This window comes from Nuphar pumila, chromosome 10 (assembly GCF_984573655.1).
Source record: "Nuphar pumila chromosome 10, dmNupPumi1.hap1.1, whole genome shotgun sequence".
NCBI lineage: Eukaryota > Viridiplantae > Streptophyta > Magnoliopsida > Nymphaeales > Nymphaeaceae > Nuphar > Nuphar pumila.
In genome coordinates this window covers 11,758,116-12,046,473 of record NC_143258.1, presented here as the reverse complement: position 1 = coordinate 12,046,473, position 288,358 = coordinate 11,758,116, and the positions used below count along the sequence as shown (strand labels likewise).

At 38.0% G+C, this 288,358-nt stretch overlaps 1 protein-coding gene and 2 pseudogenes across 2 annotated transcripts; 2 read left to right on the top strand and 1 right to left on the bottom strand.

Annotated features, from left to right (window-relative positions):
• Positions 1 to 11,076: 11,076 nt before the first annotated feature.
• Positions 11,077 to 13,155, bottom strand: LOC149823490 (calcium-transporting ATPase 3, endoplasmic reticulum-type pseudogene; annotated as a pseudogene).
• A 7,235-nt stretch (positions 13,156 to 20,390) lies between these two features.
• On the top strand, positions 20,391 to 25,088 carry LOC149823489 (uncharacterized; annotated as a pseudogene).
• Positions 25,089 to 104,807: 79,719 nt separating this feature from the next.
• On the top strand, positions 104,808 to 264,286 carry HEME2 (Uroporphyrinogen decarboxylase). Of its 2 annotated transcripts, XM_090018871.1 has the most exons (6): positions 104,808 to 104,979; positions 149,596 to 149,717; positions 210,732 to 210,842; positions 262,138 to 262,326; positions 262,572 to 262,697; positions 263,601 to 264,286. In XM_090018871.1, exons 1-6 carry the CDS (start codon positions 104,874 to 104,876, stop codon positions 264,114 to 264,116), a joined length of 1,170 nt encoding a protein of 389 aa, XP_089874997.1. In that variant the 5' UTR covers positions 104,808 to 104,873; the 3' UTR covers positions 264,117 to 264,286. The 2 variants fall into 2 exon arrangements, with proteins under 2 accessions (XP_089874997.1, XP_089874998.1); XM_090018872.1 differs by lacking the exons at positions 104,808 to 104,979; positions 149,596 to 149,717 and adding an exon at positions 159,640 to 159,723.
• Positions 264,287 to 288,358: the final 24,072 nt, after the last annotated feature.

The following is a 288,358-nucleotide window of genomic DNA, read 5'->3' as shown; positions in this document are numbered from 1 at the left end:
CACACGGACTGAGACCTGAGGTCATTTTTTTTGTTGTACATGTATATTTTTGTCAGCTTTCATATGTCACAAACCATTCATAAAAACTCCTTATATCAATAGAGTTATGTATGTTTTACCGAGTAGAGGTTGATTGCCACATACATAAATAGTATTTATTACTCGAACAAGTAACAACCAAATCATATTATGTATGTTTTTTTTTTCAGTTCTGTAGACCTATATGTGACTATTGAGAGTCAGGATATTATACATAGTGTGAATATTCCACCAAAAAGTTTTCTTTTGGCTCAAAATGATCAATATGTGGAATCAGAACAAGTGATTGCTGAGATTCGCGCTGGAACATCCACTTTCCATTTTAAAGAGAGGGTTCAAAAACATATTTATTCTGACTCAGAGGGAGAAATGCATTGGAGTACCGATGTGTACCATGCACCTGAATATGGTTGCTCCATGCTGGGCACCTAGGGTTGTGTGCGAGCTGGGTTGGCCCATGACTAACATGACACTTTGGTTGACGTGTTTGCCAGGGCAGGCATGGCTTGCATTAAAGGAGAGTAGCTGGCTAGGCGTTGGCAGGACCCCAACCGATTTGCATCATATATATATATATATATATATTTATTTATCGCTGAAACGTTAGTCATGATGCTGGACAGACCCAGTCCCATATGGGGACTTGTCTGATCCGACTCTAGGATGTGGGCCTAGGTTCTGATCCGTAACCGAATCAGACCCCAAAGGTCAAATGCCATTTCATTTTTTGTTTTGTATTCCCAAAACTGAACAAGCCCAGTCTGTGACATGCTGGTCTGACCTGTTCCCACAAGACTTAAGAACTGACCCAAAAGTGGGTCAGGTCCGGGAATTAGTTCTCTCCTGCTTGAGGAAACCGAACCCCTATAAGGTTTTTTTTATTCTGTTATTCTTGATAGGTTCAGATTAGTATTTATACCTAAATATCAGGCCTTAATGAACATGAACAGAAGTTATGAAGTTTAAATATGAACCTGAGCAGATTGGACCCTCAAGTGGCCCAATATAAGGACTGAACATGGAAAATGTTACAGACTGGAAGTTGGCAATACAAGGCAAACCTAATGCAACTGAAGTAGGCAATACAAGGTAAACCTAATGCAACTAACAGAACTGGCCAAGATCTGTTTCCTGCCAGCACTTTTGTCTCCCTCTCTAAAGCTCTCAGTTGCAATGGAAGCACAATTCAAAACCATTTACGTGCAAAGTAAAAAAACGTATATAAAACTTTTAATTCAAGAGACATCAAAAAGGTTTCATGACCATGCCAGATCTTTGGTTTGATGATTGATCGAAGTTGCATCAACATATTTTATTAATATAACCTTTTTTTTTTATCGTATATTCTCTCTATATATTCTCTCTCTCTCTCTCTCTCTATATATATATATATATTATCGCTAAACCAGAAATCATGAAACTGGATAGACCTAGTCCCAAATAGGGACTGGTCTGATCCATCTTAGGATCTGAACCTAAGTCTCAATACTTATGCTGCTTTTAAGGTAAGGACCCCTCTTGAATTGAAATTTCATGTTTTACCTACTTTTAAGATGTTCACCTATGTCACGAATGTACATATAGATGAAGCATATGACATGGACACAAGACACATAAAATGTCATGAATACGTAGAATTTAGGGATACATTTTATTTTTAATTCTTTAACTAATATACCCACATACTCTCATAACACACTGAATTACTATTGCGTAGTTACTTGTTAGTTGTTACCAAGTCCAAACTCAAGATCAACAACAACAACAACTACGCCTTCATCCCAAAACAATTGGGGTCGGCGATATGAACCAACAAAGAAAATTATTATGGGTCTTCCACATGAATCCTTCTCCTGCAATCATTTCTATCCAATGCCATGTCCTCGGTGAGGTTCAAAGCATTCATATCCTTTTTTATCATCTCCATCCAAGTCTTCCTAGGCCTACCCCGACCTCTTTTAACTAATATATTTTTCCATTTCTCCATCCTTTTAACTGGAGCACCATTAGGCCTTCACCGAATATGTCCAAACCACCGTAAACGATTCTCTCTCATCTTATTTTCAATAGGTGCAATGCCTACCTTCTTACGTATCTCCTCATTCCGAATCTTATCTTTTATTGTATTTTCACACATCCATCTAAGCATACGCATCCCAGTTACACTCATTTTTTGAATATGATGTCTCTTGGCAGCCCAACATTCCGTACCATATATTAAAGCGAGCCTAATAGTCGTCCTATAAAACTTTTCCTTCAACCGCAATGGCATTTTACGATCGCACAACACTCCAGTTGCACTTTTCCATTTCATCCACCCAACCTTTATCCTATGATTTACATCTTCATCAATTTCTCTAGATCAAGATCATTAGAATAAAAAAAAACATACTCAAAACTATAATATGATGTCGAAGCACTACTATTTGTTAGGTATTGGCTTCATGTCAGGTCAACCAACATTTGTAAGGGACACTCAATGAAATATCCATTTAAATGTTCACAAATTAAAATTCAGCATGGGGTTTACACATCTTCCACATGAAAGAATCCATTTGACTATCTGTTCACTACTTAAAAATCCAGGAAGGCTTTTTTTTATAAGCCTACTAAGATCGATCAATCCCAGCCCTGGCAAGGACTGTTTTAGGTCTGTCCAGATTTCAACCAGCATTGATCCATGTGTTGGAGATTAGAACCCCCTACCGAATGTGCCAAAACTGAAAATCATGATGCGTGGGCTGGTTCTCTTGCTTCGTGGCTACTCCCTTGCTTCAACGAATGTCGTTTCCTTGGAGAAGAAAAGGAAGAAGAAGGTCTGGACCAGAGATGGAGAGAGAGAAAAGCAAGGGAGGAAGAGAGGATTGGAGAGAGAGTAAAGAGAAGGGAAAAGGCAAAATAAGGGGGGGGGGGCGTGTGAGCTCTCCCTTATCTATAGGTTTACTATTTTGCTTTTTAAGAAACTTCCCTTTTTTCCTCCAATCTTTTTCAGCCCACAATCTTTCCAAGATCGTATATTTTAGTTTCTTATTTCATGCTTATTATTAAAGTATACATATATGTGTTTTTGTGTAGCTTTAACTTTATATTATATAACACATATATGCTATATAATATATATATGTTTAAATATAGTGGCTTGCCTCTTAAATAGATTCCAGCCAATATCAAGGGGCCCATTATAGTGGGACGTTCCCTCTTATTTCAACTTTCCAAAAAAATGCTTTTAAGAAAGCCATGTTTCTTACCCTCTAGCTTTAATTATTATATATTTTTTTTAGAAAGTTTTGACTCTTATTATATTTTTGAAAAGTAGATTTCCAGCCATATAAGGAGGGCCCACTAGGATGGGGCATCCCCTTTTAGAGAGTCTCTTATTACCCAAAATAAAAAAAATTTACAAAATAAAGTTTGCATTTTTGTTAAATAAAAATTTCATTTTAATTTAGGAAATCACTAAATTTTCTTTTGACTTTGAATTTAAAAAATTTTTTAGGCTATTATTTTATTATATTCCATGTAGGATATCCACTAGGTTGGGCCCACCTGGGGGGTGGGCGTCCAGCCCATTGGACTAAAAAACAATTTAAGATTTAGTTTATTTGAAATTTTCATTCCAGAATTTAATTACAATTAAATCACTTGTTGTTTCCTTTTTTGGATTTCAAATCCAATTGGGATCTAAACTCCTTTAAGAAACCCAAGTACAATTCATATCCAAATCTAAACCCAAATTCACCTTAAATTTAATCCATATTAAATTAAAATCTTAATGCAAATTCACTTGAATTAAATTAAATTCTAATTATAATTTAAATTCAATCTTAACATTGTATTTAAATCCAAATTCCAAACCCTAACTAGATTTTGCTTCTTTTTAACATGTAAATTAACTCTCAAGTTAACATTAATTAAATTTCAAATTTTCACCCAAATTAAATATAAAAATTATTATTTTTATTATTTAATAATCTCAAAAAATTGCAAATGTTACAAATACTCTTCACTTATACTCAAAATACATAGCCCATAGGTATCTATAGAGTTGAGGGACCACTAGTACCAAAAGACGTAAGTTTGGGTATATTGGTGGTGGACCAAGGAGACTGGTAACCCTCTCACAGTACCAAGAACCTTAGTTCGGGTAAATCGCGAAAGGTCTGGTAAGAAGAAAAGGTCATCCTATTAGAACCTATTTGAAGCGGCCTTACAGATCTGTAGAGCTTTCGAGGAGATCTAGGAAGTTTCTTTTTTAATTTGATTTGTGTGTTATGTAATTTGTTTAGACTCTTGTTTGTGTTTAAATTCTAGATTGTGGTTCTATAAAAGGATCCCATCGATCCTCCAAGGAACCTGACTACCGAATTGGGTCAGAGTTTCGAGAACCCTAGCCAACCTTAGCCTATGATCCAGAATCCATCTAGGAATGTTGTGAAATTACCCAGAGACACTCTAGAGTTGAGAGCTCCATTAGCCATGATCCCGCTCCATGAAATGGAGGTGGCTCATCCATCTATAGGACTTTCCATCAGTGGGCCTATTATGGAGAATTAGAACCAAACAGAAGAATAAGAATAGGATGAGGACGAGGTCCAATTCATGAATGCAGATAAGGGCCAAGGGGTATCCCAAGAGTTTTTTGATAGATTCATTTCGGAGGAAGTAAAGAACTTGAATGCGACTTTGACGTTCCTAATGTAGGCGATCTAACAGAAAATCTTGAAAACATGAAGCAAATTTGAGAAGTTACAAGCAGTCACAAGGGTAAGGTTCAGTAGGGGCCGACTCAGGTGATCCAATGTAATGGCACAACATATTTCAACCCAAAAATACCAAGATTTTTTTTAATATTAATTCTATAAATTTTTTCTAAAATATAATAATGCAACGGTCTCTTCAACGGACTTGTTCCAACAGTGCCAAGTATTAGACGACCCGCCTGAGTGCAAGTGCGAGCATGTCTTAGCCTCCTAGTACCAGATCCAGTACGAAACCATCATCAACGAATCTGATTGAACCATTACATAACAGAAATTACTAAATCAAGCTTTTCATCATTGGCATTGCCTTAATTGAATTAAGCTATAGGGAGTCAGCCTGCACATGCACCGGTGTTTAGTAGCTCCGTAGAACAAAGTTTGAAGTTAAAGCATCTGAATGACAAATTTCTTATGTTATTTCTTACGTGAGTAAACATAGTAGAAAATATTGATTTTTGGAAGTCATTTTCATAAACTGGTTTTTTGGTTAAATCTATCAGACACATTATATTACAAGAAATACTATCATCACATACCCCAAATAGGAATTGATTAAGTATAAAATAATTAAATTTCAAAATTGAATCAATAACTCAATTATTCAATTAAATAGTCATTTAGATAATAAAAAAGTATTGAAATTTAAATAAAACAGGAAGCCCATGGGATCATCAAATACATCAGTGTACATAACCCCCTTCAGCATTCTGCATTCGCTCTAGTTCTCATATATCACCTGAAAAATATTTTATTTTGAAAGAATGAGACTTTGGAAAGTTTCGGTAAAATTCACGCAGCTAATGCAGGATACAACACGTAAAGCTTGCATGATATAAATATCTCAGGATTTGCATCAACTATCAATAAGTAGAAATAAGATTTTCACAAGCTATTCATGTATCCATAATTCATAAGCAAGTATGAAATAACAATCTTAAGTATTTTACATCAAACCATATGAGGGCATGTTATATGTCAATAAACATGAATTTATCAACTTTCAGGAGCAAGAATAATATGCAATAAAGTAAAGTGAGCAAGTAATTTATGTTTCACTTGATTACTTGGTCTACCTAGGTATGATGTAGACCAACGCTGAAAATAGGCAGACTAGCTCGGTATTTGTTATGCTATGTATTTTATTATTCTCGAGTAGCCCCCTCAGTCGTTCTCCCCAAGGACACGAGCCCGAACCGTGAGAAGAAATAGCTGATCCAACAGAATTCAACTCAGAAAAGTAGCACCATGCCACACGATGATCATGATCACTCACTTCTGCAGAAGTACACTAGGATCTGCCCACCTACTACAAAGTAGCTATAACACCCTAATTTTTGAAACAAAAAATGTAAGAATTTTTATTTTCTTTAATGTAATAATGCAACGGTCTCATCAACGGACTTGTTCCAACCGTACCAAGTATTAGATGGTCTGCCTAAGTACAAGTGCGAGCGTGTCGTAGCCTTCTAGTACCAGGTCCAGTACGGAACCACCGTCAACGAATCCGATTGAACCATTACATATAAGAAATTCTTTAAAACCAGTATTTCATCATTGGCCTTGCCTTAACCGAATTTAGCTCTAGGTGTCAGTCTGCGCATACACCATTGTTTAATAGCTCCGTAGAACCAAGTTCAAAATTAAAGCATCCAAATGGCAAAATTCTTAAATTATTACTTTTCAAGAAACACAGCGAAAACTCTTTTTAAACACGGTTCAAGCCTTGAAAGGGTTACAAACACCACACACCTGTATGAAACTAGAATAATTAAATCAAATCATGCATTTAATAAATCAAATACTGGTCTCAAACTTTATTAGAGTTGACAGGACTTAATCAAGTAAATAAATGTCAAAATATTAAGTCTCCTCAAAGCCGTAAAGAACTGTGACCCTCTTAACGCCACCCCGAGTCAACGATCATCACCCATCAGCCTATTCATTACCTGAAATATTAAAAATAGAGGCATAAGTCTACAACCTCAGTAGATAATCACCAATACACGTGAACACAAGTATTCAAATCACATGAATAGAAATTGACATATTTTTAGATATCATCTAAATCATGCAATATCATAATATCAGAATTAAACATAATTTATAACTACACAACTAATAATGCTTGCATTCATATTTCAGAAATGAACATGCTACAATGCTTCATGTCAATTAAACAACAATTTATCCATAAACTGAATATTATAATGATTTTATTTTGATTTCTTGTATACCACTTTTTCTCATGCCTGAAGGTACACTCTTGGGTTCCTAACTTCGATTCATCTAATCCAATGAGGGGTATACTATGCCATGCATTTTATTAACCTCATTGAACAGAAAGAACCTGCAACCTCATCTTGAGGTCCCACTGGAGTGGTCCGTAATCGAGAGAACTTCCACTGGTCCAGCGCAAAATTGATTGGACCTACCACCTAGGACACATGGTAGTTCGGGCCCCTACGATCGGAGACAGGGGATCAGGAGATGCCACCACTTTCCAAAACAAAACAACGGTCACCCGATCGTGTGTGCCCCCACTTTCTTTAAAGTGGGCCCCAATCTAAAGGACCTGTTCTGAATGGGTCATGGGTGTTATTTAATGATTAGGCTCATAAAATAAATTACATGTGCTCACCGCACACACACCCGAACTCACCAGCCCAATCTCTCTACTAGAGATTTCATAAGCAAGTCTGTTTTTTACCTATCCAGATCTCATAGTTTACACTGTGAGCCCGACCTTCACTAGGCAAATATGTGATTATGTGTATGAATATCTTTTTTGTCTCTGGTGCACCACAGGAACCCATAGGTTCTACCGAACCCTAGCTCTCATACTGAGCCCCACACATATGCTCATATCACACGTCATTATCATAAATAAATGTTGCAACTATAGGCAATTCATGATCATGCTTAAACATACAACATGTATAACAATTCACTTTACACTGATCATGCCTTATAATATTCAATGCTCATCAATGGTTATAAAACATGGGTAACATGGAATACATTCAGTTTGCTTGCATATCAGTGTGATCGTTGCAAAATTTTTTATTTTCCTTCATTTCCTTTCTTTTCCCTTTCTAGCCCTTTTTCCCTTTTTGAAGGGGAAAAAAAGAGAAAGAAGAGAGAAGAGAAAGAAAAAAAGAAAGAAAAGAAACTCTTTTGCAAGGTCTCACTTGACCTTTATTTGAAAAAGATTTTGAAATTACTCGCCTCTATTTTTGAAAGTTTTACGGGAAAATATGAAGAGATGGGATTCGCTCGTCGGTGCGAGGTTCAACCGTTCCTGGCACCTTTACCAAGGATAATTGAACCAATGATCGAATTAATGCCTTTTGCTTTGCCTAAATTTGTCTAAGTGACTATTCTAAAATTTCTAAATGCACATTGAGTCATGCTTGTGCCATGAAGATGCAAGGATGTATGCTTTTTGAGAAATGCTTCAGAAATCTTGGATTTTCTCAAGTGATTTTGAAATAATTTAGAAAATATCTTTGAAGAAATGGTTCAAAAAGTTGATTTTGATTTGGAAATTTGAATCTAAATTTAGAATTTGAAGTGAATTTGAGATTTTGAACTTTGAAATGAAATTGGAATTAAAAATAGAATTTGAAATCAGAATGAAATTTCAAAGTTGAATTGAACTTTGAAATTTGATTTTAAAAAATGCATTTGGAAATTGAATTTAGACTTTGGAATCAAGATTAAAATTTGACTGAGAATAGAATTTGAATTCAAACTTGAAATTTAAAATCAGAAGGGAATTTGAAAATTGGATTGAATTTGAAATAAGATGGAATTTGAGATTAAAAGGATAAATCTGAATTTACAAATGGAAGTTGAAAATGATTTTGAATTTAGAAATTTGAAAGATTATCTCAGAAATCACTTGGAATTGGGAAAATGATTTGAGAAATGATTTGAAAAGAATGCAATTCTACCTTAAATGATGAATGATTTTGAAAGAATTTAAAGATTGAAATTTAAAAGCATATTTTATTTTTTAATAGAATTGAAATAAGATTAAATCATGATACATTCATGACTATGGTCACAAACATATTATAATGTAATATATATTTAAATTCTAATAAAGAATAAAATAAATTTTGGTGCCTTTATAGGATTTAAAATGAAATTAACTTTCGATATATCCATGACTATGGCCACAAATATATCTTAAGTTAATTCACATATTAAATCTTGATAAAGGAAAAAAAAATATTTCAGAAAAATATGATGAAAATCAAGTGTTATTCCATAAAAGATAAAAATTCTAAGTATTGTTCACATTTTGACTATGGCTATAAATGTGAATCATTTACCTTTTATTAGAAAGGTGCACGTGTCATTCGTGTTTTACCATTGTAAATCTTTGAAATAAAAGTGAAAATAAAATGAGATATCACAGGCAACTATGAGATCTATATGCTCATACATTCTATTCTAAGCTGAAAATATAAAATTCTTATTAATATCAACTTATTACAATCTTTAAATTGAAATTGAAATTGAAATGATAAAATCCCTAGTCTAAAAAAGAATTTAACATTTCTACATCCTTCCTGCAAAACAGAGTTAGCATAATGCAAAATACAGGATGTAGAAGAGAATAAAAATGCATATGACTATATCTATCCTAATGTAGAATGTGTGTGCAAAATGCTATACTGATGCTAAAATGGAAAAATGCATGTATATATGCACCTAAGTATAATGCCTATGTTAATGAGAGAATGCATGTATACTTGCAACATTGGGAGTAAAATGCATTAGACAGTATGCCAATTGCACGAAATGCATGCCTAACTATGCAACAAAGTGATGGGAAACAAACATTTAGGGCATCGACTGAAAGAAGACTCATGTAATGCTGTGGATAGAGTTAGGGGAAGGATGCAGTTGACAGAGGTGTTCAACTGCTGTGTGTAGGAGAAGATGCAAGTGCAACTAGCGTAGGAAGTGGGAAGATGATGTATATGCTACAGTGGCATGGAGATGATGAAGCTGTGAGTGGAGATGAGGTGCAACAAGTGTAATCACTGTGTAGCAGGCAAATGCTGGGCAATGAAGTGAGTATTGCTGGATGCTGAAGCTATACACAGGTGAGTGTGTGAAAGTGCAGAGAATTAGTGCAGGGCACTTGAGATTTATACTGAACCAAGCAAATTGAAATGCAGCTACCGACCTGCAAATGCATAGTGCACAGGTGTTGTGCTAGTGTATGTACAATAGGGATAGTGAAATGCAAGAATGAAGATGGAGTGTCGTCTATGTCACACGGACTCGGCTAGGGAGGCGCCGCACCCGAGTCGACACGCCCCCGACACGGGTGCGGACACGGGTGAGGCTTCAGACTCGGCTTGGACTCGGTCAACGCCGAGTCAGACTCGGTCAAAGAGTCGAGGCCGAGTCCGTCTACATTTTGGACTCGGTCAACTTTGACCGAGTCCAAAAATGTCCCTAAAAAACCATTTTTTATATTTTTATTTAAATATATATATATATATAAAAAGAGGCACAGTGCTGCAGTCACAGACTGTGACTGTGCTGCAGCACAGACTAACTATGCACAGTCACAGTTCCACAGTCTGTGACTGTGCACAGACACATAGACTGTGCTGTGGCATTTTAAAAATAAAATTATATATATATATATATATTTTTTGCCGAGTCCCCGTGTCCAAAAATTTTAAAATTGTGCCGCACCCGTGTCTCACCCGCACCCATGTGACATAGAGTGCCGTGCATATAACGATTTTGTTGTGGAAGAATCTGTGGCATGGAGGTAAGTGGGTGATGATGTAATGAAAGCATGCAAGTGTTGTGACACATGCAGAGAAATGGTGTGCTGTCAGTGAAGGAAGGTGGATGGGTGATAAGATAGTGAATGGGGTGTGTATGCACAGGAAGTTCACAGCAGGGGATGTGCTGAATGATTAATACAAATGCTAATGCCTTGTTAATATGCAAAAATGTGAAATGTTGCGAAATGAGAGGTTGCAGCAGGTGGTTAGGTGGAATGGGTGTGGCAACAGGGTGAGTACTACTATACAGCAAGCAAGTGGACACAGTATTGCTGCTGTAGGATATGTTGCTGTGGATATGCAAGAGGTGCTGGTGTATGTAGGTGAAGGCAGCCAATGCTGAATGTGCAGGTGTAGCTGAGGGAGCATAGTGAGTGATAAGTGTGGTGGATGCTATGCTGTGAGATGGAACGCAGTTAAGTGTTGTGTAGTGAACACGCTGGTAGTGAAGTGGAAGGTTATGCTGTGGCAAGAGCAGGAAAAACATACTGTGTTCGGTTGTGAAGGATGAAAGTGTAGTGGAGAGTGTAGGGGATATTGTAGGTGTAGGTGGAGTTGAGATTGCATAATAGCAGAGGATAATATGCAGGTGTTGGGTATGAAAGTGCAGCAGTAGCAACAATAGATGCAAAGTTGTCATCAGCCAACACCATATCTGCAGCACTCTTTGCAACAGAAGTTCCTGATCCCATTACAATTCCTATATCTGCCTTCTTCAATGCAGGGACATCATTGGCACCATCGCCAGTCATTGCAAACACTTCATTTTGATGCTGCTGTGATTCAACCAGCATGCGTTTGTGTGAAGGCTCAACCCTGATAAAGAGCACAATACGATGCAAAGCCAATGCTTTCTGAATAGGAGGAAGTTCCTCAAATTCAGAAGCAGTGTAAGAACATCCAACAAAATCAAACAGGTGATCAAAAGCCCCAATTCAGTGGCATAGAGATTCTCCAGTAGATTTTTTATCACCGGTGACAACTATCACACTTATCCCAGCAGACATACATGTCATAATAGCATTCCGTACTTTCTCCCTTGGTGGGTCCAGCATTCCAACCAATCCAATAAATGTTAAATTTTCCTCATCGTCAAAAGATAAAATATGATGGCCTGGAGGCATTCTCTTCAACGCAAGAGCCAAGCATCTTAATGACTCTTTACCGGCAAGGCTGTGAAATCTTGCTTCCAACTCTTCTTTTATATCTGCAGCAAGGGATACAGCAGAGCCATCATTGTTACATAAAATGTTTGTACATAGAGCAACTATGCTTTCTGGAGCACCTTTTGAAAACATAACCTCCTGCTGCTTCCGAGTACAAAGAACACTCATCATTTTGCGATCACGAGAAAATTCCAAAATAGAGACCTTTTTAAATTGGTGTTCCCAATATCGATTACAATAAGAAGCACGTTCATGTTTGCTCAGCATATTCAGAGCTCAAGGCATAGAATCAAAACCTGACAGACCAACCTTTTCTGCTAGGACACGTAGTGAAACTTTTGTTGACTCTCCAATCTTTTCATAAGTCCCTTTTTCAGGATTGTATTGCAATATAGAGTCATTGCAAAGTGCTGACCACATAGCAATGTGAAGAAGGCAGGGAAACTGAACAGGAAATTCAAGCTGCAGTCCTGAATCCATAATCACACCATCTGGGGCATATGTAGTTCCTATGACCGTGTACTCCAAGGAAACAGGACCCTGACAGACTCAACTACACACACCCTTGATACAACCATCATGTTTGTTGTAAGAGTACCAGTTTTGTCACTGCAAATTACAATTGTACAACCTAATGTCTCAACAGATGGCAAAGATCTCACAATTTGCATTTAATCGAGCCATACGTTTTGTGCCAAGAGCCAAGCACGCCGAAAGCCTTTCAGAAATTGCTGCAACAGCAAGAGCGCCACCATGAGCAGGATCATGAAAGCGTCCAATGTTTACAAGCCATACAAGCACACAGATTCCTTTGCTAAAAAAAAGTCCTAAATTCATCAAGCTTTTTCTTTAAAGGGGTCACCTCTTCCGATCTTAGCATTGCATCACGAATACTTCCCATTGCAGTGTTGGATCCAACAAAATGCATTGATCCAGCCACAACTAATATGAAGTGAAATGAAAGATTGTTGTAGGGTAGATCCGATCTAATACTGGATTAGATCGGATGCCTCTTTATTATTTAGGTGATGCAGGAAAAAAATGGTTATTCAAATGAAGAGTAAATTGATAATGAAATTTGGATGACTTACCTTTCTTCATTGCTTAGGAATTTTTGCAAAATGCACCTGGGTTATGAATTTCTCTTCTGTCAATCATGCTCTTATGGTTGGAGACCCATCCAATGCCTCAGTAGGAGATGCATAGATGGGGAATGCAGAGAAACTAATGCTGGTTAATCATATACGATGCAATATATGAAATAAAACATGAAATCAAATGTGAATCGGAAGTTAGAATGAACATAAGAGATCAAAAATACAAATAAGAAATTACATGTAACAGACAATTAAAATGAAAACAAAAGATCAAATGTAAGCAGGTATTAAAAAAAAAACTTGCGAAAATTAGAGAGATTCATAAATAATTAGCAAAAGGGGAGAAAAAAAGAATGTTGGAATCGATGTATTCCATTGATATCGCTAGATATAGACCAGTACTACTATATGCAGATCGGTACTACATATGAGGCTTACTGCTAAATAATGGGGGATATCTCAGAGATTGACAAAACCAAAAGGAAAGAGGAGAAGGCGTGATAAGAAAAGAAAAATAAGTGAGAAAAAAGGAAAGAGTAGGGATATTTACTCACAGTTTGATCGATCGGGTGGTGGTGCTTTTTTTGGAGGTTGAAGATGAATCAGACTCCTTCAGTCGACCAGGAGGAAATATGGGAAAGAGGAGGAAGAAGGGGAAGAAGAAGAAAAGGGGATCGAGAGGAAGAAGAGGCTGGATGCCTTGATCGGAGGTGGAGGGGTAAAGGCGATCATGCACAGAAGAGGGAGAGGTGAAAAGTGGATGAAAACCATCGACCCTCTGTAGCTCTTCTTATAACAGAAGGCCGTTGGGGGGTTTTACAAATCGGGTCCCTCATATTTCAAAAAAATTCAGAAATATGGCTTTTGAAAGGAGGTTTTTCAAAATGATGGTTCTACTTGTAAAGTTTTTTCAGAAAAGAGGTTTAGGCTAATTTTCGAATTTCTTTTTCTTTTTATATAAGGGAAAACCTGAAAATATATGAGGGAAATACGAGGATTTTTGAAAGATGGTATCCGAACGAGGTTTTTGAAATGTTTTTATAAAATATTCATTTTAAAATTTAAAGATTTTCAGAAATGAAGTTTTTGGAAAAATACATGGTTAATTTCAGAAATTGGGTTTCAAAACGGGTCTGGATACGAGATTTTAAGAAAATATCGAGTTTGGATCTTGAATTGAGATTGGATCCAGATAAAATATTTAAGAAAATACATATAATTAATTTTTTGTTTTTTATTTTTTTGAAAAATAGAAGATCCGAGTTCAGAATTGGATTCGGATATCAGATTTGGATCCGAGATTGGGTCATATATGAAATTTGAATTTGGATTTCGGATCTCCAACCAGTGAATCCGAGAAATGAATGGAAATTGATCAGAAGTTGACCCGATTTTTTCAGAAGATGGGGGCCACGGACAAAAAGGGTATTTTTTAATTTTTTGAAAAATTTGGGGTGTTCACAATCAGCTCAAATTTCAAGATAACATCTATAACTATGCTGCATAATGTAAAATACATTCAAGCAATCATATATGGCATCATGTATAAATTTGGGTCCTTGTTAACCAATTTTTGGAAAAATCAGCAAAAAATTCAGATACCGAATTACACTTTCTCAATTTTATCGATGAAAACAGTCCAAGAAACAGAACCTAAAGATTCATTGTACAAAAATCACGAAAATTCCTAGACTAAACCCTGTTCAGGAAAAATATAAACCAGATCCTGTCATTTGTAGAAATTTATCTCGGTTTAGAGAATTTCTTCAGGCTTATAAAAAAAGCTTTTTACAAAACCCTTTTTACAGGATCTTCTTATACTTATTACCTTTTTCTTAATTTTTTCCTAATTTATTTTGATCAGGTTTTATTGGGTATTTAAAATCGTGAGTCAGAATAGTCCTGCAGATATGACAAAAAATCAGTGCTCTATTGTGAAGGATGTTTTGGCCTCAATACTGCTCCAAACAAAGCGATTCAAGAGTCTAAATTCAAGCCCTGGATGTGTAAAACACTCTAGTAGTTTTAGTTTAATTTATTGACTTCGTTTTCAATGAGTTATCATTTTTTTTATGAAACTGGTCGAGATAAAAAATGAGGGAGGAAGACCAAGATCCAAAATCATGTAAGATCCATTAAGAAAGAGCAAGATTCAAGGTAAAGATCCATACAATCATGACTTGTTGATGCTCTAATCATGTTTATATCATCATAAAATAATTATTTGCTCAGATCTACGCTAATCTTGCTAAAATAAATAACACACATCATCCAAGAATCATAAAACCATCAAGAAATAGCTTGAATAAGGTTTAATCTATGCAAGAATCATAATAAACTCTAATCAATCATGAAAACATGGATTTTTTATACATTAACATGCAGTTTAATCATGCTAAACATGAAATAATCCATCATACATACTTAGTTCAACTTTCTTTATAAAAACAATAAAGCCTTAAAAACATTTTTGCCAAAACCTTTATTAAAATGATCTTTCGCATACAAGAACATGGATTCAAGCATATAACAAATTTTAAGATCATATAAAACCTATATTTCATCAATATAAACTAAGATTAGCATATTAATCATGCTGGAAAAATAAGATCTAACAAAAAACATTAAATAACCTATCCCCAAATCATTTTTTTTCTTTACAAGCCTGTAAATCGTCTTGTTTCAAAAACTGCTTTTCTTTTTCTATTCTTTAATAACATAGATCTATAAAAATGTATTCTCTAGATTGAAAATCAATCTTAGAGAGGTGTTTCAAGGTCTGGTCCATTATTGGTTTAGATTTGAAAATCGTCCCACGCATATTTCATGCGTTTGGAAAAATCAATGTCTACACGATTAATGTACCTACCTTAATCGAGTTTCTAATAGTAGATCGACCTTCGTCTCCCATCTTAGAACCTTGGTAGAGCTCCAATGACTACTGGAAAAGGTCCAAGAAAGAAGAAGAAAAGAGTTGGAAATAAGAAAAAGAGAGAACTCTCTCTCTCTCTTTTATATAATAAAAAACCATCAAGGAAGGGGGGCTTCTCGTCCTTGGAGCACCAATCGTGTGGTACTCTCTAGGGCTGATCCCTAAGAGTCCTAATCCAAGTTTATTCTAGCTAATTTTCTTAATTAATTTTAATCAATTATGACTCTACTATGAAGGGGCATCCCACCCTCTCTACAGCCTTCTATGGTTCTAGAATACTCTCTTAAGTCTGGAGTGGATCCCACATGGGTTCAAATCCAAAAGTGATCTGGATCCAAAAACCTGATCTAGATCCAAAACCTGATGCAAATCTAAAAACCTAGTTGGGTTGGATCTAAGAACCAAACAAAAAGGTCCAAACCCAAAACTCAATTAAAGATTTATACCCAAACACCAAATCTAAAACAACACTGGATCCAACTTAAGTTTGGATATGAACTTAATTCAATCCAAGATCCATAATACAAATGTATGAAAAAAATCATTTATTCTCTTGTGTAAGTTACATATTTTTAAATTCTATAATTATTCTTGTAATATTCTTCATAACTTAAGTCTTAATTTAATAATAACTCGAAATCAAGAAAATCAAGAATTTCAAGAAAATCATGAATTTCAAGAAAATCACAAATGTTACAATCTAGCCCCCTTAAAGAAATTTTATTCATGAAATTTGTACTTACTCGAATAGGTAAGGATATTTTTCCTTCATACCGACCTCATGTTCTCACGTACACTCCTAAATACCATGGTGTTGCCATACACACCTTTACGAAGGGCATGATCTTCGATCTCAACACTTTCTCCTTACGGTCCATGATCTCTATTGGGTGCTCCTCTATAGTCAAGTCTTCTCGTACCTCAACATCCTCATACCGAATCACATCTGATGGGTCTGGTATGTACTTCCTTAACATTGACACATGGAATACATCATGAATCTTCTCGTACTGGGGTGGTAACTCCACCCTATATGCAGTTGCACCTACCTTATCTAAAACCTTAAATGGTCCTACAAACCTGGGAGTAAGTTTTCCTTTCTTACCAAACCTGAACACACTCTTGGTAGGAGAAACTTGCACGAAAACAAAATCTCCAACTTCGAATATGGCTCTCTCATGTCGACGATTTGCATAACTCTTTTGTCTACTTTGAGCTGACCGTAATCTATTGATCATGCATATATTTTTGCATTGTATTCACACTATTTTATGCATGATCCGTTGAAAAATTGCATTAAAAACCTAGTATTATCATTATTTTTGAGAAACGACATTAAAATTGAAAATATCAGAAAATCGCATATTTCAGAACTTGCCCTACGTTTTTTAGTATTTTGTTTAGTTTAGAAGTTTTTAATCTGTAGTTTAATTAGATTAGGAGTTAGTGAATTAATTTTAATTAGTTTAGAAGTATTCTTTTTAGAAAAACACATTTTCTAGAGGAGACCTTTTTTAGAATTTCTAAAAAAAATGGTCTTCCATAGAAAAATGTGTTTTGACCTATGAATTAGTATAAATAATATTTTTAGAGCTACAACCCACATTTTTCACTCTTGAAAAAATGCAGACCCCTTCTCTTATCTTCTTCCTCCTCTTCGTTCCCAACAAGTTCTCCCTCATTCTCCTCTTTTCCCTCTTTTGATTCATCTTGCTTCTGATCTTTTTCTATCGCTGGTTCTTCTTGCCTTGATCGACGGAGGTGTGCGCTGCTCAAGGGAAAGACCATCTTCTTCTTCTCAACCCCTCAATCGCAGGTAAATCACACGGTTTGCTTCTTTTCTTCTGTTTCTCCGTAGTTCGTAGTTTTAAGTTTTTGCATAGCATACATTATACCATTGCATGTATTTATTTATTCATTGCATATTTCTTGCACTTAATTTAGTTGAGTTTATTTCTTGCATCTAAAAATATAAAAAAAGATATATATATTTTTGTTTTTACAACAAATAGTTTAGTGTAGTCGTTTCTCTCGATTTGCATGCCAGAGTAGATAGTCATTTTTTTGTGTGTATTAGTTCTTAATCTTGATTCACGTTAGTTGTTGTTTCTCTTAGCATTAATTAGTTTACTTTCATAGGTTAGTTTAATTAAAAGTAGATTAGATTTGATCGAGTTTGGCGAGTAGGTTTTTAGTAATAGCTTATGCATCTTTTTTTTATTTTCCCTGTTCGGTTCATAGATCTGACATTTTTAGTCATTAATATTTAGTTAGCTTATTTATTTTTTGTGAGTTCATTTTAACATTCTAAATTAGTTTAACCGATTCGTGTTAGTATTAGTTTCATGAGATTAAATTAGATTAGGGTAATGAAAGTTAACTGAATATTAGATTAGGATTAAACCAAACAACTGAATTATATTTTTATCATTTATCATTTTAGCATAGTTTCCATTATTTTTATTTGATCATGCACTGCTATAGATAATTTGTTTAGTTTAGTTTAGTTTAGTTTATTAGTTAGTTCAGTTTTAAAATTAGATTCACATCAGTTTCTATTATTTGATTTATGTTATTTATTAGTTTAGAAGTAGATTGTCGTTTTCTTTAGAAATACATTTAGCCAATCTTTACTTTTCTTACTTCATTTGATCATTGAATAGTTTAGGCTAAATTTTTATGTCAGTTTTCTTTGTTAATTCTGAAAATCCGTACAACACATAGTTTGTTAAAATTCATTTAGTTGTTTTTAGTTTTGCCCTTTAGTCAATTTGTTATCAGTTAGTTTCTTGATTATCTTTAGTTGTTACAAATTAGTTCTTGTTAGTTAGTTTATTTTGCTATTTGTCTTGTAGTGTAGTGGTTAGTTCCATATTATGAGTATTTCATGTTAGTTTGTTTTATGTTTTTGTGATTTTTGGCTGAAACTAACCTTCGCTTTTTGTGTAGTTTTCTTTCACGTTTTTGTGTTCTGTGATTTTTATTTTACAGAGAAGCAGTTAGACGTGCGATGAACCCTCCCCAAAAGAGCCCTCTGAGGTCTCCAAAAGGTCCCCTCAAAAGGCCCTTCAAGCCCCTCAGGGAGCCCTTCAAGCAACCTTCAAAAGAAAGGAAATATTATAGCAACAACAAAAGGGACTAGAAGCTCAAGCACTAAAGACTTTTTCTTTTATTTTTAGATTAAGATTTATTTTATTTTATTTATTTAATTCATTGGGTCTGTAATAAAACCGTTTATGTAATCGACAGAAGTTCGTACTCTTAGTTTAGTTATTTAATTAATTCATTTTGTTTTGGCAATAAAGAGTAGTTTAGCTTTTGTGGAATAAAAATTACTTCCTCCCATTCCCTGAGATCGACCCAGACTCTACCACTTGTGTGATCCGGTTATTATTATTTGGTGTCTGACTTTCATGGTTGCTTTTATAAAAAAAAATATCTTTTAAAAATCAATTTCATAAAACTTACACCAAATTTTTGGCACCATTGTCGGGGAACGGTGATTGAAATATGAGTATTCACTTTATTGCCTCTTGTGTGTTCTCATTTTACTTAGGATTGTTAGTTTTTTTCTGCATAATATTTAGAATTGCTAGTTTATTTTCCCTGTTCATTAACTAGGATTGCTAGTTTGCTTTTGTATTTAGGATTTTTATAACCACATTACTTGTGAGCCCTAGAGACCAGTTTACTTTTTCTACACGGCCTACCTATTAGGTTTTTCCTTAGGAGGTGACTGTGCATGATTGGTATCATGCTTATAGTTTGCTTTTTTACAAAATATTTGTTTGGGTGCAAGTGAATGATGCGTGTTTTCTGCTTTATTTATTTTTGTTATTTTGCCTGCTTCGTGGTTTGTGTGGTTGATTATGTGTGCACGCTAGGTTTAGGTAGAACACCTTTCTTTAGAATCGTTGTCACACTGGTCTACTCTCAGGTGCATGCAAGGGCGATTCTCGCTTGACCCCGAGCTTGCTGAGTTAGTAGAGGACCCCGAGTCTATCATTAGGAGTGCCCGTTGATCTGACCCTATGGTTGAGGATCAACAGTTGACCCATCCCCTTCAAAAGTATTTCATTCCCACTAAATATACTCCCACCTCCTGCATTGCTAGACCCGTTGTAAGAGCCAATTAGTTAAAGATCAAGGCCAATATAATCCAAATGTTACCATCCTTTTATGGCCTTAGCAACAAAGACCCCTACCGTCATCTCGATGAGTTCCTCGAGATCTACTCTACGGTACAGATCAATAATTTTGGGGATGACGCATTGAGGTCAATGTTATTCCCGTTCTCCCTCAAGGATAAAGCCAAACATTGGTTAAAGGCCTTAGACACGGTTCAAATTACCACTTGGGAATACATGCAGCGAGAATTTCTCAAGAAATACTTCCCAATTGGTAAGACAAACCAGTTTTGAAAAGCCATCACCAGCTTTTCACAGATTAAGAGAAAATAGTTTCATGAGACGTGGGAGAGGATGAATGAACTTCTTCAAAAGTGTCTCCACCACTAGGTGCCCCGTTGGCGATTGTTGTAGTACTTTTACGATGGGCTGATCGAGAAGAACTGTCAGATGGTTGATACAACCGGTGGGGGCACTTTCATGCTGAAGAGTGAGGATGAGGCATGGGCCCTGTTTGAGACCCTGAGCGAGAATTTGATGCACCACTCCTCGGCCTCACGATTCGAGAGGGCTGCACCTATACAAGATGGAGCGAAGAAGGCTAGCATTTATGAGATAAGGACACACCTTGAGTTGCAAAACAAGGTTGACATGCTGACCCAAAAATTGTATCAGTTATTGTCAAATTCTTCACTAGCCGTACAAGTGTGTGTTGTGTGTTAGCCCAGCACACCATGTGTTTGACTGCCCTGTGGTGCCACAATACCTTGAGTTTGTTTAGGAGCAAGCTCAGATGGTGCAAGGTTTCGCTAAAGCCATGCCCAACCCATATTCCAATACTTATAACCTGGGTTGGCGAAACCATCCTAATTTTTCGTGAAGAAATCTGCAACATCCCCCTGTACCTTCCTAAAACTCACCCAAGCAAGGCGGTTATGCGTCTGGTTTCTATCGGTCTAGTTTCCCTTTAGCCCAACCTTCGTTTAGTCAACCTCCATCTCAGAAGCCTGCATCCAGTCAGTCCTTCGAGGACAAGATGTTGCAGGCCTTGTCAGATATCAAGGTGAATTTGAGTTCTCGTACATAGTCTATTGCCAAATTAGAGACGCGGATGGGACAACTCGTCGAGGCACTTAGCAGGTGAAACGAGGGGACACTGCCTAATCAGTCAGTGGTTAACTCTAAGGGTAAGGAGCTGATGCATGGCCTGCATATGACAAATGTCCATCAAGAGTAGGCTCAAGTGGTTACAACCCTTAGGAGTAGGAAGCAATATAAAGCGAGAGAGCTTGCAGAAGAAAGTGAGAGACCTAGTAAAAAACAGTCGGTCCCTACTATCATACCTCAGGAAAGTGAGAGAGCTTCCACATCTAAGACTTCCAAGTCCTATATACCCAAAGCCCCTTTCCTGAGGCGCTAGAGAAGCTGAAGTTGTTCGGCAAACATGGGGTGAAGATGCAGGAGATGCTTGAGATTTTCAAGCACGTTCAGATAAACCTCTCCCTGCTTGACACCATCTAACAGGTCCCTATATACGCAATGTTTCTGAAGAAGCTTTGTACACAAAAGAGAAAGTTGAGGTCCAATGTGCTGAAGAAGATTTATCTGACCGAGCAGATGAGTGCAGTTCTCCAACACCAAACTCCACCAAAGCTCAAGGACCTAGAAGCTCCTATTATCTCTTGCATCATAGGAGACATTACAGTTGAGCGTGCTTTGCTCAACCTCGAGGCAAGTGTGAACATCTTGTCGGGTTTCTTTTATGATGCCTTTGGATTAAAGGAGATGAAGCCAACACTGATGACCCTGCAGCTGGCAGATCACTCCATCAAGGTCTCGCGAGGGATCCTTGAAGACATGTTGGTCAATGTGAAAGATTTCTATTTCCCTATATTTTGGATATGGAGGGAGTGGATGATATGAGGCAGACGCCCATTATTCTTGGTCACCCCTTCCTGGCTACTGCCAACACATGCATCAATTGTCGCACTGATGCGATGGATATTTCATTTGGCAACATGAAGATGAGGTTGAACATTTTCAACGTTGTGATGGGCCCTACGGGAGCGAATTCTTCTTTCCGAGTCAATTTCATTCAGGACTTGGTAGAGGCAGAGCTAGTATGGACGTTGAGTGATCCACCTCAGAACGAGGATGCTGCTTCAGTCATGGGGGAGGACCATGGTCTGCTTGATAGATTGACTGGAGAAGTGCAGTGGACCTTGCAGTTCAAACCACTTCCTGATTTGGCAGAGAAGCCTACCCGACCTTCCATTGAGAGTTTGCCCGAGCTTGAGTTAAAGCTCTTACCGGATTTGCTTAAGTATGCCTTTTTAGGCACGGATCAAACTCTCCCCGTCATCATTTTCGCAGACCTGACTTACACTCAAGAGTGTCAGCTTCTTCAGGTTCTGCATGAGCATAACGAGGCGATTAGATGGTCGGTGGCAGATCTAAAAGGGATAGATCCCTCATTTTGTATGCATCGTATCATCATGGATGAGGGTGCCAAGCCCTCAAGAGAGATGCAAATGAGGTTGAATCCTCATATGAAAAAGGTGGTCAAGTGGCTGGATGTAGGGATCATTTATCCCATCTCCGATAGTCAGTGAAGGTTGTTCCCAAGAAGTCTGGGCTCACCATTGTGCTGAACGAGAAGGGGGAGAGCGTCCCCATGAGGACTACCACAGGGTGGTGAGTGTGCATCGATTATAGGAAGTTGAACAATGTAACACGGAAGGATCATTTCTCGTTATCGTTCATCGATCAGATTTTTGAGAGACTCGCAGGCCAACATTATTTTTGCTTCCTAGATGGTTATTCAGGATACAATCAAGTGGTTGTTCACCCTGAGGACCAGGAGAAGACTAACGTCACCTGTCCTTATGGCACCTTCACGTTCAGGAGAATATCGTTTGGGCTCTACAATGCCCCAACAACTTTTCAGAGGTGTATGATGGCCATTTCCTCCCATATGGTTGACGATGTCCTTGAGATATTTATGGATGATTTTTCGGTATATGGCTCTTTATTTGATGATTATCTCCAAAAATTATCGCGAGTGCTTAAATGTTGTATAAAGACGAATCCCGTGCTTAGCTGGGAGAAGTGCCATTTCATGGTTCGTCAGGGGATTGTTCTTGGACATATTGTATTTGAGAAAGGGATTGAGGTTGATAAGGCTAAAGTAGAGTCGATTGCCAAATTATCTTCACCGATCTCTATGTGGCAGGTACGTTCATTCTTAGGGCATGCAAGTTTCTATCGACGGTTCATCAATGATTTTAGCAAGATTTCTAGACCGTTATGCAACCTTCTCTCTAAAGATCAGTCGTTTTGTTTTGATGATGCCTGTTTGAAGGCATTTTTGTCTCTGAAGGAGGCCCTTACCACTGCACCTATTCTTTGATCTCCTGATTGGTCAGTACCTTTTGAAATCATGTGTGACACTTCAGATTACGCGATAAGAGCCATTCTAGGCCAGAAAATAGAATGGAGGTCTTATGTCATTTATTACGCTAGTAGGACCCTCTCCGATGCTCAGATAAATTATACGACCACTAAGAAGGAACTGCTTGATGTAATATTTGCTTTAAAAAAAATTATTCATATTTATTGGACCCCAAGGTGATTGTTTACTTTGATCATGCCGCTTTGCGGTATCTGATGAGTAAAAAGGATACAAAACTATGTCTCATTCAATGAATCCTTTTGCTACAAGAATTTGATCTCGAGATTCAAGACAATTGTGGATGCGAGAATCTTGTAGCAGATCATCTGTCCAGACTGATTGTGGAGTCATCCACTGATCATGAACAAATTGATGATTCCTTCCCAGATGAGCAACTTCTGCATGTCAAGCGCCTGCCCTGGTTGATGCATATCATCAACTTCTTGGTGACCGAAGAGTTTTATGCATATTGGAACAGAAACAAAAGAGATCACTTCATGTCACAGGTGAGACATTATTTCTGAGAGGATCCAGAGTTGTTTTGATTATGTCCTGACCAGATGATTCGAAGGTACATCCCTGAGGAGGAGTTTGCGTGTATTCTGGAGTTTTGTCATTCCTTGGCCTGTGGAGGCTACTTTTCTAGCCAGAAGATTGCTGCAAAGATCCTTCAGTCTGGATTTTGGTGGCCAACACTACATACAGACGCTCATGAGTTTTGTAGGAGGTGCTTACGCTGTCAGTAGACAAAGAGCATTTCCAAGCGTGATATGATGCCTCTTATTCCCATTCTTGTCATAGAGATTTTTGATATTTGGGGCATCGACTTTATGGGTCCCTTCCCTCCATTATTCGATTTTGTCTATATTTTAGTGGCGGTCAATTATGTATCCAAGTGGGTCAAGGTTGTGGCCACCCAGACCAATAATCATAAAGAGGTGCTTCGATTCATCAAGCACAATATCTTCTGTAGGTTCAGAGTTCCAAGAGCGATGATTAGTGATGGGGGTAAGTACTTCAAGAATGTGCATATTGCTTCTTTACTCAGGAAGTAATCTATACAACATCAGATTGCTACACCATACCATGCACAAACGAGTGGCTAGGTCGAGGTCTCCAATATGGAGATCAAGCGGATTCTTAAAAAGACAGTCCGACCAGACTGAAAGGAATGGTCCCAGCGCCTTGATGATGCATTATGGGCTTATATGACTGCTTTCATGACTCTGATTGTCATGTCCCCTTACCATTTGGCTTTTGGAAAGCCGTGTAATCTCCTTGTTGAGTTAGAGCATAGGGTGGTTAAGAAGTTCAATTTTGATATAGCCTAAGCTGGCGCAGAGTGCAAATTGCAGATGAGTGAGCTTGAGGAGTTGTGAAACAAGGCTTATGAGAGTGCCAAGATCTACAAGGTACGAACTAAGCATTTTCATGATCAACATATTTTGATGAAACAGTTTGAGCCTGGTCAACAGGTCTGGCTTTTTAATTCGTGACTCCACCTGTTTCCAGGGAAGCTGAGGTCCAGATGGGATGACCCATTTATAGTACAAGAGGTGTTCTCACATGGCGCAATATTTATTTATGATCCTCGTACAAACGGGACCTTCAAGGTCAATGAGAAACAGCTAAAGCCTTATATTTCTGATGTCATGGTTAGTCAGAACATCGAGGTCATTGACCTCATTGATGAGTGAGGCAATGCATAGTTTTTGTATGTTGTATTTTTTTTTTGTTCTTTTGAAGTTTTTTTAGGACATGTTTGTTTATTTTCTTGTTTATGCACATGAATGTTAGATCATGTATGCATTGCATTTTATGCATTTTATAAGTTGTAAACATTAAGACATGGAATCTCTGCAGAGCCAGTACATGGTAGCATTAGGTAAGATTCCACAGAGTGAATCAGGTGACTTCTACTACTTTATTCATATTTCTTATGTTTCTCATGTGCATTAATATAGTTTCATGCAAGCATGGGGGAGTGCCACTGAGGACAGCGTCATTCAAGCATGGGGGAGGGTGTAGTTTGCACACCCAAATATTTTTCTGTCTTTATACTTGCACATTGATGAAAACTCATAAAAATGGGCTTTTAAGGAATGAGCTTGACCTTATATGAATGCTTTATATAATCTAATATTTTTAGAGAATTTTTAAGCCCCACAACTTTTTTTTTCCGACACTAATCTAAAAAAACATGGTTATTTATGTGGATTTCAAAAAAATGGTAATAGATGCATGTTAGAGTTTATTTTGAACCACAAATATGAATATGGACAGTTTATTTTTGAAAAACTATGCAAATGAACAAAATTGAAAAGAAGAGCTCAAAAAGTGAAAAGTGCATACGTTTAGTTGTTTAATCTCTTTGTATTCTCCAGTAGCTGGGCTCAGACACAAGTTGAAGTGTTTGATTCCCATGTCGAAAAGGATAATGAAGGAAGCCACTTCTTTGTTTAAGTTAATATCTGTGGCCTATTTTGTTCGAGCAAGTAGAGCTTAAGGGGTGTTTACACCAGGTGCCCTAAAGCCATCTGGTTTGGGAGCCACCGGCCTGAAAGTCTGTTATATGGACTTTATAGAGAACCTAATAGATGTTGACATTGCATATGACAAGAAGCGAACTATACGTAAAACTATAAAAATTGAAGGTCCAGTGACTCGAACAATTAAATTCGAGGGATACTTTATATCTGGTGTCCTAAGGTCATCTGGCCTGAGAGTCATTGACCCAAAGATCATTACACGGATCAGGAAAACTGGAAATTTGAAATAGTGCTCAATAAAAAGAAAGAAAAAGTGTGAAAAAATTAAATATTTGGAAAAATAAAAAGAAAGAAAATCAGGAGCAGAAAGAAAAAGGTTCACTGCTAAGGAATAAGTATTGAGAAAACCTGTGCAGAAAACATGAGTGAGGATAGGTAAACAATGACATGTGTATATTTGATTTTCTGAGAATAAAGCATAAATGATTATAATATTTAGAAAAGTAAAAGAAAATGTTTTATTCTATGGTGGCTTGTAAAAGACTCTAATTATATTTTGATAATGTAATGGCATGTAATATTTATGAAAACCAACTCCTTAATTGCCTAATGCTTTTTTTTGAAGTTGAATTTTTATGTATACATGACAGAGATGTTTGTGGGGAGTATCACTGCAAACCCTCACGTGACCTTACTCATCCACTGGGCTAACCCAGGGGTTTAAAGGGCTTATTGCATACGCTAAATGCAACCGTAATTCTTACGAAAGTGAGTTAGATTTTTGTTTTGCTTCATTTGTTTATTCTTGCTTTTTGTCATTTAGGATAACTTTGCTCGAGGACTAGCAAATGATAAGCATGGAGCAATTTGATCATGCATTTATTCTTGTATTTTATTCACACTATTTTATGCATGATCCATTAAAAAATCACATTAAAAACCCAGTATTATCGTTATTTTTGAGAAACTGCATTCAAATCGAAAATATCAAAAAATCATATATTTCAAAACTTGCCCTACGTTTTTCTGTGTTTTGTTTAGTTTACAAGTTTTTAATATGTAGTTTAATTAGATTAGGAGTTAGTGAATTAATTTTAATTAGTTTAAAAGTATTTGGTATGCCTTTTTGAAGTGTATTTTTAAAAGATATTTTTATGAAAAATGTTTATGAAAGTTGGTTACCAAATTTAAAAATCCAACTCTCCAAGTAGTGAGAACCAGGTCGAACATAAAGAACGGGTTGAAATAAACTTCGTATTCCATAAATGCTAATTGTTTATTGACTTGAAAAGAAAAAGTTAATCTGTTTAAAAGTAATTACAAATTGAAAATTAAATAATTATCTCAAATTAAAATTAATTACAAGTTTGAATGTGGCCAAGAAGGCCCTAATTAACTACGAATTGAAAATGCGAAACAAAACTAAAATCGCAACTCTTTCGTCTTTACTTCAACTTCAAATCCACTTTAATTCTTCAATGTGGAATCAACAAATAGCACAACTTCCTGCAAACACAAAAACAAAAACAAATACACGAAAATGCAAAATCTAATCTAAATTGAACTTCTACTTGAATTTATAATTCTACCATTAACTATTGCAGAAATTCCTGTCAGGATAGGTTTCTATAATTTGACAGAATCAGATGGTAATGGGATTCTAATTCTTCTCAAATTTTCCAAATATGATATTAACACATGAATGAAGATAATCCAATTTACATAATTGAAAAATTCAAAGCAAAACTTGATTTATTAGCGAAAGAACAACAACTTCAAAACTCTAGAAATTGCTATCAAACTTCTGATAGCTTCCATAATTTAACAAATTTAGTCTAGTAAAATAGATTTAAAATGAATAAAAATTTCACATCAGAAATTAGACTCATTCATAAATCCAATCCATCTTACGGAATTGGATTTGGATTACGAAAACTTTAGATAATCTAAACAAAAACTAAGAAAAATGCAGGAAATGAAAGTTGCAGAAAATAGAAATGCCAGAATATGTGATCGTAAAAAGCTCAGAATGGCCCATCAATCAGACTCCAATCATGATGAATTTTTTTTGAGAGCTACTAGACTCAAGCATAAATCAAATCCAATTTACGGATCATAATTCAGATTCCAAAATCTCAAGATATACAAAAAACAAAAAGCTATAGAAAATTAGGAAAAACAAAATTCCAGAATTCTAGAATTTCATACTTTGATCTATTGAATCTAGATCAAAGAATGATCAATTCCAAATTCGTGAAATCAGATCTAACTATTTAACTAATCTAATTTTAAAAAAACAAACACAAAGAAACAACAATTAACTAGCTAGAATCAAAATCTATGCTATGAGAAAGATTGATCTAAAACTATAATTGCATGCATAGATCACTTCTCTTCTTCTTTTTTTCACAAGAACAAAAGAAAACTCAGATTAGATTTAGATCCATTGATTGGATCTAATCTAATCTGATTGCAATTAAGACACAAAATTAAAGCTGAAATTCAAGAGACAAATTACTAAACTAATGCAATGAAGCCACGCGATCTCTTGAATTGAGCAAGAACGATTCAAGGAGATCGATTGCCCTTCTTGGAATGAAACAAATTCTAAATGCAAAGCACAACAAAACAAGAAATACATAATTTAAAACTTCACAAGATGATCAATTCAATATACAAAAATAAATCCTAACTATCTATGCTATACTCGTACTGACAGACGAGTCCCATTCTACGGAATTTTTCTGCATTTTAAAAACGGAGGCGAGTTATGTTCAAAATCTTTTTCATAGTTCAGTTTGACTTGCAAAAGTAAAATTTTGTGATGATAACAGGTTTGGCGACCAAGATGGGACCTATCTTCGCCTGATTAATTATGTGCTTGACTTAGTTTAAATTGTTAAAATCGTGTTTCATGGAATGTCAGCTTTTACTTTCTGTTATCATGTGAATCTAAGAGCCTAGACTTGAACCCAACTGACATGTATTGCATGTAGACTAGGCACGGTTTGGTAGGACCATATTGAGGAGGAAATTTTCATGCTCACATAGACCTAGGTCTAATACAACCCTCCTCAATCTAGGAATTGTATGAAAACTATGTTTGCTTCTTCAAAATTTTAAAATCTCTATCTCTTCAGGTTTTAGAGCATTTTGGTTTTCTTGCATGTGCTCATTTTTCAAAAAAATCACCCCACCTATCTCTACCCAGTCTTCACGTTGCTGGGCTTTCTTCCAGAACCATAGTTCGGGATAAAGTTTCACAACTGAGCCACTTATTTGGGCTAACGCCCCTCTGCCACGTACCAAGGGCCATAGTCCAAAGTATATCGGCAGCCACTCAAGGATATTGGAAAGCACAAGCCTAGAATCAGAAAAATTGATTTTATGCCACGTACATCGAGCCTCGACTTGAGTATATCGGCATAGCATGGTTGAACACAAATGATCTGAGCCTAAAGTCAAGATTAGGGTCCTATAAGCTATTTCAAAACTAATGCATTTAGAGTCAGCTTCTTAGGGAATGTTGTATGTGCATAATTGTTTGTGCAGAATGTGATGTATTTATTTTTTATCTTATTTTGTCATATTTTCTCAATTTTCCTAAAATATTGGACAATTTTCCAAAATACCTCATTTTCCAATTTATGAAACCCTTCTTTGTATCTTCTCAGAAACCCTGAACGATTTTTCTAAACTCTCCTCTATTTTCTTCAAAACTCCAGGTGATTTTCCATCCTTTCGTTCTTCTGAATCTCGAATTACCAACTTCATTTTTATCCTGCTTGCATCTTTTTCAAAATCCTTATATTTTCCAAAGTCTTATCCCAATTTTCCATGTTTTTCAGTCTGATGGCATCCGATCAACTTGATTCAATCTTTCTTGAGGGTCACATCTCCTACGATGTGCAACAAGATATTCCTAAACATCAAACTCTCAGCACCAGATCCTTTATTCCCCAGTGGTATTATTCATGGCTCAAGAACTTCTCTCGTATGTTTCTGGACCATCTGAGCGATTGTGGGTTAGAACTGACATCCGCAGTGGGAAAGCAGACAATCAACGGCAATTTGATTCATGCACTAGTAGAGCGTTGGAATCCGCGCACTTGTACTTTCTAATTCCCATGAGAAGAAATGACTTTGTTGATAGACGAGTTTTCAGAAATTATTGGATTGCCCGAGCCAGCTGGTCATCCAGGAGATCCATTGGAGAAACAATTCTTAATCAATGTCAAGGGTCTGGACCCCCGAGACGCTTTAGCCTGCATGACAGGGCGTAAGTCTTGGCCATTGATCAAGGAGAATAAAAATGAATATGTGAACCTGCTCGAAATCTACAAACAGTATGGGGCATTTGTGGAAGTCAGTTCCTTATCTCGAACAGCTCGAGAGAGAATCCAACATGCGATGGTCTTATGCACTGTGGGATTGACTATCTTTCCAGACGAGCATAATTACATGGATATCAGGATAGTTCAACTCTTGCAAAGGTGGGGAAGTCGCCAGACCAGCCGCCTCTCCAAAGCCATGTCTGCACTCACTTTCTTGTACCGAGGGTTGACCCATTTCACACTTGGAGAATCCATTCTAGTCGAAGGTAGCACTTATGCCTTGCAGTTCTGGTTCCTGTGGCACATGCCAACCAGAGCTAGCTCATTTAGATACAACGGTGAGAAGCTTCTTCGAGTTACACAATATCGGTTCTTGATCGACAATCTCCAAGAGGAAGAGGTCGTGTGGGACTACTTTGATCGTCAGGAATCACCTCCCAGGTATACTTATGTATACGACAAGCGGTTTAGGCTACTTGGCTCATTTTTTTGCACTTACTACCATCTAGAGCGTTGTGTCAGACAGTTTTCTCAGAGACAGAAACGTGCAGAAGCTCGTCTACTTTCAAGGATCATGCCAGAGTTCGATCTCGCATCAGCATAGTGGTTCGAAGCATACCATTCTGCCAGATATAGCTGGGATTTCTTTATCAATCTTACTCTTTTCCCAGGTCCTCGAGTGTCCAATGATTATCAAGAGTGGTGGAAAATTGTTTGTCACATTCCTCTCTGTCAAGTTTATTATTAAATCATGTTTTCTTCAATAAAATTCCTTCCATTTTCATTCTATCATGGTTTGACGATCTCGCCTAGGTAACAAGGCACATTTTCAGTTGTTTATTTTACAAAGAATAGCAATGCAATTGTTGTGACTCCAGCGACGACTCAGTCCCTAGTAATGGAACATCTTTCAAATTGTCTACCAGATATCCAGCAAATGTTTCCTATTCAAAACCATTTTCAGCAGCTAACCCTCAGTTTTGCTCTGCAGAGAGCACTTGCATCTTTACATGGTTCAGACAAGGTCTGGCAGGAAAACCGCACCAGTTCAGCATATCAGTTACTCTTCAGCCTCAGAGCAAGAAATGGCCTCTCCACGATCTGCTGGAAACAAAAGACAACAGAGCAATGATGACATTGACCCTCAGATGTATATGTTATTTCAGAAGATGATGAGGAAAATGTTGACTGAAGAAATAGAGACCAATTCAGGAAAGATTCGTAATAAGAAGAAGGGCAGGGGGCGAATAGTAAAAAGAATGTGAAAATCTCAAAGAGACCAAATCATCGTGAGGAATCTTCCGATGAAGCAGAGTTAGCAGGTGGTACCGATGAGGAATGTGAGATACAACAGGAACTGCGAAGGTCAACTCAAGGACAGGGGTCAGCTTACAGATCCCGGAATCAATATGTCAATGATCCTACTCAACCTCAACTCAGAGACGTGGTTAAGATGGTCAAGGACCTCCAAGCTCATGACAAGGGCAAAAAGGTCTTTATAAGTGAAGATTTCTACGACGGATTAAATGGGGATGACAATCTCGATAACCTCCCTAGAAAATTTATCAAATTTGATGGTTTGGGTGATCCAAAAGCATATCTCGCCCTTTTCTTCGCAGAATGTTCCAGGTTCAGGAGGAACAATCAAGTCTTATTTCTTTGTTTCCCTCGCAGTTTGGAGGGTATTTCAGTGAAGTGGTACTCAGAGCATATTAACCCCATAGAACTAAAAGAGTTTGACAAAGTGGTCAATTTGTTCATCGAGCGCTTCTTATTCAATGTTGAGGCACTCCTGACTCTCAGCCACCTCTGCAGTCTAAAATAGAAAGAAAATGAGAAAGCCAGAGATTTTATTCACCAGTGGAGGTCAGCCTGTAATAAAATGCGAGATCCAATATCGAAAGGACATGCATTGTCCTTGATTTTGAGCAACTTTTCATAACCCCTAAGGGGATTGATTTCCACCTCGCCATAAAAAACTTTTATTGAGTTAACAGAACGAGCCAAATGACTTGAGTTGAGTATGCAAAATGGATCCTACGAGGGTTTCACCTTCACCAAGGGCAACAATTAGCAAAAATCCATGAAGAAAACCCATTTCACCTACTCTGCCAACAACGCCAAAAAACATCATAAGGGGAATGTAAAAGACCACAGTTATGGATCAGGGGTCAAAACCCCAACAAAAATGATCAGAAAGACATTGATTTCTCAGTATGGAAAACAACTACAACAGACTCTTGAACAGGGATCGATACCTCAAGAAAAGCCAAAGCGTGAAGGGTGGAGTTATAATCGCAAGTTTACTCCCCTAGATCAGTTCCTCGAAACAGTGTTAGAATATATGCACGACAGTGACATGATTAAGCTTCCAAGGGTAGCTGATCCACCAGTGTTCATGGGTAAAATGAAGGACAGATTTTGTAAGTTCCACCGGATAGTGGGACATGACAGTGAGAACTATTTCACTCTCAAAAACATTATATAAGACTATATTGATAAAAATCTTCTGGTGGAAGGCGTCGAAGATGAAAAGATGACCATACTGAATCAACCCTTCCTTTCGCATTCAACCGTAATGATATCTGATCACCCATTTCAGCCACAAAAGCACATCCATCCATGCCCTAATAGTGATATTGATATTCAACATCAGGTGTTAGTATTACATAAGGCCCAGTCTAATACTCAGAAGATGGACCTTGTTTCAGCTTTCACCAAGCTGAAAGTCTCAAAAGAGCCTGCTGGGATATCTCCTGAGGTGGCCAAAAGAATGTCATGGTTCCCCAAAAGCTTTATTAAATTGGTATCTGAAAAGGGCAAACCATAAGAGGAGAAGGTCAATACAGTGCAAAGACCGATTAGTGCTCTCTCAAATATCCCGATCCTTGAATTGGAGCGTGCTTCTCCGAAGCATCAGCAAGCCCTGGATGATTTACTGCGAAAAATCAAGCTTAAGTCAGACACCACCTCTAAAGACATGGCTCAGATCGTTAATCAGGACATGACCAATGCTCCCATAACATTTTCTGATGAAGCTTAACTCAAGCCCCATGCATTTCATAACAACGCTTTGTATATTATCGTTCAAGCCAGGGGCATGACTGTACCCCATTTGCTAGTGGATGGAGGCAGCAACCTCAACATTTGCCCTGAAATGACTGCCAAGGCTTTGGGTATAAAAGAAGAAGAATATGCACCAGATCCGATCACCATTTACGGATTTGATAATCATGGACAGACAACGAAGTGCAAGATTTTTCTGGAAATATTTATCAACTACTCTGTTCACACGGTGCTTTTCCACGTTGTCAATGTGCCGCCAACGTATAATCTTCTATTGGGGCGAACGTGGATTCACAACGCCAATACAGTGCCATCCACCCTACACCAGTGCATTAAGTGGTCCAAGGGCGGCATGATTACTACTATACTGAGGAAAGATCCAGAAGCAAGGCTGCCTCAGCCTATGATTCCCCGGTCGACCTATATTGCTGATATTCCTAGCATCAGGGAGAGCGAAGAGGTTATTCTCAGTGAAAGTCTCGAGATGTTGAAGCTAGAGGCAGCACCAGAGACGAAGTGTACCGCAACAATGGTCCGATGGCAAGGACCATATTTCTTTAAAATCGAAGGTCGTCTTGATTACAATACTTTCAAAGATCATCCTCTATTCTCAGAATTCATAAAAGTCAAGAAAGGATTTGATCTTCTACTAAAACACAACTATCAGCCTTTTAAAGGCCTAGGCAAGAATGGAGGTGGCCGGCTAGAACCAGTAATCCCTGATCATCATCCGTACAGAGCAGGGTTGAGATTCATGGGCAATAGATCTCATAAAGATATTGTCTTCATCAGAGGGACTCATTAAGAGTATTTGTTATCATGCTACTTCAGTTCTTTGATTCTTGCATTTTGTAGGGACGATGTCCTGTTTCATTTCATTTTCTTATGTCATCATTTCAATCTTCAATAAAGTTATCAATTTTTCTTATCCATTGGGATGCCATCCTTTCTTTCCTCCTCTACAATTTGTCTTCGAAATTCGTTGTCATTTATCCTTTTGGTTTCATGCGATTTGTTCCATGATAAGCCAACTTTATCTAAAAAATGCTACTCCTTTTCAAATTTTCAGAATGTCTTCCCGATCAATAAGGAGACTAGTCGTCAATCCATCAATCGTGTCAAAGTCTGCGAAGATCTATCAAGTTAAGGCAAGAACTGGGGAACAATAAAGTCACAAAGCAGACAAAAGAAGCCGTAGAATTTGACTCATCTCTTCAAGAATTGCCAGAGTTTGCAGCGATTCAGAAACAAGATGAGCCATCGACCCTAGTTCAGGACCCAACTGAAGATATCAATATTGGTTCAGAGGATAGTCCGAAGATTCTTAAAATTGGCACTGGTCTGAGCGCAGATGAGAAGGAAAGGCTCATTGACTTTCTCAAACAATACCAAGAAGTGTTTGCATGGACTTACGAGGATATGCCCGGTTTAGATCCTAAATTGGTGGAATATCGCCTCGTTTTGAAACCTGGTGCAAAACCAGTTAAGCAGAAGTTGAGAAAGATGGATCCTCGAATCGAGCAGCAGGTCAAGGAAGAACTTGAGGATTTGCTTAAAGCAGGATTCATTCGAGCAATAAATTATCCAAATTGGTTGGCAGATATCATAGCAGTTCCCAAGAAGAATGGTAAAGTTCGAATCTGTATCGACTTCCGTGATCTCAACAAAGCTACTCCAAAGAATGACTATCCACTCTCAACCATCGACCTTCTGATCGATAGCACTGCGGGTCATGCCATGTTTTCCTTTATGGATGGATATTCCGGATATAATCAAATCAAATTGGACACTCGTGATCAATCCAAAACATCCTTTACCATGCCATGGGGTACTTTCTGTTACACGGTTATGCCATTCAGACTTAAGAATGCCGGAGCAACCTATCAGCACGCGATGACTGCCATCTTCCATGATCAGATGCATAAGAACATGGATGCATACATTGATGATATCCTGGTCAAATCCAAAGAAGAAGAAGATCATATTGTTGCTCTCAATCAAGTCTTCAAGTGACTCGTCCTTTACAAACTAAGACTCAACCCTCATAAATGTGTTTTTGGAGTTAAGTCATGCAAATTGTTGGGTTTCTTGGTCAGCAAGAAGGGGATAGAAATGGATCCTACTAAGGCGAAGGCCATCATTGACATGTCACCCCCGACTACTCTCAAAGAATTGCATAGCCTTCAAGGATGTATGCAATCAATTCGGCGATTCATATCCAATCTTGCCATGAGATGTGAGCCTTTCAATCATTTACTCAGAAAAGGAGTAAAGTTTGATTGGGGACCAGAGTGTCAGCAATTATTCGAGCGTATCAAAAAGTATCTTTTCAACCCTCCTGTCTTAAAATCGCCAGAATTGGGGAAACCTCTTTTGCTATATATTTCTGTTAATCAAGTCGCTTGCGGCGGATTCTTAGCGCAATATGAGGAAGGCAGCCTGATAAAACACGCCATTTACTATGTGAGTAAGACTTTTATTGACTATAAGAAGTATTCTCGGATAGAAAAGACATGCCTAGCATTGGTTTGGATGTGTCAGAAGTTGAGACATTACTTATTAGCATCAGTGGGACAAGATCCTCTCAAAACTTAATCCTCTCAAGTACATTCTTGAGCAACCATTTCTCAGTGGACGGATTACCAAATGACAAGTTCTATTAATGCAGTATGACTTGGAATATATCTTTCAACAGTCAATTAAAGGTCTGGCTATCGCCGACCAGCTAGCCGATTTTTCTTTGTCAGAAGAAGTGAAAGCCGATGATGATTTCCCTAATGAGCACATCCATAATATCCAGCAATCTCTGGTTTGGAGTTTATTCTTTGACGGTTCCAAGAACATGTTCGGCATAGGAATCAGAGTCTTGCTGATCACGCCAGCGAAGAAGATGATCCCTTTCTCTCTCAAACTTGATTTTCAGTGCACTCATAATATGGCCGAGTATGAAACCTTAATACAAGGCCTGAGAATTCTGCAAGACTTCAATGTTAAGAGAGTGCACGCCTTCGGCGATTCATTGCTCGTCGTCAGCCAAGTCAAAGCCGAATGGCAGGTAAAAGACCAGAAGTTGCTTCCTTATCAAAAGATCGTTCTAGCCCTTATCGACAATTTCGATGAATTTCAGCTTTTTCATATCAAAAGAGAGTTTAATCAAATAACTGACGGTTTGGCTAGCCTAGGATCCATTATGTCTTTCAAAGACAAAGAATCCTGTTGTTCTTTTGAAATTGGCAGACTTGACCAACCTGCCTTCGTTCCAGTAATGCAAGTCAACCAGGCGGAACAGAAGAAGAAGCCTTGGTATTAAGATATCAGAAATTTCATTGAAACTAGAAAGCTTCTATCAGAATTATCGAAGAAGGAACAAAAAGCAATTCAAAGCATATCTGCTCGTTATTTTATTCTTGCCAATGTTCTTTATCGTCGTGGGTTCAGTTCTGAGTATTTCAGGTGCCTAGACGAAGAAGAAGCTAAGGAAGTCATTCGAGAAGTGCACGAAGGCATTTGTGGTGGCCATGTCGATTACGAAACTTGTAAGACCCGCAAAATTTTCTGAAGAATTCACTTCTTGCATTGATTTGATATATATACTTTCATACAGTTATGAGGTTGAATCGCGTAATTAAGTATAAATTGACTATGCTTTGTATTTCAGCTTTATGCACGCGACCAAAAAATCGCATAAGTACACTGTGTAAGTAAGAAGAGCCTAATTCCGGACGAATTAACCTCTGAAATTTTAAGAGTTGATTTATAATATATTTGTATAGTTTATCCTCGAATTTGAAACCTATACGACAAAAAAACCCCGTCAGTGCATGTGAATTACGAGAATTGCTTAACAATAGTACACGAGTCGTAACAAGCATATTTCTCACAAACAAAGGAGAATTTCTTAAAGAATCATTGAACATTCCATGTCAATTAAGGTTTTGGAAATAAATAAATGATTTATTGAAGTCGAATTTTAGTTTAAAAGCATTAAATGAGCATTGTTTTAATTAGTGCATTATTGATTTGGATCCGGATCGACTAGAGGTAACCCAAACCCATGTGGTGCCCCTCTAGGAGGACGTTTTTTACCATGGTGGACCAGCTGGTCAATGGTTGACCAGCTGGGTGGTGGCACCTTTGTAAAAAGATGTTTGGCTTGAAAAGGGAGGGCCTCTATTGGCCCAGCCCTTGATTCAAGACCTCATGATGAGGCTTAGAGCTCATCATGAGGGGCAATTTTCCCAAAAGGGGAGGCATGGGGCTGGCGCCCCATGGCTTTTTCATAATTATTTTGAAGGTTTTCAAATAACTAAAATCGATAGGCTGGATGGGGCGGCAAGCCTTGGGCATCCTTCGTAAATTCTCAAAACAATAAAGGCTTTTATAAAACCCCTACAATGACGTTTTTGAAAGAGTTTTAAAAGATTTCAAAAAGAAGACATGCATTGGAGATATGGGTGGCTATGGGGGGCGTTGAGCACCCCAGCCCTCCATCTCATCTCCTTTAATCCCAGCCATTCGTTTTGTTTAACCTAAGTATTTAAGGCATTAAGAGAGAGAGAGAGGGCATTTTTCTCTTGGGCGATTTTTGGAGTCCCTCTCTCTCCTTCCCTTCTTCTCCAAACCGTGCGAGTGTGTGAGTGTGGGTGCCTAGCGGAAGCTCCTCAGCCCTAGCACCTCTTCCACCATTTTAGAAAGCCTCGATGGTGAGTTTCCCTTTCACATACCTTGTTGTGGAATTCGATTGAGCAAGTGCATCTGTGTTCATGCATTTTCGTTGTGCAAAGTAGTAGTAAGGCGCCATGAGATCGTTTTGGGTTTCCATTTTCCCTTGTTTTTCATTGCATGCATTTTCGTTGAGTCATATAGGGGTAAGACGCCACAAGATCAGATTTCCTTTTTGCTTTTGTTCCTCCATCTCATGTATTTGTTTTCCACGTTATTGCATTGTAGTTGCACTAATGCTTGAGGACATTTCATATCTTTCACGTTTTTCTTTTTTTTTCGTGGCATTTCCGCCAATATTGGTTGGATTCATGGCAGACACAGTCCTGCCCTGTTATGACAGCGAACCCGTGATGCCAAGATGTTGTTTGGTGGGCAAGGAGGCCTTAGACTGACCCCATGCTCAGCAGCCATACTCAGCTGGGTCGACCCTCTTGGGTTCGGGCGATGCTGGCCTGGGTTGGTCGGGCTAAGCACCATTCTTTTTCCCTTCTTCATTTTCCTGTTGGGCGTCCAAATTTCTGGACGCATTTTGCATTTGGGTGACCCCCCAGGCCGACCACAAACGGGTCAGCCTGGGTGCTTTTCTTTTCCCCTGTTGGGTCAGTGTGACCCTTAGCCAAGCCCACCAACTTGGGTTGGTGTGGGTCGGGTTCTCCTCCGGCCTGACATGGTCTGGACCGAATATGGTCCAGACCTGTCAATGGCCCCTGTCCCGAACTAAGTTCGGTTTGGGGCGTTAAGCTATGCACATTTTTCTTTTCTGGGTTTTCGAGCTTGCTGCAGTCGGGTTGCGACAAGTGGGCCTGCACCCCTCCCTTGGGTGCTGGCTGAGACCAGCCTGGGTCTCGACGCTCGGTCCAGACCATGCTCAAGCCTGAGCACACTCTGATTGGTTTGGACCAATCGGTCCAGACTTGGACTTGTTTTTTTGTGGCTGAGCCACGCTAGGTCTGGATGCCCAATCCAGACCCCTGCATGCTGTTTGAGCCAGGCTAGAGTGGGCTTGGAATAATCAGTCCAGGCCTGGGCTGCCTTCCGCTTGCTGAAGACCCACGCCAGGATCTTTTCTTGGACCAGCCCCTTTTCGGTCCAAGTGGTTCGGCTCCTGCACCGTGTGACAGCATAACATGCTGTCTTCTTTTTTCTTGATTTAGCAGTGCCACCCATACTAGGGCCTGCTGTGGGTGCTTGGTGCCCCATGGCACCGATGTGGCAGGTGGGGGTTGTAGGTCCATTTTGGACGACTCCAGCCTAGCTGTTGGAAATTCCTCCATTTTTCCACGCTTTTTGCTTCGTTAGCAAACTCCGGACTGCAACCTTTGGGGCTGCATGTAAGCATACTACACGGGTCCAGTTACCTAGTCAACTCCATAGTTTGACTCATCATGTCATGGTCGTAGTATGCGCGGTTGTCCAAAAACAACCTATACAAATATAGATAGGTGTGTCCGTCGATGTGAGTGGTGTGGTTTTAGATGGTTGTACAGGTGTCCGCTGTTAGATAGAATGTGAAATGCTTGCTAATGACACCTTATCGAATGCCCTTTTAATAAAATGAGGTTTGCGTAGTTAAGAGACTTATGGCGCGTGTGAAACGAAATAAAGCAATTATGACACTTCTCTTGCCATGCACGACACATCACAAATTATGTTTTATTTAAGCGAATCATCACTAGTTATGTGTTGCAAGATATTGTAACAAAGTGCGTAATAAAATGATAAACCCATCAATATGGCTAATGTGGATGCATACTTTTGTGCATGTGTTCGCTTTTGCATAGAACGTGAAGTACTTGTAAGTGATGCCTTATCGAATGCCTTCAAAATAAGGATTTTTGGTAATTAAGAAACCTATGACATATATCATCAAATTAATGCAATCATCATGCTCATATCTGTCATATTTGAAGGTACGAATTACTTTGGCAATTGAATGCATTTCCCTAAGTATGAAGGGATCTTGAGGCATATCTATATGGGAATTTAGTCTTTTGAGACTTATGAGTTATTGGAACTCCTTGGCGAGTTTTGTTGTGGGCGATGAACCCACTTCGCGAGACGAGCTCGCTTATGTTAGAGATACAAGTTTTATATGCTTTTATGTGTTTCGTGATTCATTTCTGGAGATGCCTTACCATGGCAAAATGTTTCTAACTGTCTAATCGTAATGTTCAATGATTTGTATCGTCACATTGCTAGTCTATGTACTTGTGGCACGATGCACATATATATGCACACTTGTATCTACGTACAATTCAAGGCAAATTATTTGTTCTGCATGACGTATTCCCTTGCGTTGTTACAATAGTTGATTATGTTCTGTGATGCATACCATGTTACAAATGTTATGAATTGTGTAATGGATAGTTGTAGCCGTTTTCTCATGTTTTGCCTAATTGCATCAATTTACGTTCTAAAAAGTATGTTATTTATCACTTGTTGCTCCATGTATAGTTTTGTCACTCTCCTTACATTTGCTTATGCTTTACCTGTTTAATTATTGTGAATAAGCGTGCTATGTGTTCAATGATAAGCTCTGCTTCGTTTTCCACACATTGGTATATTGTGATTGGTTTGACTCACCAGCTCGAAAGAGTACTGACCCCGTTTTATGGGGATACAGGTGTTCACTTAGGTGTGCGATGGAGCTCGATGTGCGGCAGAGGACTGAACCCACTCTTCTAAAACATCAAGGATCTTGGCAGAGATTTTGTACAAGGGAATGATTTGTACTATTTTGTAAAATGTATGAAATAAAAGTTGTTTCATAATGTTGTTGATTCACTCCTGTGACCCGCCCAGAGTTTTCCGCTTGTTTCCCTTTTTGGTACTTTAGCACTTGCGCAATGTCTTCAAAAAAAATGTTTACCCTAAATCCAAAGGATTTTTAAAGTTGGGAATTCTGGGGCGCCACAGATCTGGTATCAGAGCAGTGTTTTAGAAAAATGTTACAGAAGAGTGGTTCAAGTCTCTGCACACATCGACCATCACACTGTAAGTATGCCTAATTCAGTAGAATTGTATTTCTATTGTTTAATTGCTTCTTCTGCATGTTTAGATAGAATTATGTGTTTTCGGGTGTCGTCCGATGTGAGACACAATCTCGTGTTAAGACTTGTATACCTGGCTTAAGTCATCAATTGTCGGAACCTAGGGTTTCGTTTTTGCTTGTGGATATAGTATCCCAAGCTTATTCGAGTCGACTTTTGCGAGAGTCAGAGTTCTTGACTGAGACCTTGGGAACTACTTGCGTAGTTCGTCCTTCTCGTTCCACACTGTGTTGGTGGAGACGATTGATATATCGTAGCGACTATCGAACTTTTACCCTGATCGTGTTAAAGATGATGTAGTTTGAGAAGAATTGTCGTGTGAGGCTCTAAGTGAGTGTTTTCCCTCTTTCTCCAACTTCGTTGGAATTGTTCGTAACCTTGTCTTTGACGAAGGGTATCTTGCTGGATATGACCTTTTTGGACAGAAGGTTGAAGCCTTGTCTGTGCCAGTTGAGCCTCGGTGTATCCCGTTGGTGGATACTGTTGATCCCCAGTTGTTCTTGGTGATGAGAACACATACACTGTTTCGCAGTAGCATGTTGCTTTTGTGTTGCCGGTGATGGCATTTGACTCCTGAGAGGGTCGTATTCTGGGGATGACTTAACACCGATCTTCAGGGTGTTGTTGCTCTTGAGAGAGCGTTGCGGGGATTTTTGTTTTCCCCACCATTGTCTGGAGGATTGTGGTCCATTGGCTCAGGTGGTGATTTCTGGTAGTGCCAATGCTGTCGCTGGAGGGGCAACTCTTCAGCGATGCCGTTAGAGTGGTGATTCTCTGACGATGCCATCAGGGCAGTGATTCTCTGATAATGCCATTAAGATGGTGATTTTCTAATGATGCTACTGAAGTGGTGATTCTTCAGCAATGTCGTTAGAGTGGTGATTCTCTAACGATGCCATCAGGGTGGTGATTCTCTGATGACGCCATTAGGATGGTGATTTCCTAATGATGCTACTGGGGTGGTGATTCTCCAGTAATGCCGCTAGGGTGGTGATTCTCTAATGAACGTCATTGGAGTGGTGATTCTCCAGTGATACCGTTGGAGTGGTGACGCTTCAGCGATGCCGTCAGGGTGGTGATTCTCTGACGATGCCATCAGGGTGGTGATTCTCTGATGATGCCATTAGGATGATGATTTCCTAATGATGTTGCTGGGGTGGTGATTCTCCAGCAATGCCGTTAGAGTGGTGATTCTCTAACGATGTCATTAGGATGGTGATTTCCTAATGATGCTGCTGGGGTGGTGATTCTCCAGCAATGCCGTTAGTGTGGTGATTCTCTAACGATGTCGTCAGGGTGATGATTCTCTGATGATACCATTAGGGTGGTGATTCCCTAATGATGCCATTAGGATGGTGATTTCCTAATGATGCTGTTGATGTGATGATTCTTCAGCAATGCCGTCAGGGTGGTGATTCTCTGATGATGTTGTTAGAGTGGTGATTCTCTAACGATGCCGCTAGGGTGGTGATTCCCTAACGATGTCCTTTGTATAATGTTTTTCCTTGTTTTGTTGTGTTAGAGTGGTGATTCTCTAACGTTTGTCGTCTAGAATGATGACTTTCTAGCGATGGTGACCTTGTATGGTGTCACTTGCGGTTGTTTGTGGAACATGTTTATATGTTGTGTTGCTGCATGATTGAGTTGCGATGTGGATTTTGTCTGAATTATGTGTAGTGTGCTTATGATTTTTGAATGATTGCTGCGATTATTGTTTAAAGAGCATGGTTGCCAGACCTATCGATTGATATTATGTCTTTTGTCATGGTAGATGACTTGAAAGACCAGATGCAACGATATTATGGGCATTGTGAACAACCTTGCGGAGGTTATGCAACAGCAAGTGGTTGTGATGCAACAGATGGGTGCAAATCTCCAGTCCGTAGCCCAAGGTGGGCATAAACTGAGTATGGTTACCTATAAGCGATTCATGGAATTGGATCCTCCTGCTTTTGAGGGTAAGACAGACCCTGAAGCTGCTGAGTCGTGGATACATGAGATATAACATATTTTTCGTGTTTTGGATGTCCCAGAGGAACAAAAAGTGAATTTTGGTACTTATCGTTTGAAAGACCACGCTGAGAAGTGGTGGGACACTGTCTCTTTGGTTAGATTTAAAAACATGAATGTTACGTGGGATGAATTTGTTGAAGTTTTTAACTCTGCGTATTTTCCGAAGCATGAACGCAGTAAGAAGATGCAAGAATTTCTGGATCTGCAACAGGGAACGATGACCCTGTCAGACTATATTACAAAGTTTCGTTGCTTAGAACGTTATTGTCCGAATGTTTACGTCGCGGAGAATGATCGAGCAATGAAGTTCGCTCGTGGTTTGAGGCCTACTCTGAGAACCAAGGTGTTCACTAGCGGGCCAAAGTCGCTCGAAGAGGCTATTGAGGTAGCTACTCTGTTGGATGAAGACCAAGCCGAGTAGAAGACTCATGTTTTTGTGATTACGAGTGAGGAGAATCCTAGTAGGGTGGAGTCTTCGCCACCTACTAGAAAGCGGAAGCGTCAGAAAGTATCTCAGAACTGCCAGCAAAGGCAATCCCAGCGATCGAAAGTCCAGCGGAAGTGTCGACGATGCAACAAAGATCATGCTTTTGGAGCTTGTCCTCTTTACGATGGCAAGTGTTTCAAGTGCGGACAACAGGGGCATATTGCCAAGTTTTGTCCGAGGAAGTCTACAAGAGACTTAGTTGTGGCCGATTTGGCGCCGTCAGATAAGATCTGACTATTTTGTCGTTGTTTGATGTTTTGTGATTTCGCGAGCGAAATCCTTTTTAAGGAGGGTAGGATGTAAGACCCACGATTTTTTTTGAAGAATTTACTGCTTTCATTGATTTGATATATATACTTTCATACGGTTATGAGGTTGAAAAGTATAAATTGACTATGCTTTGTATTTCAACTTTATGCGTGCGACCCAAAAATCGCGTAAGTACACTGTGTAAGTAAGAAGAGCCTAATTCCGGATGAATTAACCTCTAAAATTTTAAGGGTTAATTTATAATATATTTGTATAGTTTGTCCCCAGATTTGGGACCTATACGACAAAAAAATCCCGCCAGTGCATGTGAATTACGAGAATTGTTTAATGATAGTACGCGAGTCGTAACGAGCATATTTCTTGCAAACGAAGGAGAATTTCTCAAAGAAGCATTGAACATTCCATGTCAATTAAGGTTTTGAAAATAAATAAATGATTTATTGAAGTCGAATTTTAGTTTAAAAGCATTAAATGAGCATTGTTTTAATTAGTGCATTATTGATTTGGATCCGGATCGACTAGAGGTAGCCCAAACCCATGTGGCGCCCCTCTAGGAGGACGTTTTTTACCATGCTGGACCAGCTGGTCAATGGTTGACCAGCTGGGTGGTGGCACCTTTATAAAAAGATGTTTGACTTGAAAAGGGAGGGCCTCTATTGGCCCAGCCCTTGATTCAAGACCTCATGATGAGGCTTAGAGCTCATCATGAGGGGCGATTTTCCCAAAAGGGGAGGCATGGGGATGGCGCCCCATGGTCTTTTCGTAATTATTTTGAAGGTTTTCAAATAACTAAAATCGATAAGCTGGATGGGGTGGCAAGCCTTGGGCATCCTTCGTAAATTCTCAAAACAATAAAGGCTTTTATAAAACCCCTACAATGGCGTTTTTGAAAGAGTTTTAAAAGATTTCAAAAAGAAGATATGCATTGGAGGTATGGGCGGCTATGGGGGGCGTGGAGCACCCCAGCCCTCCACCTCCTCTCCTTTAATCCCAGCCGTTCGTTTTGTTTAACCTAAGTATTTAAGGCATTAAGAGAGAGGAGAGAGAGGGCATTTTTCTCTTGGGCAATTTTTTGAGTCCCTCTCTCTCCTTCCCTTCTTCTCCAAACCGTGAGAGTGTGTGAGTGTGGGTGCCTAGCTGAAGCTCCTCAGCCCTAGCACCTCTTCCACCATTTTAGAAAGACTCGATGGTGAGTTTCCCTTTCACATACCTTGTTGTGGAATTCGATTGAGCAAGTGTATCCGTGTTCATGCATTTTGTTGTGCAAAGTAGTAGTAAGGTGCCATGAGATCGTTTTGGGTTTCCATTTGCCCTTGTTTTTCATTGCATGCATTTTCGTTGAGTCATATAGGGGTAGGACGCCACAAGATCAGATTTCCTTTTTGCTCTTGTTTCTCCATCTCATGTATTTGTTTTCCACGTTATTGCATTGTAGTTGCACTAATGCTTGAGGCCATTTCATATCTCTCACGTTGTTCTTTTTTTCATGGCATTTTCCCCATAATTGGTTGAATTCATGGCAGCCACGGTCCTGCCCTGTTATGGCAGCGAACCCGTGATGCCAAGATGTTGTTCGGTGGGCAAGGAGGCCTTAGACCGACCCCATGCTCAGTAGCCATACTCAGTTGGGTCGACCCTCTTGGGTTCGGGCGATGCTGGCCTGGGTTGGTCGGGCTGAGCCCCATTCTTTTTGCCTTCTTCATTTTCCTGTTGGGCGTTCAAATTTCTGGACGCATTTTGCATTTGGGTGACCCCCCAGGCCGACCACAAATGGGTCAGCCTGGGTGCCTTTCTTTTCCCCTGTTGGGTCAGTGTGACCCTTAGCCGAGCCCACCAACTTGGGTTGGTGTGGGTCGGGTTCTCCTCTGGCCTGACATGGTCTGGACCGAATATGGTCCAGACCTGTCAATGGCCCCTGTCCCGAACTAAGTTCGGTTTGGGGCGTTAAGCCCTGCACATTTTTCTGTTTTGGGTTTTTGAGCTTGCTGCAGGCATGCAGCAGTTAGGCTGCAGCCGGGTTGCGACAAGTGGGCCTGCACCCCTCCTTTGGGTGATGGCTGAGCCCAGTCTGGGTCTGGACGCTCAGTCCAGACCGTGCTCAAGCTTGAGCATGCTTTGCTTGGTCTGGACCTGTCGGTCCAGAACTGGACTCGTTTTTTTGTGGCTGAGCCACGCTCGTCTGGACGCCCAGTCCAGACCCCTGCATGCTGTTTGAGCCAGCCTAGAGTAGGCCTGGACTAATCAGTCCAGGCTTGGGCTACCTTTTGCTTGCTGAAGACCCACGCTGGGGTCTTTTCCAAGACCAACCCCTTTTCGGTCCAAGTGGTTTGGCTCCTGCACCGTGTGACAGCATAACATGCTGTCTTTTTTTTTTGTTGATTCAGCAGTGATACCCATACTGGGGCCTGCTGTGGGCTCTTGGTGCCCCATGGCACCGATGTGGCAGGTGGGGGTTGTGGGTCCGTTTTGGACGACTCCAGCCCAGCTGTTGGAAATTCCTACATTTCGCCACGCTTTCTGCTTTGTTAGCAAACTCTGGACTGCAACCTTTGGGGCTGCATGTAAGCATACTACACGGGTCCAGTTACCCAGTTAACTCCATAGTTTGACTCGTCATGTCATGGTCGTAGTATGCGCAGTTGTCCAAAAACAACCTATACAAATATAGATAGGTGTGCTCGTTGATGTGAGTGGTGTGGTTTTACACAGTTGTACAGGTGTTCGTTGTTACATAGAATGCGAAATGCTTACTAATGACACCTTATCGAATGCCCTTTTAATAAAACGAGGTTTGCATAGTTAAGAGACTTATGGCGCGTGTGAAACAGAATAAAGCAATTATGGCACTTCTCTTGCCATGCACGGCACGACACAAATTATGTGTTTATTTAAGTGAAACATCACGGGTTATGTGTTGCAAGATATTGTAACATAGTGCGTAATAAAATGATAAACCCGTCAATATGGCTAATGTGGATGCATACTTTTGTGCATGTGTTCGCTTTTGCATAGAACGCGAAGTACTTGTAAGTGATGCCTTATTGAATGCCTTCAAAATAAGGATTTTTGGTAATTAAGAAACCTATGGCGTATATCATCAAATTAATGCAATCATTATGCTCATATCTGTAATATTTGAAGGTACAAATTACTTTGGAAATTGAATGCATTTCTCTAAGTACGAAAGGATCTTGAGTCATATTTATATGGGAATTTAGTCTTTTGAGACTTATGAGTTATTGGAACTCCTTGGCGAGTTTTGTTGTGGGCGATGGACCCACTTCGCGAGACGAGCTCGCTTATGTTAGAGATACAACTTTTATATGCTTTTATATGTTTCGTGATTCGTTTCTGGAGATGCCTTACCATGGCAAAATGTTTCCAATTGTCTCATCGTAATGTTCAATGATTTGTATCGTCACATTGCTAGTCTATGTACTTGTGGCACGATGCACATATATATGCACACTTGTATCTACGTACAATTCAAGGCAAATTATCTGTTCTGCATGACATATTCCCTTGCGTTGTTACAATAGTTGATTATGTTCTGTGATGCATACCATGTTACAAATGCTATGAATTGTGTAATGGATAGTTGTAGCCGTTTTCTCATGTTTTGCCTAATTGCATTGATTTACGTTCTAAAAAGCATGTTATTTATCACTTGTTGCTCCATGTATAGTTTCGTCACTCTCCTTACACTTGCTTATGTTTTACCTGTTTAATTATTGTGAATAAGCGTGCTATGTGTTCAATGATAAGCTCTGCTTCGTTTTCCATACATTGGTATATTGTGATTGGTTTGACTCACCAGCTCGAAAGAGTACTGACCCCGTTTTATGGGGATACAGGTGTTCGCTTAGGTGTGCGATGGAGCTCGATGTGTGGCAGAGGACTGAACCCACTCTTCTAAAACATTAAGGATCTTGGCAGAGATTTTGTAAAAGGGAATGATTTGTACTATTTTGTAAAATGTATGAAATAAAAGTTGTTTCATAATGTTGTTGATTCACTCCTGTGACCCGCCCAGAGTTTTCCGCTTGTTTCCCTTTTTGGTACTTCCGCACTTGCGCAATGTTTTCAAAAAAATTTATTTACCCTAAATCCAAAGGATTTTTAAAGTCGGGAATTCTGGGGCACCACAAAACTCTTGTTAAGCAGATCATTCGGGCAAGATATTATTGGAAGACTATGCAGCAAGACTGTTATCATTTTGTGAAGATATGCGTATAATGCCAGATGCATGCACATTTTATTCATGCGCCAACAACATATTTGCAATATGTCATCTCTCCATGGTCGTTCTCTATATGGGCCTTCGATGTTGTAGGTCCCATCACCCCTTCAGCCTCAAATGGCCATAAATATTTTCTTGCCGCAACCGAATACTTTACTAAATAGGTGAAAACTGTCACTCTACGCATAGTAGAGGGCCGACATGTGGTCTCATTTATTCACAGGAATTATCTTTATCGTTTCGGTATACCACATGACATTTTTTCAGATAATGGTATTCATTTCAAGAATGAAAGAATGAAGACCTTTTGTTCGAAATTCAGAATTCATTATCATTTTTCAGCTCCATACTATCCCCAAGGGAATGGTCAGGCGGAAGCTACAAACAAAATGTTGATTCGCATCTTAGAAAGAACCGTTGAAACGGAGCGTGATTGGCATGAGAAAATCCATGATGCACTCTGGGCATATCGAACCATCATTCAAACCCCGACCAACGCAACTCCTTCAGAGCTTGTTTATGGAACTGTGGTGGTATTGCCTCTTCATGTTCAGAAACCTGCCCATAAATTTGCATCTCTTCTAGAGCTACCACTTGATCAGTGTCAGCAAAAGAGATTGGTACAACTTGATCTACTCGATGAGAAATTGCTCAAAGCAGCAGAGCATGCTCAGTCATATCGTTAGAGGATAGCGAGGCAATATGCCAAGTCGGTCATCGAAAGAAGATTCCAAGTTAATCATTTGGTCCTCAGATCAACGGATCATCTCAAGCACCGCCCGCACGGCAAATAGTCACCAATCTAGGAAGGACCCTATGTGGTTAAAGAAGCATTACCACGTAATTCATAATGTCTGATTAACGCAGACGGGGTAGAATTACCCGATCCTATCAATGCCCGACATTTGAAGAAATTCTATACTTAGAAAACTTCTATTCTACCTTTTGTATCCTTCAATAAATTCCCTTCTGATCATGCATATATTTTAGGGATATTTCATATAAAAATATGTATGATTTCATGAGAAAATAATTTTAAAACCAAATTTTATGTTAGTTTCGAGTAAATGTGCTAAAATAATATAAGAATAGAAAAATGCATGAAAATAGTGTTATTTTACATTTTGATGCATATTTTAGTTTTTGACATAATGGTAGTAGTTTAGTTTTTGAAAATCATAAAAAAAATTAGAGTTAAAATAGACTTAGTTTTATAATTTCTAAAACATAGTCATTTTGAGTTGTTTTGCAAATACTTTTTGAAGAGAGGTTTTGAAATGAAAATCTTTAAAAAGAGATGGACTTATGGAAAAACTCCAAACTCTTTAAATATGATACGTAGGGGGGAAGAGAGGCTTGTCTTCCCCCTTTGCCAGAACCCTCTCTTCTTACCCTTCCTCTCCACCTCTTCTTGCCTCTTCTTCTCCTTCTCCCTTTTTCTCTCATCTAATCTTTTCGGTGGAGATGTTCAATCCGGCGATGGCGTAAAGAGGAAGTCCACCTTCTTTTCTAACCCTTCCAAGTTACGGTAAGTCATTCCTTCTTTCTCTTCTCCTTTTCTTCTATTCTTCTTGTTCTTTTTTTGTTTCTTTAATCTGATTTTCTGAAATTAGTAGATAGAATGTATGATTTTAATTCCTTGCATTTTGAATTCATCGTATGTAGTAGGTAGCATTAGCACCTGAATTTTTCTGCATATTTTCTTCTTAGTTAAAAGTGTGCTTCAAATTAGTTTTAATAGTTATAAAATAGAGAATAGTGTTCCATCAATTCATTTTATGCATTTCTGTTTCATTTTTGTTTTCTGTTTGTTTTTCTTCTTCTTTTTTTAGCTTTTTCATACAGCAGCGCAAATTGTGCGTGTACAGTGGAATTTTAAAATTCCGGTAGTCGTGAAACTTGTTTCCGGCTGGTTCTGATTTGAAATCCAGTGAGCATTTTCTATTGTTTCATCATAATTCAGGCATCTGAGCCGGAGGCATATTGCATTTAGATCATCAAATTTGTTTGTGCATTCGTCTTATTTCAGCACATTTTTTTACAGAAATTTGATCGATCATCTGGATCGATCCGTGTTTTTCGGCGGTCATCCTTTTTCAAAGCTAATTGACTTTGATTTCCGGCATCAATCAGAGGTCTAGAGTGAAATCTGGCCAGCGTGCATGAATCCTCTGTATCTGTCGTAGATAGCCTGCCGGAATAAATTCACATTTATCGGGAAGAATTCAGAGGTTTCATTCTTGAGCCACCATGAAATTCATTTCACGGTTTATTGTTTCCGATCAATGATCAGAATCGTGAAGAGCTCTGACTCTATTACTGTTTTCGGTGACTGATTGTTGAAATTTTATCAAGGGACAATTTGATTCTATCAAATATCGATCAAATGTTTGAAGTTTTTTTATCAACAAATTCTGTCTGAGTGTTAAGATTTTTTAGCTTCAGCCTGTATTTGAACTCTGGCGGCTGTTTGAAATTCCAGTGGATGTCTTTTGTTATTTGAGATTCCAGCGATTATTTTTGGAAAAAATTCAATCGGATGTCTAAATCCGATGTGAATGTTGAGAGCCACTGATTTTTGAATCAGTGATCTATTGTTTTCTGGTAAAAGCAATGAGCTCTGAGCATCGTATTTTCATTGATTTCAGGCGAGGGGAGTGTTCGTTGATCGCTGTTTAAAGGCTATATCTTATTTTTGCTGTGATTTTCTATTGATATTTGAATACAAAGAGTTGTATTAATTGTTTGATGCAATATTGATCTATGTATCAGATTGAATGATTAAATTTGCTGAATGATTTGCTACAAGGTTGCTGAATTTCAAATTTACTGATTGATTGAGTGTTGATTTGCCTAATACAAGAGATTGATTTGTTGAAGCTCTATAGGATTTCAAGGTTGTTGAATGTTTCTGTCTGAAATTGATGCATTGCCTACTGAACTTGCATAACAGTTTAATCAAACTTGTGTAACACTAAACTTGATGCAATGATGTTAGTTAAGTAAGCTGTTAGATATTAGTTAAGCAATTAGTTAGTTGTGAGTTGCCTTATAATTAGATGACTTAGTTACTTAGTAGTTAGATTTAATTAGCATCTTTGTAATTAGATGACTTTATTATTTTGATATTAGATTTAATTACTGCTTCGTTATTAGGTACTTAGTTCATTTGAAATAATTAGCATTGTTAATTAGGTGATCAGTAATACTACTTTACAATCTTTTATGTTAGTAATTAGTTACTCAGATTTAATTAGAATCCATTTTCATTTGAAATTGTTATTTAGATTTCTTGCATAATTTCTTTCGTATTTTTAGCATTTGATCAGTTTATCATAATTTGTATTTCTATCTCGTGTACTGCTCGTGTTTGCTTGATTTGTGCAGGATCACACAGGAGTGGAGCAAAAGCGATTGAGTGACACGGAAGCACAAGAGTAGAAGTTTGTTTTCAGTTTAGAATTATGAATTTAATTCTGGGTTTGTAAATATCGCTTTTTACGCCCTCTGCGAAGGGTATTCATTTGTTGTAATAGTTAGTTGTTTTTACTTTTCTCGTACATTTTACATTTTACAATTCGGCAATAAAGAAATAGTTTAGATTTGTGTGCTTGAATACAAAATATTCTCATTCTCTGAGTTCGACCTGGTCTCATCCACTAGTGAAAACCGGTTTTTATTATTTGATGTCTAGTTTTCACATGTTTTACATATAAAAATCTTTTCAAAACTACAAACAATTTCAAAATAGACATCACCTTCCAATAAATGATCAATTATTCTTTTACCAGAACATTTCTTTCCCCCATACTATACTGGGGCATTTTTGTTATAAAATTCATCTTTTATTCAAAATACCTTATATGCAAGCAGAATCAAACAAAATCTTTCATCATTTGCGTACATTCACATTTATCTGCATGTGTTTGCTTACATCTGTTCTGCATAAGGGACAAATCCAAAGATCCCAATCAACTGTCTGAGTCTTCGTGAGGGTGACGATTGAAAATCTCCCATCATAACTAACGGGTAATCTTTTAAAATCCAGTGTTCGTACTGGTAATCTCTTAAAAACCAATGCTCGTACTAGCGATCTTTCAAAAATCTAGTGCTCGTACTGGTAATCTTTTAAAATCCGGTGCTCGTACTGATAGTCTTTTAAAATTCAGTGCTTGTACTTGTAGTCTTTTAAAATCCAGTGTTCGTACTAGTAGTCTTTTAAAATCCAGTGCTCATTCTGGTAGTCTTTTAAAATCCAGTGTTCGTACTGGTAATCTCCTAAAAACTAGTGCTCGTACTGGCAATCTTTCAAAAATTTAGTGCTCGTACTGGTAATCTTTTAAAATCAGGTGATCATACAGGGTATCTTTCAAAAATCTAGTGCTCGTACTGGTAGTCTTTTAAAATCCAGGGCTCATACTGGTACTTTGTCAAAATTCAGTCTTCATACTGGTCGCAATTCAAACACTAGACTCGCATTGGGGTTCAGACTCAATGTTAATCTTCAGATCTGCAAGCCAAACAATCTTTGTCAGACCCTTGGGTCACTCAATTTATCAATCATACCTTCGGGTCATCTATTTTGTTAGTCAAACCTCTGATCATCAATTTTTAGCAAGCAAAACCTTTTGAGTTATCAATTCTATCAAAATCAGTCGTATCTTTCCAACCTTCAGGTCACATCCGACAATTATGGTCTTTCAAGATGCGACCTTTGTGTTGAATTCGTCCGCCAACTAGCTCAAAATCAATTATCAATCATTTATCTTGCGAGGGACCCTTCTTCCAGGGAGAGTTCAAGGGAGCTCGTTCTTTTCGCATGTCTTTATTGTTCATTTGATGAAGCCCTTTTTCTAGGAAGAGTTTGAAGGGACTCGTGCTTCACGAACAGTTTGCAAAATAATCTTTATTGTCACACAAGGAACCCTTTTTTCAGGGAGAGTTTCGACGAAAGCTCGTTCTCCTTGTAACCCTAAATGTCTTTTGTTAGGCCACTCCATCATTGATGACTCTTTTTTCAAAGAGAGTGTGATGGACTCGCTTCTCCATGATATCCTTTCCAACCTTTGTTAGCGGCCCCCTTTCCATAAGAGAAGTCTAGAAATAAAGAGTTTTGACGAAAACTTTATTTCTCTTCGAAAGTTTGTTTTGCAAACACCTCCTCTTTAGGGAAGAGAGGAGTATTTTTTTGTTAACCGTCCAGGTAAGGGTCAAGCTTGAGTCTCTCATTTGGGGAAATGAGAGGAAAATCTATCCATGGATGTGTCGTTTAGACCTCAAGCGATTTCTTTCACCAAGGATTTTAAGAATATTTTGTTAATTTGTCATGAAAAATAGTCGTTGATTCCAAAAAAATCTTTTATTACACAAAAGAATTACCTCAAGTTACCTTCAGTATTACTTCCAAAAGAGCGAAGCTTTTGCGAAGAACGATTCAAAATCCAAATTCTTTCTATTGACCAACCAAATAGATGAAGACTAAATCATCGATATGGCCAGCAAAGAAAATTCAATGTTTTTGCAAAGCCATAAGTGATCGATATTGATCGCAGTCAATGGAACATTTTTAAAGATCATTCTTGTGGAAATAAGGCAGTCGAAATATCCTAGGTGATAAAGAAAAATCCACTCAATTCCTATATCTCATCAATCATTTAATCTGCAATTAAATATCTGCAAAAGGGATCTCTCAATTGTCGTCAAGTTGAAGATGAATTATGCGAGTTAGACCCCCGGGGCCAAAGAAGATTTGGATCATCTTTGAGATGAAGGAGTTTGTGACGGATCCTTCCAGGAAAAGTTCAGATCACCGCCAAGTTGAAGGCGAATGCGATGAACCTCCCAACAAACCTTAAAAGATATTTAATTTTAGCTCTCATAAAGAGACCACCAACCAATGAGCCAATATCGTCAATATAATCCCTAAGGCAAAGAAGGATTGGAACATCTTCAAGATGGAGTTTGTGACGTACCCTTTCAAAAAAGAGAAAAGCTAGGACATCTCCAAAATGAAGGATGATGTAATAAACTCCCAAGAAACCCGAGAGAGCTCCAATTTTGTAAAAAAAAAAAGGGCAAAAAGACCATCATGAGAAAAGAATCTCAGGATATCAAACTGCTGAATCTACCAAGAATCTTCTTTAATTTTGTGAAATTCTTGTATCAATATCCTTTCACCAATTGTTTTCACAATGACAATTCTTTCTTTTTCATTCATATCAAGGAAATTGATAGCCTCCTTAAAAGAAAGTCAATTGCAAGTAGTTTGAATTTGAATCTTGATTCTATAAAGTTAAGTTCAGATGGAGGTAATACTCTAGGCAGAAAGAGGGAATATTTTTCATATAAATATACTTACATTTCAATCATTTTTTAATTAATCACAATTTTTATCCTATTGGCAATCTTTTCAAGTTATCCTGACAGGAAGTGAGAGCTTGATATATATTTGATGTATCTAGGCGTTGTTTTTATCCCTTTTAGGATCGGATGATGGGAGTTGTTCAAGATTTTTCCCTTCTTGTTTTGATCTGAGCACTTGGGTTCTCAGATTCACACACTTCCCTGTGTTCCCCAATGTCCCACCATAGACAGTTCCCGTTTAGGTTAAGGATTAAACCAGATTTTTTTGCAAAAGGTCATCTATTTTAAAAGCCATCTAGTCTTAGCAACGAGACACCCAAGATCAATCCCTTTTCAAGCTTTAGGGAACCCCCTTTCTTCCTTTTGCAAACCCCTCTCAGATTTATTGTGCAAAATTCGAAGGTCCCATCATGGTTTCTTCATTTAAGGATTCCATTTTTCGTCCCCTTTCAGGTTAAGGGTTAAGCCTAACCTCATTTTTCCATGAGGTATCGTCCCCTTTCAGGTTAAGGGTTAAGCGTGAACCTCATTTTTCTATGAGGTACCGTTCCTTTCAGGTTAAGGGTTAAGCCTGAATCTCGTTCTTTCACGAGGTATCTTTCATCCCATCCAGGTTAAGGGCCAAGCCTGAGCCTCATTTCGGTGAGGTGAATCTTCTTCTTTATTCTTCATTCCATATCTGTCATTACCGTATGGGTTAATTTCTTCATACCCAGTCAGATTCTCCTAACTGGGGCATTTTATAGTCTAAATTTGGTGTGTTTTCTTTACCACTAAGCTCGACCTTCAACCGACTTAGTAGAAAAGAGGGGCATCTATAAACACCCCAAATTTTCACCCTCATCCAGTGCTTACATTTCATATGTCATTGCATGCATTCGACATATCATTTCATTGCATTGCATAGCATTGCATGTCATTTTATCTCATTATCGAGATTCATAACTCTTGTTTTCAAAGTATTAAGTCCAGATTCGAGCTTTTAAAACTTTTCTTTCAAAGTCAATTCCAAAACCTGGGTTTTGAATCGATATGCTACCATTTGTCAACCTCCAGGATCTTATATTTTGAAGTATTTTTCTCAGAAAACAATCTGGATTCATTTTAAACTCAATTTCAATCGATTTCAATTCTCAGATGAGACACAGTTATGTGGTGTCGCTTCTGGATTCTTTTATTTATCAAAAATCTCAAAAAAGTTCGAGTCCTAGTTGGATCAAGACTCTATCTTTCTATTTTTTTTTAATCTTTTCAAAACTCCATTCTGATTTTAAACCAGATGTAGTCATATCCCTTGCCCATTCTCGTCATTTTGGCCAAAATTTTAGAATCTTAGTCCAATCCAAACTCTTTTTACAGAATCCTAGTTGGATCAGGACTCTTTTTCCAGAGTCCTAGTTGGATCAGAACTCTATTTTTTACTACCCTTTTTACCTCTTTTTGAGAAAACTTGTCAAAATCCTTTGTTTTGGCCAAAATTTTAGAGTCACAGTCGAATTAGGACTCTTTCTCAGAGTCCTAACTGAATCAGGACTCTATCTTGATTTCGTTTGTTACTTCTGTTCTTCACTTGTTTTTAAAACCTTCTTATTTGATTTTCAAAATCTTTCATTTTAGCCAAAATTCTAGAGTTCTAACCGGATTAAGACTCTTTCTCGGAGTCCTAATCGAATCAGGACTCTATCTTTCGTTGGTATTCTGCCTATTTTTAATCAAAATTCTTTTAAAATCTTTCAAAACGAGTCAAAAACTCAGAGTTTTAGTTGAACCAGGACTCCATTCAAAGAGTACTAGTTGGATCAGGACTCTGACTCTGATTTCAATTTTGAGAGAATCTTTCAAAAATCTTTCTATCTATCAAAATTGTTATATCTTTATCATGAAATTTCAAAATTCTGGGATTTTATCCCAGTGTCCTGATCGAATCAGGACTCTATCCAAAGTTTGTTTTCTCACTTCATTTTCACTGGTTTTCAAAAGCTTTGTTTAAATCTCACCATTTACTTCTTAGAAAACCAAAAATTCTCAGAGTTTTAGTCAAATTAGATCTCTTCCTCAGAGTCCTAGTCAGATCAAGACTCTGAACCAGACTTCAATTTTATCTTATTTACATCTATTTTTTAAAATACTTTTATTTGTTTTCTCAGAAAATCCAAAATTCTGAGAGTCCTAGTCCAATTGGGTCTCTGTCCCCAGTGGGACCAAGACTCTGCTTTGATTTCATTGTTTGTTATTATTTTCACTGTCTTCATAAGTTCTTCATCTGTTTTTCAGAAAATATCAAAAAAAATCTAGAGTTTCAGTTCAATCAGGACTCTGTCCCAGAGTCTTAATCCAGTTAGAAGTGTATCCTGAAGTTTGTTTTTACTTCCATTTTTAGCTTTTCCACTTGTTTTTCCAAAATTAGTCCATTTTGTAGAGTCCCAGTTGATTCGCAACTCTATTTCAGAGTTTCAGTTGAGTTAAGACTCTAACCCTGACTGCAAATTTTTTTAACTTGTTTTTATCAGTTCTGATAAAATCTTTCAAAAACTCCTTCATTTAGCTTTTAAAATCTAAAATCTTAGAGTCCTAACTGGTTTAGGACTCTGGTCTAGAATTTCAGTTTGTTTAGAACTCTGTTTTCAAAACCTTTGAATTTCACCTATCGATTTTAACCCATTTTCAAAGCTATTTTCAGTCTTTATTTCAAATTTTGAAAAACTTTGATGTGGGGCCCACCCAGTTGGTGCCATATCTGGAGGAGTTCTGACCCAGTCAAAACTTTGTGCCATTTCGAAACTTTCAATTTCAAGTGTTACTTTGAATGTCTTGAGAAAACCTCTTATTTTCAAGCTTTAAAATTGCTTTTTGAAAAACCAAATGGGGCCGACTCTAGGTGACGCCACATTTGCAAAAGTCAGGGTTAGATTAGGGTTAGTCGATTTCCTAGTTAGGTTAGGGATTTAGAAGAGTCAAATTTAATTTTGGAAAATCCATTTTAGCTTTGGTTTTTAAACTATTGTTTTTAAAAGTTTTAAATTAGAATTTTAAAAAAAACAATGTGGGCCCACAGTAGGTGGCGCCACATTTTGATGGTTTTCTAGGTTAATTAGAAGTCTATTAGGTAGTTAGGGCTAGGGTTAGTTTAGGAGAATTCAAAAAATTGCCCCCCACATGTGCCTATCTAAGTCAATTAGGAAACTTTCTAAAAATAGAATTTAGAAAATCTATAAAAAGAGCCCAAGAGGGGGGGGGGTCGACCCCCATGCTCTCTCACCTCTTTCTTGGAGTCTCTCTCTCCTCTCCAGCACCTCTTCTTCCTCCTTAGCAGCTACAGCCCCCAAGGTGAGTTCCTTTAATGGTTTTTCATAATTTTTATTAGTTTTTTATGTTTTTCAATATTTTTCACCATTGGTGCCCCCTTTTTCATGGTTCTTAACCATGGATCACATTCAAGAACCTCAAGTTCAATCTAAGAAGATGATCTAACCCTGTTTTATGTTGTTTTCGATATTCTAATCCATTAGAATCGTTTATATTACTGTTTTTTATGTTCTTAACTAATAAAACATGAGATTTATCCGTTAAATGGATTAAATCGATGTTTTCAAAGGTAAAAGTAATTTCAGCCATGGATTCCCTGTTTTCTTTTTATTTTTTTATCATATTATGTTCATTGTATATGTTTCAGCATTAAAACAAGTTTTGTTTTGCCATTTAGGTATTTTTTTATCATTTTTCATTATTAAATCATGTTTGTTCTAGTGTTTCTTAGATCTCCATGTGTTTTAATTCTAGAACTGTAGAAATCATGTTATTCCGTGTTTAAACCTTTATTAAAAATTACTAAAAATTTTATATGTGGTTCATGGATGTGTTATTAAGTCTCTGTAAAAAAAATCAGAGGTTTTGGGATTCGGGAACCCTATCAGAAAAATAAAAGATCGAATCATGATTTCCAGGTGTTAAAATCGCTATCAAAATTCATAGGTAACTTGCGAGTGCGTTATTTCTGTCATCCGAAGTTTGATTTGTGATCCGTAAAATGAAGTAGATTTATGTTAATGCCTATTACTTACTGTGATTTTCCTGTATTTTTATGTTATTGTTCATTATTTTCCCTCTATTAGAAAGTCAGACCCATGCTTTAAAACTCATTATGATTTATTAAAACCCTAATTCAAATTGGAGCGATCATAGATCCTTAACCCTAGATCTGATTCATGATCTAGAAAAAGGAAAGTTCATTATTTATGTCTATTATTCACTGCTGAAATCTCAGCAATTTTTTATGAAGTCTGCTATTTTTCTTTGTATTTGCAACCAGAAGTGCTTGTTTTGATCAATTTTATATTCGTTAAATTTAAGTACAGATTGTCGAAACAATATCTCCCCAATAAGAGATGATTTTTTTTTTGTAAATTGGAGATTTTTTGTTTTTCTGTCTATTTTGGCTTTGTAAAATTTTATGAATTTCCATGGTGTATTGATCCCTGATTTGGGTCTGACACTCAAACTGGTATGCGCCCGCGGGTAAAAAATAGTATATTTTAGGGTTTTAATGCAATTTTCAAATTGGAATAATGTCAAAAATATCTTTTTCTGATTTTAATCTAATTTTAGAGTGATAATAAGTGCAGATACCGATTTTTATGAATTTTGGATATCGTTTGATGCTTGAATGAGTTAAATTGCAAAACAGGGTACCCGCAAGACCCCGAAACACTGCCAAAATCATGATTTTTGTGATATTTTTAATTTTTTCTATATAAGTTCATATTTTTAGGGTTTGTTCATGTTTAGAATCATACTAGGATGCCTCATGTTCGATTTAGCTGCTATTTGATCTTTTTCAAACCTAAACCCCAAGTTTTACCAAAATATTTTCTGAAAACCCTGATTTCAATGCCATAGTCTTGCTATCAGGGGTAATTTGGTTATTTGACATCAATTTCAAAATCCCTAACTTGCTATCAGGGGTAGTTTGATTTATTCTTATTTGAATTTTAAAATTTGTATTTTACAAAATATCTTTCTGAAAACCTTGATTTCAAGGCCATAGTCTTGCTATCAGGGGTAATTTGGTCATTTTGACCCTAATTTTGAATTTTTAGATCTCATTTTTATATTTCCAATTCAATTTCATCATTTATGTTTATATTAGGGAAGTATGAATTGGGTTTACATCTGAATAATATCCTATGATTTCCAGTATTTTCGGATAAATCCAAATAAACCTACATTTCTGTGCTAACATGTTTTCTAATTTTGCAGGATTATTCAAGTGGAAGACATAGTTATTTTAGTTCCTTTTCTTTTATTTAATTCAATGTAAATATCAAATGTAATATTTGGAATAAGATTTACATTTTCTGCTTAGAATAGGGAGCATTGCATATAGTTTAATTCTGCAAATTTTAATATTTGATGAATGTATAATTCATGCATATTCTTTACAAATCCACCAAGGTCTACACGAATGGAACATGCACAAGCTCTTAGGGAGTTGACAAACTCGGTGGTATTTGCATTCATGGCCATAGTCAGAATACAAATGAGACCCAGATTTGTGATCTTTGTATTAGCCACATTCAGCCTACACTCTTAGGCTAACTTCAAAATGCACTGCATTTCTCAAAAATATAAAAGAATTTTCTCAAATCCTCAAAGAATTATCTTTCAAATCTAAATTCATTCATTCAATTTGCATATTCCAATTCCAATTCAGAGAAATTGATTTTCTCAAAAAAAATTAAGTCTTACTCAGAAATTGATTTTCTCAAAACTCTAAGCTTTTAAGTGGTATTTCAAGTATTTATCAACTTCAAATCATGATTTTCCAAGTCATAATATCTTTAATTTCAAAGTTTGAATTCAGAGAAATCAAGTTTTTCCAAATTTATTTGAAAATCCTCAAAAATTAATTTTCACAAAGCACTTGCATTCCTTCATAAATGTTCTCTAAACAAGATTCACGATTTTCAAAGTGTTATATTCTCCAAAAAAATTCCAAGTACTTCAAATATTCAAAACAAACCTCATGTCTTCAATCTGCATTTTCAGAAAATTCATAGCACATGCCTGATTCTTTGTGCATTTAGGAAATAGAATACAATTTAGACAAGTTGAGCAAAGCTAAGCACACTTTTCATCCTTGGTTCAATTACCACTGGTAAAGGTGCCAGGAATGGTTGAACCTCGTACTGACAGGCGAGTCCCATTCTATGGAATTTTCTCGCATTTTAAAAACGGATGCGAGTTATTTTTAAAATCTTTTTCAAAGGTCAGTTTGACTTGCAAAAGTAAAAATTTTCGATGAAAACAACAGGTTTGACAGATATCTTCATCTTACCAAAGGCTGAGATAAGGTTCATCTTCTGAGTATTGGACTGAGCCTATTGAAGTACGAGGACCTGATGTTAAACTTGCATATCTCTTTTAGAGCATGGTTTGATATGCTCTTGCAGCTGAAAGGGTTGTTCAGAGATGACCACTGTAGAATGATGGGAAAATAGTTTCTTCACAATTTTCATATTTTCATCTTTGGCACCCTCTACCAGAAGATTTTTGTCAATGAGATCCTCAACAATATTCTTGAGAATAAAGCAGTTCTCAGTATTGTGCCCCACTATTTTGTGAAATTTGCAGAATTGATCCTTGAATTTCCCCATGGGCATAGGGGGATCGACCAGCTTGGGCAATTTGACCATCTCCTTGGTCAACATGTACTCGAGCACAGTTTCGAGTGATTGATCTATTGGAGTGAATTTCATGTCATAGCTCCATCCTTCGTGCTTCACCTTTTCTCGGGATTTTGGTCCCTGCTCTAACTGAAGTGGATTGTTGTATTGAGGGATTGACTTTTCTTTCTGATCATTCTTGTGGGGATTTGAACCCCCTGCACCATAACAAAAATCTTTGTTCTGCCCCTTGCGGTGATTCCATTTGTCATTTCTGACAGAGTGGGTGAAGTGAGCCTTCTTCTTCTGCTCATTCTGACTGTTGTTCTTAGTAAAAGTGAAGCCTTTATAGACTCCGTTTTCCATGCTCAACTTGAGTCATTCGGCTCGCTCTGTTAACTCGACGAATGCTCTTGATGGTGCAGTAGAAATGAGGCCTCTCAGAGGCTGCGAAAAAATACTCAGAATTAGAGACAGTGTGTGTCCCTCTGATATGAGATCTCTCATTTTGTTGCATGTCGACCTCCATCAATGAATGGAATCTCTAGCCTTCTCATTTTCCCTCTTTTTAAGGCTGTAGAGATGACTGAGAGTCGGTAGTGCCTCAGCATTGAAGAGGAATCGCTCGATGAACATATTTACCACTTTGTCAAATTCTTTTAGTTCAATCGGGTTGACATGCTCCGAGTACAATTTTGCAGTTGTTCCCTCCAATCTACGAGGGAAACAAAGGAAAAGTGCCCTATTATCTCGCTTGAATTTGGCACATTCAGCGAAGAACATAGCCAGATGTGCCTTGGGGTCGCTAGAACCATCAAATTTAATGAATTTTCTGGGGAGATTGTCATCTCTATCGAGACCGTTATAGAAGTCTTCGCTTGTGAAGACTTTCTTGCCCTTGTCGCGGGCCTGCAGATCTTAAACTATCCTGACCATATCTATGAATTGTGGTTGGTCAGAGTCAATGACAGACTGATCTTTGAACTTGTGGGCCGACCCTTGTCCCTGGGTTGATTTCTGAAATGTCTGCTGGGTCTCAAACTCTTCATCTGTGCCTCCTACTGATTTCTCTTCATCTGTTGTATCAGTATTCTGAATACGCTTCTTAGGCAGCCTCAAAACCTTTTTTACTACCCGGCCTTCTGCTTGACCTGGGTCTTTTCTGTACTGGCTTCAACTTGCTCTGCCAGCATCTTGTTTATCATCTTTTTAAACATGGTATACATTTGAGGATCGATGCCATCATCTGCTTGCTGACCCTGACTTTTGACTGACCGCGGGGAATCTATTTCTTCTTCTGATGCTGTTGAATATATGATGCCCTCTACTGGTGCAGTTTTCTTTCCTGACCTCGTCTGAACCATTAAGTATCACGAACGCTCTCTGCAGGGCAAAGTTGATGGTTAGGCATTTGAGAGAGATTTTGATTGGAAGAAAATATTTGTTGAGAATTTTGGTAGACAATTGAAAGAATATCCCATTACTAGGGATTGAGTCATCGCTGAGATTACGACAATTGCGTTGCCATTCCATTACAGAGAAAATAGACAACTGAAAATTATGCCTTGTTACCTAGGCGAGGTCGTCAAATCAAGAATGAAGAATTTGAAAGATTTTTTATTCATTGAAGGAAAAACATGATTGTATCAATAATAAACTTGAGAAAGAGGGAGCGGACAGACAGTTTGCCACCACTCTTGATAATCAGTAGAGACATGAGGACCAGGAAAAAGTGGAAGAGTAACAAAAGAGTCCCAGCCATATCTGGCAGAATCGTATGTTCCAGACCACTGTGTTGATGTAAGGTCGAACTCTGGCACAACTCCTGATAGCAGTCGCATCTACACGCGCTTCTATCTCTAGGAAAACTGTCGAACACACCGCTCTGGATGATAGTAAGCGCAGAAGAATGGACCAAGTAGCTTGAATCGCTTGCCGTATGCATAGGTGTATCTGGGAGGTGATAGCTCTCGATCAAAATAGTCTGACACCACTTCTTCCTGCAGATGATCAATAAGGAACCAGTATCGTGCAACTGGAAGGAGCTCCTTGCCATTGTATCTGAACGAACTAGCTCTGGTCGGTACATGCTGGAGGAACCAAGACTGAAGTGCATATGTACATCCCTCGACTAAAATGGACTCTCCAAGCGTGAAGCGAGTCAACCCTCAGTATAGAAAAGCAAGTGTGGTCATGGGTATCGAGAGACGGCTGGTCTGTCGACTTCCCCACCTTCGTAGGAGCTGAACTATTTTGACATCCACATAATTTTGTCTGTGTGGAAAGAAAGAGAGTCCTACAGTGCACAGAACCATCGCATGTTGAATTCTCTCCTGAGCTGTTTTGGATAACGAGCTGACTTCTGTGAATGCCTCGTACTGTTGGTAAATCTTGATCAGGCTCATATATTCATTTCCATTTTCTTCAATCAGTGGACAAGACTTATGCCCTGTCATACGAGCTAAAGCATCTTTAGGGTCCAGACCCTTGACATTGATAAAAAATTGTTGCTCCAATGGATTTCTAGGCTGACCGGCTGGCTCGGGCAATCCCCTGATCTCTGAAAACGCATCCATCAGCGGGGTCATCTCACCCCATAGGAACCAAAATGTGCAAGTGCGCGGGTTTCATCGCTCTGCTAGTGCATGGATCAGATTTCCATTGACTGCCAACTTTCCCACTGCAGATGCCAGTTCCAACCCGCAATCGCTCAAGTGGTCCAGAAACATACGGGTGAAGTTCTTGAACCAAGTATAGTACCACCGGGGAAAGAAGGGTCCGGTGCTGAGAGCTCGATGCTCGGGAAGACTTTATCGCACCTCATAGGAGATGTGACCCTCAGGAAAGACAAAGTCGAGTTGACTGGATGCCATTGGACACAAAGATAGGAAGATTGGAATTAGACTTAGAAAAATACAAGAATTTTGAAAATTGCAGGTAGGAAGAAATGAAAAAACTGGAAATTCGAAGGCCAGAGGAATAGAAGAATGGAAAATCACCTGGAGTTGGAAAGAAAAAGTGGATAATTTGGAATCGTCTAGGGTTTTTTGAGAAAAAGGAGATATTTCACAAAAGATGAAAAATGTGGTATTTTTGGAAAATTGTCCAATATTTTGGAAAAATTGGGGAAAATGTGGGAAAATAAAAAGGAAAATGAATTCAACATATTCAATCACATTCTGCATAAACAATTCTCCACATACAACATTCTTTAAGAAGCTGACTCTAAATGCATCAATTTTGAAAGAGCTTTAGGACCCTAATCCTCACTCTAGGCTCAGATCAACTATGTTCAATCTAGTTATGCTGATATACTCGAGTCGAGGTCCGATGTACGTGGCATAAGAATTCATCTCTGGTTCTAGGTTTGCGTTTTCCCAGCATCTTTGAGCATTTGCCGATATACGTTGGACTATGGCCCTTGGTACGTGGCAGGGGGCGTTAGCCCAAATAAGTGACCCAGTTGTGAGGCTCTGTCCCAAACTATGGTTCTGGAAGAGATCCCAACAACGTGAAGACCGGGTAGACATAGGTGTGGTGGTTTTTGAAAACATGAGCACATGCAAGCAAAGAGAGGGCTCTAAAACCTAAAGAGATAGATTTTGAAAATCTTGAAGAAGCAAACATTGTTTTCAAAAAAATCCTAGATTTAAGAGTGTTGCATTTCAGACCTAAGTTTAAGTGAGCATGAATAATTCTCCTCAATATGGTCCTACCAAACCATGCCTAGTCTACATGCAATCCATGTCAGCTGGGTTCGAGTCTAGGCTCCTAGGTTTACATGATATCAGGAAATAAAAGCTGACATTTTGTAGTACACGATTTTGATAATTAAACTAAGTCAAAGCACACAGTTGATCAGACGAAGACAGGTCCCATCTCGGTTGCCAAACATGTTATCATCGCAAAAAAAAAATCTCTCCCTCTACGAGAGAGAGAAAGCGATTCTGCGAGTCAAACTCGACCAAAGTTTTGAAAATTGGTTTTGAAAATTACTCACCTCCGTTTTAAAAATTTGCGGGAAAATTTCATGGAATGGGATCCGCATGTCGGTACAAGGTTCGACCGTTCCTGACGCCTTTACCAAGGGTAATCGAACCAAGGATCAATTGTGTGCTTTGACTAAGTTCAAAATGCCTAAATCATGTTTTATTTTCCTAGAATGCACAAAGAATCAGACATGTGCTATGAAATTTTGAAAAGATGCAAGTTTGAGAAATATGATGTTTGCTTTGGAAAATTGAGATGTACTTGGAAAATGAATGGAAAAGTGCTTGAAAATGGAATTTCTAGAAAAATCATCGAATTTTATTGGAAATCAGAAATTTGCATTGGAAAATGAATTCTCCAAAGAACTTGAACTTTGAGAAAATCAATTTTGAGATTTGGATTGCTTTCTGAGGAAATGGATTTGAGAATTCTGAGAAAATCAGGAAGTTCATTGGAAAATGATTTTGAAATGGAAAATGGATTCTCAGAAAAACCAGATCTTTGAGAAAATCGATTTTTGAACTTTGAAAATAATATTCAGAATGCCAAAACATTGGAAAATCATGATTTGAACTTGGGAAATACTTAGAAATGTCATTTGAAAACTCAGAGTTCTGAGAAAATCAAATCCTAAGAAAAACTTAGAAGATTTTGAGAAAATTGATTTCTCTGAATTGAATTTGAGTTAGAAAAGATGATGTAAATTCAATGAATGAATATGAATTTGAAAGATAATTCTTTGAGGAATTGGAAAAATCTTTTTGAAATTTTGAGAAATGCAGTGCATTTTTGAAGTTAGCGTAAGAGTGTATGCTGAATGTGGCTAATACGAAGATCATAAATCTGGATTTCCTTCGTATTCTGACTATGGTTATAAATACAAATTCCACCAAGTTTATGAATTCTCTAAGAGCTTGTGCACGTGCCATTCGTATCAACCATAGTGGATTTGGAAAATGTGCATGAATGATACATCAGATATTGAAATTTGCAGAAATTAAACTATATGCAATGTAGTCCTATTCTATGCAGGAAATGTAATTCTTATTCCAAAATATTACATTGATTTTTACATTAAATTGAACAAAAGAAATAAAATAACCAAATCTTCTTCTTGAATGTTTCTGCAAAACTAGAAAACATGTTAACACAGAAATGTAGGTTTATCTGAATTTATCCAAAAATATTGGAAATTATCGGATATTATTCAGATATAAACCCAAATCATACTCCCTTTGATATAAACATGAGAAATAAGTAATAAAATTTGAAAATAAACTTGGAAATTCGAAATTAGAGTAAAAATGACCAAAATACCCCTGTGACCTTTAAATTAGGGTTTTCTAAGAGAATTTTTATAAAATTTGGAAATTTGGAAATCAAATAAAATAGGATTAAACATAAGATGATGCAATATGGTGATATGCATGAAAACTTAGAAAATTAAAGATTAGAATTTTGAAATTGAGGTCAAAATGACCAAAATGCCCCTGATAACAAGACTATGGCTTTAAAACCAAGGTTTTTCTGAAATAAATTTTGCAAAAATGGGAAATGCAAATGATATGGAAATTAACCCTAATATGATTCTATATGCTTGTTCACATGATAAAAATCCTAAAATGACAAAAATATCACAAATTATCGAATTTAACTTGTTTTTTGCCTGATTTTTTCTTCTAAATTTAAAAGTAAACGAACACATAAGGTAAATGAACTTGGAATTGAACTAAATTTGGCATGGACACCTAGACTAACCTAAAAACAGAATGAACCTCAAAAATCTATATATTTTATATTTTTTTAATATATAAATTTAATTAGAAATCCTAAAAATCAAGATTTTGCCTAAAATGCTAAATCTAAACTGAATTTCGGGAAATAAACTACCACAAAAATTCCCCAAATTTTATGGGATGATAGAGGACAGTTAGGCAAAGATTTTTGCTTTTTACAGATTCTGGTTTTAACTTATGGTCGGAGCTTGATAGCTCCGGCAACTTGGATCAAAATTCGGCGACTCTAGGATTTAGGGCAAACTGATAGATTTCGAGAAAAATTATGAGAAAAATAGCAAAAGGTGAAGGAAATGATTGAAATTTTGGGAGAATGTCCCTGACAAACAGAGAAAAATTTTCTTTTTTACAGCTTTGAGATTAGATGAACGGTTTGGAAAAGAGCAGAGGATTATCAGAGACATAGATCTTTATAATTCTCAGACATTGGAATTTGACAGACAAAGAATTTAATTCTAGGAAAAATACCTAGGATGCTCTTAAAATGCTCAAATTTTGGGGGATGACAGAGGGAATAGTGAGGAATAACTTCACTGTTGATAGTTTTGACATCCAACTTAAAAATTGAAGCATCACAGCGGATTAGGGTCGGTTTAGACCCTGACAAGGAAAAATTAAGATTTTCATAGGTTTCGGGAAAAACTCGATTTTTAGCAGAGACTAGACCTTATTAGAAAAATCTAAGAAAATACTGAAAACAACAGATTCTAACAGAAATCTACTATATTTTTTAGAGAAAATTTTGGATTTTCCATGAGGGAGATTTTGGGTCCTCAAGTCTGCTAAAATAGGATATGGAATTTCTGGAGGGTTCAAAACCCAATGCCAATCTTCTATTTTTTTTATAATGATAATGATTTCAAATTAAATCAATTTTTTTATAGGAACTAAAAGTCATACAGATCTAATAACAAAAAAATTTGCAGAATTTGTAGACGCAAAAATTCACATGAAATAATAGATGGACTTTGTATCAAAATGAATTCTATGGATTCTAAATTAAACATTGATGAAACCATGTAAAATGAATAAAATGCATGGTAGAACTAATTGAGATACATGTTTTTAATTATGAAATGGCGTAGAACACAAAACTAAAATGAAAGTCAATGGAGGCATGCTTCAATTTTGATGTTAGCTCTCAAAATGAGAGATCCAATCCATCAAATGGATGGATCTCCACATTTATTTTGCTCATACATATAAAGAATATACTTTTTTTTATATATCCCAAACACCATAAAAGAAAACTCTACGTCATTGCAGATTCAATTTTTAAACTGGATGCACACCATCCTTACAAACCTAACATTCACATATTCCTTTTCAATCCCACGACTTTGGCAAAACTTTGCATAAATTTAGTAAAACAAGCCTCACCTTGGATCGGCTACAAAGGTGATTGCTGGATGGCTTGGAGGTTGAAGGATGGATTGGGGCGGCAACAAGTGGTGGCCGGAAATCGCGTTGGCTGGAGGAAGGATGCCCTGATGGTGGTGCTGGAGATGCAAGTCACCAAAGAGAAGCTGGACCGGCTTGATGTTGCAGACTTGTTGTGCGTGATGGAGAAGGTGGTGGAGCTGGCAGGAGCTGTGGTTTGCAATGAGTAGCTTGGATATGACCGGCTGCAATGGGGGTCTTGATGGAGTGTAGTAGAGGCTGGAGCAAGGCTGGTGGCGTGAAGGAAGAGTGATTGCTACAGTGTAAGGAGCTGTGATGGGGTGCCTTGATGCTGCCTTGGAGGTGGCTGGGCGTCTTGGAGGTTGAAGGATGCAAGTCGAGAGGGAGTTGCAGAGGAGATGAGAGAAGAAGAGAGTTAAGTCTGAGAGGGAGCTCTTCCACGTATGGTTCTTGGAGAATAGTAAGAAAGAATAGGTTTTAAGGTGGCTGCACAATGTGGAAGGGAAAGAAAGAAAGATGAAGAAAGAAGGAAAGAAAGGGAGGAAGGGAAAAAGGAAAGAAAGAAGAGAAGGAGGGAAGGAAGAAAGAGAGAAGGAAAAGAGGAGGGGAGGCTTGGTCGACCAAGGGGAAGAGGGAAGGAAGGAAGAAAGAAAGAAGAAGAAAGAAAAAAAAAGAAAGAAAAAGAAAGAAAGGAAGAAGAAAAGAAGAAAAAGAAGAAAGAAGAAGAAAGAAGAATGGAAAGAAGAGAAAGAAGGAGAAGGAAAGAAAAGGAAGAGAGAAAAGGAAAGAAGAAGGAAAGGGGGGGGGGGGGGGGTCGACCCCCTTGTGGATCCCACAGGGTAAAAAAAAAGATAAAAAAAAAATTTACAAGGAAAAAAATTTATTTTAAAATGAAAAGGTAGATGTGAATGAAGGAGCCATCTCAGAGTGGGCTCACTTTCCAAATTTGAAACTCATTTTGAGGATCATAGGGGTAGAATAATCTTTTTAGAAAATTTCTGGACGAAACGAGCTATTTTTGACATCTTTTGAAATGAGCTCAGAATTTGATGTTCCATACCCCGCTGCGAAGCAAATCCAGTTTAGAATTTGGAAATTTGAGTTTGAAAGAAATCCAAATTGTTTTTCTTGAGAAAATATTTCCAAATTTAGAATCTTGGGGGTAAAAATGTCAATTTTGGAAACCCAGGGTTTGAAATTGATTTCTGAAAACTTTTAAAACTCAATCTGGATTGAAATTTATAAAACTGGAGTTTTGGACTTCGAAAATGAAATGAAATGTGATGAAATGTTGATAAATGATATGAAATGATAAGAAATGACACAAAATGCTATGTAAAATACAGACTCTGAATGAAGAATTTTGGATATTGGACTTTGATTAACACTTGTACCAGTTCAAAAAGTGTTAAAATTGATAAAATTTGTAAAATAGTTCAAGAAATGATTTTCGGGCTCTACCGGACTAGAGTGACATTGAAAATTGAGGTTTGAACTGATTTGAACTAAAATGAACTGGATTGAGTTGGGTTTTAGTGTTTCAGAACTCAATTGGACTGACAAGACACTGACTCAACTGAACTCCCAGACTGAATTATCGAGAAAAACTGTCATTTTTAGAGAAATGGTCACTGGAGTAAAGTGAAATACGAATACGAGCTGGGTTTGAGCTAGAACAAAGGTCAGTAACACTGAGATAAACTAAAACTAAAGTTCAGACACTAGCTCAACTAACTGGACTCAGCTCAATTTCAGCTGAAAGAGCTGAAATGTGCTAAAATGTGCTCCTGGACACTTGGAAATGGTTTTGAACTGAAACTAGAGCACTTGAACTTCTGGTGAGCTCAAGCTAGACTCTAAGGAATAGGATTGACTGAGAATGACTAACTCGGAGACAATTGGCTTGGATTTGAGTGAGAAATGAGCTCATTTCGGAAGAATTGATCCTATTTTGGTAGGAATGGTCAGAAATGGATATGGTTTGTTCACAGTGAGCTCAGGTGAGCTACAAATGATTGACATTCTAACTGTTTTGAGCTTGAGAATAAGCTTGGTTGACTCCGACAGATTGGGGTCTAGGATGACCTAGGGGTAAAACAGTATTTTTTCTAATGAAAGTGGGTAAAATGGTAGTTTTCTGACACAAACTTGGGGTTGGACTCCTACACTGACCTACCAGGGTTGGCACTGCACGAGGGGTCTGTCTGAAAATAGATGAGAAAAATTTGGGGTGTTTACAGCGCCTTTACCAGGGGTAATTGAACCAATGATTAATTATGCGCTCAACTAAGTTTAACTATCTAAATTATGCTCTTTTTCCTAAAATACACAAAGAATCAGACATGTTTTATGGAATTTTGAAAAGATGCACATTTGAGGGAAATATGATGTTTGCTTGGAAAATTGAGATGTAATTGGAAAATGCTTGAAAAAGGAGTTCCTGGGAAAATCATGAATTTCATTGGAAATCAGAAATTGCATTGTAAAATAACTCTTGAAGGAAAAATTGTTTCTCAGGAAAAACTTGGACTTTGAGAAAATTGATTTTGAGATTTGGATTGCTTTTCTGAGAAAATCGATTTCTAAAGTGGATTTGGGAATTCTGGGAAAATCAGTTTCATAAGAAAATTAAGGACTTTGAGAAAATCGATTTGTGAACTTTGAAAATGAAATTGAGAATGTTAAAACATTGAAAAATCATGATTTGAACTTGGAAAATACTCGAAATATCATTTGAAAACTCAGAGTTTTTGAGAAAATCAATTCCTGAAAAAGACTTGAAAAATTATGAGAAAATCGATCTCTCTAAATTGAAATTTGGAAAGGAGTTTGAAAATGATGCAAATTGAATGAATGAATATAAATTCAAAAGATAATTCTTTGAGGAATTGGGAAAATCCTTTTGAAATTTTGAGAAATGCAGTGCATTTTTGAAGTTAGCCTAAGAGTGTAGGTTGAATGTGGCTAATACGAAGATCACAAATCTGAGTTTCCTTCGTATTCTAACTATGGCCATAAATATGAATTCCACCGAGTTTGTCAACTCCCGAAGATCTTGTGACATGTCATTCGTGTCAACCATAGTGGATTTAAAAAAATGCATAAATTATACATCAGATATTGAAATTGCAAAATAAAACTATGTGCATGCATCCTATTCTAAGCAGAAAATGTAACTCTTATTCCAAATACTTACATCTGAAATTTACATTGAATTGAAATAAAAGAAAAAGAAAAGTCTTCTTCTTGGATATTTTTGCAAAACTAGAAAACATGTTAGCACAAAAATGTAGGTTTATCTGGATTTATCCAAAAATATTAGAAATTATCGGATATTATTCAAATATAAACCCAATTCATACCTCCCTGATATAAACATAAATGATAAAATTAGATTGGAAATACGAAAATGATATTTGGAAATTCGAAATTACGGTCAAAATGACTAAAATGCCTTTGATAACAAGACTATAGCCTTGAAGTCAGGGTTTTTCAGAAAGATATTTTGTAAAAATGGGATTTTGAAATCCAAATGAAAATAAATCAAACATAATATGATATGATATGATTGAAAATATGAAAATCAAAGTTTGGAATTTTGAAATTGAGGTAAAATGACCAAAATACCCCTGATAACAAGACTATGACCTTGAAATCAGGGTTTTCTGAAATAATTCTTTGTAAAAATGCAAGTTTTGAAATTTTAATGCATGAAAATGACATGAAAATAAAATATAACATGATATTAAATGATGGTATGCGTGTTAAAATCCTAAAAATGCAAAAATATCCTAAAGACATTGAATTTTGCCTATTTTTCGCCTGATTTTCACTTTTGATTTTAAAACTGCTAATACAAAAGGCAAATGAGCTTGGAATTAGCTCAAATTTGGTATGGACACTTAGACTAACCCTAAAAATAGGATGGAATTCAAAAATCTATTTTTGACATTTTTTTAATATGGAAATTAATTAAAAGTCTTAAAAATCAAGATTTTTGCCTAAAATTCTAAATCTAACCTAATGAAAACTAAATTTTGGGTACTAACCTACCATAAAAATTCCCCAAATTAAATGGGGTGAAAGCGGACAGTTAGGCAAAGATTTTTGCTTTTTACATATTTTGGTTTTGACCTATGGTCGGAGTTGTACATCTCCGACAAGTCGAATCAGAATCCGGCGACTCTTGAACTTGGGGCAGACTGACAGGTTTTCACACAAATTCGAGGGAAAATAGTAAACAGAGGCCAAAACCTCTAAAATTTTGGGACAATGACTCTGACACAAAGATGAACAATTTCTCTTTTGACAGTTTCTGCATTAGACCTACGGATTAGACGGACACAGAGGTTTATCAGACCTCTAATTCTGATAAAATCTAACTAACAAAGATTTAGCTAATGAATTTGTAAAATCTGAAAAACTAGGAATATGAACCCTAAAATTCTGAAATTTTGGGAAATGATAGAAGAGTTCATTGAAAACAACTCCATTGTTGATGGTTTTGACATTAGACCTACGTATTGAAGGCCATAGCCAATTAGGGTCGGTCTAGACCCTGACAAATAGAAAACCAAATTTTTACAGGAGTCTGGAAAATCTGATTTTTGTCAGAGACTGGATCTTTTTAGAAAAATCCAAAAAAATATTGGAAAATACTAAGTTCTACTAGGGATCTACAACATTTTTTTAGAGAAGGATTTGGATCTCCCATGGGGAGATCTTAGACTGACAACCCTGCTAAAGGGAAATCATGAATTTTCAGAGGGTTAAAAACTTGATCTAGAGTTTGATTTATTAATGGATGTTGCAAAACCCAAACGGATCTAGGTTTCTTTCTGAATATCATAGATAAACAAACCCAACCATCATGAAAATTCCAGGATTTATCGATAAAAAATCATACATGAAATAGTAACTGAACTGTAATATCTACAAATTTTAAGGTTTTGGGTTCGGGATCCGTTACCCGGATCCAAAAGGATATATACTTAAAGTTTTGGGTAATTTGGGTTTGGGTTCACATTGGAGCCAAATGGACCTAGTCAGTGGATCCTATAGTTCAATGCCGACCCGGATCCACTTGTATCCCTCATTTTAGGCTGACCCGGATCCATATTTTTAAACATACGGATCTAGATCACTCAGATCCAGCGCCACGGGTCGCGGGTTCGGACCCGGACATGAGTTCAACCTTTAAAGGATGTTAAACAGAAATTGTGCCTAGGGCACGATTCTTGCTTTCAAGAACCAGAAAGAGAGGGGGGGGGGGGTTACGCAGAGCGTAACCAACCCCGCGTCTCACGGAAGGAGGAGAGAAGGGGGAGGGGGTTCTGAAGCTATAAAGGGGAGTGGAGAGGGCTTTCGCTCCTCTTCACTCGGTCTCTCTGTCTTTGTCTCTCTCCCTCTCACTCTGTCGATTTGAGCGCGCATCAGAGAAGAGGGTGATCGCCGGATAACTGGGGCCATTGGAGGCCACAACGGGCATCCTTGTCACGACAGTAGTGAGGGGCGACTTCAGCCGGCTCTGTACTCTCGTCTCCAGCCTCCAATCGTCAGAACAGGTAAGATTTCTGCACTTTTCTTGTTTGGTGTTGATTATATCTTGTGTGTGTTATGAGTCGGTCAAAAAAGCACACATATTGCATGCTCAGTCGTTCTTGATAGGGTTCTTGGTTGCCAGGAAGCAAAAGACAGTAGATGATTTGGGGATTTTGGATTCTTAACCCCATGAATTCAGGGTTTCCGACTGTAGTGTCGGGTAAACCTATTGGGTTCCGACTTCCGAGTATGATGTTGAATAACCCAGATGGGGTTTTAGTTTCATGATGTTGGGAAATTTCCATATTTGGGAGGTTCTGGTTCTTGGATGTGATAAACCCTAACTAAGATTCCATGTTCACAAATCATATACAATTATTTTCTGTCCCTGTTTATCTCTGCATGTTCTTTGCATAACATCGTGTTTTCCTATCACTTATCTTGGATGCATCTTAAACTGTTTGAGTAACTAGTTAAGAATGGGGGTTTCTTTCTGCCAATGCTGTGACCCAGATTCGAGGGTGTTCGTGTACATCTCTAACTTGAAGATGAGTTGGGGTTTTTGCCGTAAATCCCAAATCTAGGTGTATTTGGGGATTTAGGGCTGGGGTACACCCTAAATCCAAACAGATTTGGGGATATCGAGGAGCCTAGTTCAGAATTTGCCAATAAGGTTTTCCCACATAGATTTCTTGAATCTCTGGTTTGGACATTTCACTTACATATGGAGTTAGGTGATTCTGTTCATTAGTGAAATACATAGTATTATTGTTTTCTGAAATTTTTGGTAACGAGTGAAAGGCATGAGATGTTTTAGAAATAAGATGAACACTAATGTCATTCCTGAATGTGCAGTTTGTATGGTTCTTAAAGTGTGTACTATGTTATTTGGGATAATGCCCGGATTGAAATGCAATAGTGATCTTTGTTTCAGGGCAAAGAGTGGTTAGAATTTTCTTGGCAATAAAAATTATACTTGCTATAAATAAGGCTGAGTGTAGGATGCATTTGTTCCAAGGAGAGGCGTGCTTAAATAAGTTGGACTGCTATTAACAATGGAACTGAGATGCTACAAATGAATCTAGAGTTCCTAATAGGCTACTAATTGCTTTCTTTGAATTCAAAATTTTGAAAGAATGTCTGAAATGACTATTTCTGTTAGGTTGATCTCCTGTAGACATGAGTCCTCCTGGACAAGTTGTGCATCCATTGCATCCTTTAATTTGAAATTTTCTCTTTTGCATTTAACAAAAATGTAGAAATGTTGGTTTAAATGGAATACTGGTAAAACCCTGTGATTTATTTGAATAGGTTGTTTAGGTCATCCAGTTCAACAGTTTGGTTTTAAAGAATGAGGGGTGTCTGCAAGTGCTTATCAAATGGATGAAATGCACCCATTTTGTACAATGGATAATGTGCAGTACATTTGTATTATTTGAACAATGCCATTATGAGATATTTTCAAGGCATGATTGTTCCCTCCTCACACAGTAGTCAGATAATTAGAAATGGTCATTCACATTTATCAGTTTAGTTATGGTATATCTTGATGGGCTTTGCATTGTATCAAATTGTGGCTAAAAAACAGTCTTGCAGATTGTGTGGGAAGAATTATAATAATTTATCATAAAATCTTATAAGAATGTACCTTGTTCAGGAATTATATTTCATTTATTTACACAAACTATGCTAGATCATTATTTAGATGTTAGACAAAAGCGGCCAGGTCATGTTAAAGATGCTTCATCATAGGTATGGGGTGTTGCACCTGAAGTTTCCATGGGCTACTATTTTGGGTCTTGTTGAAAAAAAGAAAAACAACTTAACTTGTGTACATGTGTTTATTTTTGTGGTACTGGCTCCTGGTATTATGCAAATTGTACTTTTCTCATGGAAGTTCATGAAGTTTTAATATGATTGGTTGACATATAGTCAGCTGGGTTGAAATTTAGTCAGCTGGACTGAATTGACTATTTTAGTTAAGAGGATATGGGTCCGGGATTGGTAAGCCCGATCATAGTCCTTAGCATGTGTTAAAACTTACACTTTTGCCCAAAAAATTTGTAAATGTTGTTTTTGCATTTCATGGTACTAGTTGTGTAATCTTGAATGTGAGCATGACTAGGTTATTAAGGTTGCTTCTTGAGCATGTATGCTTGATGAGTATGTGTAATTTTATATGCACACTCACACACTCAAAAAGGATATGCAATGGTTAATACCCGTATGTGATGTAGGTAATACACATAGTGGGGATGCATATGATTGATGAAATGGCATGCTTATGATTAGGTTATGTTCATGTGTGTAGATGTTAACACATGAAAAAGTTTCATGTGCCTACATTGATGGGACATGATTATTTATCGTGCATTTATGGATTGGTTTCAAGTACATGTGCATACACGAAATCGATGTGTGTTTAGCATGTAAAATCAGGTATAAATGTTCTCATGTACTTATGAATTATAGATGAATGTGTGTGTGTTAAGTGATTACATAAAAGCACTTGCACATGGATGATGAACACATGCATATGATTATGGTAACTCATGCACATTGTTAAATTGGTTTGGATGGATGTGTATTTGGAGGCATGCTGACCTCATTGCATAAATTGCAAGTTGTTATGATTTCTGCATATGATGCATCAATGGTCTAAATGAATTATCACAGGCCTGGAGAGCCTTGAGCTTTGGTTCGCTCTTTTTTTAATTGTTTAAATGCATCATAAAAATCATATTTTATATTATTGTTTGATATTGCACTGTTTAATGTGTTTCCACGGGCTGGAGTCTCGTGATGGTTCTTGCAGGGGTAGATGCAAGCTTTTGCCTTGTTTTTGCATATGGAATTGCAAAACTCAATAATTGGCTCTTAATAAAAAGATAATGAATAAGAACAGTGTAATATACGTTCTGGGATATCTCATCTGGAGAATGAGGATCTTAGAGTTCCGGTCTTGGGGAGACTGTGAGGATACAAAAACTCTGTGTGCTGAAATTTTGTCCCCTGAACCCGATATTGAGGTTCCTTCTCCTGGCCCCGGTTTTAGGGAGAGTCTGTCACTTTACTCAGAAGTGGTGTGTTGGTTATAGCTGTGAGTTTGTTTTGGTACCAAGGAAGTGACACTTGTGGGGGTAGGGTGTCCCTTGTGTCCCCGATATTAGATATGGAGGTCAAATGTTCCGAAGGTGATTCGGTCAAGGGCTAAGTTTGGAACTTAGTAATAAAATATAAATTGTGTGTTAAGCTACCTTAGGAACCTACTTGACCTCGGGGATTGTACCTGTTTGGTGTATCCACGGGCAACGTAATTAAAAAGAGGAACTTAAATTGTATGCATTTAATAGGGCATGCATATGGAAAGGGAAACTTAAGAAAAGATAATAAGAGGATTCATGTATTTTCCTGCTATGCATTAGAACATGCATATGTTATCTGTTTCCTTAATTGTTATATGTTTTGTGGATGTGTGATGTTTAACTTTCCATGTATGTTAAATGTCTTGTTGTACTAAAATTGTGCATCATGGTATGGTTTAATGTTTCTTTATGCATAATGGTTGTACCTTGTGGTATGAATGTGTACCTGAATTATGAATTATCATAATTGCATTTCTCTGAATAATTGTGTGGATTCATATTGTGGTTGTGGGATATATAAATGTTGCTATTAATGTTACCTGTCAGTTAACTTTTGATAAATTGTTGATGGTTGTAGCATAGATCTTTACTTATTCTTGTATGTGCCAAAAATCATACATGACACCCATATCACATACTGGATTCATGATATACCACATTAAAAGTTACAGATTTCCTACTTAGACAGTTGTAGTCTAATTCCTATAAATTTTCAGGTGAAGAGTTGGAGTTAGGAGCGGCTGTGGGATGAGGCTTCGATCAAGATTTTTGGATTTACTGTTCCAGAGATAGTGTGAGGACTCTGATCTTAATTTTCATTGATATTGAAATGAAAAGAATGTTTTGGTCTTGCTCCACCTGTAATGTTTTGGAATGCTTAGCCCTATGGTATGACTGGTTTTCGCTGTATAAAAAAAACTTATAAATTCTCAACAAAAACTATACTAAATGAATAAAACAATCTTTTAACTAACTAAATGAACCTAAATGCAATATGAAGACTATATGAAGAATGATAAAACAAAAACAACAAGGCGGTACAATGCTTTCTTTGATTTTGGGTTGTTGATATGAGGGATCTGATCCATTCATCGGATGGATCACCCCCTCTACTATGCCTTGATTATGATAAATCTCTATTGTAAAGTCATATGAAATAACCCTTTGGGGTTATATGAAACTAGTTTCAAAACTGAATTCACAATAACATCCTAAAGAGCTTATGTGCTCACGAGCTCCCTTTTTTTATTTTTTATTTTTACCTTGGGAAGGGGATTTAGATCAGCTGTAGAAGGGGTTGTGGCACCTTGATGTGGGTGCACCAAGGAGGAGTGCCGGCTAGAGGGGCTGGTAGTGATTGATGTTGTAGGCTGGAAGTCTTGAAGTCTAGCTGATGTTGAAGGTAATAGATGGACTGTAGTCAATAGAGGCTGCAGTCAATGAAGGTTGCACAGGGTTGAAGCAAATGGCTTGTTGCGACTGGAGGTTGAAGGTGACTGCACCTCGGTGTGGTTGTTGCAAATGATTGTTGAAGATGGCAGCAATAGGTTGAAGGGGGTAGCCGTGATGAAGCTGTTGTTGTGGTGGAGAAGACGGTAACACCGACTGCTGCAGGGGTGAAGGATGAAGTTGTGACTTGCAATGGTGTTGCTGGCTGGACTGTTGATGAAGATGGTGGAGCAAGGAGGGTGGCTGCACTTAATGGAGGTGGAGGGCTGCCTTGAAGGTTGAAGTAATAGTTGGCGATGGCTGCCAAGGTGAGAGAGAGGGGCTGCTGAAGAGAGAGCTCTTGGGATAATGAGAAAGCTTAGGGTAGTCCACCGTATGAGTGTTGGGTTGATGACTTAGGGAAAAATAGAATTCATCCCTAAGTTTTAATGGGAGATGGGTTTAATGAGAGGGGAGAGGTGTGTGTGAATGGGAAGGGAAGTAGCCGTATGTTGTAGTGTGGATTAGAAAAGGGAAGGGAGGCATAAGGTGGGCTGGACCAAGGAGGGAAATGAAGGAAGGGGGAAAGTAAGAAGGAAAGAAAAGGAAGAGGAAGAAAGGAAAGAAGAAGGGAAGAAGAAAAGGAAAGAAAGGAAGAGGGAAGAGAAGAAGAAAAAGGAGGAAAGGGATGTACGTGAATGAGAAGGAGAGGGAGGAAAGAGAAGGAAGAAAGAAAGAGAAGGAAGAAAAAGGGAAAGAAAGAAAAGAAGAAAAGAAAGAAGAGGAAGAGAAGAAAAGGGGAGAAAGGAAAGAAAAGGAGGGGAAAAGGGAAAGGAAATGGAGGGAAGAGGAGAGGGGGTTGACCCCCTTGTGGGTCCCACCTCTCCTAGATGGAATAAAATAAAAATAAAAAGGAATAAAAGAAATGGGAAAACGATAAGATTTTTTTTTTCTTTTTTTTGAAAATTCAAAGTGTGCACCACCTTGGAAGTGGATCCACATTTGATTTTGAAACTCATTTTAAAAGCCAGAGGGCTAAACTGGTCATTTCAGAAATTTTTTGGAGGAAATGAGCTATTTTTGGTAGTTTTTGAAATGAGCTCAAAATTTAAAGTTTTGTACCCCGTTGCGGAGCAAAGCCAGTTTAGAATTTGAAAAACCAAGTTTGAAAAGAATCTAGATTATTTTCTCGAGAAAATATTTTCAAATTTAGAATCCTGGGGGTAAATTTGTTAATTTAGGAAATTCAGGATTTGAAATTGATTTTTGAAAACTTTAAAACTCGAACCTGGATTGAAATTTTCAAAACCGGAGTTCTAGATCTCGAAAATGAAATGAAATGTAATAAAATCTTATGAAATGATGGAAAATGATGAGAAATAATATGAAATGCTAACCCTGAATGAAGAATTTTGAATATTGGACCCCGATTGATACTTGTACCAGTTCAAAAAGTGATAATTTTGACAAAAATGGACAAAATGGTTCAAGAAATTATTTTTGTCTCTGTCGGGCTCAGAGTGACACTGAAAATTTGGGTTTGAGCTGGATTGAACTGAAATAAACTGGATCAAGCTGGGTTCTAGGGTTTAAGAACTCAAATAAACTGACGAGACACTGACTCAAGTAACTCCCAGACTGAATTATCTAGAAATACTGCCATTTTTAGAGAAATGGTCACTTGAGTGAAGTGAGTTACAAACAAGAACTGGGTTTGAGCTGAAATGAAGATCAGTAATACTGAGATGAACTAAAACTGGAGCTCAAACACTAACTCAACTGACTGGACTCAGCTCAATTTTAGCTGAAAGAGCTGAAATGGGCTCCTAGACACATGGAAGTGGTTTTGAACTGAAACTGGAGCACTTGAACTCTTAGTGAGCTCAAGCTAGACTCAAGAGAATATGACTGATTGAGAATGACTGAGTCAGAGAAATTGGCTTGGATTTGAGTAAGAAATAAGCTCATTTTTTAAGAAATGATCTTATTTTGGCAGGAATGGTCAGAAATGGAAATGGTGTGCTCATCATGAGCTCAGGTGAGCTTGAAATGACTGACATTATAACTGTTTTGAGCTTGAGAATGAGCTTGGTTGACTCTGACCGACAAGGGTCTGGGATGACCTAGGGGTAAAATGGTAATTTCCTAATAAAAGTGGGTAAAATGATAATTTCCTAAGACAGACTTAGGGTTGGACTCCTGTACTGACCTATTAGGGTTGACACCCACACGAGGAGGAGTGTCTGAGAATGGATGAGGGAAATTTGGGGTGTTTATAGAAGGAAGGTTTCAACCCCGTTTAAAGCAGTCGAAGTCGTTTCTTCTGCGATTTGAAGTAAGTTCGCTTTGTTGATCCATCTCTCTCAAGTATTTGTTTGTTTGTATATAGCATATACTTTCTGAAGTAGTATCTCACCTTAGTCCCTGGTTCAGCCCTCTAGGACACTTCAGTGTTTTCACGCTCGCCTTATGACAATCGTCGGATATATATGTTTGAATGCGCAGTATATGCGTTCTTAAAAATAGTATCTCACCCTGGTTCTTGGTTGAGCCTTCTAGGACACTTCAGTATTCACGCGCTTGCATTGTAACTATTGTTGGATGTCGATTCTTGCATATATTGTCTTAAGATTGCCGTCGCATCTTATATCGCCAAGGCTTCTTCTTAAATGTAATTTATCATTTGTTGTCACGTCGTATAATGTCATGGCTCCCTTTTTTCTGCAATTTCTGATTATGCTTTTAAATTATGTATTTTATCTTGCCATCGCGTCGAACGATGCCAAGGCTTTCCTGCTTTTTACAAATATATATGTAAAATATTTTGTTCGGTTTTACCTCCCGAACAATAAGTATATGCATTCCTTTACACCAATGTCATATAAAGCACAGGCTTCTGCTTATACAAAATATATGGCGCGTAAGTGAGCATTCAAATGAAGATCAACTCCAAATCACCAATATGATTCTATTACCGCTCCTCGATCAAGATTTTGCTTAACGAATGAAGCCCCTATTGGAAAGGCTTTGCTTTTACGTAAAACCATTTTTTCGTAAAGACTACGACATTTGTGTATGGCCTAGATATGGCCCAAGGTTCCAATAAACCTTGATGGATGCAAAGTATGCACAATGGTGCACATCCATTTCCTGAGTTAAAGCGTAGTGATTTCCCCGTCAAAGGGAGAAAGTGCTGCTGAAAATTCTGAAAAGATGCTCTCTGAGCTTAAAAGAATCACACGCTTTCTCGTTCAAAGAGAGGAAGTGCTGCAAGAAATTTCTGAAAAGCTCAATGATTGAGTTTTTGTAAACGCTATTTTTAAAAGATAATTTTCAATAAAATACTTGGAAAATCATCAACCAAAAGTAAATAACCGACTTTCCACAAAAGTGGCAAGCACGGGTCGAATCCACAGGGAACGAGAATTACTCAATTATTTCTAAGAAATTCAATTTATTAATTAACAAATCTAAGTCAACAAGTACAATTCTAATAACAAGTACAACTTAACACTAAAACTAAATAGAAAAGCACTTCAAATCTTCTGTTGCTTGCCAAGGGCACTTCTGTCTTTTCACCAATTATCGATTTTTCATGATTAGACAAGAATATCCTAGAGTTTTTAGTATGATTTTCAACCTAAAACACAAAAAAATACAAAGTCAGTAACTAATTCAAGTAAATCAAAATATAAGTTAAACTAAACCTAATTTTAAAGAAATTAGCATAGACAAATCCTAATTAACACTAAAATAACAACTAAAATATCAAAACAATGCTAGAAATAATCAATCTAGATCTAACTATGCTAATGGATGCAGATGCACTAACTAAAATTCAGAAAACACTGACAATTGACCGAAAATGACTAAAATAGTGAAATGACTATCTTACCCCTAAATAGTGCAAAAATGACTTCTGATAGCTTTTCGCAAACAGACTGTTTGACAAGGAAAAAAAATTCCAAAATTCCCGAAATTTCTTCTATTCTGTAACTAACAGATTCAAGAATCTGACAGTTTTTACAAAATTAAAAAATGATATCTGGAACTCCAGATATAAGCGTTTCAAAATCAGGAAAAATCTGGATATCGCAGGACCCAAAATTTGAATCCCCGAAAAAGCCGTTTTCACAAAACGCTTAAAAACCAGACCAAATCAACTTGGAATGAGCTGAAATTTGGTCTACAGACAGTGAACACACCAATAAAGATAACAGAAAAAGAATTTTTACAAAACTCAAAAAAAATTCACATAAAATGACGAGTGTGCGATAGGGAAAAAATCGGTCTTCAAGTTCAATACACTATTCACTTTGGAAATCTATCTTTAGCACTATAAATGAAAACTAATTTCGAAAACAAAGTTGAATGATGCTAAATGATTGTTAAAACACCTAGAATGAATGCAGCTAACGAACTACATGGAAAATTAACTAAAATATGCAATGCACGACTAGATCTAATCTAGATACCACATCAATTGTAACTAACTTAACTAAAGAAGCAATTCTAACTATATTATCTAAGGGATGAAGTTAATTAATTCTAAAACAATGAACTCAATGAAAGACAACAATCAAACATGCACTAAACAATTACAAGTTAAACAAACATCCACTTCTAAAGAATCGTCAACTTTAATTAAATAACTAACTAAACTAACTTACACTATATCTAATGTTAATTAAAACTAAGGTCAAATAGGCAACTTAGAACCAATGGGGTGGCGGTTTAGGGTTTGACTAAGACTAGGTTCATGCCCCACCTAGATAGGTCAACTAAGTTGACTAGATTAAGCAACTAAAATAGAAACCTATTCAAAACTGAAAATGAGATAGACTAATTAATTTGGCTTAATTACACGCCTAAATGGAAATCATTAAATCTTTAATTAAGCCAAGCTACTAATAAAGTATTTACTAAAATCTAAAGTAATCCATACTTAACTAAAATAAGTAAGACCTAATTTATTCTAGCTCACTATAGATGGTTAGAGAAAGGGCCCTTAAATGACCAGTCACGAATTTGGGAAAGCCAACTCCCTCCTTAATTGCAATTAAAAATTAATTTAGAAACTTGAAGGAGGAAAAATCATCCAACCTAAAAGGATATACTTTTTCTTAATAGCTTTCTAAATCAAATGGGGAAATTGAAGAATGTGAAACCGTCCAACCCATGGGACCACACGGTTTTGACTTTCTAAAAACAAAATTTTTATAACAATCAAAATCCTTTCTCAAAACCATGGCTACTCTTTTGGAAAGTAAGTTAAAATTTCAAACTTTGTTTCCCAAGATATAAAAGCTAACTTCTTATGCTGGGCATCCACATTCAAGGATTGCTTAAAATATACCCCACGAATTTGAAGATATCCAAGTTTGCCAAATTCGAATTCCACACATTAATGACACTATTGACCCTTATCTAAAACTCGATTTACTCTAAATGATGAAAGCAACCTATCACTAAACTAATTACTAATATCTAACTAATATAAAACAAGCTGAGGAATGGAAAATATAACTTGCTAACAATAAAGGAAATAACTCCTACTACACAACTTACCAAATCTTTCAAAAACGTCTAAGATAATCAAATCCTAATTCATTGAACCTAGACACCCTAATGAACCTTCTCTATTTAATTGAATCCTACCAAAAGAAGCCTAGAGCTCCACTGGAGCTCTAATGGCCGACACCCCTACTTGGGGAAGATGACTCTCTACACGCCAAAATCGAATTTTGCCTAAGCTAACAAAAACTAAAATTTTGTATTGTTTTTTTTTCTTTGAAACAAAATAATAACGAGATTGAAAACACTACTTACTACCTAATTACAATGTAAAACATTACTACACGACCTAAGAAAATTGCAGCCACAAGAAAACAACTAACTAAACTAAAAATACGAAAAACTTATTAGACATGACACAACACGCATTGGATAATTGATCTAAATCGACAAACATACACTATGACCAACGATCCAACAAGAAAGAACACTTAGAAAAACTAGAAATTAACTGTAACAAGATATTTTTGACAAACAAGTAGCTGCACAAATTACAGAAATCTGAAAATACAAAAACACTATAATCGGCTAGAACAAATCTAGTCGATTTCTTGTTGAGAGTTAAAACACAATTCAGAATTAAACTCAAGGACACCTAAGACTGACCCAACACAAGACTTAAGACAATTTAAACTAGAAATAAGATCAGATGATCCACTACGCAGCCACAAAACTTCAGACAATGGCAAATTAAAAATGTCAAAATCGTCTAGAAGGGGGTCTAGCCGATTTTGAATCAAACACTGCTATAACTTAGAACCAACGACAAACCTAGACATAAACTGGAACTTGAAATATGTTTTTCTGCTAAAATTAATATAGAGAACTAAAAAATGAAGAAGACTAAAATCGGCTAGAACAAGATCTAGCTGATTTTCACGTTTTGGGGCTAAAACACTGAAAATAAAAACTCTAACACCTCAAAACGCAAAACAAACTAGATCTAACGTGCTGGTCTCTGCACGAATGCTAAACTAAGGTTGAAAATACAAAACACACATCACACATAAAAAAAACTGAAACAGTACACATGCACACACGTCGGGTTTTAACTAGAAGAAGGGGAAGAAGACCTACCTCCAGGGCGATCCGATGATTGTGGGGAAGGAGAGAGCGGAAGATGTTTTTGGATTTGCGTCCCGTATTGTTCAAGGATGCTGGAACGTCACCATGGAAGTGTGTTTGGCAGCTGCACCACGTTGGAAATCCATTGAAAATGGGAAATGAGCCGATTCACAATCGGAGGGCTTAGAAGACCGGATGGAGGTAGAGTCGGTTCTTCTTGTTGGAGTGTCTCGCACTTCCATGCAAGAAAAGTGCTTTCCACCTCTGCTACACCTGCAAAAACACAACAACTCAATGTTAATACCAGCAAGGAAAAGGAAGAAATGAAAGGAATGGGAAGAAGAAGTAAAGAATTGCTTGGATTCCAAGCAAAATCTTGATCTTCGATTGAGGATGGCGTGGGATGAGAGTTGAAAAGGGGCTGGAGAAAGAATTACAAGAAGGGGCGCCAATTCCAAAGCCAAAAACCCTAGGGTTTGCTGAAAAGTGCTATTTATACTTTTTGCCTTTTTCAGAAAAGGGTTTAAATAAAAATATTTTATCCTGCGCCACTTTCTGAGAGGATTTTTTGAAAATCTTTTCTAAATGGGTATGGATATGCGTGTGGGTTGAATTTGGGCTTTCTAAAGATTGATCCAAGGTCCAAAACATCCTAATTGGGTCGAATATGGATGCGATCCACCTCAAAATCCATGCCCGAACACTAAAATAGTCATAACTGTCTCATTTTAACTCTGATTTTTCTGAAATTCGAACCACAATCCCTTGATATCAAAATACATCTAAACATGGGTTTTAAACTTTAAACTCACCACAAAATGCATGAATAAATCACTAACATGATGTGTATTTCATGCATCATCAAATACCCCCATGCTTGAATGTTTGTTAGTCCCTTAACAAACCACAACTATGTTATGCAATAGAAATAAGAAATGCTAGACATATATGCATAAAAACTAACTCACTTTTGTAGGAATCACGGTTGCATTTAGCTTATGCAACAAGCCCTTTAAACCCCTGGGTTACCCCAGTGGACGAGTAAGGTCTCGTGAGGGTTTGCAGAGATGCTACCCACAAACATCAATGAAATGCAGGAATGAATTTTCAAAAATATTATGCAATTAAGAAATCAGTTGGAGCAAATATTTCAAGTAATGAACATTCTCAAAACAAATTCAGAAATCTCGTGCCACCATAGTAAAAAATCTTTTTCCTTCACTTTTCTAAAATTATAGTTAACTATGATTTTTCTCAGAAAGTCAAGTATTATCATGTTAGTACTCATTTATCCTCACCTGTATATTTTCTGCACAGTAATGCACAAATATTCCTAAGCAATGAATTTTTTCTCATTCAGCTCATTCTTTTTCTTCTGATTTTCAATTTTCACTCTTTTTCAATTCTCTCTCTTGAGCGTTCTTCTCACTTGAGCACTATTTCGAATATCCAGTTTCGTGACCCGTGTAGCGAGCTTTGGGTCAGTGACTTCTAGGGCAGACTACCTTAGGGCACTAGATACAGAGTATCCCTCGAACTTAATTGCTCGAGTCACTAGACCTTCTATTCTAATAGTTCACGTATAGTCTTTCTCTCGTCATGTGCAATGTCTCTATCTCTTAGGCTTTCTATGCAGTTCATGTAACAAGCTTTCAAACTGGTGGCTCCCAAACCAGATGACTTTAGGGCACCAAGTGTAAAACACCCTTCAGATTCTACTTACTCGAACTACAAAGGTCACAGATATCGACTAGACAAGAAGATGATCTCCTTCGTTATCCATTTTATCAAGAGACTCAAACACTTCAACTTGTTTTTGAGTTCCACTACTAGGAATCACGAAGACATCAACAACTAAACGTAGTTCTATTCTTTTAAGCTCATTTCTCAGAAACATCTTTCCATTGCTTATTTCTTCCACAAAACATATTGTGCATACTTATACTAAAGTGATTCAAAACTTTCTAACAATCAAATACTATCTTTTCTTTGAATTTTCTCATAAATAACTGCTCTATTTAAATCAGTTCAGAAAAAAAAATTACATGGGGCTTAAAAATTTCTAAACTGTTAGATTATGCCAAAAACAATCATATATGCTACACACTTGTTCTCAAAAGCCTACTTTAGCTACCAGACATAAAAAAATTTATTTTTTTAGTGTGCATCTAAACCACCCCCCATGCTTGAATGACACTGTCCCTATTGGCATACAAAATACGTATGAATGCAATGCAAATGCATACTAAAAGACAATAAAATGAATATGGGAGAAAGGATAGATACAACCTGATCTGTGTCGGGCTTCTGAAGTTGATTGACTTGACTTTGCAGCATCCTATGCATATCTGATTGCATAATTTTCTGCTCATCTGATCAATGTATGCTTTGAAAGCTCTACCCTGTACCTGGTAACTAATCCTCACACACTAAATGTTAGATCCAACCTGCATAAATAAAAAACAAATGTTAGCACATATGAAATGAAATACTGAACAAAAGAAAATACTGATGAAAATAATAAAAGGAAAAACAAAACAACTTTACTATATACATATGATACATCCCTCTGGTCAAATCCTTATGCCTTCGTGAGATGCATTATCTCACACTTACCATTCTGCAAGAAATCTGAAATGTAGAGCTTCAGTCTTTGCCCATTAACTTTGAATGTACCTTGGGTCTGAGGATCAAATAATGTAACTGCCCCGTGTGGAAACACCTCTTTCACAATGTACGGTCCCTCCCATCTTGATCTCAATTTGCCTGGGAATAAATGCAAACGAGAATTGTATAACCAAACTCTCTGCTCCGGCTCAAACACTTTTCTGACAATGTGCTTATCATGAAATGCTTTAGTGCGAGCTTTGTAAATCTTGGCATTCTCATATGCATCATTCCTGAGTTTCTCTAATTCTGAGAGTTGTAAAGCTCTCGCTTTGCCAGCTTGGGTGAGGTCAAAATTCAATTTCTTGATGGCCCAATATGCTCTATGCTCCAGTTCGACAGGAAGATGACATGCTTTCTCGAATACAAGGCGATACGGGGACATGCCAATGAGAGTCTTAAATGCAGTCCTATATGCCCAAAGTGCATCATCTAAGCGTTGGGACCAATCCTTGCGGTCCGGGCAAACTGTCTTCTCTAGAATCCACTTTATTTCCCTATTTGAAACCTCTACCTGTCCACTGGTCTGCGGATGATACGGAGTGGTGAATCTATGATTGACAGAATATCTTCTCAAAAGAGAAGCTATCTGTACATTCCTTAAATGCTTGCCACTGTCACTGATCATCGCACGTGGCACCCCAAAACGACTGAAAATGTTGTGCTTAATGAACTTAAGCACCACTCTATGATCATTGGTCTTGGTTGCCACATCCTCGACCCACTTGGACACATAATCAACCGCCACTAAAATATACAAATTTCTGAATGATGGCAGAAATGGGCCCATAAAGTCTATGCCCCAAACATCAAAAATCTCGACTATCAAAATCGGGAGCAAGGGCACCATGTCCCTCTTGGACATGTTCCCAGTCTGCTGACATCTGATACATCTCCTACAAAACTCATGTGCATCTTTGTGGAGTGTGGGCCAATAAAATCCAGACTGCAAAACCTTTGCAGTTGTCTTTCTACTGATGAAATGCCCTCCACATGCTAAAGAATGAGAAAAACTAAGAATGGACTCATACTCCTCCTCCGGAACACATCTCCTAATGATCTGGTCTGCGTAATATTTGAACAATTCTGGTTCATCCCAATAATAGTGCCTCACCTGGGATAGGAATCTCTCACGCTCATTCCTAGTCCAATGCTCAGGGATCTGTCTCGAAACCAGATAGTTCACAATATCAACAAACCAGGGTAACTGTGATGATCTGCTCATCGGGGAAAGAATCACTGATTGGCCTCTGATCCTGCGTGGTCTCCACGATCAGTCTAGATAGATGGTCTGCTACTACATTCTCGCTTCCCTTCTTATCTCGAATCTCGAGATCAAACTTCTGTAGCAATAGAACCCAACGAATGAGCCTCGGTTTAGTGTCTTTCTTGCTCAAAAGATACTTCAATGCAGCATTATCAGAATAGACAACCACCTTCGAACCGAGAAGATATGACCTAAACTTGTCCAATGCGAATACTACAGCAAATAGCTCCTTCTCTGTCGTGGTATAATTCATCTCGGCATCAGACAGAGTTCTACTTGCGTAATAAATCATATAGGGCTTCCTGTCAATCCGCTATCCTAAAATGGCCCCCATAGCATAGTCAGAAGCATCACACATAATCTCAAACGGGAGCGTTCAATCCGCAGGTCTCAAAATGGGCGCAGTAATCAAGGCCTCTTTGAGAATCTCAAAGGCCTTCATGCAATCCTCACTAAAATCAAAGGGTTGATCCTTCTCCAATAAAGTACAAAACGGTTGAAAGATTTTGCTGAAATCTTTAATGAACCGCCTATAGAATCTAGCATGCACTAGAAATGACCTAATCTGCCTCACAGTGGTAGGTGGAGTCAAACAAGAAATGGATTCCACCTTCGCTCTGTCAACCTCAATCCCTCTCTTGGACACAATGTGTCCAAGCACAATCTCCTCCTGGACCATAAAGTGGCTCTTTTCCCAACTCATGACAAGATTTGTCTCCGCACACCTACTCAGAACTCGAGTAAGTTTCTGGAGGCAATCTTCAAATGAAGAGCCATACACAGAAAAATCATCCATAAACACCTCCATGACATCATCTATCATATCAGAGAAGATAGCTAACATGCACCTCGTAAAAGTTGTTGGGGCATTATAGAGCCCGAACGGCATATGTCTAAATGTGAAGGTGCCATATGGACATATAAATGTCATCTTCTTCTGGTCGTCAGGATGGACAGCTACTTGATTATACCCTGAGTATCTATCTAAGAAGCAATAGTAGCTATGTCCCGTGAGTCTCTCCAAGATCTGATCAATGAATGGCAACAGAAAGTGATCCTTTCGAGTTGCCACATTCAGCTTCCTATAATCTATGCAAACTCGCCATCCTGTGGTGGTCCTCATCGGAATTCTTTCCCCCTTCTCATTCTTCACAACAGTGAGTCCTGATTTCTTCGGCACAACCTAAATCAGACTGACCCACTGGCTATCAGAAATGGGGTAAATAATTCTGACATCTAACCACTTCACTACCTCGTTCTTCACCACTTCTTTCATGTTGGGATTTAACCTTCTCTGTATATCCCGCACTGGCTTGACTTCTTCATCATAATGAATTCTGTGCATGCAGAATGAAGGATCAATCCCCTTCAAATCAGCCACTCCACAGCCAATCGCTGCCTTGTGCTCTCGTAAAATGGTCAGCAATCTCTGCTCCTACTCCTCAGTGAGCAGTGACGAGATGATCACAGGCAAAGTCTCACCGCCTCCGAGATATGCATACTTGAGTGAATCCGGTAAGGGTTTCAGCTCAAGTTTCGGAGGAGACTCTATCGAGGATTTGGCGGGGGTCTCCGCAAGTGGTGGGAGAGGCTCAATCCCAGCTCTCCAAGGCGATAACTCTGACGACACTCTAGACACATCTACACCAACTATACAACTATTCTTCTCTATATGGTACAGATCTAATGAATCCTCTGTAATGTACAAATCGGGTTGTTCTTCCACTAAATCCTGTGCAATATCTACATGGAAACAATCCATATCTCTCGCTGGACCCATCACGGCATTGAAAATGTTCAGCTTGACTTTCCTATTGCCGAATGATAAATCCATAGCTCCGGTCCTACAATTTATACATGCATTGGCAGTCGCCAAGAATGGTCTGCCTAAAATGATCGGAGTCTGTTGCTGGCTATCCACTCATTCCATATCGAGGATGATGAAATCGATAGGGAAATAGAAATCATTCACCTTAACTAGCACGTTCTCCAAGACACCTCTCGGTACCTTGACAGAACGATCTGCCAACTGAAGTGTAATAGGAGTCGATCTTATCTCTCCTAGCTCTAAAGAATCATAGAAATATCCGGGCAAAATGTTCACGCTTGCTTTAAGATCGAGTAAAGCGCGTTCTATCTGAATGTTCCCTATGGTACAAGCAATGATAGAGGCTCTAGGGTCCTTGAGTTTTGGTGGTGTCTGATGCTGAATCACTGAACTCACCTGCTCAATCAGATGGACCCTGTTAGGAACTTTCACTCTAGATTTTCTCTTTTGCGTACATAGTTCTTTCAGAAATTTGGCATATGCCGGCACCTGCTGAATAGCATCGAGCAAAGGCAGGTTGATTTGCACATGCTTGAAAATGTCAAGCATGTCCTGAATCTTTGTGCCTTGCTTTCCTCTAAATCTGGGAGACTTTAATGCTTTGGGATAGGGTGGTTTGGGGATGTACATTGAAGGCTCCTCCTCTTTGTGAGAAAGCTCACTCCTATCCTTCTTCTGAACTGAGGTGGGGGATGATGATGATGGTGATGGTGATGGTGATGGCTGAGCCGAAGAAGATGGAATACTGGCATCTGGCTTATCGGTCCTCTCTCTACTCTCTCTACTCTCGATGTGGTACTCACGTCCACTCCTTAGAGCCATAACAGATTTGGCCTGCTGCTGTGACTCAGTATGATACAGGCCTCCGGTCATCTGGTCCTTGCCCTTCGGGTTCATGACAGCCTGGCTCAGCAAAGTACCCTCAGGTCTCCTACTAATAGCCTCAGCTAACTGTCCCATTTGCAACTCTAGCTTCGCAATAGACTGCGTGTGCGAACTCAAAATCTGGCTACACTTCTCGAAAGCATTCTGGTTAGAGGTTTTCACCTCTTGGAATGCTTGGAGAAGTCTCTCCTCAAAAGATGTATGTGGGGCAGACTCTTGCGGAATCGGAAGAGGAAACGAGGATGAAGTCTAAGGATAACTCGGCCTCTGGAATTTCTGAGTGAATGTTGGCGGTCGAGCTGGCAGAGAGGATGTAGGCATCTGGATGGAAGACTGTGGATTCTTTCATGAAAAATTGGGGTGGTTACGCCAACCCGGATTATATGTAGATGGAAATGGATTGTTCTGGGGTCTGGCGTAACCTTGAGCAACCTGAATTTGTTCTTGAACAAATTCAGGGTACTGAGCTGCCGACGGGCACTCAATAATCTCATGTGTCGGGCTGGCATAAAGAGTACACACTTGCTGAGTAGTGGATGATCCCGAGAGAAGCTGGTCCAACTTTTGAGCAATCATGTCTACCTTGCACTGCAGTGCAGTAGATGGACCAATCTCAAGGACATCGCCTTTCTTCTGAATACTCGGTGTGGCTCTATCAGAATGAGAGCTAGAAGCATGGTGGAGGGAATTCTCTGCCAATGTATCAAATAGCCTCTATGCTTCATCCTCGCTCTTCAACATGAAGATCCCACCACATGAGGAGTCGATCATCTGACGATTCCTGTCAGATAATCCATCATAAAAGCTCTGCCCCAGCTGTCATCTCGACACCTGATGATGGGGACACTTCCTAAGGAGATCCTTCATTCTCTCCCAGGTCTCATGGAATTGCTCACCATCTAGCTCTGAGAAGCTAGTAATGGATCGCATATACTAATTCGTCCTACCAATGAGAAAGTACTTCCTAAGGAACTTTTGTTGTAGCTGATCCCATGACCCTATCTCTACTGAATCTAAGGACTTTAGCCAATACTTGGCCTTGTCCTTCAATGAAAACGAAAATAAGGTCAACCTCAATGCATCATCATCGAAATTTTGTATCTTGACAGTAGAACAAATTTTGAGGAATTCGTCTAAGTGCCTGTAGGGATCCTCGTGACTAAGGCCATAAAATGATGGAAGCATCTGAATAATGATGGCCTTAATCTCATAATGGGGCGCTCCTACATCGGGTCTCCGAATGCAGGATGCCTGGACATAGTCTGTGGAAGTAAAGTACTCCCTCAGAGCACGTGGGGGGAACTGGAGCTGGAGCCGGAGGATCCATATCGCCCATTGTTGTCGAACTTCGAGGAGAATATAAAATTTTCTCTCAGTTGTCAACAAATGGATGTAATGGGGTTCCTAAAGCTCTTCGCCCCTACATACACTGGTACTAAGACCAGATGTAAGCACCCAACCTAAATCTAAATCTACACTAAAACAAATACTAAAATGCAAATAACACAAATAACAACAACTAATAAAAATATTCTAAATGATCTATGTCAAAACTACTGCTAAGTAAATGAAATAACAAAGTAAAACTACTCTAATTTACTGAAAAATAAACAAAACAATAAATCACAAACTATGTTTTCTAAAACCCAATTGTCTAATCGCTCCTTGCAGAATGAATATTCAGTAAATCCTAGAAAAACAGTATGTGAAACCTATATGTACTAACTATGTTAATCCTATATTCACTTACTAATCCTACTAACTAGAAAATAAAAATAACTAATTAACTAACACAGATTAATAAACTGAAATAAAAGAATGTATTCGCCGTTTCCCGGCAACGGCGCCAAAATTTGGTTGAGTTTTTGTAAATGCTATTTTTAAAAGATAATTTTTAATAAAATACTTGGAAAATCGTCAACCAAAAGTAAATAACCGACTTTCCACAAAAGTGGCAAGCACGGGTCGAATCCACATGGAACGAGAATTACTCAATTATTTCTAAGAAATTCAATTTATTAATTAACAAATCTAAGTCAAAAAGTACAATTCTAATAACAAGTACAAATTAACACTAAAACTAAATAGAAAAGCACTTCAAATCTTCTGTTGCTCGCCAAGGGCACTTTTGTCCTTTCACCAATTATCGATTTTTCACGATTGGACAAGAATATCCTAGAGTTTTTAGTATGCTTTTCAACCTAAAACACAGAAAAATACAAAGTTAGTAACTAATTCAAGTAAATCAAAATATAAGTTAAACTAAACCTAATTTTAAAGAAATTAGCAGAGACAAATCCTAATTAACACTAAAATAACAACTAAAATATAAAAACAATGCTAGAAATAATCAATCTAGGTCTAACTATGCTAATGAATGCAGATGCACTAACTAAAATGCAGAAAACACTGACAATTGACCGAAAATGACTAAAATAGTGAAATGACTATCTTACCCCTAAATAGTGCAAAAATGACTTCTGACAACTTCTCGCAAACAGACTGTTTGACAAATCAAACAAAGTCCAAAATTCCCAAAAATTCTTCTATTTTGTAACTAACAAATTCAAGAATTTGACACTTTTTACAGAATTAAAAAATGATATCTGGAACTCCAGATATAAGCATTTCAAAATCAGGAAAAATCAGGATATCGCAGGACCCGAAATTTGAATCCCCGAAAAAGCTGTTTTCACAAAATGCTTAAAAACCGAACCAAATCCACTCAGAATTAGCTGAAATTTGATCTGCAGATAGTCAACACACCAATAAAGAGAACAGAAAAAGAATTTTCACAAAACTCAAAAATTTTGCACATAAAATGATGAGTGTGCGATAGGGCAAAAATCGGTTTTCAAGTTCAATACACTATTCACTTTGGAAATCTATCTTTAGCACTATGAATGAAAACTAATTTCGAAAACAGAGTTGAATGTTGCTAAATGATTGTTAAAACACCTAGAATGAATGCAGCTAACGAACTACATGGAAAATTAACTAAAATATGCAATGCACGACTGGATCTAATCTAGATACCACATCAATTGTAACTAACTTAACTAAAGAAGCAATTCTAACTATATTATCTAACGGATGAAGTTGATTAATTCTAAAACAATAAACTCAATGAAAGACAACAATCAAACATGCACTAAACAATTACAAGTTAAACAAACATCCACTTCTAAAGAAGCGTCAGCTTTAATTAAATAACTAACTAAACTAACTTACACTATATCTAATGTTAATTAAAACTAAGGTCAAATAGGCAACTTAGAACCAATGGGGTGGCGGTTTAGGGTTTGACTAAGACTAGGTTCACACCCCACCTAGATAGGTCAACTAAGTTGACTAGATTAAGCAACTAAAATAGAAACCTATTCAAAACCGAAAATGAGATAGACTAATTAATTTGGCTTAATTACACGCCTAAATGGAAATCATTAAATCTTTAATTAAGCCAAGCTACTAATAAAGTATTTACTAAAATCTAAAGTAATCCATACTTAACTAAAATAAGTAAGACCTAATTTATTCTAGCTCACTATGGACAGTTAGAGAAAGGGCCCTTAAATGACCAGTCACGAATTTGGGAAAGCCAACTCCCTCCTTAATTGCAATTAAAAATTAATTTAGAAAGTTGAAGGAGGAAAAATCGTCGAACCTAAAAAGATATATTTTTCCTTAATAGCTTTCTAAATCAAATGGGGAAATTGAAGAATGTGAAACCGTCCAACCCATGGGACCACACGGTTTTGACTTTCTAAAAACAAAATTTTTATAACAATCAAAATCCTTTCTCAAAACCATGGCTACTCTTTTGGAAAGTAAGTTAAAATTTCAAACTTTGTTTCCCAAGATATAAAAGCTAACTTCTTATGCTGGGCATCCACATTCAAGGCTTTCTTAAAATATACCCCACGAATTTGAAGATATCCAAGTTTGCCAAATTCGAATTCCACACGTTAATGACACTATTGACCCTTATCTAAAACTCGATTTACTCTAAATGATGAAAGCAACCTATCACTAAACTAATTACTAATATCTAACTAATATAAAACAAGGTGAGGAATGGAAAATATAACTTGCTAACAATAAAGGAAACAACTCCTACTACACAACTTACCAAATCTTTCAAAAACGTCTAAGATAATCAAATCCTAATTCATTGAACCTAGACACCCTAATGAACCTTCTGTAACGCCCCGGATTTCCAAAACAAAGCTAAGTTAAAATTTTCATGAATTTTTTTTTTCTATGCAGCGAAACTTAGAAAAGCTTTTAGCAGCGGAATAAGACGATAATGAGTCGTCGGTTTTAGAAAACTCCGAGCACGTTGCAGGTATGTGGCCAAGCAACTCATTGACCACCAAAGTGTTTCATTTTATCGAAAACATATGTTTATTACAACACTACTGCTTAGAAAAGCAGTGAAGGTTCAATAAAAAGGAAGCAGTACAACTCTGTCTAGAGAAACCCTGGAACTCGATGCCGCCTTGCTCCGCATATCGCCGCGCAGGTTCAACACCTGAAATCCCCATTAAACGGGGTCAGAACCACTGATGGTCTGGTAAGTAGGCAAACATCTATCTATTCAACTCAAGTAAATGCATAGACCACTCAGGGTCGCAGTTCGTAATACGACGCTCAAGCCTCCATGACTTAGCGTATATCGCAAAAGCCTCATCAGGGCTATGAGTTGAACATCCACGCAAGTCTTCATGACTTCGCATAAGCCTCTTCAGAGCTGTGAGTTAGAATAACCGCTTAAGTCTTTACGACTTAGCCTTGACCTCCTCAGAGTCACGAAAGGATGTCTAGCTCAAGCATTTATGCTTGGCACATCCGTATCCTACGAATCTAAGGACAGCTCTCTGAGCTTCACTTAGTCGTACGGATATCAATGGGGTTCTTTCCCAATCGGTACAGTAGTATACCGACCATGACACCTTCACAAAGGTTATGCAGGACTGACTCAACAACGTCATCCACTCATACATTCAAAGTAATGTTGTACCTAAGCTAATGCTTTGTTTCGATAATTGCACCTCCCCCTGGGCTTAGGGGACTCATATCTGGGTGACAACGCGACGATCTGGGAGTTGATTATTCTATGTATTTTGCTACTGCAGTAGTTGGGTTCCGAATGCATTCTGCTACTGCAGTAGTTGGGTTCAATCCTTAGATATTTAAGGATAACCACGACCTCCATACCTCTGAGTGACGAAGGCCATCAATGAACTCTATCAGGTTCGGGTGAAATATATGTCACTCAAGGCTGCGTCATCACCGTCTTCCTCGGTGAGAAATTCTGAAAGGGGCCTGCCGGTCTTACAATTACTTGACGAACATTGCATGCCTATAGGGCAGCCTTTGAGAAGTATGTACCCGACCCCAATCAACCACACGGTTTTCACCGTGGAACAAAGGTTTTATTCATATGCATGCTTAACTCTGCTCTCGGCACTTCGGCCTTGACGAGCACTTCACCTCTTTCGGTGGAAACAACACACTCTGGCTCAGCGGCCCTTACGAGTCTGGTTGTCTGATAATTCTCAATGAGCATGCACATGACTCGATCTCTACGGATCGGCTACTCGGCGTATTTTTACGCAACGAGTTCAGAACCTTGTCAAGGCGCTACCACTACTTTGGCGCAACGGCTCTTACAAGTATGGTGCCCTTGCAGGTGCCAGGGAGACGAGTCATTCTGACATCGTTCCAACAAAGGATATCATTGTGCCACTTAACTGGTTTTGGCAGCTCTGCTGCCAACCATTCTGTCAACACCTTCTCTGCTCTACCGGCAGTGGTGCGACGAACCTTTCTACATCGTAGAAGGCGTTCCATAACTGCGTAGCACTTCTGCTACGTTCTTTCTGAGCCATTCTTTAGCTCCTTCAGGAAATTTCAGCAGCTCTTCCTCTCTTTAACGGAGAAAGCGTGCATTTTCTTTTATCCATTTCAGCGGCATCTCCCCTCTTTGGTGGGAAATCGCTACGCTTAACTCGGGAAATGGATGTGCACCGTTGTGCGTACTTTGCATCCATCAAGGTTGCAGGAACCTTGGGCCATAGCCAGGCCATACGTAATTGATTTAGTCTTTACGTAAAGAGCATTTTATCAAAAGGCGAAGCCTTTCCAATAGGGGCTTCATTCGTCAAGCAGAATCTTGCATGAGGAGCGGTAAGGGAATCGCATTGGCGATTTGGACTTTGATCTCCATTTGAACGCTCACTTACGCGCCATATATGTAATATAAGCAGAAGCCTGTGCTTTATACAGCGGCGGCGTAACGGAAATGCATATACTATTGTTCAGGGTGTGTAACTGAACGAAATATTCTACATATATAACAAAACAGGAGCCTTGGCATCGTTCGACGCGACGGCATAAGTAAATACATTGCAAAAAGCAGGAGCCTTGGCATCGTTCGACGCGACGACGTAAGTAAATGCATAATCGGAAGTGCTTTAATCGGAAGTACAGAAAGCAGGGAGCCTTGGCATCATACGACGCGACGACAAAGGTAAATTACATAGCCTGTGCGATATAAGACGCGTCGGCAGAATCAGCAGATATACACCTAGATCTGTATCTAATGATAGTTACGAGGCGAGCGAGTGAACACCGAAGTGTCCTAGAGGGCTCAACCAAGAACTAGGGTGAGATACTATTTTGAAGAACGCATATACTGCGTATTCGAACATATATATCCGACGATAGTTACGAGGCGAGCGCGTGAACACCGAAGCGTCCTAGAGGGCTCAACCAAGAACTAAAGCAAGATACTACTTCAGAAAGTATATGCTATATACAAACAATCAAATACTTGAGAGAGATGGTTTAATGAAGCAAACTTACTTCAATTTGCGGAAGAAACGGCTCCGGTTGCTTCAAATGCTTCGAACGAGGCTCGACTTCGAAAAAGGATCAACTTCAAACTTCGGACGAAAAAGGACTTGGACTTTGACTTTGAACCAAACCAGGTTCAAGTCAAGTCAACTGGGTTTGGACTTAGGTCAAGTAGGTTCAGACCTAGGTCAGGTGGGTTAGGACCAGGTCAGGCAGGCTCAGACCAGGTCAAGCAGGCTCAGACTAAGTCAGGCAGGCTCAGACCAGGTCAGGTGGGCTCAGGTGGGCTAGGCTAGGTAGGGGAGGTTTGGAAAAAGGAGGAGAGAGAGAGGGGTTGGCGATTTTTAGAGAGAGGGGGGCTCCTCTATTTATAGGAAGTGAAACTTGGGTCCCAAGTTTCACTTTTACCCTTATACCCCTTGGCTTTTCAGAAATCCCTTCCATGGAAGGTGCTGGAACATGCTGGAAGGCTCTGGAAGATGCTGGAAGGTGCTGGAATATTCTAGAATATTCTAGAATATTTTCTGAGAAATATTTTAGTGGGTCCCACCAATATTTTCGTGGGTCCCGCAAGAATTTCGGGTTTTTGGTGATTTTTTTCCGAAAAATTCTGAGTACGCCATTATCTTCGTATTGATGCCACTAAGAAAGTTGGCTCGCAGGAATCCTTTGATTTTGTTTAGATAGGAAGTTATGGCTTCCAGAGTGTTTGAGCATATATTCGCGTTTCGACGAATATCCTAAGTGTAACTGGCTCGCAGGAATTGATTCGTTTCGCATTCTGAGAAAAATGTCATTTTTAGCGGTAAATGCCTCATGAATTTTATTCAAATATTTTCTGAAAAATTGCGGGTCTTACACCTTCTCTATTTAATTGAATCCTACCAAAAGAAGCCTAGAGCTCCACTAGAGCTCTAATGGCCGACACCCCTACTTGGGGAAGATGACTCTCTACACGCCAAAATCGAATTTTGCCTAAGCTAACAAAAACTAAAATTTTGTATTGTTTTTTTTCTTTGAAACAAAATAATAACGAGATTGAAAACACTACTTACTGCCTAATTACAATGTAAAACATTACTACACGACCTAAGAAAATTGCAGCCACAAGAAAACAACTAACTAAACTAAAAATACGAAAAACTTATTAGACATGACACAACACGCATTGGATAATTTATTTAAGTCGACAAACATACACTATGACCGACAATCCAACAAGAAAGAACACTTAGCAAAACTAGAAATTAACTGTAACAAGATATTTTCGACAAACAAGCTGTTGCACGAATTACAGAAATCCGAAAATACAAAAACACTATAATCGGCTAGAACAAATCTAGTCGATTTCGTGTTGAGAGTTAAAACACAATTCAGAATTAAACTCAAGGACACCTAAGACTGGCCCAACACAAGACTTAAGACAATTTAAACTAGAAATAAGATCAAATGATCCACTACGCAACCACAAAACTTCAGACAACAGCAAATTAAAAATGTCAAAATCGTCTAGAAGGGGGTCTAGCCGATTTTGAATCAAACACTGTTATAACTTAGAACCAACGACAAACCTAGACATAAACTGGAACTTGAAATATGTTTTTCTGCTAAAATTAATATAGAGAACTGAAAAATGAAGAAGACTAAAATCGGCTAGAACAAGATCTAGCTGATTTTCACGTTTTGGGGCTAAAACACTGAAAATAAAAACTCTAACACCTCAAAACGCAAAAAAAACTAGATCTAACGTGCTGGTCTCTGCACGAATGCTAAACTAAGATTGAAAATACAAAACACACAGCACACATAAAAAAAACTGAAACAGTACACATGCACACACGTTGGGTTTTATCTAGAAGGGGAAGAAGACCTACCTCCAGGGCGATCCGATGATTGTGGGGAAGGAGAGAGCGGAAGATGCCTTTAGATTTGCGTCCCGTATTGTTCAAGGATGCTGGAATGTCACCATGGAAGTGTGTTTGGCAGCTGCACCACGTTGGAAATCCACCGAAAATGGGAAATGAGCCGATTCACAATCGGAGGGCTTAGAAGACCGGATGGAGGTAGAGTCGGTCCTTCTTGTTGGAGTGTCTCGCACTTCCATGCAAGAAAAGTGCTTTCCACCTCTGCTACACCTGCAAAAACACAACAACTCAATGTTAATACCAACAAGGAAAAGGAAGAAATGAAAGGAATGGGAAGAAGAAGTAAAGAATTGCTTGGATTCCAAGCAAAATCTTGATCTTCGATTGAGGATGGCGTGGGATGAGAGTTGAAAAGGGGCTAGAGCAAGAATCACAAGAAGGGGCGCCAATTCCAAAGCCAAAAACCCTAGGGTTTGCTGAAAAGTGCTATTTATACTTTTTGCCTTTTTCAGAAAAGGGTTTAAATAAAAATATTTTATCCTGCGCCACTTTCTGAGGGGATTTTTTGAAAATCTTTTCTAAATGGGTATGGATATGCGTGTGGGTTGAATTTGGGCTTTCTAAAGATTGATCCAAGGTCCAAAACATCCTAATTGGGTCGAATATGGATGCGATCCACCTCGAAATCCATGCCCGAACACTGAAATAGCCATAACTGTCTCATTTTAACTCTGATTTTTCTTAAATTCGAACCACAACCCCTTGATATCAAAATACATCTAAACATGGGTTTTAAACTTCAAACTCACCACAAAATGCATGAATAAATCACTAACATGATGTGTATTTCATGCATCATCACTCAACCAAGCTCGAAAAGAGCAGAGGATGCTACTCCATCATGCAGTGGAGGTACTGCCCATATGCCCTTATTACTTTCTACAACCTAGAAAGGTTAGACTCACTCCTGCCATCAAAGCGGAGGAAGTGTTGTTGAAATGGTTGAAAAAAGAGCTGTCAGAACCAATTGATTGGCACAAAGATGCCCTATTGTTAGAACGCTGCTAGAAAGGCCCATTTTCATGTTCGCTTATAAGGGTACTTCACTCGTAAGGGCCGCTGAGCTAGAGTGGTTGCTGCACCTTGACTAAGCCAATTGCTCGTTGCGATAAAACATACCGAGCAGCTGTTCCAAGAGAGATCGAGTCATATGCATGCTCATGGATACTGCTATACAACTAAACTCGTAAGAGCGGTCGTGCCAGAGTATGTTGTCCACCCGAAGAGGTGAGATGCTCGTGATGGCCGAAGAGCTAAGAGCTCAGTTAAGCATGCATATGAATCAGACTTAAATATCCCATGAACCCCGTGGCTGATGGCCATATTAGGAGGAATTACTGAATGGGGTCGGGTACATATATCCTCAGTGCGGGAAGCACTGGTTTGTTCGAATGACAAGATCATATCTGACAAGTAACAGTTAGACCGACGGACCCCTTTAGGACTTTCTCATTATGGAAGATGGTGATGGTATAGCCTGAGTGACATATATTTGATACTGAACCTGACAAAGTTTAATGTGACCTCAGTCACTCAAGGGGTTTGAGGTTGTGGTTATCCTTAAGATCTAAGGATTGAACCCAACTACTGTAAGTAGAGGATGCATCCGAATTGGCCTGTTAGGGTTCTCCTAGTACGAGATTATCGCCTTAACATGGATGGGGTCATCAGGCCTCTCGGGTATCTAAAATACATAGAATAATCAACCCTAAGAACGTCGCGTTGATGCCTAGACAAAGAGTTCTCCTGTGTACCAGGGGGTGGAATACTAATATCGAAACAATGCATTAGCTCTAGGTTCATCGATGTATTAAATGTATGAGTGGATAGACGTTGTTGTGTCAAGTCCTGAATAACCTTATGAAATGTGTTATGGTTGGTATACTACTGGACCGATTGAGCGAAGACCCATATTGTATCTACACGACTAAGCGAAGCTCGAGAAGCTTGCACCTTAAGCTCGTAAGATATGAATGTGCCAAGTATAAAGACTTGAGCTTTGACATCCCAATTGAGACCCTGGAGAGGTCAATTCTAAGTCTTTGAGACTTGAGCGGTTATTCAAATCACAGCCCGGAAGAGGCTTGCGCTAAGTCATGAAGACTTGAGCGAATGTTCAACTCATAGCTCTGAGGAGGCTCTTGCGATATATGCTAAGTCGTAGAGTCTCGAACGTCGTTATTGCAAACTGTGACCCTGAGTGGTCAACACATTTATTTGAGTTGAATGGATGTTTGATTGCTTGCTTACCAGACCATCAGTGGTTCTGACCCCGTTTAATAGATATTTCAGGTGTTGAACCTACGTTGTGATATGCGGAACAAGGCGGCATCAAGTTCTAGGGTTTCTCTAAACAGTGTTGTACAATTTCCTTTATTAAATCAAGTATTATTTTTTCAAGCAGTGATGTTTGTAATAAACAAGTAGTTTTGATAAATAGAACACTTTGGTGGTCAAGGAGAGTTTGGTCGCATACCTGTGACTCGCTCAGAGTTTTCTAAAATCAATGACTCATTATCGTCTGATTTCGTTGCTAAAAGTTTTTCTAAGTTTCACTGAAAAAAAAAATCATGAAAATTTTAAACTTAACTTTGTTTTGGAAATCTGAGGCGTTATAGTTCGTGAGTGAGCTCACGTGTTGTGAAACCCTAGAAATGAAAAAAATAAATGGTGTTATGATTGCCTTCACAGATGATGTGCTCTTTATTGGCCGTGTGAGACCGAGCACATGAATCGGTAGGCTAAGTCCTCGTTTGCGTACCCTGCGGAGACCACGAGGCATATACACCTCGGAAGGAGGTATGATTGTCAAATCAGCGTAAGAAAGATAAATTGTTGTGCCCCATTCACAAAATAGTTCACCTTAGAGAGGGTGGATGGTACAACCCTAAGTGACTAGTGTTACTACGACACATGTTTTTTTTATAGGAGTTGAGGCATCCTTTGACCTCCAGTCACTCAGAGTTAGGGAGGTCGAGGTTACCTGTTAAGGTACCTCCACTACTGCAGTAGTGTGAATTGCAATCCATTACCTATGCGAGGGTTCTTTCAGCTGCGTGTTGCTCGCATGAGGTTACTCGGTCTGTAGCATCCCCGGTTACCATATTAGAATTTGAATAATAGATGTTGGGTGCATAGCTCACAGAATGCGAGGTTCTTTCACGTACCCGAAAGAGTAATTAGAAGAACATAATTACTAACCAATCACAACTAACTTACTGTGTTAGTTACTTTGCTTGCTTATGTTAGTATTGTTCTTGTACTTGGCTTACTTGTTGATCCTTGGTTGCTCGTTCAGTAGCTATTTTGTTTAGTTTCCTTGTTCTGACTATTGTATCTTGTTGCATTTGTTACTTTTGTTGTTGTTTAGACTTGTAGCACGTGTACTTACCGGCTACATACACACATACTGGCTAATGTACATGTTTCCATGCTATATGCATTTCCTTTGAAAAATGATAATACATTATTGTTGTTCTTCACCAACTCATAAGAGTTCTAACCCCATTTTATGGAGATGCAGGTAATGAATAGGTTCAACGGCGATGCAACAACGCACAATTGGAGGCTTGAGACCCACACTTAGATTGCAGATCCTGGCTTCTCCTTTTGAGGTTTTAAGGGGATTTTCCTCTCATTTTGAGAGACTGCTGAGATGTATATTGTCTCATTTTGTATTTTGAAACTATCTGGCGTTGTATAATTCAGACTTTGATTTTGGTGTGTATCACATCTGTGGCCCGCTCAGACTTGCGGCTTTTGCTTACCCCTTTTCTTTTGTATTTTCACTGTTCGTTTTAAAAACTATATCAATCAAAAAAAAATTATTTTTGCTCTAAAACCAAATATTTCTTCAATGTTGGGCTTTGGGGCGTTCGGTTGGGCAGATCGTGTCGTACCGATCAAAACAAAGTTATTCGACTCGTATACATATATGTTAAAGGGCTGTCATGTTCTCTGTCTGTTATCCTGAATGCGCCGTCAAACACGCCCTAAAGGATTTGCACTAGTCAAGTAATTATACTCGATATGCTTGTGCACCCTTCTTCCTACGTAGCACCGGGCGTAGCATTAGAATCAAAAGTGAATTTGAATGTGACGGATATCATAAGGGTACATGTCAAAGCCACCAGAGCTAGCTCCTCACAAATTATGATCATTATATTCGGATATGGTATTAACTTTTTCCTTTTTCGAATCTGAATCCGAATGAGTCGGTTTCAGTAATTTGCCTACACCCAAACAGAATCCGAACTTGGGTCGGTCTACCAGCTGCCACCAACCACGTGGTCAAAGGCGGACCCCACCCGTTCTTCGTAAGGATCACTCTCGCCACCACAATGCACACACGAAAGAGAAAGGCAGGCTGCGATAACATTATCCATCTTATCCTTCTCTCTCTCTCTCTCCAAATGACTTCTCTCAATGGCGGATGGAGCCTCTCCACGTCTTCCCTCTTGCCCAAAATTCGGGTTCCTCGTCCGAAGCCGAGATTCGTGTGCAATTATGCTGTTGGAGGTCTCTCTCTCTCTCTCTCGTCTTCCTTTATTTTAGCATTCCCTCGTCTACTTCTTAGGCTGGTGCCGGCCTCAATACTACTCGTATGCTTCTTATTTTCTTTCTAAATGCAATTTTATGTTGCGGGTTGACTGACTATGTGCTGCGTTTCTTATTGTCTTGGAATTGTGGGGGCTCATCGCCGTGGATGGGCTCAATGCAAAATGTAAGTGCTGGCCTTCGTTGTAATCCACGGTCATTTGGTCATTTTGGGTTTGTGTCTTCCTTTCTGTTTGCGTTGCTGTGCGGATCCAATTTCCACACGAGAGCGTGTTGATTGTAGCTGAGATTGATTTGTCCATAGAAACGCAGCTGATTTTTCCACGGATCTACTCAAGCGACCGTAACAGCCTCTTTGCCCACCAAGATAAACTGTGACTTTATGAACTTAGGGTGACTCCTTCCAACACTTGCTTGGAAATACAATTACCAGGCGGTGGTTTGTTTCGGTCTAATTGTTCAATTCTTCAAATAAGTGTGTCATGCCCAGAGTTACCGGAAGCTTCTTAGGTAGGTGGGAAGCTGGCTTCCCGGAAACTAGCTTCGGAAGTACGATACTCCTAGCTTCCTAAACTTCATGGGAAGCTCGATTCCCCCAGGCTTCTTCTATGCTTCTCATACACATGGTCTATGCATACTATATACCTTTTTCAGGTTTCTTTTCATCTTTTTCATGTATTTTCTCTCACGCTTTCACTCACTTTCCATGTACTTTCTTTAAATTGGTAACCATCATTGTTAGATTTTAACAAACATTTAACTCTTTTATAGAAAAATCATGAAATATAAGAATGATCAATTTTATTTTAGTTTTTATTTGTTTATTGTTTGATTCCATATTGTTTCATTTTTTATTCATATTTCGCTTTTAAATTGAAACTTCGCTTCCCCCTTCGTATAAAATTTAAAATGCCTCGCTTCTGGCTTCCGCTTCCTGTATTGTTTCCCGCTTCCGCTTCCTAGTTTGGCAACCTTGGTCATGCCTATGCTATAGATTCTCAATTACCTTTTAGTTTTTACAGTGCTTCCAGAATTTGGCATTTTTTTCAAGCAGTTTGTTAAATCTTAAGCCCTAGTCGATAACTAGTGAGCGAATGATTTGCTTAAAGAGCGCAGAAAACGAAATCTGGCAGTATGCGCTTGAGAAAGTAGTTCTAACGCGTATAAGTTATACAGTGCTAGTATAATGGAAATATAATGAGGTAGCTGCTGATTACTTTTCTCTGAGGGTATCAGTGACACATGCATTGCTTGATGGAGTATAATCAGGAATTAGTGAAATTGGCATTAACTGTCATATATATCTGCCTAAAGCAAGCAGAATAGCTGGGTGATTATTGCAGTTTGCCAGTAGCATGGGATGTGCCGGTTTCCCGAAGGGCTATCTGATTTGATCCACAATATCTGGCGAATAGCAAGCGAGAGATTGGAGCTCGAGAGTAGGCAATGAGCTACGAGTGATCGTCTACACTTTTCATAAAAAGCTTGATGAAGAGAGCTTGGAGGAAGATGTTCACGGGCCGTATGGAAAAAAGGGCGAGAGTTGCCTGGTTGTAGGAGCATAGCAACGAGAGTGAATGGCGTACAACTGTAGAAAATGAGACAAAAATCCATGCCTACGAGTGAGCGGATTACGCGAGTCCATAAGGCAATACACACTGATGTGTTTCTTTTGTTCATGGTATACTGGGTTGGCAGCAATATGTATAGCAAAGTTGATCACAATAGAGTTTTAGAATAGAAGAACTTCAGTCCCCATCTTAATTAGAATAGCTTTCAACAATGCCATAAGTTGAAGAAGATATCATTAATAGGATTAGTGTTGGTTGGGTTAAGTGGAGACATGATAGTTGATATGGATCCAATTGAACCTGGATCCACAACAGTTCTAATTGATACAAATTCTAAAGAATCCAAACTCACATTGGCCAAGCTTGAAGAAATCAGATCCAAGGAAGAAGTGGAAGGAGCGGAGCAAGGAAGATCCAGACCTGGATCCAAGGAACGGCTAGCTGGCCCTAGTGTGGCCCACCTGGAAGTCGACCTCCCCTTGAGAGGATCCTAGATGGCCATGCAAGGGAGGATTCAAGAAGGCTTCTTGGTGTTTTCTAACCCTAGGAAGGCTTTACCCAATTTTAGAGTTGGGTCTCCAAGAAGTCTTTTTGGGTTTTGCTTTTTATAGCTCAAGTCTAAAGTAGAAATTGCTTTCTTTAGATTTCATCTATTTTTCTTTTTGGAATTGTTTTTTTCTCATTTACTTTTCTTGAACTTGTGAAGAGGTTGTAAATGCCTCTTAGAGGCCTATATATAACTGTGTATTCATTTGAATTGAGATTAAGCAAATTAATGGATTTTGAAGTCTCTCACTCCTCAAAATCGTCTGTCTCTCTAAAGCCCCTAGGCTCTTGTCCAACTCTCTCTCTCTCTCTATTCTCTTGGCCCCTAGGCCCTCATCTCTCCCTTTCCTTGGCCCCTAAGCCCTCTCTCTCTCAGTCGAGTCTCTCTCTTGACTCCTGTGAACTTGAGTGGTTGATCCTTGTGGTCATCTCACTCTAGTAAACCTTGTCTGCTGCCAAGACCCACCTTCAACACGGTTCGAGCTCGGTGCCTGATAGTTCCAACCATCCCAAGCCTCATTCATGAAGCCCTGACCTTTCTGGCAGTACCAACATAGTAGTAGACCCCCATCCCACTCAGCTAGGTTCAATAGTCGAGCTGAACCCCTGCCTTGCCCTGCCCAAGTCGTTGAACCATGCATATATTCAGTTTTGGATTATGTTGTAAATTGCATAATCTGACCTAACTTTCCTGAGTTGTATCTCCCTAACCCGACCTCAACTGAACTTCAAGTTTCAACCATAGGTGCACTCACGTGTCCCCTGCAAACCCTCCAAAATTTAGCTCCAAACTCTGACCTAGTTAGGAGAACCAACCTCTTTACTAAACCCTGCCAAACCCGAAATCTAGACCTGAACCTATTTTTTGTATTCTGTTTCCGACCTCATAACTCTAGAACCCTGTGGACTTAGACCCTAAAATTTTAACCAGATCTTCTTCAATGTGTCTAGATCAATCTCTAAAAATTTGGGATTTTTCTGCCTAGCCAATTAGGAGTTTTGATATTTTTCATAAACCTTGTCAGAACCTGACTAAACCTATTTTCTGTTTTAACCAGAGTTACCAGAAGCTTCTTAGGTAGGTGGGAAGCACGCTTCCCGAAAACTTGCTTCTGAAGCGCGATACTCCTCGCTTTCAAAACTTCATGGGAATCTTGATTCCCCCACGCTTCTTCTCTGTTTCACACACACATGATATATGTTTCCTATATGCTTTTCTCATGTTTCTTTTCATGTTTTTCATGTATTTTCTCTCACGCTTTCACTCACTTCTCATGTACTTTCTCTAAATTAGTAACCATCATTGTTAGATTTTAAAAAAATTTAACTCTTTAATTGAAAAATCATGAAATATAAGAATAATCAATTTTATTTTAGTTTTTATTTGCTTCTTGTTCGATTCCTATTTAGTTAACATATTGCTTCATTTTTTTATTTATATTTCGCTTTCAATTTGATACTTTGCTTCCCGCTTATAAATTTCAAAATGCCTCGCTTCTCGCTTCCCATATCGTTTTCTGCTTCCGCTTCCTAGTTTGACAACCTTGGTTTTAACAGACTTTAACCTACTTGACCTAAGCTTGAACCCAGTCCGAACTTGTGGGCCCAAGAACGTAACAACGTGGTATCAGAGCGAACCTGGTTTAGCCTAATGCCCTATAAGAAGGGTAACGAGATGAACCTCAAGTTCATCCAAAAGCTCACCGAGGACACCAACACAAGATTGTGCGGATTTGAAACTAGGGTGACTAGTCTCAAATTTAATGTCTAAACCGTTCACGATCAGATGCGACAAGTCCTCACAATCCTACAAATGCAAAACCAGTTTGAGTTCACCGATGGTGGTGGTGGATTACAAGAAGAGGAGAAGATCGGGAGGAGGAAGAAGTACAAGCTTCCTTGCTTGGGCGATATCGGGAGGATCGTCAAGGCGGTTTCAGGATGTGCAACTCTTCGGGAGGTTTTCTCCCACGGCCAATCAAGATTCCATTCCCTACGTTTTCGGGAAAGGAGTCTCATAAATGGTTGTACAAATCTAAAGAGTATTTCGTAACCTAGGGAATATCAATGAAAAATAGGCTAAGATGCATGGTAGCTCACCTTGACGGTGAAGCCATTAGATGGTATAGTTGGCACGAACAATGCCACGAACCCCAACTTGGTATGCGTTTAATCAGAAGGTGCTCAAACGATTCAGACCCTCTCACTACATGAACTGCAACGTAGAGATGAAGAACCTCAAGCAAAAGGAGTTGGTCCAAGAGTACCAAGCGAATTTCGAAGATCTTTGCATCCTGGGAAGATATCCGGGTCAAACTAATGGCCCTTCATCTACAAACCATCGAAGAGTGGTATGTTAAAGCATGGGTGATTGAGGAGCAGTTAAAGAAATCGGGCCATATCAAGAGGCCGAGTAGACCCCTGAATGGGTATGAAAACTCCAAACCAGTTTGAGATAATGGACCCAAATTCAATTCGGGTATGAGTATCAAAACCGAGTTCATATCCAAGGCCCAAATGGCTGACCTAAGGAGCAAGGGACTTTGTTACAATTGCGATGAGAAATGGGTCCCGGGTCATAAATGTAAGACACTAAAAATGTTCATGGTCACAAAAGACGAGGAAAAAAGCAAACAAGAGTCGGATGATTCGGTGGGTGAGACCGAGCAAGGTCATGGCATCTTTTATCATGCCTTGGCTGGAATCTCCGCTCCAAACTCTATGCGTGTTCATGGCCGTTGGCACATGGAGAGTGTCGAGGTGTTGATCGACACAAGATCAACCCATAACCTTGTACGAGAAGACCTTGTGCGAACCGTGGGCTGCCCAACTAAAGACCAAACACAATTCGATGTTATGGTGGGTAACAGAAGCCACCTAAAATGTTCGTATGTGTGCCCGGAGGAGGAGTTGGATCTCCAAGGATCCCAGCTTGTGGTAGATCTCTATGTGCTACCCATGAAGGGGGCGAACATAGTCTTTGGCATAAGTTGGCTCACGACTTTGGGAAAGGTCCAATGAAATTTCAGTCAAATGAAAATGAGGCTCTAACTTATCAGCGAGAGAGTTTGTCTTAAAGGCCATACACCCAAGGGAGGTGTAGGATGATCAAAGAGGCTGTCAAAGTTTTTAAATCAAGATTCAACGTTCTCTCCGTTGTGACTTGCAAAATATGAGAAGAAGCATGTAAGGTGCAGCGTGAGAGCGAGCAAATCTGCAAGATTAAGAAGGTTCTTGAAGAGGACCCAAGTAGCCGCCCGCATCACCAACTTAAAGAGGACTTGTATCACGAAATGGTGCGGATTCCAATGCACTTCATGATGATCTCCAAGACTTAAAACATTATACATTTAAACAACGAACTTAAGAATTAAAAGACACATCAAAATGTAAATAAATAATTTTATTCATAATAAACATTAAAAGAAATACAAAATAAAATTACATTCAAGCCTACTATAATGCACTCAAAGAAAAATAATACACAATCCTAATACTGCCCATCACTCTCTCACTTTACACATTCACATACACTCTTTATTTATAGAGAAGAAAGGGAGCAAGGAGAGAAGGAGAGCAAGCTTTCTCAAAAACCAAAGAAAGAGAAGCCTCCTAACGGCTAGAATTCTAGCCGTTGGGAGTTAGTAAAACAAGTTTGACTTAGTCCCAATAATATATATATATATATATATATATATATACATGTAAACATATACGTATATACTATGTACATAAATATGTATATGTATAAATAACAATATACATATATACATATGTATATACCTATATATACAAAAATGATACATTTAATCTTAACAACCCTCCCCCTCCCCTCAAACTTACAGTGACTCATTGTAAGTTTGCAAATATAAATAAGCAACCTATTACATAAAATATCATTTGTCTTCATCAATTTCTTTCTTTCATTCATTTTTTCAGGAGGTGCTCTATCATATGCTCTATTTTATAAAGGATTTTCAATATCATCAATTCTTGATATTCTTGAAATATCTTTAGAATCAATCAAACCACCAATATTTGAAGAACCTATAAAGAGCGTAAAACAAAAGCAATCTAATAAGAAATAACTATAACTATAACTATATATATATATATATATATATATAATGGAGAGAGGATGGCCAAGCACACAAACATAAGATATATACAAAATAAGTCAATTTAACATTTTTCAAAAACATTTAAAGTAAGAATTTTGAACATACATTAACTACAAACATGATAGTCATTGACAAACTCGACTAAAATAGAATAATATTAAGAGAAATGCAAATAATGAAAATCATGCACATATATTTTTATTACAAAAGACATCAATACATAACAATCATAGATTTTCATCATTATTAATACTATAAAAGAATAACTCAATAACAAATCATCTTTACACAATGGAAGATATAAATAGGCATAGATAAATTAGAAACAATATTTAAACCAGAGTTATCGGAAGCGCCTAGGCAAAAGGGGAAGCGCGAAATGTCGCGCTTCCGAAGCGTGAGGGGAAGCGTCCCCCTTTTTTGGGAAGCACATCCCCCTTTTATGTTCCCCCACGCTTCCCCCTCGCTTCCCCATTTTTTTCATTATTTTCGCTTCCCCCTTGCTTCCGGTTTGCTTCCTAGGTCGCTTCGGGTTCGCTTCCTAGGTCGCTTCCGAGACGGTTCAGAATTTTCTTCTAAGTGGTCCCATGCTTCCCCGCTTCCTAAATTTTTGAAAGTGCCTCGCTTCCCGCTCCCGCTTCCCGTATCGCTTCCCGCTCCCGCTTCCTCGACTGGTAACTCTGATTTAAACTAACAACAAATGCATATATGAATGAACCATGCAATAATTTAGAACCAATGAAGAAGTCACATAAACAATATTTCAAGAACACATGCTTGAAAATAAAAAAATAAAGGAATCCGAATGAGGATTCACACAAATACAATAGAAGTGCTCAAGCACTCAAGTCCAATCAAATGCACACAATAGCCACTATGAGCATTCACATACCAGATTTTACTAATGAAATGCTTAGAAAAACATATAATAAAATATGCAAAATTACAAAAACAAAGTGCAAAAGCACATACAAGTCCAAGAGTGGACAATACAAATGCATGGAGGCGTAATATAAGCACAAAAGTGCAAAAGCACAAGTTCACTATAGGACAACACAAAGGGCCAATAAAGGGCAAAAAAAACAAGTATATATATTTAATGAATATATGCTTGAAAAAGCATAAACTTATACAAATTATGCAAGAGAGTCAATCATGAAATAACTCATGCAAGTAAAGCATAATGCAAAATGCATGAAAATATTTCAATAACAATTTCTCATAAAAGTGCAAATGAGTTTAGGAAAAATTATGAAGAGATTTTAAAAATCTCATTCATCATAATGAATCTTGTAAATTAAAACACTAATTTGACTATCACAAGCAATCACCTCCTAGGCCTCCAAACCTCAAATATCAAGTGTATCAGAGACTAGAACAATAGCATAATCATCATGCCACTAAAGGGCCAAAGACACACACAAAGGTGTGTATAAACATCTCTTGCCTACATATAATGACACTTAAAAACAAGTGTATCAGTGACTAGAACAAGAGCATAATGCCAACGAAGGGCTAAAATCACACACAAAGGTGTGAATAAACATCTCTTGTCTATAATGACACCAAAAAAACAAGTGTATCAACGACTAGATCAAGAGTATAATGCCAACAATGGGCTAAAAATACACACAAATGTGTGAATAAATATCTCTTGTCTACATATAATGAAACTAAAAAATTAAGTGTATCAACGACTAGATCAAAAGTATAATCTCAATATCAACAAAGGGCTAAAAACACACACGAAGGTGTGAACAAACATCTTTTGTCTACATATAATGACATTTAGATAAGAGGCATAAAAATGAAAAGACACCCGAGGTAAGAAAGCTTGTAATGGAAACACACTAATGCTATCAATAAGAATATCAATTTTAACAATCTTTGGAAACACCATGGTTTCAAAAATAGATAGTCATCACAGATAAACAGAGTTATAAGCATCCATAATAATAATGACCATACAACAAATGAGTGAAACACCCTACTCAGATCCAGAGATCAAAGAACTGTCAGTTAGAGCTAAACCATAAGTTGACAATCTAAACTGACATAAAACGAAGTGCACACAACTCACCCTAACGAACATCTCTGAATCAACAAAAGCATATATGGATTTGGAGGCCAATCAACTATCAATCCGATCCAAGATCGGTGTCAACACGACACATAAACTTTGATAATTGCAGATTGATGAGATGCCATGAGGTGCACACACAACTTACCTCAACGGCTAACCCTGACCTAACAACAAGGCCAAGAGAAATGATGTATCATATAAAATTTTATGATGGACAAATCAAAATGCCATAAAAAGGCAATACATACTCACATAATTCAATTTCCAAATAGGTGAGTTCATATCAAATATCTGATTTGAAAAGACAAGTTTCAAATCAAATCCATAAAAAGTTAGGTAAAAACATTAGTATAAAAATTAGTGCAATCATATGCACAATAATATGTCAATTGATGCACTTATGTGCAATACAATGTCTCATGACAATTTTCATAATCTTGAATAAGCAAATAACGAGTCATGCCCAATATAAACACTCTTTATAGATGTGGTGGAATTATGAAGTTTGAGAATCCTTCAAAAGATCATAAATCCACCAATGAGAACTAAGTGCACCAAGCACATACAACAACAACAACAACGCCTTCATCCCAAACAATTGGGGTCGGCGATATGAACAAAAAAGAAAATCATTTTGGGTCCTCCACATGAATCCTTCTCCTCCACTCATTTCTATCCAATGTCATGTCCTCGGTGAGGTTCAAAGCATTCATATCCTTTCTTATCATCTCCATCCAAGTCTTCTTAGGCCTACCCGACCTCTTTTAGCAAATATATTTCCCCATTTCTCCATCCTTCTAACCGGAGCATCATTAGGCCTTCGTCGAATATGCCCAAACCATTGTAAACGATTCTCACTCATCTTATTTTCAATGGATGCAACGCTTACCTTCTTACGTATTTCCTCGTTCCGAATCTTATCTTTTAGTGTCTTTCCACACATCCATCGAAGCATACACATCTCAGTTACACTCATTTTTTGAAAATGATGTCTCTTGGCAGCCCAACATTCCGTACCATATAGTAAAGCGGGTCTAATTGTCGTCATAAAAAACTTCCCCTTCAACCGCAATGGCATTCTACGATCGCATAACACTCCAGTTGCACTTTTCCATTTCATCCACCCAACCTTAATCCTATGATTTACATCTCCATCAATTTCTCCATTCTTTTGAATGATAGATCCCAAATATTTGAAACAGTCATCCACCGCTATTTCTTGCTCACCAAGCTTCACTACATTCTCATCACTACTTCGTTGCTTACTAAACCGACATTCCATATATTCTGTCTTACTCTTACTCAACGTAAAACCTCTTGCTTCCAAAGTCTGTCTCCATAATTCTAACTTAGCATTAACCCCAACTCTAGACTCATCAATCAAAACAATATCATCAGCAAACAACATACACCACGACACATTTTCTTGAATTGATCTCGTAAGTTCATCTATCACTATAGCAAAAAGGAAAGGGCTTAATGCAGATCCTTGATATAACCCAACCGTTATAGGAAAATTGTTTGTCACCCCTCCACAAGTGCAAACATTGGTTACCACTCCTTCATACATATCTTTAATTATACTAATGTACTTGAGAGAGATACCTTTCTTAATCATTGTCCACCAGAGAACATCCCTAGGTACTCTATCGTATGCCTTCTTCAAATCAATAAAAACCATATGTAAATCTTTGTTCCCCTCTCTATATCTCTCAATAAGTTGTCTAAGAAGATGTATAGCTTCCATAGTTGATCTTCCAGGCATAAAACCAAATTAATTCTCCGATATCATAGCAACCTTCCTCAACCTATACTCAATCACCCTCTCCCAAAGTTTCATAGTATGACTCATGAGTTTTATACCACGATAGTTTGTGCAATCTTGTATATCACCCTTATTCTTATAGATAGGCACCAAAGTACTCTTCCTCCACTCATTAGGCATCTTATTTGTAAAAACCACAAAAAAAAATTATTGTTTTGGACCTAGGCCGGGTAGGGTCCGGACCCGACCCGACCCGAACCCCTTTTCTTTAGGGTTTTAAAATAACCCGACTCAGGCTCCCGAGCGCCGCACCCCCCCCCCCACTCCTTTTTCCACCTTCGTTTTCGGGAGGATTGGTCCCCTTTCATCGCCCCCCGGGGCCTTTAAGTTCAGCGTGGGAGGGCGAGGGGAGGCACACCTCCCTCTCGAAGCCCTTCGCCCCCCTGTGCCGACCTCCTCCTTCCCTGCGCACGCCACCAGCGCCGCCCTCGATCCCCTCGCGATGACCCCGCCTCCTCCTCTGCGCTCGCCACCGCCGCTGCGCCCCACGCCGACGCCGACCACCACCTCCCAGGTACGTCACTCCTCCTCCTCCCTTTTCTCCTCCCTCTTCTCTTCCTCACCCCCCTCCTTGTCACCTCGTCGGGAGGCCGACAGGCGGATCACAGCCCCTGCCGTGGCCTCCCCTATGCCCATCGGGGGCTCGACAGGTGGCCTATGGGGCCCCTGTCGTTTCTTTTTCCCTCTGGGAATACGCCGGAGTGCCGGCAAGGGACCGAGGCCCCTGCGACACCCCCCTCACCACTGTGGATGATAGGGAAACTGACGGGAGGTCGGTTGCTCTCCCTGACAACCACGTCCCGAGCTCTCTCCCTCTCTCTGTCGGCAGGGGTTGGCCCCCTGCCGCCTCTCGACTGTCCGCAGGGGCTGGCCCCTGCCTCCTTGTTGATGTCGGCAGGGGCTAGCCCTGCCGTCTCTTGGCTGTCGGCAGGGGCTCAGCCCCTGCCGCTTCTTGGCTATCGGCAGGGGCTGCCTCCTCTGCCGCATCGATGCTGCCGGCAGGGGCTGGTCCCCCTGCCGCTTCGTGGCTGTCGGCAGGGGCTCAACCCCTACTGTTTCGTTGTGGTCGGCAGGGGCTCAACCCCTGCCGCCTCACTGCTGTCGGCAGGGGCAAGCCCCTTGTCGCCTCGTTGCTGTCGGCAGGGGCTGGCCCCCTTGCCGCCTCGCTTTTTTTTTCGACAGGGGCTTATCCCCTGTCGCCCCGCTGTTGTCGGCAGGCAAGGGCTCGTTCCCCTGTCACTTGTTTGTTTTCGGCCAGCAGGGGCACACCCCTGCTGCCTCTCTCTTTTTCGATCGACAGGCCTGACCTTCTATTCTTCGCATGATAATTAACGTAGCGCTGAATACTTACACTTTTGCAGACTTCGCATCGAACCCCGCTCTGGCTCCGCGGCCTGAGCCTCGTATCATCTACACGCGTAGACGCACGCAGCTGCACGACATCCCGAGGTAGGGGAAAGTCGCACGAAGAGTTTGTATGCACAAAATAAAATAAGACTTCTGAGATAGAATAGTTATTTTGCATACCTGCTTATTCGGAGAAGTATTGGCTGGTCAGAGTTTTACTCTTTTTGATTCTTTTGAAATTGCATGCTTAATGTAAATTCTTTGGGTAGACTCATTCTAGAAAGAATCATGTAGTCAATTGGCATACCTGTTACCTGTAGGATTACTTAACTCGTGATTGTCTGTTCTGCATGCTTATTCTTTTGAAAATGCATACTTAAGGTAGACTTTGTGGATAGACTCATTTCTCGAGAGAAAACCATTGCAATTGCTATTGTAACCGAACCTTAAGGCATGTACGGTATGAATTTTATATGAGGTCATGGAGTATCTTGAAGTGGGAAATCAACACTTTATTGATTTGGATGTGATAATATCGGCCTCCACAGGCCAATTGCTCAAAAGAGTAATACATGTCATGTATGAACCAAAAGAATCATAAAACCTTATATGTTGCCCTCTCATCGTAGTCGTACCTCTAGGGAGGTAGAACCGTACTTTTTGGACAAGTACATCCCATGTGGGTTACGATGGTTGGAGGATGAGGTTGTAACAACCTCGATGCGTGCAATTAGCACAATGCTGAGATCACATAAATGGTGACAATTCGCCTTCACAGGCAAGATGCTCGAGTGGGTCTAATAGACCAGAGCATGTAGGATGGGGCGACGGTTAAGAAACCCCCGTCGTACCCATTCGACCTTCAAGGTTCATCAAGGGAGAGGATGGATGGTACAAAAACTCCGATGGACAGGTTGTTAATAACCACCCCGCGGGCAAAAGACTCAGCTTCCCTAGTCATCGGAGTTAGGGGAATTGGGATTACCATAAATTATCCTAGGTGGTAACTCCCAGGCACTTCTGCAGAAGTTCGATGCATCCATGGGCCACGAATGCCTTTGGGGATTTACTCTCTTGGTCACTGACCGTCCCCTTAGGAGCGAAATGAGTCAGCCATCCGGGTTAATGAAAACACCTGACATAATAAACCCCCGGATCAGTCTCGGCTGTTTCTACGTTTCGCATCTGTGCGTACCCACAGGCCAGTTAATATCAGAACTTAAATAATATTTTCTTGAATAGTTGTAGATGATTGAGACTTACACTGCTTGAAATGCTTCAACTAACAGCTCTTTGCACATATTGCACTTGTTAGAATAGATTACAATTGTATTGATTGTTTAAATATCATAACTGCTTATCTCATAAATGTCCTGTTTTATTTTCATTCTACTTATCTATTCGTGCACCTACTGGTTTGTTATGGAACTGACCCATTTCATGGGCAGGTGAGGAGTAAGACTTCACAGACAGCCGATGGCGTGGTGCAATATGGCTCAAGATTTATCTTCTTTCTGCTGGCGGCTTGACTCTGAGTCTTTTTGAGTTTTCTTTAGATTATTGAACTTTGGAACAAAATGCTCATTTTGTAATAAACTGCAGATTTTTAATCTATTGCCTTATTTCTTCAATTTCTTTAAGTTGTTGTTCATGTGAATGATGGTTTTTCAGCTAACGTACCTAGGATTGTTGACTTGTGCTCCTTTCTAAATATCTTTCGCTGTCGTTTTTTTTAAAGTTAAAACTTTAAATCTTTGAAAGGTTTTTCGATAAGGTTTTCGAAATCACAAGTCGAAATTTTGGGGCGTTACAACTTGGTATCAAAGCCAGATCAGAAAGAGGCGAATCTTGACTATTGAGCATCCCATCGCGCTGTAAGTAAGTCTTTGATATTTTATAGCATGTTTAGACTAAATTATATTCTTGTTTTATTCGAAGTACCGTCGGATAGATGGATTCGTTTACTGGTTCTAGTGGTAGTCGCGGTAGGGGCACGCGTAGAGTACATGGTCGTTTCGTAAGGGAGAGAGGCGGACATTTGATGTTCGAGGCTGGTTACTGGGCTAACCGCCCTCCTCTACCCATTTTTACGGATGAGCAAGGCTTCCCACTACCGATCGCCTACCAGATACCCTTGGCAGCAACGTGGCCTGAGGTGTATGCTCGAGAAGGTGGTTTCGCGCCTTCACGCGTTTGGGTGCACCATCAGACACCATAGGAGTCATCGAGAGATTTTGTTCCCCCTGAGTTAGCAGAGGAGTGTGTTTTCTGCGAAGAATCAGGGCACACCATGGATGCTTGCCTCCACAAGGTCGAGCATGTCGGCAAGATCGCAATTTCGAGTGCAGGCGAGCAACCGCCACCTCCAGCAGACCCAGTAGACGGTGTATCACCCACATACACACTTGCGACGAATTCTTCAAGTTATAGTCTTGGCTCACCGGAATATACTCCGGTGACGCCCCTCTACGGACAGGAGACCTGCTACGGGGAGCCACTTCCCTTCACCTCTAAGCGCAGATTCAGGCGCACAGGCAATAGAAGGGAATATCTTAGGAAGTACTCTAGCCGTCCCTAAGGGGAGGTAGCACCTACCCAGTTTTGTTGGAGTCTGTGAACTCATTTATATTTACATAGTGGAACTTTTGCTTGTGTACCAGCACAGCTGGATTCAAAATAAATGACTTTCGTAATAAAGATCTATATTTTTGCCTTTGCTCCTATACTTGGGTCTTCTTGTGCTTTTTCAAGTATTTCGTGACTCTTAACCTTGGTTGCTTTTTAAGGATGGCGGGAAACTCAAGCAACAACATGACCGATGAGTTGCGTGAGCAGAGGGGATTCATGATGGACACCCTCAACTCCTTGACAGAGGCGATTCGTAACCAGGGTCGCTCCCAGCAGAATCCGGGTTCTCTTGTTGGGAATACACCAACCACCACGTATGAAAAAATTCTGAAGCTTGACCCTCCTACCTTCTCTGGCAAGGTTGACCCTGACTTGGCGGAGAGTTGGGTTAAAGAGGTGGAACGGGTGTTCCAAGTGTTGTCCGTCCCTGACGATAAGAAGACGATGTTCGGGTCCTTTCGATTTAAGGACGACGCTCGCGAATGGTGGGACACTACCCGGGAGGTGCAGTTTCTAGGTGATGAGGTAATTCCGTGGGAGGCCTTCCGGAGGGCTTTTCTCGGAAACTATTTTCCTCCTCATGCGAGGGAAAAGAAGAAGGTGGAATTTCTGGAGCTGTGCCAAGGCAGCTTAAGTTTGAACGAATATGTCGCCAAATTTCAACGTTTGGAGCGTTACTGTCCTCACTTATTCGAGGATGATCATGAGCGGGCTGGGAAGTTCATTCGCGGACTGAAGAAAGGACTCAGACATAGGGTTCTCACCAACATGCCCGCGACTTTTTCTGCGGCGGTAGCAGCAGCCACCCTACTGAATGAGGATTGGGAGCGTTCAAAAAGTGTGCAAGCCAAAAAGTCACCCGCGTCAGGTGGTGATCAGAAGAAGACCTATCCCGGCGGCCCAGGGCAGCGACCACCTTTACCACTGAAGACTTAGGGAGGGAAGAAGCAGTTCCCTTCGGCAAAGCGCCAACGACAGCAGGGCCATCCACCGCCCAGGCAGTCGTCTGGGGATAACTGCCCCAAGTGTAAGAGGCCTCACGTGGGACAATCTTGTCCGCGGGACACGGGCAGATGCCTGTACTGTGGCAAGATGGGTCATTTCATACGCGATTGCCAGAAGAAAGCAGTTGATGACCTCAAGCGAACCGGCAACGCATCTCAGCCTCCTCGACCACCTCATAAGCAGCAACAACGAGCACAACCAAGTAGTGTTAGGGAGCCGGGTCGAGTTTATGCAGCCACGGTCGATCAATTGACGAAAGGGGATCTCGTTCAAGGTACCATTCTTATTGCTGATCAAGCAGCTTTTGCACTCTTTGATTGTGGCGCTACACACTCGTTTGTTTTAGAAAAATTCGTAAAACAATTGCATATAACTGTAAAACTACTTGATAACGCTTTAGACGTGTATAACCCCGTTAGGAAGAACACAGTTTGCACCACTTACATACCTGAATTGGACGTAGTTGTGGCAGAGCGGCACTTGCCTGCTTGTGCTATCTTGCTTGAGATGACAGAATTTGACGTCATCCTAGGCATGAATTGGTTGCACAAGTATCATGCCAGGATATTTTGCCGTGATGGCAAGATCGTTTTATCACCTCCAGGCTCTTCGAGAGTAGAATTCAGAATTCCCAGACCTGTTCGAGCAAGCCGGATGATCTCGGCGCTTAAGGCACATAACTTCTTGCGGAAGGGATGCACTGCCTTTTTGGTTAGTGTTATCCAATCAGATCCAATGCCTATTCCCATCAGTGAGCTGGATGTTGTTCGCGATTATCCCGACGTTTTTCCTAAAGAGCTGTCGGGACTTCCACCGTCTCGTGAGGTAGAATTCAATATTGAATTGGTACTAGGTACGACGCCAATCTCCAAAGCGCCCTAAAGAATGACGCCAGCTGAGCTTGAGGAGCTGAATAAGCAGTTGCAGGAGTTGTTGGATCAAGGATTCATTCGCGCCAGCGTTTCTCCTTGGGGAGCTCCTGTGCTTTTTGTGAAGAAGGACGGGACCTTGCGTCTGTGCATCGACTATCGAATGCTCAACCAGGCCACAATAAAAAACAAGTACCCATTGCCGCGTATCGAAGACTTGTTCGATCAATTACAGAAAGCTAAGGTTTTCTCGAAAATCGATCTTAGGTCTGGATACCATCAGCTCAGAATTAGGAATGATGATATTCCTAAGACGACTTTTCGGACGAGATACGAACATTACGAGTTCATAGTCATGCCGTTCGGACTGACCAATGCCCCAGCAACTTTCATGGACTTAATGAATAGGGTGTTCAAGCCATTTTTGGATACCTTTGTGATCGTGTTCATCGATGACATTTTGGTGTACTCAGAAAGTCGAGAGCAACATCAGGAACACCTAACCATCGTGTTGGAGACCCTGTGAAAGGAACGTTTGTATGCCAAGTTCTCTAAATGTGAATTCTGGCTCAAGGAAGTCATGTTTCTGGGACACGTTATTTCTAAGGAAGGAGTGTTCGTGGACCCTGCAAAGGTTGAGGTTGTACTTAGTTGGCAGCAACTAAAGAACGCACGTGATATCAGGAGTTTTCTTGGACTAACGGGTTACTACAAAAGATTCATTCAGGATTTTTCTAAAATTGCGTTACCCCTGACGAAGTTGCTGAAGAAAGAGGCTAAATTCTTATGGGACGAGAAGTGCGAGGCGAGTTTTCAGTTATTGAAGGAGCGACTTACCAGTGCTCCTATTTTGACCTTACCTTCTGGTAAGGGCGGATTCGTGATTTATACTGATGCCTCTGGGTCAGGCCTAGGGTCTGTGCTGATGCAGAATGGGAAAGTGATCGCATACGCCTCTCGACAACTTAAAATCCACGAGAAGAACTACCCAACTCACGATTTAGTGTTAGCTGCGGTGGTGTTCGCACTGAAGATATGGCGACATTACTTGTATGTGGAGCAGTTTGAAGCATTCACCGATCATAAGAGCCTTAAGTATCTATTCTCGCAGAAAGAATTGAATATGAGACAACGACGTTGGCTTGAATTCCTCAAGGATTACGACTTCACCCTCTCCTACCACCCAGGAAAGGCGAACGTTGTGGCTGACGCCCTCAACCGCAAAGCACCAGAAGTTTCGATTAATGCTTTTTTTGCTGGATGGAGATTGGTCGAAGACCTACCCTCTTGGGAACCTTTCGCAATCACTCAGGGTTCAATCAGCTTATCCCACCTTGTTGCTCAACTTGAGCTACTAGCGAGGATCATCAATGGGCAGAAAACGGATACACGCTACGAGAAGTTGAAGGCTCAAGCGATTCTGGCAGATACACCTTTTCGTCTGAAGGAGGATGAAAGTATATGGTTGAAGGAGCGCCTTTGGGTTCCTGATGACCCGGTCCTTCAAGATGAAATTCTTGCGGAAGCCCACAAGTCTAGATACACCATTCACCCTGGCGACACGAAGATGTTCAAGAACCTACAACGCAGTTATTGGTGGAGCGGTATGAAGCGAGAAGTGGCTGAGTATGTCTCGAAGTGTTTAACGTGTCAGCAAATCAAGATCGAGCACCAGAGACCCGGTGGGGTCATGCAGCAGATAAAGATCCCTCTATGGAAGTGGGATGATGTCACCATGGACTTCATAGTTGGTCTACCGAGGACGCGGAGGAAGTATGACGCGATTTGGGTGATCGTCGATAGACTCACCAAGTCTGCTCACTTCCTACCTATCCGTCTCAACCAATCGTTAGATAGTCTCGCTGATCTCTATGTTAGAGAGATTGTGAGACTGCACGGTGTTCCGGTCTCGATTATCTCTGATCGTGATCCCAGATTCACTTCAAGGTTTTGGGGACAACTTCAGCTGGCTTTGGGCATAAAGCTGAAGTTCAGTATTGCGTTTCACCCTCAGACTGACGGGTAATAGGAACGTACGATTCAGACCTTGGAAGACATGCTTTGAGCCTGTATGATGGACTAAAAGGGAGAGTGTGATTCCCACATCAGTCTGGCGGAATTCGCGTATAACAACAACTATCATGCGAGCATCGGGATGGCCCCATACGAAGCTTTGTATGGGAGGCCATGTTGATCACCTGTTTACTGGGACGAGGTTGGCGAACGAAGATTGGAAGCACCTATAGTTTTGCAACACTATACTCAACAAGTGCAGATGATTCAAGAACGACTCTATTACCGCTCAGAGTCGGCAGAAAAGCTATGCAGATAGACGCCGACGAGAGCTTACCTTCGATATTGGCGAGATGGTTTTTGTTAAGGTATCTCCGACAAAGAGCGTATTTCGATTCGGGAAAAATGGAAAGCTAAGTCCTAGATACGTCGGACCGTTCAAAATCCTGGAACGGATTTGAGAAACAGCTTATCGCGTGACGTTACCTCCGCAGTATGCTCAGATCCATAATGTTTTTCACGTATCCATGTTGAGGAAGTATGTTCACGATCCATCGCACATCATTCATTATAATGATGTGGACATTAGAGGGGACTTGACATTCGAAGAAAGACCAGTGGAGATCGTCGACCGTCGCGACCAAGTGCTAAGATCAAAGACCATTTCCTTTGTAAAGGTTCGGTGGCAACATCATGTAATTGACGAATGTACTTGGGAACCTGAGAGCGATATCAGGGAAAAATATCCTGACATGTATTTTGATTCTTCAAGGCAATAAATATTTCACGGACGAAATTCTTTTAAGAAGGGTAGGATATAAAAACCATAAAAAAAAATTATTGTTTTGGATACGGGGCGGGTAGGGTCCGGACCCGACCCGACCCGGACCCCTTTTCTTTAGGGTTTTAAAATAACCCGACTCAGGCTCCCGAGCGCCACAACCCCCCCCCCCTTTTTCCACCTTCGTTTTCGGGAGGATTGGGGAAACCCATCGGGGTTTCCCCTTTCATCGCCCCCTGGGGCCTTTAAGTTCAGCGTGGGAGGGCGAGGGGAGGCACGCCTCCCTCTCGAAGCCCTTCGCCCCCCCTGTGCCGACCTCCGCCTTCCCTGCGCACGCCACCAGCGCCGCCCTTGATCCCCTCGCGACAACCCCGCCTCCTCCTTCTCTGCGCTCGCCACCGCCGCCGTCGCTGCGCCCCACGCCGACGCCGGCCACCGCCTCCCAGGTACGTCACTCCTCCTCCTCCCTTTTCTCCTCCCTCTTCTCTTCCTCACCCCCCTCTCTGTCACCTCGCCGGGAGGCCGACAGGCGGCTCACAGCCCATGCCGCGGCCTCCCCAATGCCTATCGGGGGCCCGACAGGTGGCCTATGGGGCCCCTGTCGTTTCTTTTTCCCTCTGGGAATTCGCCGGAGTGTCGGCAGGGGACCGAGGCCCCTGCGACACCTCCCTCAACCCTGTGGGTGATAGGGAAACCGACGGGAGGTCGGTTGCTCTCCCTGACACCCACGTCCCGAGCTCTCTCCCTCTCTCTGTCGGCAGGGGTTGGCCCCCTGCCGCCTCTCGACTGTCGGCAGGGGCTGGCCCCTGCCTCCTTGTTGATGTCGGCAGGGGCTAGCCCTGCCGTCTCTTGGCTGTCGGCAGGGGCTCAGCCCTTGCCGCTTCTTGGCTATCGGCAGGGGCTGCCTCCCCTGCTACATCGATGCTGCCGGCAGGGGCTGGTCCCCTGTCGTCTCGTGTTGTCGACAGGGGCTGGCCCCCCTGCCGCTTCGTGGCTGTCGGCAGGGGCTCAACCCCTATTGTTTCGTTGCGGTCGGCAGGGGCTCAGCCCCTGCCGCCTCACTGCTGTCAGCAGGGGCAAGCCCCCTGTCGCCTCGTTGCTGTCGGCAGGGGCTGCCCCCCCTGCCGCCTCGCTGTTTTTTTTCGACAGGGGCTTATCCCCTGTCGCCCCGCTGTTGTCGGCAGGCAAGGGCTCGTTCCCCTGTCACTTGTTTGTTTTCGGCCAGCAGGGGCACACCCCTGCTGCCTCTCTTTTTTTCGATCGACAGGCCTGACCTTCTATTCTTCGCATGATAATTAACGTAGCGCTGAATACTTACACTTTTGCAGACTTCGCATCGAACCCCGCTCTGGCTCCGCGGCCTGAGCCTCGTATAATCTACACGCGTAGACGCACGCAGCTGCACGACATCCCGAGGTAGGGGAATGTCGCACGAAGAGTTTGTATGAACAAAATAAAATAAGACTTCTGAGATAGAATAGTTATTTTGCATACCTGCTTATTCGGAGAAGTATTGGCTGGTCAAAGTTTTACTCTTTTTGATTCTTTTGAAATTGCATGCTTAATGTAAATTCTTTGGGTAGACTCATTCTAGAAAGAATCAAGTAGTCAATTGGCATACCTGTTACCTGTAGGATTACTTAACTCGTGATTGTCTGTTCTGCATGCTTATTCTTTTGAAAATGCATACTTAAGGTAGACTTTGTGGATAGACTCATTTCTGGAGAGAAAACCATTGCAATTGTTATTGTAACCGAACCTTAAGGCATGTACGGTATGAATTTTATGTGAGGTCTTGGAGTATCTTGAAGTGGGAAATCAACACTTTATTGATTTGGATGTGATAATATCGGCCTCCACAGGCCAATTGCTCAAAAGAGCAATACATGTCATGTATGAACCAAAAGAATCATAAAACCTTATATGTTGCCCTCTCATCGTAGTCGTACCTCTAGCGAGGTAGAACCGTATTTTTTGAACAAGTACGTCCCATGTGGGTTACGATGGTTGGAGGATGAGGTTGTAACAACCTCGATGCGTGCAATTAGCACAATGCTGAGATCACATAAATGGTGACAATTCGCCTTCACAGGCAAGATGCTCGAGTGGGTCTAATAGACCAGAGCATGTAGGATGGGGCGACGGTTAAGAAACCCCCGTCGTACCCATTCGACCTTCAAGGTTCATCAAGGGAGAGGATGGATGGTACAAAAACTCCGATGGACAGGTTGTTAACAACCACCCCGCGGGCAAAAGACTCGGCTTCCCTAGTCATCGGAGTTAGGGGGATTGAGATTACCATAAATTATCCTAGGTGGTAACTCCCAGGCACTTCTGCAGAAGTTGGATGCATCCATGGGCCACGAATGCCTTTGGGGATTTACTCTCTTGGTCACTGACCGTCCCCTTAGGAGCGAAATGAGTCAGCCATCCGGGTTAATGAAAACACCTGACATAATAAACCCCCGGATCGGTCTCGGCTGTTTCTACGTTTCGCATCTGTGCGTACCCACAAGCCAGTTAATATCAGAACTTAAATAATATTTTCTTGAATAGTTGTAGATGATTGATACTTACACTGCTTGAAATGCTTCAACTAACAGCTCTTTGCACATATTGCACTTGTTAGAATAGATTACAATTGTATTGATTGTTTAAATATCATAACTGCTTATCTCATAAATGTCCTGTTTTATTTTCATTCTACTTATCTATTCGTGCACCTACTGGTTTGTTATGGAACTGACCCATTTCATGGGCAGGTGAGGAGTAAGCCTTCACAGACGGCCGATGGCGTGGTGCAATATGGCTCAAGATTTATCTTCTTTCTGCTGGCGGCTTGACTCTGAGTCTTTTTGAGTTTTCTTTAGATTTTTGAACTTTGGAACAAAATGCTCATTTTGTAATAAACTGCAGATTTTTAATCTATTGCCTTATTTCTTCAATTTCTTTAAGTTGTTGTTCATGTGAATGATGGTTTTTCAGCTAACGTACCTAGGATTGTTGACTTGTGCTCCTTTCTAAATATCTTTCGCTGTCGTTTTTTTTAAAGTTAAAACTTTAAATCTTTGAAAGGTTTTTCGATAAGGTTTTCGAAATCACAAGTCGAAATTTTGGGGCGTTACAACTTGGTATCAAAGCCAGATCAGAAAGAGGCGAATCTTGACTATTGAGCATCCCATCGCGCTGTAAGTCTTTGATATTTTATAGCATGTTTAGACTAAATTATATTCTTGTTTTATTCGTAGTACCGTCGGATAGATGGATTCGTTTACTGGTTCTAGTGGTAGTCGCGGTATGGGCACGCGTAGAGTACATGGTCGTTTCGTAAGGGAGAGGGGCGGACATTTGATGTTCGAGGCTGGTTACTTGGCTAACTGCCCTCCTCTACCCATTTTTACGGATGAGCAAGGCTTCCCACTACCGATCGCCTACCAGATACCCTTGGCAGCAACGTGGCCTGAGGTGTATGCTCGAGAAGGTGGTTTCGCGCCTTCACGCGTTTGGGTGCACCATCAGACACCATAGGAGTCATCGAGAGATTTTGTTCCCCCTGAGTTAGCAGAGGAGTGTGTTTTCTGCGAAGAATCAGGGCACACCATGGATGCTTGCCTCCACAAGGTCGAGCATGTCGGCAAGATCGCAATTTCGAGTGCAGGCGAGCAACCGCCACCTCCAGCAGACCCAGTAGACGGTGTATCACCCACATACACACTTGCGACGAATTCTTCAAGTTATAGTCTTGGCTCACCGGAATATACTCTGGTGACGCCCCTCTACGGACAGGAGACCTGCTACGGGGAGCCACTTCCCTTCACCTCTAAGCGCAGATTCAGGCGCACAGGCAATAGAAGGGAATATCTTAGGAAGTACTCTAGCCGTCCCTAAGGGGAGGTAGCACCTACCCAGTTTTGTTGGAGTCTGTGAACTCATTTATATTTACATAGTGGAACTTTTGCTTGTGTACCAGCACAGCTGGATTCAAAATAAATGACTTTCGTAATAAAGATCTATATTTTTGCCTTTGCTCCTATACTTGGGTCTTCTTGTGCTTTTTCAAGTATTTCGTGACTCTTAACCTTGGTTGCTTTTTAATGATGGCGGGAAACTCAAGCAACAACATGACCGATGAGTTGCGTGAGCAGAGGGGATTCATGATGGACACCCTCAACTCCTTGACAGAGGCGATTCGTAACCAGGGTCGCTCCCAGCAGAATCCGGGTTCTCTTGTTGGGAATACACCAACCACCACGTATGAAAAAATTCTGAAGCTTGACCCTCCTACCTTCTCTGGCAAGGTTGACCCTGACTTGGCGGAGAGTTGGGTTAAAGAGGTGGAACGGGTGTTCCAAGTGTTGTCCGTCCCTGACGATAAGAAGACGATGTTCGGGTCCTTTCGATTTAAGGACGACGCTCGCGAATGGTGGGACACTACCCGGGAGGTGCAGTTTCTAGGTGATGAGGTAATTCCGTGGGAGGCCTTCCGGAGGGCTTTTCTCGGAAACTATTTTCCTCCTCATGCGAGGGAAAAGAAGAAGGTGGAATTTCTGGAGCTGTGCCAAGGCAGCTTAAGTTTGAACGAATATGTCGCCAAATTTCAACGTTTGGAGCGTTACTGTCCTCACTTATTCGAGGATGATCATGAGCGGGCTGGGAAGTTCATTCGCGGACTGAAGAAAGGACTCAGACATAGGGTTCTCACCAACATGCCCGCGACTTTTTCTGCGGCGGTAGCAGCAACCACCCTACTGAATGAGGATTAGGAGCGTTCAAAAAGTGTGCAAGCCAAAAAGTCACCCGCGTCAGGTGGTGATCAGAAGAAGACCTATCCCGGCGGCCCAGGGCAGCGACCACCTTTACCACTGAAGACTTAGGGAGGGAAGAAGCAGTTCCCTCCGGCAAAGCGCCAACGACAGCAGGGCCATCCACCGCCCAGGCAGTCGTCTGGGGATAACTGCCCCAAGTGTAAGAGGCCTCACGTGGGACAATCTTGTCCGCGGGACACGGGCAGATACCTATACTGTGGCAAGATGGGTCATTTCATACGCGATTGCCGGAAGAAAGCAGTTGATGACCTCAAGCGAACCGGCAACGCATCTCAGCCTCCTCGACCACCTCATAAGCAGCAACAACGAGCACAACCAAGTAGTGTTAGGGAGCCGGGTCGAGTTTATGCAGCCACGGTCGATCAATTGACGAAAGGGGATCTCGTTCAAGGTACCATTCTTATTGCTGATCAAGCAGCTTTTGCACTCTTTGATTGTGGCGCTACACACTCGTTTGTTTTAGAAAAATTCGTAAAACAATTGCATATAACTGTAAAACTACTTGATAACGCTTTAGACGTGTATAACCCCGTTAGGAAGAACACAGTTTGCACCACTTACATACCTGAATTGGACGTAGTTGTGGCAGAGCGGCACTTGCCTGCTTGTGCTATCTTGCTTGAGATGACAGAATTTGACGTCATCCTAGGCATGAATTGGTTGCACAAGTATCATGCCAGGATATTTTGCCGTGATGGCAAGATCGTTTTATCACCTCCAGGCTCTTCGAGAGTAGAATTCAGAATTCCCAGACCTGTTCGAGCAAGCCGGATGATCTCGGCGCTTAAGGCACATAACTTCTTGCGGAAGGGATGCACTGCCTTTTTGGTTAGTGTTATCCAATCAGATCCAATGCCTATTCCCATCAGTGAGCTGGATGTTGTTCGCGATTATCCCGACGTTTTTCCTAAAGAGCTGTCGGGACTTCCACCGTCTCGTGAGGTAGAATTCAAAATTGAATTGGTACCAGGTACGACGCCAATCTCCAAAGCGCCCTAAAGAATGACGCCAGCTGAGCTTGAGGAGCTGAATAAGCAGTTGCAGGAGTTGTTGGATCAAGGATTCATTCGCGCCAGCGTTTCTCCTTGGGGAGCTCCTGTGCTTTTTGTGAAGAAGGACGGGACCTTGCGTCTGTGCATCGACTATCGAATGCTCAACCAGGCCACAATAAAAAACAAGTACCCATTGCCGCGTATCGAAGACTTGTTCGATCAATTACAGAAAGCTAAGGTTTTCTCGAAAATCGATCTTAGGTCTGGATACCATCAGCTCAGAATTAGGAATGATGATATTCCTAAGACGGCTTTTCGGACGAGATACGAACATTACGAGTTCATAGTCATGCCGTTCGGACTGACCAATGCCCCAGCAGCTTTCATGGACTTAATGAATAGGGTGTTCAAGCCATTTTTGGATACCTTTGTGATCGTGTTCATCGATGACATTTTGGTGTACTCAGAAAGTCGAGAGCAACATCAGGAACACCTAACCATCGTGTTGGAGACCCTGTGAAAGGAACGTTTGTATGTCAAGTTCTCTAAATGTGAATTCTGGCTCGAGGAAGTCATGTTTCTGGGACACGTTATTTCTAAGGAAGGAGTGTTCGTGGACCCTGCAAAGGTTGAGGTTGTACTTAGTTGGCAGCAACTAAAGAACGCACGTGATATCAGGAGTTTTCTTGGACTAACGGGTTACTACAAAAGATTCATTCGGGATTTTTCTAAAATTGCGTTACCCCTGACGAAGTTGCTGAAGAAAGAGGCTAAATTCTTATGGGACGAGAAGTGCGAGGCGAGTTTTCAGTTATTGAAGGAGCGACTTACCAGTGCTCCTATTTTGACCTTACCTTCTGGTAAGGGCGGATTCGTGATTTATACTGATGCCTCTGGGTCAGGCCTAGGGTCTGTGCTGATGCAGAATGGGAAAGTGATCGCATACGCCTCTCGACAACTTAAAATCCACGAGAAGAACTACCCAACTCACGATTTAGTGTTAGCTGCGGTGGTGTTCGCACTGAAGATATGGCGACATTACTTGTATGTGGAGCAGTTTGAAGCATTCACCGATCATAAGAGCCTTAAGTATCTATTCTCGCAGAAAGAATTGAATATGAGACAACGACGTTGGCTTGAATTCCTCAAGGATTACGACTTCACCCTCTCCTACCACCCAGGAAAGGCGAACGTTGTGGCTGACGCCCTCAACCGCAAAGCACCAGAAGTTTCGATTAATGCTTTTTTTGCTGGATGGAGATTGGTCGAAGACCTACCCTCTTGGGAACCTTTCGCAATCACTCAGGGTTCAATCAGCTTATCCCACCTTGTTGCTCAACTTGAGCTACTAGCGAGGATCATCAATGGGCAGAAAACGGATACACGCTACGAGAAGTTGAAGGCTCAAGCGATTCTGGCAGATACACCTTTTCGTCTGAAGGAGGATGAAAGTATATGGTTGAAGGAGCGCCTTTGGGTTCCTGATGACCCGGTCCTTCAAGATGAAATTCTTGCGGAAGCCCACAAGTCTAGATACACCATTCACCCTGACGACACGAAGATGTTCAAGAACCTACAACACAGTTATTGGTGGAGCGGTATGAAGCGAGAAGTGGCTGAGTATGTCTCGAAGTGTTTAACGTGTCAGCAAATCAAGATCGAGCACCAGAGACCCGGTGGGGTCATGCAGCAGATAAAGATCCCTCTATGGAAGTGGGATGATGTCACCATGGACTTCATAGTTGGTCTACCGAGGACGCGGAGGAAGTATGACGCGATTTGGGTGATCGTCGATAGACTCACCAAGTCTGCTCACTTCCTACCTATCCGTCTCAACCAATCGTTAGATAGTCTCGCTGATCTCTATGTTAGAGAGATTGTGAGACTGCACGGTGTTCCGGTCTCGATTATCTCTGATCGTGATCCCAGATTCACTTCAAGGTTTTGGGGACAACTTCAGCTGGCTTTGGGCATAAAGCTGAAGTTCAGTATTGCGTTTCACCCTCAGACTGACGGGCAATCGGAACGTACGATTCAGACCTTGGAAGACATGCTTTGAGCCTGTATGATGGACTGAAAGGGAGAGTGTGATTCCCACATCAGTCTGGCAGAATTCGCGTATAACAACAACTATCATGCGAGCATCGGGATGGCCCCATACGAAGCTTTGTATGGGAGGCCATGTTGATCACCTGTTTACTGGGACGAGGTTGGCGAACGAAGATTGGAAGCACCTATAGTTTTGCAACACTATACTCAACAAGTGCAAATGATTCAAGAACGACTCTATTACCGCTCAGAGTCGGCAGAAAAGCTATGCAGATAGACGCCGACGAGAGCTTACCTTCGATATTGGCGAGATAGTTTTTGTTAAGGTATCTCCGACAAAGAGCGTATTTCGATTCGGGAAAAATGGGAAGCTAAGTCCTAGATACATCGGACCGTTCAAAATCCTGGAACGGATTTGAGAAGCAGCTTATCGCGTGACGTTACCTCCGCAGTATGCTCAGATCCATAATGTTTTTCACGTATCCATGTTGAGGAAGTATGTTCACGATCCATCGCACATCATTCATTATGATGATGTGGACATTAGAGGGGACTTGACATTCGAAGAAAGACCAGTGGAGATCGTCGACCGTCGCGACCAAGTGCTAAGATCAAAGACCATTTCCTTTGTAAAGGTTCGGTGGCAACATCATGTAATTGACGAATGTACTTGGGAACCTGAGAGCGATATCAGGGAAAAATATCCTGACATGTATTTTGATTCTTCAAGGCAATAAATATTTCGCGGACGAAATTCTTTTAAGAGGGGTAGGATATAAAAACCATAAAAAAAATTTATTGTTTTGGATACGGGGCGGGTAGGGTTCGGACCCGACCCGACCCGGACCCCTTTTCTTTAGGGTTTTAAAATAACCCGACTCAGGCTCCCGAGCGCCACAACCCCCCCCCCCCCCTTTTTCCACCTTCGTTTTCGGGAGGATTGGGGAAACCCATCGGGGTTTCCCCTTTCATCGCCCCCTGGGGCCTTTAAGTTCAACGTGGGAGGGCGAGGGGAGGCACGCCTCCCTCTCGAAGCCCTTCGCCCCCCCTGTGCCGACCTCCTCCTTCCCTGCGCACGCCACCAGCGCCGCCCTCGATCCCCTCGCGACAACCCCGCCTCCTCCTTCTCTGCGCTCGCCACCGCCGCCGTCGCTGCGCCCCACGCCGGCCACCGCCTCCCAGGTACGTCACTCCTCCTCCTCCCTTTTCTCCTCCCTCTTCTCTTCCTCACCCCCCTCTCTGTCACCTCGCCGGGAGGCCGACAGGCAGCTCACAGCCCCTGCCGCGGCCTCCCCAATGCCTATCGGGGGCCCGACAGGTGGCCTATGGGGCCCCTGTCGTTTCTTTTTCCCTCTGGGAATTCGCCGGAGTGCCGGCAGGGGACCGAGGCCCCTGCGACACCTCCCTCAACCCTGTGGGTGATAGGGAAACCGACAGGAGGTCGGTTGCTCTCCCTGACATCCACGTCCCGAGCTCTCTCCCTCTCTCTGTCGGCAGGGGTTGGCCCCCTGCCGCCTCTCGACTGTCGGCAGGGGCTGGCCCCTGCCTCCTTGTTGATGTCGGCAGGGGCTAGCCCTGCCGTCTCTTGGCTGTCGGCAGGGGCTCAGCCCTTGCCGCTTCTTGGCTATCGGCAGGGGCTGCCTCCCCTGCTACATCGATGCTGCCGGCAGGGGCTGGTCCCCTGTCGTCTCGTGTTGTCGACAGGGGCTGGCCCCCCTGCCGCTTCGTGGCTGTCGGCAGGGGCTCAACCCCTATTGTTTCGTTGCGGTCGGCAGGGGCTCAGCCCCTGCCGCCTCACTGCTGTCAGCAGGGGCAAGCCCCCTGTCGCCTCGTTGCTGTCGGCAGGGGCTGCCCCCCCTGCCGCCTCGCTGTTTTTTTTCGACAGGGGCTTATCCCCTGTCGCCCCGCTGTTGTCGGCAGGCAAGGGCTCGTTCCCCTGTCACTTGTTTGTTTTCGGCCAGCAGGGGCACACCCCTGCTGCCTCTCTTTTTTTCGATCGACAGGCCTGACCTTCTATTCTTCGCATGATAATTAACGTAGCGCTGAATACTTACACTTTTGCAGACTTCGCATCGAACCCCGCTCTGGCTCCGCGGCCTGAGCCTCGTATAATCTACACGCGTAGACGCACGCAGCTGCACGACATCCCGAGGTAGGGGAATGTCGCACGAAGAGTTTGTATGAACAAAATAAAATAAGACTTCTGAGATAGAATAGTTATTTTGCATACCTGCTTATTCGGAAAAGTATTGGCTGGTCAGAGTTTTACTCTTTTTGATTCTTTTGAAATTGCATGCTTAATGTAAATTCTTTAGGTAGACTCATTCTAGAAAGAATCAAGTAGTCAATTGACATACCTGTTACCTGTAGGATTACTTAACTCGTGATTGTCTGTTCTGCATGCTTATTCTTTTGAAAATGCATACTTAAGGTAGACTTTGTGGATAGACTCATTTCTGGAGAGAAAACCATTGCAATTGTTATTGTAACCGAACCTTAAGGCATGTACGGTATGAATTTTATGTGAGGTCATGGAGTATCTTGAAGTGGGAAATTAACACTTTATTGATTTGGATGTGATAATATCGGCCTCCACAGGCCAATTCCTCAAAAGAGCAATACATGTCATGTATGAACCAAAAGAATCATAAAACCTTATATGTTGCCCTCTCATCGTAGTCGTACCTCTAGGGAGGTAAAACCGTACTTTTTGGACAAGTACGTCCCATGTGGGTTACGATGGTTGGAGGATGAGGTTGTAACAACCTCGATGCGTGCAATTAGCACAATGCTGAGATCACATAAATGGTGACAATTCGCCTTCACAGGCAAGATGCTCGAGTGGGTCTAATAGACCAGAGCATGTAGGATGGGGCGAGGGTTAAGAAACCCCCGTCGTACCCATTCGACCTTCAAGGTTCATCAAGGGAGAGGATGGATGGTACAAAAACTCCGATGGACAGGTTGTTAACAACCACCCCGCGGGCAAAAGACTCGGCTTCCCCAGTCATCGGAGTTAGGGGAATTGGGATTACCATAAATTATCCTAGGTGGTAACTCCCAGGCACTTCTGCAGAAGTTGGATGCATCCATGGGCCACGAATGCCTTTGGGGATTTACTCTCTTTGTCACTGACCGTCTCCTGACATAATAAACCCCCGGATCGGTCTCGACTGTTTCTACGTTTCGCATCTGTGCGTACCCTCAGGCCAATTAATATCAGAACTTAAATAATATTTTCTTGGATAGTTGTAGATGATTGAGACTTACACTGCTTGAAATGCTTCAACTAACAGCTCTTTGCACATATTGCACTTGTTAGAATAGATTACAATTGTATTGATTGTTTAAATATCATAACTGCTTATCTCATAAATGTCCTGTTTTATTTTCATTCTACTTATCTATTCGTGCACCTACTGGTTTGTTATGGAACTGACCCATTTCATGGGCAGGTGAGGAGTAAGACTTCACAGACGGCCGATGGCGTGGTGCAATATGGCTCAAGATTTATCTTCTTTCTGCTGGCGGCTTGACTCTGAGTCTTTTTGAGTTTTCTTTAGATTATTGAACTTTGGAACAAAATGCTTATTTTGTAATAAACTGCAGATTTTTAATCTATTGCCTTATTTCTTCAATTTCTTTAAGTTGTTGTTCATGTGAATGATGGTTTTTCAGCTAACGTACCCAGGATTGTTGACTTGTGCTCCTTTCTAAATATCTTTTGGTGTCGTTTTTTTTTAAAGTTAAAACTTTAAATCTTTGAAAGGTTTTTCGATAAGGTTTTCGAAATCACAAGTCGAAATTTTGGGGCGTTACATTATTTGTCCGCCAAATCTTGTTAAAAAGATTTGCCAACCATACTAAACCTTTCTCACCCAAGCATTTTCAAGCCTCGATAGGTATACCATCCGGGCCAACTGCCTTTCTGGATTGCATTTTCTTCAAAGCCTCTGCAATTTCTTTCTTTTGAATCTTGCGCATAAAGTCACGATTCATCTCATGAAAAGGAATGGAGAAGTCTCCAAGATCCTGGGCATGCCTTCCATTAAATAGCTTATCAAAATAATCTTTCCATCTCTCCTTAATCTCCTCATCTTTAGCTAAAACCCTTTGCGTTTCATCTTTGATACATCTAACCATACCCAGAACCCTCGAATTCATATCTCTCATCTTTGCAAGCCTATAAATATCCTTTTCACTCTCCTTGGTATCCAACTTGTCATAGACCTCCTTATATACCTTATCCCTCGCGTTTCAAACTACTTTTTTAGCTTCCTTATTTGCTACCATACAAAAAATCAATAATCCCATTAAAGAGACAAGAACATATATGTCTAAAAAGTTGGAGCTAAATCATAAGTCTATTATAAGGCAATTAAAGACAATCAAATGGAGATTCCCAAAGAGCTATATCGATCCACATATATATGATCAGACTAAACAAGAGATTTTTCTTATAATGTAACATTTTTTATTAAGTGTGACGTAGAATATCAATACACAAGAGAGAAATCACAAAAGATAAACGCATTTTTTATACGATAACAAGTCATGTTTATGCCTTTCAATAATTAAGGTATATACCAAAAAGAAAATCTTAATCCAACATGTCATTTGAAAATAATCTTTACTTAATAGAGCAATATTGCTCAAATATATATGAAATAACTGTTAAAATATGTTATACATATATATCTATATATATAGATTATGACACGTACACATATATTTTATATATATGTCTATGTGTCTATCTACATATATAAATATATATTTCTTTTGTAAATACTCACTAGGGGTAAAATAGTCTTTTTACATTTTCTCGCATATTGTAATCTTTCTTTCCTTTTTATTTTTTATTCTTTTTCCACCTTGGAAAGGCCCCCCCTAGGAGGACGTTGGAGCATCCAACGGTCATATTTATGACCGTTGGAAGGGCTCTAACGTCCCTCTAGGAGCCCTTCCAAGGCCTCCTCTTTTGTCTATAAATAAAGGGGTTTCCCCTCATTGTAATGCATTCTTCTTTGAAGCCTTTTTGTGTGGAATATATATTTTTCTTCTTCTTTTGGGTGTTTTGCCACTTTTGTGGTTTTGTTGTTCTCTTGCCCATTAGTGGCTATTTGTGTATGTGCGTGCTCTCTTGTTTGCTCTTGGAGACTTCGCTTCTCTTATTCGGCACTTCATTACATGGTATCAGAGCCTTGGTTGTAAAATCTTCATCGGATCCTCTCTTGTCAAGTAATATCTCTCCTTTCTTTTGCTTTCAAACTCTTTCTCTATAAATGGCCAACAAAGACGCCAAAATCGATCTCTCATTCAAGTTAGATGGAACCAATTATCGTATGTGGGCAGCCGCTATGAAAAATAATCTCAAAGGTAAAAAACTTTGGGGTTATGTGTGTGGAACCATTCCGGAACCACAATTGAAGTTAACCAAGTTTGAAGGTGATGAGGAAAAAGCTTTGAATGAAGAAGAAAAGGAGAAAGCTATTCTTGACTTCTCCTCCAAAATGGAAGATTGGGAAAGTGAGCATGCTAAAATTTTAGCATGGTTCATGAATAATGTTGAGTTAAAAATTTGTTCAAATCTTGCAAAGTTTAAGAGGTCCAATGAAGCTTGGTTTTTTATGAAAAACATGTACACTCAAAAAGATCTTGCTAGACATTTCTTCCTATAAGAAAAGGTAAGAGAAACCAAGCAAGGTGACATGAGTATTAGGGAATATTCCAGTACCCTATCTTCTTTATGGGATGAACTTGTCCTTCTCGAACCACAATGGGAAGGTAGTGCTATTGCCATGAGGCAAGATCAAATGGAAAGAGAAAGATTTTTTCAATTTATTCACGGGCTTCGTCCCGAGTTTGAGCAATTAAGATGACCACTCCTTCATAGGGCTTCTATTCCTCTAAGTGACATTTTAGCCGACTTGTGTCAATAAGAGACTCGTTTGACCCTAAAAAAGAATGTTGATGAAGTTCATGCTGTGTCTAGACCCGGCAACAATGTAAGGTCATACAAACCACCCCACTTTTTGAAAAATAATGGTGGAAGAGGAAGAAAAATTATTTGCCATAATTGTAATGAACCAGGCCATATTTGTCCGGATTGTCCAACGTTTAAAAAGAAGGTGGCCTCCGTTGGGGAAATTCCTCCGAATTAAGATTCAAAGAAGGATGGAGACATAAAGGAGTCCATTGCTTATCTTACCGAAACTCTTCAACAATTCATGAAGATGAATTCCACTCTATCATCCTCTACACCATCCACTTCTGGTGTCGCCATCTCCTCTTTCCCAGATATGACCTCTTGAATTCTTAACTCGGGTGCCTCATTTCATATGACTTCGAATGCATTACTTTTGTCAAAACCAAGTCTCAACAAATTCAAATCTTATGTTTCCATTGCCGATGGAACATCCTTGGATGTTGAAGGCATTAGGAACCTTGAGAAAACTTATGATCAAAACAAAGACTTTTTTGTTCCCAAAATCCGAATTATTCCAAAACTTAATTTAAATCTTTTCTCCGTTTCTCAAATTACCGATTTTGAATGTGATGTCACCTTTTCACCAACCCATTGCTATGTGTAGGATCTCCTGTCCGGGAAGCAGATTGGGCAAGGCCATAGAAGAGGGGATCTTTATTATATGGATTTTTTGTCGTTGCCATCCAAATCATTTTGTAATCATGTTCAATCCAAAGATATTGAGACTTGGCATAAGAGGCTTGGCATAAGAGGCTTGGACATCCTAGTATTTCCAAGTTGTATCTCTTTCCTTTTTTGGAAAAATTTTGTAATACAAATACATTCACATGCAATGATTGTATCCTTGGAAAGATTCATTCGCTTCCGTATTCGCATAGTAACTTTGTGTCAAAAAGACCTTTTGAACTTGTGCATTCCGATGTATGGGGGCCGACACACGTTATGTCCAAAGGGGGCTACTCCTACTATGTTACTTTTATTGATGACTTTACTAGATATACATGGGTATATATTATTAAAAACAAATCCGATGTCTTCACTAATTTTAAAGAATTTCATATTCTTATTCAAAATCAATTTCAAAACAATATAGCTATATTTAGATCCGATTCTGGAGGAGAATACATGTCTAAAGATTTTCAAAATTATTTCAAAACAAATGGAATTTTACATCATCGATCTTGTCCTAAAACCCCGCAACAAAATGGTCTTGCGGAAAGGAAACATAGACATTTAATTGAAACTAAAGAACGCTTCTTGTCTCTAAAAATGTTCCTAAAAACTTTTTGGGCCGAAGCTCTTCTTATCGCAACATATCTTATCAATCGTATGCCCTCTTCTTCTTTATAAAATGTATCACCTTTTGAATTTTTTTTTAAAATTACTTCAGATTTTGATAGATTAAGGATATTCGGATGTAAATGGTTTGTGCTTGTTCTAAGGACAAGATAAATTATCACCCAAAGCTCTTGAATGTGTATTCATTGACTATGGTGCAAATAAAAAAGGTTATAGATGCTATGATGTTCGAAATAATAAACTCTATGTATCAAGAAATATAAACTTTCTTGAAGAACAAAATGGATTTGATGTTCACACATCTAGAAAAGACATTGACTATTCCTTCCTATTTGATCTAGCTCCTAGAATTGAGTCGCTTAATGCAATCATTTGCGATGATACTTGTGATGGCATCTCACATCATAATGATATGCTACAACATGGTAATGTTTCTCAAAATGAGAACCTTAATGATATAAATGTATATACTTGGCGGTTAGGAAATGAACATCAACCTGCTCTTGAGAGATATTCTCTAGACCTCACTTTAGAAGAACCTATTGATCCACCTAGGAGATCTTCTCGTAATAGTAGACCACCACAAAAATTTGTATCTTATGAATCTTTCTCACCTAATTATAGAGCTTGTCTCATGTTAATACATTTGTATCATGAGCCTACTTCATTTAAAGAAGCTAAAGATTATCCACATTGGATTAAAGCTATGAAAGTTGAATTAGAGGCTCTTAACAAAGCTCAAACTTGGAGCATTATTCGTCAACTATTAGGAAAAAAGACAATTGGGTGTAGATGGGTATATAAAGTCAAAACCAAGTGTGATGGATCTCTTGAGAGATACAAAACTCGTTTGGTTGCAAAAGGCTATGCCCAAGAATATGAGATTGATTATAAAGAAACCTTTGCTCCTGTAGCTAGAATGACTAGTGTGCGAACATTAATTGCCTTAGCCTCCATTAAGCAATGGTCGATATATCAACTTTATGTTAAAAACACATTTTTAAATAGAACTTTATGTGAAGAATTCCTTATGGATCCTCCGCCAGGTCTTGAAATTGCTAAAGGAAATATTCTAAAGTTAAATAAAGCTCTCTATGGTCTTAAACAAGCACCAAAAGCTTGGTATGATCTTTTTAGCAAAGTAGTTATCGATAATGGTTTTTCCTCGTGTTATACTGATACTGCTTTGTTCGTTAAAAATTCCAATGATCACATTATAATTTTGTTATTATATGTTGATGACATGATTATCACATGTAATGATAAGAAGGGTATTGACCTTATTAAAAATAATCTTAAAGAAAATTTTGATATGTCTGACCTTGGTTATCTAAGGTATTTTTTAGGTATTGAAGTTGCATACTCGCCCAAGGGGTATATTCTCTCTCAGATGAAGCTTGCCTCCGACATTATTGATCGGTCTGGGCTGACAAATGACAAGAAGGTGAAGACGTCAGAAGTAATCAATGCTAAGATGAGAGCCAGTGATGGCACTCTTTTAGCTGATCCCACACCTTATCGTCAATTGATTGGGTCACTCACATATTTATCTATCACTAGGCCCGATATTTCTCATGCAGTTCATAGTGTAAGTCAATTTCAGATTGCTCCCTCCACCATTCACATGGCTGCAGTCATGAGAATTATCAGATATTTTAAAAGCACCATAACAAAAGGATTATTCTTACCCTCTTCTTCACCTCTTACTTTACTTGCTTATACCGACTCTGATTGGGGGGTAACCCCGATGATCGTATTTCTACCACAGGTTATTGTGTGTTTCTTGGAGAGTCACTTATTTCATGGAGGTGTAAGAAGCAACAGAAAGTTTCCCTCTCTTCTACTGAAGCAGAGTATCGTGCGATGACCACTATCACCACTGAGATCGTATGGTTAAGAAGTTTGCTTAAAGATATGGGAGTCTCATTCTCAACTCCCTCAAAGCTATGCTGCGACAACAAGAGTTCTATCTACATTGTCAGCAATCACACCTTTCATGAAAGAACAAAGCACATTGAGATGGATTGTCATTATGTTCGTGATGAGTTTTTACGGGGCACCATTCAATTGCCATATGTTCCTACCAAGTACCAGTTGGCGGACTTCTTCACCAAAGCTTTGTCATCGCCTCGTTTCTACTTTCTCCTTGGCAAACTCTCGGTGATCTCACCGTGTGTTTGAGGGGGGGTGTTAAAATATGTTATACATATATATCTATATATATAGATTATGACACGTACACATATATATTTTATATATATGTCTATGTGTCTATCTACATATGTAAATATATATCTCTTTTGTAAATACTCAGTAGGGGTAAAATAGTCTTTTTACATTTTCTCGCATATTGTAATCTTTCTTTCTTTTTTATTTTTTATTCTTTTTCTTTTTTCTTTCTTTTTCATTTTTTTTTTCTTTTTCCACCTTGGAAAGCCCCCCCCTAGGAGGACATTGGAGCATCCAGCGGTCATATTTATGACCGTTGGAAGGGCTCCAACGTCCCTCTAGGAGCCCTTCCAAGGCCTCCTCTTTTGTCTATAAATAAAGGGGTTTTCCCCCATCGTAATGCATGCTTCTTTGAAGCCTTCTTGTGTGGATTATATATTTTTCCTCTTCTTTTGGGTGTTTTGCCACTTTTGTGGTTTTGTTGTTCTCTTGCCCATTAGTGGCTATTTGTGTATGTGCGTGCTCTCTTGTTTGCTCTTGGAGACTTCGCTTTTCTTATTCGGCACTTCATTACAATAGCATATTAAAAAAGGCTTCATTAAAAATACATCACAATAAAAGATTATGCTTGATCATATCATAATATATTAAAAAATTTCAAAGATAATCCATACATACGTCAAGAAATATAAATTTTAGTATTTTTCAAAATACATAATATTATAAGAAGCCACATATTCAACTTAAGTGGATAACTACAAAGGTGTTCTACTGTTCTCTAAGAAACACACTCACAATACCCACAAAGGGAACAAAAAAAAGGTGTTCTAAAAGAACACAATCACAAATCCCACAAGAGGAGGATACACAATAAGGCTAAATACAAAAATAAATATTTTTGATCAAATGAAATGAGTGTAAAATCATATGCAAAATATAGTTTTTTATTACACATATCCATAATCTAAGATATATCAAAACACCACAATTTTCACATACTTCACAAAAATATTTATTTTTAACATAACTCCTTTTAAAAACTTACCATACATATAAAAAAACAAGAAGCCAAAGATACATACCGGAATGTGAAATCTTTGAATCCATTTCATTTATTAATATAAATCCTTCTCAAGACCGATGCCTCGCTCTAATACCATGTCACGAAATGGTGTAGATTCCAATGCACTCCATGATGATTTCCAAGACTCAAAACATTATACATTTAAACAACAAACTTAATAATTAAAAGACACATCAAAATGTAAATAAATAATTTTATTCATAATGAACATTAAAAGAAATACAAAATAAAATTACATTTAAGCCTCACTACAATGCACTTAAAGAAAATAATACACAACCCTAATACTACCCATCACTCTCTCACCTTACACATTCACACACACTATTTATTTATAGAGGAGAAAGGGAGGAAGAAGTAAAGGAGAGGAGAGCAAGCTTTCTAAAAAACCAAAGAAAGAGAAGCCTCTTAACAGCTAGAATTCTAGCCGTTGGGAGCTAGTCAAACAAGTTTGACTAGGTCGCAATCGCTAGAATTTCTAGCTGTTTGACTTAGTCCCTGTAATATATATACAACAACAAACAACAACAACAACTACGCCTTCATCCCAAAACAATTGGGGTCAGCGATATGAACCAAAAAAGAAATTCATTTTGGGTCTTCCACATGAATCCTTTTCCTCCAATCATTTCTATCCAATGCCATGTCCTCGGTGAGGTTCAAAGCATTCATATCCTTTCCTATCATCTCCATCCAAGTCTTTCTAGGCCTACCCCGACCTCTTTTAACTAATATATTTTCCCATTTCTCCAACCTTCTAACTGGAGCATCATTAGGCCTTCGCCGAATATGTCCAAACCACCGTAAACGATTCTCTCGCATCTTATTTTCAATGGGTGCAACACCTACCTTCTTACGTATCTCCTCGTTCCGAATCTTATCTTTTATTGTATTTTCACACATCCATCTAAGCATCCGCATCTCAGCTACACTCATTTTTTGAATATGATGTCTCTTGGCAGCCCAACATTCCGTACCATATAGTAAAGTGGGTCTAATAGTCGTCCTATAAAACTTTTCCTTCAACCGCAATGGCATTCTACGATCGCACAGCACTCCAGTTGCACTTTTTCATTTCATCCACCCAACCTTTATCCTATGATTTACATCTCCATCAATTTCTCCATACTTTTGAATGATGGATCCCAAATATTTGAAATAATCATTCACCGGTATTTCTTGCTCACCAAGCTTCACTACACTCCCATCACTACTTCGTTGCTTACTAAACCGACATTTCATATATTCAGTCTTACTCTTACTCAACTTAAAACCTCTAGCTTCCAATGTCTGTCTCCATAATTCTAACTTAGCATTAACCCCAACTCTAGACTCATCAATCAAAACAATATCATCAGCAAACAACATACACCATGGTACATTTTCTTGAATTGATCTCGTAAGCTCATCCATCACTATCGTAAATAGGAAAGGGCTTAAAGCAGATCCTTGATGTAACCCAACCGTTATCGGAAAATTGGTTGTCACCCCTCCACAAGTGCGGACATTGGTTACTACTCCTTCATACATATCTTTAATTATACTAATGTACTTGAGAGAAACACCTTTCTTCATCATTGTCCACCAGAGAACGTCCCTAGGTACTCTATCGTATGCCTTTTCTAAATCAATAAAACCATATGCAAATCTTTGTTCCTCTCTCTATATCTTTCAATAAGTTGTCTAAGAAGATGTATAGCTTCCATAGTTGATCTTCCAGGCATAAAACCAAACTGATTCTCCGATATCATGACAACCTTCCTCAACCTAGACTCAATCACCCTCTCCCAAAGTTTCATAGTATGACTCATGAGTTTTATACCACGATAGTTTGTGCAATCTTGTATATCACCCTTATTCTTATATAAAGGCACCAAAGTACTCTTCCTCCACTCATTGGGCATCTTATTTGTTCGCCAAATCAAGTTAAAAAGATTTGTCAACCATTCTAAACCTTTCTGTCCCAAGCATTTCCAAGCCTCGATAGGTATACCATCTGGGCCAACTGCCCTTCTTGATTTCATTTTCTTCAAAGCCTCTGCAATTTCTTTCTTTTGAATCTTGCGTATGAAGTCACGATTTGTCTCATGAAAAGGAATGGAGAAGTCTCCAAGATCTTGAACATGACTATCATTAAATAGCTTATCAAAATAATCTTTCCATCTCTCCTTAATCTCCTCATCTTTGACTAAAACCCTTTGCGTTTCATCTTTGATACATCTAACCATACCCAAATCCTTCGATTTCCTATCTCTCATCTTTGCAAGCCTATAAATATCCTTCTCGCCTTCTTTGGTATCCAACTTGTCATAAACCTCCTTATATACCTTAGCCCTCGCGTTTCGAACAACTTTTTTAGCTTCCTTCTTTGCAATCATATACTTCTCCAAATTCTCATTATCACGACTCTTACTTAGATTTCTATAACACTCTCTTTTAACCTTAATAGCTAATTTGACATCCTCGTTCCACCATGATGTATCCTTACCTAGTGGTGCACCGCCTTTAGACTCACCCAATACCTCCTTAGCCACTTTTCTCATGCCACCCGCTATCTTATTCCACATTGATTCTGAATCCTCCTCGAGACACCAATCAACTTCCTTAACTACCTGTTCTACAAACATTCCTTGTTTAGCTCCTTTCAGTGCCCACCACTTAATTCTAGGATCTATCCTATGTCTATCCCTTTTGCGGCATTGTCTAATTCTAAGATCTAAAATTAAGACTCTATGTTGTGTAGCTACACTTTCTCCCGGTATAACCTTACAATCGATGCAACAACCCCTATCTCTCTTTCTAAGTAGGCAAAAATCTATCTGACTCGCATTAACCCCACTTTTAAATGTTACTAGGTGAGACTCCCTCTTCCTAAACCAAGTGTTTGCTAAGATCATATCATAGGACAAACAAAAATCTAAAATCCTTTCTCCACTTTCATTTCTTTCTCCTATACCATAGCCTCCATGGATACTCTCAATTCCATCCCTACTAATGCCTACATGTCCATTAAGGTCACCGCCGATGAAAAGCTTTTCTCCATAAGATATCCCTTGTACTACTCCATCTAAATCTTCCCAAAATTGATGCTTAATGGAATCATCTAAACCTACTTGAGGTGCATAAACACTAATAATATTAATAATATCCGTACCTAATACTAATTTAATAAGTAAAATTCTATCACCCTTCCTACGGACCTCAACTACATTATCTATAAACTGACGACTCATAACAATCCCTACTCCATTCCTATTCCTATTTATTCCTGTATACCAAATCTTATATCCCCAAAGTTCTATCACTTTAGCTTTCTCACCTACCCATTTGGTCTCTTGAAGACATAAAATATCAATTTTTCTCCTACACATAACATCTACTAACTCTACCAACTTACCAGTTAAAGACCCTGTAATATATATATATATATATATATAATTAAAGACCCTGTAATATATATATATATAATATACATATAATATACATATTATATGTGTATAAAGATATATATACATATACATGTGAACGTATATGTATATACTATACTATATACATAAATATGTATATGTATAAATAATAATATACATATATACATATGTATATACGTATATATACAAAAATGATACATTTAATCTTAATAACTTGGTCTTCTACAAGGAGTGATTCTTGCTCTCAAGCGATGCGGAGATCATCCCAAATCTCCTACATCACTACCACTCAACTCCTACAATGGGTCATGAAGGGGTTTATAAAACCCAACAATGCATCAAGGGTGAGTTCTACTGGCCAAAGATGAAGGAGTAAGTAAGATACTTGCAACCCTTGCCCATCCTAGATAGAGCATGGTCCGACATATCAATACACTTCGTAGAGGCCTTACCCCCTTTCTAACTGAAGAGAAGTCATTTACGTAGTTGTAGATAGGTTGATCAAGTTTTCTCACTTCATAGCCCTACCCCAAAAGTATTTCACCCAGACCGTTGTTAAAACATTCCACAAAAATATCGCCAAGCTCTATGGCATGCCACAATTGACTCCTTTTTCAGTAGTCACTTTTGGAAGGAGTACTTCAACCTATTAGGGACCAAAATAAAGTTTAGCACAACCTATCACCCATAAACCGATAGCCAAACTTGTAACGACCCCAACTAATTCTCATAAAAATAGTGGATTTTTGTTTTAAAACATTTGCGGAAACAAACCCAAGTATTCGGGGTCTCACAGATTTAATATACCAAACCATAACCAGACTGTGCATTGAATAAAAAAAGAATAATCAAAATTTATTAATCAATAAATAAATGTCCAGTAGACTCAAAACAAAAATCCTCTATCATATAAGAGTCACTCCTGTCAAAGAACCTAGAACTAGTCATACAGGACTCGCAATCTTCAGCTAACAAGTCGAAACATCACTGAGCATCCGGACTTGTAAAACAGTTTTATGAAAATGGGTAAGAACCAAAGTTCTTTGTACGAATTTCTCTAAAAATTCAAACAATAAAGGAATAAAATAAACCAAATTCATGCATAAATTTTATAGGAATGTCACAATAACAATATACCATAATCAACTTACCATTTAAGCATTTAACAAAATATCATGCAATAACAAATATCATGCAAAACAGAATAAGCATGAATGCATGAACTAATGTTGGATAGTAAATATGCATGATTCAATGCACATGCATGAATAACTTAATAAGTTATTTATCAGAGTTTGCATGCATGTCCCTATTAACTGCATACAAATTTAGTTTCTACTTTTCCTTAAACCCGCGAACATTCAAAACGGGCACAAATTCTCAAAGTCCAAGTTAAGTTTTTAGTTGTAGCTTAACACATAATTTGTATTTTAATACTGGGTTTCACACTTGTTTCTCGATCGATATAAAAATCAACACCATCTATCAGAACATTAGAAATCAATATCTAATGTCGGGACATCAGAGAAATCAACATCCACTGACGCTACTTTCTTGATATACCAATAACTACAACTGAGTCAACAACTCCACCCCTAGGCAAAATGGCTGAATCTATCTTAAAACCGTGGCCGGGTGGTGAACCACCATATCGGGTTCAGGGCACAATCACACACAACGTTTTAGTATCCTCACGGTTCCCCAAAACCGTCATCTGAGATTCTCATACTGTGTAAGCGATATCAAGGAAGAGATTAATTACATTGTTTGGTCTCTTTTACCTTTTTAAACAATTTCAAGTTCTGAATTTAATATAAAAGCTATGAATTTTAATACTACATACTAAATATCACTCAAAATGCATCAAATATAGGGCACAAGCACAAGAACCTATTAGGGGGCAAAATACAATCCATAAGGAGAAAACAAGTTAATATTATGACATACAAAATGCATTCAAGTGTGAACAAAGCATCCAATGCAAGTCATTTGTAATATGAATGACAAAGCGAAATGAACACAAGTCATATATAAAAATATTTAAGATCATTCTTAAGCATAATCAATAGAGGATGTTTTTCAAATAATTAATTTAGCACAATGAGAGCAATATCTTAAAGTAAATCAGCCACATAAAAATATAGGACGAGCATGTCGATATAAGAGCATACAAGAAATTGAAGCCTCCAACTAGATCCACTATAATGCCAAAGTGAACACACTAGAAGCCACAAATGGGCTCACTCACAAAACCCACACAAGAGGCAAGGACAAGAGGCTAAAATAAATAATATTTTATTAATGACTTTTATGCAAGAAACATACAATATATTAAAATTATGATAACTCAAGATATACATTATATAAGAATCTAAATTTCTTAAGGAACACTTTTTTAACATAAAATTCACATAATATACCTAATAATCATGCTTTGATACATGCTTAAGGGCACCAATGATCATTACGATAAAACAAAATACATATAACACAAAATTAGTATTTTGCAAACAACATGAAAAATATATAAACATAGTATTTAAGATTTTAAAGAAAACCACATACTCTTGTAAAATATAACGATACTTTTCAAAAAATATACATATTCATAATCATAACATATATTTCATGTAAACATGCTTACACAAAAACATATATCAAAAGTCAATAATTTTTCACAAGTTCTAATTTTAATTAACTTGAAAATATATTCATTTTTAACATATTAATAAATATCTACTATATTTCAAACACAATTTTTTTAATATATACCATAAATATTTAAATTAGTGAATCCAAAGAAAATACATACTGGAATATGAGAGTCTCGAGTCAAAGCCGTTAATCAATTCAAATCTTTCTTTCGAAGCATAAACACAAACAAAATACCAAGACCATGATACCATGTCATGAAATGGTACGAATTCCAATGCATCCTGAAATACATCTCATGAGCAAAGAATACAATGTAGTTAGACACTCATTCACAATGAAAATACCCATAAAACACAAGACTTAAAAATAAACAATTTCATTAAGTATAAAATTCAAATAATACAAAAGAAATGAAAAATTACAAAAGAGCCTCCCTACAACACTCAAAACCTAAAAAACTATCCATCACTCTCTCAAACCTCGCATATGCACACACCCACTTATTTATAGAGGGGAGAAAAGAGTAAAAGGAGAAGAGAGAGCTCCTTCTAGTCGTTGGAGAGGGTCCAACGGCTAGAAATCTAGTTGTTGGACACCGTCTCCAATGGCTAGAAGTCAACCAATTGACTTTAGTCAACATATGTTGATCATATATAATATATATTTATATATATACATACAATATATAATATATATAATATATATAAATATATATTATATATATTATATTAATATATATACATATACATATACATATGTATATATGTACAAAAGAATACATCCATCTTAACAAATGTTACATTTCCATATGTCACATTTCATTATATAACCATAGAAATGTTGTGATATGTTAGTAAAGCGGCCCTTTTTAGTATATGTGTGATTTTTCTTGATGTTTTGCATATTCTTCTATGTATTTGTTGCATCGTTTTCAAATTTTTTTTTGTAGTGTTTAGTTGCTTGTTCATGATATTGTAGTGATAATGTTGGAGATAAAAGAATTTACTAATAGCTTGGTTCATCTCCAACCTAAATTTCTATCTTTGCATCCAAAGAAGTTGTTTCATGTTCAGCAAGATGTTAGCTGTGTAAAAGGGCTTTTTGTCTATGCCTTAATTTCTTCAAGCTGAATGACTGTTTAGAGCTTCAGGATAGGTTATCCTGTTTTAAACATAACATGTGCAACACACACACATATACATAACCAAAGTTTACATCTCCTGTACTCTTTTGGTATCATTGGTATTTGCTGAGTATTTTTTTTCTTCACTTTGTTGATGCCTTGCCATTTTTATAGAGTCCATCATGGAACCAAAAGTTGTTGGCACCACAGAACCACTACTACTTCATGCTGTGCGTGGTGGAAAAGTTGAAAGACCCCCTGTTTGGTTAATGAGGCAAGCCGGGAGGTACATGAAGGCAGGTTTGGAATTGCTTTGGTTTTACCTAGTGGCTTGTAGATGTATCATCATCTATAAGCTTCATATACTGCTTGTAGTTTCGACAATGAATTTGCAGCATATACACACACAAATACAAATGTAGAAACATCAAAGTATTTGTTATGGTTCTCAATTCCATTACCACAATATGGTTCACCGTTTTGTTTGAATGCATCCAGTTGCTGGAAGTTAGATCCAATATTTTGGATTTGTTTGGCATTTCTGAAGCTTGGTCATGGCCAATAAATTTTTGAATTTGTTATTTAAAAATAGTAAAATTCAAGGGTTTATAATGTCACAAAATGGTAAGGATCCTGGTACACACCAAAAAGAGCTCCAAGTGTTGAAACATAATGCATTTGTACAAGACCATAACAACAAGGGTGAAGCACATTGAATATAAATGAATATCTTCATTAATAAAGAACATAAATAAAATACAAAAAAAATACCTAATACTACTACCCATCACTCTCAAGCTACCAAAGGACTCACCCACCTATATATATATATATATATAGTAGAAGAGAGAGAGATTAAAGGAGGAGAGAGTGGCCTTCTAGCCGTTGGAAGCTAGTCCAATGGCTAGAATTCTAGCTGTTGGACTAGCCTCCAATGACTAGACATAGTTGAGCCCAATCCTAGTCAACTTAGGTTGACCAAATATATAATATATATATCATTATATATAAAAAATATTATATATATATATAAATATATACATACTATATATAATATATATGAAGATATATATTATATATATTAATATATGTATATACATATATACATATAAAAGTACATTCATCTTAACACCCCCCATCAAACTTACTGTGTCTGTAAGTTTGTAATTATAATAAAAAGAAACCCATTACATAACAAATTCTTTATCAAGCTTTTCCATTTGGTGCTTCTTTAAAGGAGGTTCTGGCTCTTCAATTATATGCTCCAATATATAGAGAATCTTTAGGATCTTCAATATCATCATTTCTTAAGAAAAACTTAAAAAGCAGAGCAAAACCAGAGCAATCTAACAAGAAATAGTTATATATATATATATATATATATATATATATATATATATATATATATATATATATATATATATATATATATATTATGGAGAGAAGATGGCCAACCACACAAAAATACAATATATAGGAAATGTTAATAAGACAATTTACCATTTTTCAGAAAAAAAAACATTAATTGTGAAAGAACATGATTTTTTTTAAAAGATAGATTTATAAATCATTAATGACTTTAAACATTCCTGAAACAACATGCATCATTTTAGTACACGTATTTATCTCATTTATGCATATTGACCTGAATATGATTTTTTCAAACAATCATTAATATCATGAAGAAATAACTTACAAAAGAGTTCAAATCCCAAAACATTTTTACATAGTGGAAGATACAAGAAATGATTTCCTTCATTTAATTAAGAGAAGTCAAATACACGAAGATCAATTATATTTTTGGAAGCAATACTAGTCATGCAACTAAAAAAGTCACTTATAGACCAATTTTAAGAGATAACAGTAAAATAATCTCTCAAAAGCACATTCTTAGAAACATGTGGAAATACAAAAAGGGATCCCAAGGAGGTTCCACATAAATATAATAGGAGTGCACAAGCACCAATTTTACCAAAAAGTAATGCAAAGGGAGAACAATTTCAAGAGCAATCAGATGCACAAAATAGCCACTATGGGTATACACATAAGAGATTTTACTAATGAAATGCTTAGAAAAATATGTAATGATGTATGTGGAACTAAAAAACAAAGTGCAAAAGCACATACAAGTCCAAGCATGGACAATACAAAGGCACGAAGATATAATACAAGCACAAAAGTGCCTAAGCACAAGTCCACTATAGGACAATACGAAGAGCCAACAAAGGGCAACACATGCAATTAAAAAAATATATTGAATATATGCTTGGGAAAAACATAAACTTATGCAAATTATGCAAGACAATCAATCATGAAATAACTCATGCAACTAAAGCATAATGCAAAATGCATGAAAATATTTCAACAATCATTTCTCATAAAAGAGCAAATGAGTTTAGAAAAATTATGAAGAGATTAAAAAATCTCATACATCATAATGAATGAATTTTACAAATTAAAACACTAGTTTGACTATCACAAACAACCACCTCACCAGACCTCCAATCCTTAAAAATCAAGTGTATCAGAGACTAGAACAAGAGCATAAACATAATGTCATCAAATGGCCAAAGACATACACGAAGGTGTGTATAAACATCTCTTGTCTACATATAGTGACACTCAAAACAAGTGTATCAATAACTAGAACAAAAACATAATCATAATGCCAACAATGGGATAAAATCACACACAAAGATGTGAATAAACATCTCTTGTCTACTTATAATGACATTAAAAAAATAAGTGTATCAGCGACTAGATCAAAAGTATAATCACAATACCAACGATGAGCTAAAAACGCACACGATGGTATGAAAAAATATCTTTTGCCTACATATAATGACACTTAGATAAGAGTTATAACAAGGAGAAGACACTCGAGGTAAGAAAGCTTGTAATGGAAACACACTAATGTTACCAATAAGAATATCAATTTTAACAATCTTTCAAAACACCATAATTTTAAAATAAAAGATAGCCATCACAAGTAAGCAAAATTGTAAGCATCCATAATAATAACAATAGTAAAAAACAAATGAGTGATACAACACACTCATAAATCCAAAGATCAAATATCCGTCAGTTAGAGCCAAACCATGAGTTGACAATCTAAATTGACATAAAACAAGGTGCAAACAACTCACACTACCAAACATCTTTGATAACAAGGCCAAGAGAAATGATGCATTATATAAAATCCTGTGATGGACAAAATCAATGCCATAAAAAGGAAATAAATATTCTCATAAATCAATTTTTAAAAAGATGAGTTCACATCAAATAATTGATTTGAACAAACAAGTTTCAAATCAAATCCAATAAAGGTAGATAAAAACCTTAGCATGAAAATAGTGCAATCATATGCACAACAATATGTCTATTGATGCAATTATATGCAATATATGATGTCTCATGACAAATTTGAATAAGCAAGCACCTTTCATAAATTTGCCAATCGAGGAGCACGTGCACCAAGACAAATATTCAATAAAAAGAGACAAGAATAATAGTTTTAAGAAGATAAATCTAAATCATGTCTACTATGAGACAATGAAAGCACATATGTAGAGATTCATGAAGATCTTTCATATAGATGTTTAATAAATAATTATCTCTAATCATGAACTCACATATGTTATACAATAAATTTTGCAACAAGTATAAAATCTCTAAGAATCATGATATGAAATATCAAAGAAAGAAACTACTAAGAGTTGCAAGAAGGTACAAGTACCCAAGTCAATAAATAATCAATGGGAAAAAACATATAAAGTCACTAAAGACTCAACAACAAGGATCTTTGGAAAATAAGTTTTAACATGAAAGGAAACAAGGTTTTCCAAAGAAGTTCACCAAATCAACAAAGTAGACACTCCAAGAGTTCCACCAAAGCACCAAAAGAACATACACAAGCCACAAAATGAGCTCACACACCAAATCCACCCAAGGTGGTTAGCACACCAATACAAAATAATATTTTATTGATGATAGAATAATGCTAAAAGCATATAATATGTGATATAAGTATTTGCCAAGAGATAATCATAAAGGCCTCTAGGGATACATGAAAACCACTAAGAGTACATTACAGAAGAGGGCACAATAAATTAATTTATAATTAACAAGTATGCAATAAATCAAGAACCTTCAATAAAAAACAAAAGTGCACCAATGCTCTAAATGGACAAAGACAACAAGTGTCAAAGGACACCAACAAAGCCCACAAAAGGGCATACACAAGTAGGCTCAATTACAAAAATATTTTATTCATTCATCAAAGTGCAAAAAACATGAAGAACATGTAATCATAATTTTAAAATCCTTAAGAAATCACATATTTACTTAGTACATAATTTTTAACATACTTTGATAAAACAAATATTCTAGCATACTAAAACTATACTTTGAATCAACATGCTTACGCAAGAGCCAACAAAATAATAATATATTTAAAAAGAGATTTAAAAGGAAGCTTTAGTTTCAATTAATTTGAAAAACACATCCAAAATTTCAACATAAAATACTAAAAAAACAATTTCTAAAATTTGACCGTAACGCCCATTTTTTGAAACCGAAAATTTAAGTTTTTATTAAAATCTCTTTACACAATTTTCAAGAAAATCAATGAAAACTCTTTTAAACGCGGTTCAAGCCTTGGGCTGGTTACAGTTCTCAACACACACATGTAAGACTAAAATTATCGGAATCAAACCATCAATGCAATTGAAATAAATCAAAGTACCAGTCTCACTTAATCAAAATTTACAAGTTCAATGAAATAATCAAATCATAATAACAAATCAAGTCCTCCCAAGAGCCTAAAAGAAATGTGACTCTCTTGGCACCACCCTGAGTCTCCCGTCAACACCAACCAACTTACTCGTTACCTGTAAATGTTAAAGGCATGGACATTAGCAACAACCCGTAGGAAACACCGTACAATATAAGTATGGAAGGAATACAAATACATAAAATATACCTCTTTCCCCATTGAGTTAATTAATAGCATAGCATTAACATAGCATATAAATACAACAACGATCATGATTACAACAATCATAAGTATTAGCATACAAGATTTCACAATTAATCATTCTTACTCTCAAGTAACGAACGTGCATCCACATTATTAGTAATCAAGATCACAAGACAAAGCCATATATGCCCAACATATGCATGAACTCGAAACCATACATGACATGCATAAACATTTATGCCAACATTCATTGAAACACTTAAAGAGTTGTGAACCTCATCTAATGCATTATTACATTGTTACTCTTTTTTTATCCTGTAAGGGTACACTCCCGGGAACCTAACTCAAACTCAGCAATCAGATGGGGTGTTTATTATGCTATGTATTTTAATTTTTCTATTGATTCGAAAGAGTCTGAAAAACATCCATTGGAGTAGTCTATGATCGAGAGAAACTCACAGTGGTCCAGAAAATCGATTTCTACTCTGCAATATCTCATACTAAACATTATATCATAATCAACATGAGTAATTACAAACATACATCCTTAATTTGTTATATCAAAATTTACTTTCAGTGTTCAACCTCAGAAATTTGTGTCTTGAAAACAAGTTCTACTTCGGATCACCTGGTCTTGGGAATGTATAACCTCATAGGGAGTCTTTGCCCAAGTCGGATTACCTGGTCTTGTATAATGCACTTCTTCAGAGAGATTTATCGTCCTAGTGGGTTACCTGATCTTGGATAGTGCACCTCAGAGTTGCCGGAAGCTTCTTAGATAGGTGAGAAGCTCGCTTCCTGAAAACTCGCTTCGGAAGCGCTATACTCCTCACTTTCAAAACTTGATGAGAACCTCGATTCCCCCACGCTTCTCCTATGCTTTTCACACACTTTATTTATTCATCTTATATGTTCTCTTACTCAACTTTTCATGTTTTTTATGTGTTTTCTCTCACTCTTCTCACTTACTTCCATGTGCTTTCTCTAAATTGGTAATCATCATTTTTAGATTTTGTTAAAAATTTAATTCTTACACTAAAAAATCATGAAATTTAATATTAGTCACTTTTATTTTAGTTTTTATTTGTGTTTCATTATGATTCACATTCAATTATTATATTTCTTTCTTTTATTCCTTGTTTCCCGCTTCCTATACATTTTAAAATGCATCGCTTCTCGCTTCCGCTTCCCGTATCGTTTCCCGCTTCCGCTTTCTAGTTTGACAACCTTGGTACACCTCCTCAAAGAGATTTACCGCCCTAGCCGGATCACCTGATCTTGGTCATGCACACCCTCACAGATATTTTCTTTTGAACAGTTCCTCAATGGATCTATTGCCATATATGCATAAACACAGTTAATTGCATGTATTCATAATCTCAGCTCATGTGGCATTTCAACATCACATTAGAAGCACATCATCACACACATTGACATCATTACATAGCCACATGTAAAGTCACATTTCATATTATTTAAAATCAACACATTTATAAATTGAACTTCGAAGCATGCATATTCAATTCATTGAATCAATTATATCTCATAATTCAAAACATGTGTATTTCATAATATGAAACATCTAAACCTCAAGCATAAACATTTTCTATATATGTCATTCAAGTCATACATACATAATTCATACATGTATTATCAAAAGCTCGTAAACACAGAACAAAATCAGACCCACCAAAATTTATGGTCACACCCTCAGGTGTTACTTTTCAAGCCCAAGCGATAGATCATAAAAATCTATTTTTGTTTAATCGCACTAAATCACATCCTGAAACCTGTTTTTCTATTATGTTAGAACCTGACAAAATTTACTTCAAAAAGAAGCAATCACTAGACCTAATCCAAGAGGAATCTTAACCTCTCAAATTTTTTGTTGTTATCTATACTTAGCTTTTAAAAACATTTGATTTTACAAAAAAGCTCCATCATATAAATTTTCTAGATTTTTTGGACTGAGCCCCGTCCGAGACAGTTTCAGATCTAGATTATTTGCAGAATCTTGATTTTCACCTAACTTGTGTGAGACCCTAGGATTCTCAGATAACGAATATGATTTTTCTTTTATTTTTCTCAGATTTGTCTATCTAATGATCATAACATATAAAAAATCAATCATAAATACCAAACCATTGATTTATTGGATTTTTTGCAATACCGACTATCAAAATCTGCTCTGTACACAGGACAAATTTTTTGTCTTGTGTTGCAGCAGCCATAACCTTCAATTTCGTAACACCACTGGGGCCCAATTTTTTTCTAAGACACCTCTTAGATGTCTAGGTCTCCATAAAAGGATTTGGCTAGAGGTGATTTGGTTTGAGAGCTATAATCAATGTTGTGAAAAACGTTGAGGTGTAGCGAGGCGCTCCACCAAAAATTGAAGCGAGGCGTAAAGCGTAAGCCTCAATTTTTTTTAAAAACTAAAAAAAAAACTATAAAAAAAACTATAAAAAATACCTAAAATTAAAAATAAATAAAAAATGCTTTATTGATGAAGCAACAACCAACAAGAAATAAAAAATCTCAAAGAAATACCCAAAAAATGAGATTAACATGTAAAAGTAACATTAATGCAATAACTTGATCTACGCAAGTATCTAAGAAATAAAATATGACTACATGAGCATTTATTCAATAAAAAAATAACATTAATAACCAAATGCATATTAGCATTAACAACATCATGTTATCATTAGAAAATGCATATTCGCATTAACAACCAAATGTTAATATATTTGTTCAAAACTCTTCAAGATGAGAGTGTTAACATTCACAAGTGCAAATAAAAGACCCCCAAAAACATATAAATCTCCATGGCCCTATGATATGAATTAGGCCCTAGGGGCTTCTTGTATCTCGTCATCATTAATATTTAAGTATTCAATGTCATCATCTGAGGAATTCATATAAATAGGTTCTCCTTCATTTTCATTGTTTGACTCTTCATCATCTGCACTTTCTTCCTCTACATCCTCGGTCATTTCTTTTGCTTTTCTTTTTCATTCAATAAAAAACCATGTATTAAATACTTATTTTATCTAATTAAAAAAATACATTTATATTTATAGCAAGGTAAAAAGAATATAGCTTTATCTGAATCTCTTGAAGACCTGTTTTGCCTAGAACCACTTTGTGAATCATGAGGTGAAGTGAATTTTTCAATAGGCATATGACATTTATGTCGAAGTTCGGGTCCAACCATGAATCCTCCAACCAATTGAGATCGATAGGCAACACTGAATCTTCCTTCTCCACAATTCACTCATTGTCTGAGTCTATATGATGTAGACATATAGGGTCTTTGGTAGCCCTCATATTTCTCTCTCTTAATTTAATATTGTACATGGCAAAAATCAATGCATTCATCTTCTCTTGAAGTTTATTCCTCCATTTTATATGCACCTATAATTCCAAATCATTGATAATCAATTATAAAATAATTAAACTTATACAAATGTATTTCAAAAATAAAATACAAAGTCATAGACCAATGAGAAAGTACTCCAATTCCTCTCACAGCCCGATGCACTACACATCAAACTTAGAATTCAAATTGCAAAATTTATCAATTCAGGATTTTCATGCCCAAATGAACTCTACCAATCACTTGTATTCAAATAAAACAATAAAAAAATGATAAAAACATTAAGAATGTCACAATTAATAAAAAAATAATAAAACATAAACAAAATATTAACAAATAACAACATAATTGCAAACTTACCAGCACTTTTTTATTTTCTTGGTGTAACGACTGCCTTCCTGCCAAACAACTTCTTTGCCATTTTAAATGCATCAATTTGTGTTGTAATTTTCAACCGAAACTAATTTTTCAACACAATAATAAAAACTACTAATAACTTCTCTATCCGGGTTGAAGTTGTCAGTATAATGAAAATGAAGATTTAAATAAAAGGCTTATGAAGTTTCAAGTCCCATCGTCTATCAATGATGTCCCAAATAGGTTTATATTTTCTTTCAACATTGTCAAGGTTTGAAGCAATTTTCTCTTTTGCTATATTCATTGCCTCGTACAAAAATCCTATAGCAAGCTCATTTGCATCAGCTAATCGCAACACTTTCACAAGAGGTAATGTAACTTTAATTGCATATGATATGGCAACCCAAAACTTATGATAATTAAGAACAATATAAGAAATATTCTTAGCATGCGATTTCTTGTAGTAATTAGATGATCTAAAATTTGAAGACAAGAACATCAACTTCAACTTTTTCTTGTAACATCCAATACTATGAAGCGCGAGATATGTTGTGACAAAACGAGTGACGGATAGACGTAGAAATTCTTTCTTCTTTGTGAACTTTCTCATCCAATACTATCAAGCGTGAGATATGTTGTGATAAAACGAGTGACGGCTAGACATAGAAATTCTTTCTTCTTTGTGAACTTTCTTATCAAATTTAATATCCATACATGACTATAGATATATCTTGTAATTTTTTTTGCCTTTTCCACAATATCTTTAAAAATTGATATCTTTCCAATATCTTCTAATATCAGATCTAAGCAATGCGTCGCACATGGTGTCCAAAAACATATTTTTTTTTTGTTAACATATTTCCAGCTGCCACATAATTTGCTTCATTATCTATAATGAATTGCATCACATTCTCTTCACTAATTTCTTTAAACAACTTACACAAATTTGCAACAGTTTTTTTCATGTTGTTGATGTCAACAAACTTTAAAAATATTGTTCCAGGTAAGTTGTTCACAAGTAAATTAATTAAGTTTATTCCTTTTTCATCTGTCCAACCATCTTCCATAATGTTGCAACTAACTTTTGGCCATTCATTTTTAAACTCTTTTAAAATTTTATGAGTACAATCAATCTCATCCTTCAAAATCTACGATCTGTTCTGGTGGTAAGAAGGTGGTTTGAACCCTTGCCCATAATTTACAATAGCTTCTACCATTGAAGCAAAATATGCACTGTTGCAAAGATTAAATGATAGGGCATTGGAATAAAAAATCTACTAATGATGCGACATACACTTTTTCTCTCATCCCTTTTGAAAACAGTGTTTATTATGGTTTGTCGTATTTTTTTATTCACATAGAAGTCCATGGGACCAACTCTGCTTGTTTTTGCAACACTGCATGATCCACTGACTTCTTTGTTCACTTTATCGCCTGTTGATTATACAAAATAAACACTCCTCTCAATTTTGAACTTCTTTTGTTCCTCTTCTTGTTTTCTTTACTTCTTATCCCTTAGATGATTCTGAAAAACCTTTTCACATCAGGTGGAACCGCTTTGCACAAGCTTACATCATGTTTCGTGCCAGCTAAGTGATGTTTCAACCTGTAGATGCCTCCTATAGTATCTTTATGCTAGTAATTGCAAATTACATGTCGTACTAGTTTGGGATCTTTAGTGGGATTTAAAACTTTAGCTTCATGATCCCATCCTACGTCTCTTCCCATTGTTCAAATGCAAAAATACATATAAGAAAATATATATTAACATAGAAATTTATAAAAACGCAAAGAGTTAAAAAAAACTGAAACAATGCTTTATATAATTCAATGAATTCAGATTCATATTCAATAAGAATCAAGATATATTACACAGAAATTCCAATTAAATATCCTCAATTCAGTGAAAAGCAAATAAATGTTTAAAAAGAAGGGAAAAATCTGTTGGCAAATCAGTTGTCCAATAAAGAACAGGAAAAGAGTGAAACAACTGGTCATGTCTATACAATATACAAATTCTTGCCCGAAAGCACACACTCATAACTCATCTTCACCATCCCTGCTAGGACTAGAGATTCTGATGAAAAATGAACCTTCTATTTTAGCTAATACATAAAATTGATTAAATAGAAACAAAATAGATAAGAAAAAACTTATAAAGTATATAAAAGATGAGCAAGAAGATTACCTTATAGACAATGGCAAGCAAAAGAAGAAGAAGATGGAAAGCAAAAGAAAAAAAAAATATGTACCTTCTTCTTTGACCTTCCTTTTGAGAGAGCAGGGAGACAAGAGAGGTGGGAGAGACGAGAGACAAGAGAGATGAGAGACCAGGGAGACAAGAGACCCAGGAGACGAGAGAGGTGAGAGAGACCAGAGAGACGAGAGAGCGAGAGACCAGGGAGAGGTGAGAGAGACCAGGGAGACGAGAGCGTTGGGAGAGACCGAGAGAGATGAGAGAGAACAGGAGGCCCTCGACCCTAATTAGGGTCGGGGAGTCCTGTTAATTCCCTAAATTTTGGTTTGACCAAAACAATAAAAGGGGCGCGCCTCACCCTGAGGCATACGCCTCAAGGCATTTATGCTTTCTTTAGTGCCTCAAGGCACAAAGGCCCTCAACTTGAGGCGAGGCACACTTTTTTGCGCCTTGAGGTGCGTTTTTAACAACACTGGCTATAATTACTTTGCCGTAATGAGTCAGTTAAGAAAATCATGACAGCATGTGCATTACAGTATTGATTTTCAATTATGCATCAACCATATTTATTATACCTAAACACCATGCGGACTAAAAAACGTTATATGATCATAAAACATGCATAAGATCCTATATTATCAATATATCTCATGATTTATGCACATAATATCTAGTTTAAGATGCTAGCATGCAAAATTATCATAAAACACATGAAATAAATTTGCAGGAACATGATTCATACAGTAAACACATAAAAGAAAATAAATATTCATTTAATCATGCTGGAAACAATGATATAGCAAATCTTAAATCTTGTAGGAACATGAAATTATGCCCTTCAAACTACCTGATATCCTAGTTTGACTATTTGGGCATAGTTTTATCGAAAACATATTTTTAAATCCGTTTCAAGGAATGATATTGATTTAAAAACAATTCTAAAACGCTTTTCTAACTTGTTCTAGATTTGATTTATCATGGACCAACCCGTAGAATCAGCAAGGCGCACGATCTATGCGCTTGCATTTGATTTATAGCTATGAGTAAAATGAATCCTACCGTAATCGTGTTCTCGAATGAACTAACGCCTTCGTCCCCCGTCATAGCATCGTGGAGCAGATTTAATGGCTGCTGGAAAAACTCTAAGATATAAGTGTTGAGAATAGGTGGTTTTAGGTTAAGTTCTCTTATATTGGAGGTTTTCTGAATTTTTGTTCTCATAAGGACTTATATGTAATTTTTCCTTTTTGCCTCTCTCTATTTAATATAGAGAGAAGCCCTAGTCTAATTAACGAGTTGAGTTTTCTGTGCAGCCGTCTCTCTCTCTCTCTCTCTCTCTACACAGGTGGCTGCTTCCTCCTTCTACATGGTATCAAAGCATACGATCCTAGGAGCGTGATCTACACCAGGAGCGTGACCCACATCAGGAGCGTGATCTGCTGCAACGATCTCGAACCAGGTGTGGATTTTTCTTTTTTAGATCTGATGACAGATCTGGCCCAGATCTGTTATCAGATCTAATGACCAACTTGGGAGTGATCTTCAGGTCTGGCAATAGTGACCCCCTTCTCTTGATCGAGATCTGCAAAATTTTTGCCCCTTCTCTTGATCGAGATCTGCAAATTTTTTTTTGGATTGAGCAGCAGATAACATTGTTTACCTTAGTATGGTTATCGTGCCCCTGTCGTGATTTGATTACCTTCGTATGGCTGTTTGTCCTTTGAAGAAATAAATTTCCTGTGTTAGTAGTCGTGATTTATAGCATGCTGTCGTGAATGTCATGGGTGTCACGCTCTCTGTCGTCAGATCTAAGGATGGAGCTCCTGTCGTGATTTCCTGGAGCCGTAACCATTTTCTTTGATTATTTTTTTTTTGTGGGGTTTGTTTTGTCATCTCCTGTCGTGATTCTCTGGAGATTGACGAGTTCCTGCTGGTGCGTGCCTGCTGTGATTGATGTTCCGTGAATGACGAGTTCCTGCTGTTCCTGCAGTGTCTGTTATGCTGCGTGCCAGCCGAGACTATCATGCTTTCTGTGCTGATTGCGAGCATGCCGTGATTCTGAATTTTTTTTGTGTTTGCTGCGTGTGATAGAGATATGATTACTCTAGTTAATTGTCTTCTGAAGACTTATTGGTAGTTATGCTTTTTATATGATTGGGGGAACAACAGTTGTCGTGTTCATTTGTGTTGCAACGGAATATTCTTATTGGCCGTGGTGTGTTTGGTGCAGCTATACCTTTGTCGTAACAGCAGCAGGAGTGATTACTTGCTGGTTGTGGACTGTTTTCTTGTTTGGAAACAGCGGGGCTGATTCCTTACAGTGTTGAAAAATCTACTTGATTTTTTTTTTGTTCTAGTGAGCAGTATGGCTGAAAATTCGAAATGTGATTATAAAATGGAACAGATTGGGGAGTATAAGGCTTTTGCCAACCCCTTCTCGTATGGCTCTTCTGTAAGGTTGAATGAAACCAACTATGCTAGGTGGTCCAGAACCTTTATGATGTCGGTATCTGGATATCGTCGAAAACACATTTTGTTGGAAGGCGAACCCACTGAGAAATTGGGAAAATATGTTACTTGGGATGAAGATAATGACATAGTTATGTCATGGATCATGAATAGTGTCGAACCCCATATTGCAGATGGATTGATCTACTATAATACAACCAAACTGATGTGGGACAATCTTCGTGATACATACTCACAAGAAACGAATGTGAGTCGTATCCTGCAAGTCGAACAAGAAATATATAATTTGCAACAGGGAGGTCAGACCTTGGCCCAGTACTATGCCTCGGTCAAAGCTGCGTTTGAAAGACTTAATGCTCACAGGCCTCATTGTTGCTCGAAGCAAAAGGATCATCAAGAACAAACCATGGTTGCTCGTTTTCTTACAGGTCTTTCTTCAGATTTCTCTGTTGCAAAAGTTCAAATGTTGACTGGATCAGATGTTCCCACTCTTGCTGATGCTTACAATCGTCTGAGTAGACTTGCTATCTCTCTGCCACAATCTCAGCAAATAACTCAGTCATCTGCTCTTGTTGTTCCATCTAGTCATGGGCGTGGAAATATTCAGAATATCAGAGGACGAGGACGTGGACGTGGTATGGGTGGTAGAGGAAAGCTTCAATGCACATTCTGTGGAAAATCTGGACATTTAGAAGATCGTTGCTGGGATAAGCATGGTCGGCCAACCTCTTCTTCATCAAAGTCATATACTCCTAAAGCAAATGTGACTACTATCGAGGCTACAAATGTACAAAAGAATATCACTGAAAATGAGAGTAGTATCACCCTTAGTCGTGCGAAATATGATGAGCTGATAGCTCTTCGACCTTTGAGTTCCACTCCTCCTGTGGCTGGTGTTGCATATTCAACCAGAAATCATCTTCATCCGACTGATCGTAAGTGGGTTATTGACTCTGGTGCATCGAAACATTTGTGTGGCAATTCTCGTATTTTTTCAGATCTAAAGGATATTAAGGCTCAGATTGGAGTCTCCTTAGCCGATGGGAGCTCCTCCCCGGTTGTTGGTCAGGGAAATATTTCTATATCCTCCTCATTACAGTTGAAAAATGCTCTTCATGCTCCAAATTTTCCTCAAAGTTTACTCTCTGTTAGTTGCCTTATAAAAGAACAAAACTGTAGAGTAATATTTGATTCAATGGGTTGTCATTTTCAGGATTTGCTGACGGGGAAGAAGATTGGTGGAGGCTATGAAGAAAATGGAATTTACTACCTACATCATCCAATGGGTACTGTTCATGTTGCAGTGGAACATTCATTCAATCCTGTTCAGTGGCATCGTCGTCTTGGTCATCCTTCATTGTCAAAGCTTTGGTCGGTCTTTCCTCAGATTCCTTCCACCACATCATTTCAGTGTGAGGCATGTCAGTTGGGCAAGCATTATCGAAGTTCGTTTCCTTCGAGTCAGAGTCAGTCTAGTAATAAAGTTTTTGAACTTTTTCATGCAGATGTATGGGGTCCTAGTAAGATTCCTACTAGGACTCAGTGTCGTTATTATCTTGTTATTGTTGATGATTTCTCTAAGTTGTCATGGGTATTTTTAATAAAAGAACGATCTGAAGTTCCAAGTATTATCAAATCCCTAATTCTTGAAATAAAAACTCAGTTTGAATCTATTGTCAAGATTGTTCGCACTGATAATGCTCTCGAGTTTAAATCAAAAGGTCTGTTACAATTTTACCAAGATAATGGCATCCAACTCCAAACGTCCTGTGCCTATTCATCTCAACAAAATGGGGTGGCTGAGCGAAAACATCGACATCTCCTTGATGTTGCCAGGACCATTATGATTCAATCCAATGTTCCTGCGTCATACTGGGGTGATGCGATTACCACTGCTTGCTATCTGATCAACCGCATGCCTTCGTCTTCTGTGGGTGATCAAATTCCATTACATATCCTAAAACCTAATGCTCCACTTTTCTCTTTATCACCAAAAATATTTGGATGTGTTTGTTTTGTACACAAACTTGGCCCTGACCGTGATAAATTAGCCGCTCAAGCTATAAAATGCATATTTATCGGTTATCCAAAAAATCAAAAGGGCTATCGATGTTATGATCCTATTTCTCGCCGAGAGTATGTCACTGCGGATGTATCTTTCCTGGAATCCTCTCCATATTACTCTATTTTCAGTTCCTCGCTGCAGGTTGATCCAGCTGAGTCTTTTCCATTACCTATACCTCCTTTTCCTTTGGAATCTGTGCCCTCCTTACCAAACCAAACTTCATCCACTTCCAGATTTAATAATTCTCCATTGGTATATGTGCGTAGAGCACCACTTCCGCAAGAGCCTTCATCTTCTTCTTCTCCTGAGGTAAGTTCTACTGACAATAGCGATCTCCAGGATGATGATAACAGGCCTATTGCTTTACGAAAGGGGACGAGACAATGTACCTTATATCCCATATCTCATTTTGTCTCTCATGCCAGAATTGGACATCAGATGAAGTCTTTTATTTCAGCCTTATCTGCTGAAACTATTCCTCTAAACTATCAACAGGCAGACCTTGATACTCGCTGGAAGCTGGCTATGCAAGAAGAAATGACAGCCTTAATATCTCAGCATACCTGGGATCTGGTTGATTCCCCAGCTGATGCTGACATTGTTGGATGTAAATGGGTATATACAATAAAGTATAAATCTGATGGTTCTATTGAAAGGTACAAGGCCAGATTAGTCGCGAAAGGGTATACTTAGACATATGGAATTGACTTCTTTGAAACTTTTTCAACTGTTGCACGGATGGGTACCATCCGTCTTGTTCTCTCAGTAGCTGTTCAGCATGGTTGGAGCTTGTGCCAATTAGATGTGAAAAATGCTTTTCTATATGGGGATCTATCTGAGACCGTTTACATGCAACAACCTCCAGGATTCGAGGTTGAGGGGGAGTGTCAGAAGGTGTGTAGATTGAGAAAGGCGATTTATGGCTTGAAACAAAGTCCTCGTGCATGGTTTCAAAAGTTGTTTGAAGTGATGTCAAGCTTTGGCTTTAATAGATCAGCAGCAGATCATACACTTTTTATAAAGAAAACTAGCTCTGGCATAGTTGTTATGGTGGTATATGTGGATGACATCATTCTTATAGGAGATGATGTGAAAGCTATTGAAGCCACAAAGGCTTATCTTCAAAAACACTTTGTTACAAAAGACCTTGGTTCACTCAGGTATTTTCTGGGTATAGAAGTTGCTAGAGGCCGTGAAGGGATGGTTTTGTCTCAACGGAAGTATGTTCTTGACTTATTAAAGGAAACTGGCATGTTGGGAGCTAAACCATCAAATATTCCCATGGACCATAAAGTTCAGTTGTTTGAAAAAGGGTCAAAACCAGTTGATAGTGTTGAGAGTAGGTGGTTTAAAGTTAAACCTTCTTAGTTTGGAGCTTATTTGAAAAGTTTATTAAATATTGGACTTGGATGTAATTTATTAATTTGGACTCTTTCTATTTAACATAGAGAGAGCCCTAATGTCGAATCAATTAAGTTTTCTCTTCATGTGCTGCCGTCTCTCTCTCTCTCTTTCTCCCTTCCTCCTCTCTCTCTCTCTAACCAGGGTTCGGTACAACATCCTACATCATTCTACATGGTATCAGAGCATCGATCGTGGGATCTTACTCGATCGTGATCAAACTGTTGCCGAGTTTCTCCCTGCACCAACGAAGAAATTTTTTTTCTTCTTCAGGTTAGCTGCTTGTGATTTCTGTGTAAGATCTGATAACAGATCTGGGATTTGACCAAGGTCATGGCCCAGATCTGTCATCAGATCTAAGGAACAGGATGCGTGCCTCTAGTTTCCTGTTTTTTTTTCTCCGTGATTCTCTGTTGCCGTGATCTCCCTGCCGTGATTCCCTGCCGTGATTCTCTGCCGTGATTCCCTGTTGCCGTGATTTCCTGGTGCCGTGATTCTCTGTTGCCGTGATTCCCTGCTGTGATTACTATTGCTGTGATTCCTGTTGCCGTGATTTCCTGCAATCTTCTTGTCGATATTTGCTTATTTCTTGTCGTGACTTCCTGCTATTTGGGAGAAACAGCAATTGCACTTGTTGTGCTGTGCTGGTGATTAAGATATGACTGTCGAGCTCTATATGTCTGGGAACAGCCTCTGGTATGATTCAATTTATGCATATACAGAGTTGTGTTGGTCGTGACTTCCTGATGTGCTGAAGAAAAAGTATATTTTGGAACTATTATTCATGTGTATGGGCTGCTGTTCACTACTGTCGTGGAAACTGTGTTGAGAAAGTAACTTTGTTGTGGGCTGTGGTTTCTTATTGTCCTGGTTTTGTGTGTGTGAACAGCTGCTGGTTGTCGTGTGAATGTAACACACGCTATCCCCTGTATTGGTTGAAGTCTCTCCAGTTTTTTTTGCTGAAATAGAAGTATATCTTCAGTATGGCTGAAAGTTCGAAATGTGATTCCAAATTGGAACATGTTGGAGAGTATAAGGCATTTGCCAATCTCTTTTCGTATGGATCTCTTCTGTGAGGTTGAATCAAACTAACTATGCCAGGTGGTCCAGAACGTTCATGATGTCAGTATCTGGACATCGTAGAAAGCATATCTTGCTGGAAGAAGAATCCACTGAAAAATTGGGAAAATATGCTACCTGGGATGAAGATAATGACATAGTTATGTCATGGATCATGAATAGTGTTGAAACCCATATTGCAGATGGTTTAATTTATTATAATACAGCCAAGCAGATGTGGGACAATCTTAGAGATACGTATTCACAAGAGACTAATGTGAGTCGTATCCTGCAAGTCGAACAAGAGATATATAATTTACAGCAGGGAGATCAGACCTTGGCCCAGTATTATGCATTAGTAAAAGCTGCGTTTGAAAGACTCAATGCTCACAGGCCTCTTTGTTGCTCGAAGCAGAAAGATCATCAAGAACAGACTATGGTTGCTCGGTTTCTTACAGGTTTATCTTCAGAATTTTCTGTTGCAAAAGTCCAAATGTTGACTGGATCAGATGTACCTAATCTTGCTGATGCATATAATCGCCTGAGTAGACTTGTGATATCTCTTCCACAATCACAGCCTGTGACCCAGTCATCTGCCCTAGTTGTCTCCTTTGGTTATGGGCGTGGAAATATTCAGAATATCAGAGGACGAGGTCGTGGACAAGGTATGGGAGGCAGAGGAAAGCTTCAATGCACATTCTGTGGAAAATCTGGACATTTAGAAGATCGGTGCTGGGATAAACATGGCCGACCAACCTCTTCCTCATCAAATTCTTATGCTCCTAAAGCAAATGTTACTACTCTTGAGGCAACAAAGGTACAGGAAAATATCTCTGCTAGTGACAGTAGTATCACCCTCAGTCGTGCTGAATATGATGAGTTGATACCCCTTCGTTCTGTGAGTTTCATCCCTCCTGTAGCTGGTGTTGCCTATTCAATAGGAAATCATCTACATCCAACTAACAGTAAGTGGATTATTGACTCCGGTACATCCAGACATTTGTGTGGAAATTCTCTTGTTTTTTCAGATCTAAAGGATATTAATGCTCATCGAGGAGTCTCATTAGCCGATGGGAGTTCCTCCCCTGTTGTTGGTCAGGGAAATATTTCTATATCCTCCTCATTACAGTTGCAAAATGTTCTTCATGCTCCAAACTTTCCTCTAAGTTTACTCTCTGTTAGTTGCCTTATAAAAGAACAAAACTGTAGAGTAATATTTGATCCGATGGGTTGTCATTTTCAGGATTTGCTGACGTGGAAGAAGATTGGTGGAGGCTATGAAGCAAATGGAGTTTACTACCTACATCATCCAATGGGTAATGTTCATGCTGCCGTGGAACATTCATCCAGTCCTGTTCAGTGGCATCGTCGTCTGGGCCATCCTTCATTGTCAAAGCTTCGTTCAGTCTTTCCTCAAATTCCTTCCACCACATCATTTCAGTGTGAAGCTTGTCAACTGGGCAAGCATCATCGAAGCTCGTTCTCTTCAAGTCAGTGTCAGTCTAGTAATAAAGTTTTTGAACTTCTTCATGCAGATGTATGGGGTCCTAGTAAGATTCCTACTAGGACTCAGTGTCGTTACTATTTGGTTATTGTTGATGATTTTTCTAAGTTGTCATGGGTGTTTTTAATAAAGGAACGATCTGAAGTTCCACGTATTATTCAATCCTTAATTCTTGAAATAAAAACTCAGTTTGAATCTATTGTCAAGATTGTTCGCACTGATAATGCTCTCGAGTTTAAATCAAAAGGTCTGTTACAATTTTACCAAGATAATGGCATCCAACCCCAAACTTTCTGTGCCTATTCTTCTCAACAAAATGGGGTGGCTGAGCGAAAACATCGGCACTTGCTTGATGTTGCCAGGACTATTATGATTCAATCCAATGTTCCTGCGTTATACTGGGGTGATGCGATTACCACTGCTTGCTATCTGATCAACCGCATGCCTTCGTCTTCTGTGGGCGATCAAATTCCATTTCATATCCTAAAACCTAATGCCCCACTCTTTTCTTTTTCACCCAAAATATTTGGATGTGTTTGTTTTGTACACAAACTTGGCCCTGACCGTGATAAATTAGCTGCTCAAGCTACAAAATGCATATTTATAGGTTATCCCAAAAATCAAAAGGGATATCGATGTTATGATCCTATTTCTCGCCGAGAGTATGTCAGTGCGGATGTATCTTTCTTGGAATCCACTCCATATTACTCCAGTATCGGTTCTTTACTGCAGGTTGATCCAGCTGAGTCTTTTCCATTACCTATACCTCCTTTTCCGTTGGAATCTGTGCCCTCATTATCGAACCAAACTTCATCCGCTTCCAGATTTAATAATCCTCCATTGGTATATGTGCGTAGAGCTCCATCTCCGCAAGAGCCTTCATCTTCTTCTTCCCCTGAGGTAAGTTCTACTGACAATAGTGATCTTCATGATGATGATAACAGGCCTATTGCTCTACAAAAGGGGACACGACAATGTACCTTATAACCCATATCTCATTTTGTCTTCGATGTCAGAATTGGAAATCAGATGAAGTCTTTCATTTCAGCCTTATCTGCTGAAACTATTCCACTGAACTATCGGCAGACAGAACTTGATAATCGATGAAAACTGGCTATGCAAGAAGAAATGGATGCTTTAGTATCTCAGCATACATGGGATCTAGTTGATTCCCCAACAGATGCTGACATTGTTGGATGTAAATGGGTATATACAATAAAGTACAAATCTGATGGTTCTATTGAAAGGTACAAGGCCAGATTAGTAGCAAAAGGGTATACTCAGACATATGGAATTGATTTCTTTGAAACCTTTTCTCCTGTTGCACGGATGGGTACGATTTGTCTTGTTCTCTCAGTAGCTGTTCAACATGGTTGGAGTTTGTACCAATTAGATGTGAAGAATGCGTTTCTATATGGGGATCTATCAGAGACTGTTTACATGCAACAACCTCCAGGATTCGAGGTTGAGGGGGAGTGTCAGAAAGTGTGTAGATTGAGAAAGGCGATTTATGGTTTGAAACAGAGTCCTCGCGCATGGTTTCAAAAGTTGTTTGAAGTGATGTCACGCTTTGGCTTTAATAGGTCAGCAACCGATCATACACTATTTATCAAGAAAACTAGCTCTGGCATAGTTGTTATGGTGGTATATGTGGATGACATTATTCTTACAGGAGATGATGTGAAAGCCATTGAAGCCACAAAGGCTCATCTTCAAAAACATTTTGTTACAAAAGACCTTGGTTCACTGAGGTATTTTCTAGGTATAGAAGTTGCCAGGAGCCGTGAAGGGATGGTTTTTTCTCAACGGAAATATGTTCTTGACTTATTAAAGGAAACATGAATGTTAGGAGCCAAACCAGCAAATATTCCCATGGACCATAAAGTTCAGTTGTTTGAAGAAGCGTAAAAAACGGTTGATAGCATAAGCTATCGCTCCCTAGTAGGGAAGCTACTGTATGTGACTGTGACCAGACTGGATATTGCTTTAGCAGTAAGCAAGGTTAGCCAGTTTATGGACAAACCAACTGAGGTACACTGGAATGCAGCTATTATGATTATCAGATATCTAAAATCTTCTCCTGGAAAGGGGTTATTGTTCAGGAAAGGTGGAACTCTGGAGATAGTGGCCTATTCTGATGCTGACTATGCAGGATCTGTAGTGGATAGAAAATCTACCACAGGATTCTGTGTGTTTCTGGGAGACAACTTGATCTCATGGGGAAGTAAGAAACAAAATGTGGTTTCTAGGTCAAGTGCAGAATCAGAATATCGGGCTATGGCCCAAACATCTGCTGAAATGATGTGGGTTTGTACTGTTCTTCATGATCTTCAGGTGAAGGTTTCATCTCCTATGACCATGATGTGTGATAACAAGGCTGCAACATATATAGCAAACAATCTTGTCTTTCATTAGAGAACAAAGCACATTGAGGTTGATTGTCACTATGTAAGAGAAATGGTTCAAGCTGGACATATCAATACCAAATATCTTAAGTCAGAAGATCAAGTTGCAGATATGTTTACAAAACCCCTTGCTAGACCAAATTTCTCAAAATGTTGTGACAAGCTGAACATGATTGATATCTATGCTCCAGCTTGAGGGGGAGTGTTGACAGTAGGTGGTTTAAAGTTAAACCTTCTTAGTTTGGAGCTTATTTGAAAAGTTTATTAAATATTGGACTTGGATGTAATTTATTAATTTGGACTCTCTCTATTTAACATAGAGAGAGCCCTAATGTCGAATCAATTAAGTTTTCTCTTCATGTGCTGCCGTCTCTCTCTCTCTCTCTTTCTCCCTTCCTCCTCTCTCTCTCTCTAACCAGGGTTCGGTACAACATCCTACATCATTCTACAGATAACAAAAGCTATCGCTCCCTAGTAGGGAAGTTATTATATGTAACTGTGACCAGGTCGGATATTGCTTTAGCAGTAAGCAAAGTTAGCCAGTTTATGGACAAACCAACTGAGGTACACTGGAATGCAGCCATAATGATTCTCAGATATCTAAAATCTTCTCCTGGAAAGGGGTTATTGTTCAGGAAAGGTGGAACTCTTGAGATAGTAGCTTATTCTGATGCTGACGATGCTGGATCTGTAGTAGATAGAAAGTCTACCACAGGATTCTGTGTGTTTCTGGGAGACAACTTGATTTCATGGAGAAGTAAGAAACAAAATGTGGTTTCCAGGTCGAGTGCAGAATCAGAATATCGGGCTATGGCCCAAACAGCTACTGAATTGATATGGGTTCGCACTGTTCTTAATGATCTCCAGGTGAAGGTTTCCTCTCCAATGACCATGATGTGTGATAACAAAGCGGCAACATATATAGCAAACAATCCTGTCTTTCATGAGAGAACAAAGCACATTGAGGTTGATTGTCACTATGTAAGATATGATTCAAGCTGGTCATATCACTACCAAATACCTAAAGTCGGAAGACCAAGTTGCAGATATGTTTACAAAGCCTCTTGCTAGGCCAAACTTCTCAAAATGTTGTGACATGCTGAGCATGATTGATATCTATGCTCCAACTTGAGGGGGAGTGTTGATAATAGGTGGTTTTAGGTTAAGTTCTCTTATATTGGAGGTTTTCTGAATTTTTGTTCTCATAAGGACTTATATGTAATTTTTCCTTTTTGCCTCTCTCTATTTAATATAGAGAGAAGCCCTAGTCTAATTAACGAGTTGAGTTTTCTGTGCAGCCGTCTCTCTCTCTCTCTCTCTCTCTCTCTACACAGGTGGCTGCTTCCTCCTTCTACAATAAGAAGAAAGAAGAAGATGATAGAGAGAAAGATTAGAGAATTCTAATGAGAATAAGAGAGGGAGAGAGAACTAACCTTGTTAATCCTACTCATGAAGACTTCTATTTATAGATGAGCTTAGGCAAAAGTTTCATCTCTAATATAAGAGGTTAATATCTATTAATCTTCTTTAGTAATAAAACAAAAAAATAAATTATGGGTCGTAACTCATTAGATTTTGAAATTAATTAAGTTAGAGAAGAAAGGTGGGGACTTTTTGTAATGAAGTATGCAAAATTACAAATAACAAAGTGTAAAACACTTACAAGTGAAAAGAAGTGTGTATTCACGACTGGGTTTGGATCTTATCCAAACCCAATTTGTGAATACAATTAGCACTCTAATTAGCACATGTTCATTAAAGGCACTAATGGCATATTGTAATTTACATTTGTTGTATGATGGGTATTTTCGTACCCTAGTAATTGTAACAACATGTATTTAACGTGAAGCCCAATACCACAGTCGATGATATTCATTTGGGAAAATCCTGCAGCTTTCTCTTCTCTCTCTCCCATTCGGTGGTGTCTGCTCTTGTGTATGAAACAGGGAACCACGATTTCTATCATGGTATCAGAGCAACAGATCCAAGCTTAAGGATCTTATTCCTTCATCCGGTAAGGTCTCTTCCCACTCACTTGCCTTCGAATCATCTCTCCTGCCTGTCAACGAATCAATCAAATCCTTCAAATAAAGTATTCTTCCTTCTCTAGTTAGCCTACCTGTTTCTCTACATATTTCTGTTTCACTGTTTGCTGAACAACCTTCTTTCATTAGCCTACTTGTTTCTTTCTCTACATATTTTTGTTTCACTGTTTCCTCTCTATTTTCTTCACGTTATCATATTTTTGTTTCCCTTTTGACTTGTCACTACACGTGATCTTATATGTTAACAGCACAAATACTCACGCAAGATCTGATTCACATCATTTGATCTTTGCGTGATTCCAAGGCTTGAATAGGGTCATGTTAAATATTTTTTTTACAAGGACTGTATATCAGATTCAGATCTTGGAGTGATCCCAGGTCTGTCCTGATTAACTAATATTACATTAGTTGATCTTTCTCTATCTTCTTCTCTGTTTCACACTGTCTGTTTCTATCCCAGAGTTATAAATCCATATTCCCTCATATTCTGAAATTACACACGTTAATCTTAAAGTAACGTGTCTCTTTGATCAAACTCTAATTCAGAACAGGTTCTTGGTAATAGTTCTGGTTTTCTACCTCAGTTTTATCATTCAAAAAGGCTTGCAACAAAATTTCTGATATTAAGTTTCTGTTCTAATTTTCATTAGATCTCAACTGCAATTGGGTCCTTGTCGTAAAGTCATTTTCTTAATTCTTATCTCTTCTTATATTTTTGGTTTCGATAAAATATGGACTCATTTCCTCACTCTCAGTCTGGTCTTTCCTCAAACTTTTTTAGTCAACTCGTGTCTGAGAAACTCAACAATTCCAATTTTCTAACTTGGAAGCGACAAATCATTCCATTCATAAGAAGTCAGGACCTTTCTGGACATTTGGATGGCTCTGTTCCTGTTCCTCCACAGTTCGTATCACAAGAAGCAAAGAATGGTGAGGGAGATCCTTCTATTACCTATGTCAGAAATCCAGAATATGTATCCTGGATGAAGCGAGATCAGGCGTTGGTTGCCTACATCACTTCTACATTATCACAGGAAGTGTTTGTGGCAATTCCAGATGACTGCTCTGCAATGCAATTATGGCATCGATTGGTTCAGAAATATTCTCAAGTTTCTCATCAGGCCAGAATATTATTTTTGAAGAAAGAGTTTCAAATGTTAAGAAAGGACTCCATGACCATCATGGAGTACTTGAACAAAATGAAGACCATTACAGATCAGTTGGCCATCGTGGGATGTGCAGTTAGTGACAAACATAGGGTGCAACAGACTTTGAGTGGGCTGGGATCGAATTATCATATGATGGTTACTTCCTTATTGTGTTTGTCAGAGTTACCTGCTTTTGAAGATCTTCGTGCCAAACTTTTGCAGTATGAGATGACCCTAAAGGGATTTTCTGAAGATACTCATTCTCAAGGTGGAGCACACACTGTTCTTGCCACAGGAGTTGCATATGGGCGAGGACGTGGTACATATGATTTTCGAGATAGAGGGAGTCAAGAAAGAAATGGACAAGGAAGTCGTGGAATATTACCTACACCTAATATTCCTCCCAGTGGGCAAAGTCAAAGACCAATACCGACCTGTTTTCTATGCAATAAAAGGGGGCATATCAAAGCAAATTGTTGGTTCAATCCTCAAAATAAAGGTAAATGACTAGAGACAAGCAAGGGGTCAGATAAATTGAAGAACAATGATGAAGTGAAGGAGTTGTTACTCTCTGCTTTAGCTGAATTGAACTTAAAGCAAAATGATCAGGGCACTTGGTATGTTGATTCTGGTGCAGCCACTCATGTCACTGGTGATGTTGGTAAGCTCCTAACTTGTGTTCCCTATGCTGGTAAAAATAGTATAGTCACTGGAGATGGGTCTCCCCATTGTATTTCCCACATTGGAAACTCTGTCATACCTATGTCTACTTCTTCCCTTGTTTTTCAAATGTCATTTATGCTCCGAATATCAAGAAAAATATTGTTTCTGTCTCCAAGCTTGTTGATGACATAAATGCCTTAGTTGAGTTTACTCCTTTTTCTGTTTGTGTCAAGGATCTCCACACGAGGGAAACGTTCGCTGAAGGAAAGCGTGTTAAAATATGATGTATATTTATATATATATATATCTATATATATAGATTACGACACATATACATATATATGATATATATATGTCTACGTGTCTATCTATATATATAAATATATATATATTTATTTTGTAAAACCCCACAGGGGTATTTATGTCATTTCACCTATACACGCATATCATTGATATGCTTTTTTCTTTTCTTTCTTTTTCCTTTTTTATTTTTTACTTTTTTCTTTTTTACATTTGAGAGGGGTCCACATAGAGTCGTTGGACCCCTCCAACGACTCTATGGGAGCCCCTCCTTGGGTCCCTTGCTGTGTATAAATAAGGGGCACAGCCCCTTGTATTTCCCAAGCTTCTTGTGAAGCATTCTATGAAGTGAAGAATATTTTTTACCTTTTTTTGTGCTTGACCACTTTTGTGGTTTATTTTGCCCCTTTGTGGCCTCTTGTGTATGTGCGTGCTTTCGCTTGAAGACTTTGCCCCTTTTCATTTGGCACTTCATTACATGGTATCAGAGCCTTGGTTAAAGAGGCTTCATCGGATTCTACCTTGACAAGTAATACCTCTTCTCTCTCTTGTCTTATTAATTTGTTTTTCTAAATGACCAACAAAGATGCAAAAATCGATCTATCTTTCAAATTGGATGGAACCAATTACCGCATGTGGGCCGCCGCTATGGAGAATAATCTCAAAGGTAAAAAGCTTTGGGGTTATGTATGTGGAACCATTCCGGAACCACAATTGAAGTTAACTAAATTTGAAGGAAATGAGGAAAAAGCTTTGAATGAAGAAGAAAAGGAAAAAGCTATTCTTGATTATTCTTCTAAAATGGAAGATTGGGAAAGTGAACATGCTAAAATTTTAGCATGGTTCATGAATAATGCCGAGTTGAAGATTTGTGCAAACCTTGCAAAATTCAAAAAGGCTAATGAAGCATGGTTTTTTATGAAAGGCATGTACACCCAAAGAGACCTTGCTAGGCATTTTTTTCTACAAGAAAAGGTAAGAGCTACCAAACAAGGTGATATGAGCATTAGGGACTACTATAGTGCCCTATCCTCTTTGTGGGATGAACTTGTCCTTCTCGAACCACAATGGGAAGGAAGTGCTATTGCTATGAGACAAAAGCAAATGGAAAAAGAGAGGTTTTTTCAATTTATTCATGGGTTTCGTCCCGAATTTGAACAACTTAGAGGTTCTCTACTTTATAGGGCCTCTACCCCTCTAAGTGATATTTTGGCCGATTTATGTCAAGAAGAAACCCGCTTGGCCTTGAAAAGAGATGTTGATGAAGTGCATGCCGTGTCTAGACCTGGCAACAATGTAAGAACATATAAACCACCACATTTTTGGAAGAATAATGGCGGAGGAGGAAGAAAAATTATTTGTCATAATTGTAATGAACCGGGCCATATTCGTCCCGATTGCCCTAGATTCAAGAAGAAGGTGGCTTCCGTGGGGGAAACTCCTCCAATCATCAATGAAGATTCAAAGAAGGATGGTGACATAAAGGAGTCCATTGCTCATCTTACCGAAACTCTTCAACAATTTATAAAGATGAGCGCCTCTACATCATCCTCCTCACCTTCCACTTCCGGTGCCGCCATCTCCTCTTTTCCAGGTATGACCTCTTGGATTCTTGACTCGGGTGCCTCTTTCGATATGACTCCAAATGCATCACTTTTATCAAAACCAAGTCTCAATAAATTTAAATCATATGTATCCACCGCCGATGAAACATCTTTAAATGTTGAGGGTATTGGAAACCTTGAGAAAACTTATGACCAAAACAAAGATTTTTTTGTTCCCAAAATCCGAATTATTCCAAAACTTAATTTGAATCTCTTTTCCGTCTCTCAAATTACCGATTTTGAATGTAATGTCTCGTTTTCACCAACCCATTGCTATGTGCAGGATCTCCGGTCCGGGAAGCGGATTGGGCAAGGCCATAGAAGAGGGGACCTTTACTATATGGATTTTTTGTCTTTGCCATCCAAATCATTTTGTAATCACGTTCAATCTAAAGATATTGAGACTTGGCATAAGAGACTTGGACACCCTAGTATTTCCAAGTTGTACCTTTTTCCGTTTTTGGAAAAATTTTGTAATACAAATACATTTACATGTAATGATTGTATTCTTGGGAAAATTCACTCTCTTCCATATTCTCATAGCAATTTTGTGTCAAAAAGGCCTTTTGAACTTGTGCATTCCGATGTATGGGGACCGACACCCGTTATGTCCAAAGGGGGCTTCTCTTACTATGTTTCTTTTATTGATGATTTTACTAAATACACATGGGTTTACATTATCAAGAATAAATCCGATGTCTTCATTAATTTTAAAGAGTTTCACGCTCTTGTTCAAAATCAATTCCAACACAATATAGCCATTTTTAGGTCCGACTCAGGAGGTGAGTACATGTCTAAAGATTTTCAAAATTATTTTAAAACAAATGGAATTTTGCACCAACGATCGTGTCCCAAAACTCCACAACAAAATGGTCTTGCGGAAAGGAAACATAGACATTTAATCGAAACCACAAGAACTCTTCTTGTGTCTAAAAATGTTCCTAAAAACTTTTGGGCCGAAGCTCTTCTTACCGCAACATATCTTGTGAATCGTATGCCCTCCTTTTCTTTAAAAAATGTTTCGCCATTTGAAAAACTTTTTAAAATTACTCCTGATTTTAATAGACTAAGAATCTTTGGATGCAAATGTTTTGTACTTAGTCTAGGACAAGATAAGCTGTCACCTAAAGCTATTGAATGTGTGTTCATTGGCTATGGTGAGAATCAAAAGGGCTATAGATGCTATGATATTCGAAACAATAAATTATATGTGTCACGAAATGTAAACTTTATTGAAGATAAAAATGGTTTCGATATCCACACATCTAAGGAAGACATCGATTATTCTTTTCTATTCGACTTAGCTCCTAGGACTGAGTCTCCTAAGGCAATCACTCGTGATATTAGTTGTGATGGAATTTTACATTATAATATACCACAACATGAGAATACTTCCCAACATGAAAACCTTAATGATATAAATGTATATACCCGGCGGATAGGAAATGAACATCAACCTGCCATTGACAGATACTCTCAAGACTTCTCTTTGGAAGAATCTATTGATAACAATCCACCTAGGAGCTCTTCTCGTACTAGTAGGCCACCACAAAAATTTGTGTCTTATGAATCTTTTTCGTCGAATTATAGGGCCTGTCTCATGTTAATACATTCGTATCATGAACCTATCTCATTCAAGGAAGCTAAAGATCACCCACATTGGATTGAAGCTATGAAAATCGAATTAGAGGCTCTTAACAAGGCCCAAACCTGGAGCATTATTCCTCAACCTTTAGGAAAAAAGGCTATTGGGTGTAGATGGGTATATAAGGTCAAAACCAAATGTGATGGGTCTCTTGAAAGATACAAAGCTCGTTTGGTGGCAAAAGGCTACGCCCAAGAATATGGGATTGATTATGAAGAAACCTTTGCTCCTGTAGCCAGAATGACTAGTGTACGAACCCTAATTGCTTTAGCATCCATAAAACAATGGCCAATATATCAACTTGATGTTAAAAATGCGTTTTTAAATGGAACTCTGTGTGAAGAAGTCCTTATGGACCCTCCGCCGGGTCTTGAAATTGGGAAAGGTAATATTCTAAAATTAAACAAAGCCCTTTATGGTTTAAAACAAGCACCAAAAGCTTGGTATGATCTTTTTAGCAAAGTAGTTCTTGATAATGGTTTCTCCTCATGTTACACAGATACTGCTTTGTTTGTTAAATCTTCTAATGATTACATAATAATTTTGTTATTATATGTTGATGACATGATTATCACAGGTAATGATAAGAAAGGTATTGATCTTATTAAAAATATTCTTAAGAAAAATTTTGATATGTCTGATCTGGGTTTTCTAAGGTATTTCTTGGGAATTGAAGTTGCATACTCCCCCAAGGGGTATGTCCTATCTCAAATGAAGCTTGCTTCTGACATTATTGCTAAGTCTGGGTTGACAGATGACAAAAGGGTGGAGACTCCAGAAGTAATCAATGCCAAGATGACAGCCAATGATGGCACTCCTTTAGCAGACCCCACGCCTTATCGTCAATTAATTGGATCCTTAACATATTTATCTATCACCAGGCCTGACATTTCACATGCAGTTCATAGTGCAAGCCAATTTCAGACTGCTCCTACCACTACTCACATGGCAGCAGTAATGAGGATTATCAGATACTTAAAAAATTCCATAACTAAGGGAGTATTCTTCTCCTCTTCTTCACCTCTTACTTTACTTGCGTATACTGACTCTGATTGGGGGGGTAACCCCGATGATCGTGTTTCTACCACAGGTTATTGTGTGTTTCTTGGGGAGTCGCTTATCTCCTGGAGGTGTAAGAAGCAGCGTAAAGTTTCTCTCTCGTCTACCGAAGCAGAATATCGTGCGATGGCCACTACCACAACTGAGATTATATGGTTAAGAAGCTTACTTAAAGATATGGGTGTTACATTCTCAACTCCTTCAAAGCTGTGTTGTGACAACAAGAGCTCCATTTATATTGCTAGCAATCACACTTTTCATGAACGAACGAAGCATATTGAGATGGACTCATTATGTTCGAGATGAGTTCCTACACGGCACCATTCAACTCCCATATGTTCCTACCGAATATCAGTTGGCGGACTTCTTCACCAAAGCTTTGCCTTCGCCTCGCTTCTACTTCCTCCTTAGCAAACTCTCGGTGATTTCACCGTGTGTTTGAGGGGGGGTGTTAAAATATGATGTATATTTATATATATATCTATATATATAGATTACGACACATATACATATATATGATATATATGTCTGCGTGTCTATCTATATATATAAATATATATATATTTATTTTGTAAAACCCCACAGGGGTATTTCTGTCATTTCACCTATACACGCATATCATTGATATGCTTTTTTCTTTTCTTTCTTTTTCCTTTATTCTTTTTCCTTTTTCCTTTTTTACTTTTTTCTTTTTTACATTTGAGAGGGGTCCACATAGAGTCGTTGGACCCCTCCAACAGTCATAAATATGACCGTTGGAGGGGCTCCAACGACTCTATGGGAGCCCCTCCTTGGGTCCCTTGCTGTGTATAAATAAGGGGCACAGCCCCATGTATTTCCCAAGCTTCTTGTGAAGCATTCTATGAAGTGAAGAATATTTTTTACCTTTTTTTGTGCTTGACCACTTTTGTGGTTTATTTTGCCCCTTTGTGGCCTCTTGTGTATGTGCGTGCTTCCGTGCTTTCGCTTGAAGACTTTGCCCCCTTTTCATTTGGCACTTCATTACAAAGCGACAAGGGAATATGTACGCGTTTCAAGAGAATCCTTCCACTTCGAAGCTCACATCATCATCTTCTTCAGCTTCTTCTAAAAATGTTTTTAGCCTTTCTGAGTGTAATAAGCCAAATCTTTGGCGTGGTCGTTTGGGTCATTGTAGTAGTCGTTTTATTGAAAAGCTTATTTCTAGCAGTCTTATTCCCAAGTCAAGTCTAAATTTAAATGTCGATGATAAAAAATGTTCTAGTTGTCTTCAATGTAAGAGTCATGTCCTTCCATTTCATTCTATTAATAAAAGAGCTTCAAAGCCTTTTGAAATTATTTGTTCTGATGTTTGGTGTCCGGCTCCAGTTCCCTCCATGTCTGGCATCAGGTATTACCTCATTTTTGTTGATAGCTATTCTCGGTATACATGGATCTTCTTTATGAAATATAAGTCTGAAACATTCAAGTTATTTCAGAATTTTCATTCCTTTGTTCAAAATCAATTCTCTAATAATATCCTTTGTTTCCAATGTGATGGAGGGGGTGAATTCTCCTCAAATGACTTTATTAAATTTCTCCAGACAAACGGAATACGTAGGCAGGTGTCTTGTCCTCATACACCTCAACATAATAGGATTGCTGAACGCAAGCATCGTCATATTGTCGAGAGTGCCATGAGCATGATGCATGATAGTAACCTTCCAGTTACCTTCTGGGCAGAGGCCTTTCATTCAGCCGTTCATATCATAAATCGATTGCCCATGAATATCTTGGAAAACAAATCACCCTACCTTTCCTTATATGGTGTTTATCCAAATTATCATGATTTGTGAGTATTCGGGTGTGTATGTTATGTTCATGTTGACAGTTCAATGCGACATAAGTTTCAGGATAAGGCATTGAAATGCAGATTCGTGGGGTATGTTGATGATTATAAAGGGTACATATGCTATGATCCCGTGGGCAAGCGTATCAAAATATCCAGGAATGTTGTATTTGATGAATTGAATTTTGATCACAAGGTTGACACCCTTCCTGAAATTGAAGTTTATCACCCCTGGTTGAACTCTGACCTCTTCTCTAGTGTTAATGATGTTTGTCCTTCAGAATGTAATAAAAGAGATGAGAGAAACATGTCTGATGATGTACAGACGACTCAGGAAGGTGTCATTTTCGATCCACTCTTGCCTCTCGAAAGGTATAAAGGCATTGTTTACTCTCGACGTGAGAAGGGGATTCTTCCTAATTCTAATCAAGAGATGAATTCTTCTTCTGCTCCCAGAAGATCCACTCGATCCCGACATCCTATTGATAGATGGGTAAGTTATGAGAATTTCACTATGGATTTTCAACTCTTCTTAATCTCTCTAGGTAAGGAAGATCAGCCCACGACTTTCTATCAAGCAACAAATTCTAAGCGATGGATTGAAGCTATGAATGAAGAAATGGAGGCTCTTCATGAATGTGGCACTTGGGAGATTGTTCCCAGACCACATGATCGAAATGTAGTTGGGTCCAAGTGGGTGTACAAAATAAAGTATAAGCCGGATGGTACTATTGAGCGATATAAGGCTAGGCTAGTTGCCAAGGGATTCACCCAGGAGCAAGGACAAGATTACGATGAGACCTTCAGTCCGGTTGTGAAAATGGGTACTATTCGAATCATACTATCATTGGCTATTGGACATTAGTGGATTATCAGTCAACTGGATGTAAAAAATGCATTTTTACATGGAACTCTAAAGGAAGAAGTGTACATGGAACAACCCACTGGGTATGCAGAAGGGAACTCCAGAGAATATGTGTGTCGATTAAAGAGAGCTATATATGGTTTGAAGCAAGCCTCTTGATCTTGGTTTGGCAGTTTTTCTCTTGAAATAGAGAAATATGGTTTTAGTCGTTCACTTCTTGATCATTTACTTTTCATATTCAAATGTAACGACACAATTACCTTATTATTGATATATGTAGATGACATAATCATTACAGGTAACTCTGCTGAACACATTGAGCAGGTCAAAGAACTCCTGAACCACAGGTTTAAGATGAAAGATCTTGGTAAACTGCGATATTTTCTTGGAGTAGAAGTTGACAGAACTATTGAAGGCATGACACTTACCCAACATAAGTATACCATTGATGTTCTCAGCAAAGCAGATATGAAAGATTGCAAGCCTCTAAGCACACCCAATGTACTTCATTAGAAACTTAGTTTCAGAGATGACGATTTGTGTGAGGATCCTATAGGATATCGCAGGATAGTGGAGATGCTTCAATATCTCACTTTTACTCGCCCTGATATTGTCTATTCAGTCAATCAGGTATCTCAGTTTATGCATGAACCGCGTATTGGACATATGGAAGCTGTTAAACGTATTCTTCGATATTTGAAGGGAACTATTAGAGATGGTCTTTTGTACAAAAAGAGTATGAATGAACATAACATGCATGAACTTCTTGTTTACATAGATGCAGACTGGGCTGGAGATTCAGATGAGCGTAGGTCAGTGTCAGGGTATTGTATTTTCGTTGGCCTAAATCTTGTATCTTGGAGCAGTAGAAAACAAAGGGCTATTGCCAGATCAAGCACAAAAGTTGAATAGAGATCAATGGCAGCTGCTACAGCTGAAGTAACATGGATTAGACATTTGTGGACAGAAGTAGGAGAACCAATATTTAAATGTATTCTCCTATGTGACAATCAAAGTGCCATCAACATGTCATTCAATCCTATCTACCACAGCCGTGCCAAGCATATTGAAATTGATCAACATTTTGTAAGACAGAAAGTCAAAGAGAAGGAAATTGAACCAGAATTTGTTCGGACTACTGATCAAGTTGCTGACTTGTTTAGCAAAGGGCTTATCAAGCACCGATTCTGGATGTTGAAAGGCAAGTTGTTCATGGTTCAAAACCATGTACAACTTGAGGGAGGATGAAAAGAAGTGTGTATTCACGACTGGGTTTGGATCTTATCCAAACCCAATTTGTGAATACAATTAGCACTCTAATTAGCACATGTTCATTAAAGGCACTAATGGCATATTGTAATTTACATTTGTTGTATGATGGGTATTTTCGTACCCTAGTAATTGTAACAACATGTATTTAACGTGAAGCCCAATACCACTGTCGATGATATTCATTTGGGAAAATCCTGCAGCTTTCTCTTCTCTCTCTCCCATTCGGTGGTGTCTGCTCTTGTGTATGAAACAAGGAACCACGATTTCTATCAACAAGTCCAATAATGGACAATTACAAAGAGAATAGACAAGCACTCAAGTGCACACACAAATCCACTAAGGGACAATGCTCAAAGGCTAACAAAAATTAAGTATTATTGAATAGTGATAGAAAAGGAATAATACATGTAAGGGGGACACCCCTATTTATATATAAAAGTGAGAGACTACCTTTGGGAGCTCCCCACTTATAGAGTCGTTGGGGAGCTCCCAACGGTCATATTTATGATCGTTGAGTCCCCAAAGCTCAAAAAACAAGAAAAAGAAAATAAAAGAAAAGAAGAAAAAAAGGAAAAATAAGAAAAAAAATAAAAAATTGTTGTTTCTAATAAATAACTATTAATACATATAAAAAGATAAAAATGCCCCTATCGGGTAATACATTAGAACAGAGATTCATATATATATATATAACACTCCCCCTTAAACTTTACGAGGAAAGAACCAAAAGCTTGCTAAGGACAGGAAGAGCTTTGGTGAAGAAGTTGGCCAACTGATATTCCGAGCTGTCATACGACAATGTAATAGTTCCTCTTAGATATTTATCATGAACATAATGACAATCCATCTCAATATGCTTGGTGCGCTCATGGAAAGTTTGATTGCTTGCATTATAAATTGTACTTTTATTGTCATAGCATATCTTCGATGGTGTTGAGACGATGATACCCATATCATTGAAAAGACTTTTAAGCCACACAATCTCCATTGTCGTTGTAACCATTGCACGATATTCGACTTCTGTTGATGATAGAGATACTTTTTGTTGTTTCTTGCACCGCCAAGAAATAAACAAATCTCCTAAAAAATACAAAAATTAGTAGTTGAGATTCTATTATTTGGATTACCTTCACAGTTAGCATCAGTATAAACAGTTAAATCAAAAGATGAGGAAGAGGATAAGAAAAGTCCTTTCAAAATGGTGTTTTTAATGTATTGCACAATCCTCATCCCTGCTGCCATGTGCACTGTGGTAGGGGTATGCTGAAACTGGATGGCCGTATGAACATGAGTAATATCAGGTCGGGTGATGAAAAGTAAGGGAGAGATCCAATTAATTGACGATATGGAGTAGGATTTTTAAGCAGTACACCATCTTCAAGTCTTAATTTAACATTTATGACTTCTAGAGTCTCCACCTTCTTTTCATCTGAAACTCCTGACTTAGCACACATGTCAGCAACTAATTTCATTTGAGAGAGAATATATCCTCTAGGGGAGTAAGCAACTTCAATTCCTAAAAAATATCTCAAGAAACCCAAGTCAGACATATCAAAAGTTTTCTTTAAGATTGATTTAAATTCAATAACTCCTTCTTTGTTGTTTTCTGTGATGATCATATCATCAACATATAGAAGAAGAATAACAATTATAGTACTTGTTTTCTTGATAAAGATGACATAATCAGTATAACAAGAGATAAATCTTAAATTAATCAAAATATTATTAAATTTGTCATACTAAGCCTTAGGAGCTTGTTTAAGGTCATATAATGCCTTTTTAAGTTTTAAAACTTTTTCATTTAAATTCACTCCTGGAGGAGGTTCCATGTAGACTTTCTCACCAAGTTCTTTATTCAAAAAAAACATTTTTAGCATCTAATTGGAAAATAGGCCATTTTTTAATAGAAGCAATAACAACGAGAGCTCAAACACTTGTCATTCATGCTACTGGGGCAAAGGTTTCCTCACAATCTATTCCATATTCTTGAGTATACCCTTTGGCCACTAACCTTTCTTTATATCTTTCTAATAATCCATCACTTTTGGTTTTAACTTTAAACACCCATCTATATCCTATAGGTTTCTTGTCTAAGGGAGAATCAACTATTTCCTATGTGTTGGTTTTCTTAAGAGCATTAAGTTCATAACAAAAGTGAAGAGTTATTAAACATGCTCTAAAGTTTGGAGAGAATGAGTCATATAATACAAATCTACTTGGAGCACTAGAGATACAATTTGATTTTCTAGGTTGGAATTCTTCTTGTGGAAACTTATCTGAGGTGCACCAAAATCGAGGTAGAGAGAGAGAGAGAGAGAGAGAGAGAGAGAGAGAAGTCGGTTGAGAGAAGAGAAAACTCGTTTTTTCTATTAGGGCTAATCTCCTCATTAAATAGAGAGACACCACTATATAAAAAATTACTTACACGTCCCTCTTTATTTATGAAATATCAAATAACTTACCCTTTAGAAAACTTACGCTTAAAACCTCAATAGGACAGTTAATCTCAACACTCCCCCTCAAGCTGGAGCATAGATATCAATCATGCTCATCTTGTCACAACATTTTGAGAAATTTGGTCTAGCAAGAGGCTTTGTAAACATATCTGCAACTTGGTCCTCCGACTTTAGATATTTGGTAGCAATATGACCAGCTTGAACCATATCTCTTACGTAGTGGCAATCAACCTCAATATGTTTTGTCCTCTCATGAAAGACTGGATTGTTCGTTATATATGTGGCTGCCTTGTTATCACACATCATTGTCATAGGAGATGAAACCTTCACCTAAAGATCATTTAGTACAGTTCGAACCCACATTAATTCAGCAGCTGTTTGAGCCATAGCCCTATATTCTGATTCTACACTTGACCTAGCAACCACATTTTGCTTCTTACTTCTCCATGAAATTAGGTTATTTCCCATAAACACACAGAATCCCGCGGTAGATTTTCTATCCACTACAGATCCTGCATAGTCAGCATCAGAGTAAACCACTATTTCTAGGGTTCCACCTTTCTTGAATAATAACCCTTTTCTAGGAGAAGATTTTAAGTACCTGAGAATCATTATTGCTGTATTCCAGTGTACCTTAGTTGGTTTGTCCATAAATTGGCTAACCTTGCTTACTGCTAAAGCAATATCAGGTCTGGTCACAGTCACATATAGTAGCTTTCCTACCAATGAGCAAGCGATAGCTTTTGCTATTAACAGGTTTCGACCCTTCTTCAAACAACTGAACTTTATGGTCCATGGGAATATTTGCTGGTTTAGCTCCCAACATTCCAGTCTCTTTTAATAAGTCAAGAACATACTTCCGTTGAGACAAAACCATTCCTTCACGGCTCCTGGCAACTTCTATACCCAGAAAATATCTAAGTGAGTCAAGGTCTTTTGTAACAAAATGTTTTTGAAGATGAGCTTTTGTAGCTTCAATGTCTATCATATCATCTCCTGTAAGAATGATGTCATCCACATATACCACCATAACAACTATACCTGAGTTAGTTTTCTTAATAAATAATGTATGGTCTGCCGCCGACCTATTAAAGTCAAACCTTGACATCACTTCAAACAACTTTTAAAACCACGCACGTGGACTTTGTTTCAAACCATATATCGCCTTTCTTAATCTACATACCTTCTGATACTCCCCCTCAACCTCGAAACCAGGAGGTTGTTGCATGTATACTGTCTCAGACAAATCCCCATATAGAAATGCATTTTTCACATCTAATTGACACAAACTCCATCCATGGTGAACAACTACGGAGAGAACAAGACGAATGGTACCCATTCGTGCAACAGGAGAAAAAGTTTCAAAGAAATCAATACCATAAGTCTGAGTATACCCTTTTGCTACTAATCTGGCCTTGTACCTTTCAATAGAACCATTTGATCTGTACTTTATTGTATATACCCATTTGCATCCAACAATGTCAGCATCCACTAGGGAATCAACTAGATCCCATGTATGTTGAGACAATAAGGCATCCATTTCTTCTTGCATAGCCTGCTTCCACCTGTTATCGAGCTCTGCTTGTTGATAGTTCAAAGGAATAGTTTCAGCAGATAAGGCTGAAATAAATGCTTTCATCTCATTTCCAATTCGGTCATCGGACACAAAATGAGATATGGGATATAAGGTACATTGTCGGGTTCCCTTTCGGAGAGCGATTGTCCTGTTATCATCATCATGAAGGTCACTGTTGTCAGTAGTACTTACCTCAGGAGAAGAAGAAGATGAAGGCCCTGGAGGAGATGGACTTCTACGCACATATACCAATGGAGGATTATGAAACCGTGAGAAAGATAAAGTTTGGTTAGGTAATGAGGGCACAAATTCCAAAGGAAAAGGAGGTACAAGAAGTGAGAAAGAATCAGCTCGATGAACTTGCATCTGAATACCAGTACTAGAGTAATATGGAATGAATTCCAAGAAAGATACATCTGCACTGACATACTCTCGCCGAGAAATTGGATCATAACATCGATACCCCTTTTGATTTTTAGGATAACCTATAAACATGCATTTTGTAGCTTGAGCAGCTAATTTATCACGGTCAGGTCCAAGTTTGTGCACAAAACAAATACACCCAAATATTTTAGGTGAGAACGAGAAGAGTGGGGCATTAGGATTTATGATATGTAGCGGAATTTGATCTCCCACAGAAGATGAAGGCATGCGGTTGATCAGATAACAAGCAGTGATAATTGCATCACCCCAATATATCGCAGGAACATTGGATTGAATCATAAGGGTACGTGCGACATCAAGGAGGTGCTTGTGGTTGCATTCAACCACACCATTTTGTTGAGAGGAATATGCACAAGTAGTTTGGGGTTGAATACCATGGTCTTGATAAAATTGCAACAAGGCTTTGGTTTTGAATTCAAGAGCATTATCAGTGCGAACAATCTTGACAACAGATTCAAACTGAGTTTTTATTTTAAGAATTAAGGATTTGATAATACTTGGAACTTCAGATCTTTCTTTTATTAAAAACACCCACGACAACTTAGAAAAATCATCAACAATAACAAGATAATATCGACACTGAGTCCTGGTAGGAATCTTACTAGGACCCCATACATCTGCATGAAGAAGTTAAAAAACTTTATGACTGGACTGACTTTGACTAGAAGGGAATGAACTCCGATGATGCTTGCCCAACTGACATGCTTCGCACTGAAATGATGTAGTAAACGAAATTTGAGGGAAGACATAACGAAGCTTTGACAATGAAGGATGACCAAGACGACGATGCCACTGAACATGACTGAATGAGTATTCTACTGCAGCATAAACATTGCCCACTGGATGATGTACGTAGTAGACTCAATTTTCTTCATAGCCTCCACCAATCTTCTTCCCCGTCAGCAAATCCTGAAAATGACAACCCATTAGGTCAAATATTACTCTACAGTTTAGTTCTTTTGTAAGACAACTAACAGAGAGTAAACTTTGAGGGAATGAGGGAGCATGAAGAACATTTTTCAACTGCAAGGAAGAGGATATAGAAATATTTCCCTGACCAACAACTGGTGAGGAACTCCCATCTGCTAATGAGACTCCTCTATGAGCAGTAATATCCTTTAGATCTGAAAAGAAAAGCGAATTCCCACACAGATGTCTGGATGCACCAGAGTCAATAATCCACTTACTATCATTCAAATGAAGATGATCCCCTGTTGAGTAGGCCACACCAGCTACAGGAGAAGAGGAGCTTGAAGGACGACGAGCTATCAACTCATCATATTCTGCTCGACTAAGGGTGATACTGTCACTTGCATAAGTGTTATCATTTGCATTTGCTACCTCTAGTGTAGTAACATTCGCTTTTGGAACATTAGTCCTTGATGCAGAAGAGGTTGGCCGTCCATGCTTATCCCAGCAACGATCTTCTAAATGTCCAGATTTTTCACAGAAAGTACATTGAAGTTTGCCTCTGCCTCCCATACCTCTTCCACGACCTCGTCCTCTAATAGTCTGAAAATTTCTACGTCCATAACCGGATGGGACAGCTAGAGCAGATGACTGGGACATAGGTTGAGCTTGTGGAAGAGAAATCACAAGTCTACTCAGACGATTGTATGCATCAGCAAGAGTAGGTACATCGGATCCAGTCAACATTTGGACTTTTGCAACAGAGAATTCTGAAGATAAACCTGTGAGAAACCGAGCAACCATAGTCTGTTCTTGATGATCCTTGTGCTGCGGACAACAAAAAGGCCTGTGGGCATTGAGTCTTTCGAATGCTGCTTTGACAAATGCATAATACTGAGCCAAGGTCTGATCTCCTTGCTGAAAATTATATATCTCCTGTTCAACTTGCAGGATACGACTCACATTAGTCTCTTGAGAATACGTATCTCGAAGGTTGTCCCACATCTGTTTGGCTGTATTATAGTAAATTAGATCATCTGCAATATGAGGTTCAACACTATTCATGATCCATGACATAACGATGTCATTATCTTCGTCCCAAGTAATATATTTTCCCACCTTTTCATTTGGTTCAGTTTCTAATAGAATATGTTTTCTACGATGTCCAGATACGACATCATAAAAGTTTTGGACCACATGGCATAGTTAGTTTCATTCAATTTCACAGTAGAACCATATGAGAAGGGATTTTCAAATGCCTTATACTCCCCAATAGCATCATTTTTGGAATCAAGTTTCGAAGCTTCACCCATACTGAGTAGTATTAACAAGATAAGAGATATATTTGATGCTAATACAACTGCAAAAAAAAAAACAAAAGGTTCACTTTCTTAATCACTCAGATTTTGACTCTGGGATGTTCATCAAGCACACGGCAGTTGACACAGGAACAACGTGTTTGATGATCACGCGTCAGCCAAATCCACGACAACATAATATTGTTTCACCATATCAGAAATCAGTTCACGCCAGCAGAGCAAGAAAAAATGTGTTTCACGATCATACGACAAGCTAATTCACGGCTTCATTAGGTTATTCAACCCACATCAGAAGCAATTAAAAAAAATTAGATCAGGAATGTAGTTCTGAGAAAACCAGAACAACATCGAACACGACCTCCAAGGACAAGATTACTTTGTTCAACTGCATAGGACACATACATCCCACAACTGCTTAAAAAAAAAACTTTCACGATCTAATATGAGCAATTGCACGACACAGAAATCACACCAGCTCCCACGAAGCATGATTTACGGTAAGTCAACAAAAGAAAAATTAATTTTCCCGACATCCAGATCCTTGGTTTGATAGAAAACACCCAACTCTGCCGCAACCAGATTCAGTTTACACGCTGTCACCGTGACCCAACTTTGCCGTAACCAGATTCAGTTGACACCACCATCACCGTGACCTTTAGATCTGGTTACAAATCTGTGTCATGACACAAATCTGTAATCAGATCTATGTAATTAGAAGAAGAACAAGAAATACGCACACCTGTTTATTGTATATAAATTTTTTTTTCGAGCCTTTTTGGTGTAGGTCGATCACGTGCTCATGCTCCCGAGATCCACCGCTCTGATACCATGTGGAAACTTATCTGAGGTGCACCAAAATCGAGAGAGAGAGAGAGAGAGAGAGAGAGAGAACTCATTTTTTTCTATTAGGGCTAATCTCCTCATTAAATAGAGAGACGTCACTATATAAAAAATTACTTACACGTCCCTCTTTATTTATGAAATATCAAATAACTTACCTTTTAGAAAACTTACGCTTAAAACCTCAATAGGACAGTTAATCTCAACACTTCTAAAGATATGTTTTGAGATAACTTGTCAAGGGCACATGGATGATTACGTTCACCCCGTCTAGTATACACGTGTATCATTTGATGTAATGAAGTAAGCGAAAATACAAATAACAAAGTGTAGAACACTTATAAGTCCAATAATGGACAATTACAAAGAGAATAGACAAACACTCAAGTGCACACACAAATCCACTAAGGGACAATGCCAAAAGGCTAACAAAAATATGTATTATTGAAAAGTGAGAGAAAAGGAATGCTTTACATGTAGGGGATGCACCCCTATTTATATACACAAAAAGAGAGGGGAGCCATTGGGAGCTCCCCCTTTCATAGAGACGTTGGGGAGCTCCCAACGACTCTATGGAAAGGGGGGGGGGGCAATGTGCAAAAAGTAAAAAAGTGAAAATAAAAGAAAAAAAGGAAAAAATAAGAAAAGAAAAAATAATTGTTTTTAAGAAACAACTATTTAATATATATAAAAAGACAAAAATGCCCCTATCGGGCAATACATAATAAAACAGATATATATATATATATATATATATATATATATATATATATATATATATATATATATATATATATATATATAACACTCCCCCTCAAACTTTACGGAGAAAGAACTGAAAGTTTGCTAAGGAGAAAGAGATAACGAGGAGCAGAAAGAGCTTTGGTGAAGAAATCGGCCAACTAATATTCCGAGATGACATACTACAATGTGATAGTTCTCTTCAGATATTTGTCACGAACATAATGGCAATCCATCTCAATATGCTTGGTGCGCTTATGGAAAGTGTGATTGCTTGCAATATAAATCACTCTTATTGTCATAGCATATCTTCGATGGTGATGAGATGATGATACCCATATCATTGAGAAGGCTTGTAAGCCACACTATTTCCATTGTCGTTGTAGTCATAACATGATATTCAGCTTCGGTTGAAGATAACGATACCTTTTGTTGTTTCTTACACCTCCAAAAAATCAACGAATCCCCTAAAAAAATACAAAAATCAGTAGTTGAGATTCTATCATTTGGATTACCACCCTAGTCAGCATCAATATAAACAGTTAAATCAAAAGACGAGGAAGAGGATAAGAAAAGCCCTTTTGAAATAGTGTTTTAATGTATCACACAATCCTCATTACTGCTGCCATGTACAAAGTGGAGGTGCATGCAGGTCGCATGAACAACATGAGCAATGTCAGGTCGGGTGATTGAGAGGTAAGTGAGAGATCCAATTAATTGACTATATGGAGTAGGATCTTCAAGCAGTACACCATCTTCGAGTCTTAATTTAACATTTATGACTTCAGGGGTCTCCACCTTCTTTTCATAGCTGATTTCATTTAAGAGAGAATATATCTTCTAGGGGGTTAGGCAACTTCAATTCCTAAAAGATATCTCAAGAAACCCAAGTGAGACATATCAAAAGTTTTCTTTAAGATTGATTTAATTTCAACAACTCCATTGTCGTTTCCTATGATGATCATATCATCAACATATAGAAGAAGAATAACAATTGTAGTACTTGTTTTCTTGACAAAAAGAGCAGAGTCAGTATAACAAGAGATAAATCCTAAATTAATCAAAATATTATTAAATTTGTCATACCAAGCCTTAAGAGCTTGTTTAAGACCATACAATGCATTTTTAAGTTTTAAAATTTTTTCATTTAAATTCACCCTTGGAGGAGGTTCCATATAGACTTCCTCACCAAGTTCTCCATTCAAAAAAGCATTTTTAACATCTAATTGGAATATAAATAATTTTTTAATAGACGCAATGGCAATAAGAGCTCGAACACTTGTCATTCGTGCTACTGGGGCAAAAGTTTTCTCATAATATATTCCATATTCTTGAGCACACCTTTTGGAAACTAACCTTGCTTTATATCTTTCTAATGATCTATCACTTTTGGTTTTAACTTTAAACACCCATATACATCCTATAGGTTTCTTTCCTAATGGTGGATTAACTATTTCCCATGTGTTGGCTTTCTTAAGAGCATTAATTTCAAATTCCATTGCTTCGTTCCAATGAAAGTATTGATTGACATCATTAAAATGAGATGGTTTCATAATAAGAGTGAAGAGTTATTAAACATGCTCTAAAGTTTGGAGAGAAAGAGTCGTTGATACAAATCTACTTGGAGCACTAGAGATACGATTTGATTTTCTAGGCTGGGATTCTTCTAAAAATATGTTTTGAGAGAACTTGTCAAGGGCACATGGATGATTACCTTCACCCCATCTAGTATACACATGTGTATCATTTGATACATGTTCATTCCAATTCTCATATTGATCACTATCCTTATCTTCAAGTGGATGCTCACTACTAGAGCCATTATCAAAAGATTCAAATACCTCTATAGGGTTAGACTCATCATTTCTTGGTAATAAATCAAATAAAAATGAATAATCAATGTTTTCTCTTGGTTCTTCGTTATCAAACCCATTTTCATTTTCAAGAAAAGTAACATCTTTTGAAACATAAAGTTTGTTATTTATTGGATCAAAACATCGATATCTTTTTTTATTTTCTCTATAGCCTAATAAAACACACTCTAGCTTTTGAAGATAGTTTATTATTTTTATAAGAACATAGCACGTACAACCAAAGATTCTTAGTCTTTTAAAATCGGGAGTCATTTTAAAAAGCTTTTCAAATGTAGAAACATTGTTTAATGAGGACAAAATAGTTCTATTAATAAATTCAGGTTAGAACGACTTCGGCCTAATTTTTTTTTGGAATATCCTTTGAAATTAAAAGAGTCCTAGTGGTTTCTATTATATGTCTATTCTTTCTTTCCGCTAACCCATTTTATTGCGGAGTTCTAGGCCAAAACCTTTGATGACAAATTTCATTTTGTTTTAAGTAATTTTGAAAATAATTAATGTATTCTCTTGCCGAATCCGATCTAAGAAAATAAATGTTGATTATGAATTGATTTTTAATCATTATATGAAATTCTTTAAAAAAAGAGAACACATCGGATTTATGATTTAGAAAATGAATCCATATCTATCTAGTAAAATCATCAACAAAAATGACATAATATAAGTAACCTCCTTTTGATATGATAGGTGAGGAATCCCATACATCCGAATGTACTAATTCAAAAGGCCGTGTAGAAACAAAAGTTCTTTGAGGAAAGATAATTGGTTTTATTTTTTAAAAAATGCAATCTTTATAAGATGTCTTTTTCATTACATGTATTCCCCCCCCCCCCCCCCCCAAAAAAAAAAAAAAAAGAGCGACATCTTCGAAAAGCTAGGGTGGCCAAGTCTCTTATGCCAAGTATCAATACTTTTGACATGTACAAAATTACAAAATGACTTGGGTGAAAGAGACAAAAAATCCATAAAGTAAGGATCACCTCTTCTATGGCCTTGCCCAATCAGCTTCTCTGACTGGAGATCCTGCACGGTGCAATCTTTAGGTGAAAAAGAAACTTTGCAACCATGATCGAAACTTTGAGATGCAGAAAAAAGATTTAAATTTAATTTTGGAATCACCATTATTTTTTAAACAAAAAAATCTTGAGAATGTTTTGAATCAAGTGTTCCAATACTTTCTATTTGAAGTTTCATCGGCCATTGAAACATAAGATGAAGTAGGATTAGTATAAACTTTGGAAGGAACATTCTTATGAGGTGTCATATGAAAGGAAGCACCCGAATAAAAAATCCACATACCTGGAGGAGATGAGGAAGATGCAATGGTGGCACCCGAAGTGGAGGATGAATTGAGGAGTTGTTGAAGTACTTCCGATATCTGATTAAGCATTTTTTTAATATCTCCATTTGTGCTTGCTTCTTCTTTCTTAGGTGTGATTTCTCCAACAGAAGCAATCTTACCTTTAAGCTTAGGATATACCTGTCTAATGTGTCCCGGTTCATTACAATGATGGCAAGGGACTCCCTTCCTATATCCACTATTGTAGTTGGGCCCATTACCATAGTTATTTGGTTTTATAAAGTGGAGTGGCGTATAGGTTTTTACATTGGAACCCGGCCTAGTAACTACCAAAACATCATCATTCTTATGGGTCATGCCAAGATAGGTTTCTTCTTGACATACCTCGGCAAGAGCATCTTCAAGAGGCATAGCTTTAGTCTTATGAAGGAGAGAAGACCTCACTTGTTCAAATTGCGATCTTAGATTATGAAGGAATTGAAAAAAGTGCTCCTTCTTAATTTGCTCTCTTCTTATTTCAATATCCTCAGGAGCCACCCATTTAGGCTCAAGAAGAGATAATTCATCACAAAGAGGGGACAAAATGCTAAAGTAATCCCGGATACACATGTCTCCTTGCTTAGTGGATCTAATTTTATCTTGACAAAAATATTGTCTAGCAAGATTTTTTTGGGAAAGAACCAAGTTTCATTGACTTTTCTAAATTTAGCAACGTTGGCACATTTTTATGTCAACATTGTTCACAAACCATGCCAAAATTTTGTCATGGTTACTTTCTTAATCCTCTACCTTTATTTGATATTCATTGATGGCTTTAAGACGATCATCCCCAATGAGAGCTTTTTCAACACCTCCACCTTTGGTGAGCTTTAACGATGGTTTAAGAGAGGTTCCTATCACAAAGCTCAAAATTTTCTTCCCTCTAAGATGATTTTTCATGTCCGACACCCACATCAAGTAGTTGGATCCATTAAGTTTGAAGGAGAGCTTCACTCTGGTCATGATCTTCAAACACCACAAGAAATGCTTCCAAGATCAAGAGAACTCAAATGACTTTGATACCTGTAGAAGATGAACCGAACCCTAGAGAGAGAGAGAGAGAGAGAGAGAGAGAGACGGCTGAACATGAAAACAGAAAACTTAATCCATCATTAGGGCTTCTCTCTATATTAAATAGAGAGAGGCAAAACAAAGAAATTACATCTAAGACCTTATGAAAATAGTATTTCAGAAAACCTCTAATAAAGAACAACTTAACCTAAAAACCACCTATTCTCAACACTCCCCCTCAAGCTGGAGCATAGATATCTATCATGCTCAACTTGTCACAGCATCTGGAGAAATTTGGCCTAGCAAGAGGCTTTGTAAACATATCTGCAACTTGGTCTTCAGACTTTAGGTATTTTGTAGTGATATGACCAGCTTGAATCATATCTCTTACATAGTGACAATCAACCTCAATGTGCTTTGTTCTCTCATGAAAGATAGGATTGTTTGCTATATATGTTGCCGCTTTGTTATCACACATCATGGTCATTGGAGAGGAAACCTTCACCTGGAGATCATTAAGAACAGTGCGAACCCATATCAATTCAGCAGCTGTTTGGGCCATAGCCCGATATTCTGATTCTGCACTCGACTTGGAAACCACATTTTGTTTCTTACTTCTCCATGAAATCAAGTTGTCTCCCAGAAACACACAGAATCCTGTGGTAGACTTTCTATCTACTACAGATCCAGCATAGTCAGCATCAGAATAAGCTACTATCTCCAGAGTTCCACCTTTCTTGAACAGTAACCCCTTTCCAGGAGAGGATTTTAGATATCTGAGAATCTTTATGGCTGCATTCCAGTGTACCTCAGTTGGTTTGGTCATGAACTGGCTAACTTTGCTTACTACTAAAGCAATATCTGGTCTGGTCACAGTTACATATAGTAACTTCCCTACTAGGGAGCGATAGCGTTTGCTATCAACAGGTTTTGACCCTTCTTCAACCAACTGAACTTTATGGTCCATGGGAATATTTGCTGGTTTAGCTTCCAACATGCCTATTTCCTTTAATAAGTCAAGAACATACTTCCGTTGAGACAAAACCATCCCTTCACGGCTTCTAGCAACTTCTATACCCAGAAAATACCTGAGTGAACCAAGGTCTTTTGTAACAAAGTGTTTGTGAAGATGAGCCTTTGTGGCTTCAATAGCTTTCACATCATCTCCTGTAAGAATGATGTCATCCACATATACTATCATAACAACTATGCCAGAGCTAGTTTTCTTAATAAAAAGTGTATGATCTGCTGCTGATCTGTTAAAACCAAAGCTTGACATCACTTCAAACAACTTTTGAAACCATGCACGAGGACTTTGTTTCAAGCCATAAATCGCCTTTCTCAATTTGCACACCTTATGACACTCCCCCTCAACCTCAAAACCTGGAGGTTGTTGCATGTAAACGGTCTCAGAGAGATCCCCATAAAGAAATGCATTTTTCACATCTAATTGACACAAGTTCCAGCCATGCTGAACAGCTACTGAGAGAACAAGACGGATGGTACCCATCCGTGCAACAGGAGAAAACGTTTCAAAGAAGTCAATTCCATATGTCTGGGTATATCCTTTCGCGACTAATCTGGCCTTGTACCTTTCAATAGAACCATCAGATTTGTACTTTATTGTATATACCCATTTACATCCAACAATGTCAGCATCTGCTGGGGAATCAACTAGATCACAGGTATGCTGAGATACCAAAGCTGTCATTTCTTCTTGCATAGCCATCTTCCAGCGATTATCAAGTGCTGCCTACTGATAGTTCTGAGGAATGGTTTCAGCAGACAAGGCTGAAATAAAAGACTTCATCTGATGTCCAATTCTGGCATGGGAGACAAAATGAGCTATGGGATATAAGGTGCATTGTCTTGTCCCTTTGCGTAGAGCAATAGGCCTGTTATCATCATCCGGAAGACCACTATTGTCAGTAGAACTTACCTCAGGAGAAGAAGAAGATGAAGGCTCTTGCGGAAGTGGAGCTCTACGCACATATACCAATGGAGGATTATTAAATCTGGAAGAGGATGAAGTTTGGTTCGGTAAGGAGGGCACAAATTCCAAAGGAAAAGGAGGTATAGGTAATGGAAAAGACTCAGCTGGATCAACCTGCAGCGGAGAACCGGAACTAGAGTAATATGGAGAGGATTCCAGGAAAGATACGTCCGCACTGACATACTCTCGGCGAGAAATAGGATCATAACATCGATAGCCCTTCTGATTTTTCGGATAACCAATAAATATGCATTTTGTAGCTTGAGCAGCTAATTTATCACGGTCAGGGCCAAGTTTGTGAACAAAACAAACACATCCAAATATTTTTGGTGAGAAAGAAAAAAGTGGGGCATTAGGTTTTAGGATATGTAATGGAATTTGATCGCCCACAGAAGACGAAGGCATGCGGTTGATCAGATAGCAAGCAGTGGTAATCGCATCACCCCAGTATGACGCAGGAACATTGGATTGAATCATAATGGTCCTGGCAACATCAAGGAGGTGCCGATGTTTTCGCTCAGCCACCCCATTTTGTTGAGATGAATAGGCACAGGAAGTTTGGGGTTGGATGCCATGATCTTGGTAAAATTGTAACAGATCTTTTGATTTAAACTCAAGAGCATTATCAGTGCGAACAATCTTGACAATAGATTCAAAGTGAGTTTTTATCTCAAGAATTAGGGATTTGATAAGACTTGGAACTTCAGATCGTTCTTTTATTAAAAATACCCATGATAACTTAGAGAAATCATCAACAATAACAAGATAATACCGACACTGAGTCCTAGTAGGAATCTTACTAGGACCCCATACATCTGCATGAAGAAGTTCAAAAACTTTATTACTAGACTGACTCTGACTCAAAGGGAACGAACTTCGATGATGCTTGCCCAACTGACATGCTTCACACTGAAATGATGTGGTGGAAGGAATCTGAGGAAAGACCAACCGAAGTTTTGACAATGAAGGATGACCAAGACGACGATGCCACTGAACAGGGCTGAATGAATGTTCCACTGCAGCATGAACAGAACCCATTGGATGATATAGGTAGTAAATTCCATTTTCTTCATAGCCTCCACCAATCTTCTTCCCCGTCATCAAATCCTGAAAACGACAACCCATTGGATCAAATATTACTCTACAATTTTGTTCTTTTATAAGGCAACTAACAGAAAGTAAACTTTGAGGAAAGTTTGGAGCATGAAGAGCATTTTTCAACTGTAATGAGGAGGATATAGAAATATTTCCCTGACCAACAACCGGGAAGGAGCTCCCATCGGCTAATGAGACTCCAAGTTGAGCCTTAATGACCTTTAGATCTGAAAAAACACGTGAATTTCCACACAAATGTCTGGATGCACCAAAGTCAATAACCCACTTACTATCATTCGGATGGAGATGATTCTCGGTTGAATAGGCAGTACCAGCTACAGGAGAATTGGAACTCAAAGGTCGGAGAGCAATCAACTGATCATATTCCGCACGACTAAGGGTGATACTACTTTCATTTGCAGTGATATTCTCTTGTGCATTAGTTGCCTCAATAGTAGTAACATGAGCTTTAGGGTTATATGACTTTGATGCAGAAGAGATTGGCCGACCATGCTTATCCCAACAACGATCTTCTAAATGTCCAGATTTTCCACAGAATGTACATTGAAGCTTTCCTCTGCCTCCCATACCACGTCCACGTCCTCGTCCTCTGATATTCTGAATATTTCCACGGCCATAACTAGATGGGGCAACAAGAGCAGATGTCTGAGTCACAGGCTGAGATTGTGGCAGAGATATCGCAAGTCTACTCAGACGATTGTAAGCGTCAGCAAGAGTGGGAACATCTGAACCAGTCAACATTTGAACTTTTGCAACAGAAAAATCTGAAGAGAGACCTGTAAGAAAACGAGCAACCATGGTTTGTTCTTGATGATCCTTTTGCTTCGAGCAACATAGAGGTCGGTGAGCATTAAGTCTTTCAAACGCAGCTTTGACAGAGGCATAGTACTGGGTCAAGGTTGTTAAAATGTAAAACTGTACATATATGTATATATAATAATATTATATTATTATATATATAAATACATTTTTAATTTCTTTCTTTTCTGTATTTTTTTTCCTTTATTTTTATTTTTTGTCTTTATGTCATCTAGTTCAGTTTGAACTAGAATGACTGTTGCTAGTCAAGTCCTGTCCAGACTTGACTAGCAATAGAGCTGTTGGACTGACACAGTCCAACAGCTCTTAATAGAGCTGTTGGACTGACACATTCCAACAGCTCTAAATAGAGCTGTTGGACTGTGCCCAACAGCTCTATTGAGTCCTCTTTCAGCTGTGTATATAAAGGGGTGCAGCCCCTCTTGTATTTCACTCCAATGCTTCTTAAGCAATTGGTTTTTCATATCAATAAAGAATACATTTTTATTTTTATTTTGTTTCCAATTATACCCTTTTTAAGGGTTATGCTTTAGTGTCATTCTTGACACTTGCTCTTGTTAATCAAAGCTCGTGTTTCGAAGATCCCCATTTCATTTCATGGTATCAGAGCCGCGGAAGTACTAAATCTTGAGGAAAAGCTGCCTCGGTTTCCGTGCCCGTTTGCAAAAGTGTTCGCCACTTGAAGAGAAGTGTTTTATCACTTCATTGGAGAAGATTTCACATCTTGTTGTATTGTTTTTTTTTTCTTTCTTTCTCATTTTCCTTCTTGTTTCTCTTCTATCCCTATTCTTTCTCTCCTTGTAATCGATGGATGACAATGATAAAGTCACCATCATGCCTATGAAACTAAGCGATACGAACTATGTAACATGGGCTTCAATCATGAAGCACCATATATGGGGAAAAGGCTTATGGGGGATTGTGGATGGTTCCGATTCAGAACCTAAGCTATCTCTTACTAAAAAGGAGGGAGATAAAGACGTCCATCTATCGGAAGAAGAGAAAATCAAGGCTATTGCCTCATACGAGAAGAAATGGAAAAAATGGAGAATATCTCATGCGAAGATAATGTCATGGCTTATCAATAGCGTTGACATTAAAAAATGCTCAAGTCTTGCCAAATTTGATCATGCCGATAAGGCATGGGAATACCTTAAGAATATGTATTCCCTTAAAGATATTGCACACGTGTGCAACCTCCAAGAAAAAGTTCGAATGATGACACAAGGAGACAAAACTATTCGTGAATATTACAATGGGTTGTCCGAACTTTGGGAAGAACTTTCCCTTTTAGAACCAAAGTGGCATTGTGCCGAAGACATCGAGCTTCGTCAGAAACAACTCGATGTTGAACATTTTTACCAGTTTATCACTGGATTAAGGCCGGAATTTGAAACCACTAAATCGGCCCTACTTCACCGGGGAAAAAATCCTTCTATTGTTGAAACTATTGAAGAGTTAACAATGGAAGAAAATCGTCTCCGGAAAGGTTCTTTAAAAATTGAAGATGATTCCGTTTTAGCCGTGTCTAGACCAGGGAATCATGTTCGATCATATAGGCCTCCTCACTTTAACCGACAAAATGGTGACTATGATAAGAAGAAAGTTATTTGTCATCACTGTCATGAACCGGGACACTACAGGCCACAATGTCCCAAACTTAAGGAGCTGAGAGAAAAAAGAGCTGCAATTGCTGGATCGGAGCCTAAAGATCAGGATGCACCAGTTTCCCTGGCCCAACTAATGGAGATCCTTCAGCCTCTCATCAAAGGTGCCTCTTCCTCATCTGAAGCTTCAACCGGCGCAACAGCCTCATCTTTTTCTGATTTAGGTAAAATTTCTTGGCTTCTTGACTCCGGTGCATCTTTTCATATGACCCCAAATAATCAAAGTCTATCCAAATGTGTTAAAAATAAAACAAGTGTGTCAAAGGTCTTTACTGCTGATGGGACTTCTCTTGAAATAGAAGGAATAGGAGATTTTGAAAAAATTTATAAAACAAAAAATTTTTTTATTCCAGAAATTAGACATGTTCCCAAATTAAATTTAAATCTTTTATCTGTATCTCAAATTTCTGATTATGGGTGTAATATTTCTTTTTCTTCTCATGGTTGTTGGGTACAGGATCGCCAGTCAGGCAAGCTGATTGGGGAAGGCCATAGAGAAGGAGGACTCTATTACATGGATTTTTTGGAAATGCCGAAGAAAGCTTTTTGTTATAATATTCAAAAAATAGAGTTGGAACTGTGGCATAAGAGACTTGGTCACCCACATATAGCCAAAATCCAACATTTTCCAAATCTAGGGAAATTTTGTAACTCTGAATCATTTGATTGTAAAGATTGTATTCTCGGCAAAATGAAAAGATTACCATTTCAGAACAGAACCTTTTTCTCTTCAAGACCACTTGAATTAATACACTCGGATGTTTGGGGTCCTGCACCAGTAATTTCTAAAGGAGGATTTGTTTACTATGTTATTTTTGTCGATGATTTCTCCCGACATACGTGGATGTACTTTCTCAAACATAAGTCTGAAGTATTTTCATACTTTCAAACTTTTCATAATATGGTTAAAAACAAATTTCAAAATGATATTACTATTTTTCGCACAGATTCAGGGGGAGAGTTTTTATCCACAGATTTTCAAAATTATCTTAAATTGCATGGCATCACACATCAAAGATCTTGTCCTTATACACCTCAACAAAATGGACTGGCAGAACGAAAACATCGCCATATTATAGAAACCACTAGAACTTTATTAATAGCAAATCAAGTCCCTAAAGACTTTTGGGCAGAAGCTGCCTTAACTGCCACCTATCTCATTAATAGGATGCCATCTTCTTCGTTACAAAATATCACTCCCATTGAAAAACTTATGAACATTTCTCCAGACTACTCTAGATTAAGAATATTTGGGTGCAAATGTTTCATATTTACTGACAAAAATGATAAACTTTCCCCTCGTGCGATTCCCTGTGCCTTTTTAGGATATGCTGAAAACCAGAAAGGTTATAGATGTTTTGACTTCAAAAATAATAAACTATATGTGTCTAGAAATGTTTCCTTTCTTGAAAAGGAGAGCTTCTTTGATTTTAGAAAATTAAAAGACGTCACTGAGTACTCCTTTTTGCTAGATCTAACATCAACATCTGATGAATATGACCTTGATTGTAACTTTGATGATGATCCAAGAATTATTGATCTTAATGTTGAAAATGAAGAAGTTCATAGAGATACTAGTATTCAATATTCCAGGCGACAAGAGTCTAATACTCCATGTGCACTTGAGAAATATTCTAACATTCCAACTAGACAATCATCCCGAATCTCGAGGCCTCCAGAAAAGTTTGTATCATACGAGTCTTTCTCACCCACATATAGGGCAGTTATTGCATTAATTCACTCATATGAAGAACCATCTGCATATTTTCAAGCAAAAAATGATATCAAATGGATAGAAGCCATGAAAGTTGAATTAGATGCACTTGAAAAGGCTTCTACATGGAATATTCAAGATCTTCCTCCAGGGAAGAAAACTATAGGATGTCGATGGGTTTATAAAATTAAAACCAAGAGTGATGGTACTCTTGAAAGATATAAAGCCCGTTTAGTAGCCAAAGGTTATGCCCAAGAATATGGGATTGATTATGAAGAAACCTTTGCTCCGGTGGCTCGTATGACTACTGTCTGAACCTTAATTGCCACCTATCTCATTAATAGGATGTCATCTTCTTCGTTACAAAATATCACTCCCATTGAAAAACTTATGAACATTTCTCCAGACTACTCTAGACTAAGAATATTTGGGTGCAAATGTTTCATATTTACTGACAAAAATGATAAATTTTTCCCTCGTGCGATTCCCTGTGCCTTTTTAGGATATGCTGAAAACCAGAAAGGTTATAGATGTTTTGACTTCAAAAATAATAAACTATATGTGTCTAGAAATGTTTCCTTTCTTGAAAAGGAGAGCTTCTTTGATTTTAGAAAATTAAAAGACGTCACTGAGTACTCCTTTTTGCTAGATCTAATATCAACATCTGATAAATATGACCTTGATTGTAACTTTGATGATGATCAAAGAATTATTGATCTTAATGTTGAAAATGAAGAAGTTCATAGAGATACTAGTATTCAATATTCCAGGCGACAAGAGTCTAATCCTCCATGTGCACTTGAAAAATATTCTAACATTCCAACTAGACAATCATCCCGAATCTCGAGGCCTCCAGGAAAGTTTGTATCATACGAGTCTTTCTCACCCACATATAGGGCAGTTATTGCATTAATTCACTCATATGAAGAACCATCCACATATTTTCAAGCAAAAAATGATATCAAATGGATAGAAGCCATGAAAGCTGAATTAGATGCACTTGAAAAGGCTTCTACATGGAATATTCAAGATCTTCCTTCAGGGAAGAAAACTATAGGATGTCGATGGGTTTATAAAATTAAAACCAAGAGTGATGGTACTGTTGAAAGATATAAAGCCCGTTTAGTAGCCAAAGGTTATGCCCAAGAATATGGGATTGATTATGAAGAAACCTTTGCTCCGGTGGCTCGTATGACTACTGTCCGAACCTTAATTGCCTTAGCTTCTATCAAAAAATGGTCTATTTTTCAAATGGATGTCAAAAATGCTTTTTTAAATGGAAAGCTAGTTGAAGAAGTATATATGGAACCCCCTCCTGGTCTAAGTATTCCTAAGGGTAAAGTCTTTCGCTTAGAAAAAGCTCTTTATGGACTAAAACAAGCACCAAAAGCTTGGTATGATAGGTTTAGTCGTGTTATGATTGATATTGGTTTTCAATTCTGTTTAACTGACACTGCTTTGTTTATTAAGAATTCTGATGCAGGGATCATTGTGCTTCTTCTCTATGTGGATGATATGATCATCACCGGAAGCGATAAACAGGGAGTTGAAACAATCAAAACACTTCTTAAATCTCATTTTGAAATGACTGATTTGGGCTTGTTGAGATATTTTTTAGGCATTGAAGTTGCTTATTCTCCTAGAGGATATTTATTATCTCAGACTAAATTTGCTTTTGATATTGTTTTCAGGTCTGGTATTACTGATGATAAGAAAGTTGACACTCCAGAAGTTGTTAATGTTAAAATGAAGATTGATGATGGAGAACTTCTTGCAGACCCTACTCCTTACAGACAGCTTGTCGGGGCACTTTCCTATCTATCCATTACCAGACCAGATATAGCACATGCTGTTGATACAGCAAGTCAATTTCAACATGCTCCTACTTCTGTTCATATGGGAGCAGTCATGCGTATTATCAGATACATCAAGTCCTCTCTTTCACGAGGACTTTTCTTATCTTCCTCCTCTTCTCTTGATTTAATTGCATATACTGATGCTGATTGGGGAGGTGATCCCAATAACAGACACTCAACCACTGGCTTTTGTGTCTTTTTAGGGGAATCATTAATCTCGTGGAGGTGTAAAAAGCAGCAGAAGGTATCTCTCTCATCCACCGAAGCTGAATACAGAGCCATGGCAACCACGACCATGGAAGTAGTTTGGCTCCGACGACTGCTTGCTGACATGGGAGTTGAAGCAACAAAGGCTTCACAAATGTGTTGTGACAACAAAAGTGCGATCTACATTGCCAGTAACAGAACATTCCACGAACGCACCAAACACATCGAAATGGATTGTCACTACGTCAGAGAGGAATATCTACACGGGATAATTGATCTGCCATATGTCACTTCAGAATATCAGTTAGCAGACCTCTTTACAAAGCCTCTCGCTGCTCCCCGATTTCACTTTCTCTTAGACAAACTTTCGCTCATTGTACCGTAAGTTTGAGGGGGAGTGTTAAAATGTAAAACTGTACATATATGTATATATAATAATATTATATTATTATATATATAAATACATTTTTAATTTCTTTCTTTTCTGTATTTTTTTTCCTTTATTTTTATTTTTTGTCTTTATGTCATCTAGTTCAGTTTGAACTAGAATGACTGTTGCTAGTCAAGTCCTGTCCAGACTTGACTAGCAATAGAGCTGTTGGACTGACACAGTCCAACAGCTCTTAATAGAGCTGTTGGACTGTGCCCAATAGCTCTATTGAGTCCTCTTTCAGCTGTGTATATAAAGGGGTGCAGCCCCTCTTGTATTTCACTCCAATGCTTCTTAAGCAATTGGTTTTTCATATCAATAAAGAATACATTTTTATTTTTATTTTGTTTCCAATTATACCCTTTTTAAGGGTTATGCTTTAGTGTCATTCTTGACACTTGCTCTTGTTAATCAAAGCTCGTGTTTCGAAGATCCCCATTTCATTTCAAAGGTCTGATCTCCCTGTTGCAAGTTATATATTTCCTGTTCGACTTGTAGGATACGACTCACATTCGTTTCTTGTGAGTATGTATCACGAAGATTGTCCCACATTAGTTTGGCTGTATTATAGTAGATCAATCCATCTGCAATATGGGGTTCGACACTGTTCATGATCCATGACATAACTATGTCATTATCTTCATCCCAAGTAACATATTTTCCCAATTTCTCAATGGGTTCGCCTTCCAACAAAATATGCTTTCGACGATGTCCAGATACCGACATCATAAAAGTTCTGGACGACCTGGCATAGTTGGTTTCATTCAACCTAACAGAAGAGCCATACGAGAAGGGGTTGGCAAACGCCTTATACTCCCCAATATGTTCCATTTTGGAATCACCTTTCGACGTTTCAGCCATACCAAAAAAAAACTCACTTGAACAACAAGTGTTTAAGAAGAAAAAAAAAATTCTTCAACTCAGCAGAAAACCACTCCTGCTGTTCCACAAAATAAAGTTCAATCCAGCAGGAAATCACATCTGCTATTTTCCATGACAGAAGAGTAACTTCAGCTTCCGTGCTTCCTTAAAACCAACACTCGACACAACAGGGAGTAAAATAAAACATAATTTCAGTTGCTGTAGTTACCACAGAAATCCCGATCCTTGCTGCACCCAAACACATCACCACACATGATAGAATGCAGTCGCAAGACACAATGTTAACTAAACCTGCTGTTCTCCGACATATACGGCATGACATCCAGTAAATATCACACAAAATCAGCTTCTGCAAGAACTCAACACTTACGGCCACACAGAAAAAAAAATTCTGTTGCTCCCAAACAGCAGGAACACACCTCGACAAGAATTCAACACTCACGACAACAGAAAAAAAATCTGTTACTTCCACCCATCAGGAATATCCTTCGACAACTTATGAACCAAAAACACAACTCGTCATAGCAGCAACAAGACTCGGCACCACCAGGTCGCAACAGGAAATCCAGATGAGGAGAACTGATTTAGATTTTTCCCTAAGATCTGAACCGCAATCAAACTCCCAACAGCGTAGGTAGTCACGAGGAGAGAAAACAAAAAGAAGGACGAGGAGATACGACACCCACAGCAGGCATCCACGACGAGCACGAGGAGATACGACACCCACAGCAGGCATCCACGACCAGCAGATGATACGACACCCACAGCAGGCATCCACGACCAGCAGAATGCCCAGAAAAAAAAATATTTAAATTGCTGACCTGATTAGAACATTACTCAGCGTGATCGAAGTTTGATCACGATCATGAAAGCCTCCATGAATCGATTGAGTTCTGGTAGAACACGATCACGCTCCCACGTCACAGTCGATATCTCGATCACGCTCCCACGTCACAGTCGATCACGTTCCCACGATCGGCTGAGCTCTGATACCATGTAGAAGATGAACCGAACCCTAGAGAGAGAGAGAGAGAGAGAGAGAGAGAGAGAGAGAGAGAGAGAGAGAGATGGCTGAACATGAAAACAGAAAACTTAATCCATCATTAGGGCTTCTCTCTATATTAAATAGAGAGAGGCAAAACAAAGAAATTACATCTAAGACCTTATGAAAATAGTATTTCAGAAAACCTCTAATAAAGAACAACTTAACCTAAAAACCACCTATTCTCAACAATACCATGTAATGAAGTATGCAGAATTACAAATAACAAAGTATAAAACACTTACAAGTCCAATAATGAACAATTACAAAGAGAATAGACAAGCACTCAAGTGCACATACAAATCCACTAAGGGACAATGGCAAAAGGCTAACAAAAATTAAGTATTATTAAATAGTGATAGAAAGGGAATAATACATGTAAGGGGGGACACCCCTATTTATATACAAAAGTGTGAGAGAGGCGCCCTTGAGAGCTCCCTATTCATAGAGTTGTTGGGGAGCTCCCAACGATCATATTTATGACCGTTGGGGCCCTAACGACTCCATGAAGTGGGGCCCCAAAGCTCAAAAAACAAGAAAAAAAATAAAAGAAAGAAGAAAAAAAGACAAAATAAGAAAATAAAAAAATATTTGTTTCTAATAAACAACTATTAATACATGTAAAAAGACAAAAATTCCCCTATCAAGCAATACATTATAATCTATATATATATAAATATATATATTTTAACACTTCTTACTCTCACTTGGGCTCCAGTGATATAGTAACCTTCTGGGAGACCTACAGACCCAAAGACTCAACAAAATTTGATGTTTAAACAGTTGATTCAATAGCCCTCAAAGCGTAGATTATCGTAGTGGTCTTAGATTTAATCGTACACACACAGATCGATAAGAAAATTTAGTTGATGTCAAAAAATGTTGATTTTCGACTTGCAATTAGGCATGAACTTCGACTGACTATAGAACACTCAAATCACAACCAAGTCAGGCGTATAGATAGTCGATCTTGATGCCCTTGAGATGAGAAACGTCAAGGTTGACTTCGATTTAATAGGTGAGCCACTGATCAGTCGAAATTTCTATCGGAACAATAATGCTGTTGTTCAGAGCGTCTCACCCTATAGGTCCAATCTATTTGAGATTGGATCAAATGACCAAATCAAGTCCGATCCAAACTCTTTAATTAAGAGTTCAAACCCAAAGTCTAATCTAAACCCACATTGGATCTAGATAATATGGTTTAGATCTATATCCAATGTATCTGAAATCTATTAATTAATCCAAATACGTATTGTATCTAAATACTAATGTTTGAATCCATATATGACCTGTTCAGAATCTATTATTTAAAAAAAATACCAAATGCCCCAGGATCCATCTGGAGGATCGCTGCACGTTCTGAAGTAGCCACTTGGTGTAGAGATGGTGCAAATATCCATTATACCCATGACCACCTCCATGCTTTCTGTGGGCCCCACATTGACACGTGGTGCTTCACTGGGCTGGGTGTGACCTTCTGGACCCATATGCTACTGTAGCATCCTATTAGGTTTCTTGGTTGGGTCCAAAATACAGTCTGGTCAATTTTGAAAAATCTATTTCTGGATCTGATCCAAGTGAAAAAACCCAAAATAGAGGCCAGTTCAATTTGAAAAATGCATTTTATGATTCAACCAAAATTTAAAATTGTCAAATCAAATCTCCTACGAGATCTATAACTCATAACAGATCTAACTAGAGTCTTAGTTCAACTTAAACTCTTGAAATTTGCCTGAATTTAACCTGATTTTAATCCGAATTTAACTTGAATTTCGCTTAAATTTAAAAGTTAAGATAAACAAAATTCTCAAGTGTTATATTTATCATAGACACTTCACCAAATATGAAACACAAACCGAAATGTGAGTTCATCGAGTCCAAGCAATACATCAATTAAGAATTTTCTTTAGAAGAACAAACATGAACAAGATACCAAGACCAAGATGCCAAGCTTTGATACCATGTTACGAAATAGCACGGATCCCGATGCACACAAAAAAGAGCTCCAAGTATTTAAATATAATGCATTTGAACACGACCATAACAACAAAGGTGAAGCACATTGAATATGAATAAATATCTTCATTAATAAAGAACACAAATACAATACAAAAAAATACATAAATTTCTTACTACATAACTCTCAAAACATAAAAAATACCTAATACTACCCATCATTCTCTCAAGCTCTAATGGGACTCACCCACCCATATATATATAGGCAAAAGAGTAGAAGAATGAGAGATTAAAGGAGGAGAGAGAGGCTTTTTAGCTGTTGAAAGCTAGTCCAACAGCTGGAATTAGCCTCCAACGACTAGATATAGTCAACCAAGATTGACTAAGGCCCAATCCTAGTCAATCTAGGTTGACCAATTATATAATATATATAGCATTCTATATATTATATATAAAAAATATATATTGTATATATTAATATATGTACATACGTATATACGTATAAAAGTACATTCATCTTAACATATAATACCACAAGGTAATCAATAATCATAGCTGGTTAATGCCAAGCTTTCATTATTGGAGTTTTTACACACATTGTAAATAAAACATGCCAAACAAGCAGAAGGTTAGTTTTATCTTTTGGTGATTGTATCCATGAGAACCAAGATTTTACCACAACAAGATATCCTGGTCTGATAACATTCTAGACACATGCATACATACACACGCACACCATTTTCTACTATGAGATTATTTCTATTTATATTCAATTGTATAGTCTATTTTTTTAGCTCAGGGCCTCAGACCCTATACACACACCAAGGCACACATTCTAAATGTGGATATACTTCTGAAAATTGATCTTTTCATTTGATACTTTTATTTCTTCAGAGTTATCAGAAGATATGCGAAAAGCATCCTTCATTTCGAGAAAGGTCCGAAAATGTGGAACTTGTTGTTGAGATCTCTCTACAGCCGTGGAAAGTTTTTAAGCCAGATGGGGTAAGATAACTTTTTAAATATGATGTTTATGCATTATTTTGCATTTCTTTTAACCTATGAAATTTAAGAAAAATTGTAGAGATCTCTTACAAACTAAATATAGTGATACAAGACCTGTGAGGGTATAATTCCCTATTGAAATTGTGAGCCTGTTTCCTATTTTTGCAATTTGTTCAGGAGGCTACAGAGCATATTTTTGTGATGGCAGTTATAACATTTAACATAATATCCTGGTATATGATTCTTACCTTGCATCCAAGGTTTTGAGTTCCCAGTTACCCATGACAAATTATGTGGAGACTATAGTTATATAACTATGTCACAGGGACTCGGCAAACTAGGTGCCGCACCCACGTCGTACCCGCACCCGTACCCATTGTGGTCAACCTGACCCTAGGTGTGGTCAACGCACCCAGGGTCATTTATGTCCAACTTTTGGACTTTATATATATATATATATATATATATATATATATATATATATATATATATAATTTTTTATATTTTTGCTGCACCCTCACACCCAAGTTTTTTGAAAGTGCCGCACCCCGCACCCGCACCCATGTGACATAGTTACAGAAGATTAACAATTCATACTTGTTGATTTCATTCTTGTACCTGGTATGTTGGTTTGTCATTAAGTTCTTGCAGTCCATGCCTTGAGGAAATAATAGTTGGAAGATTAATAGCTTTGTGTGCAAGGAGTGTTTATTGTACATGTTCAACCTAGGTGTGGACGAAAAAATGGATTATCCATGTGATGTACCTAGGGATATTATTCTCCAGAGTTACCGAAAGCGCCCCTATAGAAGGGGAAGCGTGCTTCCCCGATACGCGCTTCGGAAGCACGAAACGTCGTGCTTTCGAAACACGTGGGGAAGCACACATTTCAAATGGGAAGCACATACCCCTTTAATGGGGTGCGCGTTGTTAAAATATATGTAATTCATATATATGTATATATTTATATACATATATATTTGTATAATCTAAAATACCCGATAGGGGTATTTTAGTCATTTCACCGTACCCGATAGGGGTACTTGTTCCTTTTCTTTCTTTTTGTATTTTTTCTTTTTTTCTTTTTTATCTTTTATTTTTTTGGTTTTTTGTCCACCTAATAGGGGCCCCACCATGGAGTCGATGGGGCCCCCAACGGTCACAAATGTGACCGTTGGGGGCTCCCAACGACTCCATGGGAGCCCCTAGGTGGCTCTTCTTTTAAGGCCATATGGCCACTCCTCCCCTCCTTCTTTTGTGTATAAATAGGGGTGAACCCCTCTTGTATTTTTTACTCTTGAGAGTTCTCTCTCTTTCAATAAGAGGCATTTATATTTTTATGTTGTGTTGTCTCCTTTGGGTTTGGGTATTAGCCCTTGTTGTTTGTTCATTAGTGGATGTTGTAAGTGCTTAGAGCACTCTTTACTTTTCCGCATATTTCATTACATGGTATCAGAGCCTTGTGTATGCTCTTCTTCTTAATATAGCTAGTTGTGTAGCTATATTTGTTTTTTTGTTGGTTCTCTCTTCTTTTATCCTTTTAAGTGTGATTACTATGGAAGGAGAACAAAAGATTGATCTCTCCTTCAAGCTCAATGGATCCAACTACATGATGTGGGCCGCCGCCATGGAAAACAACCTCAAAGGGAAAAAGCTTTGGGGATACGTTATGGGCACCATTCCGGAACCACAACTCCAACTAACTAAGATGAAAGACGATCAAGAAAAAGCTCTTGAAGGAGATGCCCGCATGAAGGCCATTGAAGATCACCAATCTAAAATAGAAGATTGGGAAAGTAAGCATGCCAAGATTCTTGCTTGGTTCATGAACAATGTGGAGCTTAAGATTTGCGCCAACATTGCCAAATTTCGGATGGCAAATGAAGCATGGTTCTTCATGAAAGGTATGTTTACCCAAAAAGACCTTGCTCGTCAATTCTTTCTTCAAGAAAAAATCCGGACTATCAAACAAGGTGAAATGAGTGTTAGGGACTACTTTAGCACTCTTGGCCCTCTATGGGATGAGTTATCCTTGCTAGAACCAAAATGGGTTTCTAGTATAGATGTGGAATTAAGGAGAGAACAAATGGAAAAAGAACATTTTTTCCAATTTTTACATGGGCTTAGGCCCGAGTATGAACAAGTTAGATCCTCCCTCCTACATAGATCAAAGCCTCTTCCTTTGGAAGATGCCATTGCCGAAATATGCCAAGAAGAAACCCGTCTTGGCATGATTAAAGGAGAAAATGATGTCTTGGCCGTATCTAAACCCGGCAACCATATGAAAACCTACAAACCTCCTCATTTTGGAAGGCAAAATAACTATAATGGCAACTATAGAAAAGCCATTTGCCATCATTGTCAAGAACCGGGTCATATAAGACCTAATTTCCCTAAGTTGAATGAAGCACCAAAAAATAAAGTTGCTTCCGTTGAAGAAGCCACTCAAAAGAAAGAGGAAGCAATCAAAGGAACGGACTCTTTTTCTCTTGCTCAACTATCGGAGGCACTACAAACTCTACTCAAGATTCCATCAACTTCGGGTGCCGCCGTAGCTTCTTCCTCTCCTTCAGGTATGTCGTCTTGGATCCTTGACTCTGGAGCTTCCTTTCATATGACCCCCCTTGAAAATGAGCTTTCCGATTTATGTAATAATTATAAAAACTCCTATGTTTCAACTGCTGATGGTACATCTTTACAAGTAAAAAGTTTTGGAACTTTAAACTTTTCAAAAGACTTCTTTGTGCCAAACGTGAGAGTTGTACCTCAACTTAATTTAAATCTCCTCTCTGTTGCTCAAATATGCGATCATGGATGTAAAATCTCCTTCTCAACTAAGGATTGCTCTATACAGGATCTCCGGTCCGGGAAGCTGATTGGGCAAGGCCATAGAAGGGGAGATCTCTATTACATGAGCAACTTGAAACTCCCCATTAACTCTTTTTGTAACCATGTCCAAGATAAAAATATTGATATTTGACATCAAAGACTTGGACATCCAAGTTTCTCAAAAATGTACTCCTTTCCATTTGGAAAGAAATTTTGTAATGAGAAACATTTTGTTTGCAAGAATTGTATTTTTGGCAAAATGAAATCTACTCCCTTTCCAAACCGAACTTTTGTGTCCAAAAGACCTTTTGAGTTAGTCCATTCGGATGTTTGGGGTCCTTCCCCCGTCATGTCTAAAGGAGGGTACTCCTATTATGTCACTTTCATCGATGACTACACTAGGTATGTATGGATTTACTTTCTCAATTTAAAATCCGAAGTCTTTGAGTTCTTCAAAAAATTTCATATGATAGTTAAAAATCAATTTTCAAGTAATATCTCTACTCTTAGATCCGATTCGGGTGGAGAATATTTATCAAATGAATTTCAAAACTATTTAGAAGTAAATGGAATTTGTCATCAAAGATCGTGTCCTAGGACTCCCCAACAAAACGGCTTGGCCGAAAGAAAGCATAGACATATCATGGAAACCACTAGGACACTCCTTATTTCCAAAGAAATTCCAAAGAATTTTTGGGCCGAAGCGGCCTTAACCTCAACTTACTTAATAAATAGAATGATATCTTCATCCTTACAGAATACATCTCCATACGAAAAACTATTTGAAAGAACACCAGACTTCAATAGATTAAGAGTCTTTGGATGCAAATGTTTTGTCCTTACTCATAAACGGGACAAATTATCTCCTAAAGCTATTGAATGCGTTTTCTTGGGTTATGGAGAAAATCAAAAGGGTTTTTGATGTTTTGACTTGAAAAATAACAAACTCTATGTATCCAAAGATGTAACATTTTTGGAAAATGAGAATGGTTTTGTGAAAACTAAAGATATTGACGAAAGTGAATATACTTTTTTATTTGATCTTCTATCTCAAGAAGATGAGACTCCTCAAGAAGAGGAAATCTCTAATGAGTCTTTGAATGACCTAGAGGAAATTCCTCTTGATAATGCTATAGATGAGAATAATAGACCAATCCAAACATATGTTAGGCGTGGTCAACAAACTCAAATAAGTGCCTTAGAAAAATACTCTCAAGGATCCAACATTGAAGAAACATCTTTAAGGAGATCCAGTCGGATCTCCAATCCTCCTAATAGGTTTGTTTCCTATGAGTCCTTAACTCCTAGATATAGAGCATGTCTAATTGCGTTGCATTCATTTCATGAACCTTCACACTATAATGAGGCCAAAAATATTCCCCAATGGGTTGAAGCCATGAACTTAGTGCCCTTGAAAAAGCAAAAACTTGGGAAATAACTTCGTTACCCATTGGAAAGAAATCAATAGGATGTAGATGGGTCTTCAAAATTAAAACCAAGAGTGATGGTTCATTAGAGCGTTATAAAGCACGGTTAGTAGCTAAAGGATATGCTCAGGAATATGGTATAGATTATGAAGAAACCTTCGCACCTGTTGCTAGAATGACTAGTGTTAGGACTCTTATTGCTATTGCGTCAGTGAAAAAATGGCCTATCTATCAACTTGATGTTAAGAATGCTTTTCTAAATGGCGAATTGAATGAAGAAGTTTACATGGATCCCCCACCAGGAGTATGTATTGGTAAAAATAAAATCCTTAAACTTAAAAAGGCATTATATGGTTTAAAACAAGCCCCAAAGGCTTGGCATGATAGATTTAGTAATGTAATGACAAGTTTGAATTTTCGTTCATGTTATACTGACACTGCTTTGTTTGTGAAAAGTGCAGGGTCTTCAGTAGTTATTTTACTACTTTATGTTGATGATATGATCATCACAGGAAGTGATGAGAAAGGCATTAATGATATTAAAAAGGTTTTGAAAGAAAATTTTGATATGTCTGACCTTGGATTCTTAAGATATTTTTTAGGAATTGAAGTGGCGTACTCTCCTCGAGGGTACATTCTCTCTCAGATGAAACTTGCTGCTGACATCTGTTCCAAATCTGGTATTTCCGACGATAAGAAGACAGAAACCCCAGAAGTCATCAATGCAAAATTAAGGTTGGAAGATGGAACACCTCTCGAGGATCCTACTCCCTACCGGCAACTTGTTGGGTCTCTAACCTACTTATCCATCACACGGCCAAACATTGCTCATGCCGTTCACTCTGTCAGTCAATTTCAACATGCACCTACAACTGTGCACATGAGTGCAGTCTTAAGGATCGTCAGATATATCAAAAATACCATAACTAAGGGAGTTTTTCTTTCCTCTGCCTCATCCCTTGATTTAATTGCTTATACTGATGCAGATTGGGGAGGAAATCCCAATGACCGAGTCTCAACTACTGAATTTTGTGTTTTCTTAGGTGACTCTATGATTTCTTGGAGATGCAAGAAGCAACACAAAGTATCCTTGTCCTCAACGGAAGCCGAATATCGTGCTATGGCCACTACAACCATGGAACTTGTGTGGTTAAGAAGCCTCCTCAGTGATATGGGCATTGTCATCTCTACTCCTTCGAAGTTGTGTTGCGACAACAAAAGCGCAATCTATATTGCAAGCAATCACACCTTCCATGAGCGTACTAAGCATATTGAGATGGACTGCCATTACGTTCGTGATGAATACCTAAGAGGAACCATAGCACTACCTTACGTCACATCAGAGTACCAGTTGGCGGACTTCTTCACTAAGGCTCTTGCAGCTCCTCGGTTTTTGTTTCTTCTTAACAAGCTTTCGGTCATATCCCCGTAAAGCTTGAGGGAGGGTGTTAAAATATATGTAATTCATATATATGTATATATTTATATACATATATATTTGTATAATCTAAAATACCCGATAGGGGTATTTTAGTCATTTCACAAGTACCCGATAGGGGTACTTGTTCCTTTTCTTTCTTTTTGTATTTTTTCTTTTTTTATTTTTTATCTTTTATTTTTTTGGTTTTTTGTCCACCTAATAGGGGCCCCACCATGGAGTCGATGGGGCCCCCAACGGTCACATTTGTGACCGTTGGGGGCTCCCAACGACTCCATGGGAGCCCCTAGGTGGCTCTTCTTTTAAGGCCATATGGCCACTCCTCCCCTCCTTTTGTGTATAAATAGGGGTGAACCCCTCTTGTATTTTTTACTCTTGAGAGTTCTCTCTCTTTCAATAAGAGGCATTTATATTTTTATGTTGTGTTGTCTCCTTTGGGTTTGTGTATTAGCCCTTGTTTGTTCATTAGTGGATGTTGTAAGTGCTTAGAGCACTCTTTTCTTTTCCGCATATTTCATTACACGCGTACCCCATTAAAGGGGTATGAAGGGGCGAATTTACATATTTGTCTTTTTTTTAAACTTTTTTTCCAAAAAAAAATAAAAGAACGAGTTTTTTAAAAAGGGCAAAAAAGAGATTTTGAAAAACCTGTGAAAACAAAACCCGAAAGGGCTTTAGGGTTTTTTCACGCAGCTCAATCCGAGTCTCCTCCCTTCTTCTCTCCTCTCTCTGGCAACCGATCGGCGGAACCCAGAATCCGGCGACCTTCACCGACATCCGGCGACCTCCACGGCGATGAATCCATTCAGGTACGTACTCTCCTCTCTCCATCTCTTCTCTCTGTATCTCCCACGACCTCTCTCTTTCCATCTCTTCCCTCCATCTCTTCTCTCTGTATCTCCCACGACCTCTCTCTTTCCATCTCTTCCCTCCATCTCTGTTCTCCCTTTCGTTTCCAGGGAACAAGCAATCCTTCCAGTCATACAATATGACATTTAGGTTATGAATAGCATGACGAAATTTGAATATGTTTTACACTCTTTGTCGGTTCTGCAGAATTGGTTATTCATGTGCATGCTGTTGGAAACAATTTATTCTATCTATGTTTATCATTATTTATTCGGTTGCTTATAGCTTACCGTTGCCTTGTAACCGTAACCTTGATCTTCTGAAAACGGAAAGCTTATCAGTTTAATTTTCTGAAAGTTTTGGTCCTTGGAGATCCGATTCTCTACCTAGGGTTTGGGACATCATTGTCTAACTTAATTTTATTTTGGTGCACTTTCTGGAAATCTGAGATTTGTGTGGCTATTCAGAGGGCGTTAAGGTGGGGAAATAAGGTCAGTCAATGAGTTTAGACTTTAGACCTGTTTCGACCATTCCAAATTGTTTCCCCCAAATGGTGGGCTTGTATTTCACGTTGATGAAGAGTTTTCAAGTGATATAGGGCTGGTGTCTGACCTGTGTGAGGTTCAACTCGTGAGTTGAGGTTTGTGTTGCAGGTTTGATCCCTTCATTCTCTCTAGAAGGTACATTTAGGGAATAGGGGATTGTTAGAGACTATTTGTTTCATTTTCCTGTTGCAATAACATGGTGGTCTTTATCTTTTGTGTTATCAATACGATGGTGATTTATATTCTTATGTGAGTCCTATGAAAGAAAAGAACAATATATTGGTTGAGAAGCATTTCACATTTTGTGTTTTAATTGAGTTTATTTGGTCATCTTTCTTATTTCATATGGAAGCTGCACGAAATCTAATGGTATAGTTATATGACTGGTAGGGATCTGAGTCCTCACGCAGTGGTACTTTGAAGTTCAAAAATTTTTCTGTTTTAATATTTGGTTTTATTACATGGTATAAGTAGTCCCCCGCTTCCCGCTTCCTAAAATTTTGAAAGTGCCTCGCTTCCCGCTTTCGCTTCCCGCTCCCGCTTCCCGTATCGCTTCCCGCTCCCGCTTCCTCGACTGGTAACTCTGTTATTCTCTGACAAACAAACTTTTTTGTTATGAATCTTTTAATATGAGGGTAATCAAGAGTATGCATCCATAACTTTTCAAAATCTTTTAGATTTAAAAGATACAGTATATCCCTTTCTAAATTTAGTTCTCCATGGATATTGAAATCTTCAACCAACAATCATTAGGATTAATTTTTTTTTTTGAAAGCAATGAATCTTTTCACTTTTTCTTTATGAAATTTCTGTTCCCATATTTTCCTTCAGAAGTTTTCTGAATTTAATAAAATAATTTTACCCCTAAATTACATTCAAATGTCCTAAAATGTGATAGAAGGAACAGAGAAATATGCAGTGCTTCAGATCTGGTTGTTTCTTTCCTATCCAAAAGTTGAAAACGATAGGTAATTTGAAAGTAATAAGGAAGAAAAAGAACAAAGAAAAGAACTTCTGTCATGTGACGCGTTTAAATAGATTCTGGAGCTAGCTGTGTTGATCACATAGGTGAAAGTGCATATTTATGTGCATTAGCAGTATATGAAATCAGCAAAATAAAGGCTGAAGCGTTCTCTTAAAGGCAAATTTATATAAAATGCAATTTACTCTTTGTAAACTTCTAATAAAAAGAATGCTTCCAGGAAGATACTATAAGAAGGATTGTAACTGTTTGAAGGATGAGAAGTGACAAACAGACGCAAATGGTAGTGCTGCATGCCCTTTTGAATTAATAAAATTATGTTTTTAAAATTATTTTGGGGTTCATCTTTTCCACGTCTCTTCTTTCTATTATTTTCAATCTTAATCTATTGGCAGATCAGTTGACTGAACCCTAAATCAACAAAAAACATCCCAGATCCCCAACCCATTCCCCTTTGAAAACTATGTTCTGGTTTCTGCTCAGCTGCCTCTCATCATGACATGATACCAAGAGGCCAACAATGGACCAGATAACCCTCCAATGAGCCTGCAATGAGGAGTTGAATAGTTCTGAATAAGAATCTATAAGTTTCTTTGGTGATGATCACAAACAACTTGCTGCCAATAGGAATGTTGGTAACCAATGAAAAATGAAAAGTTAGTATGAGTCAATTTAGACCTAGCCAGTAAAATTTGACAAGAGTAGAAATGACAAAGAAAGTTACTCTTGGATTGCCAACATGTTAAAGCAGTACCTACGATCATAGGGGATTTAATTTGGAATTTCACTTGAACCTTGATTCAAGAGTCTCCAGAATCACAAATGGACTCTTCCTCAGCTTTCCAATGCCGAGTCTCCTAACTCAGGACTAATAACACAAAATTCAAGCATTTCATGATTTACTACATAAAAGAAAGATATCAATGAACGGCACATCATATGAATAAATCACATTTAGGTTATCACATTTTGTATGTAAAGGAAAATAGGTCTGAGCTATGCATCACATGAGTGAATCACAATCATATTCTGACAAATGCAACATCAAACATTATGCTAATACTTGAAGACTTTCAGAAGTGTACTAACTTTATGTTTTTTCTTGTTAATTACCTTGTGGGTACGCACAAACATTCGACATTGTAGCGGACCGAGACCATACGTGGTTTGTTATGTTTTTTTTTTCAATTAATACCCCGTATGACTAGCCGTACGGAGGTCCAAAGAAGACGGTCTGTGACCGAGAGAGTAATCCCCAATGGCTATAACTAGAATTAGGATGCACCCTGTAACTTCTGTAGAAGACTTGGATCTACCACCTAGGATGCATTGGTCGTCCTGGCCTTCTAACTTTGAGGACTGGGGACCGGGTGAGACGCCTATTTATCACAAAAACGAAACTGTCCCACGGAGCTTGTACCATCTACCCTCTCTAAGGTAGACCTTGGGTCTGGTAACATACACCGTCTTTCAGGTGTACCCAGAGCCCTGAGAAACCAGTAACATATACCGTTTTCAGGTATACCGAGGAAACCGATAACATATATCGTCTTTCAAGTATACCCAGAATCCCACATTTAGGTTATGTGTACAAAATTTTCATTCTTGTTTGTTTTTATGTGCAAGTCATTACACCACAAGGGATTTCCAAAAATCTCAACCCACACTCGGGGTGATCTCAGTGTATGCACATTACCCATCGAATGCTCAATAGGCACCAACAATATTTTCTCAGAATTTTGGCTCAACTTTGAGCCGAGTACTTATATTTATAATATTTTAAAATTTCATTTCTGAGCTAGGGTGTACGTTTCGTACCCCATTGATCATGTACTCATATGGCATGTCTCAAGTACAACTCTTTCATTGGTGCTCGTATGGCACTACGGAAAGCTTTTCAATGCCTAATCCCCTAACTCAGGACTGATAACTCAGGACTGAGCCCCTACCATCTCCTGTGTTTGTTAGCGAGACAACAGGGGTCGAGTCCTGCCGTTTTTCTGCTTTTCTAGCAGGTTGGCAGGGGACTTAGCCCCTGCAGCCATCTGTCTTCTTTGCCGCTGTGACCTACCGTCAGGTAGGAGGCAGGCCCTTCTTGCGCTTGTTTACGACAGTCAGGGGTGCAACCCTGCTCCTTCTCTCCTTGTGGATTGGCGGGCAAGGGCGGTGCCCTGCCTTTTCTTTTTCATTTGATGGCCTACTAAGTGTTCCTCGTTTACACAGACTGCACGACAGGTCCCGCTCGTGCTCCACGGCTCGAGCTCTGCATTATCGACACTCGTAAGCGCACGCATCGACGCAACCTCCCGAGGTAGGGGAAAGTCGCACGAGAACTTTGAATGAATTAAATAAAGTAGTTGAATCTTAAGATAAGAACAACTGATATTTTCATGCATGCGTACATATAGATGAATATGATTGATGATGACATGTCCTTTACTTGTATTAATTAGCTAACTATGCTAGTTAACTACACACAATGTTGTTTACATCTTGTGTTGTCTCTTTCCTTCAGTTTAGATGTTCTTTGCATATGTTGCTCAGATTTAATTTCTCGCAATTGTAAATGCTATTACTGCTTTCAATGAAATAAACTGTTTATCTTGTGATGCCCCTACTTTATTTATTCTACATTGTCTATTTGTGCACCTACCAGTTTGTTATGAAACTGACCCATTTCATTGACATGTGGCAAGTAGGACTTTACTGACGGCCGATGGCACGATGCAACATGGCTCAAAATCACCCTCTTTCTGTTGGCATCCTAGCTATTCTCTATAAGTAAGATTGGTTTGTAAGCTAACGTGCCCATAATTGTCAACTTATTTTTCTCTCTAAAAGAAAATGGCTTCCGTTGTCGATTTTAAAAGTAAAAACTTTAATCTTTGAAAGGTTTTTCGTCAATGTTTTTGAAATCACAAGTTAAAATTTTGGGGCGTTACAGTTTGTCACCTCTAGTGATGATCATATCATCCACATAAAGAAGAAGAATGATGATACCTGCATCAGATTGCTTAATAAACAAGGCAGTGTTAGTGAAACAAGAACAAAATCCAATATCAGTCATAACATGACTAAATCTGTCATACCAGGCTTTTAGTGCCTGCTTAAGGCCATAAAGGGCCTTCTCAAAACGAAGAATTTTACCCTTAGGAAGACTGATACCAGGCGGAGCTTCCATGTATACTTCTTCGATAAGACTCCCATTTAAAAAGATATGTTTGACTTCTATTTGAAATATAGGCCATTTTTTGATAAAAGCTAAAGCAATTAAAGTTCGAACAGTGGTCACTCGGGCCACAGGAGCAAAGGTTTCTTCGTAGTCAATGTCATACTCTTGAGTATAGCCTTTGGCCACAAGGCGGGCTTTATATCTTTCTAGGGTCCCATCACTTTTGGTTTTGACTTTGTAGACCCATCTACAGCCTATTGGTTTCTTTCCAAGTGGTAAGTCTTGAATGGACCAAGTGTTGGCCTTCTCTAATGCATCTAATTCAGTTTTCATAGCTTCAATCCATTCTTCATGATTTTTGGCTTCAAAGTATGAGGAAGGTTCAGTATAGGATTGAATTAATGCAAGGGCTACCCTATACGAGGGTGAAAAAGATTCATAAGAGACAATTTTTTTGGGAGGTCTAGCAATTCTAGAAGTCCTGCAAGGAGGAGCTTCAACGAATCTTTCTAACGCACAAGGAGGGCGTTGCTCTCCAATTCTTCATCTTGAATACTGTAAACCAACATCCCTATTGGTTTGGTCTTCACTATCATTTTCAGAGATAGTAGGACTTTGATTATTGTCAAAGTTATATTCAAAAACCTCTTTGTTGGATTTTGAAGGTAGGCGTTGCACCCATTGAAAATAAGATGAGAGAGAATCGTTTACGGTGGTTTGGACATATTCGATGAAGGCCTAATGATGCTCCAGTTAGAAGGATGGAGAAATGGGAAAATATATTAGTTAAAAGAGGTCGGGGTAGGCCTAGGAAGACATGGATGGAGGTGATAGGAAAGGATATGAATGCTTTGAACCTCACCGAGGACATGGCATTGGATAGAAATGAATGGAGGAGAAGGATTCATGTGGAAGACCCAGAATGATTTTCTTTGTTGGTTCATATCACCGACCCCAATTGTTTTGGGATGAAGACGTAGTTGTTGTTGTTGTATTCAGTAATATCTTTGGATTTTTCACTTTCAAAGAAATTTTCTTTTTCAAGAAAAGTCACGTTTCTTGACACATACAATTTACCATTTTGAAGTTCATAGCATCTGTACCCTTTTTGATTTTCAGCATATCTTAAAAAGACACATGGGATTGCCCGATGAGAGAATTTATCCTTCTTGTTTGTAAATACAAAACATTTGCAACCAAACACTCTTAATCGAGAGTAGTCTGAAGCTAAATCATAGAGTTTTTGAATTGGAGATATATTTTCTAAAGAAGATGGCATTCTATTGATGAGATAAGTGGCAGTGAGAGCTGCTTCAGCCCAAAACCCTTTTGGCACTTAACTTGCTATTAGCAAAGTCCAAGTAGTTTCCATAATGTGACGATGTTTGCGTTCCGCAAGACCATTTCGTTGAGGGGTGTTTGGGTAAGATCGTTGATGAATAATGCCATATAAATTAAGATAGTTTTTAAATTCTCCCCCTGAATCAGTGTGAAAGATGGAAATATTATTTTGAAATTTGTTTGCGACCATTTTATGAAAGATTTGAAAGTGAGCAAAAACTTCGGATTTATTTTTAAGAAAATAAATCCAGTTATGTCTAAAAAAATCATCAACAAAGATGACATAATATGCATAACCGCCTTTAGAAATAACTGGTGCGGTTCCTCAAACATCCAAATGTATTAGCTAAAGAGATTTTGTAGAAAAAAAGGTTGTACTAGAAAACGATAATCTTTTCATTTTTCCAAGAATGCAGTCTTTACAAGCAAAATTTTCAGATTTACAAAAATTTCCCAAACTTGGGAAGTATTGAATTTTAGACATATGAGGATGGCCAAGTCTTTTGTGCCATAAGTCTATTTTCAATTTTTGAACATTTAAACAAAATGCATTCTTTGGTAGTTTCAAAAAGTCCATGTAATATAGCCTCTTCTATGGCCTTCCCCAATCTGCTTCCTTGACTGGCGATCCTGTATCCAACAACCATCAGAAAAGAAGGATATATTGAGATTTGAGAAACAGATAAAAAGGTTTAAATTCAGTTTTGGGATATATCTGACTTTTGGAATACAAAAAGTTTTGGGTTTTTCAAAACATCCAGCTCCTTTTATATTGAGAGATGTTCCATCTACTGTAAAGACTTTTGAAATATTTGAGTTATTTTCAAGACATTCGGATAAACATTTATAATTTGGGGTCATATGAAATGAGACACCAAAATCTAAGAGCCAAGGAAAGTTACCTGGATCGGATACAAATGCGACTGCTGCTCCAGTTGAGGCTTCAGCAGAAGAGGATACCTTTTGGAGAAGGGGTTGAAGGATCTCCATTAATTGAGTCATGGAAACAGGTGTATCTTGATCTTTTGGCTCGGCTTCAACTGATGCAACCTTCTTTTCATCTTTCCTTTTTTAACTTTGGACATTGGGGCCTATAGTGCCCCGGTTTATAACAGTGATGACAAATCACTTTTCTTTTGTCAAACTCACCATTCTGCCTCCCAAAATGGGGTGACCTATAAATGCGAGTATGATTCCCAGGCCTAGATACTGCTAGGACGGAATCATCATCAGCTTTAGAGAAACGTTAATTCTTCAATAGTTTCCACAATAGAAGGAACTTTTCCTCGGTGAAGGAGGGCCGGTTTGGTGGACTCAAATTTCGGCCTTAACCCAGTTATAAACTGGTAGAAATGTTCAATATCGAGTTACTTTTGGCGAAGCTCAATATCTTTTGCACAATGTCATTTTGGTTCCAAAAGAGATAGCTCTTCCCAGAGTTCAGATAGCTCATTGTAATATTCTCGAATTGATTTGTAGCCTTGGGTCATCATCCGAACCTTCTCTTAAAGATTGCAATGTCTTTAAGGAAATACATATTTTTAAGGTATTCTCATGCCTTATCGGTATGATCCAACTTGGCAAGACTAAAACATTTTTTAATGTCAACACTATTGATAAGCCATGACATTATTTTCGCATGTCCCATTCTCCACACTTTCCATTTTTTTTCATAGGAGGCTAAATCCTTGATTTTCTCTTCCTCTGATAATGGGACCTCCTTATCTCCCTCTTTTTTAGTAAGGGATAGTTTAGGTTCCGAATCGGAACCATCTATGATTCCCCATAAGCCTTTACCCCATATGTAGTGCTTCATGATTGAAGCCCACGTTACATAGTTTGTGTCACTTAATTTCATGGGGATAATGGTGACTTTTTAATTGTCATCCATTGTTGCAAGAGGTGAAAAAGAAGGATAGAAGAAAAGAAACGAAAAAGAAAGAAAAAATGTGTGAGAAGAGAAAAAGATACAATACAATGATGTTGAAGCCCTTCAAATGATATGTTTTGAAGCTAATAATGAAGTAATGAAGCACTTCTCTCCAAGTGACAAAACACTTTTGCAAGAACAAGGTGATAACACACCTTTTGCACAAGGGGCATGGAAACCGAGGCGGGCTTTCTCCAAGATCTAATAATCCCGCGACTCTGATACCATGTAATGAAATGGTGATCTTCCACGAATGCACTCGGATCACTCAAAAAGGAAGTGTTTACAAGACACTTTAAGCAAGGCCCATAAAAGGGTAAAAGTGAAAAACCACAAATAAATAAAGCTATTTTATTGAAGTAGACAAATGCTTAAAAAGCATTTAAGAAGTATTTTTACAAGAGGGGCTGCACCCTTATTTATACTAGAGCAAGAGGGAGAGCTCATAAGGAGCTCTCTCTTCTAGTCGTTGTACTAGTCCAACGGCCAGAAATCTAGCCGTTGGACTAGTTCCAACGACTAGATTGTTTGGTTAAGTTCCAGTTGGAACTTAACCAAACTATATTATCTAGTCCTATATGAACTAGATAATATAAAATACACAAAAATAAATTAAAAAAATAAAATAAATAGGAAAAAATAAATACAATATAATAATAATAATATTATATTATTATTATTATATATATATTTTACATTTTAACACACACCTTCCTGAAATCGTGTCCTGGATCAACTTCTCCCGACCAACTACACCTTCACCACCAAGAGAGAGCAACCACACCCCTCCTAGTCATCTATGGATGATTTTCAGAGAGGGGTGTGAGGGAGGAAGAAGAGAGAGAAAGAGGAAAACATGTGATAGAGAGAAAGAGAGCTTCACTTCAAATTGACTTGAGTTCACTTCAGATTGTGCTTATTAAAAGCTGGGTTGGACTTGATTGTTATGCTTACAATTAAATCTCGACTGATTTTGAGTTGATAAACAATCAACCTAAGATAAGTAAACCAAGCTTCGGTCTGTTCAGTTTGGTAATGCTACAGCTGCATATGTTAATATCTTTAGCTATTTATTTATTAAAATAACTTAATCTTCTGTATATGACGTTGAGTTTTGTTGCAGGCTGTTGCATCTTTTGTTTGTCGACTTGTCTAGAATGTAAAAGTGCATGCAGTTTGCTAAAAATATAAATATACATATATATATATATATATTTATATATATGTATAATATATAAATATATTAAAGTGTAACTAGATAGTAACAAGGGTTAGCTTAGGATTTTCTTTTTTCTTTTTTAGTTGTGAGACTGTTGACTAGTCAACTTAGGGAGCCCCGATGACTCTCTTAAGCTCCTTCTCATGTGTATGAATATGGGACAAAACCCCACAACTATCTAGGCTTATTGCATGTGTTGAGATCAATAAAATATTATTTTATATCTCTTCTTGTCCCTTGAGTGGGTGTTTATGAGTGAACCTATTTATGGTTCTTTGTGTGCTCATTTTGGTGCTTTGGTGGAAATCTTTTGAGTGTCCACTTTGTTGATTTGGTGAACATCTTTAGGAAACCATGTTTTCTTTCATGGTATGAGAGCTTGATGATCAAGCTGAAATTGTTTTCGGTGCATTGAGAAGCATGCCACTCCAAATTTGAAGATTGGTGGTGCATGCTTAGTGAAGGAGTGTTCATGCTCTTGATGGATGGCGTTTTGCTTGGTGGTGGAGTGCTCGTGATTTTCACCTTTTGCTCTTGTTCTTTCCTCTCTTCTTTATCTCCTCTCTATTCTTTTTATTTGTCTTTACCCTTATAAAAATAGATGACAATGAAAATGTCACCATAAAACCCATCAAGTTCAATGATTTAAACTATGTAACATGGGCTTTAATTATGAAGCACCTTATAATGAAATGGTGGTCTTTTACAAATGCACAAGAAACTTCACAAAAGGTGTCTATTTGAGACACTATAAGCATAACCCATAAAAGGGTATAAATGAAAGAACACTCTAAAATAATAATTTTTATTTCACACAAAAAATGCTTAAGAAGCATTGATTAAATACATTGAAGGGGTTCACCCCTATTTATACAAAAGAGAGCAAGTGAGGAGAGCTCCCAAGAAAGAGTCGTTGGACTCTAGTCCAACGGCTATAATAAGAGTCTCCAACGGCTACAACTCAGTCAAGTTCCAACTAAGAACTTGAGTGGAAAAGGCATCTAGTTCCTATTGAACTAGATACTAATAATAAATATAAAAATAATAAAAGAAATTAAATATATATAATAATAATATTATATATATATGTTACAATTTTCATTTTAACACTCCCCCTCAAACTTACGGTACAATGAGCGAGAGTTTGCCTAAGAGAAAGTGAAATTTGAGAGCCGGGAGAGGTTTTGTGAAAAAGTCTGCTAATTGATACTAATGGTTCCATGTAGATACTCCTCTCTGACGTAGTGACAGTCCATTTCAATATGTTTGGTGCGCTCATGAAATGTTCGGTTGCTTGCAATGTAGATCACACTCTTGTTGTCACAACACATACGTGAAGCTTGTGTTGTTTCAACTCCCATGTCGGCAAACAGACGTCTGAGCCAAACTACTTTCATGGTCTTGGTTGTCATGACTCGGTATTCAACTTTGGTAGATAAGAGAGAGACCTTCTGTTGCTTTTTACATCTCCACGAGATTAAAGACTCACCTAAGAAAACACAAAAATCAGTGGTTGAGTGTCTGTTATTAGGATCGTCTCCCCAATCAGCATCGGTATATGCAATTAAATCTAGTGAGGAGGTAGAAGATAAGAAAAGTCCTCGTGAAAGAGATGACTTAATGTATCTAATAATACGCAAAACAACTCCCATGTGAACAGTGGTGAGAGCATGTTGAAACTGGCTGGCTGTGTGTACGGTGTGTGCTATATCTGGTTTGGTAATGAAAAGGTAGGAAAGTGCTTCGATAAGCTGTCTGTGAGGAGTGACATCATCAAGAGGTTCTCCATCATCAATTCTCATCTTAATATTGACAACTTCTGGGGTGTCCACTTTATTATCATCTGTAATTCCAAACCTAAAAACAATATCAAAAGCAAATTTAGATTGACATTAGATACCCCCGAGGGGAATAAACAACTTCAATTCCTAAAAATATCTTAATAAACCTAAACCAGTCATTTCAAAATGAGTTTTAAGAAGTTTTTTTATGTTTTCAACTCCCTGTTTATCGCCTCCGGTGATGATCATGTTATCCACACAGAGGAGAAGCAATATAATTTCTGCATCAAAATTCTTAATAAACAAAGCAGTGTCAGTCAAACAGGATTGAAAACCAATGTCAAGCATAACATGACTAAACCTATCATACCAAGCTTTTGGGTCTTGTTTAAGACCATAAAGAGTTTTCTCTAAGCGAAGAGCTTTACCCTTAGGAATACTAATATCAGGTGAGGCTTCCATGTACACTTCTTCAACTAGGTTTCCATTGAGAAATGCATTTTTGACATCCATCTGAAATATGAGTCATTTTCTAATAGGAGCCAAGGCAATTAAGGTCCTGACAGTGGTCATACGAGCAACTGGGGCAAAAGTTTCTTCATAATCAATGCCATATTCTTGGGCATAGCCTTTGGTCGCTAGTCGGACTTTATAACTTTCAAGAGTTCTATCACTCTTGGTTTTGACTTTGTAAACCCATCGACAGCCTGTAGGTTTCTTACCTAGAGAAATATCTTGAATAGTCCAAGTGGAGGCCTTTTCAAGAGCATCCAACTCAGTTTTCATGGATTCTACCCATTCTACATGATTTTTGGCTTGAGAGTACGATGATGGTTCAACATATGAGTGTATTAATGCAATAACTTCCCTATATGTGGGTGAAAAAGATTTGTACAACACAAATTTTTCAGGAGGCCTCGAAACTTGGGCTGACCTTCTGGTGGGTACTTCAGAATATTTTTCAAGTGCACATGGAAGGTTTGACTCTCTTCGTCTTGAATATTGTAAACTAACATCCCTATGGATTTGCTCTTCATTGTCATCTCTATATTCAATATCAATAGCACTTTGATTATTGTCAAAGTCACATTCAAGATCATATTCATTAGATTTTGATGTTAAATCTATTAGAAAGGAGTATTCAGTTACTTCCTTAGGTTTTTCAAAATCAAAGAAGCTCTCTTTTTCTAGGAAAGAGACATTTCTTGATACATACAATTTTCCATTTTGAAAATCAAAACACCTATAGCCTTTTTTATTATCGGCATATCCTAAAAAGGCATAGGAATCACACGAGGAGAGAGTTTGTTAGTCAAAACAAAGCACTTGCATCCAAACACTCTCAATCTAGAGTAGTCTGGAGAAAGATTCACAAGTTTTTCAATAGGAGTTATATTTTTTCAAAGAAGAAGATGACATTCGATTAATTAGATAGGTAGCAGTTAGGGCAACTTCTGCCCAAAAATCCTTTGGAACTTGGTTTGCTATCAATAATGTCCTAGTTGTTTCCATAATGTGTCGATGTTTACGTTCAGCTAGTTCATTTTGTTGTGGTGTGTATGGACAAGACCTTTGGTGTGTAATGCCATATAAATTGAGATAATCTTTGAATTCTTTGGACATAAATTCTCCCCCTGAATCCATGCAAAAAATGGAAATATCATTTTGAAACTTGTTTTTAACCATCTTATAAAATGTTTGAAAGTATAAAAATTTATGTTTAAGAAAATAAATCCAAGTATGTCTAGAAAAATCATCGCCAAAAATGACAATATGAAAATCCACCTTTTGAAACAATTGGTACAGGATCTCAGACATCCGAATGTATTAATTCAAGTGGTCTGAAAGAAACAAAGGTTCTATCATGAAATGGTAATCTTTTTATTTTGCCAAGAATGAAATCTTTATAAGTAAAATTCTCAGAATTACAAAATTTTTTCAAACTTGAAAAGTGTTGGATTTTGGCCATATGAGGATGATCAAGTCTTTTGTGTCACAAATCCAACTCTATTTTTTGAATATTATAACAGAAAGCATTCTTAGGCAATTCCAAAAAATCCATGTAATAGAGTCCTCTTTCTCTATGGCCTTTCCCAATCAGCTTCCTTGACTAGCGATCCTGTACTCAACAACCATGAGAAGAGAATGAGACATTACATCCATAGTCAGATATTTGAGAAACAGATAGAAAATTTAAATTCAGTTTAGGAATATATCTAACTTCTGGAATAAAAAATTTCTTAGTTTTATGAAATTTTTCAAAATTTCCTATTCCTTCTATTTCAAGAGAGGTTCCATCAGTTGTAAAAATTTTGACATACTTGACTTATTTTTAAAACATTTGGATAAGCTATTGACATTTGGGGTCATATGAAAGGAAGTACCCGAGTCAAGAAGCTAAGGAAAGTTACTTGGATCGGAGAAGGATGAAACGACTGCTCTAGTTGAGGCTTCAAAGGAGGAAGCTCCTTTGAGAAGCGGTTGGAGAATCTCTATTAATTGAGCCCATAGAAATTGATGCATCTTGATCTTTGAATTTCGATGCAACAAATGTAACTTTCTTTTCTTCTTTTCCTCTTAGCTTTCTTAGTTTAGAACACTGGGGCCTATAGTGCCCTGGTTCATGACAATGATGACAAATGACTTTTCTTTTGTCAAAGTCACCATTTTGTCTATTGAAATGAGGCAACCTATAAGAGCGAACATGGTTTCTCGGCCTAGATACAACTAGAACAGAATCATCTTTCGGTTTCAGAGTATTTTTTCTAAGTCTGTTCTCTTCCATAGTCAGATCCTCTATAATATCAACGATAGAGAGAACTTTTCCTCGACGAAGAAGAGCTGATTTGGTCAATTCAAATTTCGGTCTTAAACCGTTTATGAATTGGTAAAAATGCTCCATATCAAGTTGTTTTTAACGAAGCTCAATGTCTTCGGGACAATGCCATTTTGGCTCTAAAAGAGCCAATTCCTCACAAAGTTCGAACAACTCATTGTAATATTCTCTAATTGTTTTATCCTATGTGCGGGTGCGGGTGCAGGTGCGGGTGCAGGTGCGGGTGCAGGTGCGGATGTGGATGCGGTGATTCAGCACTTTAAAAAAACTTGGGTGCGGGGGATGCGGGGAGGGTATATATATATATAATTTTGAATAGTTTTAAGTTAACCCTACGTGTGTGTGCATTTATGTATTTATATACATAATATAGATATAACTGAACTTGGTTAGATTTAACCGAATATACTTTTGGACAAAAATGGACCTCAGTGTGGTTGACACAAAGGAAGCCGTGTCCAAGTGTCGCACCCACATGGGTGCGGGTGCAACGCGGGTGCGGTGCCCTGTTAGAAGAGTCCGTGTAACATAGGTTTTATCCTTTTGAGTTATTGTTCGAACCTTATCTTGTAAATTGCACACATGTGCAATATCTTTAAGGGAATACATGTTTTTAAGGTATTTCCAAGCCTTATTAGCATGCTCAAACTTAGCAAGGCTAGAGCATTTCTTTATGTCAACGCTATTATTTATCCATGACATAATTTTGGCGTGCCCTATCCTCCATTCCTTCCATTTTTTCTCATATGTTGTTATGGCTTTGTCCTTTTCTCCTTCCGATAGTGGCACTTCTTTATCATTCTCAAACTTTGTGAGAACTAGTTTAGGTTTCGAATCAGAACCATCCACTATGCCCCACAACCCTTTTCCCCAAATGTGGTGCTTCATGATCGAAGCCCACATTACATAATTAGTGTCATTTAGTTTCATGGACATGATGGTGATCTTATCATTGTCATTCATCTTTTACAAGGGTAAGAGAAAGAGAAAAAGAGACGTAGGAGAAGAGTTGAATAAAGAAAGAGAAAAGCGAAAGAAAAATAAGTGCAAATACAAATTTCGTAGCCAATCTTTCTGCTAAGCGCTTTCCTTCTTCAAAGAGGGTCACTTGAATCACGAACAAAAGAACAAATCACTCTTTGCAACAAAGGCATAAAAAACGAGGTGAGAATTCTCCACGATCAAGAGATCTTCATGGCTCTGATACCATGTAATGAAATGGTGGTCTTCCACAAATGCACAAGAAACTTCACAAAAGGTGTTTATTTGAGACACTACAAGCATAACCCATAAAAGGGTATAAAGGGAAGAACACTTTAAAATAATAATATTTTATTTCACACAAAAAATGCTTAAGCATTGATTAAATACATTGAAGGGGTTGACCCCTATTTATACAAAAGAGAGCAAGTAAGGAGAGCTTATTTTGAGCTCTCCCAAGAAAGAGTCTCCAACGACTCTTATTATAGCCGTTGGACTAGAGTCCAACGGTTACAACTCAGTCAAGTTTTATAATAACCGCAATTTTGATGCAATTTTTGATGCAATTATTTAAAAATTTATGTGATTCGGGCTTGGGGTCCACTTTCCGGATTCATATGAATCATATCTATAAATATATATTGTAATATATATATAATAAAATAAATAAATAATTTTGGGTAGGATCTACAATTGGACCCATTTGGATCCAACCTGTGGATCCACAATTATAGCTAGACCCAGAACCAATTCATGGTTGGATCCCGAGTCATGGGTCGCGGGTTTTGGACCCGAATGTATCTAAAGGTCTTAGATAAAGAATCGTGCCCTAGCACGATTCTTGATCGGTTGGGAGGGTGTGTAACCGTCGGGGAGAGGGTTATCCCCTCCTCGCTTTCCGGAAGGGGGAGGGGGTCGCCTCTCGTTAAATGGGGGAGAGGGTCTTGCCTCTTTTTCCTCCCGCTGCCTCATCTCTCACTCTCTTCCCGGTCGACGACTTTGACCACCTGCTGTCGCCATCACCAGCAACCAAGGCCGTCGCCGACATCCTTCTCGCAACAGCGTCAGCCACCTTCTCTTCTCGTTGTAGCCTCCTCCAATCACTGGAACAAGTAGGGTTTATGTATCTTTTTCTTTCAGGTCGATCGTGGGCTCGTGTGGGGTGTGGGATTGCCCGAAACCCCCATCGATCGATTTGCAGGGGTGGGGGGGTTATCCTTTTAGCTCTGCAAATCGGGTGCGATTTCGGCTGCTATGCAGTCCTGAAATCGCATAGGAACAACCACCTCAAAGGGGATCTTGATTTCGGCTGCCATGAAAGGAAACCCCAAATGAGCACGAAATTGGGGATTTTTGGTTACTGTGAAAACTCCGACTGCGAGGGTTCAAGAGAAAAAGAAAAACCCAAATCGCGGATTTGTGGGTTATCGTGTTTGGCTTTATAGGCTTAATTGTAAAGTTAGACTGGAATTTAGAGTAATCTGTGGATCATTGGTGGAACTTGTTGGTGATCGTATATCTGTGTTCATGCATATTTTTCTTGGGTGAGGAATATTGGATGAAACTATGAAGTTAAGGTGCTATTTCTGGAACAGGGACACTTATAGTTGTTGTCTATTAGATACAAGCAAAGCTGAGGAAACAGAGTCAGTTTTAGATGCCTTGTGGTTTCTACAATGAAGTTGAGAAAGATGTAATTTGTTGAATGGAATTATACTTGCCATTCTTGATATTTTCCCTCTATGTGCATCAACTGCATTTCTTATTGTCAAAACCATGGTACCATTGTGCATAACTGCTCGAGAGGCCTGCAGTATATTATGGCACCATCTTAAATGCTTTGCTGTAATTTTTGGAGGGTCTCTTTCTCTCTTTCTCTCTCTCTCTCTCTCTATATATATATATATATTGTCTAGGTTGTCTATCCTTTGTATAACTTGCTTGCAAACCTTATTTAGATTCAGCTATGTGAGCATCTAGATTTTTCTATAGCTTTCAGAATGCAACATTACCTTTCATATTTATATGCATGCCTAATATCCTACTTATCGTGGGCCCATTGTTTTTCCTTTTCCTTTTTTGGAATATCACCGTACTTTGACAGATTTATCAGTTTCCCATTTCTCTCACACTGTCACTGTTTAACTATCACCAACTTGTCTGCTTTACTTTTGTGACGAGAGTGCACTTTTTGTTACCTACTTTTGAAATCTTGGCTTTGTTCATTAACGGTTCCAAGTATGTTTATTATGATTGTACAAACGCTTCATGATAGTTTTCACTTTTCTACACAGAAAATGCCGCCATGAAACTGAAAGTGCTATAGGATCGAGGCAACGAGCACTAGAGGGGGGGTGAATAGTGCTTTTAAATATCGTCTTTGGAATTATAACAGATTTTGAAATTCGCAAAGTAATCACACAAAGAACACAAAAAATTATCCTGGTTCGGTCTTCCAGACCTACATCCAGTGCCCAAGCAAAACCCGCTTGAGATTTTCACTATCAACCTTGTGTAACCACAAAAACATACAAACGAAATCCGGTCCCACTTTCAGTAACAATCCTACTGAAAGCAAACAACTCCTTTAAACCAAGGAGTCCTTTCCTTTTACAGAAAAATAAAATAATCAACTTATAATAAACCTACGAGCCCTTCTTATGAATGCAAATGAAATGCAATTGGCTTTTGAGGTTGTTGAAATACTCAAATCACGAATTCACTGTCTTTCAAAAGAATTTGAGTGAAAAACTGGAGTGAAAATATCAAGTGAGTGAGAAAACAAATACTTGAATGAATAGGAGTGAAAAGCAAAGATTTTGATCTTTGTAATTCAATGTAATTCGATTGGATTCGATGCTTTTGAGTGTGGAATGCACTCATACTTATAATTGAAAAATTCCATATGTTGAGTGTATGAAAGGGTGTCAAAACAGTTCATTTTGAATGATCAAAACATTTGAAAAATGAAAAGACACGCCTTTTAAAAGTAAAAAAAAAACGGCAAAATTACTCGACTGGAACAATAGTTAGTCGACTGAAATCAAATATTAGCAGATTGACAGTTATCGTCGGTCGACTAATGTGTTTATCATAGCCGTTTGAAAATCTGAAGTTTTGGAACTTAGTCGACTAAAGAAAAAGTTAGTCGACTGATAATATCATCATTAGACTGAGAAATCTTTCAGTCGACTGCTGCTAATTTTCTGAAAACACATGTTCTGTACGGTCGACTAATAAAACATTCAGTCGACTAATTTGACAAAAATAACGTTTTGCTCAGAAAATTTGGTGCGAGAAAGTTGGTCGACTAATAAACATGAAAAATTAAGTAAAGAGTTTTCTAAAATGATTTTCATGAAGGGTTCTTTTAGAAAAGTTTTTCTAAAGACTTTTTAGGTGAAATGCAATCGAAATATGCACTCTAAGTAAGGCTCTTACAAGAATCTAAGACATTTAATGAATTTTACATTTGAACACTAGTCTTCAAAGATTCTTCATCGAATTCTTCAGTTCTTGTCATATTTCTTCATTGCCTTAGTTGAAATGCAGTTGATTCATTTGTTCATCATCAAAACCTTATACTTGAAGTATCGTGTACTTTTTCATTGTCGTAACAATCTCCCCCTTTTTGATGATGACAAACTAGTCAAAGATGGAACATTTAGATGCATAGATGGAGATTTTACTCCCCCTATCAATATGCTGCAAAACATAAGAAGTTAGTACAATCAAAGCACATATATCACATATTGATTGTTTTGCATTTCCATCGTTACTTCATGCATTTCTAAAACTTTTTCATGAATGCAATTTTCAATGCTTTCACATGATGCAATTTCCATGTCATGATCTTTTTCTCCAATAATTTCCATCCATGTGTTTTTTTCTCCTTTTTCTTATGCAATTTCTGTCTTTTTCTCCCCCTTTTTCATAATAAAAAAGAGTAAGTGCAGATATAGTATAAGCAAAATACAAATTCAAGTTCAAAATATTACAACCCAGAAATTATCAAAGTTCAGTAATAACAGTAAACAAAGTTCAAGAGAAGTGTTGCTTGATCATCTCCTTAAGTTCAGCAATGTCTTTCTGAATTGAAGAAAGTTGTTGAGTCATATCTTCACGAAAAGTGTGTTGATGTAGCTCCAAAGCTTCTATTCGCTGCAAAATTTCATCATTGTCTTGACTAGTAGAGAATTTCTTTTGTTTTGCTTGAGATGAAGGTGTCACAGGAGATGGTGATGGTTCAGAGGGTTCAGTTTGATCAAAATTTAAAGGCGGTAGATATTTGATTTTCATTCGTTTAAAAATAGTTTGATCAAAGAACTCCTTTTGTTCAATATATTTTTCATTATTTAGGGGTACTTTAAAATATCTGAAAATACGAGTAAGGAGACATCCATACGGAAGAAAGGGTTTTTGTTTCCACAAAGTAGTAAAATACACGGCCCAATTTACCGAAATATTTTCAAACAAGACGTAAAGAGCCGTAGAGAGATCTATGGAATAGTAATCAAAAGATCCAGTTTTAGGTAGAACATTGTGGGCAAGAATTCGTCCAGCAATGCGAGCGCGAGTTTGAAGATTGGTATTCTTGAAAGAAGGACAATGAGGTGCACCGAGAAGAAGAATTTGTTCAAAAAACTTTTCATCATTAAGTTCAATAGTATTGAAAAGAGTTTCTGAATGTGGAATATCTAGGATTTGTCCAAGAAGCTTAGAATCAAACTCAATTTCAACATTGCGAACAAGAGAGGAAATAAATCCAGTTTCATGATCAATTTGTAAATTTGTGTAAAACAAATGAATCAGTAAAGGATAATGAAGAGGGTCTGCACCAACGTAAAAAAGGTGTGAAATGCCTGTGAATAATTCTCTGATTTTGTAGCGAGAAAATAGATGAAACAAAACATTTTGGCCTGGTAAAATAGGAAGTGCAAAAATTGATCCAAAGGTATCATACAAAAGAGGATTTCTGAGTAGTCCAAGAGAAAATCCATGACGTTCTTGTGGTGTAGATGGAGGGGAACCTTGTGCGGATGCTATTTTTTGATGAGACATGGTTGTTAAGAACGAAACATATTCACCTGGCAAAGAGAATCACTGTTGATGTCAGCTTTCCAATGACGTCCGGTGGGAGGAAAATGTCGTCCGACGTTCTAGAGGATAGCCAATGCTGCAGAATCACTTTTGTTGCAGCAAGAAGGTTTCGGCAAGAGATTAAAATCTCCTAGGGTTTGTGGAGGATGGTAGCTATCTGCCGAAGAAAAACTGGAGAAGCCTTCGTGCAATGCGGATGGTGCTCCGTTGATATGCTTGAGAGGATTTAATGGACAATAGGCACGATCTCTGTTAGTGGCCAAATCAATCGTCGGGAGCAGTCTAGTTTCCACGGATTTTAGGCAAGAGGGAAGAGGCGATAAAGGGTTCGGCGAACAAGAGGTGACGCGATGGATGACGGCAGGTGAGAAGATGCTCTTGCAAGCGTCGTCTCTTGTCACGGCAAGAGGATTCCAGCGAGGAGGAGTTCGTTCGACACTCCGAGGGTTTTTGGAAGAGACAGAGGAGAGAGAGAGAGAGAGAGAGAGAGAGAGAGAGAGAGAGAGAGAGAGAGAGAGAGGTTTTAATTAAGAAAAGGAGAAAACACACGGGCGTTAAAAACGAAACAGTGTGATTTTTTTTGTTTTTAAATTAAAGGGGTATCGGGTCTCTTTAAAAAAAAACACGGGCGTAAAAACGATTGCCCTTTTTAAAAAAAAAAATCCAAGGGGTATCGGGTTCCTTTAGTTAAAATTTAAAAACATCAGTCGACTAGAATTTTTATCGATCGACTAATAAGGTGCGATTTTCAGATTTTCAAAAATAGCATTTTTTTAAAAACAAATTTATAAATCTAAAAATGAGCAAATGCCTAGTTCTCTCCTAATTCTCATAAAATCTTCATTTTTAAGTGGTTTAGTGAAGATATCGACATGTTGTTCATTAGTGGGTATAAAATTTAAGGCGATATCTCCTTTTAACACATGATCTCGTAAGATAACTTCAATATGCTTAGTTCTTGAGTGCTGAACAAGATTTTTCAAAAGATTTATAGCACTAGTGTTATCACAATAAATAGTTGTTGTGGAGTAATTCAAACCAAAATCTTTTAAGGTTTGTTTCTGTTAAATTATGTATCGATATTTGTAATCTCATATATATTTATATTCATATCTATATAGATATATATACATATATACTATGTATATATGTATATATATGTATATATATTTATATAAATATATATATTTTCTTATTTACTTAAAAGGGTATTTATGTAAATTCTTGTTTTACACATATTCTATTTTGGAGTATGCTTGTAACTTTGCTTTTTCCTTTTCTTTTTTTCCTTTTTCTTTTTTCCTTTTGCTTTTTTGTTTTTTTGTGCCACGTAGGGGGGCTCCCAACGACTCTCTTGGGAGCCCCCTATGTTGCTCCTTTTCTCCCTTATAAATAGGGGCTTCCCCCTCTTGTATTTCTCATGGCTTTGAGTCAAAGCCCAAGTGCTCAATAAAGTGATTCCAATATTTTTTATGCCTTTGTGCATTTGTGAGTTTTTGTGAGTTGTGCTTTTGTGCACAAGTGTTCTAAAGTGTTCTTATTGTGCATGTGTGCCGGGTTTATTATCAAGAATATTAAGGTCTTGATCTTAGTATCTTGTTTGGAGATACTTTTACATGGTATCAGAGCCTCGTTGAAGGAGGATCGTGCATCTCTTCACTTTTGAAGTGCCTCGAAAAATGTACCTTCAAGTTATTGAAGTTTTGAAGTGAATCATCTCCTTCGGGCAATATTTTAGAAGCATCTTTTGTCAAGAAAGGTTTGAAAATCATTTGAGGTACACGTTATTTTCTATCCTCTTTTCTCTCTAATGGGTGAAAAAGACTCCCACTTCTCCCTTGGTTTTAAACTTAGTGGTTCAAACTACCATGTTTGGGCCGGCAATATGGAAGCCCATATCAAAGGGAAAGGTCTTTGGGGGTACGTTCAAGGTTCAATATCGGAACTCGAATCCAAACTTACAATCATAGAAAAAGGGGATATTAAGATAGACAAAAGGCTCTAGAAGATTATTCCAAAAGGCATGATGAGTGGGAGATGAAGAACTTCAAAATCTTGTCTTGGATTTTTTTATCCGTAGAAACCAATATCAACGCCAACATCATTAAGTTTAAAAAGACCTCTGAAGCTTGGTTGTACCTTGAAAAAATGTATACTTCAAGGGACTTATCTCACAAATATTACCTCCAAAAGAAGACATTGACCCTTCAACAAAACGATTTGTCTATTCAGGAATATTTTGCCAAACTATCATCTATTTGGGACGAGCTTGCTATACTCGAACCAAAATGGAGTGGAGAAGCAATCGAGTTAAGACACAAACAACTAGAGGAAGATCGATTCTTCAATTTTCTAAATGGTCTTAGACCCGAATTTGAGCAAATTCGGTCCTCTCTTCTATCCGCCTTCACATCTCCCTCTATTGAAGATGTTATCACTAAGCTAAGTGGTGAGGAAACCCATATGGGGATTAGCAAAAATAATCCTATCATCCTTGCTGCACCTTCTCAAAATGATTATGAAGCGGTTAATGCTGTGTCAAGACCCGAGAATAATATGAAGGCCTACAAACCTCCTCATTTCAAAAATCAAGGACAAGGAGAAAATGATCGATATGGCAAAAGAGACTATAGCAAATTAACTTGCCATTTTTGTAAAGAACCCGGGCATATCAAACCCATTTGCCCCAAATGGAAGAAAATTCTTGTTGCGGCTATGGCATCCCAACCAGAGGAACGACCTTCTTCATCAAATGAGCCTCTTTCCCTTCAACAAATTGTGGATGCTATTCAACCTCTTCTCAAAGGAGGCATTTTCAGAGCCGCTATGTCATCCTCCTCTTCTCTCGGTAAGACATCTTGGCTCCTAGATTCCGGTGCTTCATTTCACATGACTCCAAGTTCTTGTTTTCTTTCTGATTTTTCTAAAAATTCTCTTCCATCTTTTGTCTCAACGGCGGATGGAACACCTCTTGAAATTAAAGGAATGGGCAATTTTGAAAAACATGACTTCTTTATTCCAAAAATTCGTCTTCTACCAAAACTAAACTTAAATTTACTCTCGGTTTCTCAACTCTCGGACTATGGTTGCGATATAAAATTCTCTTCTGATAAATGTTGGGTACAGGATCGTCAGTCCGGGAAGTTGATTGGGGAAGACTCTAGGAGAGGAGACCTCTACTATGTTGATTTTCTCAAAATTCCCAAGAATCAATTTTGTAATGTTGCTCAAAACAAAGATATTCATGTATGGCATAAGAGATTGGGTCATCCCAACATTGTTAAAATATCTTATTTGCCTTTTATTAAGCATCTTTGTAATGAAAATTTTGTATGTAATGAATGTATTCTTGGGAAAATGAAAAGTCTTCCTTTTTCTTAAAGATCCATGTTTACAACAAAATCTTTTGAAATTGTTCACTCCGATGTATGGGGTCCGGCTCCGGTGATATCTAAAGGAGGTTTCTCATACTATGTTATCTTTGTGGATGATTACACTAGATTTAGTTGGATATATTTTCTTAAACATAAACATGAAGTTTTCTCGATTTTTAAAACATTTCATATGATGATTTTAAATCAATTCAATGGAAGTTTAAAAATTCTTAGAACCGATTCGGGTGGTGAATATTTTTCCAATGAATTCAAAAGTTATCTTGAAAATCATGGTATTCTCCATCAAAAGTCTTGTCCTAAAACCACACAACAAAATGGGTTGGTTGAACGAAAACATAGGCATATTATTGAAACAACACGAACTTTGCTCATTTCACAAAATATTCCGAAAAGACTCTAGGCTGAGGCAACCCTTACATCAGTCTATCTCATAAATAGACTCCCATCAAAAAACTTGAACAAGGTTTCCCCATTTGAAAAATTATACGAAAAAGAACCTGATTATAGCAGGTTAAGGGTTTTTGGATATAAATGTTTTGTCCTTACTGATAAAAATGACAAACTCTCCCCCAAGGCCATTCCTTGTGCCTTTCTTGGTTATTCCGAAACTCAAAAAGGTTTTCGTTGTTATGATATTAAAAATGATAAACTATATGTTTCCATAAATGTAAGCTTCTTGGAAAATATTAGTGGTTTCGAAAAATTTGAATCTAATGACGAGAATATAGACTACTCTTTTCTGTTTGATCTATTGACTGAAGATGATGATACTAGTGATGATGAGTCAAATTAAAATGACTCAAGTAATAATGAAACCAATTTTGTGCCCCCAATGTTTCATCAACATGTCAATGAGGAACCACATAGAGATCCCATAACCTACACTCATAGAGATAGGAATACTTTCAGAAGTGCCCTCGAAAGATATGATGATGCTAGTGGGACTACTACTCAAAGTGAGGAAAACCTTCGTAGGACCGAAAGACAGATAAACCCCCCCTCTAGGTTCATCTCATATGAGTCTTTTTCACCTAAATATAGAGCCTGTCTAAGCGCCATTCACTCTTACATAGAACCTAGAAACTTCGAGGAAGCACGAAAATGTCCAGAATAGATAGTCGCTATGGATAATGAACTTGAAGCTCTAAGGAGAGCAAAGACATGGAAATTTCAAGACCTCCCTAAAGATAAGAAAGCAATAGGGTGTAGATGGGTGTTTAAGGTTAAGACTAACAGTAATGGGTTCCTCAAGAGATACAAGGCCCGTTTAGTTGCAAAAGGATATAGTCAAGAATATGAGATTGATTATGAAGAGACCTTTGCCCCGGTAGCTCGAATGGTCACCGTCTGATGTCTTATAACCGTTGCCTCAATCAACAAATGGAACATCTATCAAATGAATGTTAAGAATGCTTTTTTAAACGGAGATCTAAACGAAAAAGTGTATATGGATGCTCCTCCTGGAATGGAGTCTCCTAAAGGAAAAGTGCTTTGCCTTCGAAAGGCACTTTATGGTTTGAAACCAGCCCCCAAGGCTTGGTATGATAGGTTTAACTCCGTAATGTTAGAAAATGGTTTTTCATCATGTTTTACTGATACTGCTTTGTTTGTTAGAAAATCTAATGCAGGGATTGTTATTCTACTTCTATATGTGGATGACATGCTTATAACCGGAAGCGATTCTAAAGAGATTAAAAGCATAAAATCGATTTTAAAGGATAAGTTTGAAATGTCTGACTTGGGTTTTTTAACTTATTTCTTGGGTATTGAGGTTGCATACTCTCATAGAGGGTATTTTTTGTCTCAAACTAAGCTTGCATCTGAGATTATTGATAGGTCAGGTATTACAGATGATAAAGTTTGTGAAACTCCTGCTATAGTAGGAGCTAAAATGAAGATTGATGATGGTGTTATTCTCTCTGATCCTACTCCCTACAGACAACTTGTAGGTTCGTTGATGTACCTGAGTATTACCAGACCAGATATCTCACATGCAGTGCATACGGCAAGTCAGTTTCAGCATGCACCAACTTCTATTCATATGAGTGTCGTCTTACGTGTTGTAAGATACCTAAAGCGTACTCTTAATAAGGGAGTTTTTCTGTCATCCTCTTCTGAGTTAAAATTAATTGCTTATACTGACTCTGATTGGGGAGGTGACCCAAATAACCGTCACTCTACCACTGGTTTTTGTGTATTCTTAGGTGATTCTTTAATTTCATGGAGATGTAAGAAGCAACAAAAAGTTTCTCTATCTTCGACTGAAGTTGAATATCGTGCCATGGCAACTACTACCATGAAAATTGTATGGATTCATGAGCTGCTTGAAGACATGGGGATCACTATTGAAGGGCCCACTAAGCTATGCTATGATAACAAGAGTGCAATATACATTGCCAAAAATCATACTTTTCATGAGCGGACAAAACACATTGAAATGGACTGTCACTATGTTCGTGAAGCCTACTTAAAAGGAGTCATTGATCTACCTTATGTTACTTCAGAATATCAGTTGGCAGATTTTTTCACCAAAGCCTTATGTGCCCTAAGATTCAACTTTTTCCTTGGCAAACTCTCGGTCATCTTGCCCTAAGTTTGAGGGGGGGTGTTTAATTATGTATCGATATTTATAATCTCATATATATTTATATTCATATCTATATAAATATATATACATATATACATAGTATATATGTATATATATCTATATATATATATATATATATATATATATATATATATATATATATATATATTCTTATTTACCCAAAAGGGTATTTCTGTAAATTCCTGTTTTACGTATATTCCATTTTGGAATATGCTTATAACTTTGCTTTTTCCTTTTCTTTTTTTCCTTTTTCTTTTTTGTTTTTTTGTGCCACGTAGGGGGGCTCCCAACGACTCTCTTGGGAGCCCCCTATGTTGCTCCTTTTCTCCCTTATAAATAGGGGCTTCCCCCTCTTGTATTTCTCATGGCTTTAAGTCAAAGCCCAAGTGCTCAATAAAGTGATTCCAATATTTTTTATGCCTTTGTGCATTTGTGAGTTTTTGTGAGTTGTGCTTTTGTGCACAAGTGTTCTAAAGTGTTCTTATTGTGCATGTGTGCCGGGTTTATTATCAAGAATATTAAGGTCTTGATCTTAGTATCTTGTTTGGAGATATTTTTACAGTTTCATCCATAGTACGTGTGAATACGCTAAACTAGCCGCTATATATTCTGCTTCAGTTGTTGAGAGTAACACTGAATTTTGCTTTTTACTAAACCAAGAGACTAAGGAATGTCCTAAGAAATGACAAGTTCCGCTAGTACTCTTGCGATCAGATTTGCTTCCTGCAAAATCTGCATCACTATATGAAACTAAATCGAAGGAAGATGATTTTGGGTAAAATAAACCAAAATCTGAAGTATCTTTCAAGTATCGAAGAATTTGTTTTACTGCAGTTAAATGAGATTCTTTCGGATTAGCTTGAAATCTAACACACATATAAACACTAAACATTATATCAGATCGACTAGCAGTTAAGTATAAAAGAGATCCAATCATACCTCTGTAGAGCTTAATATCTACATTTTTACCATTTTCATCTTTGCCAAGAGAAGTAGTTGTGCTCATAGGATTTCTTCTTGATTTCGATGAGTCCATCCCAAATCTCTTAAGAAGTTTTTTGTATACTTAGCCTGATTGATGAAGATTTCTTCTTCAGTTTGCTTTATTTGAAGTCCAATGAAGTAGTTTAGTTCGCCCATCAAGCTCATTTCAAACTCTTCCTGCATAACTTTAGTAAATACAATTCAAAACGTGTTTTATGTAAGATTGGTCGAATAAGAACACAGTTTAGAACATAACATGCGGTATTTGTTGCTTCAGCCCAAAAGTATTTTGGTAAATTTTTATCTTGAAGCATGGTTCTAGCACATTCTTACAAAGTTCTATTCTTTCTTTCAACAACTCCATTTTGTGGAGCCGCTATAGGAAAAACAAAGTTGTGAGATATACCATGTAAATCACAAAACTTTAGAAAAGATTCATTTTCAAATTCACCACCATGATCACTACGAATTTTAATAATAGATGTAAATTTTTTATTTGTAATTTTTCTACAAAGTTTAGAAAATTCAGAAAAAGCATCATTTTTGCTTTTTAGAAAAATCACCCATGTAAATCAAGAATAATCATCTACTATAACAAAAGCATACTTGATACCATTCAAACTTTGAATTCTAGATGGTCCAAATAGATCTAAATGTAAAAGTTCAAGAGGACGTTTTGTTGAAACTATATTTTTTGCTTTAAAAGAACTCTTGATTTGTTTACCCATTTGGCAAGCATCACATAAGTGATCCTTCTTATATGGTATTCTAGGTAGGCTTCTAACAAGATCATTCTTGGATAACTTAGAAATTCTTTTAAAGTTAACATGTCCAAGTCTCTTGTGCCATAACCATTGAATTTCATTTGAAGCGATAAGACATTTTTCATTAAAAGTGGGTAACTCATCTAGATAAAGTTCATATACATTGTTCCTTCTTTTACCTTTAAAAATGATCTTTTTAGATTGAAAATCAGAAATTAAGAACAAATCATGTTCAAAAGAAACGAGAAAACCTTTATTACATAATTGACTAATGAATAATAAATTATGCATTAAACCATCTACTAAAAGAACATTTTCTATCAAGGAAAATTTTGGATTACCAATGTTACCAATACCGATTACTTTTCCCTTGTTATTGTCACCAAAGGTGACGGTTCTTCCATCCTTACTTTGGAGGGTGGAAAATATGTTTGGAACAACCTCTATCCAATATCCATTTGCTCCTTATTTTGTATACCTACAACAAAATTGGAAGACAAAGCATTTGAACTCTTTCTATTTTTGGGTCCATGAGAGTTAGTCTTAGGAACCCATATCCATTTGGATTTTGGTTTCCATTAATAATAAATATTCTTTCTATAAAAAGATTTAGCATTTATAGAGTAATCATGTCTAGGCTTATAAGCATTATAAGTACCATGATTAGATGCATTTCTATTATAACTAGAAAATTGAGTTCTTTGAACAAATGGTTGAGAATTTTGTCTTTGATTCTTCACCACATAGTTTGGTTTATTTTGAGTATCAAAGAAACTATATCCCAATCTGGTTTTGTTAATCGAGCATCTTTGAGAACCAAGAAGTCTTTCTAGATTCTCTTGTCCCATTTATGAGTATTAGTCTTTGAATCTTATTCTAACCATAAATTTACAATTCAATCAATTAACCTCATTCCAGCTGACAATATAACAGGCAAGTGATTGTTGGGAAAATTTTAGGATGAGGGTTTACCCCGGGTGAGGCCCAATGTAGTCAGCAAGAAAAATGAATACTAAAATATATTTTAGAAAGCAACAAAAATTAAATGATTTAGATTGCAACCAGAACTTCAGCACATAAATAGCTTTGGCTTAGGTTGCGCTCAGAACATCATTACAAAAGAAGCTTTCACACCAAAGTTGTTAAACATAATCTGTACCATACTAATTCCATCTCATGGATCACGCACACAAATCCATCCTCTTTTATACTAGAGAAAGGAATGGCAGAAGGAAAGCAGGAGAGGCTTAGTTTCCTATATCGCTAACTAGCATGTTTATCTTTTGGTTGTTACTAAAGTTACCTACCATATCCTAGTCAGACAAGGAATAACCAATAAGATTGAAAACATAGGATGAAAATCACTTTAGAAGAAAGGTACAAGCTTGAAGACAAAAAGGAACTTCCAATCACAGGTTTCTGTTACGACAATGAAGTCGTACACGATACTTCAAGTACAAGGTTTTGATTATGAACAAATGAATCAACTGCATTTCAGCTAAGGCAATGAAGAAAGATGACAAGAACTGAAAAATTCGATGAAGAATCTTTGAAGACTAGTGTTCAAATGTAAAATTCATTAAATGTCTTAGATTCTTGTAAGAGCCTTACTTAGAGTGCATATTTCGATTGCATTTCACCTAAAAAGTCTTTAGAAAAACTTTTCTAAAAGAACCCTTTATGAAAATCATTTTAGAAAACTCTTTACTTAATTTTTCATGTTTATTAATCGACCAATAAACTCACCAGTCGACCAACTTTCTCGCACCAAATTTTTTAAGCAAAACGCATTTTTGTCAAATTAGTCGACTGAACGTTTTATCAGTCGACCGAACAGAACATGTGTTTTCAAAAAATTTAGCAACAGTCGACTGGAGATTTTATCAGTCGACCAGACAGAACATGTGTTTTTTAGAAAATTTAGCAACAGTCGACTGAAAGATTTCTCAGTCTACTGATGATATTATCAGTCGACTAACTTTTTCTTTAGTCGACTAAGTTTCAAAACTTCAGATTTTCAAACGGCTATGATAAACATATTAGTCGACCGACGATAACTGTCAGTCTGCTAATATTTGATTTCAGTCGACTAACTACTGTTCCAGTCGACTAATTTTGCCATTTTTCTGTAACTTTTAAAAGGCATGTCTTTTCATTTTTCAAACGTTTTGATTGTTCAAAATGGACTGTTTTGACACCCTTTCATACCCTCTGTAATGAAATATGCGGAAAAGTAAAGCGTGCACTAAGCACTTACAACATCCACTAATGAACAAACAACAAGGGTTAATACCCAAACCCAAAGGAGACAACACAACATAAAAATATAAATGTCTCTTATTGAAAGAGAGAGAACTCTCAAGAGTGAAAAATACAAGAGGGGTTCACCCCTATTTATACACAAAAGAAGGAGGGGAGGAGTGGCCATATGGCCTTAAAAGAAGAGCCACCTAGGGGCTCCCATGGAGTCGTTGGGAGCCCCCAACGGTCACAAATGTGACCGTTGGGGGCCCCATCGACTCCATGGTGGGGCCCCTATTAGGTGGACAAAAAACCAAAAAATAAAAGATAAAAAATAAATAAAAAAAATACAAAAAGAAAGAAAAGAAACAAGTACCCCTATCGGGTACTTGTGAAATGACTAAAATACCCCTATCGGGTATTTTAGATTATACAAATACAACAACAACAACAACAACAACTACGCCTTCATCCCAAAACAATTGGGGTCAGCGATATGAACCAAAAAAGAAATTCATTTTGTGTCTTCCACATGAATCCTTTTCCTCCAATCATTTCTATCCAACGCCATGTCCTCGGTGAGGTTCAAAGCATTCATATCCTTTCCTATCATCTCCATCCAAGTCTTCCTAGGCCTACCCCGACCTCTTTTAACTAATATATTTTCCCATTTCTCCAACCTTCTAACTGGAGCATCATTAGGCCTTCGCCGAATATGTCCAAACCACCGTAAACGATTCTCTCGCATCTTATTTTCAATGGGTGCAACACCTACCTTCTTACGTATCTCTTCGTTCCGAATCTTATCTTTTATTGTATTTCCACACATCCATCTAAGCATCCGCATCTCAGCTACACTCATTTTTTGAATATGATGTCTCTTGGCAGCCCAACATTCCGTACCATATAGTAAAGCGGGTCTAATAGTCGTCCTATAAAACTTTCCCTTCAACCGCAATGGCATTCTACGATCGCACAGCACTCCAGTAGCACTTTTCCATTTCATCCACCCAACCTTTATCCTATGATTTACATCTCCATCAATTTCTCCATACTTTTGAATGATGGATCCCAAATATTTGAAATAATCATTCACCGGTATATCTTGCTCACCAAGTTTCACTACACTCCCATCACTACTTCGTTGCTTACTAAACCGACATTCCATATATTCAGTCTTACTCTTACTCAACTTAAAACCTCTAGCTTCCAATGTCTGTCTCCATAATTCTAACTTAGCATTAACCCCAGCTCTAGACTCATCAATCAAAACAATATCATCAGCAAACAACATACACCACGGTACATTTTCTTGAATTGATCTCGTAAGCTCATCCATCACTATCGCAAATAGGAAAGGGCTTAAAGCAGATCCTTGATGTAACCCAACCGTTATCGGAAAATTGGTTGTCACCCCTCCACAAGTGCGGACATTGGTTACTACTCCTTCATACATATCTTTAATTATACTAATGTACTTGAGAGAAACACCTTTCTTCATCATTGTCCACCAGAGAACGTCCCTAGGTACTCTATCGTATGCCTTCTCTAAATCAATAAAAACCATATGCAAATCTTTGTTCCTCTCTCTATATCTTTCAATAAGTTGTCTAAGAAGATGTATAGCTTCCATAGTTGATCTTCCAGGCATAAAACCAAATTGATTCTCCGATATCATGACAACCTTCCTCAACCTAGACTCAATCACCCTCTCCCAAAGTTTCATAGTATGACTCATGAGTTTTATACCACGATAGTTTGTGCAATCTTGTATATCACCCTTATTCTTATATAAAGGCACCAAAGTACTCTTCCTCCACTCATTAGGCATCTTATTTGTTCGCCAAATCAAGTTAAAAAGATTTGTCAACCATTCTAAACCTTTCTCTCCCAAGCATTTCCAAGCCTCGATAGGTATACCATCTGGGCCAACTGCCCTTCTTGATTTCATTTTCTTCAAAGCCTCTGCAATTTCTTTCTTTTGAATCTTGCGCATGAAGTCACGATTTATCTCATGAAAAGGAATGGAGAAGTCTCCAAGATCTTGAGCATGACTATCATTAAATAGCTTATCAAAATAATCTTTCCATCTCTCCTTAATCTCCTCATCTTTGACTAAAACCCTTTGCGTTTCATCTTTGATACATCTAACCATACCCAAATCCTTCGATTTCCTATCTCTCATCTTTGCAAGCCTATAAATATCCTTCTCGCCTTCTTTGGTATCCAACTTGTCATAAACCTCCTTATATACCTTAGCCCTCGCGTTTCGAACAACTTTTTTAGCTTCCTTCTTTGCTATCATATACTTCTCCAAATTCTCATTATCACGACTCTTACTTAGATTTCTATAACACTCTCTTTTAACCTTAATAGCTAATTTGACATCCTCGTTCCACCATGATGTATCCTTACCTAGTGGTGCACCGCCTTTAGACTCACCCAATACCTCCTTAGCTACTTTTCTCATACCACCCGCTATCTTATTCCACATTGATTCTGAATCCTCCTCGAGACACCAATCAACTTCCTTAACTACCTGCTCTACAAACATTCCTTGTTTAGCTCCTTTCAGTGCCCACCACTTAATTCTAGGATCTATCCTATGTCTATCCCTTTTGCGGCATTGTCTAATTCTAAGATCTAAAATTAAGACTCTATGTTGTGTAGCTACACTTTCTCCTGGTATAACCTTACAATCGATGCAACAACCCCTATCTCTCTTTCTAAGTAGGAAAAAATCTATCTGACTCGTATTAACCCCACTTTTAAATGTTACTAGGTGAGACTCCCTCTTCCTAAACCAAGTGTTTGCTAAGATCATATCATAGGACAAACAAAAATCTAAAATCCTTTCTCCACTTTCATTTCTTTTTCCTATACCATAGCCTCCATGGATATTCTCAAATCCATCCCTACTAATGCCTACATGTCCATTAAGGTCACCGCCGATGAAAAGCTTTTCTCCATAAGATGTCTCTTGTACTACTCCATCTAAATCTTTCCAAAATTGATGCTTAATGGAATCATCTAAACCTACTTGAGGTGCATAAACACTAATAATATTAATAATATCCGTACCTAATACTAATTTAATAAGTAAAATTCTATCACCCTTCCTACGGACCTCAACTACATTATCTATAAACTGACGACTCATAACAATCCCTACTCCATTCCTATTCCTATTTATTCCTGTATACCAAATCTTATATCCCCAAGGTTCTATCACTTTAGCTTTCTCACCTACCCATTTGGTCTCTTGAAGACATAAAATATCAATCTTTCTCCTACACATAACATCTACTAACTCTACCAACTTACCAGTTAAAGACCCTATGTTCCAAGTGGCTAACCTAATTTTATGGTCTTGGACTAACTTCTTTACCCCCACCCGTCCAACAAAGTGAGGGAACCCTTGCCTATTTGACACCACACCCGGGCGCCGGTGTGACGCGTCGCTTCTGGGCGACGACCTAGCAACCCTTGCACATTTATCACTGCCTCCGGGCCTAGAGAGTACAGCGCGTCGCTCAGTAGGGAACGCCCCAACGAAATTCTCATATTGGTTCATTTTCATAGGATATGACAAAGTTTTTATGCTGGCTGTCACAGGCCTACCGCAACCCTCCTCCTTTATCCGGGCTTGGGACTGGCAGTGTATAACTACACAGGCGGAGTTCTTAGATTATACAAATATATATGTATATAAATATATACATATATATGAATTACATATATTTTAACACCCTCCCTCAAGCTTTACGGGGATATGACCGAAAGCTTGTTAAGAAGAAACAAAAACCGAGGAGCTGCAAGAGCCTTAGTGAAGAAGTCCGCCAACTGGTACTCTGATGTGTCGTAAGATAGTGCTATGGTTCCTCTTAGGTATTCATCACGAACGTAATGGCAGTCCATCTCAATATGCTTAGTACGCTCATGGAAGGTGTGATTGCTTGCAATATAGATTGCGCTTTTGTTGTCGCAACACAGCTTCGAAGGAGTAGAGATGACAATGCCCATATCACTGAGGAGGCTTCTTAACCACACAAGTTCCATGGTTGTAGTGGCCATAGCACGATATTCGGCTTCCGTTGAGGACAAGGATACTTTGTGTTGCTTCTTGCATCTCCAAGAAATCATAGAGTCACCTAAGAAAACACAAAATCCGGTAGTTGAGACTCGGTCATTGGGATTTTCTCCCCAATCTGCATCAGTATAAGCAATTAAATCAAGAGATGAGGCAGAGGAAAGAAAAACTCCCTTAGTTATGGTATTTTTGATATATCTGACGATCCTTAAGACTGCACTCATGTGCACAGTTGTAGGTGCATGTTGAAATTGACTGACAGAGTGAACGGCATGAGCAATGTTTGGCCGTGTGATGGATAAGTAGGTTAGAGACCCAACAAGTTGCCGGTAGGGAGTAGGATCCTCGAGAGGTGTTCCATCTTCCAACCTTAATTTTGCATTGATGACTTCTGGGGTTTCTGTCTTCTTATCGTCGGAAATACCAGATTTGGAACATATGTCAGCAGCAAGTTTCATCTGAGAGAGAATGTACCCTCGAGGAGAGTACGCCACTTCAATTCCTAAAAAATATCTTAAGAATCCAAGGTCAGACATATCAAAATTTTCTTTCAAAACCTTTTTAATATCATTAATGCCTTTCTCATCACTTCCTGTGATGATCATATCATCAACATAAAGTAGTAAAATAACTACTGAAGACCCTGCACTTTTCACAAACAAAGCAGTGTCAGTATAACATGAACGAAAATTCAAACTTGTCATTACATTACTAAATCTATCATGCCAAGCTTTTGGGGCTTGTTTTACATCATATAATGCCTTTTTAAGTTTAAGAATTTTATTTTTACCAATACATACTCCTGGTGGGGGATCCATGTAAACTTCTTCATTTAATTCGCCATTTAGAAAAGCATTCTTAACATCGAGTTGATAGATAGGCCATTTTTTCACTGACGCAATAGCAATAAGAGTCCTAACACTAGTCATTCTGGCAACAGGTGCGAAGGGTTCTTCATAATCTATACCATATTCCTGAGCATATCCTTTAGCTACTAACCGTGCTTTATAACGTTCTAATGAACCATCACTCTTGGTTTTAATTTTGAAGACCCATCTACATCCTATTGATTTCTTTCCAGTGGGTAACGAAGTCATTTCCCAAGTTTTTGCTTTTTCAAGGGCACTAAGCTCTAAGTTCATGGCTTCAACCCATTGGGGAATATTTTTGGCCTCATTATAGTGTGAAGGTTCATGAAATGAATGCAACGCAATTAGACATGCTCTATATCTAGGAGTTAAGGACTCATAGGAAACAAACCTATTAGGAGGATTGGAGATCCGACTGGATCTCCTTAAAGATGTTTCTTCAATGTTGGATCCTTGAGAGTATTTTTCTAAGGCACTTATTTGAGTTTGTTGACCACGCCTAACATATGTTTGGATTGGTCTATTATTCTCATTTATAGCATTATCAAGAGGAATTTCCTCTAGGTCATTCAAAGACTCATTAGAGATTTCCTCTTCTTGAGGAGTCTCATCTTCTTGAGATAGAAGATCAAATAAAAAAGTATATTCACTTTCGTCAATATCTTTAGTTTTCACAAAACCATTTTCATTTTCCAAAAATGTTACATCTTTGGATACATAGAGTTTGTTATTTTTCAAGTCAAAACATCTAAAACCCTTTTGATTTTCTCCATAACCCAAGAAAACACATTCAATAGCTTTAGGAGATAATTTGTCCCGTTTATGAGTAAGGACAAAACATTTGCATCCAAAGACTCTTAATCTATTGAAGTCTGGTGTTCTTTCAAATAGTTTTTCGTATGGAGATGTATTCTGTAAGGATGAAGATATCATTCTATTTATTAAGTAAGTTGAGGTTAAGGCCGCTTCGGCCCAAAAATTCTTTAGAATTTCTTTGGAAATAAGGAGTGTCCTAGTGGTTTCCATGATATGTCTATGCGTTCTTTCGGCCAAGCCGTTTTGTTGGGGAGTCCTAGGACACGATCTTTGATGACAAATTCCATTTACTTCTAAATAGTTTTGAAATTCATTTGATAAATATTCTCCACCCGAATCGGATCTAAGAGTAGAGATATTACTTGAAAATTGATTTTTAACTATCATATGAAATTTTTTGAAGAACTCAAAGACTTCGGATTTTAAATTGAGAAAGTAAATCCATACATACCTAGTGTAGTCATCGATGAAAGTGACATAATAGGAGTACCCTCCTTTAGACATGACGGGGGAAAGACCCCAAACATCCGAATGGACTAACTCAAAAGGTCTTTTGGACACAAAAGTTCGGTTTGGAAAGGGAGTAGATTTCATTTTGCCAAAAATACAATTCTTGCAAACAAAATGTTTCTCATTACAAAATTTCTTTCCAAATGGAAAGGAGTACATTTTTGAGAAACTTGGATGTCCAAGTCTTTGATGTCAAATATCAATATTTTTATCTTGGACATGGTTACAAAAAGAGTTAATGGGGAGTTTCAAGTTGCTCATGTAATAGAGATCTCCCCTTCTATGGCCTTGCCCAATCAGCTTCACGGACCGGAGATCCTGTATAGAGCAATCCTTAGTTGAGAAGGAGATTTTACATCCATGATTGCATATTTGAGCAACAGAGAGGAGATTTAAATTAAGTTGAGGTACAACTCTCACGTTTGGCACAAAGAAGTCTTTTGAAAAGTTTAAAGTTCCAAAACTTTTTACTTGTAAAGATGTACCATCGGCAGTTGAGACATAGGAGTTTTTATAATTATTACATAAATCGGAAAGCTCATTTTCAAGGGGGGTCATATGAAAGGAAGCTCCAGAGTCAAGGATCCAAGACGACATACCTGAAGGAGAGGAAGAAGCTACGGCGGCACCCGAAGTTGATGGAATCTTGAGTAGAGTTTGAAGTGCCTCCGATAGTTGAGCAAGAGAAAAAGAGTCCATTCCTTTGATTGATTCCTCTTTCTTTTGAGTGGCTTCTTCAACGGAAGCAACTTTATTTTTTGGTGCTTCATTCAACTTAGGGCAATTAGGTCTTATATGACCCAGTTCTTGACAATGATGGCAAATGGCTTTTCTATAGTTGTCATTATAGTTATTTTGCCTTCCAAAATGAGGAGGTTTGTAGGTTTTCATATGGTTGCCGGGTTTAGATACGGCCAAGACATCATTTCCTCCTTTAATCATGCCAAGACGGGTTTCTTCTTGGCATATTTCGGCAATGGCATCTTCCAAAGGAAGAGGCTTTGATCTATGTAGGAGGGAGGATCTAACTTGTTCATACTCGGGCCTAAGCCCATGTAAAAATTGGAAAAAGTGTTCTTTTTCCATTTGTTCTCTCCTTAATTCCACATCTATACTAGAAACCCATTTTGGTTCTAGCAAGGATAACTCATCCCATAGAGGGCCAAGAGTGCTAAAGTAGTCCCTAACACTCATTTCTCCTTGTTTGATAGTCCGGATTTTTTCTTGAAGAAAGAATTGACGAGCAAGGTCTTTTTGGGTAAACATACCTTTCATGAAGAACCATGCTTCATTTGCCATCCGAAATTTGGCAATGTTGGCGCAAATCTTAAGCTCCACATTGTTCATGAACCAAGCAAGAATCTTGGCATGCTTACTTTCCCAATCTTCTATTTTAGATTGGTGATCTTCAATGGCCTTCATGCGGGCATCTCCTTCAAGAGCTTTTTCTTGATCGCCTTTCATCTTAGTTAGTTGGAGTTGTGGTTCCGGAATGGTGCCCATAACGTATCCCCAAAGCTTTTTCCCTTTGAGGTTGTTTTCCATGGCGGCGGCCCACATCATGTAGTTGGATCCATTGAGCTTGAAGGAGAGATCAATCTTTTGTTCTCCTTCCATAATAATCACACTTAAAAGGATAAAAGAAGAGAGAACCAACAAAAAACAAATATAGCTACACAACTAGCTATATTAAGAAGAAGAGCATACACAAGGCTCTGATACCATGTAATGAAATATGCGGAAAAGTAAAGAGTGCACTAAGCACTTACAACATCCACTAATGAACAAACAACAAGGGTTAATACCCAAACCCAAAGGAGACAACACAACATAAAAATATAAATGCCTCTTATTGAAAGAGAGAGAACTCTCAAGAGTGAAAAATACAAGAGGGGTTCACCCCTATTTATACACAAAAGAAGGAGGGGAGGAGTGGCCATATGGCCTTAAAAGAAGAGCCACCTAGGGGCTCCCATGGAGTCGTTGGGAGCCCCCAACGGTCACAAATGTGACCGTTGGGGGCCCCATCGACTCCATGGTGGGGCCCCTATTAGGTGGACAAAAAACCAAAAAATAAAAGATAAAAAATAAATAAAAAAAAGAAAAAAATACAAAAAGAAAGAAAAGAAACAAGTACCCCTATCGGGTACTTGTGAAATGACTAAAATACCCCTATCGGGTATTTTAGATTATACAAATATATATGTATATAAATATATACATATATATGAATTACATATATTTTAACACCCTCAACGTATGAAAATTTTCAACTATAAGTATGAGTACATTTCACACTCAAAAACATCGAATCTAATCGAATTACATTGAATTACAAAGATCAAAATCTTTGCTTTTCACTCTTATTCATTCAAGTATTTGTTTTCTCACTCACTTGATATTTTCACTCCAGTTTTTCACTCAAATTCTTTTGAGAGAGTGAATTCGTGAGTTGAGTATTTCAACAACCTCAAAAGCCAATTGCATTTCATTTGCATTCATAAAAAAGGCTCGTAGGTTGATTGTAAGTTGATTATTTTATTTTTCTGTAAAAGGAAATGACTCCTTGGTTTAAAGGAGTCGTTTGGTTTAAAATGGAGTTGTTGAAAGAAATAATAGGACTTTGAAAGAATGTGCTAAAACCATGCTTCAAGATAAAAATTTACCAAAATACTTTTGAGCTAAAGCAATAAATATAGCATGTTATGTTCTAAACCGTGTTCTTATTTGACCAATCTTACATAAAACATGTTTTGAATTGTATTATGATCATATACCAAAGATGAAAATGGTAAAAATGTAACGTGAGTTGAGTATTGTATTATGAATTGAATTCGTGAGTTGGGTATTATGAATCGTATACCAAAGATGTACAACACGAATTATATTATGAATTAAATTCGTGAGTTGAGTATTTCAACAACCTTAAAAGCCAATTGCATTTCATAAGAAGGGCTCGTAGGTTGATTGTAAGTTGATTATTTTATTTTTCTGTAAAAAGAAATGACTCCTTGGTTTAAAGGAGTTGTTTTCTTTCAGTAAGATTGTTACTGAAAGTGGGACCGGATTTGGTCTGTATGTTCTTGTGGTTACACAAGGTTGATAGTGGAAATCTCAAGCGGGTTTTGCTTGGGGACTGGATGTAGGTTTGGAAGACCGAACCAAGATAAATTCTTGTGTTCTTTGTGTGATTGCTTTGCGAATTTCAAAATTCGTTATAATTTCAAAGACTATATTTAAAAGCACTATTCACCCCCCCTCTAGTGCTCGTTGCCTCAATCTTATAGCACTTTCATTTGGTATCAGAGCAGGTTAGCTATATTTTGATTTTACCATCATCTACCATGGCAACAACATCATCTCAGCACAAAGAAGGATGCGCCTCTATTCGTCCTCCTCTCTTCGACGGAACAAACTATGGATACTGGAAAGTAATAATGACAATATTCCTACAATCCATGGATCTCGAAATTTGGAGAGTTGTTTCAGATAACTACAAAATGCCATCAACTGATTTCAGCCAATGGACCGATGAAGAAAAGACGACTGCTTCACTCAATGCCAAAGCTATGAATGCATTGTATTGTGTCGTTGACAAGGTAGAGTTCAATCGCATCTCTCAATACTCTACAACAAATGATATCTGACATACTATTCTCGTAACTCATGAAGGTACGTCAAAGGTAAATGAATCTAAGATTGCTTCTTTAGTTCATAAATTTGAATTGTTTAAAATAAAGCAAAATGAATGTATATCGAACATGGTAACAAAAATGACCGATATCACTAACACTCTAAAATCCCTTGGAAAAGAATATTCATAAGTGGATTTAGTCAGAAAAATTCTAAGGTGTTTAACTCTTGAATGTGAGAGAAAAACCACAACTATAGATGAAGCAAATGATTTAAACACTCTCTCTCTTGAAGATTTGGTTGGTAACTTAATGGCATATGAAGTCCAACTTCATGATAGACAAGAAGAAGAACCCAAGAAGAAATCTCTTGCTTTCAAGGCTACTTCTGACTCTGAAGACTCAGATGAAGATATTGCCCTCATCACAAGGCAATTCAAAAGATTCATCAAAAATGGAAGATTTCAAAGGAAGGTAAAAAAAACAGATTCTTCTAATCCTAATGAAGTCAAGTGCTTTAACTGCAAAAAGGCTAGACACATCAAGAAAGATTGTCTTCTTCTCAAAATCAAGCCCAAGGACCAATTCAAGAAGAAAAAAACATTTCAAGCATGTTGAGATATTGCCAAACATCTGAATGTGTCTAGTAAAATCATCAACGAAGATTACATAATATGCAAACTCACCCTTAGATATAACATGTGTTGAGCCCCAAACATCTGAATGCACCAACTTAAGTGGTCATGTAGAGACAAAAGTTCTTTCTTGGACTAGTAATCTTTTAATTTTGCCAATAATACAATGTTCACATGTAAAATTTTCAAGATTACAAAATTTTTTCATATTTGAAATGTGTTGGATTTTGGATACATGAGTGTAGCTGAGATGCGTATGCTGAGATGGATGTGTGGAAACACAATAAAAGATAAGATTCAGAACGAGGAGATACGTAAGAAGGTAGGCGTTGCACCCATTGAAAATAAGATGAGAGAGAATCGTTTACGGTGGTTTGGACATATTCGGTGAAGGCCTAATGATGCTCCAGTTAGAAGGATGGAGAAATGGGAAAATATATTAGTTAAAAGAGGTCGGGCTAGGCCTAGGAAGACATGGATGGAGGTGATAAGAAAGGATATGAATGCTTTGAACCTCACTGAGGACATGGCATTGGATAGAAATGATTGGAGGAGAAGGATTCATGTGGAAGACCCAGAATGATTTTCTTTTTTGGTTTATATCGCCGACCCCAATTGTTTTGGGATGAAGGCGTAGTTGTTGTTGTTGTTGTTGTAGGATGTCCATGTCTTTTATGCCATAAATCCAAATCCAGTTTCTGAACATTATAACAAAAAGTATTCTTGGGTATTCTTGCCGCCCTCCTGCTTGGACCTTTCTACCAAGCTGAACTCGGTTTGAAATGAGCCCATCTCGGATCCCTCAGTTGAAGGACCGAGCCTAGGCTCGGTCCCATCTCGTTTGGGGGCCAGACCCAACTGGGCGTAATAGCCAAGCTCTCTGTCCCTTCGTCCCCTTTTCTTTTCTCTTTCGGTTAGCTGTTGGCACTTTTCCCCTAGTGGGTAGACCGAGCCAGCTCGGTCCTGTCCCAGTTTGGGATAGGGCACGACTCGACTTGACTGCCGAGCCGTCACCCCATCCCCTTGGTTGTGCTCGAGCAGCAGCAACTTCTGTTGCTGCTGTCTTGAGTCAGGCCAAACCGAGCTGGGCTTGGCTAAGGCTGAGCTCAGCCTGATTCGGTCCAGCTCCCCCGAGCCGGCTCAGGTGCACCTAGTTTGACTCGGTTCCACCAAGCCAGCTTAGTCGGGTCCTGTCCCACTCCTTCAATTCTCCTTGGCTCAACTCGGCTAGTCGTCGAGATCGTCTCGATCTCTACCAAGCCCGACTCGGTTTGGTTGCCCCAAACTAGGTTCAACCCCTACAGCATGATCATTGCTTCTTCCTTAAAAAATGAGAATTTAACCTCATTCTTTATGCAGTGTGACAAAAATCTTTTGAGCACACCACATCAGCACAACGGACGAGATACACTTACCGAGGCACAAGCCTTTAAGAACCTACACTCAAAATCATAAGAGATTCGAACCATCTCCGAGGTAGGAGAAAGTTGCATACGAGAACAATGTCGGAATACTTCTAACTTATACGTATTATATTTACGTTATATATATATGATTTTAACTCAAGAATGCAGTTTTGCGTATTCGTGTTCATTTTAAATTACGTCATTTATTTTGCTGGCGCACTGTAATGTGCATAAATTCTAGCTTTTTGTAATTTATTTAGCTCAATGTGTGGTTTCACACATCGAGTCTTGCTTTATGTCATTTACTTTGCCGCCGCGCTATAATGTGCACAGGCTCCTACTTATGCAATTTACTTAGCTCAATGTATTGTTTCGTACATCGGACCTCGCTTACGCAATTTATTTAGCTCGACGTGTGGTTTCGCACATCGAGTCTTGCTTTATGTCATTTACTTTGCCGCCGCGTTGTAATGTGAACATGCTTATGCTTTAATATATATGTATTCTATATACATACATAATATTATAAAGTATGCAGTTTTGCGTACTCCTGCCTACTTTAAGATTACTCTAGTATATATTTAAAGATGCATATTTATGCATCCTCATCGAAACTCGGTTTTTGATAGATTTTACTTGCGAGATTTCAAGCTCGCATTCTCTGTTGTCTCAAAACCAAAACAAGTGTTTTGCGTTTGCATATTCACAATTGAGTTTTCTCTTCAAAACAACATAATAAAAAGGCCTCGACTACGTAGCCTTCAGTGGTACGTACGTCAGGTCCTTTTTTTCTATATCCGGAATGACTTAGATATTTTCAGCTTAAGGCACGGGATACTGGAATTTCCAAATGATGTCTGGGTTTCCTTATTTGACATGCACCACATATTAGTACTACGATGATTGGACTGAAGGTTTATGGTAACTTCGTAGTGCGACAATGTACCATGATTAAAAGAAAATCACATAAATGAAAATGATCATCTTCACAGGCAAGATGCTGAATTTGGTTTAAAATATCAGAGTATGTAGAATTGGTCGTCAGTTAAAATAAGACGTGACATACCCATTCGTATCTTTGGTTCCTTTAAGAGAGAAGATGAGATGGTACAAAAACTCCGATGGACAAGTTGTTAACAACTATGCTCCTTGAGTAACAATGACTCGGTGTCTCCGGTCATTGGAGTTAGGGGCTACCAAATATTATCCTAGGTGGTAGATCTCATTGGTTTTTGCAGAAGTTCGGATGCATCCCTTGCCATTTATGCTTTTGGAGAATTCTCTTTCGGCCATAGGCCCCCTTGGGAGTAGACTCAGATAGTTGGCCGGGGTATCAAAATACATAGAATATCAACCCCCCAGACAGTCTCAATTGTTTTTACGTTTATCCTGTGCGTACTCTCAGGTCAGTTAACTATCGAAACAAGATTACCATGCTCATTTTACTTATTCTGAAACTGCACATCGCGAAAGGAATAACATATATGTTAGTCTTGTTCAGATTTTTTATATTTATGCACTTATCAGGCTTTCATAAGTCTGACCTGTTTTATGGGATACAGGTGATGATTAGGTTGATGTAGCAGGCAATGACATGATGATATCAAGATCCCACTTTTTCTCTGTTGTTTCGCTTCTGAGCACGTTTTGTAATTTTGTATAAGAGTTTTTTGTTTTTTTTTTTGTAAAATTTAATTATTAAAATCCTTGTTTTGAATCTGTGGTTTTAATGATTGTATGGAGATATAAATCCATTGTGTAAAGAAAAGTTCACCAGTAATGCGCTCAAGGTCCGTTGACTTGTTCTTTCAAACATTGTTTTTCGCTGAACTATCATTTTAAACTCTGAAAAAGGATTGATTGCAAATCTTCAAATTTTTCGTAAAAAGTTTACAAGTTTGAGATTTTGGGGAAGGGTTTTGTGTGTGGACTCCATTGTGAGTTTTTCTTCGTTGATTGTCCACTGTGTATCCATTTGGTGGTGATGTTTGCATATCACCATTTCGTTACATAAATAACCTTTGCTAATATAGAAAAGAAAATGATCTGACAGCGAAGTCTTGTTGAAGAAAAGTTGCCATGATTTTTGCTGCCCTTTTTATGCCATATTATTCTGTTCAGAAGTTTCCTCAACCTTTTTCTTTAATTCTTGTTCAGTTCCCTGGACTGAAAAAGTTGCCATGATTTTGCTGCTCCTTTTTATGCCATAGTTTTCTGTTCAGTAGTTTCCTCAACCTTTTTCTTTAATTCTTGTCCTGTTCCCTGGACCGAACACATGTCCGAACCATGATATTTGCTTCGAGTATTGCACATTATTCAATCTCGCTACTTTTACTCATTGTTTTATGGGCAAACACAGTATAATTCAAGGTGGGGATGCCAATTGACAATAGCTTTTCAAAGTTTAGAGAAGGAAGAAAAAGAAGAAAGATATTGGAGTTGCATTTCTCCATTTTAGACTTGGTCAAAGCTGCATGAAATGCACATCAATGTAACAAATGGGGAGAGAAAGCTGCTTTAAAAGCTTTCTTTTTACAATTTTTTTAAGTCCTTTTACCAACTGAGTCACTGCTATTGTCTGGGTTTCCAAAACCAGCAAATTTGGTTGCCAGTATGCTGTGACCTAGTCCATGCAGCTCCATGACATGGGAAAACCAGCTGGTGCGAAATCTGGTAAAACCCTGGCCCTGGACTACTGAACAATCCTTCCCTCTATGTCTGTTTGCTTCTGTATTACAATTTAAGCTTGTTGAGTCATGGATTTTGTCAGCAGAGACCTGAATTAAAATAGTAAAATTTCAGGGATGCACGTCCTTTATGAAGTTTTCCTGCCTTTGAAGATTATTATGATTTTTGGTTTTATCCTTTTCTAACAGGTGAACTTATTTTCTGATATTCATTGTCCTTTTTAACAGGTGATCTTATTCTCTGATATCCTTACACCTCTCCCTGGGATGAATATCCCTTTTGACATCGTAAAAGGCAAAGGTCCAGTCATATACAATCCTTTAAGAACAGCAGCTGATGTTGAGAGTGTGACAGAATTTTGTCCTGAGGAAGCAGTGCCATACGTTGGGGAGGCATTGAAAATCCTCAAGTCAGAGGTGTGGTTTCTGTTTGTTGCTTTTATGATGATTTTCTGTGCTATTTTGTTAGTTCTATTTTATCCTTTGTTCTGTTTCACACCCTTTATATATATATATATATATATATATATATATATATATATATATATATATATATGCTAAATGGGTTTTTCAGCTTTTGCCTTTTCTCGCGATTCTGACACCATAGATGTGTTCGCAACATTGTATATTTTAGTTGACCGATAGCTGTCGCTTTTCCTCAGGTGAAAAATGAGGCAGCCGTGCTGGGCTTTGTTGGTGCTCCTTTCACACTGGCATCATATGTCGTTGAAGGTGGCTCTTCAAAGCATTTCTCAAAAATAAAGAGCCTAGCATTTTCTCAACCCAAGGTATATAGTGCGTCTTAATCTTCATCCAACATTTCCCAATGCATTCTGATAAGTGGTTTAAACTTCACATTTCCTGCGATGGAACTATCCTTGTTCCTAGTGCCATTTGTTTTTCAGTATTTGCTTCACAGTCCAGAAGTTGTGCTTCAATTTTTCCGATCGTAGCTTGATAAAGTTTTACTGTCTGTGTTCCTCTTCATCACAATCCGTGCAAGTTTTGTTTTTTCTTGAACAAATGTATCCCAAGCCTTTTGTAGAAAAGCAGTTAAAATAGTGACAAGTGTCTTTCTAATCGCTTAGTTATTTCTTGTATGATTTACTGCTGCTTTAATTGCTCAGAGATATTTTTACAAAATTGTACGTGATTGTTCAAATACATTTTTCTAGAGCCTTCAGAAAACACTATGAACATATGGTTTGCATTTATTTTCCAGTTAGTCACTGCATCTTCCTTTTCTTTTTAAGATATTAATTAATTTCTTAGTTATAGAAGTCTCATTCCCTTTTTAAGTCTAAAAACATGCTTTCTTTTAGATTGAGCTGGATCTGGCAAAAATTCTAGCATATGATTTTACTAGTTTTACAGAAACATTGAATAGTATAAAAACTTGTTACATGGGCATGATAAGTTGGTTGCAGCACAAGTTTCAAACCTCGACTTCTGGGAAAGGTTGCTGAATCCGTCTTGGTGTATAGGAAAGATTGTAAAGATTATTTTTGTGTAGATTTGTTTAAAAGAAAATACATAGTTTTGTATAAGCAAGTATAGGACTCTTATGCTCTGCTTGCTTGCTGAGCTCTTTGTGCTTTGTTTGGTCATTAGTTGTGCCTGCTATAACAGTATTCACCCCCAATGATTTTTTAGTCAATTCAGTGATTTGTGTCCATTTCTTCCTTTTGTAGGTTCTACATGCATTATTGCGGAAATTTGCAAGCTCAATGGCCAAATACATTCAATATCAAGCTGATCATGGTGCTGAGGCTGTACAGATTTTTGATTCCTGGGCAACAGAGCTGAGTCCTGCTGACTTTGAGGTGTTTAGTTTACCATATCTGAAGCAGATAGTGGACACAGTGAAACAAACGCATCCAAATCTTCCATTGATTCTTTACGCAAGTGGTTCTGGAGGGTTGCTTGAGAAATTGCCCTTGACAGGTGTTGATGTTGTCAGTTTGGATTGGACAGTCGATATGTCAGAAGGGCGTAGAAGGCTAGGATGTGATATAGCTGTACAGGGCAATGTGGATCCTGGTGCTCTTTTTGGATCAAAGGAGTTCATCACAAAACGTATCCATGACACTGTGGAGAAGGCTGGTAGCAGTAAACACATTTTGAACCTGGGGCATGGTATTGTAGTTGGCACACCCGAAGAAAACGTGGCACACTTTTTTGAAGTAGCCAAAGCTATCAGATACTGAAATTTTGCATCGACTTTGGATGATCTGTTAACACTTCTGGATTCCTTTTTTGTAGTACTACTTGGCCTGTTGATCCCGTGTTTTTTCTGTTCATAAACATCAAAGCTACCCATCATACAGAAACTGACTGTATTGTCCTTATAAAATTGAGTGATTTTTGTCCCCATTCACATGTACTCCTGGCGTACAATCCAGCCATTATAGTAATTTTCATCAATATGTTCATTCCATCTTCTAAAACCAACACTTTTGATGTTATTTATCATACAATAATCTCTACATGGGATCGTACCCCATGGGATCGATAAACCTTTTAGATCTTATTAACCAAAGAAATACGACCTCCAAGCAAGAATCTTGTCTGTTATATCAGATCATCAAAGCAGGATTTTGAGCCAAGTGTTGTGTTGATCAGATGACACCTGAATTTGAATTGGGGACACTAGGGAGAAAGGATTTACAGTCCCCGGCCTTACCACTTAAAGTCTGGGCATACTTGACTATATGATGTTAATTTCGCAAATGTGTTGCAAATGTTTTTACCTTCACATGTTTTCAGATTGTAGGTTCATGTCACATATTTGTGGGTGTTACAAATACTATGTAAACCTCTTTTAACTAAAAACTTGCATAAAGTCTGGACGTACATTCGCAAATATATGGTAATATTATATGCCAAAGCAGCTACTGATAATCTTAGTTTTTAAGATGTGATTAGTTTGCATGAATTCAATGAATGGATTGAAGCAATGCAAAATGAAATTGATTCAATAAAAAAGAATGGAGTATGAAAATTAGTAACATTGTTTGATGATTGCAAGACATTTGGTTCTAAATGAGTTCTAATAAAGAAATATAAAGCTAATGAGATCATTGACAAATTTAAAACAAGATTGGTTGCAAAAATATATATTCATCATGAGGGCATCAATTATGAAGAAACTTACTCGCCTATAGTGAAATTTGTTTCAATTCAAATTATATTACCCATAGTGATATTTTTTGACTTTAAATTTTATCAAATGAATGTAAAAATACCATTATGAATGGTGAACTGAAAGAGACCATATATATGCAACTACCAAAAGATTTTATTATAAAAGGTCAAGAGGATAAGGTATATAGGTTGAAGAAAATTTTATACGGGTTTAAGTAAACCTAGACAATGGTATATGACCTTTCGTAAGACAGTTATCAAATTGGGTTGTGGCAAATAAGTTAGACCACTGTGTATATGTCAGGAAAAGTATTTTTTTTTTTACCATTCTATCTTTATATGTTGATATTCTCATAGTAGAGAATGACATGAGAATGGTTATCAAAACCAAGACTTGGCTATTTTCTCAGTTTAAGATGAAAGATTTGGGTGAAACATCGTACATGCTTGAAATTAAAATCATAAGATACCTTGACTATATTTAAAAAAATTCAAAATGGACAACTGTAATTCATAGTTAACCCCTATTGTGAAAGTAAAGAAATTAAGTAAGAATAATTGTCCAAATGATGAACAATAAAATTTTGAAGTCCCTTGTGCTCAGGCGAATGGTAGTCTAATGTATATTATGTTGTACACTAGACTATACATTAGTTTTGCTGTGAGTTTAGCAAGTAGATACCAAAGTAATCCTGGCATTCCTCGTTGGGAAGCAGTGAAAAAAATCTTTAGGTATCTTAAGAAAATTAAGGAACTTAATTTATGTTACCAAGTAAAAAAGCTAAAGCTATTATGATGCTAACTTCGTAGAAAGCATTGATGATGAAAATTTTACTTTCGGATATGTATTTGCTTTGGGAGGTAGAGTTGTTTCTTGAATGCAAGAAATAGGGTTGTACGAGAAGTTGAATATATAGCTTGTAACATGGATAAGACCTTTGGGGTCTGCATTGGTCGCTTCTTGAGTAAGTTGAGACTGTATATCTCAAATAAAACAGTCCAAATATTTTGTGATAATAAAATTTCAATAGACTTAATAAACTCTGAGGTTAATGACTCTAAAAGCAAATATATTGAGGTAAAATATCAATATATTCATGATATGATAAATAAAAATAAAATCTCAGTTAGTTATTTACCCTCGTCAGACATGGTAGCCGATCTATTGCGAAGGCACTTATTAAGGATGCCTTTGCAAGACATGATTCAAATGAGACTCAGGTATGTGTTAAACGAGTGAATAGTTAACTTGGTGTGAAATAAATTTTCATGATGCTCATATTAAAATTTGCAACATGCGTGAATAGAATACAAAGTGGTAAATATACAAATGCAAAAAACCAAAGAGTGAGAGTAAGCTTTGTGACACTGAACGCCCTAAATGGCTTATGACAAAGTGGGAGATATAAAGATTCAGTGGCCATAAGGCCATTAAGAAAATCCAATTATGGATTTAAGGCAATAAGATAGGCTCTAATGTTAGAGGTCATCAGCAACTCCACCCGATCACTGTACGCCACACAAAACAGGTTCACCAAAAATGAAATTTGGTGGATTTGAAACCACTTCATGAAATGTGGATAAGGATTGGTTGGGAGGGGGTTAGTGTCCAGAGTTTGGTAAGCCAAGAGCAACACTTGGTGGATAAGGATTGGTTGGAAGGAGGGGGTTAGTTATACCCCAAAACAGAACTACATTCAAAAGTCTGCTATACAAAAAAAAGGACTGCAGATAGTGATTCTGGACGTTTATGGTTGCATCAATAATTCTGGTTTATTGTTGTTATACAAAGTGATAACTTGGTAGGTTGATTCTAGCAATGTCAAGATCTTCTCTTGTGAGATTTCATGTTATGTACAGGCTATCACAGGGACACGCTATTTTGGCTGCATGTCCTTGGTGACACGTGCAGACACTCACATACGACCCTTATTTCAATATTTAAAATAAATTTCATTGTTTTTTTAATTTTATTTCATTAAAAAACTATTTTTAAATATTAAATTATTCAAAAATAGTTTTAAGCCATCAGCAAATTAAAAAAAACCGGTCACCTCGTGTCTCATTTTTTTTGAATGTTTTTTTTTTCAAATTCGATTTGAACCCGAATCCTATCTTGCCAGCTCAGTCCATGTGAAATTTTTCAGAGGAGTGATATAAATGCATAAAAGGTGGTAGGTGGTGAGATAACATGACACTTTTTTCACCATGATAAGATAGTTTGATGCTTGTTTCATTTGCAGTGGGAATGGATTAACCAGCACAACACTTTCTTATGTAAGTTGTATGAAACAATTAAGGCTTACAATCTCCTTTTCTCTCTCTCTCATATGGAGGCATATTTTAGTTTGCCTCAAGAATGTTTTTGCTAGTTGCTTAATTAAATATATTATGGTTGTTAAATTATTAAAATTTAAAAGGGAAGGTAGAATTGTGCCCGTGGTTGGGTGGACAGCCGTGGGATCGTTCTCCTTCATGTCTACACATGACAGCCTGGTCCACTACGTAGAGCCGTAGAGGCTCAAGTAACCCAAAATGCACGACGCCTCCCCTTGCCGTGTAATGACAACGTCTTAAAATTTAGAAATATGACGCCAGCCGTGAGAACTTTTTTTTTGGATTTATAACACAAAGATACCGCACCCAGCACGAAGGTCTGGTCGCGCTGGGCCATACCTACTGTCGTGCGTTTGAACTTGCGACTCTCGTGAACTGCATGATATTTATGAACCACCCCAACTGAATGAGTGAAACCCATTTCAGCACCAAGAACTAGTCATTTTTATCTATATCAATGACACAAAATGTGTTCGCGCACACACATCTCTCTCTCTCTCTCTCTCTCTCTCTCTCTCTCTCTATATATATATATATATATATATATATATATATATATGAAAACTCGTAGGTGCATAATCACTTTCGAACATGACCAAAACAAACTCGCGCGGAGCATCCATCTGATGCTCCGCACATTGTTCCGCCAAAGAAGGCCTTTAGACTTTTTGTTGCCGCTAAAGCTCTTCTTTGGCAGAATAAGTGCGGAGCGTCCATCACGTGCACGATGGACGCTACACATGAGTTTGCTTTGGTCATGTTTAAAAGCTATCATGTACCTACATGTTACTCTCTCTCTCTCTCTCTCTCTCTCTCTCTCTATATATATATATATATATATATATATATATATATATATATATATATATATATATATATATATATATATCCATTGCCCGTAACAGTTCATTTAATTTTTGTGAATGTGGGGTGTTGTAACCGCTGCTAATGATCTAGGCTGAAAAACGGGATTTAGCAGTGGTCACATCTGCTGCCAAATCCAATTTTTTTGCTTAACGCGTGGCTGCCGGTGATTACATCCACGATCAGCAGCAGGCGTGTGTCCGACCCAACAATGGATGATTTGCTTGTCCACTGTTATGGGTTACTCATATATATATATATATATATATATATATATATATATATATATAACCATTATGCTAAATGAAACATGCTAATAGATTTTTTTTTTAATGTGTTCAGCATAATTGATTTACTAGAAATCAACACTTAGATCATGCATTTTGGATGAAAAAATGGTACTTAGAGCTTCAAAAATTTATAAAAATTGTATGCCGTTGATTTTTGAGACCTTATAAAAACCTATGTATGTATCATACTCAAATACTTCAAGAAGTGATTCCTATAAAAACAAGCATATAGATCACATCTCTATGTTAAAATCTTGAAAAAACACCAAAAAATTCAATAGCACATTTTATTTAGCATCATGCCCATTTTATAGGTTTACATTTGTGCTAAATGAAATATGGATTTTTCAGGCTTATTTTATTTTATTTTATTTTTGAATTCTGATAGTATAAATGTGATATTTTTTTTTTACACAGAAAAAACACCTCTAGAATCAAAGATGGCTTTGCCTGACATACAAATGTCATCTATGTACTTGATTTTATAGGGATTAGCTCTTAAAGCGTTCGGTTCTTATACATGGGTGGGCTTTTAAAAGGTTAAAAAAACCAACTGTCTAAAATCCTTCTAAGTTTTTTAAGCTTCAAATATATATATTTTTATCAAAAACACATGATCCAGATGTAGATTCTTAGTAAATCGACCATGCCCAACATATTTATGTGGTCAGAACAGCGAAAAAAATACAGAAAAAGATGAAAAACTCAGTTAGCATATTTTATTTAACACATGTATTACCTTATATATATTATATGAAAAAAAATTTAACAAGTAAAATACCAAACTTTTCAGCAAATTATTTTGCTTTTAAGAGATGCAGGACCACTACTACAACAAACTTGAACCGTCCCTTTCACAATGGGAGGGTGAAGTCCTCGCAAGTCTTTAACCTTGTCGAGCTTTGATCATTTCAATCTGGATCCGAACTTGCAAAGTACATATTCCCCGGCCACCAAAATAGGATTTTACGCAAATAAAAACAAAGATCATGGTTAGTATCTGCACAATGAAAAAAAAAATGAAAGAATAGAATGAATGAGGTAAAGGGTGAAAGTATTTTATTTCGGATTCAAGCCTCAAGTCCTCCGTCCGACAGAACCTTCACACTGTTGATTGATCTCTCGAAGGGTGAAGCTGGATCCTAGGATGGTAGTAGGCCAGGGCTAAGGCTTTAAAGCTTCAGAGCTTTAGGTTGCTGGTAGGTAGGAGATGATCCTTAGGGAGATTAAGAGGTCTGAATATCGTAGATGATGTTAGGAGGTCTCCCAAAAAACGAAAATAGATCCCCAGGTTGGGAATCCATCAGCTATATATAAAGGCCCCGAAAAGTCTCTTTTAGAGGTTAGGAAACCTAAAGTTTTCTTAATTCTAAGCCTCTTAATCCAATCCTAACTCATTAGGATGAGTTGTAGACTTTTTAGGAAGGTAACCAGGATAGGTCTCTAAACGGCTCATGATACACTTTAGCCTTAACTTGGGCATCTTTGGATCGCCGAACTGAAGTGCCGCCCGAATTTGAATGACGACCAAATGTGTAGTCTGAAACGGAATCAGATCAGGTCGGTCATGCTGAACATGAACGTTTTTGCTCATGCCGACATCGTGGCCATCCGATTTGCATTTTAAAAAGTTAAAAAGTCAACAAAACCACGTGTCATTCATCCAAAATGCTAACAGACGGCCACGATGTCGGCATGAGCAAAAAGGATCATGTTCAGCATGACCTGATCTGCTTCCGTCTGAAACTTATTTCAAACTACACTTTCTGGAAAAGTGCCAAATGATAACCAAATATGTTCAGTGTGGAATGGTGATTTCAGAATACACTTTCTAGCAAAGTCTAGTATGAAACCAGATGGTGGCCAAATGTACAGTCCATGCAATTTAACCAAGCAAAACGAGTGTTGGGGGTTTCCTAGGTTGTTAAGAAGCATAGTGACAAATATCGCGAGATTTATGAAAAATCTTGCGATAATATCGCGAGAAATTGCCTGAAAGTTTAAAACGGCAGTTTCTCGCAAGATTTTCAAAATATCACAAGATTTATGAAAAAACATAAATACCGTGATTTAAACGCGATATTTATGTTTTAAACGGCTATTTATCGCAAAAAAAAAATCATGTTTTTTATTTTTAAATAAATTTTATTAATATTTTCTTATAAAAAATAAATTTTATATTTTTTAAATTTATTTTTTTATTGCCGAGATTTTGCCCAAAAAAATGTGCGATTTATGAAATGTTTTCAATTTCTGACGAGTTTTTGAAAAACGAGAAATTGCCGATAAAAACGTTTAAGGGGATAAGTTGTTACCTAGAATCATACTCCTAAGGGGCTTCTAGGGATAAACTTTAGCCAAGATAGGACTCCTAAATGGTTTGAGATAGGGATTGTGATAGGCTAGAATTCCTTACTGGCTACGGATTTTAGAACCCAAGATTCTTGGGCGCTATCTGTAGGAACCCTAATGAGTTGGGGATAAGAGCTTCTTTCTATGTATAGTTCTTATCCTGATTTGAATTACCTGTTGGAATGTACACTTTTTGACTTCCCTATCCATAGTGCAGTTTTCATGGGTGTCGTTTGAAGCTTCAGACTGCAGTTTACATACTACACTTTCATGGGTGTCGTCCGAACCGTTAGACTGCACTTTTGGAGTAGTTTGAAACTTGCTCGGGAATATTGCGACTTTGCCCGTTTTGAGACGTGAAACATGGATTGAGAACTGTGCTCCCTTTCTCATGGATTGCACCCTATAAGACAGATTTATTCAATTTTTGTATTAGGCCGGGACTAGCGAGAATTGCAAATCCTAGAATCGGTACAAAAATTGGTGTATCTTTTTGTTATTTAAGCGAGTACTCCTCGGATAATGACAAAGAAGTATAGACACACCGGCCAGTCTGGCCGATAATCCAGACTCGCGGATTGTCTTTGAAATATCAAACCCGGACAACTTGTCTTCTTGAGATCCAACCAGCTTTGCAATATTGGTTTCTTGGGACCAAGAGGTTTTGCTACCTAAGTTGTCTCGTGTGGGACTGAACCAGCTTTGCATTACTAGTTTCTCAGCATAAACAAGTTTTCAACTCTAATGGAGAGAAGAATTTCCAACTCAGGTGGAATTTTTTCCAACCTGGCTTTGCAATACCAATGTGCCATGTCGAAAAGTGTTTTTTTTTTTTTCTGGACAACCCGTCCACATGAGACCCTCAACACATCAACTTTGCAATACCAATGTGACCCAAATCGAAAAGGTTGTTTATTTTATTTTATTTTATTCCAAGTGGGTGATAAAAACCCAAGGCTTGCTAGTCTTTCTAACCAGTTTGACTAAAAGAGAGACATTACAGGTGGAGATGTCGGGCTACGACCGGAGATAGAATAACATCAACTTCTACTCTTTTTCTCACAATAGCCTTTTTTTTTTTAAATGGTTTTAAAAAACTTTTGATTTATTTTTTGGCAAAGAGATTGTAGGGGGTATTATCGAAGGAGGTTCACCCAAACTTTAGAGGAGTTTTGAGAGGCAGAAAAGCAATTATGTTCCAAGGAATTATTATCCCAGCTCTGTTGCATCCAAAGTATTCGAGGACCACCTCGAATCATCAGATAAGAGCCTCGGGTATGGAAAGTACCTGGAATTTGTCCATCATCATAAGGTAAACTAAGCAATGCTAAGAGAGATGGTGAAGGAGAGGGTTTTTGGTTATGATGCACAAATTTTGGCCATACACAATGAATGACTATTTTGACCATGCTATATGCCGACTTTCGAGATGTACATGTTTTTGGCATGCGGATTTGATGGGGTTTTGAGGAAGAGAAAATTTGAACTAGATCCGTATATTATTGAAGGAGAAATTTTATCCTCCTCCGGTGAGAAGAGATCAACCTCACCAAGATGGCAGACTCCCTTTTGATCATGGCTTTAGAACACTACCAAGATTAAAAAAAAGATCCAAAAGACACAAATATACAAACCATTAAACAAATCCACACTTATTTTGAATAAAATAGCAAATAAAACCATAAAAATCAATGTATACGAGTCTTACGTCTGGCTTAATTAGGCCTTTCCATGATGACAAATTGACAGAGCTTCAGCTAGGTAGATGCTCTAAGAGAAAGGTGACATAAAGATCTAGATCTAGGGTTTGTGGGTCTATGCTCTAACAGGATATGGTGTACTAGGCTTAGGGATGGCAGTGGACCGGGGCGGGTGCAGGGGACAAGGTCTCCATCTCCGCCCTGTCTCAAAATAGTTCAAACTACACTTTCTGGTGTACTCTGAAATCAGTTCTGACTACACTTTCTGACACAGTCCAAAAACAGGATGAGCTATGGCCGGATAGGTCTAACAGATCTATCTATGCCTTTCGGTGATCAGACTGTGCAACTGTAGGATCAGATTGCACTCTAAGCAGTCCGGCTGCAGGAAAATGGGGAACAAAATGCATTGTATAGTCTGTAACTTAGATTGTAGACTAAGCAATGAAAGCAAGGAAATGCTGGTTTTCAGATTATATGCAGGTGTAGTCTGAAACTCAGATTGTAGGAAGGTTGATTGGACTTCACCTACAAGGTGTAGTCCAAAACGAGGTGTAGTTTGAAACTCAGACTACACCTACTGCAGTCTACTCTCGACTTAAAAATCCAAGTTTTGAACTTCGAATCTTCAGCTTTCCTACTTTGCAAATCCCCAAATTACGTGTTTAGAGAGATTCTCAAACTAAAAAAGATTGAAGAGATTCTTGATCTTCATACCTCCTACTTTGCAGAAATTTTTAACAAGCAAAATACCAACCTTTTTCTTAATTTTTTTATTTTTTTTGCTTTTAAGAGATGTAGGACCACCCCCATGATACGAGCTTGGATCGTCCCTTTCACAATGAGAGGGTAAAGTCTTCACAAGTCTTTGACCTTTATAAGCTTGTATCCTTTCAACCTAGATTACAAAAGGTACTTTCTACCTAGATCGCAAAAATAGGATTTTATTCAAACAAAAGCAAAGACCGTGGTTAGTATCTGCTCATCCTATTTTGAATGAAATAAAATAAAAGAATGGAATGAACGATGTAAAGGGTGAAAGTACCTCTTTTCAGACTCGGGGGTCCACTTGATCCTCGAGTCCTCTACCCGACAAAACCTCCATGCTGCTGATTGATCTCTCAGGGGGTGAAGTTGGATGCTAGCTTGCCAGAAGGCTGGGGCTAATGCTTCAAAGCTTCAGTGCTTCATGTTGATGGTAGGTGGGAGATGATCTTTGGGAGATTAGGAGGTCTGAAGATCATAGATGATGTTAGGAGGTCTCTCGATGAGAAGATGGATCCTAAGGGGCTTCTAGGGATAAGCCTTCTCTAAGATATTAGATAAACTAGCTAAGATAGGACTCCTAAATGGTTTGAAATAGGGATTAAGATAGGCTAGGATTCTTGATTGGGTAGGGATTTCTTGGAACTGAAGATTCTTGGGCACTATCTCAAGAAGACCTTATCTGTAGGAACTAAGAGATTCTTTCTGCGGATAGTTTTTTATCCTGAATTGAATTATCTGCTGGACTGTTCATGTTCCGACTGCACTATCCAGACAACTGTTTTCATGGTTGCTGTCCGAACTTTCAAACTGCACTTTACATACTGCACTTTCATGGGTGTCGTCCGATCTTACAGCACTTTCCAGACTACACTTTCCGAAGTAGTCTGAAACTTGATTGGAAAAGTTGTGCCTATAGCCTTTTTGAGCCAAGCAGGTTATATATGTCCCCCCCCCCGATGGTCGTTAGCTACCGTGCGTGTTCGGGGTCCGATTGAGCACCATGTATATAAGCACGTGAGGCTTGTATTCCCGTGTGTGTCGGCATCACTTAACATCGGAATCCGGTGTGGTTGCAAAGACTTAAGTATCCTTTCCCGCCATTCTTGCCATGAAACGATGATTCGGGAAAATGACAAAAATGACCTCCTTTAAAAAAAAAAGAGAAACAACAGTTCGAGATCCTCCATCTAGAAAAGTGAAACGCCAGTTCGAGAATGATGTTAACTCTTTAAAGTCCAAACGTTCTGTTTTCGCCCTAAGCAGTAAACTTTTGCACCATCTGCTGTAACAAGAGCTCCCTTTGACGACACACCCTTTGCCATCGTCTGCTGCCGTCGGAGCACCCTTTGTCGTCGTCTACACAGTGACAGCATCGTTGCCACCACCGTCTGCGTCTATCTTCTGAGTGTTTCTCCTCCACTGTTGGATTACCAAGGTTTCGTTATGCAAATAATCGATTTGTAAATCTGAATGCTAAATCTTACAACTGGTTTTACTATTCATGCTAAATAACACCTATTTTCATACTGCAACAAATCGATTTGTACCTATCTACCTTCTGGGCATCGAAAAATAGTTAGCATGACTTGTCCTTATGAAGGCTAAACATTTTAACGATATGTACTTATGAAGGCTGAATTTCTATAACAATTTGTACGTTCGATGCATCAATGATTTATACGTTTGAAACAATAACGATTTAATGAAACTACCACAATTTGTACTTAAGTTTGATAAATCATACAACAATGTATACGTATGAAGCCAAACGTTATAACGATATGTACTTATGAAGGTTGTGATTTATACAATGATTTGTAAGTTTGAAGCAACAACGATTTATATATTTAAAGCACTAGCGATGTGTATTTATGAAGTTACCTCGATTTGTACTTAAGTTTGCTAAATCTTACAACAATGTTTACTTATGAAACCAAATATTGCGATGATTTATAATGTTGGTGATTGTTTAACGAATGAGATAATTTGTATTATTATATACTTGGGGGAGGTGGTTGTAACATATAATGATGCAGTTAAATTTATGTGTTGTGCGGGTTAGCAATGTCTAAAGCTTGTCAGAAAAGAAATCTCTCGCCGTTCTATGGGCTGAATATTAGAGAAGTTATCTGCCAGTCCCATCTATATGAGTGTTATGAAAGGTACCAAAATATAAGAAAGATCGAGAATGATAAAGACAGGGACAAAGCATTGAAATTGTATTATGTGAAGGATTATCCATCAGATATTGAGGCTGAAGGCCAAAGGAAAAATGAGGAAGACCTAAAGATGAAGAAGAAGAAGAAGAAAAAGAAGGATGATAAGGAGAATGAAAAGCAAAGGCAAAGGAAGAAGGTGGAGGAGAGGGAAAGGCAAAGGAAGCAGAAGGAGGGAGAGAATGAAAAGCAAAAGAAGAAAAGGCAGATGAAGGAGGAGAAGGAGATGAAAAGGCAAAAAAAGAATAAGGAAGAGGAGGAGGAGAGGGAAAGGCAATTGAAGGAGGAAGAGAAGGAAAGGCAAACGATGAAGCAAAAATATTTTGAAAATCAAAGGAGGATAAGGTAAATGAAGAAGGCGACGGAGGAGAGGGAAAGACAAAAAAGAATAAGGATGAAGAGGAGGAGAGGGATAGGCAATTGAAGAAGAAGGAGGAAGATAAGGAAAGGCAAATGATGAAGATGGAAGAGGAAAAACAAAGAAAGAAGCATCAGGATGAGCAAGAGAAAGAAAGGTAAAGGAAGGAGAAGAAGGACGAGGAAGAGAAAGAAAGACAAAGGAAGGAGAAGGAGGACGAGGAAGATAAGAAAAAAGAAAGGAAGAATCACGAGAAAGAAGAGAAGAAAAGAGAAATAAAAAAGCAGGGGGAGGAAGAGAAAGAAAGGGAAAGGAAGAAGCAGGAGGAAGAGAAAGAAAGAGAAAGGAAGGAAGAAATTGAAAAGCAGAGTTGGGAGGCGAAGGAAGGAAGAAGTAGAAAAGCAGTGGAAGGCGGTGGAACAACAAGAAAGACAGAGGATGGAGGGAGGGGATGAAGAAGAGAAAAGAGTGACCAAGGTACGTAAATCGATCCTGTCTATCACGATTTACTGTGAAAGGTACTACTGTGATAGCGATTTATGTGATAACGATTAATGTATAGCGATTACTATGATAACAATTTACTGTGATAAGTATTACTATGTATAGCGATTACTGTGCAGTGATTATTATTTATAGTAATTAATGTGTACAATAAGGTGTAAAAGTATAAATGAGACTAATTTACAATTGATACGAATAATATGCTATTTTGTGTTACAGGGAGGTCAAAAAAGAAGTAGAGCAGCAGGTGAAAAGCTCGGTGGGTGGTGTCAGTAGCTTGTAGTTCTGTCATGGTATGGACAACTGAGTGAATATTAGAAGGATCGATTACGAAATATACACTTCGGTGGCCTTATGAACCAATGTTATTTTAAAACGTGCTGGAAAACTATGACCCACCTGATAAATAAGTGGAATCATCAGACGAACACATTCTAGTTTGATTCTTTTGAGATCACCGTGACCCTAAAAGATGTGGCACAAATTACTAGCCTTAAGTGCCACGAAAGTGTTGTCTTATTACGGGATTCAAACTATAACGCAAGGAAAAAGTGCACGACCCTTTTAGGAATGTTGATGGACAATTGGAGTCAATGTATTTCTGGTGGAAGCGGATTCTACATCAATGAAAGTTTCTTCTTTTCATAATAAATGGGATAGTTGGTCCGCTACATGTGCATCTGAAAGAGTTGACCAATAGTTGCGTGACTTTTATCTTTATTTTTCAATTGTTCTGGTTCGAGAATAAGTTACTTATGACTGCAGTTCTTGGAAGGCTTAGATGAAGTCGACAACTAGGCATGGGGTGCTGTTATGCTCGCACACTTGTACAATCAACTTTACCGTGCGAGTAAGTGTACGAAAATCATCGAGGGGTTTTGGCCATTTGTTCTGGTATTTGTTTGTTACATATTTAGTACTTGTAGACTAAGCTCGTTGAAGGTTATAGTGATACTAATATATTGTTTTTGTAGGCCTGGGCGTGGGAGCATATTATCGCGTTGCATTCTCAGTGTGGACCTGCAATTTATGGTTTTCCAAAGATCGGTCGGTGGGCTAGAATAAATGTCAAGAAGGATAATGCTAAGCTCATTTTAGATGGTCTGCAATTAAATAAGGTAAATGGTTTAAAATCGTTTACAATCATTTCAGCATTTATCATTCATTAGTATAAATCGCTGAAATGTTTAACATTCTTAAGTAATTATCGTTGTAGGATTTTGTTTTCATTAGTACAAATCGTTATCGCTTTAGCATTTATCTTTCAGTACTGTAAATCATTGTAATTGTTTGCATTCTTAAGTAATGATAGTTACAGAATTTTGTATTCCTTAGTACAAATCGTTAGCCTTTGAGCATTTAACTTTTGTTAGTATAAGTCGTTGTAATCGTTAGAATTCTTAGTAACAGTCGTTGTAATATATTTAGCACTCATTATTATAAATAATAATTGTCTATACCTAAACAATAATCTTCAATGTACAGGTTATGTGGAGACCGTATGGAGATGGGGAGGATGAGGACCAAGAGCATGTTGCTGAAGGTGCAAGACTGTGTGACCGTAATATTTGGTTGTTTAGCAATTATGAAGTTGAGTTGCAGCATGGTAGTCGAGTTCTCTTACAATTTGGCTTGGAAGAGTCTATCCCAAAGAAGCCCGTGGAAGTGTGTGAACACCCAAAATTTTCTGAAAAATCCAAAAAATTCCCTTTTTGCCCCTGACCCCATTTTCTGAGTAATTTGAGTTACTTTCACTCAAAATTCTAGTTTATTTCTCGAAATTACTAGAATCAAATCCATTTTCTATACCTGACTCAATTTCAGATCCGGATCTAGTTTAGAATCCAAATCTGAGCCTCGTTATCCAATTTTAAAACCAATTTACAAACATACCAAAAATAATTTTTGAAAGGCTCAGACAGTCCATCCGGTATCCGTTTGGATCTATTGTCTTATATTTCTCGATTTGAGGTCCAAAACTTGAATATCTCCTCAAATTCTGAATCCAAACTCGTTTTTTGGGAAAATGTCAAAAGCTTAAAACACAGAAACTCAGAAAACACTTCTTTTGTAAAATATCCTTAAATTTCTCAAAATTAGTTTAAAACCCATAAGTTTAGAGTTTTATTTCAAGAATAACAAAAAATATAGAAAATACGAAGAAAAAGAACAAAAATCAAATAAAAAATCAAAAATACAAAAAAAAAGGTTTTAAAACCCCCTTTTTTGAAAAATCTTTTTTAAAGAGAACCCTGTTTTTGAAAAACTGGAAAACCTGCAACGACCGCTCTCTTTCCCATTCACGATCTCTCTCTCTCTCTCTCTCTCTCTCTCTCTCTCTCTCTCTCTCTCTCTCGATCGCCAACCTCCATCGCCCTCTTCTTCCTCCCCCGTTCATCTCCAACAACTTCGATCTCTCTCGATCCTTCTCTCCCCCTTATTTAAACAACTGCAGGGCTCTCTTCCTCTTGATCGCCTTCACCCCTCCACCCTTCTCGCATATGTTTCTTTCTTCCTCTCAAGCTTCCCCTCTTTTCCTTCTTCTATTCTCTTCCCAACCGATTGAAGAAGCTAGTAATTCTACAACTGAGGCTATGCCTCTCTTTTCTCGATTCCTCCCAATCAGTGGAAGGATATCAACCCTCCCTACAACAATACGCAGAAGCGACACAACTTCCATCTCAATCCGGATCTATATAAGGTAAGAGTTGCTTTCTCCCCTATGCTCCTTCTGTAAACCTGCCTTTTCGCTCTCCTTGTCGAGTTGCTTAGCTCTTTTGTTGCTTTACTGCATTCCATTTTGAGTTGCCTTCCCCTTTTATTTTTTTTATTTTGTTTGTAATTTTTTTTATCTCGTTGTTTTAATTTTACGCTTTCTCTTTTTCGTTTTATCAAGAGGCATCAAAGGTGGGATCGACCTGCATATAGCAGGATCGATCCACCTATTGCTACAATGATACCAGAATGATCTCATTCCAACATTTTTTTTCTCTTCTTCTTTCCGATTCCCCATCTATCTGTTGATCTCTTTCACAATTTTCCCATTTTCATTTTGACATCCCTTTTGTTCCTATTACCTGTCAGTATCTGGGTTTCCGATCTGCATTATCATTTCCTTTTTCCTAATGCCCATCACATATGCAAAGGTTAGCGGATCCGCATCCTCAAACAACCTTAAGTATGACACATCTCACCGTAGTGTCTACTACAAGGAGTTGGTTCATAGCATTATCTATTATGACAACCTTAGTCCGTTGAAGATGATCGTTAGAATCAATTGAAAGGTAGATTTGATTTGTCTGTTGCATGAAGTCAATTTGAAGATACATTGTTATCATCCCCATTGGTTCATTTCTGATTTCCAGCAGCTCATTCATTCAGCATGCCCACCGTTTTACCTGATCCCCTTTTGCTTATTTCATTTTGGTTTATTGTCTGTTTATCTAATACAAACCCATTTGCTTGTTTCGTTTATTGATTGTTTGCCTAAATCCTGATTCATTCGCTAGTTTCATTTGTTTGGTTTATTGTTTGCTTAATCCTTTAATTCGTTTGCTCACTAATCCCATCCCTATGGCCTCATCTCATTACATTTTACTTGTTGGAATTAGTTCACATGATCTACCTGATGGCTGAACTGCCCAAGAGTAATACGTCAAGTGGGTTTTTGGAATTTTTCGTAAATGACTTTCTAACAAGCTAAAGGAAGGAGGGGGGTCTGGTTTGATGATCTGATTTGCAGGGATTATGCCAATCCACGTTACTAGTGTGATTCAGTCCAACAGGTTTAGTGTCTGTTGAAACTTCTTTCACAGAAATGTCGTACGTGTGCTTAGAAAGAAGCAGACATCCACGACCATGTTTGGGCCTTGACAATGGTCACCACAGATTTATGCCTGTATGTATCATATGAATGCAAGTCTGAGATCGTGATTCAGGCATATTAAATATTATCACCAAAATGCCTTTGGTTTGTGACAATTGATTCATCAAGTCACCATGTTAATTTTGAATCAGTGAGGGCATAAGTATACAAGGTGTTGTGAAGATCATTGTCGTTAGTAACTCCCTAACATGTTTGTCTTTGCTTTTTGCGTTCTTGAAACTTTTTTTTTTATTTTATTGATTTCTTGGGAGGGAATTTCTGTGGTACCCATTTACTGTTACTATATATGCTTTAGGTAGGATTTAGGTATTCTCTAACTTTGGATGTTTATATTGACATTATTGAGTGGATAAAAGACGTTGAGCTTCTAGAGCATGTCTTCTGTATTTTTTTCCTTTTCCTAATGAGTTTCCCATTCCATTTAGTGATGGTTCTTTATTGAATTGTTGAAAGAATCTGGTACCTCCTTTGGATTTTTGTATTTCTTAGGAAATTTGTTAGTGATTTATGTGTTGTATGCTTTGTACTTGTAGAATTGGTCATCATCGATTGTCCAGTTTCTTGTGCCCATGGGAGGTTGCTAGTGGATGATCCCATAGTAGCCCTTTCATCCTTTTTGTCATTCTTTTTTATTGACAGAACGCTATATCTAATTTGCAATTGGGTTAGTGAGATGTGGCTATTGGGATTCATGGATAAAATCTTTCACTTTTGTGGGCTTAAAACAGGAGGTCAAGAGAAAATTGGCCTTAAAGAGAGTGATCGGAGTAAGGAATGATGACTAAAAGATAACAAAATATGTTCGTATGTCATGCATGTCCACAACAGTAAGAAAAATGTGTTATATATCATGTGTATCCACAACATGGCTTCATGAGAGAGGCTTGAATATTTTAAATTATTGCTATTTGTAATGTGTTTGCTGAATTTATGAACTTACGGAGACATTATTCTTAGTGGGAGTAAGGGTTTTGGGCCACAATGCTGGGATGTCATTTGCGCACCACTGATGATGCAATTCTTTCAATTTCAACTTGCTACTAATTTGTTTATGTCCAGGTTTTAACATCCTTCCTCCATACAAATGGTGAGTCCAGAATCCTCCTAGAATATAAATGCTCTTATTTAGTTGCTGCTGAAATTTATTTGATTTTGATACGGTCCTCAACTTTGGGTCCTATTTTGCATTTTTTTAGGCTTAAAGGTGTCATTTGTACACTTGTTTCCTCATATACATATGGCATATGGATTATGTGATGAATCCCGGATCAACAAGAATCTATAGAATAACACATTTTTGGGAAGATATCATTTTTCTTTAAGTAGAGTTAGGAAATGTGTCTCTACCCCTTCCTGTGCATATTTCTTTGAATGGCTTATTATGGGTATGTTGAAGGACTTATGAGAGGCTGGAGAAAACTGTTGTCATTAATTCCCCACCTTGCTTCACCATTAGCATGCATCCATCCTTCATTCAGTATATAACACCCACTTTTCTGCAAATCAATCCCCTGTATCTTCCACTTACCTGTCACCAACTCACAGTAAGGTAGCCACCTACCACACCTCCCTACAGTCTGCCATATACTACAATCACCACCGGCAGGTAACACCTTGTTGCACCCTTCCTGCAAAACACCACCTTCCACCTGCACCATAACTTTTCACAGCCACTCTCATACAATCTTCATAAGACACTGTCTACTTGCATTATCGCCCTCCATCATACACCCCTGTCCACCCTTGCTCTCATATAATTTATCACCCCCACCTGTCCAACAATATCACTTCACTATTCTTCAGCTTCTCTATTACCCACTACCCTCATTCACCTTCCTGTAGCATATTAGCACCTAATGCCCAACTGCTATATTTTCCCATTGCCTTTCACTACTTCCATCAGTGACCTACCACTCCCACCTTCAACACAACCTATCTATGCATGCTGTTGCTTCCCTGTAGCATAGCCTTTGCTGCTGCCATTCTAACACCTACCTTACCACTTCACACCCTTGTAGCATTATGCTGCACCTACTGCAGCATACATAACGTTTCATCATTTTTCATCGCATTGCTATCACTGGCAACATGACACTTCTTATTGTCATTAAACAACCCCCCACTGCCCATGTCATTTAGTTTGTTTCTCACCATACAACCCCTGTATTTTCACATTACATATTTTCCTCAATATCAACCTCGCCCATACATGTTCATGTGTGTATTATCATTGAGTATATGTATCTCACATGCATTTTAAATCCATTCCACCATAAGTCCAATATAATATTTCCTTCTATAGGTGTCTCTTATCTTGGGCTAACTTGAAATTTTGTAAGAAATGTGTAAAAAAAATGTTATTTTTCCTTCTGAGATTAGAAATTTTGTAATTTTAATTCCATTCAATGATGTAATAGTTAGATATCAATGAAAAACTTTACTTTTCAGTACTAGATTAGAATGTATGAGCATATATATCTTATAAAAATGCTTGTTTCATATTATTTTATTTTTTATTTTCAAAATTTCACAAATAAAAACACGAATGACACATGAATCATTCTAATAAGAGGTGATTAAATCCTAAGTTGATGATTTGCATCAATGGCCATAGTCAAGGTGTGAACAAAACTTATGGTTTTCATCTTTTACCGAATAACACTGGATCCACACTGGATCTCTTTTAAAAAATCATCATTTTTTCAAATATTTTCTTCCTTTATCAGAGTTTAATTTAAAATTAATTCAAAATATATATCTCAATGGCCATAGTCAGGATATATTGAGAATTAATTTTATTTTAAACTCTATAAAGGCACCAAAATGTGTTTTATTCTTCATTTGAATTTAAATATGATTATTATATAATACATTTTATGACCATAGTCAGAAATGTATTATATCTTCAATCTTATTTCAATTCATTTAAAGAATGAAATATGCTTTTCAAATTCAATTTTCAAATTCTTTTTATTCATTCATCATTTAGGATAGAATTACATCATATTTTCAAAATTCTTTTTCAAAATCCAAAGTGAATTTTAGAGATATATCTTTTTCATTTTTCAATCCAATCTTCAATTTTTATTCCAATTCATCTTTCTATCTCATCTCAAAATCCAAAATTCAATTTCAAAGTCCAATTTGACTTTAAAATTTCAAATTCATTTTTATATTCAAAATTCGATTTTCAATCCAAATCCAATCTCAAAGTTCAATTCAACTTTGAAAATTCAAAATCATTTTCATTTCCAGGATTCAATTTCAAATTCAATTTAGCATTTCAGATCAAATTTCAAAGTTCAATTTAACTTTGAAATTCTTGATTCATTTTCTGATTTTGAAACTCAAGCTTTAAGTCAAGTTCATCCTTTATTTTCCAAAATTTTCAAAGTTCTTAAGGCTGAGTCTTGATTCTCAATTCAAAATCAATGTTTTGAGATTGATTCTGAATCTCAAAATTTGATTTTCCTAAATTTAAAGCCCACATTTAAATTCGATCTGGGTTTCCAAAATCTAGATCCATCTCCAAAGCCTCATTTGGATTTTCAAAATCCAATCTTCTCTTGGATTCTAGATTTAGAATCCAATTCCACCATAGATTCAAATCTTCGGATCCAATTCCATTTTAGATTCCAGATTTCAGATTCAACTCTATCTTGGATTCCAGATTTTCAGATCCAATTCCATTTAGGATTTCAAATTCCGGATTCAAATTCCATCTTGGATTTCAGACTTCAGATCCAATTCCATTTGGGATTCATATTTTGGATTCAAATCCATCTAGGATTCCAGATTTCAGATCAAATTCTATTCCAAATTTAAAATTCAGCTCCATTTCCAACTCTCATTTCCAAATCCAATTTCAAATCTATTTCTCAAGTCTAAATTCAAATTCAATTCCTGTTTTAGGTCCTGAATTCAAAATTTCCTTTTTCAAAATCGATTCTTGAAAATCGATCCAAATTTAAAGTCCATTCTGACTTTGAAAATTCATTCTTATTTCAAAATTCTGATTCTAAACTCATTTTCTCTTCATCTAAAGGCTTATCTTTCTAAATTCTGATCATTTCGAGACTTGGGAATTTCAAGTCTCTTCTTCCAGATCTATTTTAAATTCTGAATTAGATTTAAAATCTAACTTTTTCAAATTAATTTCAACCCTTGGAAACATTTCTTTACTACATTATCAAATTTATTTCAGAATCACTTAGAAAATCTCTAAACTATTTTTCTCAAAAGCATACATTTCTACATTTGCATTGCACAAGCATGATTCTTTGTCCATTTAGACTTAGAATAAAATTTTAGATAATATTTTAGCAAAGTAAAAAGGCATAAATTTGATCCTTGGTTCGATTACCTGGTAAAGGCGTCAGGAACGGTCGAACCTCGTACCGACGAGCGAATCTCGTCTCTCTTCTTTTCCCGTAAATATTTCAAAACGGAGGCGAGTAATTTCAAAATCTTTTCAAAATTAAGGTCAAGTGAGACCTTTGCAAAAGAGTTCCTCTCTCTTCTTTCTTTTCTCTTCTCTCTTCTTTTTTGTCTTTTATTTCCCCTTCAAAAAGAGAAATAGATGTTAGAAAGGAAAAGAGAAGGAAGAGAAGGAATACAAGAGAAAAATTTTTGCGATGATCACAGAGTGAGAAGAAAGATGAATAGTGGTGGGGTCAGAAACGTGAATTGACACGCACGCTACAAAGAATAATTGGATAGCTAGAACAAAGGAGGTGTTCATGCCATAGCGTACGATTATAAAGAATGAAAATATGATCCCAACTATTTCCAAAAATATTAAGAACCCATGCGTCAAAATCTGGAGATTGATAATATTAGGAACCCATGCCTCCCTCCTGTCCCCCATCACGTCGCATCCCAGCGTACAAAACATGTCCATCATCTCCCTCCGGCTACAACAAGGATTACCTCAGCAACAATACACAATGAGGAACAAACACAACTCACAAAAGAGAAGAAAGTCTCCAGCATAAAGTTTGAGATGTTGGAGAGGGAAAATAAGAACTTACGAAAGGAGGTGAGGAATTTGGGGAGACAAATACGGTCACTGGTAGAGATGATGAACAATATTTATAATAAGATTGAGGGAACCAAGAGGCCACCGATGATAGAGAGTCCACCAAGAAAAAAAAAGAGACGATTTGTATGTCATCATAGTCCATCTGAGTCATCAAGTGTCATTGAATAAATGACAATGATTCTTTTTATCCCGATAATTATTTATTGTAATTCTATAATTATTTTTTATAACGTGACATTCTTTAATTGTTTAATTCTTTTTTTAATAAGTATAACACACAAGTGCCACTGAACAGATCGTTGTAATGTTTGGCCTTCATGAATAAAAGTGATCACATTTTTATAAGAGATCGCGATTGGCTTGCAACCAGTTGTATATAAGAGATCACAATTTGTTGTTTATAGAAGGTGTTCTATCATGATCTGTACAATCATCCCACCTAAACCCATCAAATAATCGAACCAAATCTGTTTGAATATCCTAATGCGATTTTCCTTCACGAGCTTTATCCTAGGGAACGATCTGTTCCATCGCGATTTACACAATGACATTCGAAAATGGTGGAAAAGAAAAAATAAACAAATCGACACGATGTTTAGACTTAGTAGAGAACAAATCAAGTTAACTTCACTGATACAGACATCATTGTATATATCGCTCTGGGACAATATCTGGTATAATGATTCAGATACAATACATGTACAACAATTTATCTTATCGCGATTTATACAATGACTGATAAAAAGCGAAAAGTAAAAAGAAAAAACAAATCAACATGATGTTTATGTTAAATAATGTAACATAATTCAATATGTAATCTCATAGTTTTAGTTTACTTTTAAGTTTAGTTAGGATTAGGTTAGTTTATTTAACTAGGTTAGGTTTCTTTTTCTTTTTTAGTTTAGTTTTTGGACTTATTTGGCTTTATGCTTTTTTGACCAAAGTCAAAAAGCATAAAGTAGAGAGAGCTGTTGGACTCCCAACAGCTCTATTTAGAGCCGTTGGGAGCCCAACACTCCCTCATTCCCTCTCTCCCTTGTATTATAAATATGGGGTGTTACCCCCTTGTAACTTACACTTTTGTAAAGCCCTCTTTTGGGACCCAACATATTGAAGTTGATATTTTTTTATGTTTGTGCATTTGTATCCGTGCCTTTGTGCACTTGTGAGAGTTCTCCTTTTATGCCTTTGTGCATTTGTATCCGTGCCTTTGTGCACTTGTGAGAGTTCTCCTTTTATGCCTTTGTGCACACTTTGTGTTTATACACAATCCTTTTTTATAGAGATTTTCACATGGTATCAAAGCAAGGTTGCTTGAGAAGGAAAGTATTGTGATTCTTCACAATATTGAGTGCCTCGAAAAGCGTGCCTTCAATTTTTTCGAGATTGGCGTGAAGACTTCTCTTCATCAAATATTTTGGAAGATTACTACAACAAGTAAGAGTTAAAATCTCTTTGTGGTACGTATTTTTCTCCTTCATCTTATCTCTCTAATGGGTGAAAAAGACTTTCATTTCTCTCTTGGCTTTAAGCTCAATGGTTTCAATTATCATGTATGGGCCGGAAATATGGAAGCTCATATTAAAGGAAAGGGGCTTTAGGGATATGTTTAAGGTTCCATAACGGAACCCGAACCAAAAATTACGATGGTTGAAAGAGGAGAAATCAAAATTCTTGAAGGAGAAGAAAGACAAAAAGCTCTTGAAGAATATTCAAAGAAACATGAGGAATGGGAAATGAGAAACTTCAAGAACCTATCTTGGATCTTCTCATCCGTTGAAACCAAGATCAATGCCAATATCATCAAATTCAAGAAAGCCTCTGAAGCTTGGCATTATCTTGAAAAGATGTATACTTCACGAGACTTATCTCACAAGTACTATCTTCAAAAGAGGGCCTTGACCCTACAACAAAATGAGATGTCTATTCGTGAGTACTTTGCTGAATTATCCTCTATTTGGGATGAGCTTGCAATGCTTAAGCCCAAGTGGAGTGGCGAAACTATTGAACTTAGATACAAGCAATTAGAGGAAGATCACTTCTTTAACTTCCTAAATGGTCTTCGACCCGAATTTGAACAAATTCGGTCCTCTCTTCTATCTTCTTTCACATCTCCTTCCATTGAAGATGTTATTACCAAGTTAAGTGGAGCGGAAACTCGTATGGGAATTAGCAAGCAAAATCCAAGTGTTCTTCCAATGCCCACAAATCAAGATGAATGTGATGGAGCTAATGCCGTGTCTAGGCCTGGCAACAACTTGAGGACATATAAACCTCCTCACTTTAAAAACCAAAATCAAGGATACAATGGTGGTCAAGGCGGAAGAAGGGACAATAGCAAAATTGTGTGCCACTTTTGCAAGGAACCCGGTCACATCAAACCGGTTTGTCCTAAATGGAAGAAACTACTTGCAATGGCAACCACATCTCAGTCACAAAAAGAGGAATCTACAAGTGGAGCTCTCTCTCTAAATCAAATTATGGAAGCTCTTCAACCTCTTCTTAAGGGAGCTATTTCCGGTGCCGCCGTATCCACTCCTTCTCCTCCAGGTAAAACTTCTTGGCTTTTAGATTTGGGTGCATCTTTTCATATGTCTCCAAACATCTCTTCTCTTTCTGAATATTTTAAAAGTTTATCACCATCTTTTGTTTCAACTGCGGATGGCACTTCTCTTGAAATTAAGGGGATTGGAAACTTTGAAACTCAAAATTTTTTTATTCCCAAAATTAGATTTATACCTAAATTGAATTTAAACTTACTTTCCGTCTCTCAACTCTCGGACCTTGGATGTGACATTCAATTTTCATCTAATAAGTGTTTAATACAGGATCACCGGTCCAGGAAGTTGATTGGGGAAGGCTCTAGGAAGGGAGACTTGTACTATGTGGATTCTCTCCAAATCCCTAAAACCCCTTTTTGTAATGTGGCCCAACATAAAGACATAAATGTTTGGCACAAAAGACTTGGTCATCCCAACATCACCAAGTT

Excerpts from the sequence above, each read along its gene's own strand:
- HEME2 (XM_090018871.1), top strand. The coding sequence starts at position 104,874 with ATGACTTCTCTCAATGGCGGATGGAGCCTCTCCACGTCTTCCCTCTTG. Across the intron at positions 149,718-210,731 it reads AAGCCGGGAGGTACATGAAG|AGTTATCAGAAGATATGCGA; the intron begins GCAGGTTTGGAA and ends TTATTTCTTCAG. Across the intron at positions 262,327-262,571 it reads TGAAAATCCTCAAGTCAGAG|GTGAAAAATGAGGCAGCCGT; the intron begins GTGTGGTTTCTG and ends GCTTTTCCTCAG.